Source organism: Chanodichthys erythropterus, chromosome 18, assembly GCF_024489055.1.
Source record: "Chanodichthys erythropterus isolate Z2021 chromosome 18, ASM2448905v1, whole genome shotgun sequence".
Lineage (NCBI taxonomy): Eukaryota > Metazoa > Chordata > Actinopteri > Cypriniformes > Xenocyprididae > Chanodichthys > Chanodichthys erythropterus.
In genome coordinates this window covers 23,629,533-23,907,117 of record NC_090238.1, presented here as the reverse complement: position 1 = coordinate 23,907,117, position 277,585 = coordinate 23,629,533, and the positions used below count along the sequence as shown (strand labels likewise).

The window sequence follows — 277,585 nt, the reverse complement described above, 5'->3', positions numbered from 1 at the left end:
ACACATAATTTAATAAATATATCAAGCAAAAAGCTATAAGAGGCTGAGGTTGAGTGTCTGGCATTGGCATGAAAGATAATAGAAATTATATTTGAGCAATAATGTCTTAAGAGAAGCTATGACAGACATAATGTCTTAAAATCCATGTCTGTGTATCACTGCCTTTCCAGTCTGTTTACTTTGGCAGTTTATTTATATATATATATATATATATATATATATATATATATATATATATATATATATATATATATATATATATATATATATATATATATACATATATATATATGTACATAATCATCATTAGTGAACTTCATACATTAGCATTAGAATTAATTTAAAAGTTTCTTTCTACCGTATAAAATGCTTAATATAAAATGAGTACGTTTAAAATAAGTTGCATTAAAGTCCTATGTGTTGAATATATCTTCACAGACACTATTTGTGACAAACATGGCAAAAAAAAAAAAAGAGCAAAAAAAAAAGAAGAAAAAAAGCAACAGCTTTTCTCTAAATATGTTGAAGTATCAGATCTCGTGAGTTCAGTACACATAAACCAAAGAACAGTCTTCGGTCTCCATCCATGAGACTTTGGAGAGCAGTTCTCTTTTTTTCCCCCTCTTTCCTCCGCAGTCTCCCCGCGGTCTCCGCCCCCCCAGTCTGCCTGAATGGGAACACCCAGAGCGGGATCCCCGGCGTTCCTGGCGTCTATCCCAAACACAGCTCACAGTCGGTCAAAACAACGTCCTAAATCGTGTTTCATTGAAAAAGGCGGCGTATTGCAGATAAAATATTTGACTGCAATGTTACACCTGCCGCAGGATGTTGTCTCTAGATCTGGAAACTGATACTACTGCGGAGGACACAGCGCCAAGCACCCCAGATGGTGGCGCGGAGACACCGGCCAGTCTCGATGTGCTGGAAGAGGTATGAGATAAGTCTTATGACTGCTGTTATTACTATATGTAGGCTACCACAGTCATGGAGGAGAGGGCTTTCTGTGGAGTGTAACTGTCTTACTGTGGTTTCACTTCTTCCAGTAAAAGGCTGGTCACAGTAGATCTGAGATTGAAAAATGTTATCGTAAATTCACTTAAAGAAGAAACTGTTAAAAGTGATACCTTTATCATTTCTCTGCTTCCAATTGATGCATAAACTTTATGGTGTACAAGTTATTGATAATCATCTAGCCTGGAAGACATTACCGACTGCAGACCCGTAGGATGCCATACTTATCTGATTTATGCTGTACTGGAAGGAGAATGTTTGAGACACCTCGTTTAATTTTTGTGGTGGTATTAAAATCAGTGTTGCTGCTTGATTCCATAATGACAATAAATTAGACAAGACCTCACATTCACAAGGACAAACGTAGATTTAAATTGCATCAGGTGTATAGCTCTAAATGCATTGTCATAAATGTCTAAATGTGTGATATGCCATATATGTCATATTCACTGCACTCAGCCTCACTTTATATGATCTGTGCATTGATTAACAACACCTCAGAAACACACTGCTGTAATTATGGAACTGCCGTTGAGGAAAAGATTATATGCCTGTTAGCTTGATAGTCACTCTCACCAAGGGAGTTAGAGTAGTTTTTGAGCAGATCTGTTTAACTCCATGTTTGGATGAACCCTTTTAAATATAGGCAAACACACTAAAAAGTCTGGCACTGATGCGGAGTCCATCCATGCATCTCTGGGTACATATTGTCTTGTGAAGCGTTTTGGCATGGCCTGCCAGGTCTATGAATGTCCCTCAGCTTTCACACAAATCCTGCTTGCTTAAACCCAGAACTATTTGTTTTCTTCTGAAAAATTACATCTGAATAGTATGTTGATTTGACTCGCCATTTTCAGGATGTTATTCTTTATAAATATTATTGAATTATTAAATGCGCTGATTATACTGTGTATATGTACACAACCACACATATACAGTATTTTCAAAAAAAAAAAAAAAAATAAAAAAAAAAAAATATATATATATATATATATATATATATATATATATATATATACACACACACACCGATCAGGCATAACATTATGACCACTGACAGGTGAAGTGAATTATCTCTTCATCACGGCACCTGTTAGTGGGTGAGATATATTAGGCAGCAAGTGAACATTTTGTCCTCAAAGTTGATGTGTTTGAAGCAGGAAAAATGGGCAAGCGTAAGGATTTGAGCAAGTTTAATAAGGGCCAAATTGTGATGGTTAGACAACTGGGTCAGAGCATCTCCAAAACTGCAGCTCTTGTGGGGTGTTCCCGGTCTGCAGTGGTCAGTATCTATCAAAAGTGGTCCAAGGAAGGAACAGTGGTGAACCGGTGACAGGGTCATGGGCGGCCAAGACTCATTGATGCACATGGGGAGCGAAGGCTGGCCAATGTGTTCCGATCCAAAAGACGAGCTACTGTAGCTCAGATTGCTCAACAATTAATGCTGGTTCTGATAGAAAGGTGTCAGAATACACAGTGCATCACAGTCTGTTGCGTATGGGGCTGCATATCCGCAGACCAGTCAGGGTGCCCATTCTGACCCCTGTCCACCACTGAAAGCATCAACAGTGGGCACTTGAACATCAGAACTGGACCACGGAGCAATTGAAGAAGGTGGCTTGGTCTGATGAACCACGTTTCCTTTTACATCACATGGATGGCCGGGTGCGTGTGCGTTGCTTGTGCTGCTTTGGGCAATGTTCTGCTGAGAAACCTTGGGTCCTGCCGTCCATGTGGATGTTATTTTGACACGTACCACCTACTTAAGACCATGTACACCCTTTCATGGAAATGGTATTCCCTGGTAACTGTGGCCTCTTTCAGCAGGATAATGCACCCTGCCACAAAGCAAAAATGGCTCAGGAATGGTTTGAAGAGCACAACAACGAGTTTGAGGTGTTGACTTGCCCTCCAAATTCCCCAGTTCTCAATCCAATCGAGCATCTGTGGGATGTGCTGAACAAACAAGTCCGATCCATAGAGGCCCCACCTCACAACTTACAGGACTTAAAGGATCTGCTGCTAACATCTTGGTGCCAGATACCACAGCACACCTTCAGGGGTCTAGTGGAGTCCATGCCTCGACGGTACAGGACTGTTTTGGCACCAAAAGTTGGCCCAACCCAATATTAGGAAGGTGGTCATAATGTTATGCCTGATCGGTGTATATACACACACACATACACACATATACAGAACCGTGATGAGCAGTTACTTCAAATTAAACGTAATTTCTTTAGATGGTACCACAGTAATCAAACAAACAAAATCCCTGCTCCCACATTCGGTATTCCTGAAGTCATTATCAAGTTTCAGCTGTAATCTGCTTATGCATCTTAGATCATCAAAACCATATTATGTCCAAAGTTTCACTTATCACAGAGCAGTGAGGATAAGAGCAGTTTTTCTAGAGTATGCTTTTGAATGGCTGACTGTTAGCTCTGTCACAGTATTCTCTTTCATGTGGGATTTCCATTATTGATGTTGCACCTCACTCTTCCCTCTTTAAAAGCCTTTCAACCCCTATAAATATCAGAAGCAGTGGTATTAGCTGCTGAAATGTACAGACGCTTACTGGACAACACCATACATTCTCAACGCATACAGATATTGAGCTTAAAAACGTTTTTTTACACATAAACTTCTCAGATTTTTGATCTGTTCATTTAACTTACAGTACCATATTAGTATTTATAATTCATTGAACTCGCAGCAATAGCTGCCACTTTTCATCATAATTTGCATTCAGTACCCTTTGAGTTAAATTCAATCTCACAATTGGGAGCAAAGGTCCTATTCCACTTCTGTGCACTGCTAAAGAAGTGTACCGCAAGTTCAGAGTTAGCACACACAAGCATTGCTGAGCCGCTCTCCTGCAGGTTTCAAATACAAAAAATCAATTAGATAGATTTTGTCTGACATTGATTGAAGACTCAATACAAGGTGGCAAAGACATTCACCATGTTTTGTTTCAACTGACTGTTGCCTGGATACATAGGGCCCTATGATTTTCACGTGTTTTTGCATGTTGAAAGGAAAAACGGGAAATCGCAAAATGTCATCATAAAATTTTAATTACCTGTTAACCATTTTATTGCAGATCAATTGTCTAAAGCAAGAGTGCTTGTTTTAGGCTTAATAGACATAATCTGGAGACTTTGTGCCAGGATGTACTGTAAGTAATTAAGTCTGAACTGAGGGATTGCTACAAATCCTCAGTCTTGTCAGGCCCCACTTTCTCACATAGATTTATATCCCTCTAGACATGTTAAGGGTTTACTCTCAGTGCGTTGTCTGCACTTTATTTGAATTAGACTCAAATGAAACCATGCCCATTGCAGACTTGAATTTTATTTTAAATTGATTTTATTTTTATTAGAAGTGTACATGAAGAGGTTAAAGGTATAGGACATTTAAAGGGATAGTTTACGCAAAAATGAAAATTTGCTGTTAATTTACTTAACCTCAGGCCATCCAAGATGTAGGTGACTTTTTTCTTCAGTAGAACAGTACAGAAGATTTTTAGCTGAAACTGTGGTCCTTGGTGATTCATATAATGGAAGTCAATGGGTGTCGTCACTTTGAGATTCAAAAAAAAACATATGCAGACAAAACTAATTGAATACCCGCGGCTCCTGGCGATATACATTGAGGTCTTAAGAAGCAAAACAATCGGTCTTAGCAAGAAACTGAACATTGTTTACAACATTTTTACCTCTAATCCACAGCCTTGGCAAACAACCCTGAGCGCATTCACAACAGTCTGGAGCATAAGGTTACTTGAAGTATGGAGAGTCGCCTGATGATTTTAAAGACATCCAAAGTACTACTGAAATCATCAACCATTGTGATGACCAGCTCTTTTAAACAGCTTTAGAAGTTCGTACTGCTCGTGAACATGCGTCCTCCCTAGTAAACAAACAATGTCAGCTCACATGCGAGGTCGCTCCCACACATACGTCATTTTGCATCGTGAATGTGCTCAGGACTGTTTTCCAAGGCTAAATATGTGGTAAATAATATTTAGTTTCTTGCATAGATCGATCGTTTCACTTCTTAAGATCTCAATGTATCGTCAGGAGCTGCGGGTATTAATTTTGTTTTGTCGTCATAGGTTTTTTTGAATCTCAAAGTGACGGCACCCATTGACTTCCATTATATGAATCACTGAGGACCACAGTTTCAGCTAAAAATCTTCTTTACTGTTCTTCTAAAGAAAAAATGTCACCTACATCTTAGATGGCCTGAGGGTGAGTAAATTAACAGCAAATTTTCATTTTTGGGTGAACTATTCCTTTAAGAAGAGCACAAGCCGCGCTTCCACCACAGGAACTTTCATCAGGAACTAGGGACTTTGGTGTGGTACTCGGGGTGTTTTGACCACAGGAACCAGGGTCTAAATAAAGTTCCGGGTAAAAATTTCCCCCCCAGAAAGTCCCTGCTCATGAGGTAGTATTGTTTTTTTAAAGCAACATTCGGAGGTGGAACTTGGGCGCCTAACATGCTGATTGGTTGAGTTACGAAGCATTTTGATTGGTTGACTCCTCACAGCATTTTATTTCAACCACCATTTTTAAAAGTCTGTTGCGGTACATGCAGTAAGAGTTGTTTTCTATTTGAATCAACAAAAATATGACTGATGGATGGACCAATGACGAGGTTCAGGCTTTCTTAAGCTTATATGCGAATGACAAAATCTAGCGGAAGCTGGAAAGTCGTGCGTAGTCCTACATCACCGGACTAATTTGCCTAATCCTCACGGTACTGTAACTGCGATGGAAAAGCAGCCAGCAACAGGTCTGAGGGGAAAAAGTTCCTGGGACGAAGACTTCAGATGCAAAAGCTTCTAAGTGCCCTCTGAAATTTTCTTCTAAAATGAGCATTTTTATCAAGCTCATGCGTTTAGGTTCAGTAATTTCACTTTAATGGCAATTAATAAGTCCTTTTCATTACTATTAAAGTGAAATAACTGAACATAAACATACGAGCTTGATAAAAATACTAATTTTCAGACAGCACTTAGAGGCTTTTGCATCTGAAGTCTTCGATTGTTCTGGGTAATTTTGGTGGAAACATGGCTTAAGGCAGTTTTATTTTATTATTTATATTATTTCGAATTAGCTTTTATTTTTATATTCTCAGTTTTCATTTTAGAATAACATTTACTAATTTTGTGCTTTTGAAAATAATTTCTGTTTAGCTCTAAAGTTTTAGTAATTTTAGTACTCCAACAGGTTCAGTGATTGTATCTTATTTTAGCTTTATTTCAATTACCAAAAACGAGTTTTAATAGTTTTAAATTTAATTACAACACTGATGTGAGGAAAAATTATCCTTTTGTACAATATCATTGTCTCATATAAGTGACACTAAATCTCTGATGATTTGTTTCTTCATTACCTCTTGTTTTCTTATTCACAGCTAGTCTGTGTTACAATATACTAATTACTATTTCTCTTTCTCATTATCCCTTGTAGCAATGGCCAATAAAGCAGTCCCTGGGTGCCTCAATGTGCCGCGAGACGCACTGGCGTTGTCTTCTCCTTTCCTTGCTCATGTATAGCTGCCTGGGTGCCGTGGCCTGGTGTCAGCTCACCCAGGTCACCAAGCTGAGCTTCGATTCCTCCAGTACTTCCCTCACAGCCTCAATGAACTCTCTTAGAGGGGGTCGCTCCATGATATACCACGACAGCCCTTGCTCTGACGGTTATGTGTACATCCCCTTGGCCTTCCTGTTAATGCTCTATGCTGTTTACCTTATGGAGTGCTGGCACTGTCGGTCCCGCAGCGAGTTGCAGTGCAAGGCCAACGTTGAAAGCGTGTACGATAGAGTTCTGCGCATGCGTCAAGCCCGACCGTGCGTCTGGTGGAAAGCCATCAGTTACCATTTTGTACGTAGGACTCGACAAGTAACGCGTTACCGGAATGGAGATGCATATACGACCACGCAGGTTTATCACGAGCGTGTAAACACACACGTGGCCGAGGGCGAATTCGACTACAGCCGCTGTGGAATGAGAGATGTATCGCGAAACTTGCGTGGACTGGAGGGTCATGCGGCGACGCGATTGCATTTCTCCAAATGCTTCAGCTTCGCAGGAGCAGGACCTGAAAATGCATACCTCAACCAGCGAGCCAGGTTCTTCTCGGAAATTGAGGGTTTGGACGACTACATGGAAGCCCGTGAAGGCATGCTGCTGAAGAACGTTGACTTTAAAGAGCACCTCATCGTTTATGTGGATCCCGACCAACTGCCGTGGTACACTTCTCGGGTCACCTTCTGGATGGCGGCTCTCCTCATGCTCTCCTGGCCACTGCGAGTGCTGATCGAGTACCGGACGGCGTTTGTGCACTACCAAGTCGAGAAACTCTTCGGGCTAGAGTATAGCAACAACAGCCCATCTCCAGAGGCTGACACCACCGTGAGGAACACTCGCTATGGCCTTCCGAGAGCAGAAACGGTGGACAGTACAGAGCTGGAATGGCACATTCGTTCAAACCGCCAGCTTATACCCAGCTACTCGGAAGCCATGCTGATGAACCTGGGGGCTTCTGGGTCAAACCACAGAGACAGCAATTCCTCCAACCGCTTGCTGTTGGACAGCTGCTCAGCGCAGAGCTACGGTACGTTGGTGCAGAACTGTGAGCACTGTTTGCAACAAGAAGGTGGGCAAAGACGGCCAACAATCAGCTCTAGCTGTTCCTCCATCTTCTCTCGTCACACCTTCCACTCCCGTTTGTCACTAGACACCTCGCACTTCTCGTTGTGCCGCATGTATGGCTCCAGACGCACTATGGGACTGTGGAGAAGCCGCAGTAGTACACTTACAGAGCGCTGCTGCCCTGATGAGCAGTGCTGCAGGTCTTACACCAGTCAGCTCGCCCTTAATGAGAGCCCGCCGAACTACCAAGACGCTCGCTTCTTCCCAGTCCTCATTGTCCATCGGCCTGAGGGCTGTGGGGACTCATCTGAGGTGAGGAGGTATTATGTTCGCAGAGGCTCCTGTTGTGTGGAGACTTCGGTTTGAAGACTAATTCTGTGATAGAAAATGTTTAACAAACATCATTATTTGCACTATACACAGAAAGTGGACTTGATGGCTATTTCATTCAATATAAGGAATTGCTTGACGTTGAACTGATGAAGTGTATTCTCATGAAATGTATCTTGCTCTAACAGCTAACAAATGCAAAATTAGAAATGTGGCGGCACTGAAGACTTTTTTGTTTACATTTTAATTTTAATTAAGGGCTGAATTGGAATTATCAACCAGCTTTTGACACTATTTATTAATGGTTGGTTGACAAATATGTCAGCTTGAATAAATAAAATCTACCAATAGACATGTTGCATTTATATATAATTACCTTACATTATTTTATTTTTATTTATTAATAATAAAAATATGTTTTGTGTTAATCCATGTATCATTTATAACTTATCTAAACTTGGCCATAGTGTTGCTGCAGAAGAAGATAAGCATTGCTATAGGATTATTAAAGACTAAAAAGGTTTACTTTAGCAAATGGAATATCCCTAAATCCTTAAGATTTTAATACATGCTTCAAAATGAAAGAAATGAGTCTGGTTGTATCATGTACTGTTATCTTTTTTTAGAAATTCTTTTTCTTTTATTATTATTATTTAGTTGTTGCTTTATTTTGATACTGCTAATCCATTGAATGAATATGTTGGCATCAAAGAATTCTCTGTGATGTTTGGTTTATATAAGGTAAGGTTGCATGGCAATTTGCTCACATTGTTTCAAAGAAGCAGGTGATCTATTATGTATGCAGCTTGTTGGAAACTCTCCCTCTGAAGAGGTTCCCAGACACAGCAATATGGTCCTTCACACCTTGGTATATCAATGTGTAAGTCTCTGTAACAAGAGAGACATTACATTCAAAATACATCAGCTCATCAAATGAGCTTAATGAGACTTATCATAATAGCAATTCCCCTTTAAAGTAAATGTTATGGCCTGTATCTTTGAAGTATGGTTGTGTGAAAGACAAGAAATGCTGTTGAAATGGCAGTGACTGTTAAAAAAATAAATTGCGGCAATGCTAAAACATGCAAAATGTCTTTTCTTCATCGATTTGTTTATTCTTTTCATGTGTAGATGTGTTCACGATTGCTTTTGTTTCATCTGTTGGGTAGTAAGCATTGTCTATGTGAAGCTGTATTGTGACTGAATCCTCCTCCTCTCATGCTGCATGGAATTATCGTCCGGTCTTGGTCCGTAACTCACTTGCCGAAGTCCAAACAGCTGTACACCAGAAACAGGCCAAACTCACTCACTCGCTTTTCTTGTTTGCCCAGAAAGCAGCTTTAATTGGACCATGACTGTGCTAGAATCATTCACAACAAATGTAGCCTACACAACAAATACATTTCACCATCTTGTAAAAGATATCTCAACTCTCCTTAGGTCAACCCAAAAGTTTTATCTTTGTTTTTAATTTTTTAAAGTATTAAGTGACTTTAACAAACAGGCTACATCAGCATAAGTCATTTGAATCACGTAAATAGATGCTTAAAATAACAATTAGCATGGAGTGAAGACTGTGAGCACTGAGCCGAATCTGCACAGAGCAAATCAGTTCATTCTTAAAGGGTTAGTTTCCCCCAAAAAAAGAAAATTCTGTAATTAATTACTCACCCTCATGTTGTTCCACACCCTTAAGACCTTCGTTCACCTTCAGAACGCAAATTAAGATATTTTTGATGAAATCGGAGAGGTAGGCTATATGACTCGTCCAGACAGCAATTTAACCACCACTTTCAAGGTCCAGAAATGTACTAAAGACAACGTTAAAACACAGTCGACGTGACTGCAGTGGTTAAATCTTAATTTTATGAAGCAACGAGAATACTTTTTGTGCGCAAAAACAAAACAAAAATAACTTTATTCAACAGTATCCTCTCTTCCGTGTCATTCTCATACGCTGTTTACGTTCAGCACTTCCAGGTTCTACATCAAAATGCGGTGTTTTTGTGTTTCCATTTGCGCAAACAGCAAAAGAAAAACTCCACAATAGAGTTTGCACAACTTTCAAAAAGAGTAAAAAAATAGAGAGCGATTGATAACGGCAGTCAGAAGAGAGAAAGATGTCATTTTTACCATAACTCCAAAGCCGCTGTATCGGTAACACCCTCACAGCAGCGTTAACTAGTCTTTTTTAATTTGATGCAAATGTAATACAAGACTAAACATAGTGTTATAAATGTACACACGTTTTTAAAAAATAAAAATATTTAAAAAATTGCAGGATTTACGATATTGACGACCGTTAAAACGCGTCATCACAGTCTTTGAAAGTGCTCGAGGTCGCATTTGAAGGCTGCATACGTCATCGAGTCAGTCTCATTTAAGAAAAGTAACCGTTAGACTGCAAAGTAATAAAGAAATTAAAGTATTTTATACCTCACGAGGAATAAAAGTCAATTTTATTACGGTTACTTTTCTTAAATGAGACCGACTCGATGTCGTATGCAGCCTTAATGCGATCATTTGGACAGTTTATATATCTAGGATCATAAGTTCACAGAGGCATGGCAGCAGCTCTGCAGCGAAAACAAGCCCGTCTCGTTGCTATGGCAACATTTGAGCTACAAGAGCTGTAGTAACTTAACTTTACCTTTGTCAGCGACCTGCTTTTCTTGTTTTGTTAAAAATTATTTTTACCCTCCTTGCAAGTCGAAACGTTTGATATAAACTGCTCTGAAAAATAAATATGAAATTTCCAATGTGATCTCTATGCTGTGATTCCAGTGGAGACGTGATTTGTGAAGTGTGGCGGTAGGTGGCTTTACATAGTAACGTAACCATAATGGCTAACTTACTGGATTTTTTAAAATTATTTTATTTGTTTATTCATTGTGTTCAAAGTATGTAGTGCTTTACAACGAAGTTCAGATTTCTTTTAACAGCTAAAAGGCTGTTTTTTTAAGAATCAAATAATCAATTTCTATTTGATCATTGTTTCCTTTTTTAGACAATGTCCCATAAGACCTCACAGACAACCATGTATTTACAGCATGCAAACTGGAGACCAGAGCACCATAGCAAGCGCAGAGAGGAGCGTCTTTACAAACGATTTCTGAATAATGCAAGCCGGAGCCTTTCTTTCTCTGAAGAAGTTATATATGACATGGGGGCCATTTCATACAGAAAATGTGATTTTGGCTGGCTTTTCCAAGCCACAGGCCCTTTAGCACCATGTACCAAATTAAAGAAAATTAAAAAGCACGGGAACAAAAATATAAACTGCAACATTAATCCTTTAACCCAAGAAGGCGGCAGAATTTCAGTACAGGCTCCTTCAGTGAACACCAAAGCATCTTTCATCAATCCTAGTGATCAAAACAAGACATGCGATGCATTTAGAAACACAAAACCAGTCAAGGTGTTGAATGTGCACACCTGTCTAAAGAAATCTCATACAGAGGATCGGGAAGCCCAGAGCAGCGAGTTTGCACAAAATAAGACTAGTCATCTGTTGCAACTGAGGAAACAACACAGGTAAAACTGCCACAGAATCTTATCATCATTTACTCAACCTCATGTCATTCCAAACTTGCATGACTTACTTTTTTGTGGAAAGAAAAAGAAGATATTTTCTTGGTTTCGGTTTTGGAATGACATGAAGGTGAGTAAATAATGACAGAATTTTCATTTTTGGGTGGACTAACCCTTTAATTCATACACATACTTAGTCCCAAGATCCATTTGTATTTCACAGTTTTGTTTTCTTTTTTGTGGCGTCTGTCCTTATTTAACAGGATACCAGGTCATGTGCTCTCTCCAGTGAGTATCAATGTGCAGAACCACTTAAATAAGTCAGCAACCACTATAACCATCAAGCACATTGAGATCCCACAGGCCCCTCGTCTGCAGGATATCCTGAATCCACATGCTGGTGGCCATGTCACAGAGAGCATCTTTAAACAGGAGATCTTCTCAGGTGACTTACTAAAAACTTAATAGACTTACTTACTAAAGTAAGTGTTAAAAATGTATTGAGACACGGAAAGCTGAAAATTTTATATATGTGGCTCTAAATATTCAGGTTGCTGTCTTACATTTGGCAGGCAGAGCTGTAAAAGCAGAACAGCGATGGGTGGATCAGCCCACCAGTATTGACTATGACCTCAAGCAGGGTCTCAGACCTCCTGACTTCAGTGTGCAAGAACTTGAGACCCCCAAACAATCTGTGGCTGAACTTTCCACTCTTCGCTATGCAGTTGACAAGTGGAGGAGTGCCTGCAACATCAGTAGGTGTTTCTTTTATTGAATTTATTAAGTAATACACTTGCACAAATGAATAGATTTGTTAGCCGTGAAGCACACAGCTATATAAAAAGATATACAATGTGTTTCGTATGAAGGAAAGCACCTTTAACACCTGCGTACATTTCATTATTTTTACATCAGTTGCTATCATGGGAACACCTTTTGGAAAATAATTACGTGTTTTCATCTAGAGTTGCCCTTGCGGAGTGTGACCATTGAGGGCCTAAAAAGGGCTCTTAGTGACCCTAATAACACAGTGCGGCTGGAGGCCATCATAACCTGTGCATCAAGAGCAGTAAACGGACCACAAGAAGAGCTTCACCCTGGCAAAGCAGGTTAATCTGTCATCTAAAAATTTCAATTCATTTAAAATAGAATAAAATAAAATAAGTTCAAAAGTTTGGGCTCAATTAGATGTGTTTAAATAAATTATTTTAATCAGCAAGAATGCATCAAATTAATCAAAAGTTACAGTAAAAACCTTTACATTGTTACAAAAAAAATCTATTTCAAATACTGTAAATGCTGTTCTTTTGAACTTTCTATTCACCAAAGGTTTCCACAAAAATATTAAGCAGCACAACAGTTTTCAACATTGATAATACTAAGAGCACCACATCAGCATATTAAAATTATATTTTATAAAATGTATAGTACAGGCCTTGATTCTGATTGGTTGAGCCACGTTTGAAGCCGTTGTAAAATTCTCGAAAACATGCAGCTGACCGCAATTACATAAGTATCGCTGTGCCTGTAACGAATGGGGACTCAGGCAGAGATCCATGTGCAAGCTTTTATTCATAGTGAGCATAGTCGTACAGGCTGGGTCGATCAGGGGCAAACAGGAACAGCAAGTAACAGGCAGAGTCATAGTCAGAGTACAGGCGGAAGATCGAGGACAGGCAGATATCATTCACAGAACAGCAGCCAAGGCAAGGGTCAGGACAGGCAGCAATGGGTCAATAAACAGGTACAGGCAGGAACGGTAACAACAAACAGGCAGACAGCATATAATGCTCAGAAATATCACACAGGGCAAACAAGACTTTGCCGTGAGGTGGTGTGTGTGAAAGTCCTTTATAGTCCTGGTAATGCGCGGCAGCTGGGTGTGGTGATTAGTGTAGTGATTGGTAGAGTGAGTGCAGGTGAATGGCAGAAAGGATTATGGGGAATGTAGTCCGGGAAGTGACAGGAACATGACAGGGAACAGATGGTGATCGTGACAGCGCCACTTGAATGAGTATGTTGCTGAGTTTGTTTAGCAACAACTCTTAGCAGCGTAAACATATGTTTGTTCTTTATTGATATTATTCATTGAAGCTTACAGCATTATGTAGAAGAGTTTTGTGAGAGAGATATCAAATGACAGGAGTTTATTACCTGCATTCAGATTTAGGATTTTCCTTCAGGTCAGTCCTGTTTATAATAAAAAATGTCCGCTGCAAACTTGTCCTTTTAACATTTAATGGGTTTTCCCGTGCCCTGCTGACTAACGGCACTAGTCAAAGCATCTCAGTTGAGTCTTGCTCCGTGTTCACAACAAGTTTCAATATAAAATCTTTTTGACTGAATGACTCGCTCATAAAGACAATCTTCTGTTGCTGTTCATGGTTAGGGACTATTTTTTTCCAGCAGAAGGACGCCTTTTAATTATTTTACTTCATTAAAGTTGCATTGATATGTATTTTTTGGCTTTAATATTTGTATTGTACTCCGCTCTGCGTCGTGCCTAACAACGCCCCTTAGCTGTTATAAATTCACTGTAAACCACAGCTTCACGGGCTTATTGCTTTATTGATGGATCATGTGACACTGAAGACTGGAGTGATGACTGCTGAAAATTCAGCTTTACCATCACAGAAATAAATTACATTTTAAAATATATTAAAGTAAAAAATAGTTGTTTCAAATAGGAAAATTTATTATTGCTGTAAATTTATTAATATTACTGTATTTTTGATCAAATAATTGCAGCCTCGGTGAGCATAAGAAAATTCTTTCAAAAACATTTAAAAATCTTACCGACCTTAAAACTTTTGAATGGTGTTGTAATATAGCAAAATATAATATAATATAATATAATATAATATAATATAATATAATATAATATAATATAATATAATTAATATATATTTTTAAGAAAATTCATAATTAAATAACATAGTAGAATTTTATTCCAAAAGTGACAGCTAATTCTGTTTGCTCAGCTCAGCGTAGTAAGGAATGGAAGTTGAAGGCGGAACCACAGGAGCTGCATGCTCTAATTGTCTCAGCCCTTGAGGACCCAGTGAAGAGAGTTCAGATGGCTGCTGCAGTGTGCCTGTATGCCATGAGGACACCTAACACACACGCCAGAGACCTACTACGAAGCATGATAAAACAAGGTACATAGAAGGAAGGATACCACTTCTTGAAACCTAAAAATGCCAATTAAAATAAACTTAATAGCAAATATTATTGTTATAAGTAAAGCAATCTGTCCTACTCAGATGTTGACTCAAAATGACCATCATATGTTATGACTCAGACCCCTGTGACACAGGTGCAGACAGCTGGGTGGCGGCGCAGTGCTTGGCGATAGACGGTGATGCAAGTCAAGCTGTCATACAGAGACTCCTGTCACAACACTTCCACAGAGACGCTCCTTCGGATCAGGAACAGTCTATGACGTTACTCTCCAACATCAGCAGCAAGACTGTGAGTGACTCTCTCACTGGTTTTTGCATAAAAGAAAGATTATATCATTTTTGCATGCACTAGTTTTTGAAAGAGGTCTCTGACCAAGGCTGCATTTAATATTGTGAAATATTAGTTTAAAATAACCATATATATAATTCATGTCTTGGCAAAACCTAATTTTTAGCAACCATTACTCCAGTCTTTGTCACATGATCCTTCAGGAAATAATTGTAATATGCTGAATTGACCCTCAAGAAAGATTTCTTATTATCAATCGCAGAGGAGTTTGAATAATGTACTGATCAGGAAATTGTGCTCGCCCCAGGGTATCAGTAAAAACACATCACAGGATCCAGAATTTTCTCATCTTTACTTTCTATTTTTGTGTGTGTATGAGTGTGTGAAATAAACAAATGAATAACATATTACAATAAGTAATTAAAACATACATATATAATAGTAATGTACATGTCATTCTACATTCAGTACAATTCTCAGGGTTTGGACTGCACTACCCAAATTAACCATTAGATGGCGCAAATAAACAACAGGGATCGCAAATTCTCCGTGTCTCTGAGAAAACGCTCAGTCATCATCATATATCGGCAGGGTTACGGAAGATACGACAGATACTATTAACTTGACACTAATGAAAGGTGTTAACATTGCACTAACCACAAGCAAGGAATAAAGCAACTAAATAACTTAAGTAAGTTAAATAACTTGGTGAATGCTAAGGACACAAAGGAGACAAACAACTCGATATTTTACTTTGAACACACTTGTAACAAGACAGATAGGCTACTATACTAAAGAGCACAAATAAGTAAAAAGACTTACATTTTATCATGAACACACACACAGAAGGTAAACTTTGAAGGTTAAGATAGAGGAAGATATATGTGTGTTCTTCTCTTATTTCCAAGGAAGTTTCTAGCACGCCACCTAGCGTCCTTTCCGACGTCACCAATAAGTTCGTCGCTGATTGGTTAAATCTCCTTAAAGGTGAAATGTGTAAAATTTGGGAGGATCTATTGACAGAAATGCGATATAATATACATAACTATGTTTTCAGAGTTGTATAAAGACCTTACAATTGAACCGTTATGTTTTTATTACCTTAGAATGAGCCATTTCTATCTCATACACCGTCATCTTATACACTCATATACACACTCACATGCGTCATCTTATACACTCATATCAAGTCGCCATTTTACACACTGCACCTTTAACATCAATACTATTTGTGTGGAAACGATAATACATTTTTTCAGGATTCTTTGATGAATAAAAAGTCAAAAGAACTTTTATTTGAAACTGAAATCTTTTGTAACATAATAAAGGTCTTTACTGTCACTTTTGATCAATGTAATACACCCTTCCTCAATGAATATTCTTTCTTTCAAAAACATATTTCTGACCCCAAACTTCTGCATGGTGTTTCCCATCCAGACCGTAGTGCGCTCTCTTCTAGCAGAAGAGTTAAACAGCGCTAACTGCAAAACAAGAGTTCAGGCCTGTACTAGCATTGCAAAGCTCAGAAGTCCAGTCAACAAGGTATCATAAAGTAATTCTTTAGGACATTTCAGATACCTATATCTACATATCTAATATCTCTATAATGATTGTTGAACATACTAGAAATGCTTCTCTTGCAGGATATTTGCAACAAACTGATACACATGATGTGGAACGACTGGAACTGTGCTGTTCGTCATGCTGCAGCACTGGCTCTGAGTGAACTAAACGAGGCCAGAGAGATGCACAGTGAGCTGAGGTTACTATCGCTACCCAACAGACACATCAGAACACTTATATTCAGTTCTTTCTTAACAGACAAACAATATCTCCACAGCGCAAAACTGGAGGAGGGCCCAACCGCTTGGCGGGTGGAAGCGCTGATCTTAATTGGTCAGCTCAAAATAATGACACCCAAGCTACTACCCACTTTCCTGCGGTGCTTTAATGATGACTTTGTGACTGTGCGCAAACAAGCTTGCTTGACTGCAGCTTCTCTAATGATGAAAGACCAGTCGGTGAGGAAATGACACAGCTGTGGAAATGCACAATAGATCTATGATAGCATGTGAGCAATACAAAGACTGTGAAAAAGAAATTGAGGGTTCACTCGACTGACCACATAAAACATGTTCACAGATCCTGAATCAGCTAATTAACCTGATGCAGAATGAGCCAATATGGGAGGTGAAAGTGGAAGCAATTAATGGTAAGCTTGAAAATGAATGTGCAGCCATTCTGTGTTACTGTTTTTATTATTATACTAAAGAAATATTATTTATATAAATGAAGCTTTAAAGAAAATAGGGTGGATGAACACGGCTCTTCGGGAGTTGTTGATGTGGGCTGTACACCACGAGGAAGAGCCCAGTGTGCGCATTGCTGCCTGTGAGGCCCTGAGAACTTCAGATGCAAAGGGCCCCGAGTTACAGCATTTCCTACAAGAGCGTTATGCACTGGAACCCAATGCTGAGGTGCAGAGGTGTGTGCTAATAGGACACTATCATTATTTGGAGTAAGATTGTAAAATTGAATTCTAAATGTTATTTTAATCATATTTCTCACTAAGGCACATTAAAGGTCTTCTGAAAAAGCATGGATACAGTCTGCAGGCAGATGAAAGAAAGATTCATGAGATAAAGCTCCAGGTTAGTACGCTTCACTATATGTTACCAATGCTTCAGGCACAGTAGCTACTGGTTTATTCAATGCATTTTGTTCTAGAAACAGCATATTGTTCTCAACCTTAAAAGGGGAGTATTGATATTTTTAATTAAAATATTTTAGATTTTGTGAATCCAGAAGTTTCAAGAACTGTTTTTTTAATAAAAACAAATATTTCCATTTAATATATTAACATTATATAATATTAATATATAAAAATATATGTCTTGATTTTATGTTTTTTAGCATTTTAATTTATACCAGTTTATTTTAATATAATAATAATTAATTCACTTAACCTCTCTATATGTATTCAGGTCTGTTTTGACTCAAAAGTACACACATTTAAAAAACAAAACATAAACAAACATAGTTTTTAGTACAAAAATGAAACTTTGGATATGTGTTAAGACTGTCAAAATACACATAATATCTTTCCAGATTTTTGCAATAAAAAAATTAAGAGATATAATAATTTAAACTAAATTGTTATGCAAACACCCTTTGCATTCAGATCCGTTTTGACCTTAAGTGAACTGTGGCTTTAGGTTAGGCTTTAGGCTTTAGGTGGCTCTACGAGTTAGGTTTATCTAAAATGATATCACATTTTTCCTTTTTACTGACAGCATTTTGTTTATAAACATACTCATAATATCACAAATATTCTGAAATTACAATAAAATGGCAAATTTAGTTGTCTGGAGGTCAAAAATTCAGACCAGATAGTCAATGTCCATATATATACATAAGTCTATAAGTTCTTTTTTCATCTGAAAGTAAAAGTTTATGCCATTAAAATGAATATATTTTGTTTGAAATCATTTCAGAGTAATACTGATGTTGTTCTGTTAGAAAAAGAATGTTTAGTTTTTCCTGCATCACACTGGTTTTTGCTGTAGTTCTTGTAACATTTTAAATGTCAAAGAATTTCTCTCTCTCTCTCCCTATATATATATATATATATATATATATATATATATATATATTTATTTTCTCTATAATATTTCAATTAATGAAAAGAGGGTAAATGAAATAATAGCATTGTAAAAACTTGATAACTTTATTAAAGGTGATAGAGAGGATTTTTTCGTCGACTGAGAAACCAAAGACTGTTACTGAGATTTTGAAATGAGCGCATGCGTAAGAACAGCCCCCCTCCTTCACAGCTCATTTCAAAGGAACGCCTCCCAAAACTCGTGCACGAGTATTGGAACACGAGTGTTTACCACCGGCATTCGCCGTGTCGTGTTAGTGGATTCATTATGTCAGACTCAGACTCAGTTGTTACTCCCGTCTCCGGACAAAAACATTGCATGCGGCGCCTGAGGAGTGTGGAAAGTTACTGGAGCGCGCAGCCGCGCTCATCTCTCACAAGGAACGTCATGGCAGTGATTGACAAGTCAGAGGGCCAATCGTTTACGTGATGATCGGGTAAACGATTGGCTGATGTTTTTAAGGCCCTACCTCGTGCACAGATGATGTATATTAATATTATTCCTTTCATTGTACCTAATAAATAGTCTTTTATCAGTTATTAAAGACAGTTTCAAGTAATATTGCAAAAATGTATAAAACAAAACATCCTCTTTAGCACCTTTAATGACAAGTTATTTACAAATGTTTTTAGGTGAAAAATATTAAGTTATGACTGCATTATAAGCTTACATTCCACAGGGTCCAAACGGACCGGGTGTATAGTTTTTTTTAAAGCAATAAAATGTGGCCTCCTTGGCACCCTGGTCAAGTGGTGCTTGCTGCAGAGCCAAATGACCTCCAGCTCCACCTCTCTGGAGCTTAAACTGTCTAATGGGTGGAGAGATAGGGTTATGGGTAGGGTTAGGGTGTGGTTGGTGGATGCAGCTCCACCCATCATGCCCACAGTAGGTGGGGGAGAGAGGGGGAGCTGGAGGTTATACTCCACCCATGGCTCTGCAGTGAGTAGCCTCTCCACCTGGTTGAGAATTAGTGCTCTAGAAATAGATGTCTCAGCATCACACTAATTGCAAGTTGCTCTTTTTCTGTTATTCTATAGGTGGAGCTGTTGTGTACAAAACACATCATTACGCAGAAAGTGCTCTTAATAGAAGAGATGGGAAAGCAGCAACAGCACAAATTATTGTACTGAATTGGTTTCATTTGTTCTACTATATAAAATATTAAAAAGCCTAAATCAAACCTTTTGAGTTGTTCCACCTAAAAATCATACGTTGCAGTCACTGATGTTTAAGCAAGCAGGCTCCTCCAGTTCACTAATTTTACACTGATAGTATATTGAGATATCAGCAAAAGGAGAGTATATGTAGCACACAAACAATATAATAATACATGATGCTGGTTACCAGTGCTGAAACCCTCCGGTTTTGGTTTGAAATGTGGAACATTTATTTATTATTATTATTATAAAAGAAAAACATACAAAAAATGAAACGTGCCTGAAAATGTATATACTGCCACAGAATATACTCCATAAATCAGTTCTCTCTAATGCATCAATACAATATTAAACAAAATGTGAAAGCTTATAGTTAGATGTTTACAGAAAATACAAATGTAAAAATGTATACTAAATCTAGTCAATGATTTTGTAATTAGTTCATTTTATTATTATACTGTCCACTAGTATCCTGAACAAACAGTGAGTGATTTTCAATCTGAAAATCTTTATCAACTAGACGTGTCTGTGAATGTCCTCGTCGCTTAAGAACTTGCTTGTACAGGTTCTCGACCTCAGTGACCTGAGCCAGCAGTTGAGTTCGGCCATTGTTCTGATGGGGAACATATGCATTTACATTATAAACATGACAGGTTTGCGAGAATAAAGGTAAAGAACATCACATATAGACAGTGGTTTCAAAGCATAACACATTTATATGAACATTTAACCACCATATTCTGTATATTTTTATTTCTAATGAGCACATTCATGTTGACTGATTCATCAAAAAAGATAAATATATACTGAATACCAGTGTGTTTATATATATACACTTACCAGATCACTCAGATAACTATCAGTGTTTGGAATTGCTCGAACCATCTTAATTTTCATTTCCAAGTTCTGAATAAACTCCACCACCATCCCCATGAGCTCTACCACATATCTGTACACAGATTTATGTTACATTAAACAATAATCAGTGCTGTAAGTAAATATTTCAATAAAAAAGCACAATTTAAATCTCTAAATGAAAGCCATTTTGTATGAGCGGCACATTAAAAGCCTCTGACCTGTGAAGATCAGCCTGAATGGGCAGGTTCTGCTGACACAGTGGTTTTGTGAGTCTCTCTCGCAGGACTGTCTGTTCTCGCAACACTTCCTGAAGGTGGGAAGTAAACTGTTGCAAGGAAGCAAACCTTTGACCTTAAAATGAAACACATATTAGTAAAATTAAAATCTAGTGTATGTGTAAATCTATGTTGAAAAGTCAATGTATGTGCACAATTCTGTTTCCAACACTTACTGAGGTAATGACTGTGAGTGACGTCTGCACCGTCTCTTTCCAGCCTCAGCAGCTCTAAATCTAAATTAGTCTAAAACAACATGATGACAAATAGAAAATCATTTCAGTTGTTTGAAAATCAGAAAAGTGGTGCAATGTTTTCATGGCTCTAGTTTGGTTTCAACCTGATCAAGATCATGTCTAATTCTGCTGAGCTGTTCAGCTTCAAGTAAAGAAGAGGAAAAGACTTCCGATTCCCGTGGGATAGCATCAAGCTCCTCCTGTAAGATTCATAATACAAATGCATAACATTAACCATTAGAACCGTTTATAATCAATGTCAAAAAATCATCTCTTGCTTTACCTGTGTCATGGTGCCTGATGTTACACATCTTGCTAAAATCTTAGCAGCAGGTGTCACAGTGTAAGTAATGGGGTCCCAGGGATTCATAACATGTGTGATTTCAGACCTGATGCCAATAATACAAACAATAAAGCCTAATAAATTAAGTTGTTTCTTCAGATATGGGCATTTTCATGATTTTTATTAAACAGATTACAACTTTTTGTTATGCAGGTCTGACAGACATTGTGATGGGAAAAAAATATCAGATGGTAGGAAAAATTATATTTCAATGTTTTTGCTTTCACCCACAAAACCTTTCGCGTGCAAATGTTTTGCATTTTCTTGCAAAAGTATTTCTTTCCCCCGAGAAACCAAAATCCCTTTTCTCAGTGAACGCTAAAGTTTTGCATGCAAATGCAAAACGTTTACATTTAAAGACAGCATAAAACAGAAATCTTGTATTGTGACATATCTGATATCCTAGTTTTTTTGTTTGAGAATTTACATGTAAATTAGATTGGATCATTGTCCGCCCTAGCGCCAGTAAACACGTCATTAGAGAAGAGATCTTGTTACATTTAAAAAAAAATTAAAAAAAAGACTATGACGGCGCATTTGTTTAAAAAAAATAATGATGTGCACAGATACACTGTTTATAATAAATAATGCAATATTCCATAAAAAATAAGAATTGTCCACTTGGGATAGAGTACCCCAGGGATGACGTGTTTTTGTAGGCCAACCCAGAAGTTAGCAGCGCACGGGTTCCCTCGATTGAAAGCCTATGCATTTTTCCCACAGACACTTGGAAAATCGCTGAAAATAAGCTCTGTGTTTAACAAAGGGTTATGACACGTACACGTTTTGTCTATCAAGATAATCTTTACAAGGTAAGACAACATTTATAAATTTTTAAGTCTAAATAAAGTCGTCAGATATAAAAAGCTAACAGTAGGCTATAAACGGACTACAGCACACCATGGTCGCGGATCAACGTCACCACCACCAAGCGTCCTCAAACTTTATTTAGAAAACAACTTTATTTAAAAACATGCTCACGGATTATGATCTGTGCTGTTATTAATAATGACGTCTAAAGTCCCCGCCAAAGGAAGTAGTCCCTTTTAGCAATTTGTTAGCAACCGCCGATTTTAAGACACAGTAAAAGTTTTTTAAAAAATCACAAGCAGGTTATAACAGGTGTGTTTTATGTCATTGATCAAAACATGAAAGTATTTAGAGGCTTTGTTAACCACAGACCTTATTTCAGGCAATTTAGCAAAAACCCATTCAAAAAACCCATAACTTTACGGCGTTGGAACCGGAAGTCCTAAAATGCTAACTCGCTTCCCGGTTTTGCCTACAAAAATGCGTCATCCTTGAGGCACTCTATTTCATGGTGACTTTAATTTTCAAAAGGAAACTAGACCTTTAGGGGCTCCGTGGTCCACTGCTGGACATTGGAGGCATTAAATTAACTCAAAAAACATGTTCTAGCTCTATTAAAACGATAAACGCTCAGTAATTTTCTTTCTAAAGTAAAACTAGATTGACTACTTGTTGCTCAAACAGGGCCATTGCTATGTCTCAACTGTTATATTAATAAAAATGCTGACTATATTGCTGCGTGACTTGTTATTTTCAAGTCGTCCCGTATTACCTGTCGTTTATGAATACGATGTCCTCGATCTGCAAACAAATGTCTGTGTTGTTTCAATCAACCGCCTTTTTGTAACTTCTCACTTGAACACTAGCACAGCTACGCAAGCGTATAAGAAGCGCAGATATCGTCAACATAAGCATACATTAGAACAGGATTAATCGCTAACCTGAATAATAAGCATATAACATACAGATCATAGAAAATGAAGCGCGATGCGCAATGCAACTTCCTTCATCGTGATAGTCAGCAGATTCACAAATACCCACAAAGAAGAACAAGTGTGCACTTTTATGAGTAGTTTAAATCACTTATAAATAAATTACAAAAGTATACATAAATATGACTTGCCTATAACGGTCTTATATCCGTGATTTAAATAATGTCCGAATTTCGAATTTGTCGAATCAGCGGACATCGAAATGTAGATCACTTACTTCAACAGCTGCACGCCATTGCTGTTTGCATTCTAGATCCGCAGCGATTCTGTTATAATGAAATTAAGGCATTACGTGAATTAGAAACAATTCTTTCTGCAAAGTTAGGTATTTTTGTTTTAGTTAGTCAGTCGAAAATATTATATTCGCGAACAGTTTGATGAATCGTGATGCGGTTATATTTGACATGGTGCAGTAAGAAGCGGGTCACACAATGACAACAGTCCAGCAAAACAAACCCCAGATGTCACTGTGCTAGATTCATCCCAGGGTCGTCTCAACCTGTTTCTCGAGTACAGTTCACATTTACATTAAGATATAGCGAGAGAAATGTCGGCTGCGGCGCGTATAGCAGCGCCAGTGATGCTGTCCCGGTTCCGCGGCGCTCTGGTCGGTTCGGTGTTGGGTGACTGTATAGGCGGCGAGTTCGAAGGCGCTGTTGATGTGCCTCTGGATCGAGGCAGAAGAGTTAAACAGCGCTAACTGCAAAACAAGAGTTCAGGCCTGTACTAGCATTGCAAAGCTCAGAAGTCCAGTCAACAAGGTATCATAAAGTAATTCTTTAGGACATTTCAGATACCTATATCTACATATCTAATATCTCTATAATGATTGTTGAACATACTAGAAATGCTTCTCTTGCAGGATATTTGCAACAAACTGATACACATGATGTGGAACGACTGGAACTGTGCTGTTCGTCATGCTGCAGCACTGGCTCTGAGTGAACTAAACGAGGCCAGAGAGATGCACAGTGAGCTGAGGTTACTATCGCTACCCAACAGACACATCAGAACACTTATATTCAGTTCTTTCTTAACAGACAAACAATATCTCCACAGCGCAAAACTGGAGGAGGGCCCAACCGCTTGGCGGGTGGAAGCGCTGATCTTAATTGGTCAGCTCAAAATAATGACACCCAAGCTACTACCCACTTTCCTGCGGTGCTTTAATGATGACTTTGTGACTGTGCGCAAACAAGCTTGCTTGACTGCAGCTTCTCTAATGATGAAAGACCAGTCGGTGAGGAAATGACACAGCTGTGGAAATGCACAATAGATCTATGATAGCATGTGAGCAATACAAAGACTGTGAAAAAGAAATTGAGGGTTCACTCGACTGACCACATAAAACATGTTCACAGATCCTGAATCAGCTAATTAACCTGATGCAGAATGAGCCAATATGGGAGGTGAAAGTGGAAGCAATTAATGGTAAGCTTGAAAATGAATGTGCAGCCATTCTGTGTTACTGTTTTTATTATTATACTAAAGAAATATTATTTATATAAATGAAGCTTTAAAGAAAATAGGGTGGATGAACACGGCTCTTCGGGAGTTGTTGATGTGGGCTGTACACCACGAGGAAGAGCCCAGTGTGCGCATTGCTGCCTGTGAGGCCCTGAGAACTTCAGATGCAAAGGGCCCCGAGTTACAGCATTTCCTACAAGAGCGTTATGCACTGGAACCCAATGCTGAGGTGCAGAGGTGTGTGCTAATAGGACACTATCATTATTTGGAGTAAGATTGTAAAATTGAATTCTAAATGTTATTTTAATCATATTTCTCACTAAGGCACATTAAAGGTCTTCTGAAAAAGCATGGATACAGTCTGCAGGCAGATGAAAGAAAGATTCATGAGATAAAGCTCCAGGTTAGTACGCTTCACTATATGTTACCAATGCTTCAGGCACAGTAGCTACTGGTTTATTCAATGCATTTTGTTCTAGAAACAGCATATTGTTCTCAACCTTAAAAGGGGAGTATTGATATTTTTAATTAAAATATTTTAGATTTTGTGAATCCAGAAGTTTCAAGAACTGTTTTTTTAATAAAAACAAATATTTCCATTTAATATATTAACATTATATAATATTAATATATAAAAATATATGTCTTGATTTTATGTTTTTTAGCATTTTAATTTATACCAGTTTATTTTAATATAATAATAATTAATTCACTTAACCTCTCTATATGTATTCAGGTCTGTTTTGACTCAAAAGTACACACATTTAAAAAACAAAACATAAACAAACATAGTTTTTAGTACAAAAATGAAACTTTGGATATGTGTTAAGACTGTCAAAATACACATAATATCTTTCCAGATTTTTGCAATAAAAAAATTAAGAGATATAATAATTTAAACTAAATTGTTATGCAAACACCCTTTGCATTCAGATCCGTTTTGACCTTAAGTGAACTGTGGCTTTAGGTTAGGCTTTAGGCTTTAGGTGGCTCTACGAGTTAGGTTTATCTAAAATGATATCACATTTTTCCTTTTTACTGACAGCATTTTGTTTATAAACATACTCATAATATCACAAATATTCTGAAATTACAATAAAATGGCAAATTTAGTTGTCTGGAGGTCAAAAATTCAGACCAGATAGTCAATGTCCATATATATACATAAGTCTATAAGTTCTTTTTTCATCTGAAAGTAAAAGTTTATGCCATTAAAATGAATATATTTTGTTTGAAATCATTTCAGAGTAATACTGATGTTGTTCTGTTAGAAAAAGAATGTTTAGTTTTTCCTGCATCACACTGGTTTTTGCTGTAGTTCTTGTAACATTTTAAATGTCAAAGAATTTCTCTCTCTCTCTCCCTATATATATATATATATATATATATATATATATATATATATTTATTTTCTCTATAATATTTCAATTAATGAAAAGAGGGTAAATGAAATAATAGCATTGTAAAAACTTGATAACTTTATTAAAGGTGATAGAGAGGATTTTTTCGTCGACTGAGAAACCAAAGACTGTTACTGAGATTTTGAAATGAGCGCATGCGTAAGAACAGCCCCCTCCTTCACAGCTCATTTCAAAGGAACGCCTCCCAAAACTCGTGCACGAGTATTGGAACACGAGTGTTTACCACCGGCATTCGCCGTGTCGTGTTAGTGGATTCATTATGTCAGACTCAGACTCAGTTGTTACTCCCGTCTCCGGACAAAAACATTGCATGCGGCGCCTGAGGAGTGTGGAAAGTTACTGGAGCGCGCAGCCGCGCTCATCTCTCACAAGGAACGTCATGGCAGTGATTGACAAGTCAGAGGGCCAATCGTTTACGTGATGATCGGGTAAACGATTGGCTGATGTTTTTAAGGCCCTACCTCGTGCACAGATGATGTATATTAATATTATTCCTTTCATTGTACCTAATAAATAGTCTTTTATCAGTTATTAAAGACAGTTTCAAGTAATATTGCAAAAATGTATAAAACAAAACATCCTCTTTAGCACCTTTAATGACAAGTTATTTACAAATGTTTTTAGGTGAAAAATATTAAGTTATGACTGCATTATAAGCTTACATTCCACAGGGTCCAAACGGACCGGGTGTATAGTTTTTTTTAAAGCAATAAAATGTGGCCTCCTTGGCACCCTGGTCAAGTGGTGCTTGCTGCAGAGCCAAATGACCTCCAGCTCCACCTCTCTGGAGCTTAAACTGTCTAATGGGTGGAGAGATAGGGTTATGGGTAGGGTTAGGGTGTGGTTGGTGGATGCAGCTCCACCCATCATGCCCACAGTAGGTGGGGGAGAGAGGGGGAGCTGGAGGTTATACTCCACCCATGGCTCTGCAGTGAGTAGCCTCTCCACCTGGTTGAGAATTAGTGCTCTAGAAATAGATGTCTCAGCATCACACTAATTGCAAGTTGCTCTTTTTCTGTTATTCTATAGGTGGAGCTGTTGTGTACAAAACACATCATTACGCAGAAAGTGCTCTTAATAGAAGAGATGGGAAAGCAGCAACAGCACAAATTATTGTACTGAATTGGTTTCATTTGTTCTACTATATAAAATATTAAAAAGCCTAAATCAAACCTTTTGAGTTGTTCCACCTAAAAATCATACGTTGCAGTCACTGATGTTTAAGCAAGCAGGCTCCTCCAGTTCACTAATTTTACACTGATAGTATATTGAGATATCAGCAAAAGGAGAGTATATGTAGCACACAAACAATATAATAATACATGATGCTGGTTACCAGTGCTGAAACCCTCCGGTTTTGGTTTGAAATGTGGAACATTTATTTATTATTATTATTATAAAAGAAAAACATACAAAAAATGAAACGTGCCTGAAAATGTATATACTGCCACAGAATATACTCCATAAATCAGTTCTCTCTAATGCATCAATACAATATTAAACAAAATGTGAAAGCTTATAGTTAGATGTTTACAGAAAATACAAATGTAAAAATGTATACTAAATCTAGTCAATGATTTTGTAATTAGTTCATTTTATTATTATACTGTCCACTAGTATCCTGAACAAACAGTGAGTGATTTTCAATCTGAAAATCTTTATCAACTAGACGTGTCTGTGAATGTCCTCGTCGCTTAAGAACTTGCTTGTACAGGTTCTCGACCTCAGTGACCTGAGCCAGCAGTTGAGTTCGGCCATTGTTCTGATGGGGAACATATGCATTTACATTATAAACATGACAGGTTTGCGAGAATAAAGGTAAAGAACATCACATATAGACAGTGGTTTCAAAGCATAACACATTTATATGAACATTTAACCACCATATTCTGTATATTTTTATTTCTAATGAGCACATTCATGTTGACTGATTCATCAAAAAAGATAAATATATACTGAATACCAGTGTGTTTATATATATACACTTACCAGATCACTCAGATAACTATCAGTGTTTGGAATTGCTCGAACCATCTTAATTTTCATTTCCAAGTTCTGAATAAACTCCACCACCATCCCCATGAGCTCTACCACATATCTGTACACAGATTTATGTTACATTAAACAATAATCAGTGCTGTAAGTAAATATTTCAATAAAAAAGCACAATTTAAATCTCTAAATGAAAGCCATTTTGTATGAGCGGCACATTAAAAGCCTCTGACCTGTGAAGATCAGCCTGAATGGGCAGGTTCTGCTGACACAGTGGTTTTGTGAGTCTCTCTCGCAGGACTGTCTGTTCTCGCAACACTTCCTGAAGGTGGGAAGTAAACTGTTGCAAGGAAGCAAACCTTTGACCTTAAAATGAAACACATATTAGTAAAATTAAAATCTAGTGTATGTGTAAATCTATGTTGAAAAGTCAATGTATGTGCACAATTCTGTTTCCAACACTTACTGAGGTAATGACTGTGAGTGACGTCTGCACCGTCTCTTTCCAGCCTCAGCAGCTCTAAATCTAAATTAGTCTAAAACAACATGATGACAAATAGAAAATCATTTCAGTTGTTTGAAAATCAGAAAAGTGGTGCAATGTTTTCATGGCTCTAGTTTGGTTTCAACCTGATCAAGATCATGTCTAATTCTGCTGAGCTGTTCAGCTTCAAGTAAAGAAGAGGAAAAGACTTCCGATTCCCGTGGGATAGCATCAAGCTCCTCCTGTAAGATTCATAATACAAATGCATAACATTAACCATTAGAACCGTTTATAATCAATGTCAAAAAATCATCTCTTGCTTTACCTGTGTCATGGTGCCTGATGTTACACATCTTGCTAAAATCTTAGCAGCAGGTGTCACAGTGTAAGTAATGGGGTCCCAGGGATTCATAACATGTGTGATTTCAGACCTGATGCCAATAATACAAACAATAAAGCCTAATAAATTAAGTTGTTTCTTCAGATATGGGCATTTTCATGATTTTTATTAAACAGATTACAACTTTTTGTTATGCAGGTCTGACAGACATTGTGATGGGAAAAAAATATCAGATGGTAGGAAAAATTATATTTCAATGTTTTTGCTTTCACCCACAAAACCTTTCGCGTGCAAATGTTTTGCATTTTCTTGCAAAAGTATTTCTTTCCCCCGAGAAACCAAAATCCCTTTTCTCAGTGAACGCTAAAGTTTTGCATGCAAATGCAAAACGTTTACATTTAAAGACAGCATAAAACAGAAATCTTGTATTGTGACATATCTGATATCCTAGTTTTTTTGTTTGAGAATTTACATGTAAATTAGATTGGATCATTGTCCGCCCTAGCGCCAGTAAACACGTCATTAGAGAAGAGATCTTGTTACATTTAAAAAAAAAATTAAAAAAAAGACTATGACGGCGCATTTGTTTAAAAAAAATAATGATGTGCACAGATACACTGTTTATAATAAATAATGCAATATTCCATAAAAAATAAGAATTGTCCACTTGGGATAGAGTACCCCAGGGATGACGTGTTTTTGTAGGCCAACCCAGAAGTTAGCAGCGCACGGGTTCCCTCGATTGAAAGCCTATGCATTTTTCCCACAGACACTTGGAAAATCGCTGAAAATAAGCTCTGTGTTTAACAAAGGGTTATGACACGTACACGTTTTGTCTATCAAGATAATCTTTACAAGGTAAGACAACATTTATAAATTTTTAAGTCTAAATAAAGTCGTCAGATATAAAAAGCTAACAGTAGGCTATAAACGGACTACAGCACACCATGGTCGCGGATCAACGTCACCACCACCAAGCGTCCTCAAACTTTATTTAGAAAACAACTTTATTTAAAAACATGCTCACGGATTATGATCTGTGCTGTTATTAATAATGACGTCTAAAGTCCCCGCCAAAGGAAGTAGTCCCTTTTAGCAATTTGTTAGCAACCGCCGATTTTAAGACACAGTAAAAGTTTTTTAAAAAATCACAAGCAGGTTATAACAGGTGTGTTTTATGTCATTGATCAAAACATGAAAGTATTTAGAGGCTTTGTTAACCACAGACCTTATTTCAGGCAATTTAGCAAAAACCCATTCAAAAAACCCATAACTTTACGGCGTTGGAACCGGAAGTCCTAAAATGCTAACTCGCTTCCCGGTTTTGCCTACAAAAATGCGTCATCCTTGAGGCACTCTATTTCATGGTGACTTTAATTTTCAAAAGGAAACTAGACCTTTAGGGGCTCCGTGGTCCACTGCTGGACATTGGAGGCATTAAATTAACTCAAAAAACATGTTCTAGCTCTATTAAAACGATAAACGCTCAGTAATTTTCTTTCTAAAGTAAAACTAGATTGACTACTTGTTGCTCAAACAGGGCCATTGCTATGTCTCAACTGTTATATTAATAAAAATGCTGACTATATTGCTGCGTGACTTGTTATTTTCAAGTCGTCCCGTATTACCTGTCGTTTATGAATACGATGTCCTCGATCTGCAAACAAATGTCTGTGTTGTTTCAATCAACCGCCTTTTTGTAACTTCTCACTTGAACACTAGCACAGCTACGCAAGCGTATAAGAAGCGCAGATATCGTCAACATAAGCATACATTAGAACAGGATTAATCGCTAACCTGAATAATAAGCATATAACATACAGATCATAGAAAATGAAGCGCGATGCGCAATGCAACTTCCTTCATCGTGATAGTCAGCAGATTCACAAATACCCACAAAGAAGAACAAGTGTGCACTTTTATGAGTAGTTTAAATCACTTATAAATAAATTACAAAAGTATACATAAATATGACTTGCCTATAACGGTCTTATATCCGTGATTTAAATAATGTCCGAATTTCGAATTTGTCGAATCAGCGGACATCGAAATGTAGATCACTTACTTCAACAGCTGCACGCCATTGCTGTTTGCATTCTAGATCCGCAGCGATTCTGTTATAATGAAATTAAGGCATTACGTGAATTAGAAACAATTCTTTCTGCAAAGTTAGGTATTTTTGTTTTAGTTAGTCAGTCGAAAATATTATATTCGCGAACAGTTTGATGAATCGTGATGCGGTTATATTTGACATGGTGCAGTAAGAAGCGGGTCACACAATGACAACAGTCCAGCAAAACAAACCCCAGATGTCACTGTGCTAGATTCATCCCAGGGTCGTCTCAACCTGTTTCTCGAGTACAGTTCACATTTACATTAAGATATAGCGAGAGAAATGTCGGCTGCGGCGCGTATAGCAGCGCCAGTGATGCTGTCCCGGTTCCGCGGCGCTCTGGTCGGTTCGGTGTTGGGTGACTGTATAGGCGGCGAGTTCGAAGGCGCTGTTGATGTGCCTCTGGATCGAGGCAGAAGAGTTAAACAGCGCTAACTGCAAAACAAGAGTTCAGGCCTGTACTAGCATTGCAAAGCTCAGAAGTCCAGTCAACAAGGTATCATAAAGTAATTCTTTAGGACATTTCAGATACCTATATCTACATATCTAATATCTCTATAATGATTGTTGAACATACTAGAAATGCTTCTCTTGCAGGATATTTGCAACAAACTGATACACATGATGTGGAACGACTGGAACTGTGCTGTTCGTCATGCTGCAGCACTGGCTCTGAGTGAACTAAACGAGGCCAGAGAGATGCACAGTGAGCTGAGGTTACTATCGCTACCCAACAGACACATCAGAACACTTATATTCAGTTCTTTCTTAACAGACAAACAATATCTCCACAGCGCAAAACTGGAGGAGGGCCCAACCGCTTGGCGGGTGGAAGCGCTGATCTTAATTGGTCAGCTCAAAATAATGACACCCAAGCTACTACCCACTTTCCTGCGGTGCTTTAATGATGACTTTGTGACTGTGCGCAAACAAGCTTGCTTGACTGCAGCTTCTCTAATGATGAAAGACCAGTCGGTGAGGAAATGACACAGCTGTGGAAATGCACAATAGATCTATGATAGCATGTGAGCAATACAAAGACTGTGAAAAAGAAATTGAGGGTTCACTCGACTGACCACATAAAACATGTTCACAGATCCTGAATCAGCTAATTAACCTGATGCAGAATGAGCCAATATGGGAGGTGAAAGTGGAAGCAATTAATGGTAAGCTTGAAAATGAATGTGCAGCCATTCTGTGTTACTGTTTTTATTATTATACTAAAGAAATATTATTTATATAAATGAAGCTTTAAAGAAAATAGGGTGGATGAACACGGCTCTTCGGGAGTTGTTGATGTGGGCTGTACACCACGAGGAAGAGCCCAGTGTGCGCATTGCTGCCTGTGAGGCCCTGAGAACTTCAGATGCAAAGGGCCCCGAGTTACAGCATTTCCTACAAGAGCGTTATGCACTGGAACCCAATGCTGAGGTGCAGAGGTGTGTGCTAATAGGACACTATCATTATTTGGAGTAAGATTGTAAAATTGAATTCTAAATGTTATTTTAATCATATTTCTCACTAAGGCACATTAAAGGTCTTCTGAAAAAGCATGGATACAGTCTGCAGGCAGATGAAAGAAAGATTCATGAGATAAAGCTCCAGGTTAGTACGCTTCACTATATGTTACCAATGCTTCAGGCACAGTAGCTACTGGTTTATTCAATGCATTTTGTTCTAGAAACAGCATATTGTTCTCAACCTTAAAAGGGGAGTATTGATATTTTTAATTAAAATATTTTAGATTTTGTGAATCCAGAAGTTTCAAGAACTGTTTTTTTAATAAAAACAAATATTTCCATTTAATATATTAACATTATATAATATTAATATATAAAAATATATGTCTTGATTTTATGTTTTTTAGCATTTTAATTTATACCAGTTTATTTTAATATAATAATAATTAATTCACTTAACCTCTCTATATGTATTCAGGTCTGTTTTGACTCAAAAGTACACACATTTAAAAAACAAAACATAAACAAACATAGTTTTTAGTACAAAAATGAAACTTTGGATATGTGTTAAGACTGTCAAAATACACATAATATCTTTCCAGATTTTTGCAATAAAAAAATTAAGAGATATAATAATTTAAACTAAATTGTTATGCAAACACCCTTTGCATTCAGATCCGTTTTGACCTTAAGTGAACTGTGGCTTTAGGTTAGGCTTTAGGCTTTAGGTGGCTCTACGAGTTAGGTTTATCTAAAATGATATCACATTTTTCCTTTTTACTGACAGCATTTTGTTTATAAACATACTCATAATATCACAAATATTCTGAAATTACAATAAAATGGCAAATTTAGTTGTCTGGAGGTCAAAAATTCAGACCAGATAGTCAATGTCCATATATATACATAAGTCTATAAGTTCTTTTTTCATCTGAAAGTAAAAGTTTATGCCATTAAAATGAATATATTTTGTTTGAAATCATTTCAGAGTAATACTGATGTTGTTCTGTTAGAAAAAGAATGTTTAGTTTTTCCTGCATCACACTGGTTTTTGCTGTAGTTCTTGTAACATTTTAAATGTCAAAGAATTTCTCTCTCTCTCTCCCTATATATATATATATATATATATATATATATATATATATATTTATTTTCTCTATAATATTTCAATTAATGAAAAGAGGGTAAATGAAATAATAGCATTGTAAAAACTTGATAACTTTATTAAAGGTGATAGAGAGGATTTTTTCGTCGACTGAGAAACCAAAGACTGTTACTGAGATTTTGAAATGAGCGCATGCGTAAGAACAGCCCCCTCCTTCACAGCTCATTACAAAGGAACGCCTCCCAAAACTCGTGCACGAGTATTGGAACACGAGTGTTTACCACCGGCATTCGCCGTGTCGTGTTAGTGGATTCATTATGTCAGACTCAGACTCAGTTGTTACTCCCGTCTCCGGACAAAAACATTGCATGCGGCGCCTGAGGAGTGTGGAAAGTTACTGGAGCGCGCAGCCGCGCTCATCTCTCACAAGGAACGTCATGGCAGTGATTGACAAGTCAGAGGGCCAATCGTTTACGTGATGATCGGGTAAACGATTGGCTGATGTTTTTAAGGCCCTACCTCGTGCACAGATGATGTATATTAATATTATTCCTTTCATTGTACCTAATAAATAGTCTTTTATCAGTTATTAAAGACAGTTTCAAGTAATATTGCAAAAATGTATAAAACAAAACATCCTCTTTAGCACCTTTAATGACAAGTTATTTACAAATGTTTTTAGGTGAAAAATATTAAGTTATGACTGCATTATAAGCTTACATTCCACAGGGTCCAAACGGACCGGGTGTATAGTTTTTTTTAAAGCAATAAAATGTGGCCTCCTTGGCACCCTGGTCAAGTGGTGCTTGCTGCAGAGCCAAATGACCTCCAGCTCCACCTCTCTGGAGCTTAAACTGTCTAATGGGTGGAGAGATAGGGTTATGGGTAGGGTTAGGGTGTGGTTGGTGGATGCAGCTCCACCCATCATGCCCACAGTAGGTGGGGGAGAGAGGGGGAGCTGGAGGTTATACTCCACCCATGGCTCTGCAGTGAGTAGCCTCTCCACCTGGTTGAGAATTAGTGCTCTAGAAATAGATGTCTCAGCATCACACTAATTGCAAGTTGCTCTTTTTCTGTTATTCTATAGGTGGAGCTGTTGTGTACAAAACACATCATTACGCAGAAAGTGCTCTTAATAGAAGAGATGGGAAAGCAGCAACAGCACAAATTATTGTACTGAATTGGTTTCATTTGTTCTACTATATAAAATATTAAAAAGCCTAAATCAAACCTTTTGAGTTGTTCCACCTAAAAATCATACGTTGCAGTCACTGATGTTTAAGCAAGCAGGCTCCTCCAGTTCACTAATTTTACACTGATAGTATATTGAGATATCAGCAAAAGGAGAGTATATGTAGCACACAAACAATATAATAATACATGATGCTGGTTACCAGTGCTGAAACCCTCCGGTTTTGGTTTGAAATGTGGAACATTTATTTATTATTATTATTATAAAAGAAAAACATACAAAAAATGAAACGTGCCTGAAAATGTATATACTGCCACAGAATATACTCCATAAATCAGTTCTCTCTAATGCATCAATACAATATTAAACAAAATGTGAAAGCTTATAGTTAGATGTTTACAGAAAATACAAATGTAAAAATGTATACTAAATCTAGTCAATGATTTTGTAATTAGTTCATTTTATTATTATACTGTCCACTAGTATCCTGAACAAACAGTGAGTGATTTTCAATCTGAAAATCTTTATCAACTAGACGTGTCTGTGAATGTCCTCGTCGCTTAAGAACTTGCTTGTACAGGTTCTCGACCTCAGTGACCTGAGCCAGCAGTTGAGTTCGGCCATTGTTCTGATGGGGAACATATGCATTTACATTATAAACATGACAGGTTTGCGAGAATAAAGGTAAAGAACATCACATATAGACAGTGGTTTCAAAGCATAACACATTTATATGAACATTTAACCACCATATTCTGTATATTTTTATTTCTAATGAGCACATTCATGTTGACTGATTCATCAAAAAAGATAAATATATACTGAATACCAGTGTGTTTATATATATACACTTACCAGATCACTCAGATAACTATCAGTGTTTGGAATTGCTCGAACCATCTTAATTTTCATTTCCAAGTTCTGAATAAACTCCACCACCATCCCCATGAGCTCTACCACATATCTGTACACAGATTTATGTTACATTAAACAATAATCAGTGCTGTAAGTAAATATTTCAATAAAAAAGCACAATTTAAATCTCTAAATGAAAGCCATTTTGTATGAGCGGCACATTAAAAGCCTCTGACCTGTGAAGATCAGCCTGAATGGGCAGGTTCTGCTGACACAGTGGTTTTGTGAGTCTCTCTCGCAGGACTGTCTGTTCTCGCAACACTTCCTGAAGGTGGGAAGTAAACTGTTGCAAGGAAGCAAACCTTTGACCTTAAAATGAAACACATATTAGTAAAATTAAAATCTAGTGTATGTGTAAATCTATGTTGAAAAGTCAATGTATGTGCACAATTCTGTTTCCAACACTTACTGAGGTAATGACTGTGAGTGACGTCTGCACCGTCTCTTTCCAGCCTCAGCAGCTCTAAATCTAAATTAGTCTAAAACAACATGATGACAAATAGAAAATCATTTCAGTTGTTTGAAAATCAGAAAAGTGGTGCAATGTTTTCATGGCTCTAGTTTGGTTTCAACCTGATCAAGATCATGTCTAATTCTGCTGAGCTGTTCAGCTTCAAGTAAAGAAGAGGAAAAGACTTCCGATTCCCGTGGGATAGCATCAAGCTCCTCCTGTAAGATTCATAATACAAATGCATAACATTAACCATTAGAACCGTTTATAATCAATGTCAAAAAATCATCTCTTGCTTTACCTGTGTCATGGTGCCTGATGTTACACATCTTGCTAAAATCTTAGCAGCAGGTGTCACAGTGTAAGTAATGGGGTCCCAGGGATTCATAACATGTGTGATTTCAGACCTGATGCCAATAATACAAACAATAAAGCCTAATAAATTAAGTTGTTTCTTCAGATATGGGCATTTTCATGATTTTTATTAAACAGATTACAACTTTTTGTTATGCAGGTCTGACAGACATTGTGATGGGAAAAAAATATCAGATGGTAGGAAAAATTATATTTCAATGTTTTTGCTTTCACCCACAAAACCTTTCGCGTGCAAATGTTTTGCATTTTCTTGCAAAAGTATTTCTTTCCCCCGAGAAACCAAAATCCCTTTTCTCAGTGAACGCTAAAGTTTTGCATGCAAATGCAAAACGTTTACATTTAAAGACAGCATAAAACAGAAATCTTGTATTGTGACATATCTGATATCCTAGTTTTTTTGTTTGAGAATTTACATGTAAATTAGATTGGATCATTGTCCGCCCTAGCGCCAGTAAACACGTCATTAGAGAAGAGATCTTGTTACATTTAAAAAAAAAATTAAAAAAAAGACTATGACGGCGCATTTGTTTAAAAAAAATAATGATGTGCACAGATACACTGTTTATAATAAATAATGCAATATTCCATAAAAAATAAGAATTGTCCACTTGGGATAGAGTACCCCAGGGAGGACGTGTTTTTGTAGGCCAACCCAGAAGTTAGCAGCGCACGGGTTCCCTCGATTGAAAGCCTATGCATTTTTCCCACAGACACTTGGAAAATCGCTGAAAATAAGCTCTGTGTTTAACAAAGGGTTATGACACGTACACGTTTTGTCTATCAAGATAATCTTTACAAGGTAAGACAACATTTATAAATTTTTAAGTCTAAATAAAGTCGTCAGATATAAAAAGCTAACAGTAGGCTATAAACGGACTACAGCACACCATGGTCGCGGATCAACGTCACCACCACCAAGCGTCCTCAAACTTTATTTAGAAAACAACTTTATTTAAAAACATGCTCACGGATTATGATCTGTGCTGTTATTAATAATGACGTCTAAAGTCCCCGCCAAAGGAAGTAGTCCCTTTTAGCAATTTGTTAGCAACCGCCGATTTTAAGACACAGTAAAAGTTTTTTAAAAAATCACAAGCAGGTTATAACAGGTGTGTTTTATGTCATTGATCAAAACATGAAAGTATTTAGAGGCTTTGTTAACCACAGACCTTATTTCAGGCAATTTAGCAAAAACCCATTCAAAAAACCCATAACTTTACGGCGTTGGAACCGGAAGTCCTAAAATGCTAACTCGCTTCCCGGTTTTGCCTACAAAAATGCGTCATCCTTGAGGCACTCTATTTCATGGTGACTTTAATTTTCAAAAGGAAACTAGACCTTTAGGGGCTCCGTGGTCCACTGCTGGACATTGGAGGCATTAAATTAACTCAAAAAACATGTTCTAGCTCTATTAAAACGATAAACGCTCAGTAATTTTCTTTCTAAAGTAAAACTAGATTGACTACTTGTTGCTCAAACAGGGCCATTGCTATGTCTCAACTGTTATATTAATAAAAATGCTGACTATATTGCTGCGTGACTTGTTATTTTCAAGTCGTCCCGTATTACCTGTCGTTTATGAATACGATGTCCTCGATCTGCAAACAAATGTCTGTGTTGTTTCAATCAACCGCCTTTTTGTAACTTCTCACTTGAACACTAGCACAGCTACGCAAGCGTATAAGAAGCGCAGATATCGTCAACATAAGCATACATTAGAACAGGATTAATCGCTAACCTGAATAATAAGCATATAACATACAGATCATAGAAAATGAAGCGCGATGCGCAATGCAACTTCCTTCATCGTGATAGTCAGCAGATTCACAAATACCCACAAAGAAGAACAAGTGTGCACTTTTATGAGTAGTTTAAATCACTTATAAATAAATTACAAAAGTATACATAAATATGACTTGCCTATAACGGTCTTATATCCGTGATTTAAATAATGTCCGAATTTCGAATTTGTCGAATCAGCGGACATCGAAATGTAGATCACTTACTTCAACAGCTGCACGCCATTGCTGTTTGCATTCTAGATCCGCAGCGATTCTGTTATAATGAAATTAAGGCATTACGTGAATTAGAAACAATTCTTTCTGCAAAGTTAGGTATTTTTGTTTTAGTTAGTCAGTCGAAAATATTATATTCGCGAACAGTTTGATGAATCGTGATGCGGTTATATTTGACATGGTGCAGTAAGAAGCGGGTCACACAATGACAACAGTCCAGCAAAACAAACCCCAGATGTCACTGTGCTAGATTCATCCCAGGGTCGTCTCAACCTGTTTCTCGAGTACAGTTCACATTTACATTAAGATATAGCGAGAGAAATGTCGGCTGCGGCGCGTATAGCAGCGCCAGTGATGCTGTCCCGGTTCCGCGGCGCTCTGGTCGGTTCGGTGTTGGGTGACTGTATAGGCGGCGAGTTCGAAGGCGCTGTTGATGTGCCTCTGGATCGAGGCAGAAGAGTTAAACAGCGCTAACTGCAAAACAAGAGTTCAGGCCTGTACTAGCATTGCAAAGCTCAGAAGTCCAGTCAACAAGGTATCATAAAGTAATTCTTTAGGACATTTCAGATACCTATATCTACATATCTAATATCTCTATAATGATTGTTGAACATACTAGAAATGCTTCTCTTGCAGGATATTTGCAACAAACTGATACACATGATGTGGAACGACTGGAACTGTGCTGTTCGTCATGCTGCAGCACTGGCTCTGAGTGAACTAAACGAGGCCAGAGAGATGCACAGTGAGCTGAGGTTACTATCGCTACCCAACAGACACATCAGAACACTTATATTCAGTTCTTTCTTAACAGACAAACAATATCTCCACAGCGCAAAACTGGAGGAGGGCCCAACCGCTTGGCGGGTGGAAGCGCTGATCTTAATTGGTCAGCTCAAAATAATGACACCCAAGCTACTACCCACTTTCCTGCGGTGCTTTAATGATGACTTTGTGACTGTGCGCAAACAAGCTTGCTTGACTGCAGCTTCTCTAATGATGAAAGACCAGTCGGTGAGGAAATGACACAGCTGTGGAAATGCACAATAGATCTATGATAGCATGTGAGCAATACAAAGACTGTGAAAAAGAAATTGAGGGTTCACTCGACTGACCACATAAAACATGTTCACAGATCCTGAATCAGCTAATTAACCTGATGCAGAATGAGCCAATATGGGAGGTGAAAGTGGAAGCAATTAATGGTAAGCTTGAAAATGAATGTGCAGCCATTCTGTGTTACTGTTTTTATTATTATACTAAAGAAATATTATTTATATAAATGAAGCTTTAAAGAAAATAGGGTGGATGAACACGGCTCTTCGGGAGTTGTTGATGTGGGCTGTACACCACGAGGAAGAGCCCAGTGTGCGCATTGCTGCCTGTGAGGCCCTGAGAACTTCAGATGCAAAGGGCCCCGAGTTACAGCATTTCCTACAAGAGCGTTATGCACTGGAACCCAATGCTGAGGTGCAGAGGTGTGTGCTAATAGGACACTATCATTATTTGGAGTAAGATTGTAAAATTGAATTCTAAATGTTATTTTAATCATATTTCTCACTAAGGCACATTAAAGGTCTTCTGAAAAAGCATGGATACAGTCTGCAGGCAGATGAAAGAAAGATTCATGAGATAAAGCTCCAGGTTAGTACGCTTCACTATATGTTACCAATGCTTCAGGCACAGTAGCTACTGGTTTATTCAATGCATTTTGTTCTAGAAACAGCATATTGTTCTCAACCTTAAAAGGGGAGTATTGATATTTTTAATTAAAATATTTTAGATTTTGTGAATCCAGAAGTTTCAAGAACTGTTTTTTTAATAAAAACAAATATTTCCATTTAATATATTAACATTATATAATATTAATATATAAAAATATATGTCTTGATTTTATGTTTTTTAGCATTTTAATTTATACCAGTTTATTTTAATATAATAATAATTAATTCACTTAACCTCTCTATATGTATTCAGGTCTGTTTTGACTCAAAAGTACACACATTTAAAAAACAAAACATAAACAAACATAGTTTTTAGTACAAAAATGAAACTTTGGATATGTGTTAAGACTGTCAAAATACACATAATATCTTTCCAGATTTTTGCAATAAAAAAATTAAGAGATATAATAATTTAAACTAAATTGTTATGCAAACACCCTTTGCATTCAGATCCGTTTTGACCTTAAGTGAACTGTGGCTTTAGGTTAGGCTTTAGGCTTTAGGTGGCTCTACGAGTTAGGTTTATCTAAAATGATATCACATTTTTCCTTTTTACTGACAGCATTTTGTTTATAAACATACTCATAATATCACAAATATTCTGAAATTACAATAAAATGGCAAATTTAGTTGTCTGGAGGTCAAAAATTCAGACCAGATAGTCAATGTCCATATATATACATAAGTCTATAAGTTCTTTTTTCATCTGAAAGTAAAAGTTTATGCCATTAAAATGAATATATTTTGTTTGAAATCATTTCAGAGTAATACTGATGTTGTTCTGTTAGAAAAAGAATGTTTAGTTTTTCCTGCATCACACTGGTTTTTGCTGTAGTTCTTGTAACATTTTAAATGTCAAAGAATTTCTCTCTCTCTCTCCCTATATATATATATATATATATATATATATATATATATATTTATTTTCTCTATAATATTTCAATTAATGAAAAGAGGGTAAATGAAATAATAGCATTGTAAAAACTTGATAACTTTATTAAAGGTGATAGAGAGGATTTTTTCGTCGACTGAGAAACCAAAGACTGTTACTGAGATTTTGAAATGAGCGCATGCGTAAGAACAGCCCCCCTCCTTCACAGCTCATTTCAAAGGAACGCCTCCCAAAACTCGTGCACGAGTATTGGAACACGAGTGTTTACCACCGGCATTCGCCGTGTCGTGTTAGTGGATTCATTATGTCAGACTCAGACTCAGTTGTTACTCCCGTCTCCGGACAAAAACATTGCATGCGGCGCCTGAGGAGTGTGGAAAGTTACTGGAGCGCGCAGCCGCGCTCATCTCTCACAAGGAACGTCATGGCAGTGATTGACAAGTCAGAGGGCCAATCGTTTACGTGATGATCGGGTAAACGATTGGCTGATGTTTTTAAGGCCCTACCTCGTGCACAGATGATGTATATTAATATTATTCCTTTCATTGTACCTAATAAATAGTCTTTTATCAGTTATTAAAGACAGTTTCAAGTAATATTGCAAAAATGTATAAAACAAAACATCCTCTTTAGCACCTTTAATGACAAGTTATTTACAAATGTTTTTAGGTGAAAAATATTAAGTTATGACTGCATTATAAGCTTACATTCCACAGGGTCCAAACGGACCGGGTGTATAGTTTTTTTTAAAGCAATAAAATGTGGCCTCCTTGGCACCCTGGTCAAGTGGTGCTTGCTGCAGAGCCAAATGACCTCCAGCTCCACCTCTCTGGAGCTTAAACTGTCTAATGGGTGGAGAGATAGGGTTATGGGTAGGGTTAGGGTGTGGTTGGTGGATGCAGCTCCACCCATCATGCCCACAGTAGGTGGGGGAGAGAGGGGGAGCTGGAGGTTATACTCCACCCATGGCTCTGCAGTGAGTAGCCTCTCCACCTGGTTGAGAATTAGTGCTCTAGAAATAGATGTCTCAGCATCACACTAATTGCAAGTTGCTCTTTTTCTGTTATTCTATAGGTGGAGCTGTTGTGTACAAAACACATCATTACGCAGAAAGTGCTCTTAATAGAAGAGATGGGAAAGCAGCAACAGCACAAATTATTGTACTGAATTGGTTTCATTTGTTCTACTATATAAAATATTAAAAAGCCTAAATCAAACCTTTTGAGTTGTTCCACCTAAAAATCATACGTTGCAGTCACTGATGTTTAAGCAAGCAGGCTCCTCCAGTTCACTAATTTTACACTGATAGTATATTGAGATATCAGCAAAAGGAGAGTATATGTAGCACACAAACAATATAATAATACATGATGCTGGTTACCAGTGCTGAAACCCTCCGGTTTTGGTTTGAAATGTGGAACATTTATTTATTATTATTATTATAAAAGAAAAACATACAAAAAATGAAACGTGCCTGAAAATGTATATACTGCCACAGAATATACTCCATAAATCAGTTCTCTCTAATGCATCAATACAATATTAAACAAAATGTGAAAGCTTATAGTTAGATGTTTACAGAAAATACAAATGTAAAAATGTATACTAAATCTAGTCAATGATTTTGTAATTAGTTCATTTTATTATTATACTGTCCACTAGTATCCTGAACAAACAGTGAGTGATTTTCAATCTGAAAATCTTTATCAACTAGACGTGTCTGTGAATGTCCTCGTCGCTTAAGAACTTGCTTGTACAGGTTCTCGACCTCAGTGACCTGAGCCAGCAGTTGAGTTCGGCCATTGTTCTGATGGGGAACATATGCATTTACATTATAAACATGACAGGTTTGCGAGAATAAAGGTAAAGAACATCACATATAGACAGTGGTTTCAAAGCATAACACATTTATATGAACATTTAACCACCATATTCTGTATATTTTTATTTCTAATGAGCACATTCATGTTGACTGATTCATCAAAAAAGATAAATATATACTGAATACCAGTGTGTTTATATATATACACTTACCAGATCACTCAGATAACTATCAGTGTTTGGAATTGCTCGAACCATCTTAATTTTCATTTCCAAGTTCTGAATAAACTCCACCACCATCCCCATGAGCTCTACCACATATCTGTACACAGATTTATGTTACATTAAACAATAATCAGTGCTGTAAGTAAATATTTCAATAAAAAAGCACAATTTAAATCTCTAAATGAAAGCCATTTTGTATGAGCGGCACATTAAAAGCCTCTGACCTGTGAAGATCAGCCTGAATGGGCAGGTTCTGCTGACACAGTGGTTTTGTGAGTCTCTCTCGCAGGACTGTCTGTTCTCGCAACACTTCCTGAAGGTGGGAAGTAAACTGTTGCAAGGAAGCAAACCTTTGACCTTAAAATGAAACACATATTAGTAAAATTAAAATCTAGTGTATGTGTAAATCTATGTTGAAAAGTCAATGTATGTGCACAATTCTGTTTCCAACACTTACTGAGGTAATGACTGTGAGTGACGTCTGCACCGTCTCTTTCCAGCCTCAGCAGCTCTAAATCTAAATTAGTCTAAAACAACATGATGACAAATAGAAAATCATTTCAGTTGTTTGAAAATCAGAAAAGTGGTGCAATGTTTTCATGGCTCTAGTTTGGTTTCAACCTGATCAAGATCATGTCTAATTCTGCTGAGCTGTTCAGCTTCAAGTAAAGAAGAGGAAAAGACTTCCGATTCCCGTGGGATAGCATCAAGCTCCTCCTGTAAGATTCATAATACAAATGCATAACATTAACCATTAGAACCGTTTATAATCAATGTCAAAAAATCATCTCTTGCTTTACCTGTGTCATGGTGCCTGATGTTACACATCTTGCTAAAATCTTAGCAGCAGGTGTCACAGTGTAAGTAATGGGGTCCCAGGGATTCATAACATGTGTGATTTCAGACCTGATGCCAATAATACAAACAATAAAGCCTAATAAATTAAGTTGTTTCTTCAGATATGGGCATTTTCATGATTTTTATTAAACAGATTACAACTTTTTGTTATGCAGGTCTGACAGACATTGTGATGGGAAAAAAATATCAGATGGTAGGAAAAATTATATTTCAATGTTTTTGCTTTCACCCACAAAACCTTTCGCGTGCAAATGTTTTGCATTTTCTTGCAAAAGTATTTCTTTCCCCCGAGAAACCAAAATCCCTTTTCTCAGTGAACGCTAAAGTTTTGCATGCAAATGCAAAACGTTTACATTTAAAGACAGCATAAAACAGAAATCTTGTATTGTGACATATCTGATATCCTAGTTTTTTTGTTTGAGAATTTACATGTAAATTAGATTGGATCATTGTCCGCCCTAGCGCCAGTAAACACGTCATTAGAGAAGAGATCTTGTTACATTTAAAAAAAAAATTAAAAAAAAGACTATGACGGCGCATTTGTTTAAAAAAAATAATGATGTGCACAGATACACTGTTTATAATAAATAATGCAATATTCCATAAAAAATAAGAATTGTCCACTTGGGATAGAGTACCCCAGGGATGACGTGTTTTTGTAGGCCAACCCAGAAGTTAGCAGCGCACGGGTTCCCTCGATTGAAAGCCTATGCATTTTTCCCACAGACACTTGGAAAATCGCTGAAAATAAGCTCTGTGTTTAACAAAGGGTTATGACACGTACACGTTTTGTCTATCAAGATAATCTTTACAAGGTAAGACAACATTTATAAATTTTTAAGTCTAAATAAAGTCGTCAGATATAAAAAGCTAACAGTAGGCTATAAACGGACTACAGCACACCATGGTCGCGGATCAACGTCACCACCACCAAGCGTCCTCAAACTTTATTTAGAAAACAACTTTATTTAAAAACATGCTCACGGATTATGATCTGTGCTGTTATTAATAATGACGTCTAAAGTCCCCGCCAAAGGAAGTAGTCCCTTTTAGCAATTTGTTAGCAACCGCCGATTTTAAGACACAGTAAAAGTTTTTTAAAAAATCACAAGCAGGTTATAACAGGTGTGTTTTATGTCATTGATCAAAACATGAAAGTATTTAGAGGCTTTGTTAACCACAGACCTTATTTCAGGCAATTTAGCAAAAACCCATTCAAAAAACCCATAACTTTACGGCGTTGGAACCGGAAGTCCTAAAATGCTAACTCGCTTCCCGGTTTTGCCTACAAAAATGCGTCATCCTTGAGGCACTCTATTTCATGGTGACTTTAATTTTCAAAAGGAAACTAGACCTTTAGGGGCTCCGTGGTCCACTGCTGGACATTGGAGGCATTAAATTAACTCAAAAAACATGTTCTAGCTCTATTAAAACGATAAACGCTCAGTAATTTTCTTTCTAAAGTAAAACTAGATTGACTACTTGTTGCTCAAACAGGGCCATTGCTATGTCTCAACTGTTATATTAATAAAAATGCTGACTATATTGCTGCGTGACTTGTTATTTTCAAGTCGTCCCGTATTACCTGTCGTTTATGAATACGATGTCCTCGATCTGCAAACAAATGTCTGTGTTGTTTCAATCAACCGCCTTTTTGTAACTTCTCACTTGAACACTAGCACAGCTACGCAAGCGTATAAGAAGCGCAGATATCGTCAACATAAGCATACATTAGAACAGGATTAATCGCTAACCTGAATAATAAGCATATAACATACAGATCATAGAAAATGAAGCGCGATGCGCAATGCAACTTCCTTCATCGTGATAGTCAGCAGATTCACAAATACCCACAAAGAAGAACAAGTGTGCACTTTTATGAGTAGTTTAAATCACTTATAAATAAATTACAAAAGTATACATAAATATGACTTGCCTATAACGGTCTTATATCCGTGATTTAAATAATGTCCGAATTTCGAATTTGTCGAATCAGCGGACATCGAAATGTAGATCACTTACTTCAACAGCTGCACGCCATTGCTGTTTGCATTCTAGATCCGCAGCGATTCTGTTATAATGAAATTAAGGCATTACGTGAATTAGAAACAATTCTTTCTGCAAAGTTAGGTATTTTTGTTTTAGTTAGTCAGTCGAAAATATTATATTCGCGAACAGTTTGATGAATCGTGATGCGGTTATATTTGACATGGTGCAGTAAGAAGCGGGTCACACAATGACAACAGTCCAGCAAAACAAACCCCAGATGTCACTGTGCTAGATTCATCCCAGGGTCGTCTCAACCTGTTTCTCGAGTACAGTTCACATTTACATTAAGATATAGCGAGAGAAATGTCGGCTGCGGCGCGTATAGCAGCGCCAGTGATGCTGTCCCGGTTCCGCGGCGCTCTGGTCGGTTCGGTGTTGGGTGACTGTATAGGCGGCGAGTTCGAAGGCGCTGTTGATGTGCCTCTGGATCGAGTCCTTCAGCATCTCAGCGCTCTGGATGATGAAACACGGGGCGACGGTGAGCATTTTGCTATGTTTACGTTGTACTTTTTATATTATTAAACGAGCCTATTTAGTCAAAGTTGCGTCCCAAATGACGCACTTATACTGTATATTTAATCTCTGAAATTTCGACATTATTACCATGTCTGAAGGACGGCCATATTACGTACTAATATGAGATATATAACCCTTGGCATGTCCTGAAGTCGCTGTTAACCCTCTGGTTTTCCTCAGCGATCAGACCGAAAGCATAACATTTTATTTGTAGGGAATTTAATGGTACTACTAGGTAATATTCACCGGATGCACTACTTATTTCTATATAAAACAATGCAAATATTATAATACACATATTTTAAATTTATACATGGTTTAGGTTAAAAATGGATAAAAATCAAATGGATGAAATACAGATTACTAGATGTCTGTATAGTCATATTTACACACATACACATCCAGTGGTTGCAGTGAAACTGAAACACTGGCTAATATAGTCTTAGAGGTTTCACGCCTATATGTGTGGCCAATTTTCACTTATTTTACTGTCCATCAGTAAGAGAATAGTGTGAAGGTTGAAATTGCAGAGCAATAGCACAGCTGTACATAAAATATTGCAATCCAGACAACATTGTCTGTGCGCATCTCGCTGGCTTGGACAGCAAGTCTTTGTGGTGTATTGAGAGCTTTGCTATCCACGGTAATGTTGGCATATCACCACCTAAGAGGAACCACATCCAACAGGAGTAAATGTGGATGCTAAAGGAAGCTGTCTGAAAGGGATGTCCAGATACTAACCCGGATTGTAACCAAAAAACCACAGCTGTCCAACTCACTGCAGAATTAAGTGCACACCCTTGACTCAGCCGTCTCCATCAAAACGGTCTTTGTTCCACAGAGTGAATATTCACGGTCAAGCTGCTATAGCCAAACCTTTGGTCAGTCGTGCCAATGCCAAACGTTGGTTTCATTAGTGCCAGCTGCGCAAATCTCGTGTTGATTTCCCTCACTTTTAATTCTTTTACTTCAATGAAAGGTTAGATTTTTGGGAATTTTTTGAATGAAAGATAAGATGGGATTAACAATGCAGATTTATTTTTACAGTAATCTTTGATTATATTTAGCAAGGGTGCCAATAATTCTGACCACAACTGTATTTTCAGACATAATTTTATTATGTTTCACATTTGGATATATATTTAGACCTTATAAATTACTATTGTGGCTTATTTGTAGATTATACCCCAAAAATTGCACTGCATTTTTATATTTCCAATTAATTTCCTATGGTGGTCATTTTGACCATGTAGATCAGTAGTGTGACTGTTTTTTAAGACCATTTAGCCTTTTTAATCTTATCACAATTTGTGTGTGTTCATATTGCAAGTGCCACAAAAGTCAAAGTTTTGCAACATTCGTACCCAATTTTTAATATGTAAATTTTTTTCGGTCCAAAAACCACCAAGGGTCAACTTTCGTTAAACATTTTTGACTATAAATCCAATATTTCTCAGTTCATTTTACACAACATCTCATCTACATTTTATCCAGGAATTCTTCAGTACAGTGATGATACAGCCATGATGCGATGCGTTGCAGATTCACTCCTCACCAGGATGGCGTTTGATGAACGAGACATGGCTCGAAGGTACAAAACTGCTGGAAATGGCTAAAAGAGTCCTTTTAAGCAAGTATTTGCTTTTCCTTGATCATCTTACTTGATTCTAGGTTTGCAAAGGAGTATAACCTTGCTCCATACCGAGGATACGGCTCAGGTGTCGTACAGGTACTGCGGAAGCTTGCATCGCCCTATCTGAAGGATGTCTTCCAGCCGGCACAGGCTCAGTTTGGCGGCCGCGGTTCTTTCGGGAATGGAGGTGCCATGAGAGCAGCACCTTTCGCCCTGGCCTTTAAAAGTTGCGATGATGTCCGCAAGGTGAAAAGTCATGTTGCCATAAAAAGACTGAATTGCAACCAACAAAAGCTTTAGACTCTATATAATGAAAATTCTTGTTTAAATCAATAGTTCTCAACCAGATGACTTAACCAGGTACAGTTAATAAATTGTAGTAATATATATATAAAAAAAAAAAAACTATAATTAAAAATCTAATTTAGAATTAATCAAATCAAGGATTTTTTTATGTATCTCTATTGTTTTTACTGAAGAACATGCAGTTCTTGAAACTTCTGGAATCACAAAATGAATTGTGGTTAATTTAAAGGGTTAGTTCACCCAAAAATGAAAATTCTGTCATTTATTACTCACCCTCATGCCGTTCCACACCCGTAAGACCTTTGTTCATCTTCAGAACACAAATTAAGGTATTTTAGTTTAAATCTGATGGCTCAGTGAGGCCTCCATAGGGAGCAATGTCATTTCCTCTCTCAAGATCCATAAAGGTACTAAAAACATATTTAAATCAGTTCATGTGAGTACAGTGGCTCAATATTAATATTATAAAGCGACGAGAATATTTTTTGAGCCCCAAAAATAACAAAATAACGACTTATTTAGTGATGGCCGATTTCAAAACACTGCTTCACTGCGTCGAATCATGATTCAGATCGCGTGTCAAACTGCCATCGGCTGAAATCACGTGACTTTGGCGCTCCGAACAGCAGATTCGACACACTGATTCATCTGTGCTCTGATGCTTCCTGAAGCAGTGTTTTGAAATCGGCCATCACTAAATAAGTCGTTATTTAGTTATTTTTGGCGCTCCAAAATATTCTCATCGCTTTATAATATTAATATTGAACCACTGTACTCACATGAACCGATTTAAATATGTTTTTAGTACCTTTATGGATCTTGAGAGAGGAAATGTCATTGCTCCCTATGGAGGCCTCACGGAGCCATCGGATTTCAAGTAAAATATCTTAATTTTTTTTCCGAAGATGAACGAAGGTCTCAAGGGTGTGAAACGGCATGAGGGTAAGTCATAAATAACAGAATTTTCATTTTTGGGTGAACTAACTCTTTAATATATCAATATTGAAAACATACTTCTTTTGAAAGGCTAATTTGGACTGTCCCAGGCTAACATTCTGTCCTTGCATTTGCTTTTGGCAGTATTCGCGGCTTGGCGCTATGTTAACACACTCATGCTCTTTGGGCTACAACGGGGCGGTGTTGCAGGCCCTTGCTGTCCATCTGTCTCTCCAGGGCGCTTTGGCTATACCGAAAGAATTCATCGACAAACTGATCTCAGAAATGGAAGAGATGGAAAGAGATGAAACGGCCCAGTTTGATGCTAAAGCGTAAGTGAGCCGATCAAAAGAATGGACTTCAGTTGTCTGTTTCCTAAAGGGATAGTTTACCCAAAAATGCTAATTCTGTAATTTTCTCACCCTCGTGTATTTTTTAAGTTTAAACTGTTTTTGTCCATGCAGTGTTGAACCCATGATCTCTTGCTAGCACCATGTTCTACTGTTTGAGCTACAGGGTTTTGGGCTGAACTATCCCTTTAAAATGATTTTTAATAGAATATTGCATGTTCCCTCCTAATCTTCAATCAAAATAACTTCTCCTCCCTCTCGCCGCCACATCTCATCTCTTTTCTCATGACACGTTTACTGGTGCGAGTGTGGGCCTACATTTTTTTGTTTGTTTGTTTTTGTTTTGTCTGTCTGTTTCATGCCAACTTTAAAAAGAGTTATCTATGGTTGTGACCCACAGACTCAATTTATCAGAGTTCCCATATTGCTCACGTTTGCACATGGTGAAAGAACTTATGGACAAGAAAAGTGTGAGCATCGAGGAAGTCATATCTGAACTGGGTTAGTCTCGATTTGACCATTTATAATGGCATTCTGCTGTGTTTTGTCTTGTAGTTGACACTCTTTCTTTGCATTAGGAAATGGCATCGCTGCCTTACAGTCTGTGCCCACCGCTATCTTCTGCGTGCTGCATTGTTTGGAGCCCCGGGAAGGGCTGCCAGAGCAGTTCGGAGGACTGGAGAGGACAATAGCCTACAGCTTGGCTCTGGGTGGTGACACTGACACCATTGCTTGCATGGCAGGGGCAATTGCAGGGGCACATTATGGCATTGACTCCATTCCCCAGAGCTGGCAGAAGAGCTGCGAAGGAGTGGCGGAGGCCGACGATTTGGCGCACCGTTTGTATGATCTTTACTGCCTTCCACAGTTCGAAGAGGACAGGGGGACAACAAGCTACAAGAACAATCAACTGCACACACATACCAGTGATCAGCACACAAAAACTGACTGACCCTCTACACGGCCATATGCAACATGCAGCCACACATAAGAGAAACATTACTTGGCACATAGTGTCAATTGCACTTGATAATATACCATCATCTGTGTTTATAAAATTGTGAACCTTCAGTTCAAAATGTTTACAATAAAAAGATGAAAATTGTATCATTTCATTGGTACTAATCTTGTGTTTTATTCTTTATTTCTGTCACCTTTAAAATGGTTCGAAAAACTATATACAATACAGTGGGGTTTGGAAGTTCACTAGTGATTATGTCTCCATTTTTGCATTTTTTTCTAATTGAATTACAGTTTATATTAGCAGTTTAATATGATGATTTGAATACATTAGAAGAAAAAAAAAGAATTCTAGTACATTTTCCAGTATTTTTCCACATTCATTTCCAAAACCTAGGATGGTAGGGTAATGCTGCACGTTAATTTTTAATGATAAAAGCGATGTTTGCTGCCCGTTATGTGGCTGTGAGAGGAAATACAACAACTAACATTTAATAGTCTGTGGGCAAAGTTTCAGGAATAGGGAAATTCAAACCTGTAATATATCATCATATAAGAGATATAATCACATAAGAACATCAGAAGATTGTTAGAAACATTAAATTTAAACTATTTGGTGAAACCCATTGAGTCTAGTTGTGTTCATATTATTTGTCAAAAGGTCAATGTTAATATACATTTTGAACAACACAAATTAATAAATACAACACTTGAAAAACAAGTATGTGTGAGAATCTCCTGCTCTCGGCTCTATATGAGCCCTTATGAGGTAATAGATGAATACCAAGAGTTTTAGAACCTGACATGGGACTAAATAAAAGAGTGAAACTCACCTGCGTACTTTGTAGCGAATAAGGAGTAGTTTCAGCAGTGTTTACTTTCATCATGCGTTAATAATTAGTGGAACAGCGACAGTTGACAAGACCAACATCATAATTTCAAATTAGACATGTCTCTTGAGCACATGGTATAAACAGGCTGTTAATGACCTAAGAGACAAAGCACAAAGAGCTTTTTACATTAAGTAAATTATTAATATTGACATTCCAATCAGAATCTGGCTAAAAAATTATTTAATTGGTTCTATGCATGTGAGGTCTGAAGTCCAATTATAAACCAAGAGTTCACTAAATAATATAATTAAGTAATATATATTAAATTTAAGACTGCACTAAAGACTTAAATAATTGTATAGCTTCTACCTGCAAGCATTCAAGCAGTTATGAGAATTGTCAAACATAATGACATATCTGTTCCAGTAGGTGGCACTAACGCACTTTGCAATTGTCATAGCATGAAACTATAGAAGTAGAAGAGTAGAAGAAACACGTGAGTTTCTGCGACGTTGTTATGAATTAAAATACTTTGATTGCATAAAGGATTAAAATGACAACTATACAGAGGAGACAGATTTGCAATCATTTGCCCTGAGGTAATATATTACGTTATGAGGAAAAGCGCAACCTAATTCAGCTGCTGTTGTTGTATTATACATAATAATAATAATAATAATAAATGCATAATGTCGGAGTCCACGACCCCAGGAAAAAAAGGCAATTTGACCGGCAGTGCGAGAAAAATAAAGGATAACGCCGCAGATTGGCATAATCTCATCCTGAAATGGGAGCGATTAAATGACGAGGGATCCACGATAGCGACTAAAATTGTTAATCTGGGACTGAACAAAAAGTAAGTTTAATGTGTCAGTTAAACAATAAATACTATAAAGAAATTATACATTAAAATATAATCAAATATTTATATATATATATATATATATATATATATATATATATATATATATATATATATATATATATATATATATATATATATCTGCCTGCTCTTTGACACCTGTAGCTTGTTTTCTCTGTCATCTCTGTTCCCAGATCAAATACTGAGTCTGATATCCTGATGGAAGGAGGCAGTTTGGCAGCTGGAGACTTCTCAGAGAATCTTAAACAGAGCAACCGAGAGCTTGAGGAAGAATGTGTGAAGTTACAGGATGTTGTGGATAAAATGGTACTTTTTTTGTTGTTGGAGAACGAGCTTTACCAGTATTTTATCTTTGTGACATTTTTATGTAGTCTAAATTGTTTCACCAAAGGCAAACATACTGTCAAAGATGGAGAAGATAGTCCATGCTGAGCATGGGATCTGTGAGCTAGAAGCATTCCAGTATGGAGAGAAAGGAAGAGCAGAACCACTGTTTCACACGTGGCCCACTCAAAAGTTTGGTAAGAGAAAGGCCTATAATTATATAGCAAGTCATCCCATTTTCCATTATTGTTAATTTGATCTGCATTTACTTAGTAGAATTCGTTTGGATCTAAAATATGAATTACTGATTAATTTAGGAGTGTGATCTGTTTACCCTGCATATATAACCCCTTAAGACAACCATAATATGTCTAATCATAAATTATTTGCAAAGATTGGTAGCTGAAATACACACAAATCCTATGTAATCTCAGAGTGGTTTTTAATTGTCCATTTATGTCACTGACCTTTTGTTTCTTTGTCCTCTTCATGGCAGCTGAAGTGTCTTCTAAGCTTTACGAGTCATACAAGCAGGAGTTGGCTCTGAAGAAGACCATACTACGGGAATTGGCCCACACTTCTAATGCCGATCTTTCAATGGTCTACCTGTCATCTTGGCTATATCAACCCTACATTGAGGACAGTGGAAAACTGCTGCTAGAGAGTTTGCTATTAGAAACGGGTCACAGACCTTTGTAATTCAGTCTGGAATCCATGCATGAGGACAAATTGAAAACATATCACCACATGTGTATAGCTTTAATCTGTTTAACCTTCAAAATTCTCTCAGAAAAAAATAAAATGCTGTTTTTATACTGTAATACTTCCTTGTCATAACTTATAAGCAGTCTTTACCATACAAACTAAGTACTCCATAAACTCACTCACAAAAATTTTAATGTCATATATGAACATGTCCCTTTGTATTAAAAATGCTGAGATGTTTCAAAAACACAGTAAACCAGGTATTATATAAAAAGTAATAAAATAGTGCAACAACTTTTCAAATGACTTTTGCACTAGACAAACTACTAAATAACGGAAACAACGGAACATCTGAGGCTGCAGACTAAGATTATAAGCACCTCAAGTCTCAGTTTGTTTTACAAATCTAGAGCGTTTTCTCACTGCTTACAGTGGCCTGTTACGAAAACATCCCCTATGTATAAGACATCTCATAATACCATGTTTTTGGGCAAAACCTCTGGGGAGCAACCATTTCAGCCTGAAGGGTTAATTTTCAAACAAATGTCCAGAAATGTTTGAATAGATCAAATGTCAGAGTACCAATTTAAACTGTATTAGAACTACAGCCTGGGTTTCTAACATAAAGAAACAGTTATGTACAGATTTCACTGAATGGGCAACTAAGAGGACACATCACAAAAATCTTACCACAGCTTTACTGAACCTTGCTGGAGTCCATAACTTAGTTTTGGCAGATAGTATTTTCTTTCCTCCAGTTTGTGCATGTTGTGAAAGAATCAGTTTCCAAAATGAAAAGCACTGGATTCCCTCCAATATTTAGTGTGTTGTCACATATGCGAAGCATTTGCCACCATGTAGTCATTTTCCCCTTGAGACACACGTAACACGCAGCTACATAACATGGCCTCCAAAACCAATAGTTAAGATATGCCAACATAAGTGAACATTGTCTAAAATTCGAAATGAACAATGACTTTCGTTGTATAAACTGAGAAAACACTAATATATAATAATACTGTTTTTATACAAATTTACAAAGAATGCAATAAAAGTTCATTGAAAAAACACCATTACGCAGAACGTATGTATGGTGTGAATAATGGACAAAAACAAGACGTGAAGATGTGACTCCATTAAGTCTTTCTTTCGGTTTCAATGCCCAGCAGGGCATGAACGGTCTCTAAAGGAACCCCTTCGGGTGCCTCAATGTGCATCATTGTGCCATCAGGCCCGTTGACAATGACGATGCCTTTGGCGGCTAACTCTTCTGCGCTCTGCATGACAAGCCCCTCTGCTGTCTGGATAACAACCGGAGATTCTTCCTGCACCACCTGACTGGCCTCGGGATCCTCGAGAGCGTCTGCCTGGCCGTCTTGAACCTCTTGCTGAGCGGGTTCTTGCGAGTTCTTAAACTCCGAGTCGGTGCTCAGAGCCTGTTCCAGCTGTTTCATTTGATCCGCGATGTCGACGGTTACGCTGCTGTTTAGAACCTTGGAGATGTCTGGATCTTCTACGGTTTTTGTAGCATCAGAATCCGAAGAAGGCACTTCCGTCTCCATAGGCTCTTCTTCTGTCCTCGGCGGGCTGGTGTTTTCAGCGCTCTGTGTAGCGTCTTCAGCGGTCAGGTCTACAGAAGTCAAGTTCTCCAGTCTGGTCAATACCACCTGAGGCTTTCGAAGCACAGAGCCATCAACGGTCTCGTCCTTCTGGATACCATTCTGATTAACTTGATAGCCGTTGGTTTCTTCATTGCAGTTCTCTATTTTAAACCTTTTTGCAGGAGGCAGCATTTTGGCATTCTAAGGATAACATGAAGGATAAATATGATTACCATACACGGTAAACAGTGTTTTGTTTATATAAAAGTATGAACACACAACAGCTCAAAGTGGAGAGGTTATGTTATGGAGGTTCAAAACCCACAAGAAGCAAATCATGATAAAAATAAATAAAAGTGTCTACTATATCATGTTAACTCTGATATTAGTAAATTTCATTCTGCTTTCTAAAGGCAGAAAAATTAAAAGCTGAACACAGAAGAACTGCGAGAGGCGTTACACTTTCTTCCTGAGGTGAATACGGAAGGCGGTCTGGGGGAAGCTAGTTTTACATTTACATTTATGCATTTGGCAGACGCTTTTATCCAAAGCGACTTACATTGCATTATACTATACATTTGTATCTGAGTATGTGCAATCCCTGGGATTGAACCCATGACCTTGGCATTGCTAGTGCCATGCTCTAACCACTGAGCTACAGGAAAGCAGCTAGTTATTTTACTTTATAACGTGGAAATAAATATGGATATGCAAAATCATCGCTTTGCTTAAGAAGGCCTTTATTAACCCCCAGGAGCCAATTGGAGTACATTTATGATGGATGGATGCACTTTTTTTTTAACTTCAAACAGGTGGTTTCCGTGCACTGCCATTATAAAGCTTGGGAGCAACAGGGTGATTATTAGTATAACTCCGATTGAATTCGTCTGAAAGAAGAAAGTCATATACATCTAGGATGGCTTGAGGGCGAGTAAATCATGGGGTAATATTCATTTTAAAGTGAACTAATCCTTAAAAGGAGTCTTTACTGGATTTATCTGTGCACAGAACGTACCTCAAAAGTCCGTAGACTCTTGGTGGCCTGATTTGCTCGTGGCTCTGACTGATTTGTCTTTTGACTTTGTTGTCCCTCCGAGGAAGTCAGGAGTTTCAGTGCATTGGGATCAGTTATACCCAGAGATTGTAAAACCTGGAAAGACAGGAAATGTGTACGGTATGTACTCAATTTTGATCACAAAGCTGCAATAATTAAATGTCTAGCAATTACTTACTCCCATGTTGTTGACTTCAATAGCTGGCCGGGAGGCTGGTGAAGTGTGCAAATATTCAAGTGCCATCTTCTTCACTTGGCTGTGTAGTTGTTCAAACTCATGGTAGACGCTCGGGAACTGTTGCTTTGATGGGTAGCCCTTTTCCACCTATAGGGTCAAGGGCACTGTTAGTGTGCATGAAATGCTTCCAACACACGTAGTAACATGGTATTTTACATTTTGATTCAACAGTGAGAAATGGACACAATACAAAATTCAAAAATCTATCCCATGTTTCAGAATATCTAAACATACCTTCATCAGCACAAACTCCCATACAGTCATGACTCTGGCCAGACGTGGAAGAACAATCTCCATGAGATCCTCATCGTCATACTGTTTAATAAACTGGAGAAAGATAGTCAGTATTAGTATAACCGCAGTTATACTAAGTATTAGTATTAGTGGTTTAATGAACTGTTTAGGTGAGAACTGATACAGCCATGAGAATATTTACCACTGCATTATAATATCTTTGTGAAGATAGTAGAATAAAAGTTTCACTTTAATTGCTTAAACATGGTAAGAAATTAACTTCAGTCAAGGATAAATTAAAAATTACAGTCAAAAGTGTCAATCCTATCTCAATATTCAATATGATTTAGAAGTATCAGTTCACACTGAAAATTTGTGACATTGACCATGTGAATCGATTTGTAAAAAATAAGACTACTAAAAGAATCTAAAGGCATGTTCACACTAAGGACAATAACTATAAAGTTTTAATAGTTCTAATTCTATGAGAATAAGGAAGTCCACATCATGACTATAACGATAATAACACAGAATCACTCGTTGGAATCACTTCCAGAGCAATGTTTTCCAGTAGATGAACACTAAAAACACTGACAGCCAATCAGAATCCATCCTTCTTTAAAGAGCTCAAGCTTTTAAATTGGCAGACGACATAACTGCAGTGACTATAAATAAAAGTTAATGTGAATTGGTGTGGCCTCCAGTAGCAGCTCCTGACTGTAAATTTAGGTAGGGCAGATTCTGGGTCTTAGTGCTAGTTTATGATAAACATTTGGTAAGTTTTATATTCTAATCACTGGACACAAGCAGTTTCCTTGCGTAACACTGAAGGTGGCAGTCTAATGTTGATCTTATTATTGCCTTAATGTACTACTTATTGCTTTCAAGTGTTATTTTAGAATGTTACAAGTTGAGGAAAAATTCCAATGAGGAAAAGTCATTTCTATTCTCAGAACAAACATAAAACTCAACAAAACTATAAAGGTTTTTCACATAAGCATGTTTAAAATTTCATTAATTTGATAGGAAGAACAGAGATGCCAACTAATTACTGACCTGATGCAGATACACATAGCTAAAGTTTGTTATTGTCTTGGTCTGGAGCAAGATTTAAGAAAGGTAACGTGAAAATAAGCGGGGCAGTCTCAAATCTACTCCAATGGCTCTCAATTAGAGATGCAGTTCCATTTTTCATCACAGATTTACATTTAAATCTATGGGGTGCTGAAGAGCTGGGCAGGGCTCAGGCACCCGCTTACCCTGCTTAGAATCATAATGCATGCCTGCCGAAGCCATGCGTTAAATTGCACTTAAAATAGTCTAGAAATTCCAAAAATATTTGTTACAGAATGCTGAAAACATTTACAATTTATTATTGATTCAGTTTATAGAGGTCCTTGTTTTGGATGAATATTTTGGTGATGCTCTGCCCCACCTGCTCCACCAGATATGAGCCACAGTTAGTGGACGCTAATATAGTTATTGTACTTGATCTGAATGAGAATTTTTTTTTTAAAAAAACAACAACAACAACAAAAAAAAACTAAAATTAGAAAAATGCAAAAAAGAAGTATTATCACAAGTTGACTTTTGAACCCCACTGTATCAAGCAAAATACTGTTATGACATTTGGCTTATATCACCCAGCCCTCACCATAAGCACTTTACTCAGCATGTAACATGATGTAACTTCCTCATAGGTGGAAGGCATCAAACATGTGAGTGTACCAACAGCAGAGATGATGGTGAGAAGTCACTATAACAAAGCATTTCTTTAAAAAACACTTGACCTAGAATGTAGGAATAAATTATTTGAATAGTGCAAGCACACAGATGTATAGCAATCATACTTCTTTTAGCCGATTTCTCTGTCTTTGTGCTTGCTGCTCCAAGCTCATTCCTCCTGGGTACTTGGGTGGCCGTCCTGGTCGTCCTCTCTTAGGTGGCCGACCAGGCCTCCTTGGACGGCCAGGCCGTCCTGGTCCCCTAGGCCGCCCAGGTCTCCTGATTTCTACCTTGCCAATTTCTTGAACCTGAAATATTGTTAACAACATGTGATTATTTGATGAATCAGATAAATACACCCATTATCAAGCAAGCAAAACAAATCATCTTACTTTTTGAGTACTGAGTGTTTTCACATGACTAGTATCGGTGACTTCAGTTCCCGAAGGTTGTTCGTCTCTAGTTTTGGAGAGGTCTTCTGCTTGAGGTGGCGTCGGGTTCTTGTCATGTGTGGGATTTAGCTTATAGTGTCTATTCAAACCGGCGACGCCGATGTACGCTTTATCACAGGTATCACATTTAAAGGATTTGTCACGTAGATTGAGGGTTACATCTGAGCTCTTCTTCCTGTGTTCTTCTCCTTCCTCATCCTCCACGCTTATCTCAGAGTAGTCATCCGAATCTGATTGGTGGCTTTCTGCCAAGTCCTCATTCTTAATAAACTTGTAGTCCTTCACCTTGTGCTTAGGTGGTCTAGACACCCGACCAGAGCGGGTCTGGATTTTTTGAGGCTTCTTCTGGCGATTCTTAACTTTCTGTGTGTCCTTTTCAACGGGTGGAGTTGAAGTTTTTGTTTCTGCAGTAATAACTTTGGTAGGCATTGTTATCTTGGCTGGAGGAGATAAAACTTTAGGAGACGGCACAAGGACCTTTGGGGTAGGAACAACCGGCTTGGCTGGTGGACTCTTGACTGTGGCTGGTGCAGGGACGTGTACCTTGCTAATTGGGACAGAAATGGTGCTAACCACAGGTGACGGTTTCTGAAGGAGAAGCTGAATAGGAGGATCGCTTGGGTTTTGTAAGAAATATTGCTGCTGTCCTGGCACAGGGGTGATATGGATGATCTGTGGGCTGCTTAATGTTCCTACGGTTGAAACCTTCACCAGCGGCTGACCGGCTGACAGATTCTGCGACTGTAAAATTGTTATTGGAGTTGTCTGCCGTTGTTTACTGTCTTGCTTCAGAGGTGCCTGCACTTGAATTTGGATGGGCTCGGCTGCCTGAATAATTTAAGGTGTGAAAAAACATTAACACTGGAGATAAATGGCAAAATAATATGCTTACACAGTCTGTGGACTAATTCATTCATGTATATTAGAATATCCGACTGAATTTATGCAGAATACTAAACAGAAGGTAGGAGGATGCATTTGACATAACACTATTCTGCCCAAATATTATAGAATTACAATTATTATACAACAGTAAAAACAGAGACGTTAATAAGATCTCATGCCAACAACAGTCTAATAGGATTTAAAAGTACTTAATAGTTTGTATAATTTCTTTAGACAATACATATGCATGAATAAAAAGATGTATAGAGAAAAAGAACTATATACAGAAAAGTGCAAAAGGTGCCAACACTTGTGGAAGAAAGCGCAAAAGGAAGCGAGGAAGTACAAGTAGGTAATAGGATTGTACAAGGAAGTACAAAGGGAAAAATGTTTGAAAGGAAGTAAAGAAGCAAATGCTTGTGAAATGTACAGAAGGAAGCATGGAAGGAAATCTGTAAAGCAAGAGGAAGAGAGGGAGGAATTAAAGGAAGACACTTTTGGGGAAAAAGGAAGTATAGAAAGAAGTATGTGCTGAAGAAAAATAGTATGGGGACAGGAGTACAGAAAGGAAGGAAATGCAGAAAAGGAAAGTACAGAACGAAATACTTGTGGGAAAAGGGAGATGTACTTTAATCTGCAGAAGAAAGGAAGTACATATGGATGGAAGGAAATGCAGAATAATTCAAGTACATGAAGGAAATACTTGTGGAAGAAATTAACAATATACACGACAGGAAATAGGAAAAGGAAAGAAAAGGAATTACTGTTTCTAGATTTTCTTCAGTCCCATTCCACACTGTACATAACTGGATCTTCTTGTAATACAATCTCTCTGACTTATGAAAGCCAATATCCTACCTTCTGGGTGGTCGTGTTGGCTCCATTCTGCGACTGCTGCAGCGCGACCTGTTTGGCGACGCTCTGCAGCTGCTGCGACGCGTTCTGCACGATACTGACTGGCTGTGGCTGGATCGCTGTCGCCAACTGCAAGTTACTGGATTCCAGTGTAATGTAGGACGTCTGCTGCGATGTGACAGCTCTCTGCAGTATCTTCGGGGTAGTTGTATGGGTCGTAGCTGGCTCTGTCTGGGCGATCACCTGTGCTTTACTCACTATAACCTGCTGCACGTCCACGATAGGGGACGTGGAGGGTTTCACAACTGTCTCAGTCCCTGCCACATGGACTAATTGTTGTTTGGCTAATTGCTCGATTAGTTGCTGCTGCTCCTCGGCCGATAAGCCCGAGCTCTCGACGAAGCTGCCGTCGGGCTGCACGTAAATGATGGTGGTCGTCGGTGCAAGAGCGTTTAAGACTTCGCCGCTTACAGTGGTGCATTCTGCCGTCACACCGGCCTCTGCGGTGGCCTGGACATAGGACGTTATGATATTCGGATCGGTTATCACCTCACCCCCTACGATTTGCCCGATCACCTCCTGAGTACCATCCACAACTCTGACATCCACCGCCGACTCGCTGTGCATTAACTCGGCGAGGCCTTGATCAACGCCCCCTTCTGCGGTGGACGGCGTTTTGCTTGCGTCGACTTCATTATTGTCTCCCTCGGCTTGTGTCGTCTCTGGCTGCGGCAGAGGTCCGCTCGCGTCGAGATTTTCCATTTTCGCTGCAGCAGATTTGGACGCTGAATTATTATCGTCTTCATTGTCCGCCATTTTGTTTACAGGAGCAAAACTTGCTAACTGACGTAGGGATCTTCACAAGAGCGCGAAAAGAAGCTGTTTGCTTGCAGGCGATTAATACTCAAAATGTGAGTAATGTGTGCAAGATTAATTCAAAGCCAAGTCCAAAACATCTCAAATTAGGAATACGGTTATAATCCAGAGACGCTCGCGAAGGTAACGGTAGCCAGGCAATTGGTTTTCCCGTCCATGCCACTGATGACGATAGCACGGAGGATGGGTAATAACAAATTACGTCATTTCCGCTTTAAGCGCGCCGTTCTTTCCTTTATCTCTTTAATAAGGCATATTTTACCTGGTTACCGCTAATATTGTCCTACTGCCTTTAAACAAGAATTATTGTTAAGATGTGAAGACACTTCTCATGAAAAAAGGGTTTATTATTCGATGAAAAAAAACTTCTTTCATATTGAATGATGGAGAAACACAATTTGAGAAGTATTAAATAACTTTGGGACACACCTTAGTCAACAATTGTCCCTTTTTCTGATTAATTCCTATCACTTTTGACATTTCATAATATCTCATGTATTACTATGAATTGTGTACAGTAGGCATATCTTATACATTTAACAATATTTTTTTATCTCCATTTTTTTAACCCAACATATACATTAATATGGAAGCCTGTTTACGCCAGAGTTTAGCAAAAATATTATTCAGTAAATCATAATAATGAGAGACTTTCTTATAATAATGTAGCCTAGAGTAGATTTAACTCATAATAGTACATAATTTGAGATGTGTTGGTTGGGTGAAATGTTTTTGATTTTCAGAAGAATAAACAAGAATATAATTCTCTCTGTTGCATGTATAAACACTGTTGGACATTGTTAGTGGATAAACTATGAGAGTGTGAAAATTGTATTTCTTAAAATTTATACAGGGACAAAAAATGCCAATAGCTGAATAAAGACTATAAAATGCTGGGTTAAAAACAACCCAATTTGGGTTGAAAATGGACAAATCCAGCAATTGGGTTGTTTTAACCCAGCGGTAGGGTTAAATGTTTGCCCAACCTGCTGGGTAGTTTTATTTAACTCAACTATTGTTTAAAAATTACTGTATTGCTTAATTAAAATTAACCCAAAGTATGTTGGAAATGATCATTTATTAATGTTCAATGAATAATTATTAAATAATAAACATTTATTAAATTGCTTATTAATAAATGTATATTAAAACTATTAAATTTATATTAATAAAATATTAAAGCTTATAAGCATTCACCTTTTGTCTATTATTGTTCTCTAATTGCATCTGGTTTTTAATTTCCCAACTATTTGGGGTTCATTTTAAGCTAGCCATATAGCAATTTTAAAATAATAGTTGGTTTAAATAAAACTACCCAGCACGTTGGGCAAACATTTAACCCAACCGCTGGGTTTGTCCATTTTCAACCCAATTTGGGTTGTTTTTGACCCAGCATTTTTTAGAGTGTATATCGTAGGGAAAGCCGTTATATGCACACAATCCAAAATATTTATTATTAAGACTAAAACACCATAGTAGGTTAATGTTGGTGTGTTTGTGAATCAGATGATGTATTTCCCCTGAGTAAATTACCTACATATTACAGTAAATCTCCAGCAGGGGGCAGGAAGACTCCACTTTTACATTTCTCAATCCACATTTCATGGTCTCTTTTGTCATGCTGAATCACTAATAGGAATTTTTTTTTTTTTTTTTTTATCACATTGTTGCTATTATTTTAATGGGCCAAAATACCCTCAAACAGAGTAACACCTATAATATAATAATCATCAAGTCCACTAAACAAACATGTTATTATGCCTTCAAAATATGCCATTTTCTCACAAAGACTTGTGCAGTCCAAACATTTTTTACAATATAATAATACATATTGTATATAATACAAAATAATACACACAAAAAACACCTTTTTTAGGTGGGAGAGAAAAATTTCTTTCAAAACCTTTTTTTACTCCCAAGATATTTTTCCCTGTAACTGTGCGATACTTAGATAATGGTCATGTGCGAAGAGTAATAATATTCAAATGATATATTATTTTTAATGATCATGGCAAATGTTATCCCAACAAAAAAGCATTCAGCCAAATTTTATTTTATATATTAACATAAGATTATTAGTAAAGACTCCACATGAAGTCATTGGACCAGCTTTACGATTAAATGATTTAGAAATCAATTAATAATTCAAATCAGTTTCATTGATATCAAAATGTATTCTACATGGATGTAATCCTTTCTTACCTTTCTTTACTCCAGAAAAGACTATTTTCAAACATCTTAATTGCCTACGTTACTTAACGACACAGCAGCTTGGTGATCATCACAATCTGATTAAGAAATCACTCTAAAGACAGCATGGATAAGTCCAGTTCATCCCTCAGCCAGCCCTCTAATGGCCACCATTAGTGACATTGTGGGATTAGCCTGCACAAGTACTTTATGTGATTCAGGATTTTCTCTTAGTGAGAGTGCATGAGAGAGCTGCCATAAGTCCTAAACAAAGAAACTAGTATTGTCACAAACAGCTTATCTACGTCTCTGTATACCAAGAACAAACTAGTTAATAAAACACGTATCACAGTATAAAAGCAGTGAGTTCATTTTAGTTTTTGAACAACATTTATTTATTAAACCATGTCTAGAGCAATATAGAGAAATGTAAATGGCTAATATGCCTGCAGGATCAGCTGGGTGACAGAGATGTCAGAAAAGCGGATAGAGATACAGTATTCTGTTGCTATAAGCCTAGCCTTATCACCCCAGATGTCAACTAATTAATTACGCAGACACTAAGTAAATTAAATTACAGTGCGTATCAATAATCTGTTGACAGGCCTTGGTAATAAGGGCATGGAAAGGATCAACAACCCAGATGAAATAGAGAGCATGTGCAACATCCTTTTGGATGGTTCTTCTAATCAGCACAAATCCTGATTGATTTCACAATTTACGGATTAGCCAGAGGAAGACCTATATATTTTCATTTATTAGGTTTAAACATGGCAATTTTTATGGCTAATATTTAATTATGTGCAGTCGTAAGATAATTACCATGCTTTTCTCTATCCTGTTATGTGAGGATTTTTAAATTATAAAGCATCCAAGAATGGCTAATATCTGCTTGACTGGAATTCTGGGTCTTATTCATTCAAAATATCAGTGCAGTAATTCAGGAGAACTAGCCTCTTGAATGGATGGATGGATGGACGGACGGACGGATGGACATATGGATGGATGGAAGGAAGGAAGGAAGGATGGATGGATGGATGACTCTAAAAATGCTGGGTTAAAAACAACCCAAGTTGGGTTGAAAATGGACAAACCCAGCGATAGGCTGTTTTAAAATGAACCCAAAATGTGCTGTAAATTAACATCTATTAGTATGTTTAATAAATGAGCATTTATTAATAAGTTTAATTAATTATTATTAAACAATTAAATTGCTTATTAATAAATGTCTTTTGATTATTATTGTTTCCTCTAGTGTCTGATTTTTACACTCTAAAAAATGCTGGGTTAAAAACAACCCAAGTTGGGTTGAAAATGGACAAACCCAGCAATTGGGTTGTTTTAACCCAGCGGTAGGGTTAAATGTTTGCCCAACCTGCTGGGTAGTCTTATTTAACTCAACTATTGTTTAAAAATTACTGTATTGCTTAATTAAAATTAACCCAAAGTATGTTGGAAATGATCATTTATTAATGTTCAATGAATAATTATTAAACAATAAACATTTATTAAATTGCTTATTAATAAATTTATATTAATAAACTATTAAACTATTAAATTTATATTAATAAAACATTAAAGCTTATTAATAAACATTCACCTTTTGTCTATTATTGTTGCCTCTAATTGCATCTGGTTTTTAATTTCCCAACTATTTTGGGTTCATTTTAAGCTAGCCATATAGCAATTTTTAAACAATAGTTGGTTTAAATAAAACTACCCAGCAGGTTGGGCAAACATTTAACCCATCCGCTGGGTTTGTCCATTTTCAACCCAACTTTAACCCAACATGTAATTTCCAACCTATTTTTGGTTAATTTTAAGCCAGCCATATACACTCTAAAAAATGCTGGGTTAAAAACAAACTAAGCTGGGTAAAATATGGACAAACCCAGCAGGTTGGGTTAAAAGGGACCTATTATGCCCTCTTTCACATGATGTATTATAAGTCTCTGGTCTGGTCAAGTTTCAGTTTAAAATACCCCACAAATTTGCCCCTATTTGAGGGTGAGTAAAAACATGCCTTTTACTATATTAATATATTGCTGGCTAAAAAAATAAATCCAAAATTGGTTGGAAAAAATGGCTGGGTGAAAACAACCCAATCCCTGGTTTTGTCCATATTTAACCCAGCAGTTTTTAGAGTGTAGTAATTTTTAAACAATAGTTGGGTTAAATAAAACTGCCCAGCATGTTGGGCAAACATGTAACCCAACCACTGGGTTTTTAGATAGATAGATAGATAGATAGATAGATAGATAGATAGATAGATAGATAGATAGATAGATAGATAGATAGATAGATAGATAGATAGACAGACAGACAGACAGACAGACAGACAGACAGACAGACAGACAGACAGACAGACAGACAGACAGACAGACAGACAGACAGACAGATAGATAGATAGATAGATAGATAGATAGATAGATAGATAGATAGATAGATAGATAGATAGATAGATAGATAGAGCTAGCCTCAGTGAGAGCACTTTATCTAGGACTGCTTTCATGCTCTCTCCCATATGTCTGTTATGCATCAGTCCTGCTGTTTAATCTGTCCAGATTGAGGCCTCTCAACTGTGTCGGATTACGCTCAGTGACACAGAACTGTTTAGGCTACATATAAATGATTGTTACTCCAGGCAGATAGAGCGAAACATTGCAAAATGCAACAAAGAAAATGATTTTAGTGCAAATTTGGATTTTAAGTACTTCATTATAGCATCATGTAACCTTTAACTTAAACTGATTCTGTATGTAAAAAAGTTCAGTTTGTTCATATTTGTTCTCTTTTAATTATGATTTAAAACACAGTTGATGTAAAACAGGTTAGCATTGTTCATCCTTTTTTTAATAATTTGTATTGCATTTTACATGTTACGAAAAAATCACATAATAAGACTACAGTACATTGATGTATAGTTCAAACAATACTGTAGCAGGCTATCTTAATTTACAATATATACAGCAATACACTCTATTACAACTTTTAACCACCGAGAGTTTGATGGGGTTCTGTACAAAATGAAAAAGAATAGAATACTGTTATTTCAAAGCGCAGGTCTTGATCAATTATTTTCTGATAATGACAATATTAATTTATCCTGAAATTAAATATCCAAACATTTAATCTTATTTAATTGAGCTGTTCTGCAAACAGCACTGAGTACGCTGGCAATCAGTATTCAGTACACAGTATTCATAAGAGTTTTTGTAGGCCTATATTTAAAAAAACATTTTATCAGTCACTGGCATGATGGACTGATGCCACCATCAAAATACTGGAAAATTTTAAGAGGTTTTGATCTTGCTAAATGAAATAAAATGCAGAGGAACATTGAGAATCAAAAGTCCAGTGTTATCTTGGAGACAGTGCAGGAATATGAGGAAGAGAAAATAGCCCAGATATTTTCACACCAAGCACATTTTATGGCATTACGAAGAAACGCACAATCTAAGAACTCTTTTCCTCTTCTTTCGCATCTATCTGTTCGCAGGACTTCTCCTCTGTCAACGACGTCTCCATTTTGTGCTCTAGTCTCTCCGAGGAAACGGTTCCCAGCACTTTGGCACTGTGCTCCTGTGCTTTTGCCCTGAGAACAGCAATACTGTTCTCCCTCAGTTCCTCTTTAGACATAGGTGACTCTGTCCTCCTTTCTTCAGCCTCGGCCTCATCCGCCTTGGGATTGGTGGGTTTCATCTGAGTGACATCTGACTTCTCATGTGGTTGGACTGCAGCAGTCTCCAAGGACTTCTTGTGCATCCCTGCAAAGAATGGTGGGTATTCGTGTTTAGAAAAGCAGCTGGTGGTAGGAAAACCATCTTGAACTGGAAATAGCAAGAGAGATTTTAGATTTAGTGACAGCATATGACTAATCTGAGCCATGAGAGTCACGAATAAATGGATGATAAGAAAAAAAGATGACTAAATAAAAAATACAGTAATATTATTTTTGTTGTTTGTTATTAGAATTGAATAATTTAAGTAAAGCCTTAGTATTTTATTTTCAATTATAGAATAGCAAGCGTACAGAGTAGCTTGCTACTGGTGGTTGCAGGAGTTAAAATTTTCAAGCCATGTAACAAAATCTAATGTATAATGTTTGTCATCTTAAGGCTTCAAAAAATGAAATTATTGTGGGTTTATCAAATATAAGGGTCAGCACTACACATTATCAGTTCAAGCTGCGGAGACACTGTGTATTCGTGTAACACATTGATTTATATCTTTTGTGTGTGTGTGTGTGCACGTTTTTGTGATTTAAGAGGACACAAATTTGTATAATGACAAGGGTATTATGCTGTTATTACGACGTAAACATGAAATATGAGGACATTTCATGAGTGCTCATATTTAAATAGCTTTAAAAACATACTAAACAATGTTTTATTAAAAATGTAAAAATGCAGAATGGCAGAATAGGTTTAGGGGTATAGGGGGATTGAATATACAGTTTGTACAGTATAAAAACCATTATGCCTATGGAATGTCCTCACTTTGATAGCACAACAAACCTGTGTGTGTGTGTGTGTGTGTGTGTGTGTGTGTGTGCTGTTGTATTTTATGTATTATCTGTTTTTAAATTTGGACCCTGAGTCTATAATAAAGTTTGATGATGGTGATGATGATGATGATGATGATAAAGTATAGCAATTTAATTATATGGCTAAACTTTTTTTGCAATACAGTAAATTATTGCTGCAAAGTGGTTAAATACAATTTAAAACATGCTAAAAATATGACATTTAAATTATGGACTGAGAACATTATTTTAAATGTAACCAAATTACTTAATTTACAGGTTTAAATTCAAAATGCTTGTACTGGTTAGACAATTTTGCATATATAGATATGATGTAGATCTGCTCTCAGAAATTTTGATTCATAATGTTCATGCATATAAAGCTGAAATTCAGCAGTGCTGGTGACAAGTGAAATACAATATTTAGAGTATAGGAAAGGCTCTGAATTAGAGAGGACTAAAGATTTATAAAATTCATGCTGCAATTAGTTATAATGATGGTGAATTATAAAGGTCAATAAAAATGAAAATAAAGGTGTAATAAATAAATAACTAGTCTTAATGTGCTCTGGAATACCTAGAAGCCAGGGGGCACAGGAGTCCATGATGCCATCTTTAGCAGACTTCAGTATGGACTCGGGCAGCGGGATGGAATGACGCACCATTGCGCCGTAGAGCCCGTACTCCGCCATCACGCTGCTGCGACCCCAACACTTCTCCCGCTTTCTCCACTTGGCCCTCCGATTTTGGAACCACACCTGTCCATAATTAAATGTATATAGTTTATTAATAAAGATAGCCAAAAAAGTCTAGTCTATATAGGAATATTTTAGGCGGAATGACAGACATTCATATGGAAAAGATGAAAAGTAAAAGGTGAGGTTGTCAATCTGTCTAAAATATTTTTCTGTGCGCTTGTTTCAGCAAGATAATCAAACAGATTTGAAAAAACATGAAGGTGAGTAGCCTAAATGATGCCATAATTTACATTTTTGGGTGATGTAACCCTTTTAATTAGGATAATCGAACAAACAACAGCATGCTGTTGAAATTTTCAACACAAATCTAGAATAACAAATAGCCAACGTAATTTCCAGTGTGCCAATTGAAAACAATTTTTAGGCTATGGCTTATCAACTACCACTGTCATATTGTAGGCATATGTGGGCCTGTTACATGATTGCGCAAACAGTTTAGGCAGGCGGGCAGCATATAGGCTAGTGTCCATTTCAGATAAACGACACGACGCGCAAAGCGCCTGCAGTTCAGTCCTGTCATGACGCGACGCGAGCGCAGGTTGATCAGCTATCACAGCAGTTAACCAGCAATTGCCCTTCACTAATTCTAGCTGCTAGCAGAGCTGACGGAGGGAGGGAGGGCGAGGAGGAGGAGGAGGAGGAGGGGCTGTCGGGTCCAGAGAGGCCAGACATTGGATAAGAAATTATCAAAACCATTTTCCAATCTTTTCTGGTAATGCCGATGATGATAGCCCTCATTTCATGCAAGATACTTTTTGAGGAGAAATTGGTTATCGGGCACTCAAAAGAAAGCGCGTGGAGACAGCGATGAGAGACGACCCCAAGGGCACGCAGAAGCTGATTGAAAAATAAGTTAATTTCGAGCCCAATCGATGGTGGACAGGCGGGCAAATATCACGGGAAATTAAACGAGCAGGACCCGAGAGAGCAGCGCCATTGACCCGTGCTAATAAATTCAATGTAGTTATTTCATTTGAACTCCCCACATCTCGCCACATCCCTTCCATCGGAACACGACGGGCTTTTCTCATTTAACTAATTACACTCGATGAGAAAATTAGATGTTAATTTTACTTTGGATTGAAATAGAATTATTTATTTATTTCCTTATTATTTATTCACTGAGAGGCACGGTAATGAGAAGGAAATTAAAAGGCGTGCCAGCAGATGGATGGTTCAGGTCACACAGTAATCTTCTTCCGCCTTGATTGCTTGATTAGGTCGTTAGCGCCTTTCTCTCTCTCTCTCTCTCTCTCTCTCTCTCTCTCTCTCTCTCTCTCTCTCTCTCTCGCACGCACACACACACACACACACACACACTCTCTCTCTCTCTCGCTCCCTGATGAGGCCGATGAGATATTATCTGTCCTAGTGGGATGCTGAACTTGATCAATATAGTCAGTGTGCGAATTGTACAATGACTTTCAGGGTGGTCGACTATTTTAAAGGGATTTCGATGTTTTTACAGTCTTCCAACTTATTTTAGCTTACTAACTATTAAATGTCATTTTCGAGGCGCCATTTAGAGAAATAATTATCTAAAAAATTATAGGCTATATCTAAAAAGATATTCTTAAATATTTTTATTTAGAATGTAAATTTATAAAGTGATACATAGTATTTGTCATTATCGACTTAAACTAATCGAAAAGTAAAGCGCAAGCATTATTATTAGCCTATTATTAGGCTATTGTTACACTCTGACAAACTTGTGGAATAATCTATCTTTAATAATCACAGAAACTTTTGAAACCCCTTTTGAAATATATGCTCATAGGTATGAAAAGAAATAATAACTTTCGAAAAATCCCCTCACACTCTTAAAAATAAAGGTTCTTATTGGCATCTATTGTTCCATTAAGAACCTTCAACATCCATGGGATCCTTTCATTCCACAAAAGGTACAGTCGAAAAAAAAAATCAGATTTTAAAAAATGTTCTTAACACTAGAAAAAAAAAATGGTTATTTTAATAACTAATAACCAAAAATGGTTCTTCTGTGGCATTGCTGGAATTTGCTGGGGTCCTTTTGTGGAACGTTTACTTTTAAGAGTGCAGCAGGGCTAATTAGAGTGCTCTAACCCCCATAAGACCACTGATTTACCTTCTGCTGCTGACGTGAATCATTTCCCTCCCCAACTAACCCCTACACAAACCACTATCCGATTAACTAAATGCACGCAACATACAGCATACACATAGGGTCACTCCAAACGGAAAAGATACTTCAGGCACAATTTCCAGATCATCACACTGGCAGAACCTCCTGAGAACCTAAAGGCTACACGGCTTTTAAAAGGTCAGTTCTCTGAGGAACCAACAAGTTCCTGCACGAACTCTAAACACTGATACATCAACAATGGGTCATGCGAGGAAAGGTTTTGAGGCACTTCAAAGTTCCTTGATTAGGCCCACAAAGCAGCATATCTGAAGGACATCTCCGAGAGCATCTTCATTTATAGTGTGTAAAATAAGATTACCTATATGGGCTCAGTCTAAAGACCTATTTACCAAATCCAACCCAAGATTAATTTATTTTATTGCATCAGTCCTTTTTGTGTGTGTGTGCTTATTAATATCCTAATTTTTAAGTGTAAACTTTTCCTTGGAAATAATTTAAAACAATATGTTGAGATAGCCTACCTAATTAGTCATATTGATGTAAAAATAGGAAATAAATCAAAGCATTTTACGAAAGTAAGAAAGAAAGAAAAGAAAAAGAAACTGGCGTGATTGCAATTTTATAAGACATCAAAATATTTTTACGTCTTAATGTAAAAAAAACAAAAATAAGAAAACATTTTCAATTTTTATTTTGGACAACATGTGCTAATAATAAAAGTCAAATAGCTTGTCACGAAAAATGATCACATAGGCAACGCCCGCATAAAGAAAAAAAAACGATTAGGCTTTTTGTTTAAAAAATAAAAGAGCGTTCGATGGCTGTCGTTTCCTTATATTCTCGTTTAATTCAAGCGGCGAGTGTTCGTTCCTTACCTGTATTCTGTCCTCGGGAAGCTCGGTTTTCATGGCCAGCATTTCTCTGGCGTACACATCCGGATAATGAGCCTCGTTAAAAGCCTTCTCCAGTTCTTCCAGCTGGTAAGATGTAAATATTGTTCTACAAAAGAACAACATTCAATTGTCATAGGAAATCAATATTAGAAACATCACGCATAAATTGTATTGAAATAACTACTCAAATTGAGTGAAACAGTGTCGAGGTGTAAATGTTTTCTTTTAGGTTTTAAATTAGTTTAACGAACAAGAAAATTGTGTCTAGCCTATTCATTTATTTTGTTCGAACATTTAAAATAGGAAAAAAACAAAAATCATAATTAATATTATTGTAGGTGTTTCTAACTGTAATTGAACTATAAAAAGAAGCTAACTGCCTCGTACAAAATTACAATATAAAAATACAAATCACAACGACAATGTATTATTATTATTATTATTATTATAAAGGAAAATAGGCTATTTTCACTGCCCTTTAAAACCTACGAGCATTTAATTAACTCGTTACGAAAAAACAAAACAAAACAAAACAAAACATAATTAGCTCTCAAAAAAAGGCACAGAGATCTGGGCATCATAACCGCAGTTCGTCAGTTTCCCAAATGTTCTTTTCCAGTTCGTATACCCGTGATTGCCAAACCGAGGAATATTTTTTTTTTCAATTCCTCTGTTCCAGAAATTTAATTTCATTCCGGCAATAATGCTAAAAATAAGTGTCAATTTACATTCGTTCAGCCTACCTGTGTCGCCTCTTTTTTCTCTTCTTGCTCTGACTCAGTGAAGACTTTGATATTTTTCTTTCGCTTGAAGAAACATCCTCTGAATCTGTAACAGTTGGAGGAAATGTCATTCAAAATGGCTGAGGCATTTTCAAAATGTAAAATATTTTAATTTTAAAAACTGCTATTTAACACTTTTGACAAATGTTAATAACTTGTGATTTGTAGGAAAATATAATATCTAGCCTATTATTATAAATCATTTAAATAAAACAGACAACAGGTTGCAAGGCTTTTTATTGCACATTTCCGTCTTGAAAAAATGTGTGGCCTATAAATAGCAACAACAAGAACTGTATTGATATTAGCCTATTATTAAGGCCTTTCTCCCTTCAGTTAACATAATGACAGGGCACTATAACAACAAGAAATTGGACCTTTGTCTTACAAAGGACAAACCCCGAGCGGGCGTTAAAGGTGAATTTCGCAGGCCTGTACCTGAGCTGGCAGACTGGTTATTTTCCAGCGGGCCCACTGTCCTGTTGAGCGGCTGTAGATGGACGTTCTGCGCGTCTGACAGCACCTCAAGAAACGCGGGCTGGCTGTAGAACGATGGAATACCTCCAGGGCCAATTAAGCCCATCCCGACCCCGACCCCAACACCAACACCAGCTGGACCGAGCATCGACCTGCTGGCTAGAAGGTGCGCCCCGGCAGGGAACGAGTCCAGTGTGCTCCGCGGAGCCGAGGACGGCTCTTTATTTAGTCCCAGGATCTCCTGGATGCCGAAGCCCGTGCATTTAGGCGGATGTGTGGTGCTGCTCTTTGACAGATGTGGATTGTTATTTCCCCCGTTCTCAGCGGCACACACTGATTTTGATTTGTTCAAACTTTCCGACAAAACAGCCCCATCCTTTCCTGTCATGGTGCCTCTGAGACTATTCCCTTCTTCACATACGAGTCGGTCCCTTGTGCACAGGCATCCACGGTGCAATACGCATGATCCCTCTAGAAATTCTCCTTTTATCCAACAGGTCCATCCCAACAAGGGTCAAAACTCAACAGCCAATCAGCGGCGAGTGAGTGATTTAGAATTCCAGTGGATACAGGATGCTGCTCTCCCTGTTTGTCATGCATGATATCATTTCATTCACATCACATTTTGCTTGCAATTATGTGTTAATCAGGCATTTAACCAAAATTAGAAAATAAAATGAGATCACTTCGAAATTATAGCCTATTTCGAAATAAATTCAGTCGTAATTTAATCAATATCATAATAAAGGCTAATCTTCGATAACCAAATTTTCTGTTTGCTTCAACATTTTAGACGAGTTATGTCTATTTTTAACGGGTTTAGGAATCTGTTTTACGTGTATCTATGATAAAATAATGGGAATATTTTGTCTGAAATAAAAAGGACACCTGGACAACGGAAAAGCCTATAGGTAAGACAAATGTCGTCAGCAATGACAGACCGATCAGAAGCATTACAATAATTGTTGTGAGAACCAAATCAAACAGTAGGCTATGATGAATGAAGTTATTCACGCAAGCAAACAAGAAAATTTGACAAATTAGTTATTTTATTGAATAATACAACTAATAAAACTATATATAATTTAATATAAGGTCGAATGTGTCCAGTTGAGATTGCTTAGTTTAGTTTAAAGAACTCCTGAAGGGTTCCACACGTGCGAACGTGCGAGGATTTATAATTCCTAAATCGCTAAATATTCCAAATCCATTTTAGGTTTAAAATAAAACGTTTCGAGGTTCAAGGATCCAAACATAAATGGGTCATGCAAATTAGCAAAACATCTTTAAAAAATAAGTTCTTAGAATATTATATGACAAGGCTTCCTGCATGTTTGGGAATGACACTGAATTTTGAGATTAAAAAAAAAAAAAAAAAAAAAAAAGAAATATAGTAAAAAATTACGGTAAACAACTAATTTTTCAAGAAATTCATCTTTTTTAAATTTATATTCCCCCCATGAAAACATGTTCATGGTGCAATTTATAATTTCTGTATCTTCATCCTACCAAATAAGAACAAATGTGCACTTAAACGTACATTCATGCACTTAATATTCATAATCGTAATAGTCATATCACATAACTGTAAAATTTTCATGATAAGAAATTCAGAGAAATCAGCTTAATATAATGCAATATATTTAAATATAATTAATATGAAATTTATATTTAGTCAATTGTAAGCTGAAGACCAGCAGGAAGTTGTCCAATATTATGACCATAAAAATATATGCTTATATAAAGATAAATGCAAATAAGTTTAATTTTAAAGGGTATTTAGTGGGACAAATCCAGGTGAATTTGGACATCTTCCATTATTCTTCATTATACACTTTCAGAACTGTTGCATATAAAACATAGTCGATACCCATCTGAACAGACTGCAAAATATAGCTTATTCTAATTACATCCAAGTTTCTTTAATACACCGAGGTCTAATCAGCTATTACTAAAATTACAGTGGGATTTTGATTCGTTTTGCAGATAATTTGTGGCACAATTTGGACATCTGGACAGATAATTACTGGAAGATAATTTATGGAAATGAGCAGCGAGCCGTTGATGGAGACAGAGATAACACCAATCTTATCAAAGTGCCATGTGCTGATGCATAAATAAACGTCATGATTCATACGACACCAGCAGAACGTCAGACGCGTGGCGTCAGAGACACACTAGGGAAAGCATCCGAGCGCGCGCTCCCGAGAGAGTGTTGTTTTTCTGGCTAATTATTAATAGCTACACTGAACACACTTGAGATGTTTTTTCACGACGAAGTGGCCTGATAATAACCATGCCCTGAATTTTACTAATAAAGGTGCGCTGTAATCCTGTTTGAACTGTTTATCAGCTTAAAAATACAGAAAAGCCATGTGATTTTGTGGCCTTATGGGACATTATTCAATTAGCCATCCATGCTAATTCTTTGTTGGCCTGGCTCCATGGCAATTACATGAGATGATCATCAAAACTGGCAGCCACACAAAAGTAAAGTTTAATCACATATAGGAATACCGCAAATGCAGACACATTGAGAAACAAACATGTAGTAAAGTGCAAGAGAATGAAACTTCACGCAAGAGTTTCCTTGTCGTATCAAAGCATTAAACTCCTCTCCGCTGAGCAAAATATTACAGCTGCAATTACATGAGCACCAGTTGAAACTAATTAGAAGCCATTAAGTGGAAATTTCATTAAGGGTAATGAAGAAATCAATGTTATCAAGATATGCTAATGACACATCACCCGTTCTAGATAAACCCATCTATTCACAAGACTCGCGCTCTGTCAAAGCAGCCTGTCAATTACAAACTGCTTCCTGCCCTCTCGTAGCCACAGCTTCTGCTGTAATCTGTGCCGGGCTTTGTTGTTTATTGTGAGCTGGAAAAAAAAACCCACTCTCCCTCCACGGCTTTTAATAATCCATCTACATATGAAAATGACTGCATCCTGATTTACATGCATAAGAGGACAAACTAATAAGGCTGTAGATTAAGGAAAGATTTAGTTCAGTCATTCGTGTAGATTGGGTGGCCTATCAAAGACTGGAAGATCTGATGGTGGCAGATTAAAAGGCAAACAGCTGTTGCAAAAAAAAAAAAAAATGTCCCTCTTTCTGTGAATATTCGGTCTCTTGTGGCCTCATGTCTATTGCCTACTTATTTTAAGTGAAATCTGCCATCTCCATCATACAAACACAAAGCTAGTGCTGGAGATACTGAAAAAACGATTGCGTTAGTCAAACAGATGGATGGTAAATTACACCGTCGCCTTGACCTCTGTGCAAAATGGGACACAACCCCTGTGTACTTTTTCAAAGCTGCTAAAATGAGAGTTTGTCCAAACTTGTAACAATTACAGCATGATGTGATGCATACAAATAAAGACCTCTCTTATATTGAAATGCTTGACAGCTATTTGTCTTTACGAAGAACTTGGAAGCTGCTGGAAGGTCACCGCAAGGTAATGAGCTTTGGAATGGGGCTGTATTAGGGACATTGTATTGCATTAGTCCGTCCCCTACACAGATTGCTGCATGGTGCTTGATCTTCTCATGCCAGGCAATCTAAATGAAGAATCACTTGTGCTCTTCTGGTCATAATTCTGTATTTGCAATGTATTGGAAGTGATGAATTGTTTTTAATGTTGCATTTTGTTTTTGTACACCAAGCACACATAGTCTGAAGCAGAGAGGAGTGTCTTTAAACGGCACACCCAAAGACCCACTTAAGAACCCCTTCATCCAAATCCTTGCTGATATTGTACTTGATGTTATTCAGCATTAATCTTATTAAAATGTCCATTATTACAATAATTCAGTCAACTGAAACAATCAATATTGTGAAAATATATTAATAAATGCAATACAGTTAAGTCATCATTTCTGTTTTATACACTAAAGTATAGCTTCTTTCGAAAACATAAAAAAAGACCAACCCCAAACTATTGTGTCTTTAAAGGTGCCCTCGAATGAAAAATTGAATTTGTCTTGGCATAGTTAAATAAAAAGAGTTCAGTACATGGAAATGACATACAGTGAGTCTCAAACTCCATTGTTTCCTCCTTCTTATATAAATCTCATTTGTTTAAAAGACCTCCGAAGAACAGGCGAATCTCAACATAACACCGACTGTTACGTAACAGTCTCGGTGTACGCCCCCAATATTTGCATATGCCAGCCCATGTTCCCAACATTATGAAAGGCATTAGACAAGGGCAGCCATGAACGTCTGGATGTGCACAGCTGAATCATCAGACTAGGTAAGCAAGCAAGTACAATAGCGAAAAATGGCAGATGGCGCAATAATAACTGACATGATCCATGATATCATATTTTTCGTGATATTTGTAAATTGTCTTTCTAAATGTTTCGTTAGCATGTTGCTAATGTACTGTTAAATGTGGTTAAAGTTACCATCGTTTCTTACTGTATTCACGGAGACAAGAGCCGTCGCTATTTTCATTTTTAAACACTGGCAGTCTGTATAATTCATAAACACATCTTCATTCTTTATAAATCTCTCCAACAGTGTAGCATTCGCCGTTAGCCACAGAGCACAGCCTCAAACTCATTCAGAATCAAATGTAAACAATATAAAAGCATACAATACTCACATAATCCAATGCATGCATGCCACATGCATGACGAACACTTTGTAAAGATCCATTTGAGGGTTATATTAGCTGTGTAAACTTTGTTTATGCACTGTTTAAGGCAAGCGCGAGCTCCGGGGGCGGAGAGCACGAGATTTAAAGGGGCCACACAGCATAAATCGGCTCATTTATAATGATGCCCCAAAATAGGCAGTTAAAAAAATTAATTAAAAAAAATCTATGGGGTATTTTGAGCTGAAACTTCAGAGACACATTCAGGGGACACCTTAGACTTATATTACGTCTTGTAAAAAAACATTCAATGGCACCTTCTTTTCTTTAAAAAAAAAGCAAAACCTGATGTTTACAATGGAAATTAATGGGGCCAATCTGTACACATTGAAAATACTCACTGTTTCAAAAGTACAGCAAAAAAGAAAAAGAAAAAATTAAACAATATGAAATATTGTTAGTGTGGGGTTAAAGTTACACCAATGTTATGACACAAAGGCTGTTGACTGAGTTTAACTTGTATTGAACCTGGAATATTCCTTTAACGAAAGCAAAAACTAAAGTACAATTTATTTTAGAAAGTTAAAATCCTGTCTTGAATTAAACAAATGCCTGTGAGGCTTTTTAAAGTAACTGTTAACGCTACCTTTTCCTGAGACTAAGGATTTTCAGAGCAGATACTGAGGACAGCAGTCTGATAATGGCAAACACCTTGTGCTGAGTAGGTGGAAAAAAAATGGAAACTGTAGAGTTCTTTCCCCTCATGAACCGCCAAGGGTGCGATGACCCCCTGATACAGAGCGAGTTTGCTAGCTCCAGTTTTCTCATACAGCTCCCACAATAGCGTGTTTGGAAGCTGCCTGCCGGCATTGCTTAATTAGGCGAGGAGTTGATTAATTTGCACTAATTGACAGCTAATTAAAGGCCTGAGGGCACATCGGATTGACGTCTGTTAGGGCAGCAAGGCCCATCGAGGTCAGCCCGTCGGGTTGTTTATGGCTGCTCTAATGTTTCTCCTTTCTTCCCTTCGTCCTGGAGACAGCCCCTCTGTGGGGAATGACCCTCAACTTAAGGAGGATGTCTGGACAGGACCTCTTTGACAGGCAGAGACTACTGGCGGGTGCCATTATGTGAACCGCAACTTCCGTGATGTCAGTTTACTGGCTGGTCCATTCACAACAGTCATTGTACATCACTACTGTCACAATGTATGAGGGCAACAAAGTGTAACAGACGCAATTGTACAAAACCAATGAGTGCAAAGTTCTGTCAAACTTCATAAAGTCTATGACCGTAGACTTGAAGTCAACATTAAATCAATTTAGATTTTTATGGAATATTGCAGTATTTATCAAATTATTCATCCACATAAACGATTTCCTTTTAAAAAATTCATGTGCCCTCATAATCTTTAATCAAAATAATGTCCCCTCCTCTTTGAAATGACATCTCTTCTCTGATTTTCGGCGTGAGTGCGGGACAACTTGTCAATCGCATGAGATCACAGCAATAGCAAACCACAATGATCCAATCAATTCCCGATGGACAAAATCAAGTACAGCCGTACATTGAGAAGCAGTTTCATTGGGATATATGTTACAACAGGAAGAAAAGATCATTGCAACTTCAGTTTCATGCCGGCTTTAAGGTCCCATGGCCAAGTTTTTTTTCATTCCAGGGGTAAACAGAAGTTTGAAATACTTGAACAGTGGTATACTATTAGCCAACATCCCAATGCTGCGCTGCTTGGAATTGCAGATGAATATGTAAACATGTGTTGTATGCTTTTATCTAAAAAAAAAAAAAAAAAGAAAAAGCACAGCAAAAATGACAGCGGTGAGAAAACAGCAGCTGGTAAAGAATCTGATCATAGTGATGTGATATGCTTTCACGAGTTTGCAAATATTTTTGAACTCCTGAAACAAACTTCAAACGAACTTAAACGGCTTGATTTTGAAATGACGTCACAGCAGTTTATTCTTTGATTTCGCTTGATGTATATACAGTTGTGGTCAGAATTATTGGCACCCTTGGTAAATATGATCAAAGATGACTGTAAAAATAAATCTGCATTGTTTTTTCTTTTGACCTTTAATTCATAAAATTAACAAAAATCTAACCTTTCATTGAAGGAAAAGAATTAAAAAGGGGGGGGGGGGTCTCATTATGAAATAAATTTTTTTCTCCAAAACATGTTGGCCACAATTATCGGCACCCTTTTATAATACTTTTTATACCATTTATAATACTTTTTGCAACCTCCTTTTCCCAACAGAACAGCTCTGAGTCTTCACCTACAATGCCTGATGAGTTTGGAGAACACCTGACAAGAGATCAGAGATCATTCCTTCATGCAGAATCTCTCCGGATCCTTCAGATTCCAGATCCATGTTGGTGCTTCTTCTCTTCAGTTCACTCCACTCAGTTTCTTTAGGGTTCAGGTCAAGGGAATTGGGATGGTCATGACAGAAGCTTCATTTTGTGCTCAGTGACACATTTTTGTGTTGGTTTTGATGTTTGTTTTGGATCATTGTCCTGATGGACAATCCAACCATGGCCCATTACTGGATTTCTAGTAAAAGCGGTCAGGTTTTGATTTATATCTGTTAGTATTTGATAGAATCCATGATGCCATGTATCTGAACAAGATGTCCAGGACCTTCAGCAGAAAATTAGGCCCACAACATTAAAGATCCAGCAGTATATTTAACCGTGGGCATGGGGTACTTTTTCTTCATGTGTGCACCAAACCCATCTGGTGGGTTTGCTGCAAAAAAGCTCTTTTTTTTAACGTTTTATCTGACCATAGAAGCCGGTCCTGTTTGAAGTTCCAGTCTTGTCTGACAACTGAATATGCTGGAGGTTGTTTCTGGGTGAGAGCAGAGGATTTTTCTTGAAACCCTCCCAAACAACTTGTGGGGATGTAGGTGCTTTTGATAATTTTTTTAGGCTTTCTGAGACTCAAGACTCATCTAATCTCTGCGATTCTCCAGCTGTGATCCTTGGAGAGTATTTGTCCACTCAAACTTTCCTCCTCACCACGCATTAAGATGATTTAGACACATGATTTGTAACATCTTTAGTTGATTGGAACTTCTTAATTATTGCCCTTATGGTGGAAATGGGGATTTTCAATGCTTTAGCATTTTTCTTATAGCCACTTTCTATATTGTGAAGCTCAGCAGTTTTTTTGCTGCACATCAGAACTATATTCTTTGGTTTTACTCAATGTGATGAATGATTAAGGGAATTTGGCCTTTGTGTTTCCTCATGTTTATACTCCTGTGGAACAGGAAGTCATGGCTGGACAATTTCATGGTCCTAGTCTGCCTGGTGTGCTAAAAAAAAAAAAAAAGGGAATATGAGTGGGAATATACTTCAGAGATATTTTACTCATTAAAAATTCTAGGGGTGCCAATAATTGTGGCCAATGTGTATTAGAGAAAAACATTTATTTCATAATGTGATTTTTCCCCCACTTTCAATTGTTGTACTTTAGATTTTTGCTAATTTTATGAATTAAAGATCAAAATAATAAACAATGCAGATTTATTTTTATAGTCATCTTTGATCATATTTACCAAGGGTGCCAATAATTCTGAGCACCACTGTAAGGGCCTTTAGTAAAAGCTAGTATGAAAATTCAGCTAGTATGTGAGACTATTTGCCAGAAGTTAAGGTTGTTTGCCAGAGAATTTGCAAGCTTACTTCACTTTAAACTTGCAATAAAAAGCTTGTTTAGTCAGTTTAAAAAAAGAGGGGCAAATCTGGGGCCTCCAGAGTGGGATCAGGCACCAGTAGCTTTGCAGGGTTTAAATCAGCAGCTTCCTTGTTCTGTGTGAATCAGAAAGACAATTAGGGGCTTATTAGACACTGGGGGAGAGGCGCACCCCTAAGAATTGGTGGGAGCATGAGTGAATACTCGCCAACCACAGCATCTACGACATCTCCAGCCGAGAACAGTCCTGGCCACTGTCTCACCTAATTATGCTCGCCAGAACGTTCTTTGTTTGCCGTTCAGCATGCCTGTCTGATTCCCTTTTCTCCCGGACCGTTCGCGCCAATGTCCCTGGAAGTGTGCTAATTAGAGAAGAAATGGCCCTAGTAATTATGTCAACTCTTGTTAACAGGGATGACAATGAGCAATATTATTTTTACGCAATGTTTTGTACTGGGGGCCTTCAAAACTTCCAATTCCCATTAAATAGAAAAAATGGCCTTACACTTGTGTGGAAGCACTCTCATGTCAAAGCCTTTTACATGTCCGGAGCAAAAGAGAGACGTTAATGGAGCAGTCGATGGAGTGGCACAGGCATGAAGTTATTGCCCTAATTAAAAGTTTGAACGCTACTTCATGAACTTCCTCATTGTTTCATGGAAGCTACTTTTAGGAGATGCCATTGGCTGGCCAATGGAAAACAAAGCTGCACTAGCTGAAGCCAAAAGCAAAAGTGTTTAAAATGTACATCATCATAATAATAATAATAATAATATCAGCTTTTTTTCCCAGCAGGGCATGTAGGCGAACACAACCAACTGTACTTCATTTAAACGACACAGACATTTTATTAAAACAATTGAAGTTGTATTAAACTGTATTAAACACAGCAGAGTGAAAAATAAATACATTTATGAACAGCGGTCACCATCTGGGTCTTCACTTTTTGGGTCTCTCCAAGATGTTCAGGAATTTCCCTCTCGTCATTTCTCGGGCTGGAAAAGGACAATGAAGTTAACAGGTTATTGCACTATAATATGAAAGACAAAGTCTTCAAACCTTGTTAGATTCACATTAAGTAACTTTAAATGACATTTTTTTAATCAGGGAAAGTGAGATCCTGAGAAATTAAATATAATTTACTTATTTACTTAAAAAGTAAATATAAAGTACTACATTAAAGTGGTTCTAAAGAACCCATTTTTTCATCTTCATTCTCAAAGCTCCAACATAATCTACAGCACACTCTCCTTATCGTTTAGAAATTGAGGTGTAACAGCTATGACCCCTCCAGTGGTCAGGCTGACACAGGCACTGATGAGCTGTTGGGTGTTTTTCTGGCAGGAAAACGATGGGTGTGAGGGACAGGGTAAACAACGATGGTGGGCAGCAGATAATAAAATAATGTGGCGGACTGTAATTTAGATGAGCTGCCCGGTGTGGCGTGTTAATGACAGGAGCAAGTGTCAGTGAATTCACCTTCAACTTTCCATCACTGGATTAAACATGATGCTACCTGGATTTAGATTTAGATCATTAAACCATCACTTCAAACATTTTATTTTCAAATATTAAAAAGAAAATTGGAGTTTAAAAGTAAAAGAAATCAGCAAATCAAGATGAAATAAGGCAATAAAGAAACAATAGTTTATTTATTTTATTATATTATATATATATTGTTGTGAAATACTATTAAAATATTATTACAATCATTACTCCAGACTTCAGTGTCATACGATCCACCAGAAAACATTATAATATGCTGATTTGTTGCTCAATAATCATTTTTTATTATTATCAATGTTGAATTTTTTTTTCAGGATTCTTTGATGAATGGAAAGTTCAAAAGAACAGCATTATATTATCAATTTCATTCATTTGAAACAGGAATCTTTTGTAACATCATAAATGTCTTTACTTTCACTTTTGATGCATTCTTGCTAAATAAAAATATTAATTTCTTAAAAAAAAAAAAAAAAAAAATATCTTACTGGCCCCAAAATGTACTAACCCACAACTGAAAATGTGTACGAATATACTTAAAAGGTATTTTAGAATATTATAAATTAAATTTAATATTCTTTTTAATTGACTTTATATTCATCACACATGAATGTAACATGGTGTGTCATAACCAGTTTAAAGAGTTGAATGAAGCTTAGGGTCACCCTAACCCTAACCATAGGGTCAACTTAAATTTCAGTATATTAATACAATGGATATCAATATTATTAGTAAAAAAAAAAAAACTTAAGTAATGTCGAGCATTATAAGATATTACAGTCATTAAACATCCCACTGCAGTCTCAATGTAAGAGATTAGTGCTTTAAGTACTTTCCATAAGTACATGTGTGTCTTAATCCCAGGTTTAATGTCAATGATAGGGCAGCTAACGCTTTGTTAAATGGGCCACTGGTTTCTGGAGGGGTCCATGAACGGGGGAAAGAGATTTGTCATAGCTAAACTAACAACTCTAACTCTTACTACCCCTCTCCGAATCTCCCTCACATGTTCTGTCCAAAACAATACAGGAGTCTGTCTGGCCAAGCATTCTCCCATGAGACCCCTTCACCAGAGTGCACCCCTCTGATCCACTCATTAATTAGATTTCCATTTATCCACAATTCCCGTCAGAGCAGAAGAGAAATGATTTGCATTGAGTGAGTTAGATTAAAAAGGGGAGTGTTGAGGGTCCTGCCAGCAAGCCTTGCTCAAACACACATTCACACACACAAACATACACACACACACACACAAGTATGTGCATTTACACACACGCACAAAGCTGGTGCTGTCACTGGACGGGGCAGATCAATACTGATTAGCAGGAGTTAGAGATTTGTTTAGTTGATTAGAAAGGTCAATTACTAATTCTGTACTTAGTTAATCAGCAGCTTGTTGCCGGTGACATCCATACTAAATGACATATTATGGATTCCAGAGGCCATATTATCTTCTTGATGGTGCTTGTACACCCGTTCATATTTGAACAATACAAATATGCTACATGATGAGTTAATAGGCAAAATAATGGGAACAGAAATAAGCTGGTATATAAGCAAAATCAAAAATGGTTACGTTTTGTTAGTTTGTTTTAAAATAATGTTTTGTTTATATAAAATAAAAATATATACATATCTGCAAATATTAAATTATAGATCTTATATATATATATATATATATATATATATATATATATATATATATATATATATATTATAAATCAAACATGTTACCATTAAACTTTTTTTCTTTCAAAATGAATGCAGTTTAACAGACATGAATGGTCTTTCATCTTGGGCATCTTTTAGAGGCCATTACGGCACATCTGGAGACAAGATGGTTTGTTTTTAACAGAGGAGAAAATGAATTCCTGGACCTTAAACTGAATTTTCTCCAAAACCTGACTGCCCCAATTCACTTTCATTAGAAGTCAAACACACTAATCGTGCCCCTGTTGCACATCTGAAACTGCCACTTGGCTATTACGGGGAGTAATCTTTATTTAATAGATTTAACATCCATTCTCGCTGCCTGAACCTCATGGGACGGGGGAGGACAGACACACGCTCGCACACAAACCCACCCTCCCGTCCCCGCGTTGGAACACATACACCTGATGCTCATGTTTGTGTTCAAAATTCAATTACCTACTTATTGATACTTCACAGAGATATTTAAGATGCAGACATGGTGAGTGATTTCCCAAGGGAGCCACTGCTTCCTCTTAATGTCCCAGCCGAGAGCTCTCCTCTTCTTACCCCTCCCTCCAACCGCTTGACACCACGAATCATTACACACACGCGCTCACGCACGCTGCCAGCCCTGCCACAGCCTATCCCTGTTCAAGAGGTGTCCTTATTAATAGGCAATCAGTCAAAATTCATTCATTAAAAACCCTAAAAGGTTTCACACAGGCGCTATGATTAGCTGGGAAAGAAAATCCAATGAATTCCTAATGTATTTATGGAAATAAGGTGTCATTTCCGATCTGTTGACAGAGGTGGTGGCTAGGACAGAGAAGGAAGAACGATTTAGATGAATTCCCTCCACTTTTCCGCTATACTGGTCCAAATTCCATGCCGAGCTCGGGTGTATCTGTGCAGTCGAAGAGTCTGAATGACGTCATAGCATGTCAGGGTCAAAGTGAATAAACTAATACACTGCAAAAATTTTTTTTTTTTTTACTTGTTTTACAGTGCAAATACATAAACATTCTTAAATCAAGATAAATTTATTGAGAAGCAAACTTACTAAGAGTTAAACGAAACAAAGTTATTCATATATTTTCGTCAAACGAAAATATATGAATAAAGCAGTTTAGTCCATATTTTCTGAAGGGACTAGATCGCTTTATATGATGATTGAATTTAGGCTTTTATTCACATATAAACATTGATCAGCAAACATAAACTGAAGCTCATCCGTACATACTTGACACGTGAGAACGTGATGCGTAACATGAGAATGAACCTCATTGGTTCTCGCATCAGTTGATGAATGTTTATATGTGAATAAAAGCCTAAATTCAATCTGTTCATCATATTAAGCGATCAAGCTTCTTCAGAAAATTTGGACTAAACCACTCAATTCAATTATTAATTAATATAGATTAGTTTTATGATCCCTTTATGAACTTTTTGAAGCATCAAAGTGGTAGTTTGGTGGACTGTCAATGGAGAGACAGAAATCTCTCAGATTACATTAAAAAAAAAAAAAAATCTTCATTTGTGTTTCGACAATGAACGAAAGTCTTACGGGTTTGGAACTACATGCAAGTAAATGATAACAGAATTCTCATTTTTGGATGAACTAACCCTTTACTTACAGTATTAAGGGTTTTCTGAAATAAATTATCAAAATTAAGTGAGTTTATACTTAAAACAAGAAAAAAATATCTGCCAATGGGATCAGAAAAATAAACTTCATTTAATTCAAAGTAAAAACAAGTTTTATTTTTCTTATCCCATATTGTCTTTGTTTTGAGCATAAAGTCACTTAATCCAGATGTTTTTTTGTTTTTGTTTTTTAAGAAAAACAAGACTTTATATCTTATGTCATTATCTTGATTTAAAAATGTTTAGGTATTTTACTGAAAACATGCCAAAAAACACTTTAGAAAATCATTTTTTTTTTTTGCAGTACGAAGTTAAGGATTATATTTTGAATGTGATACCGCAAACATTCCTGCTCCATTCTGCCATTATATTAGCCACAAAGATTCAGGAATCCAGCAGGACTGTGTGAGGGGAGGGGAAGATGAGAGGACAGGAAGACAGAGGAGAGTAAAGTCGAGGAGAGCTTTCCCCCAGCTCAGCCTGTCATCTAGCAGCACTTCATAACTGCTTGCCCCTGCGGTCAGGTGTCTCTGATGGATTGATGGAAGCACATTACTAGGGTAGGGTAGCATCACTGCAATCATATTCAGCGACACACTCCGCTTAATAGAGAAGAGATTGATCTAGGGGAGGAGGCAGTGAACATTGGGGCCATTAGTGCTGGATGGGTCTGACCTTCATACTGGGTTCAAGAATAGATTGAACAGAAGGAGGTTCTTGGACGTTGTGAGTTTTGTTCCTTTCTGAATCTTTAACATTTATCATATGCATCTAGACCAGTTAACCTCCTATATGAATAACCATATATGGGTCAACGACATGACACCCAGTTTTTATGCAAAGATCTATTTATTTGTTCAAAAATGCATAAAAAATGCAATTAATGCACACAATCCCTTGAATATACCTCCTCTGACCATTTTTTTTACATTTCTGTATTAAAATTCATTTTGATCTTTTTGGAGGAAAGGAGATTAAAAATGACAAACTCCTAATATTATAATAAAGGAAAAGCCTTATTTAAAAAAAAAAGTATTTTTGCATATTCTTGTTTCTTATGAAAAATATTTTAACAAAACTTCTTTACTGCTAATTAATATTTTAAAAAGTTTCATCCACCAAATCAAAATCAATGTAAAGAAAGCAACATGAATCATAGAGATGACCCCAGAGTGCAGACACTCAAGTGCACATCAAGGTCAATAGGCCAGTCCAAAAACCAAAAATTGCGGTTTTGCCAACTAGAGAGAGTGTATACGTGACAGGATGTAAGCATGCAAGACTGTCCCAGATCTTAAAAACGCAAAAGCTCAGTGCCCTTAACGCACAATAAACTAACATACACTTATCTTGAATACCACTAGAATGCCCCGAAATTGCGAGATGTGTAAATTAATTAGATAAAATATTTAATTTGGTAGAAAAAAGATGTTTTACACTTAATTAGAAGCACCACAATTACTAAATTGTGTCATCTGTTATACCGACTACGAAACAGACGTTTATTTTAAAAATTCAGAGTACTGAAAATCAAAATAGAGCTCTGTAAACACTTGCATTTTTACAACACTATAAGTGTGTCCCATTGGGCAATCAAAATCACTTGCAGTTTTCAAGCCCACTTGAACACTTGGGCCAAATACAGGAAATACATCATGTAAGTAGACAAGTGCAAAAACTGCAAGTGCAGGTAATTGGACAGGCCAAATAAGTCTCTAAAATATCAGATAATTTGGCCTTTTTATTACAAGGAAAGGCAAGATCAGGTTGTAAAATGTTATGTGGTGTGACTCAAAAATGTAATGATATTTATGAATTAATAATTCATGTTTGTTTATACACAAATATACAGTAGTGGCCAAAGTATTGTCAGGCCTAGGAAAATTGACATCTTTAATATTTTAATAAAGGATGTATATATATATATATATATATATATATATATATATATATATATATATATATATATATATATATATATATATATATATATATATATTTTTTTTTTTTATTAATTAATTAATTTATTTATTTATTTATTTATTTTTTTACTTAAGTCGTTTTATTTGTGACACAATGAAACATGTCAAATTGTACCCAATGTTTGAACAGGCCATCATACAAGAAAAGTATGAACATGCAAAAACATGAGAACCATCAAAATAATAATAACTTATGATTTGGTCAATGTATGCTTTTTTGTTTTTCTATACATTTTTATTTTTTTTGCATAGTAAAATAAAAAAAAAACAGATAGATAGATAGACTGACTTGATTTTTAAAAGACGTTTCCTTTTCTTTATTATAGACACTCTAATTTGTCATTGAGCCATATATGCTCCTACCGTATCATCTGTAATAAATAGTAATCATGATATCTATCCAGGGAAACATGAGACTAACTAGAACACCATATTTTCTGAAGAAAGTGTAATTGCCACTTGACTGTACAAAACATGCCGCCATGTTACTAGAATGGCTGCCAGAGTTTTGCTTTACAACTGCAAAGGTTTTTTAGTACATTCCTAATTCTTCTTAGAAAAGTAACAGCCCACCTCTCCACAACAAGCGGCATGATTTGAGGTGATCGAGAAGATTATTCATGTTCAAACCTCAGGGTTAGGCAGTTTTGAAAACCATTTATTGGGCATTATTAAAGGATTAGTTCATCCAAAAATGAAATTTCTGTTATTAATTACTCACCCTCATATCATTCCACACCCGTAAGACCTTTGATCATCTTCAGAACACAAATTAAGATATTTTTGATGGAATCTGAGGGTATCTGATCTACACATAGGCAGCGACGTCATTGCACCTTTACCACTACAGTGGTTCAACCTTAATGTTATGAAGTGACGAGAATACTTTTTGTGCGCAAAAACAAAACAAAAATAACGACTTTATTCAACAATTTGAACCGCTGTCATACCTAGTGAACTCAGTGCAGGCTTCCTTGTTTACGCGCGAATGCCAACTCAGTATTGGCCGAAGCTGAACACGTGAGCAGCACGATGCATGCATGTGATGCTGACACAGGATCCAGCCAATAATGAGCCGGCATTCAGACGTAATCAAGGAAGCCTGCACTGAGTTCACTAGGGATAACAATGGTTCAAATTTTTGAATAAAGTCATTATTTATGTTTTGTTTTTGTGCACATTGCTTCATAACATTAAGGTTGAACCACTGCAGTCACATTGACTATTTTATCCATGTTTTTAACTACACCTGCACATCAAAAGGTGCAATGACGTGGATCAGAGTCTTACGGGTGTGGAACGACATGAGGGTAAGTAATTAATGACAGAATTTTCATTTTTGGGTGAACTAACCCTTTAATACATTTTATGCATTCCTATTTTCTTGCTGCTTATTTAGGTTCAAAACACAAAAAAGCAGTTGTAATCTTGTTAGACCAACAAAATATTTCCAAATTATTTAACACCCCATTAAAAATAACACCCCCACAATTACTCAAGTACAAACAAGTGTGTTACATCATCTGTGCAAGCCGCCGCAGTGGAATCGGAGGTATCATCAGCATCGCCTGAGGCCTGGCTGTCCCAGAGGAGCACTCTCCATTCAATTACCTTCAATAACAGTACTTATCAGTGTAGTGACTGGTCCTGTGGGAGCGGAGGGCCTGATGACCATGCTCAGCAGCCCCCCGACAGCAGCATTCATCACGGCCTGGAGCAGATGGGTACTGGTGGGGGGCTGGAGGGGTAGGCACGCGTCAGGCCCTCCCACAACGACCCTGATCAGCGTCACTCAGCTTGGAGAGGAGGGGTTAACGTCCCCAAGGAGACTGGTGTGGCACATGTCATGCTCACACACACAAATAAATACACACGCACATGATATCCTTATGTGCCTATGGTCGCACCCCTCACGCAGCAGTTGCAGATGAAAATGTGCTGATCCACTCAACACCAAGCTATGAAAATACTTAATATACACTTATTTATACATTTTAAGCTTAACATAAGTCCACGATTAATCAAAGCTTAATATATGCTGCCGTTGATCATATTTTTCCACCCCAAACATAAGCAGCTAATGCATCTAAAGGCTCGGCATCTGCATGTGCCTGAGTCGAAGAACTAAATAAATATATAAATCAAATGTGTGGCTGATAACCTTGCCTTTGGGGTGAGTTTTCACTGCCTGATTGCATTATCCCCATTAACTGGATCACGACTTTAATGGCCGCCGAGCCAAAGATGCAGTAAATCTTCCTCCTCCTCCTCCTCACCCTCCCGTCTCCTAACACTACCTCTCATCAGCTCGTTTAAAAGCACTGAAGAGAGAAAGAAACATGATGAAAAAGTAGCTCAGATTTACAAGGCTTCCCCTGACAGCCAGGAGAAGGAAGAAAATTAAACCACACCACATTAAAGGGCGCTGCGTTAAATGCTGCACTGAGCCGAATGATAATCGTAATTCCATATCTGTCTCCTCAGACTAGGAGGTATTACATACAAGTACGCTTACTTAAAATATTTTTATGGTATTGAAATATAGAATATAGAAATGATGCAGAATAATATAATGAATTGATGTAAGCACAGAGCGGATTACAGCTTAGTTCCCCTACATTCATGTTACACATGTGAACAGAAGGGTCCAAACATCCGAGACCATATTGTGAATCTTCAATTTTTTTTTTTTTTTTATCTGAACCTTTAAATACAGTATTACGATTAAAAAAAAAAAATTAATACAAAGAAACATTATAATGTACACTACTGTTCAAACATTTGGGGTTAGTAATATTTTTATTGTTTCTGAAAGGTGGCTCTTATGCTCACCAAAGCTGCATTTTTTTGATGATATAGTAAAACTGTATTGCGAGATATTATTACAATTTAAAATTTGTAACATTTTCAAATATTTATTCTATTTTTAGCAGCCACTAGTGTCGTATGTTCCTTCAGAATTAATTCTAATATGCTGATTTGCTGCTCAAGAAACATTTATTATTATCATCAATGTTGAGAACAATTGTGCTTAATATTTTTGTGGAAACTGATACATTTTAAGATGAATAGAAAATTCTATTTGAAATAAAAATCTTTTGTAAAACTGTAAATGTCTTTACGGTCACTTTTGATCAATTAAAAGGTGCTAAAGAGGATATTTTCGTCGACTGAGAAACCAAAGACTGTAACTGAGTTTTTGAAATGAGCGCATGCATAAGAACTCCTAAACGATTGGCTGATGTTTTTAAGGCCCTACCTCGTGCACAGATGATGTATATTAATATTATTCCTTTCAGTGCACCTAATAAATAGTCTTTTATCAGTTAGTAAAGACAGTTTCCAGTAATATTGCAAAAATGTATAAAACAAAACATCCTCTTTAGCACCTTTAAAACATCCTGGCTGACTTAAAGTATTAATTTCTTAAAAAAAAAAAAAAAAAAAAAAAAGAAAACTTTGCACTCTCTTTAACTAATCTAAGCAAATTTATGACATCATCATGTGAACGCCTTTGCACTGACGTTCAGACTTTGGATCATTCTTAAATTATGCTGGAAAAAAAAAAATTATAATTTGGTTTTACACAAAACTTCTGGGAGTTCATGCAGCTGACTTTTTTCTAACTATTATTTCCCTCAATGGCATAGAGCTGTGACAAATTATGTTTGGCATAATCTTGGTTGAACGAGCCTACTTTAATCATGCGTCTTGATGGAGATTTTACAAATCAACAGTGAACTCACAAGGAGACCTCTCATCACTTCACCAGTATATTTTCCACTTTACAGCACCAAGTTTGACCAGACTTAAGTAACCAGTGGGTGGGTATAGCCAAAGATACATAAGAAACAAATGTGAAAACAAACTCACACTAAATCAGTTTTGTCATGCACAGGTTATATATTAGATGGAGAGGACCTGCTTCCAGAAATTGGAAATTAAATTTCTTACTGCTGTTAAAAAGAATAAATGTCTTGAAGTAGGTTGCATTCCTACAGAAGTCACCATGAACAAGCAGAGGACAAAATGACTGGAGGGTGGAGACAGCTACGTTGACTTATTACACTGCAAGGAAGCTTACTGAGTGCAAAGTCGAACATATTAAATGGAGGCAGAACAGACTCCGGTTATGCCTTTCTACCTGCCATTGTTACATAGCAAAAGCGGCATGGAAGCTAAATCCAAAAATGAGATATTTACCCCAGAAATATGCATTTAGACAGCATTCATGTACTTTTACAGAAATATAAATAAAAATATTGCTATGGGATATTCTAAATATTAAATGATAAAACATTAACTGATACATTAAAAATATAAAAAATATGGAACTTATGCTCTGTCTCTTAAAAAACGCATAAATATTCAGTAAATAAAGCAAAGTATATTAATATAAAACATTAAGTTATTATTTTATGCACCATTTACAACCAAAGACATTATAAAATAAGTAATATGGAGATCCTCTTTACTCAAATGTAATAGAATAATTTATGAATAAATATTATTTTTTCAAGTCAGAAAGACATTTAATTTCTATGCATGTTCAGAAAATGGACCCCTTTCACATTTCCGGGGTTCTCAGAAGCGGATGTCGTCATAGGGTAAACTTCTGTAGCAGTCAACGGGAGATGACAGCAGATATAAATTTTGTAATAGCAAAGGAAAAAACACATGATATTGTATCCACAACTTTCCAAAAGAGAGATGTCAAATTTGTCATCTCTCCCTCAGCCGTTGTATTAGAAACACCCTCGCAACAGGGGTAATTGGTTTTTTTTGTCATTTACTGACAAGGTAATTTAACACAATGTATAGCTTTATAAATGTGTATAAAAAAAAAAATGAAAATATGAAAAACTTTACTAGACATCTACGAAAATGCGTCACCACAGTCTGGGTTCATAATAGGGTAAATTCAAGTAAACTGGGAAACTTGAGTTAGAGATTTTAACCAAATTCATACGTCTCTCCTTGAAGGAATGCTTGTTGAGGGACGTTTTTGAACATGCTACATAAAAGGTCAAAATGTCAGATTGAATGTAATATATTTGAAACAAGTGTTTACAAATGGTTTGGAGTAGTCACTTTCAAATTGTGCAAGATTTGTACATTTGATGCCCATTTTCATCTAGTAAATCATGGAAACACTTATCTTTCCTGTAATCCTGCCAGTATGGATTATGGCTTCATCTAGCAATTCTGCGATATAACATTTCAGAGCTACTGGGCAACAAGCCAGTTCTGTTTAAATATAGAGTGGGGATTCATTTGAGACTTATCAAATAAAATAAAAAAATAAAAAATAGCATTTTTTCAGTAATGATGAAATTTTTCAGGTAGGTTTTAGACAGATTTACATTCTAGATCATTTATAATCATTTATATGTTTTAAAGAACCTGTATCATAAATCTAACAGCAGGAAAAACTGTTTTTCGATCAACTTCACCCAAAAAAAAAAAAAAAAAAAAAGGCAAAATATTTAATGGTCTTAATTTTAATCACATATCACTGGTCAGGAAATTAGCAAAAATTCCACAAATACTGTAGATAAAGTAACTTAGCACAGAATAGCCTTTCCCTTTGATTTCTTTAAATGTTTAAGCCATGTGAGTAAACTTGCAGAAAGATTTTTTTATAGGAAGAAGTCAGTGTTGTTAGACTCATTGTTAATGGCTTAAAACTTAAAAATCTGGACTCTGACCAGGCCGATACATAAAACTGATGGACTTGTTCTCAACTTCTCAAGCTACTTCTTGGTTGTTTTTGCAGTTTGGCCAGGTGCATTGTCTTGTTGAAAAATAACATCTGATCATTCCTCTTTAGATAACAACTTTTCATTTGTGGGAAGCAAGCCATTCTGCGATATTCTCCCGCACTCCAAAGCATTAAATGACTTTTCATAGTGAAATAGTTCATCAATACCAGCAGCTAAAAAGGCTCCACACAAAAGCACATCTTCCTCTATGCTTCACTGTGGTAGAGATTCATTTATTATTATATTTCTCAGCAGATTTTCTAAGACACCGCTCCGGAGCATCACCATGCTACTCGTGTTCCATTGCGATCCATCACTCCTCACACAACTTCCAATATAAAAACATTGTTCTGTCTTTTCTGAGACAGCAATGGCTTTTTAAGTAGTGCATTTGCTTAACTTTCGCTAATTTCCCGACCAATCATTTGTGGTTAAGACAATTAAAAACTTAGCGTTTAGCCCTTTTTTCCCCAGGAGTGTAAATGTGTAAAATGCCTTAATATATAACAGATGTGTTTGCGTTTGTGAATTTTTTTTTAACCTTTGGTAATAACGCCATCTAGTGGAGGCTTTGCAAAGTCACTGCATAAACGGTGAACTGATGCACTGACAGTTTCTAAGAAACTAAGATTACTTACACTCCTCCAAGCCCAACTGATAAGCAAGATTCTGCAGTCCCTTCACCTTCTCCATCAGATTTGCTGTGGTCAGACTTCCTAATTCTAAAACAAACCAAGAAGACCCAATCACATCTAATATGTATTGACCTATGCCAATGACGGCACAAATAAGTTAACAAAAATGACCACACTTTTCTAAATTCACATTGCAATTTATCAAACCATTATTAATCTCTTCAACTGAAGAAAGCATGTCACATGGGGCCATGACAATTAAACAATATTCATTTCAATATTCATTTGTTTTATTTGATTAAAAAGGCAACAGACCTTTCAACATTTCAATATCTTCTGACTCCAGTTCAGCCATCCACTTGGGCGGAGAATTTGTGATAGGCTGAAATAAAAAATAGAAGTCTTAATTTCATCTCTCATGTTTGAAAATAATTTATTATAATTTGATTTAATTAGATTTTTTTACTCACATTTTTGAAGGATGCAGCGAATTCTGAGACACCCGGTACTGTTAAAATATCAAAGAAGAACATGGGACTTTCAAACAACATTCAAAGATACATAAAAAAAGCCCTTCACAACATCTGTGAGTGTGGCATCTTAAAAAAATACTATTTGTTGTCAAAATCAATAACATTAAACAATCAAACTTACACTGCTCTGGCCACAAGTCAGGTGAAGCCCGGTCAAGTTTTTCAAAACTCAGCAGAGAGGACTCGAAGTCCTCACCTATATATAGAAAAAAACAATCATATATGCTCTTTATTACAACACTGGTTCAGATAAAATCGATCAGTATTGACATTTTGTTTTTTTTAAAAAGGCATTGATTACAAAAAGAACTGATATTAGAGCTATTCTAATACATGTACAAGTTTAAATACTGCGATTTTGGGAACAGTAATCCTTGTTATTTAAGATATAATATTAGTATACAAGTAATGTTATGACAGATCACAATAGGGGGGGGTTAAAATTATGATTACTCAGTAGTGCATTGTTGTGATCAAGCTGAGCTAGCTGCATTGAAGAGCAATGTTTGTCAAAAATAAACAAAAATACATATTTAAAAATAAAAGCAAGATACAACAAAAGTAATATTTTCCAGCATGACCTCTGCATAATCGCATTCGTAAAATATTTAAGACAGTAAGTTAACTGATGTCGCTTGACACGTAGCTTGCTAATGACTGACTCCAAACAATTTTATGACGCTATTCCGTGGTGAAAGCTTATTTTGAAACTCAATTCGAGCATTTTTTAAGAGGATATGCTGCATAGCATAACAGTTTACAATGTTTAATCGGTCCGTTGCACTGCTACATTAACAACTAACGCTGCCAGGGAAAATAGGAATTAAAATTTACCTCCATTCGGAGACGCCATCTTGACAACAACACACGTGATTCGAGGCAGCCAATGGCTGAAGGTCGTGGACACCTGTAGCCCCGCCCTCTCGTGTTGTGCGAGATGTCGCAACCATTGACAGCGAAATATGAATCATTGGTAAACATCAGTTTCAGCTTACCTGAGAAGCAACAGTAGTTTTAACTGAGTGTTAATGTAATAAAACTGAGTAACTTACAAAATTCAGTCTGAGTTAAACAGGACATATTTAAGAACATACAGCAGAAAAACATCTGAGATGTTAAACTTACCAAATATACAGCCCAAAAACGCAACACCACTCTTCCTCCAAGCATTGTGGTTTATGAAAAGTACGTTATATTTTCAGTAAAAGAACCAAGAAAAGTTTTTGCTATCAAATGCAACACAAATAAATCTAATACATGGACGTTTTTGTAGTGTATTTCAGTCAGTCATTGATCTGCATTTACAATTTCAGCAAGACAAACGAAAGCAAACAGCAAAAAATCTTGCAAATAAAAATGAAATCCAATTGAAATTCTGTAGTATGGCCATTTCATTTAACAAAAACACAACTTGTATGGCATAGTGAATTCAGGGAGATTGTGACACTTTATGCCACTGAGATGACTTGGAAAAATTTAACCAATCACCCTACATATCATAATAAAAGGTTGCCTGTTTTTGATTACACCATTTCATAAATTTCTTCTTAAATGAATTATGTAACAAATGAAATGTAAAAAAAAAAATCAAGAGGGTGAATACATTATAGCATCTTTAAATTTGAAAACTGAAAGGCACTTTATTTCTTCTATCAGTTTATTACAGTTCAGCAACAGCAGGTAAACACTATCAAAAATACAAGACTGTAAAATACTGTAACTTTAAAACACTATTTTAAAAAACGTTTCATCACAGCAGAGTAAAGGCTGTCCTTCAACAATGAAATCACCCAGTCAACACGAAACAACTAAAATGGTTAAAACATGTTATTAAGCCCTGGGATAAATAGTCTAAAATTGAACGGAATTAATATGGTCTAAAATTGAATTGAAATGTCTAAAATTCCCAGGATTCCATCCACCTGAGGCCGGCCATGGAGGAGGCAGGGTCATGTGCCAGCGGCCCCCTCATGCCATAGGAGAGAGGGTGAAAAAGGTAAAAGCTGAAACAAGAAGGGACAGTAGAAATTTCAGAGTGAGATCAATATTAGAAATGGACTGAATCTTTCACCTAAACAAACATAATACATAGAATATTTGTATAATACACAATTTTTGCATTAAATAGATCAATATACCCTAAATTTCCAACTGGAAATTTTGTAATCAGTTTTTAAAAAATAATAATAATAAAGAAAACAAAGTAAATGTGAGCCTAAAACAACTAAATGTAAATATTGTAGAGCCTTACCTGTAGATGAACCCTAAGAAGAGTATAGATTGACCTCCCCTCAGAAGATAACGGGATATGGATGGACTAAAGAGAAGCTGAAAATTCTGAAGGAAGATGTCCAGAGTAATACCTTAAATAAAGAAAGTCATTTAATGTGTTAACTCTAATAATGTTGTGCCAACAAATATGCTAATGAATGCTGCAGAGTTTGAACTGTTAAACAACCAAAAAAATTTAAAGACCAAATTAGGTTTAAATAATTTACATAAGGCTAATTAATTATTCATTAACTGAATTAACCTTCAGTCCATATGAAAACAGTTTGATAAGAACATTAGCAGATTTCCACCCTTTGGTTATCTCGTTTGCCTTTGTACCTGTGAGCATACTGCTGAACAGCATGGCAGGAAAGTAATGGTGGTAGTAGAGTATGCGACCCATGATGTAGAACGGGAGGTAGTGTAACAGCCAGCCCAAAAGCAGCATCCCACCACCCTCCATGAGAGTGTGACAGTGCACTGAAAGAAAGCATCAGTTGTTTTAGACTTATTCAGATTGGCTCTTTTTCAAGTACTGCATGACCTGCAGTGCTGCTTACCATTCCTCATTCCCTCCATCTTCACTCCTCTCTGTACAGCTAAAGAAGCCACTGTCAGCATGACAACAAATAGAGCCAGACTCAATATGTTCAGCCACCAGATGACCTGAGGATGATATATGATGTTTTGGTAATGACAGGAGAAGAGATCTTAGCAAACAGAGGGCATAAAAAGGACAGAGACACTTACAGGGTTCCCGAGGAGATAAACACGGTACTCTGTCTCATTCACTCCAGAAAACCTCAAACCCTGTTATGAATAATGAATAATGATGAGATAATACTCAGATGTGGATCTTCAAAAAAAAGATTTTTGTTTATAGAAGTACAGCTTAAAAAAAAAAAAAAAAAAAAAAATGTAGAAATGTTGTGCTGGTAACTAACTAAAATAAAATAAGTTGAAGTACTAAAATTATTAAAATATAAAGTGCCCCTATTATGCTATTTTAAAAGCTCCTAATTTTGTTTTAGAGGTCTAACACAATAGGTTTACATGCATCCAAGGTCAAAAAATTTTCTCATAATATATAATGCACATCACCTCATTTCTTAAAGAGTTTGAAAACGGTTTGTTCAAAGATTCAGCCTCTCTAAACACATCCTTTCCGCAAGCCTGCTTTGCACCGATTGGTCAGACTGCCCAGTCTGTTGTGATTGGTCTACTGCTTACAGCGCATGCCGGAAATTAAACGGCCATTACCATATTTGAATTTCAGCTCCAGAAGCATACCCAGCTCCTGTATATACAGTGATATGAACAGTAATGATGGTGTCGGATTTACCATATCAATTTGAGTCAGAGTCCTCATCCTTTGCAAGTGCATGCAAAGTGGATTTCTTGACATGTCAACAACAGGAACCAACCTTTTCCAGGCCTCAGTGTTTGAAGGACAGTCAAAGTAGAGCAGACCAATGAAGACTATCACCTTACATTATGCAGATTTGTTACAAACCTACATAGGTTTGTGCTGAAGTAAGACTGGAAGGAATTACTGATGACTTGTTTCGATAGTTCAGAATCGGTTCTTTGTTTTGGGAGAAAATAGCTCCATTTATCGTGCACTTTGATCTTTGAAAATTTGCAGACCTTTTACATTCATAAACAGCTATATTATACACAACATGAAAGGTAATATCCAAAAAAAAGCATAATGGGGCACTTAAAAAAAATAATAATGCTAAATAGAAATAACAAATTTATTAAAGCAAAATAAAATTACAAAATTGAAAATATAAAAATAAAAGCCAATTAAATATTTATAAATACTATAAATACTATAATAGTACATAAATACAGAAGAGGATTAGGGCCAAGCAATAATAAAAAAATAAAACCATCTCGAGATTAAAGACATTAAAATACTAGTTAAATTTCGAGAAAAAAATCGAAATAAAATGTAAAATATAAAAAAATAAAAAAAAAACGAAATTAAATTACGAGAAAAAACTTGTTCAATTTCAAGAAAAAAGTCGAGATATAATGTTGTTCGTACAAATTTGTTCTTGTAATTTAATGACTTTATTCTCAACATTTATCGACATTTTTCTCGAAATTTAACAACATTTTTCTCGTAATTTAATGACTTTTTTCTCGTAATTTAATGAGTTTATTCTCAACATTTTATCTCGACTTTTTTCTTGAAATTTAACGTTTTTTCTCGTAATTTAATGAGTTTATTCTCAACATTTTATCTCGACCTTTTTCTCGTAATTTAACAAGTTTTTTCTCGTAATTTAACAAGTTTATTCTCAACATTTTATTTCCACTTTTTTCTCAAAATTTAACAACTTTAATCTCGAGATGGTTTTATTTTTTTATTATTGCTTGGCCCTAATCCTCTTCCGTACATAAACAACACTTCTACTCAAAACATCTGCTTTTTCAGATTTTACACAACATACCTGATAGTTGATGGGCCAATGCCAGGGCTTAGAGTTTACCTCATTGTCTTTGGGCTTTAAACCACTATTTCCCTAAACAAAAATACAAGTTTTATTCAACTTAAACCATGTAACTGAATTTATACATCATTCCCATGTAAAAAGAGCATTTTTAAGGGGTAGATTTTCTTGTAGGTGAAATCTTACCCTGATCATCACAATATGAGACTCCCAGAGGATCTCCAGGAAAGTGGGTTTGAGCACTGAAAGACTGATGTTGGGCACTGCAAATACACAAAGACATTGTACAATCAACTGAGAAAAACCCATCCAGTGGCACAATTCTACCTATTATCATGATTTTAAAATGTAGCTATATTCACATACATTTAGGGTTGATGTGATCCTCAATATTCCATTGCGAGTTAGGGGTCTCTTTGACATACGGGCTACATGTGACCTCCACTTGTTCCCATCCCCTGTTGAAAAGTAAAATGCAGTTTAATAATGGCTTTCTTTAATATGTTATGCACTACTAACCAGAGATGTGTTTCCAGTGCAACTATGTAACTTGCTGATTAACTACCATTGTATGATGCATCATTGGAAAAACAAATCAACTAGTCATGACGGTTTCCCAAAACCATAGTAATATGGTCGCACCGCTGTCGTTTTAACCACATTGGTTCAACAATATAGGACTATCATCAATACGTCACACACAGGTGGCAGAGTAATAACTTCGGCTAATTAATCTCTTCCAGATCTCCGAGATGCTGCTATAACGAACATGGCACCTAGTGACTACTTTACTGTTTTTGTTCCATGTCATTTTGCTTTATTTGATGTTTAATTCATCACGGGTTCTCTTATATGTCCCTGTATACAGTTCCCCTGTATATTATTCCTACAATATATTATATTTAAATAGAATGAAAGATTGTACTGAATGCTAGCTAGGTTATTGCACCCAAGAGCATGATCTATTTAAGTCCACATCATTAAGCAAGAAACTATGCTTCTAACCACAGCTTGAGAGGAAACGGGAAATGCCAAATTGTTGAACTATGTTGGTAACAACAGGACTTTCAACCGTAGTTGGCTAACAATGCTTTCGGGAAATGCAGCCCAGATCTGAGTTTTTTTCTGAACAAACGCTCTCACCACTTGGGGAGGGTCTTTCCAGAAGAGCAGAGCACGCAACCCGTGGAGCGATGGAGAAAGCGCACTTTACTACGCAGCACCTTCACCGGATCTCCCTTCCTCCCTCCACACACCTCCACCTGCCACAAGTCATTCATGTCTCCGCTTCCATTCTGAAATGAAAAGCGATTCTGTTTGATGATGCTGCTGTCTTTGAACATATAAAAATATATTGATCATTGTTCATTAAAGGTTTAAAGATGTGCTGAAGTTCGCTGTTATCTAGTAGGAATGCAAAAACCAGTAGTACATGAACTGTTACTTTACTGAAAAACTCACAATGCCGTATCCTGTGACCTGCAGATGTTTTTTGGTCAGTGGTGCTTCATGGAAATGACTGTGAAGATTCCTTGTAGTTCTGATGAAGAGAATCAGGTGTGCACTATTACTATTATTAACACTTTTACTTTCGAAAATAAAAAACTTGATCCTTACTCTTTGTGTTCCAGTCTAATGATGTCACCATGTCGGACCAGCTCTGGTGACCCTGTGGGATCTTAGCAGAGAATATGAGTTATTGACTCTTGTGCAGTGTCTATACAGAGTAGTAAAGTAGTGCAAACATATAAATGAACTCACCCTCAGTGTTGTCAGGTCTCTTGACCAACCACAGGTTGTTATAATCTTTGTGCAAATAGGCTGTAACCTACATGGGTTAAGATGCAAAATAGATTTAGGAAAATTATTTACTGTTACACACCACCTAATAGAATAAAGTTCAAAGTACAAACCATATAGAGTACCAAATATACACATTAAGATACTGTACATTACTGTTAAAAAAATTGGGGTTGGTAAGATTTTTTTTTAAATGTTTTGAAAGAAGTATTTTATGCTCACAATGGCTGAATTCATTTGATCAAAAATAAAGTAAAAATTGTAATATTGTGAAATAATGTAATTATAATACAATTATTTTAATATAATAAATGTTTACTATTATATTTTTTATTCCATTATATATTTTATATTTTTTTTTTTATTCCTGTGATGCAAAGCTGAATGTTCAGCATCATTACTCCAGTCTTCAGTGTCACATGATCCTACAGAAATCATTCTAATATGCTGATTTAGTGCTCAAGGAACATTTCTTATAATTATCATCACTGTTGAAAGCAGTCATGCTGCTTAATATTTTTGTGAAAGCCATGATACATTTTCAGAATTATTTAATGAATAGAAAGTTCAAAAGAACAGTATTTATTTGATATATAAATCTTTTGTAACATTATTAATATCTGTGTCACTTTTAATCCATCTAATGCATCTTCTAATGTTGCATCCAATATTAAATTCTTTTTTTTTTTTTTAAATCTTACCCACCCAGTAATTAGAAATTATAAACGAACATAAGAAATATATGTTGGATTTTCATCTTAAAATCTTCCAGATAATATTGTTACTGTTGTCTACCTTTTTGGGTTTGGTAAGAGTAGAAAAGAGTGGTGAACTGACCTGCTGCTGGTGAGCTCCAACCCCCTCTGGGTAAAGATGCCAGTGAGAGTGCAGATATCCTCCTGCAATTCGCAGATTCTTCACTGTTATGACAGAGCCATAAGCCAGATCTGTGTGGAGAGAGGAGTAAAAGCCCAGGATATTTTCAGAAAATTGAATCTTTTCACAATTCAATAATGTTTTTAAGTGATAAAAGAAACATGAGCAGTAAAAATGCTAAATATTGAGCTTAAGTTGTACTTACACTCTGGCATGGAGGCGTTGTGTAGATTGTTTCCAATCAAGCGAGACTGGAAAGCAGAACTGAAGAAACCATCCCCAGTACCGCTGTGTATGAAAAAGAACAAGGCTGTTAAAATTATGTTTTATTGTATTTATGACCACCTGCTTTTACAATAGAACAGAATATCATTATTGGCTCCAACATACCTTCTGTTTAAGACAATGAAGTGGACGGCAAATATTGTAGTGTATAGGAACAATGGAAGCATTATCAACCCAAAAACTCGAGCAAATAAGTGCTTCCCAAAATCCACCTAGAGGAAAATAAGAAACAATTTTCAGCATACAATACCGTAAAAAAGTTGGGGTCAGGGTTTTTTGGGGTTTTTTTGACAGTAAAGAGTTTTCTGTAAATAAATGCTGTTCATTTGAACATCATAATCATCAATAAATACTGAACATCCTAATCATCAATAAATACATGAACCATATCATGGTTTCCACAAAAATATTAAATAAATATATTGAAAATATATCAAAAATATTGACTGTTTTCAACATTGATAATAAGAAATGTTTCTTGGGCATCAAATCATCATATTAGAATGATTTCTGAAGGATCATGTGACACTGAAGACTGGAGTAATGATGCTGAAAATTCAGCTTTGACATTACAGGAATAAATTACATTTTAAAATGTAGAAATAGAAAATTGTTATTTTAAATTGTAATAATATTTCACAATATTACAATCATTTTGATCAAATAAATGGAGCCTTGGTGAGATTAAGAGACTTCATTCAAAACCATTAAAAAAAATCTTTTGAACAGTAGTGAATATGTTTGAAACTTTCAATCTTGTAACAGGTTCTCATTTATACCAGAGACAAGCTGAGATCCCCAAGCAGCCTCCACAGATCAAATGCTGTGTTGATTCCGACTAAGACGATGACAAACAGCCCCACAAACTTCACTCCCAGAGACCCAGAGAGGCAGACCCCCGTCAGAAGCAGCCAGAGCCACCAGGAGAAGCTGAAAGGACTGAAGACAAGAAAGACAGTTTGCATTCCCAATATATTAGGTACACAAACTCAAACACTAAAACTTCATAGAGAGATTCCTCCTCTACCTGAATCCCTGTGTGTTAAATCTGACCATGCACAGAACAGAGGCCATGATGAAAAACATTAGAATGGGATCCAGGAGAATGTACTGAGACAGGGTGATGCAGCCAGTATCTGTTGTAAAAAAAATAGACCAGTTGATTTAGATTCAGATTATCATTGTTGAATACAGCTCACCTCTGTGTTGATGATCACTCCCACACTCACCAAAAATAAGAAGAGAGGCTGCGATTAGCGCTGCTGGTGTAGAATGGGACAGCTCCAGGACAATAAGAAAGGCAAAAGGGGGCAGACAGGAACCAAGAGCTGCACAGAACTATACACAAAGGAATTAATCACAATAATATACACTACCACTCAAAAGTTTGGGATGGGTAAGATTTTTAATGTTTTTAAAAGAAGTTTCGTCTGCTCACCAAGAGTGCATTTACTTAATTAAAAATACAGTAATATTGTGAAATATTATTACAATTTAAAATGACTGTTTTCTATTTTTATTAAAATGTAATTTATTCTTGTGATGTCAAAGCTGAATTTTCAGCATCATTACTCCAGTCTTCAGTGTCACATGATCCTTCAGAAATCATTCTAATATGTCAATTTGCTGCTCAAGATATATTTCTTGTTTACAATTGTACAAAATATTTGTGTACAATATTTTTTTTCAGGATTCTTTGATGAATAGAAAGTTCAAAAGAACAGTGTTTATCTGAAATCTAATCTTTTGTAACATTATAAATGTCTTTACTGCCACTTTTGATCGATTTAATGCATCCTTGCTGAATAAAAGTATTCATTTCTTTAATTCCTTCTCAAAAAATAAATTCTTACTGACCCCAAACTTTTGAACGGTAGAGTAAAATGTTAGAAAGGCTTTGTATTTTAGATAAATGCTGTTCTTTTGAACTTTCTATTAATCAAGGAATCCTGAAAAAAAAAGTACACAACTGTTTTCAGCATTGATAATAATAACAAATATTTCTTGAGGAACTAATCATCATATTAGAATGGTTTCTGAAGGATCATGTGACACTGAAGACTGGAGTAATGATGCTGAAAATTCAGCTTTGCATCACAGGAATAAATTACTTTTGTAAAATATATTCAAATAGAAAACAGTTATTTTAAATTGTAATAATTTTTCACAATATTACTGTTTTTTACTGTATTTTTAATTAAATAAATTAAGCCTTGGTGAGCAGACAAAACTTCTTTTAAAAACATCAAAAATCTTACTGATCCCAAACTTTTGAGCGGTAGTGTAGTTTTTTTTTTTTTTTTTTACTAACCGTATTTTTAATGTTTTCTTATAGAAATAACAAACTTTAATATATAAATATAGTTTACCTCTGTCTTAGAAATCTGCATGAAATTAATTGGGAGACAATTAAAAGGTTTACCGCTCTCATCCCCCAGTAGTTGTGGTGCTCATATTTGTCCCCTGGTTTTATGAAGGGAAAGGTGCCATCATAGCCTGTCAGGTATCCAGCAAGGCCAATCAGCATCTGAGTAAGGAGTGTAGATGCATCCTTTTGAGTCACAAACTACACAAAACTGACAAAATAACTCAGATTATAGTGGAGCAACAGGGGTCTTGATGCAATGAAATCCATACCTTTCCAAGTGGTGGATGGACATCAAAGAAGAAGGTACGATTAATGTAATAACTTCCCATTTTCCCGAAATGAGTCTCATCCCAACTGCAATAATGAACCATAATGTTTATTGATCGTGCACTGGTATTAAGGTTATTATTATCAATTCTACAGATCTAATGCTCACCATACATGTGGAGGCTCAGTGATCTTGTAAAAGCGTGTGCATACAGAGAGCACAAGCACCAAGACCAAAGTGTAAACTGGAACATGATCATCTCTGCAGGGGGAACTGAAGTGTCCTCCTCGCTCGGGGATCCTTTTATTTGCCCCGTTAGAAGTCCCATTAGAAGGCTGGGAAAGGCATTCAGCCCCCTTGTTTACCTTACATGTTTTTCGTTGTCGTACAGCTGATGTGTCTTGTCTTTGTGAGTAAAGCTCCTTCGGTCTGCCGTCCATTAGAAGGTTTTTTGATGAAGACAATCAGTCATTTTCAAAGTGGCAAAAACACTATAAAGATAGTGCCTTCGGAGTTCATGAACAGTGAATCCTTACAGGATTTAAGATCTTGCAGCCTGGTCATGTCGACATGTCGCTGAATGAAACATTCTCTTGCTCATTATTGCAATGCCCACATTTGGTGTGCAAACTGTTTTGGATGTGGATCGTTGGTTGAGGAAGCATTTGGGAATGTCTGCTCTTCACTGTCACCTGCTGGACAGGAGAGGGATATTCAGCCACAGTAAATCCAAAGCGTGTCATTCACAGATCAAATGTTGTGGATGAGTTAAATGACACGTCGAAAAAGATTTCTTAGGGTCTAATATAAAAAAAAAAAATAAAAATAATAATGTGTCAACTTTAAATTTAATTTGGAATTTAATTAACTGTGCTTATAGATCAATTAGCAGGTATAGTTTTTTTTTCTATCACAGTGTTATGAGGATTATACAAATCAAAAATTATTTATTATATGTATACCAACCTCATTGATTTGTATGGAGAGGATGTATTTACCTTCTAGACTTAAATGGGAAAAAGATCTAGAATATACTTGATGAACAAGAATAAGATACTTGGGAATTAATCTGTGAAAATGCTTTAACATTTTCATACAACAGTAGACACAGATTAATACAGTTTAATATTATACACAGGGTATATTATACACCTGAAAGATTACACAAGATAAGTGCTAGATGTCCTAGATGTAAAACAGAAATTGGTACATTATGTTTTGGACTTGTTTAGAACTTGAAACCTACTGGAGAAAGATATAGCCTACAAACTATTGACAAAATTGTTTAAGCTTTCATTTGATCCGAGATTTATGTTATTTGGGGATGAATCTGTCCTCCATCTTGATCAAAGGAAGAATTTACATTTTGTTAAGATGGATGGCAGCAAAGAAATGTATAGCTATACAATGGAAATCAGAAGAATCACCCAGTCATGTTTTATGGCTTAGAGTATACTTTCATCCTATGTTCCTGTTGAAAAAAATAATGTTTAATTTGGGAAAAAAAATACTTTTTACTTGATTCTGTACATTATTCATGTGAATATAATAAATATATTGATAAAAAAAATTCAGACATTTTTTATATTTTTTTACTAGTGGATACAGGACACTATAGTTCATTTATGTAAGTGAGGATAGCAAAATAAAGTAAACTGTGACATATTATACCCAAACATTCTTCATACAGTGGACTACCAGTAAAATTGATAAAAAAATTTGCCACCAAAAATTATTCAGACACTTTGACCTGACCATGTTTAGCTTAAAGGGTTAGTTCACCCAAAAATGAAAATTCTGTCATTTATTACTCACCCTCATGCTGTTTCACACCCGTAAGACCTTCATTAATCTTCAAAACACAAATTACGATATTTTAGTTGAAATCCGATTGCTCCGTGAGGCCTCCATAGGGAGCAATGACATTTCCTCTCTCAAGATCCATAAAGGTACTAAAAACATATTTAAATCGGTTCATGTGAGTACAGTGGTTCAATATTCATATTATAAAGTGTTGAGGATATTTTTGGAGCGCCAAAAAAAAAACTAAATAACGACTTATTTAGTGATGGCTGATTTCAAAACAATGCTTCATGAAGCATCAGAGCACAGATGAATCAGTGTGTCGAATCTGCTGTTCGGAGCGCCAAAGTCACGTGATTTCAGCCGATGGCAGTTTGACACGCGATCTGAATCATGATTCGATACACTGATTTATTTGTGCTCTGATTCTTCATGAAGCAGTGTTTTGAAATCGTCCATCATTAAATAAGTCGGTATTTAGTTTTTTTGGCGCTCCAAAAATATTCTCGTCACTTCATAATATTAATATTGATCCACTGTACTCACATGAACTGACTTAAATGTTTTTAGTACCTTTATGGATCTTGAGAGAGGAAGTGTCCATTACTCCCTATGGAGGCCTCACGGAGCCATCGGATTGTAACTAAAATATCTTAATTTGTGTTCTGAAGATTAACAATGGTTTTACGGGTGGGGAACGGCATGAGGGTAAGTAATAAATGACAGAATTTTCATTTTTGGGTGAACTATAAATAGGCAAATAGGTGATTAACATACTCACAGAATCACAGCACTCATGAAGATAACAAAAACACAGACACATACACCAGGCTTACACTTTGCACTTTAATCAGGAGTGAAACTATAAATGTGCATTAACAGTCTTTTGTACTTCTGAAGTCCATATAAGTCCTTCAACCACCCATATATTACTGATCACTACTGTGAAGACGATTCTACAAACAAGTGAAAAAGTCAATCTTAAAACTCCATCAGATGAGTATAAGGTCCGTTTGTATCCAGCTTCAGTACTTGTCGGTTTCCATACGTTCCATGTTTGACCTCTGTAACAGTGTCACTGTTCTTGCAGGCTGAGAGTTCACTTTGACAGAGAGACACAAAGCTGTTGTAGAGCTTCAAGCCTTCATCTTTCCCAATGTTGCCATGGTACTGCATCCCTTTTCCCTTTGGCTTTCCTCCAAGTGTGGCTTGGGGTACTATGAGAATACTGCCAGGTAGTGCAAGGACTGAAGTATACTTTCCAGATTCTGTCTCACAAAGCTTCATGTTCAGCAGAGTGTTGACTGAGAGAGAAAAAAACAGATCTTGAATAGCCTATATAATTTATTACATTTCAGAATTCATGCATACAGTATGTTTTATTGCACATGTGAGACAGGAGCAATTGCATACCCATTTTGGGGATTATATCTTCAGTTGCACCTTTGAAAAAGCAGATGTAGATAACCATTCCCCTATTAATCTGAATAATCAGAAATACACTAGACATGTCATCATTTAGGCAAAAACTGGAATTAATTGATATTAATTATATAATTATTTTTCTGATACCTCAACCCATTCAGCTTCACTCTCAGCATCTGGAGGTTTGACCTGCAGTCGTGCATGCAGACACTGCTGGAGAATCACGCGCGCTTTCATGCCGTCATCTGTTCTCTCGGACATTGCTACGAAATAAGCCGACAAATGACGAATGCGATGACTGTGATCAATATAAATAATATATGTGTATTTTGCGTGAACTTCGCTCATTCATTGGTTATGGAAATGAACTCTGGAACTACAGGGGGTTCCGCTTCCGCGTGTGAATCCAAACATTGTACGTCATCAACAGGAGACAGTGCGACGCATATATTTTGGAAAAACTGCTCTGTACTAGTAATGTTTCTTAAAGAAAGAAATTGGTGTACCACTGTAACCGAGCGCTAAACTGATAGAAACGAGTTTCACATTGAAGTCTTTGTTTTGCTCGTGGCATAGTCTGTCATATTTATAATCTTTATAAAATGGTTAAATTACACGACAACTTCAAAAAGCTTTTGCAAATATATAAATTTTCCTCAAATATTATAGGCACTCCGCTATTGCTTAGCAGATGTGTTCCATCATATCAAAATAGACATGAAATCCGTTTCAAGGTAAGTAAATCTCAGAAATACTAGGTACAGGTGCAATTAGTATTAATGTTGTATTATTTTCACATTGTATTAATCATTTATTTTCAGATAGATGCAAAGAACCCAACTATATTAAATTATATAGACTGTAATACTGGTGTCTATTCTCACAGACTTCAGGTGCTGGTGAACGAGCTCTACAGGAGCGACAGAGGCAGCACATGGCACGAGGTTTGCCAAAACAGAAGCCCATAGCTGGAGTCAAGGAGGTCATTGTTGTTGCATCAGGGAAAGGAGGTGTGGGAAAGTCCACCACAGCAGGTATATTTTCTTTTGCATTCATTGACCTTAGTTTGTTTCATTCCACACCACAATAATCTAACAATAAAAAATATGCCTTGGTCAACTGCCAATATTTCTCTTTAATGTCTTCACAGTGAATCTTGCTCTTGGACTTATGGCTAATGATCAGGTAACATACAGAATCCAGATAGCACTATCAACTGTATTAAATTCACACAGTTATTGCACTTAGCTGATTTGCCTTCAGTAATCTTCTTTCATATCACTTTTGCATGTAGAGTAAATCGGTGGGTCTTCTAGATGCTGATGTCTATGGCCCTTCGGTTCCCAAGTTAATGAACCTAAAAGGAAACCCTGAATTAACAGACAGTGAGTGTTGTGGCCACATTTGCTTTGTGAACAAAAATAATAAAAATGGTCTGATCCATTTTTTCCTCTTTTTTTTTCTTTTAGATAACTTAATGAGACCACTTGTAAATTTTGGAATGTCTTGGTAGGTAAATTTCTGAATAATAGTTAGAATAGTAAAATAATAGTAGTGCAACAATGTTATTTTATATAGAGTACCATTTAAAAAAAAATTGGGTCGGTATGATTTTTTAAAAATATTTTTGGTAGAAGTCTCTTATGCTTCTCAGCATAGCTGCATTTATTTAATAAAATACTGTAAAACAGTAATATTATGAATTATTATTATTATTAATGCAATTTGAAAAGAATTGTTTTTGTTTTATTATTTTAATATATTTAAAAAATGTAATTATTTTTTTCATCATCATTACTCCAGTCTTCAGTGTCACATGATCCTTCAGAAATCATTCTAATATGGTGATTTGGTGCTCAAGAAACATTTCTTCTTATTATTATTATCATCACTGTTTCGACTGCTTAATATTTTTGTGGAAACCATGATCCTTTTTTCAGGATGCTTTGATTAATAGAAAGTTCAAAAGAACAACATTTATTTGAAATAGAAATCTTGTGTAACATAACCTTTTTGTAACAGTATATCTTTACTGTCACTTATGATCAATTGAATGCATCTTTGCTGAATAAAAGTCACTTGCTGAATAACTGTCACATTAGATCATCCGTGCTGAATGAAAATATTAATTTCTTTCAAAAACAAACAAAAAAAAGAAAACTATGTTTTTTATTATTATTATTTTGTACAATTTTATCTAAGTGTGCTTTCCTGTCCTCTGCAGCATGTCAATGGGCTTTCTGGTTGACGAGGTCGCACCTATTGTGTGGAGGGGTCTGATGGTGATGTCAGCTATTGAGAAACTCATTAGACAGGTGTGTCATTTAAATTTGCAAATTGCTGTTGATAATGGGATTTATCAAATATATATTTTTCTCCATTGTCCTCGTCCTGCACAAATAGATGTGGTTTCCTTCAAAGGAGTTCAATTTCAATTCATTGGCATATCTTGAATTATTGTACATGCATTTTTGTTTCCATGCAAAATTGGTAATTTTCTGAAGTCTAAGAAAATGATCCAATTTACTCAACATTGTCGTTTCTTTCACTACTGTAATGACTTTTTCTCTTGCAGGTAGACTGGGGGAATCTGGATTACCTTGTGATTGATATGCCACCTGGAACTGGAGATGTCCAACTGTCTATTACTCAGAACATTCCTATAGCAGGTAAGTAAACAAATGTTTTGGCTGATTTGTGGTCTGAAAGCACCATGGATTTTTCCAATTCAGATTCTCATTTAAGGTTTGATTGTCATCTCTCCTATCGGGTGGGAGACAAATGGATGCATTAACGTTTTCTAGTATTCAGAACATTCATTACGAAATCAGTTTTTACAGCTCTAAATCACAATCTATGTAGAAATTGACAGGTTTATTCTTTAAATGACAAGCCTTTCTGTATAATTTATGCGGACTTATGTCAATTTCACCTCTCAGGCGCTGTGATAGTGTCCACTCCTCAAGACATTGCCTTGCTAGATGCACGAAGAGGTGCCGAGATGTTCCGAAAGGTTAACGTCCCGGTAAAGCATTTGCTTTATATTTAAAGGTTTTACCTTTTTTATATAATATATATATATATATATATATATTATATTATATTATATTATATTATATTATATTATATTACATATATTTATAGTAATTGAATTTAGAATGATTTTTAAAACTATATTTTTATTGTTGCAGTTATAGTCTTGGTGTAGGCCTTAAGAATCTTAATATCAGTATCTTTAATCATTGGTTTTTGTTGATTGATGTGCAGATTTTTTGTTTTATTTTATTTATTTATTTATTTTTGCTTTATATATATGAATTTAAGTATGTGAATTGCTCTTTCAGGTGCTGGGTCTGGTTCAAAACATGAGTGTGTTTCAGTGTCCCAAATGCAATCATCAAACGCATATTTTCGGCTCAGATGGGGCTAAAGAGCTGGCTCATACCCTCGGTGTTGAGATGCTTGGTAAGATTGTGTATCATAAACTGTGGCATTTACGAAATATAATACGTAATATGAAGTCAAATTGCATGTAACTAGATTTGATTCAAGTGGATTAGCCAATCTGTGAGGACACACAGTTTCTCTGTTCTCACTACAGGAGACATTCCTCTTCATCTTAACATTAGAGAGACATCAGACAAAGGACAGCCTGTGGTCGTGTCGTCCCCAAATAGCCCAGAAGTAAGTGGATCATAATGGACTCCTGTCTTGCTTTTCATTGTTTGAATTTGGAAACCCTTGTTATTATCAAGAACGGTGGCCATTAAGTGAACTGCAGCCAGCAACTAATTGCTCGTGCTTTCAATTGTGCACACATAATGTACAAGAGACTGAAAGTTACATGATTCAGTGCATCGGTATACAGTACTTACAGCAAAGTTTTTTGAATTCTTTGCTTAGAAGTAAAAAAAAGTTGGAAATGCCTTTTTCAGTAATGAACATCCAGGCTGCTCAGAGTGATGTTTAGATGAATAAGTAAATATGTGCTGTGTGCGTTCCTCTCAATAACAAAATAAACACAAAATGACAACAGTGAGAAAACAGCAGTTAAGAAAGCATCTGATCAAAGCAATGTGGATATGTTTGCACCAGCTCTGCAATTCACCGCCACATGTCAACAGATGACAGATGAGGTAAAATTACACAATTATAATGATAGTTTGATTATAAAGTATATTTGAGACAATAGACTTTATAGATCTGGCTATGTGAGTGTATAATTAGCATGATTAGATTAGCATTTGCATGACACATTGATTACAATACAAAATGGCTCTTTCAGCCTTATCCTGAACATTGTATAAGCATTCATTTAATTTGTCATAGAGCGGAAGAGAGGCTCTCAGGAGCGCGCATAAACGTCAAATCCTTTTGATATTCCCGGCAAAAACGTGCTTCACATAAAAATCAGTCTACAGGCTTTCATAGACAACTTAGGAAGTTGTGGAAGGTCTCGTTTTTTAAAGTTTCGTTACAAGCTGTTCACACATTGGCAAAAAAATAAAAGCAATTAATACATGAGAATTCTTACAGCCCCTTTAAATATATATATATATATATATATATATATATATATATATATATATATATATATATATATATATATATATATATATATAATATACTTGAACACTAAATTCTATTTCTCAAACCACTTGTGGCAATATACCACAAATGGCAATATAAATATTGTATATTTATTGTACATAATTTATCTTTTTTTATTTATTTAAATGCTCTTTGAAACTTTCTAGTTTGTGCCAAAACTTGGTTATTCCTAAAAGGAATCACTGAATTAATATAATATGCCTTTTAAAGTACTGGAGTCGTAAAATGTTAAACTAACCAATTGGTAGATTTCTATCAAACATAGCTTCAGATTATTACAAGTAACACATGTTTGTAGAACTGATTTGAAAAATAAAAATTATAAACTAATTTTCTAATATATTTATGCATATTTATCTGTTTTGCAGGCTGAAGCTTACAGAAGAGTTGCCGCAGCAGTAGTACGGAGACTGGCGAAGCAAGTTAAATGACTTCCAAATTTAATCTAGTCTTGGTGACCTGAGGGAAATATCAGTATTGTATCATTGTCTCCTAATCAACTTGTTTACCCATTTAAATTGGTATCACATGCCAATTAGAATGTTATAATTTATGTACTTTATTTATACACACAGACATACTGTTTATGTTATTTACAGGCATTAAAATAACTAATATTAATAAAATAGTTTTGAGTTTGAACAGTTTGGGAAAATGTAATATTTCATTACAGAATTTAAGTTACAAAACAATGAAAATAATGAAATGAAAACTGCAATTATGATCATATTATAAGCTTTAAGTCGTTAATGTATTGGCCCTTTTAGTGTGCGAATTTAAGATGTGGATCTCTTCCCACCAGAATAGTTGTGTTTACCCAGAAGGAACTGGGACAAAGAGCAGATTTAGTGCTGCTTCAGTCAATGATTTTACTTCAGCTATGTGTCATTCCAGACTCTTTCACTCAACATAATGATGGTCATTACAGATCTTAACCACTTGGTGGCACTGCATACATCTTATCTTGCTTTGTGTTTGATTTATAGGGAAACAAGCTAAATTAAGCATTGCAGTTAAACTGTGACTTTTCCTAATATGATAGTTAACATGATTGGACTCTTTTCTTACTTCACTCCATCTAATAAAGATAAATGGTCCCAGTCCAGTAGGAAGGTGGGATGAAGTTTTCAGGGGATGAGAAAAACAGGGTCACTTCCTGCATATTTTCTCAACTCCCTTGACTCAGCTGAAACAGCCGTATTCAGTCCACCCCTGTGTAACACAGTCCAGACAGACCAGTCTGTGATTCATCACCGCAATGAAGCTATTTTGCTTTCTTTTAGTCTCAATTGCTTAACTGTTCCCAGAAGACCGACCCCATGGTTTCAGCTGTACAATGACCTCAACTCAATTTGGACAGTTTCACATTTGGCGTTATTTATTTTCTCTTTGTTTTCACGATAAAGAAAGCGTTATCCCGATAACATGCCTTGTCTGATGTCACTGAGCACAGTAGTGTGACTCACACTGCCATGAGTGTGTCAGTGAGGTGTGTAAACAGCAAATAAACATCCATTCATAAATAGATGTAGAATTCACCAAAATTCTGTTTGGGAGTATTGTCCCAGAAAGGGAATTTCACAATGAATAGGAGAAAACTGAAAGAATTAACAAAAAACCAGCTGATCCTAGTTCAGACAAATTCCACTATCTGTTTGTCAGAGACTAAGATGGCATATTCAGATCACTTAAGAAGCAACATGATTGAGCATGTTTCAGGCAATTCTTAGTTTTGCTGGAAACACATCGCAGTTTTGTTAAACACATTCCAATGTCCTTGGAGTGTTATCAATGGCATTATAAAAGCAGACTTTGCCCCATGTGGTAAATATGGCTTATAGCTTCTACTTCCTACGGCTATGGAAAAAAATCAATAATTAAATGGGGTAGCTGTACAGCCCCTGTACAGGACAGAGGACAGTCTTATTTCTGTGTCATCTTTGATTCATGAGCAGATAGCATTGTCAAACAAAAGAGACTTAAGGAGGAATCAATTTTTTAATGAATTTTGCTCATGAAAGATCACATGGAATGCATGTTGTGGGTCCATTGACTTTAAATTGTTCTATTTACATTATTTAGAGTAAAACTGAACACACTTTTCAGTTCGATCCATGATCAAACAATATCACTGCAATACTTTAACTATAGCAAGCTTTCTTTGCAGCCTTATGTACATGATGAAGTCTTCATGGCTAAAGTATTGGCTTTATGTCCGTATATTGGTTGAAATGGAGATCTGCACATGTATAATAAAAGACATATGTATAATTGATTAAAATTATGTAAGGTACATGCCTTTTGGGGGCAAGGTTTTCAAATGGAAACCCTTCTCTGGATGGGTTGTGCTTGACCTAGTCCAGCTCCACCTCTGTGGATCTAATAGGTGGAGGGACAGAGTTATGGGTAGTGTTGGGGTGTGGTTGGACCTTTTAGGTCCACCCATTATATCCAGATTATATTTAGAGAGGAGGAACTGGACGACCAGAGAGGGGGAGCTGGACTTCACACTCCACCCATGAATCTGCAGTGAGCAGCCTCTCAAGGATTTTCAAAGCTGCTAGACTGTTGGCATGTATAATATGCCTTCTTTAATGCTATATCTTGAGACCTGGTTCAAAAATATCAGAATGCAATCAGAAATAAAATGTGAAAATTGTACCAATTGTAGGGATACAGAAGCTTGTCAATGGGGCAGCACACTTAAAGGGCAGCTTTGTGTTATTTTATTTACGCCTAAAAGTTTTGAAGTGTTCAGGTACATACTATGAGGTGCATTTAGTCATTTTTTATTAGTTTTTGTTTTTTAAATATTTCTATTTATTTCAATTTTAATTTTAGTTTTAGTATTTTTACTTGAACTGTAGTTGCCAAGGCAACAATTAACATTTTTTGAAGTGTGCACCTCTTATAAAGATTATTTATGTATATATATAAATGCATGTTACTGAATTTTATAAATTGCATATATCTTGCATATAGCAGTTAATATTTTTTTGTATTTTAGCTTTTCTATTTATTCTGTAAAGTAGGATCTTTTCATCATCTGTCAGTTTAACTGTAGTAACAAAATATTAACACATTGATGTTCCTCCCATTGAAAATTCTCATAGGAAGCATGTACTTGAATTCTTCAGCACTTGTTCAATTTTTCATCCTAGCTAAAAACAGCATTTTTAATCTCTAGATTTCAAGATCAGAGAGACAATTTTTGACAATATTCCGCATGTGGCTGTACATATTTGCATGATATCTCTCTCCTGAAGCCTTATCTTCAGTGACCCGGAAACCCAGCCCTTCTCACAGTCCCAAGCGTGGATCCATAACCATGGCAATGTAGCTGTGCTGCTGCTCAGGGTACATAGCAGCAGCAGCTGGTTCCAATTGCACTGCAGCACAAGGAAACGGGAGGAGGGCGATGTATGCTTTAAGAAGCGCCTGAGAGTTGCTTTTGACTCTCTAGCATTGGCCGTCTTTACAATAAACTTTACATAAATCTCTATAAGTAATATTAGCCATATAAAACTATATTATAAGAAGTAGTTTGTGTAGTTAATCAGGTATTTATTAAAAAAAAAAGAACTTGGGGGATGCCCTTCCTGTACATTTACCTAGCGCTTGGCTAATCCAGAGCGATGACTAACCTAATCTTGCACAATCAGGCTTCACACAAAGGGTGTGGACACCAGAGCTTCTCAGCAAGACTCCAAGCACAGCTGACAGTGAATCTGCAGATCTGAGGGGTGTTGGAAGGAGATTTGGGGGTGGGGGGAAGGTAAATAATTCATGATGTAAAAAAGAGAGAGGGAAGGAGATTTAAAGGAGGCACGGCCAGTCACATTAGTGAGGTTTGATGCTCAGTGTTTGATGTACACGTTTGTGTTTTGTGAGCAGTAGCTGCCCTAACGAACATAAATTAAGAACATTAATTACTGCTCCTCTGCATACAGCCTGTGTTGGTAAATTACTAGCATGGCAAAACTAAATATTAAATAAAAAAATTAAAGCCAAAAGTATTTAAAAACTAAAAAAAAAAAAAACTATTCAAAATATTAACAAGTACTACAGTAGTATTTTAATAATACTAAAACAACACTGTTTTGAATCTGAAATTACACAGAAATAGATATTTATTGGCAAACAGAGTTTCAATGGATTGTTTTCAAATGAATATTTTTAGAGGAAGTGATTGCTGCACATGGCTGATGGCCGTAATATTTGAATGCCAAAAACAGACACAATCATGGCACTGTGATGAAATTCACTCTGCAGGCTTTCAAATCACTGTTCAACAATTGTAGTCACACTTACTTAGGGCAGACACAAAGAACCCTGAAGAAAAAAATCATGTTTGTTTTTATTTTTTCAACATTGATGAAATGATTCTTGAGCACCAAATAAGAACAGTGTTTTCTGAAGGATCATGTGACACTGAAGACTGGAATAATTAGCTTTGCCATTACAAGAATAAATTACATTTTAAAATATCTTCAAAAAGAAAATGTATTTTAAATTGTAATAATATTTCACAATATTACTGTATTTTTGATTAAATAAATACAGCCTAAGTGTAAGAGACAAAAACAATAAAAAATCTTACAGAACTTTTACAACCTTTGAATGGTATATATATATATGCAGTATACAAAAGTCATAAATAATTTGAAGCAAACATTGACACCTCTAAAACTCTGACCCTCTAAAAATGAAAACATAAGTTTTGTTTTTTGTTAATGGTGCCAAATTTACAACATACAGTGGTGCAAACGCAAATGTAACTAGGGTGTACCACATGACAAAACAATGATTTCAGACCCAAAGTGGTTGGATTGATCATTTGCATTTACAAAAGAAGAAACTTGACATTTGTGTTGTGTCTCGGGACAGGGAGGGGCCGGCCGCTGACCACAGAAGGCGTTGTCTTGGGAACAGATGCTCTCTAGACAATAGATTTGTTGAACAGAGAATTATTTTATAAAACACAAGCATATCAAACACAAGAGTGTACAGGCTGACCCACCTTCATTCCTTAATTATTCAGACCTACCCATGTCTAGTTCTGCTGGTTAGTTGCAGGGGATCCTTCTGTCTGCCACATATATATCATTTCAAAATCTTTTTATATGAACACCGAAGGAGTATGTTATTAAATTATTTTGGATATGCTAGTGTCTGAAGCTCAACTGACACTCAAAGATAACAAGGAAACAAATAGTAAACAGAATTTTTATTTTAACTGATTTGAAGGCTCATAAGCACAAATGGGGCTTTGCAAATCCAAAAGGTATAGGCAAACAATGGTAAACAATGTAACCGCTCAGTCCCAAAACAAAAACAAACAAACAAACAAAAAACATGGACTACAGATGTTTGCTAAGTTCATTCGTTGATAAATGAACACTCCTATTGACATATTGATGGAGTAAAGTTATGATAAACTAGTTTATGATAAAAGCTATAGGCTCAGAAATGGTTTTAAATTTAACTTTAGACTTTGTTCCAAATCTTTCCATAAGAATAGTTAAAAATTGTGCACAGAGGATAAGACCGGACTTCCTAATCTGTGGTGTTTTTTGTGTCATTGAAATAGCAGCTGACCCTTCATACAACCAGGACAACAGAGCTTCAACTTCCAGCTTTATAAAGAAATTAAAATAGAAGATCTATGCAATACAATATGCAAATGAATATTTATTATAATATCACTTAATATAAAATAAAGCCAGGCACTTCTTTTAAAACTTTAAATTGTAGTATTTGAGAAAAGAAAGACACAAATAAATAAAACAACTTAAAACTCTATGGATAGATAGATAGATAGATAGATAGATAGATAGATAGATAGATAGATAGATAGATAGATAGATAGATAGATAGATAGATAGATAGATAGATAGATAGATAGATAGATAGATATTGATACATTTGTAATGGTTTATTCCTGTTTTTACGTACTTATTTTTGCTATAGCATAGATCGCATTAAGATATCAAAAATCAGAAAGTATTAATCTACATGATCCTCAGAGGCAATCGTGAGCGCGCGTCGTGCCCCCGCGGTGAGCGGAATGGAAAAGTTAGTGTGGAGAGAGTGAGTGAGAGCCGGATCTATCCGTCGCCATTACTGACTGGAATGAGAGGGGAGGGGATGGCTCTCCGATTGAACGCATACCACTCTTACTGATAGAAAAGACTCAAAACAACCACTTTAGGAAAAATTTGCCGATTAAACCAATCACCCACGGGAAACGTAACAAAACTGGGATTTGTCTCGGAATCGCATCCTTGGAAATTAAAGGAAATAGTTGGAATGCCACCTCCTATCTGTGGTGTCGGGAGCTGGGAGCGACCATGTTAGGTAGGGGAATGCACACGGAATATGTGACTTTCTAGCATGCTTTTTGTCGTTTGCTTTACTGAATTTGGTCAAATGTGTGATTTTTTTTCTATGTGTAAGCGGTAGTTGTGTAGCTTTATGTAAATGCTCAGATTTGTCTGTCTCGCCTACAGTGCGTTGTGTCGGTGTCACACTTAACTAGCTCTGGCTAACTGGGAAGCTAGCAAGCAAAGGAAGCATCTAATGCCTTGTTAGAGGCAAGGCCCCTGTCGATGCGAATACAAATAAGCATATTAACCGACACTAAACTGACCTAAATCGCCTTGTTATTTAATACAACAAGCGCTTGTATGTAGTTAATTTGCTGCGATAAAACTAACGTTACTCTGATGTAAAATTCAATGATGGGATTTAAATGCAGTGAATACTGTTGGGTTGAGGTGTTTTGAAGTAAAAGATACTCAAATTCTTGCCAATTTGAAACCCCCGTTCAGTTCGTTGTCATAGCAATCATTGCGAATAATTCACTCGACTAGTTTTGGGAATCGTTGCGTCCACATCTGATCGCAGTGTGGCTCGCGACTCCCCGTAACAATAGCGCTGCTGGTCGGAATTCCTTCTCACCTTCAGCATATGCTTCTGTCTGCTTTACATCCTCGCTTGAGAAATACAGCAGCCGTCATTTAGACACTGATGTCCAGTGGTTCACGCTCGCGAGGTCATATCTCCCATAAATGCGGCCGTTATTTATGAAATTCACAACACAAATTAGGCAAAATGATTTGTTTTTTTTTGTCATCATTTACTCCAGAGTTCGCACGGTCATGTAAAAAATGCCAAATAGCCTATATAATAATTTCAAAAAGTGTTTTTCAAACGCAGAAAATTTAAGTCATGGACATTTCAAAAGTGAATATCAATATGATATGTTGAGCTTTTCCGATATTTCATCAATTAGTAATTGATCTTGTGTAGAGTGAATCGATTTGTGAGCCGACTGTTCTTTTGAGTCGGTTCTTTAAAATGAATTGGTCAGTTCGGTTCCTATAATGGTCTGAAAGATTCATTACAGAATTCATGCGAATCGAAATGTCATTTAAATGTCCTTATCCAGTAATGATAAATGCCTGAAGTGGCATGGGAAATCATTGTTTAAAAATGTGTATGGTTTTTAATTGTAGAATGACGGCCTCAGTTATCATTCACTTTCATTATGTGGAAAACAGATGAAATGAAAGTGACTAAGGCTGTCATTCTTTCTAACATCTCCTTTTGAGTTCCACTGAGGAAAAAAAAAGTCATTCAGGATTGGAATGATATGCGGATGAGTAAATGATGACACAATTTTCATCTATGCATCGCATAATCTTTTAAAAGATTCACTTCAGGGTTTACATTGTCAAATATTGAGTATATGCATATTCAGAAGTGTAATAGTTAATCTATCCGTCCCAACACTGAATTTAATAGCATTTTATAAAATAATTTCTTGGAATTATTTTGTTTATCATGAACAGAATGCTCTTGAGCATAACTAAGTTAATTTGTTGCCTTATTTCTACTTGCCGAGGCATTTTTCTGTACAAATCTTGTCACTGCTGACAACAAGCATAGCTTGCATTATTATTTAAAAAAAACAAAAAAACACTGGGGTACATCAGTAAAAGTATATTTAAGTAAATGAGCTTGTGCCACAGTGTTAGTACTCCTACAAAGATCATCCAGTGGTTGAGCTAGTAATAGTACAGGAGCTCAATAAATCAGATGTGTTGCTTATTATTCAAGGCATCATTTTTGGTTGATTCTGTTGTGATTGTGTCTGTGTTGTCAACAAAGTTATCATGCAGAATATTAAGTGATCAGTGTTCTGCTATTGGAAACTTTAAGCTTTATCATATTGTCGACTAATTTAATATTTTTGTATTGCAGGAAGGTGATAGGAGGGGAAAGAGCAATCATCCGGTACAGATGATCCAGATTAAAGCTACATCGGCTTATTTAAAGGGAGACATGGAAATGTGTCTGCACTAGCAAATGGGAGTACATGCTTGCCTTGCCGGCATACTTTGCTTAGTGTAACAAGCAATGAGAGGGGCAATATAATGGCCAAGAATAAGGAGCCCCGTCCGACATTCGCTATCAGTGTCGTTGGGCTCTCAGGCACTGAGAAAGAGAAGGGCAACTGTGGCGTAGGTAAATCCTGCCTATGCAACAGATATGTGCGCCCCAGTGCGGACTGCTACTACTCAGAGCACACTTCTGTGTTGAGCACAATTGACTTTGGAGGGCGTGTGGTGAATAACGATCACTTCTTATACTGGGGTGAAGTATTACATCGAGGGGATGATGGCCTTGAGTGTAGAATCCAGGTCATTGAGCAGACTGAGTTCATCGATGACCAGACCTTCTTGCCTCATCGGAGCACAAACCTGCAGCCTTACACAAAACGGGCTGCAAATACGAAGCTTCAGTCTGCTGAGAAGCTGATGTACATTTGCACAGACCAGCTTGGGTTGGAGCAGGATTTTGATCAGAAGCAGATGCCTGATGGCAAGCTCAACATCGATGGCTTTGTATTGTGTATAGATGTAAGCAAAGGATGCAATAGAAAATTTGATGACCAGATGAAATTTGTCCACAGTCTTTATTCTCAAATTTCCAAGACAAAAAAACCCATAATCATTGCTGCAACAAAATGTGACGAATGTGTCGAGCAATACCTGAGGGAGGTTCAGACGTTTGTTACAGGTAAAAAGAATCTCATGTTGGTGGAAACATCAGCTCGAGCATCTGTGAATGTGGAACTTTGTTTCAATGCTCTGACACAGCAGATGGACAAAACCCGAGGTAAACCCAAAATCATCTCTTATTTGGAAGCATACAAATCCCAGAGACAGTTAGTAGCTTCGGTCTCAGACAAGTTTGAAAAGCTCATCGTTCAAACTGTCCGAGATTATCACACGAGCTGGAAAATTGTGAGCAATAAGTTGAAAAGCCACCCAGACTATGAAGAGTACATCAACTTGGAAGGCACCAAAAAGGCCAGAAACATCTTTTCAAAGCACATAGAACAGCTGAGACAAGAGCATATCAAGAGGCGACGTGAGGATTATCTTACCAGTCTGCCAAAAATTCTTAATAAGTTGCTTAACAACCTGGAGGAAATTGAGACTCTGAGTTGGACTGAGGCTCAGAGCCTTATGAAGAGCAGGCCTGAGTTTCAGTACTGTTTCATTGAGTTAGAACAAACGCCATGGTATGAGACTGACCACCTCGATAAAACCGATGATAGAAGAGTGCCCTTCGATATCCTCAAAACCATGGAAGGAGAGAGGATTTATCAAAACCATGTCCAGCATTTGATATCTGAGAAGAGGCGGTTGGAGATGAAGGAGAAATTCAAGAAGACGCTGGAGCGAGTGCATTTCATTAGCCCCGGCCAACCGTGGGAAGAGGTTATGTGCTTTGTCATGGAGGATGAGGCGTACAAGTACATCACTGAATCAGATCGCAGGGATGTTTACAGTCGGCATCAGCAGGAAATAGTTGAAAGGGCCAAAGAGGAGTTTCAGGAAATGCTTTTTGAGCACGCAGAGCTGTTCTATGACCTCGATTTGAATGCGACCCCGAGCTGTGACAAAATGAGTGAGATTCATGCCGTACTTAACGAGGAACCTAGATACAGAGCTCTCCAGAAACTCGCCACAGACAGGGAGTCACTTTTACTCAAACACATCGGGTTTGTCTATCACCCTACAAAAGAAACGTGCCTCAGCGGCACGGCCTGCATCGATCTCAAAGTCGAGCAAGTCCTCGCCAACAGGCTAGTTCAGCTGGATCATGGCCGCTCGAATATCTACTACAACAGTGCCAACATTGATAAGGTTAACCTGTGCCTCGTAGGCAGAGAAGGATTGGCGCAGGAGCTCGCAAATGAAATCCGAGCTCAGTCCACTGATGATGAATACACCCTTGATGGGAAAATCTATGAATTAGACCTTTTGCCTGTGGATGTCAATTCTGGCATGCTTTTGAACCATTCCTGGATATCGACTTTCAAGCCCCATGGGTTCTTTTGTGTCTTCAGCTCTATAGAGTCGCTTAATTACATTGGTGACCGCATAAGCCGGATACGAGCTGAGATTGCCCAGAGCAGAAGGGATAGGTATAGCCAGCCAGTGCCATTCATTCTCATTCTAGCAAACCAGCGTGACAGTGTTTGCAAAAACATGCCTATTTTAAGGCATCAGGGCCAACAGCTTGCAAATAAGCTACAGTGTACTTTTGTAGATATACCTTCCAGCACTTTTCCCAGGAAGTTTAATGAGTCTCAGATAAAACAGGCCCTCAGAGCGGTGTTGGAGGGATTGAAGCACAATTTCGACATGATGAACCCCATGCCCTCAATTAAAGATCTGTCTGAGACAGATTTACGGATAGTCATGTGTGCCATGTGTGGAGATCCATTCAGCGTGGATCTCATTCTCTCCCCGTTCCTTGACTCACTTTCCTGCAGCGCCGGACAGCCCGGGCAGTGCAACACGTTGATCCTGGAGAAAATCATCGGCGACAGTCGCAGACGCATACAGGTCACTGTGATCTCCTACCACTCCTCAATTGGAATCAGAAAGGATGAATTGGTGCATGGGTACATTCTTGTTTACTCAGCAAAACGAAAGTCTTCCATGGCTATGCTGAGGGCGTTCCTGGCCGAAGTCCAGGATGTCATTCCAGTTCAACTGGTGGCCATTACGGACAGCCAGGCAGACTTCTTTGAGAATGAAGCGATAAAAGAGCTGATGACTGAAGGGGAGCACATTGCCACGGAAATTTCTGCTAAGTTTACCGCTCTTTACTCGTTGTCCCAGTATCACAGGCAGACAGAAGTTTTCACGCCATTTTTCAATGAGGTCCTCGAGAAGAAGAGCAACATTGAAAGCTCCTTCATGTTCGACAACAGCAGAGACGGAACAGGCACAGGTGAAGATGTCTTCCCGCAGTCACCTCATAGCCATTCACCTGCCTACCAATACTACCCTGACTCTGAGGATGATGGGGAGGGTCCGCCACCTTACAGCCCAATAGGTGATGATGTGCAGCTGCTGCCTAATCCTAGTGAACGGAAGTACAGAATCGACCTAGAAGGAAATGAGTACCCGGTTCACAGCACACCTCTTGGTGATCACGAGCGTAACCACAAAGTGCCTCCCCCAGTAAAACCCAAGCCCAATGTGCTGCCCAAACCCAATGTTAAGAAGCTGGACCCCAACCTTCTGAGGACCATTGAGGCTGGAATGAGGACCACCAGGTGGACGCGAAGTCCAATGATGGGTCACGGCGATGACCTTGAAGCATCCGACAACTATGCAGAGCCGGCTGACACTCTTCTCAAATTGAAAGGCTTCAGTGATGATATATATGCCGTACCAGAAGATGCACACGGCAGATCTGGCAAGATCCGCAACTCGTTCGGTGGACTCGCTCTGCACGGGGATGAGGAAAATGGCTTTGACTCCATGTCTAAGTCTCAGGGTGGCAGACGACCTTCTAAGTATAAACATCGTTCAAAGATCCTCTTCAGCAAAACAAAAGCTTATCAAAGACGAGTGCACTCAGATGTCAGTGATGATGAGTCGGGGCCTGCAACGCAGAAGAAGAAGAAAGGAAGGGGCAATCGAGGAAGTGAAGAAGATCCACTTCTCTCACCAGTGGATCCTTGGAAAGGAGGGATAGACAATCCAGCCATCACATCAGACCCAGAGCAGGATGATAAGAAAATGAAGAAAAAGAAAGCACCAAAGATCAAGGAATCCAAAAAGGTGAGTTAGTATATATATTTTTTAAACTTGTACTCAATTATTACATAAAACTCAAAGAATTATGAATCATATAGGATTAGGTACCACATTGACTAATATTATAGATTTCTTTTTATTTATTTGTTTGTGCCGATGTTGTGTATTTAATTGTGCATGCTCATTTTTCTTATTTTAAGATTTAGATTACCTTTGCTGTCATCTAAAGCTCACTTAAAGTTAATCTTTTAAAAACAGTTATTTAAATGTGCTATTAAATTACATCTTTTACTCTCCAAAATGAATATCAATTTTTAATACTGTACATTATAATGTTGTGATTCCTAAATTTAGATCAAAGTTTAGGTTTTTGTATTTAATTTAATTTATTTTTAGTTTATTTATTTAGACCAGTTAGTAAAGAATTTTAATATCATTATTTGCCAGAATTTTCATATCTGTGCATTCTTTAAAAGATTTCCAAAAATATTTTTTTTTTTTTCAAAGATGCTTATGAAGAAGTTGATTTATAAGATAATTATAGTTTCCAACATTATCCAATTTAAACGCTAACAGCAGGCACATTGAAACATGATTGTTGTCAGCATGCATTGTAGTGGTCATAGTATGTAATGTTATCTTTTCTCAACAGACAAAGCCAATAAAGACCCCAAAGCCATTGTACCCACCAACTCGAAGAAATTGGGAGAGCAACTATTTTGGGGTGCCTCTTCAGAACTTGGTCACTCCTGATAGGCCCATACCATTGTTTATTGAGAAGTGTGTTGACTACATTGAGCGAACAGGTAAGTTTCCTGTTATTCTAAAGCTGAATAACTAAATATAACATCTGAAAATGTGTAAAAGTTTCTTGTCAGTTCTTCGTTTGAAGGCTGTTTGAGAATTGTATCTTTATTGTGTGAGTTTGCAAGAAGAAAGTGATTTATGTTAGCCATTTTTGTTCTTGGCATTTTTCATTTAGTAGATTGCAGTTTTAGTAACATTTGCTAAAAATTTGTCCTTCCTGGTCCTGAGGTGCTTTACTGAAAATTGTACATTTGTGCGTTTCAAATTGCATACTTTGTGAGCTTGATACAGTCTATATTTTAAAGCACAGAAATTCTGTATGTGGTTCAAATGCTATCAATGAGTAAATGAATGAAATCCATTACTCTGAGGTAATAAATTCTGACACAACAGGAAGTTGATGGGCAGGGGAGGAGGGAAAATGATTGAATGGATTTTTATGGCACGTGTTATGATGATCTAATTTTTCCCAGAGTACTTTGTTCAGTTAGACTGTGGTTTGCATTTTCATGGACTCTGCAAATGATGTGTAAAGTCTGAGGCCCAGCACACATCTTAGCCACGGGGTGTGCTTAACATAATTTGTGGACGTGCTGACCATATTTGGACTCGAACAAAGTCTTCTTCATATGCATAAAGCAGAGATAGAGGCCCTTTTACTGTGGCTGTTTGTTTGGTTACAACATGCCCTTCAGTAGCTTGTTCTGTAACTGTGTTCAATGGAAACTCTGAGTAACAGGGCTGTCAATAAATCCAGCTGACCCGTAATATAGCTTGAGGTTTCATTAGCGAGTAGGTGACACACACATTCTGTCATTCAGGTTGGTTGTGGTCAGATCAGTGCAAATTATGCATGGATGACATATACGTTGATGTGGTTTCTTAAAGGAAATTATTAAGCTGCTGTTTGTGGTTTTTATGGTGTGTACTGGAAGTGGGCAAAGTGTCTGTGGTGAGTGTACTACTTAGCCAATTTGCTGGTTGAACTGGTTTTGCTTTGTATATGTGTGGCCGTACACCCATGAGGCCTATACGTGATGATCCAAAACAGATTTTGCTGATATCATGTTTAGATCTCACATAGTGCTGTGCACTGTTAATGTGCAGGACTATTGATTTTTTTCTTTTGGTGAGTGGCTTGGTTCTTTTTGTGACATGCAGGTTTGTGGACTATAGGGAAGCATTTAGCATTATCATTTAACTTTATAAATTGATGTAATTTATGGAAGGCATTCTACACAATTCAACACAATTTTGTCAACAACAACAACAACAAAAAAGGCTTAACTAAATTCAGGCATTTTAAATGCTACAATTGAATTTCACAACATTATAATGTACAGTATGAAAAATAAATATTCATTTTGAGATTTGCTAAAGATTAATTTTTTTTTTTTTTTAAAGATTAACTTTAAGTTATCATTAGATGAATGCAAAGGTAATCTTAATGTAGAAAAATATAAATGAGTAGAGCTGGCCTGTGCAAAACATTGATTTCTTGACTTTTTATTTTTTATTTTTTTTATTGATTCTCATTTTTATGAACTAATATCAATCCTTAAATCCCAAGAATCTATTTCTTGGTCTGTGCTGTTTTCAGGTAATGTGTGAACTAAACATTTGTAATGTGTCTCTTATTCAGTGAATCACATTAAGCTTTGAGTTTTGTTACTTTTGATATGAAACAAAGTCTTAGCTTTCAAATTGTGTCAATTTTAAAGCAAAATTTAAACAACAAATACTGTTTTGACGCTATTTAAAGGGGTGGTTCAGCAGTTTTTTTCTAGGCTTGATTGTGTTTTTGGGGCCCAGTTTAACATGTCTTAATGCTTTGTTTTTTTGAAAATGCTGTATTTTTAATATATTTTATAGGGCTGCACGATTAATCGCATGCTATTCTCACGCGCATTTCGTCAGTAAAGCCGGTTCCCTGATTACCGCTAAATCGCCATCACCTGCTTTTAAACGGAGCGCCTTTTAATAGACAGAGCCGTAGTTCACAGACAAGCCACGCAATATCGCGTTCATTATCGCAGGCGATTCATCTGCGATATGAACGCGATATTGCGTGGCTTTTCAGTGATCTACGGCTCTGTCTATTAAATGCCGCTTCATTTGAAAGCAGGTGATGGCGATTTAGCGGTAATCAGGGAACCGGCTTTACTGACGAAATGCGCATGAGAATAGCATGCGATTAATCGTGCAGCCCTAATATTTTACCTTTATTCTACACCTCTGTTTCCACTGTCATATGAACGGCTTGTTTGACTTCCTGCTTCTATGAAGCCACTCCCTCCGAAATACGCAATGTGCTCAGATTGGTTAGCTGGCCCAGTGTATCCAGAGCCATCGCTGATTCGCTGAAGCGTGCGGAAACGCCACGCCCCTTACCATTTGTTACCGGTTACGTGGGCTTCGTTTATATTGCATGCTCAATTTGATTATATTGCTGTATCAAATTGAGCCCGAATCAGACCCAGATGAACAGCAATCGCGGCTTTTAAAGGACGTTTATGAATGGTATTTCATTTAGTATTTGTGTCAAAGTGTTTAGATGTGCTGTCACTGCTGTTTGTTAGCTTTCAATGTACAGTTTTATCCTGATTAAAGCTTTACTGTAGCCAAATGCATGACTGAGAAGTAGCATTTTTGTAAAGGTAGCGTTTAATTTACAGCATGAGCAACTGTTTGTATATGAACATAGAAGTTTGTTGGTGTTTGTAAGAGAAGTATGCACTATAATACAGCTAACTGGCTAGCGAAGCAAAAATGAGTTACTCTTTGTATATGTCCTTGACGCAAACAAAAATAGCAACAGAACTATACATTTAAAATACATGCACAAACAATAAAACTTACTTACAGTTTGGGGCGATAAACAGCATTAAACTGCCATAACTTTAGAAGACAATATCTCCGTTTGCATTGAACTTTCAGTGCTGTAACTTTGCAGATAATGTTTATGCTCAAGCAGCAACATTACAAACTAACTAAAGTTAAAAAAGTGAAATCGCATTGAACCACCCCTTTAATGTGGCGTGACAAATTGATGTAGTGCCAAGCAAAGCGACAGTGCAGAAAGTGTGTAAACTGATCATCTCTTCCTCTTTAGTACTAGTTACAGCACAAAATAAACATGAATGAACATCAGAAGGTATGTTTAAACATACAGTACAACTTACTGAAAAGTTTCATGTCTCATGTAATGACTCAGTGTTTCAAGTGCTGAAAGGTGTCAGTAAAACAGCTTGTAAACAATGTCATGTAATGTTACATTTACCTCAGCAAAGCCATTCAGTGACCATAGCTCACTTGTTAGCTAGAAAAATTAACTAGCATTTTGCTAAATATATGCACTATATTACATATTCGTTATATTTTAACCTGTTCTTTAAACCATCATGAAAATAAATCCATCATCCATAATCAAATGTTTATCAAGTGTGTAAATGTGTATATTTCAAAAAACGAATAGAAACATAATGTTATAATCAATATAATGACAATTATTATAAAAACTGCCTTCTGTGCAATTTAAATGGTTGTATACAAATGTTTGTTAATTTGTAATAAATTGATTTACATTTTTTTCCTTAAGAAAAATAGACATGTACTGTACCTGATGTATATCCAAATGAATCAAAAACATATCAGATTGAATCAAAATCAGAATTGGATCTAACCATAAGCTTGAGTCAAATCGTGAAATTTGTGATATATAGTAACAACCAATATATGTCCAGTATTAACCAATACTGATTTAAAAATATTTAAATTTAGTAAACCTTCAATATTAATAGTCAGCATTAATATCAAATATTTATTATACGTGTACTATCTCTTTTAAAATCAAGCCTTTTTGACCGTGGCTGAATCTGGGCCTTTTTTTGGTTTCCACTGGAATGAGATGAGATGGCACATTGTGCCCATGGCTGCATCTGAGCATCGCGGGGCTCTTGTTTAAGAGCTTTTTGAAAGCATCTTGCTTCACAGAGCTGTGCAGATGAAAAGGTTCATCAAACACCCTGCCCCCCAAGCCAAACGCTCACTCCCTCCCATTTATGCCCCTCTGTCTCGCTCTGTACTGCATTGTGAAACCCAGAGGAAATTATAATACTTGACTCCATTTCTTTTTTTTTCTTTCTTTTTTTTTTTTTTTGTGGTCAAGAACAAGTAGTCAAACAATCCACTCTTCCAAACATGGGTGTATGCACACACACACAGTCCTTTATTTCTCGTAGCCCAGCATTTCTGAAAACCAAGAGCCTGTGGCGTTGAAAACTGTACGAAGAAAATGGACTTTATGGATGTTTCCTAATTGACTTTCATGGCTCATTTAGGCCTGGATGCTTCATTTATCCATCAGAAGAGTACCCCCATTGTCATTTCCTCCTCACAGGGCTTCACAGTAATAACCTCTTCTGTGTGAAATGTTATGGATGTTTAGATATTTATATGAGACACTAACTATGAAATAAACCATGAACTTGACAGACACTGAAGACATATGATCAGAAAAACATTGTTGCGTCAGTTCTCTGCAAATTTTTCTAGGCCTTGAATAGGACTACGTGAGTGAATAAATGAGCTGACCACAATGCACACTCTTTGGATCCCAAAGTGACATGCTTCTAAACAAAAAAAGAAATTTTATGCCAATTTAAGAAATGTTGCAACAAATAGGATGCAAATTAGGTGCATTTTAGTTGACTTGATGTGTTCCCAAGGGTGCAGCGGTGCGTTAAACAGCTCTGTGGAAAGGAGGTAATTTACAAACAGTGCTTACTTGCTTAAGTTTGCATGTTTGAATTGTTGTTGTGCAATACAGTTGGACCATTAGCTTAACATTAACTGCTTTTCCTGGAAATATTGGATATTAAAGGGTTAGTTCACCCAAAACTGAAAATTATGTCATTACTCACCCTCATGTCGTTCCACACCCGTAAGACTTTCGTTCATCTTCGGAACATAGATTGCCTGCATCGCCAGCAATATCACTCCCTTATTCAGTGCCCAGAAAGCTACTAAAAACATTTAAAACAGTTCATGTGACTACAGTGGTTCAACTTTAATATTATAAAGCGACGAGAATACTTTTTGTGCACCAAAAATAACAAAATAGCGACTTTATTCAACAATATCTAGTGATGGGCGATTTCAAAACACTGATTCATGAAGCTTCGGAGCTTTACGAATCTTTTGTTTCGAATCAGTAGTTACGAGTGCCAGAATCCCATGATTTCAGTAAACGAGGCTTCGTTACGTCATGTTTTGAAACTTCAATAGTTCACGTGACTTTGGCAGTTTGATTCACGTGTCAAACCACTGATTTGAAACAAATGATTCGTAAAGCTCAGAAGCTTGAAGCAGTGTTTTGAAATCACTCATCACTAGATATTGTGCAATAAAGTCGCTATTTTGTTATTTTTGGCGCACAAAAAGTATTCTTGTGGCTTTATAATATTAAGGTTGAACCACTGTAGTCACATGAACTGTTTTAAAAATGTTTTTAGAAGCTTTCTGGGCACTGAATAAGGGAGTGTTATTACTGGCAATGGAGGCCTTACTGAGCCATCGGATTTTATCAAAAAATATCTTAATTTGGGTTCCGAAGATGAACGAAGGTCTTACGGGTGTGGAATTAATTTGCTAATTAATGCTCTTATGAGGGTGAGTAATTGACATAATTTCATTTTTGGGTGAACTAACCCTTTAATATAACAATTAGTGTATGTTCCTGTATTTCCAGTAAATACTTTGTCATGTAAATAATTTGGTAATATTTCAAACTCATTTAGCTGCATATTCATATTATAATTCCCATTAATTCATATTCCAAATTTGAATATTAGCTACTAATTATTTAACGACTAAGCATTTGCTTGGAATATTTGAATATTAACTAATTGGAATATTATTATCCAACTAACTGGAGTTGGAATATGAGCTAATTATTTAAATAAAGCATTTACCTCACATATTAAAATATTAACTAATTATGTATACAAAGTGTTACCTTAACTTTCTTATTTGCGACTCATTGGCCTGCATAATATTTATTTTTAGCAAAAGCTATTTTATGTATTCTGTGTAAAACATCACAACCCGTATTTCAAGTTCAATTGACATTGCTTTGCCAGCATCATTTGATCAGCTGTCGTTGAAATCCACAACATGGACTCTGGGCTGGTTGCAAAGCCAAACACAAAGGCTTCCCTGTGGGCACATTTTGGTTTTAACTCAAATGGAAAAGAAAAGCCCAATAACTCAGATTGGCTGTCTATGCAGCAAAGCGGTGGCAGCTAAAGGCACCAATACCATAAAATGTCAGTGGCTCCCCATCAGTAGACTATTACAGAGGTTTCGGTCCAAGTTTGAATGCGATATGAATGGTGATGAATTGCCAGAAAAACTTCAGAAATTAGAGTTCCCAGCCTATATAGCCACATGAAAGATGTCAAGGTTTAAAAACCTGACTTGGCCAATGTTATACGTGTGATCAAGCGCAGATGTTGCCCCATACGCAAGCTTAACAATACATTACCTCACCAACGACTGGATGCTACCAAGTGTGAAATAAGATATGTGCCAGAGAAGCTCATAGCTGAATGATTTCAGTATGCTTTGGCAAACTGGGTATTCGATTAGCAGAAAATGTCCTGCATAAGCACGGATAGCCAGCAGTTCTTGGCCGGACATGTGGAACTGCTTCGAATAAAGAAAAAGGCGAGAGTATTTGTACAACAGTTAATCAGCTGACTAATATTTCATGATTAAGACCACACTGGGCTGAAAGGGTCACAAGTGTGTTTATGGACAATCTCTAAACCATTATTCTGCAACATTGGACTGTTTTCCAAGAGAATTTGATGAATTGTGATGGGGAAATGGACAGGATTGTTTACAGCTTGTTGACGTTTCCTCTCAAGGTCTATGTTTTAGTTTATTTACACGTTATACTATAAACTGCACTGTAACACATCATCAGAGAGAAAATTTTGTGAATACTGCGGTTTGAATAGCAGCCCAAAAACGCCTCTTACATGTGTATCACCTTGTTTTTCTGGAGTCCGATATGAATGTGAGATTACAGCCTGTATATGTCAATAGCTGTGTTTTAAAACCTAGTCAGCAGGATAACTAGACAGCTAGCTCTTTGATTGCAATGTTTGTGCATCTTACTGTTTCAGGTCACAAAAGCAAAATGCTGCGCATTTCCCTGGAGGCTGTCGCAATGATGCACTTTTTAAAGTGACTCTTTTGCGGTGAAAATGCAGGAGTCAGCCTTTTCACAAGTCTTTAGCCCTTTAGCCTTGCTTTTCAATATTGTACGGCTTCCTCTCAGTCATAGGGATTACTTAACTCGGTAGGGAATAATTGTCATACCCCGTTTCTGCATTTTGAGACCTAGTGCTGCAGAGTATGATGCATTGCATTTTAAACAAGGAAATAGCTCAATCTTAATTGATTTAGCTACCATGGTAACTATATTATAGTTATTGTTGCAACTGAAAAAAACAATAATCTAAAACATTTTGATTGATTTAATTTGTAATGTAATGTAATTCAATTTTTATAAATTTCAAACTGAGAAATTTTTAGAAGTCTATCTGTCATTTTGGAATAGTTCCTTGTTTTGATAATAGTGGCTAATTGTGGTATTATGGTGGAAACTGTGGTTACTGTATCATTTCTGTTTGGGTATTCTAATAATTTGCTTATGTCATGCTTTTGTCGAGTTTACTTACACCATGTAAAATCTGATATATGAAATAATAGTCAGGAAAATCAATTTTTATGATCCAATAAACCACACTGTTATTACTGTGCAACAATCATCAGAGAGACAATTTTGTGAACACTATGGTCTGAAGAGTAGCCCAATAATACTAAGAAAAATATTTTTCTTTAAATGGAACACTTTGTCTTTTTAGATGAAAAATCTTCATTCATTCACACATCAGTGAAGATAAATCAAGATCTCACAGCAAAAAGGCACATGTGCCACAACCTGAAGGGAGAAGGTTTTAGAATTAAACTAAAATTATACAATCAATCAAATGTTAGAATGTAGTAGAGTGTGTACAACAGGTTTTTCAGCAAAGTTTTGATCATGTTGATAATTTAGAGGCCTATATGATACAGTAGGCTTTATGGGGTTAAGTGTCATATCACTTTGGACCCGCATCCAGGCCACTTCCTCTTTGAATAGTTGTTCTCTCTTTGGCGCTACAGAGCACTGAGCACCAGATCTATCTCATGAACCGTTAAATGCCCCCACTGGGCAATAAACATGTACAATACTCACAATACTATTTATACTCATATTTATTTAGCATACCATACCTCTTATTCACATTCCTTGCAATGTATATAACATACCTGTATATACATGTATTGTCTATTTGTATTTTTTAAATATTATTATTTTTATCTATTTATTTTACTTTTATTACCTGTCTTGTTGCTGTCGTTCTGTCTGTGCACTGGAAGCTTTTGTCGCCAAGACAAATTCCTTGTATGTGTTGGCATACAATGAAGCTCATCTAATGCATTGTGTTTAAGACAGGGGTAACCAACCCTGCTCCTGACTTCAGTTCCAAGTAGGGCTGGACGATTATGACCTAAAATCAAAACCTCGATTAATTTAACATTTTACCTCAATTACGATTAATGAACGATTATTTTTTCTTTTTTCTTTTTTTTTTTTTTTTGTTTCCTCATAGTTCACTTTAGAGGTGTAAAGTACCTGAGTAAATGTAATTAGTTACTGTACTTAAATACCTTTTTGGCTACTTTGTGGTTGTATTGAGTATCAAAGATATTAACAACTTTTACTCTCTACTTGACTACATTTTTGAACAAGTAAATGTACTTTTTACTCCAATACATTTGTGATGAGTAATGCAATCACACATTACATTTTGCATGGCACCTAACTTTTTCTGCAGCAGATTATTTCTGCTATAAAGAAGCGATATCGTCATGTAAGGGCATTGAAGGTACTATATCTTGTGCGTTTTGCCTTTACTCACCCAAACTTGTCAACAAGGATACTTTACATGAATGTGAGAGCATTAGCAGGTAGTTTCTTAATCGCAGGTGTTTGATTTATGAGATGAGGTCATCAACTGCAGCTGGTGATGAGGCTGAAACCAGCACATCTAATGCAAGTAGACTTTAACTATTTAATTTTACTTAACTTTATTTTATTTATCCGCTATATTGACAAGACCTTTTTGACAGATATAGGTTTACTTATGGCCTTTTTGTGCACTTGAGCTTAACTGAGACGTGGGAGTTTGTAGATGATTAAGAGGCTGTTGTCGACCTTGATTTATTGCAATATTGAGGTGTTCAGGTTTATTTTGATTTTACAAAATAAGCATAATTTCTCATTTTACAAATCAGTTGTTTCTTTTCACCGGCATGTCTTTCAGGTGTTGAGGACTAGTGCATCTTTGAGCCTACATTCAGTACGAGTAAAATACTTAAGTACTGTTAAAATCAGATACTTTAAGACTTTTACTCAAGTCGTATTGGAATTGGTTACTTGTAACTTGTAATGGAGTCATTTTCGATGTAAGGTATCTGTACTTTTACTCAAGTATGGTTTTCAGGTATTCTTTACACCTCTGGTTCATTTAAGGTTTGTACTGTAAATATGCTCGACTATTAAAGGTGGGATATTTTTTTCCTATTGAAAGAGTGATCTGACATAACGGCTCACTTTCAGAAGTTATTTTATCTATGGTTCATAACATTTCTTACAGATTTCTGCTCGTTGTAAATCAGATAAAGATAAATTAGCACAGTGCCAGTACATAATGAGAGCGATTGGGTGTGAATTAGTCATACCGTCTCTCTATTGATTGTGAAGATGTGGGTTGTAAATAGTTACTTCAAAAGTAGAAAAGTATATGCTATAATAACTTTTGAGTTTCTAAGCTACTTTAGCTATAAATCACAGTACAGCACTGACAACTAGTTTCTGCTCCTCTCAGCATGCGCGATCTTCACGTTTTGTGCAGCTACTGTTTGTATGAGCGTTCGTGTCACAATGCAGCAGCGCGATCACAGTAGCTCGATATAACACACATCCGATCGTCTAAAATCGCTTTAATTTCTAAACTGGCAAACCTTAAAACACATACAACTGATAGTTTAGTGAAGATGCAAGGCTCTGTGTTGACTCGGCGTTCATCTGCTTGACCCTCACAGTGCATTATGGGTATTCTCTAGCCGTTGAGTGTACATCAGTTGTACGCTTGTTATTGCGGTGCATTGTGGGATTGAATGAGTGCACTCGATAATGTCCACTATGGTTTCGGACACCACTACAAATGGCTGTCCCCTCAAATAGTGCCCTATTTAAGGTTATAGGGGGCGATTTCAGACACAACCTCTGTCTGCAGGATGGTCGCAGGGTTGGAGACCCCTGGTTTAGGAAAATCTACAGATTATCCTAATGCGTATGTAAAGGTGTGGCTTGTAATTGTTGGTGTGGCTTGTAAATAAGTACCTTGACTTAACACTTTGCTCTGCGTTTACATGCTCAGTTTATTATCAGTCCGAATGAATTTATCAGACTTCGAATGTAATGGTTATATATATACCCTGAACCTAATGTTTTTATGTAAGTGCTGAGATCTACGCCGGAAATGCTGCAAAACTACTCCGCCACTTTGATCAAAATATATATATATATATAATTTTTTTTTTTCTTTTTTTCTGATTGAAGTTTTCATGTTGGCTTTCCATGCCAATTGATCTATCAGTCATATTACCATTGGTTTATTTGGCTGTATGTAAACATAGCTAGTTACTGAATGTGTTTTACCTTTTACAGGCAGAGACTAGATTAGTGTAAACAGGGTGAGTCCTAATTTATGTGCCTCCACTTCCCACACTTCCCTTTATATGATACAGCTAAATTAAGCATATTAAGGACACATTTAATCTGCTAGGCTGCTCTGGAAGTGGTGTTCCCCTCCTGATGACTGTTGCTTTGCCCACTCTAGACATGCACCTTGCTGGAGGGTTGCAGAAAGTTTTGATGACTCTGGCTTTTGCCTCCTTTGACACATTAAGGTCTCTGGCGAATGCTTAGCAATAAGTGTCCGACAACGCAAAGTCCTGTTATTCCCCTTGGCCTGCTACTGCTTGTCATGCTCGAGGGGAGAGGATGTCAGAAGCACTTGGCTTTGACAGGCTGTCGCCACACATCAGCCAGTGCATCTAGACTCAGGATGTGGCTTAGAAAATGTAATGAAGGGGAGGGCGATGATGCCATAAGCTCTGGGAGCTTGTGAGAAAGCAAGAATGAAGCTTATGTACTTGAAGATTTGACGAGCAGAACTTTGCTAACTTTTTTAAGCTTTCAATGTGCTCATGCCCGATGATGGTTGTTTGGGGCTGCTGTCCATGTTCACATAAGAAATGCTGCTGATTTGTAATATCTAATTGGCAACTGCCAAAAGAAGAATTATGTTCACAATAGCATTTTTATTTTTGCAGTTGATACTTTATGCACAGTTTGAGAATTTTCTGTATGCATTGAATACCCATGTTACCCATGACAAAAATTATTCCCTCGATTATTCCCTTGAAATTGTAATTGCGATTAGTTATTAATTATGATTATCACAAGTTGCATTAAATGATGTTTCAAATAGCTTTATACCATTTCTTTTAAGCAACTGCATGCCATATTTTTATATACAAATAAAAAACAAGCTGAAAACACTTCCTGAAAATTTGTTTTATAAATATTATTATTTATAAAACAATAATAATAATTAATAATAATAATAATAATAATAATAGGGGCTTTCACACCGGGTTGTTCTAGGAACTTAGTTATAGGAACTAGCCACCAGGGTGGTTCCCCGAGAACTAATATTCACCTTTAGCCATTTTCCTAGTTGCATTCGCACCACCAATAGGAACTCTGAAGTACTGTTAATTTCGTCAGACGAGACGAAATATGTTCGTCAACAACCTTTTTTTTCATGATGACAAGACTGCACCACTGTCCAAAAACGCTGACTAAGACTAAATTAACATGCATTATTGTTGAAAAAAAAAAAAAAAAAAAAAAAAAAAATTGTCAGGTAATTATGACATTTAACCAATGTTTGAGATATGTGAAACACTTTTTTTTACTGAAATGTTTATCAGTAATAATCTCAGTAATAATGTGTTATTTTTAATTTAATTTAAGACAATTTTTTACTAAAATTAAAAGACTTTTAGTCGACTAAAACTTGACTAACAAAAAAAGAGATGTGAATGACTAAATATGACTAAAACTAACAAGGACATTTGGCATAAGACTAAATTAAAAAATAGGTGACGAAATTAACACTACTCTGAAGTGACGTAAACTGCGCTTGTTGTTGTGACTTTTATTTTGACTGCACTGAGAATAGATCCATTCTCCATCTTCATTCATTTACGATCTTTTTAACAGTCCTGTCTAATACGTTATTAGACAGAACTGTTATACAAAATAAGTAGAAATGAAAAATCGCTAGCTGAGCAGAAATACTAAATCATGTTTCGCTTGGTCCGCTCAAAGTCACGCTGGATTTTCTGCTTAGTGTAAGGTTGAGAGGTACATCTATCACTGTTTTCCATGTTCGTGGAGTTAATATTTAAGCTGTATACACGGCTTTTTAAAAATGGTGGGTGCCGGTGTTTCGTGTGTGGATCGACCAATCGGCATACACTTAACGTCACTGGTAGCTCTTTTTGTGCTGAGTTGGACCTTTTACTCTCTGAAGTTATTCACCTCTCACAACGTAAAATGCTCTAAACACACCTCTTAAGTACGCAGAATAATGTAAGTGGATACATTTTTTTTGTAATCGCGCCTTTGAATGATTACGAAATTGTTGCATCTGTAATCGTAATGATGATTAGAAATTTGATTAGTTGTGCAACTTTTTTTACGTTTTTATACAAAATTAGATCAGATATGCAAAATAATTTGACGCTTATTGAATTAAACCTGTAACATAGAGAACATGTGACTCTTATACCATACTACTGTTTGAAAGGTTTATAGTTGCATAATGTGTCCTGTTATACACACTGGTTTTAAAAGATTGTAAGCAGTAACGCAGTGTAGTAGTCTATTTTTGTCAAATGTTAACTAAACACATGCGTAGAAAAGCATTGTTTCTGGTTAAGATTTTGCTGTGGAGTAAGAATGTAGCTGTAATGTTACCATCACTTTGGTTTTCGTTAAATACACCTACTCCCAAACAGACATGGTATCTGCCTCTGATTACGCAATTGCAGTAGTTTGCAGATTAAAAAATGACTATTTTTAAGCATATCCCATCTGTTCATGATGAATTAGAGATGAGCTGGAGCGAATGATGCCGTTACTGTTTGCTGAAGGGCAGATGTCCTGGGTCAGTCCATGGTCGAGCTGACCACATCTCATCCACCGACACATTACACATGCTTTACTGCTTTAAGTACAGACTCACTGCAGTGGCCTCACAATGAGCCCTTGATGATAATTCACACTGAATAATTGAACATGTGCTTTTTGTTGTTTGCTTTTTTTTTTTTGATGGTTTTGTTTTTGGTGGCCTCTTGCATTTGTTCCACAAACAGCTTACTTATTTTCATCATATCAGAATTTATGTCAATCAGCCCGCTGCGCACCTGTGCCGCTTGCCTGTTCACCGCGAGCAGATATTCTACATTAAATCAATGCCACATAGTTCTTAGGACTGTGCGAGGGGATGCCGTTTAGCTGCAAGCAGCAGATAAGGCCGCTCGGCTCTGCTAAATCCTCTCGACTGCCATGAATTTCTCATGGGGCTAAACACACGCAAACCCACCCCTCTTTGATAACAGCCAACTTGCTGCGCTCACAACTTAGATTGGACTCGTTTTTTATTTTAAAAGCACTAACGCCACTCATGCAGCTGTCAACTCAGCATGACTAAATATGTCAGGGCTTAATTTTTAACCACTTTCAGACAGTTGTTTGACTCCGGAATCTAGACATCTAAGCGTTTATGTAAAAAGCATAGGCTTAGGACCTTACATGCCACTGCTTGACCTTAAAGTAGCTGAGCTTATAGGGATTTCTTTTGACATCTTTTCCCTTTGCTGTTTTGCATTTTCTGCCGATTCTTTCGCAGAATAGCGAATAACTTCAGTCCGATCGCACAAAGCTACCATGTGGCTTTCATAAGAAATATATATGTATATAGTACATAGGATATGGACTACAGTGGCATGAAAAAGTATGTGAACCCCTTGCAGAATCTGTGAAAATGAGAATTATTTTAATAAAATAAGAGGGATAATAAAAAAATGCATATTTTTGTTTAGTACTGTCCTGAGTAAGATATTTTACATAAAAGATGTTTGCATTTAGTTCACAAGACAAAACAATAGCTGAATTTATTAAAATAACCCCATTCATAAGTATGTGAACCATTGATTCTCAATACTGTGTGTGGTTACCTGATGATCTACAACTGTTTTTTTGTTTTGTGATGGTCGTTCATGAGTCTTTTGTTTGTCCTGAGCAGTTAAACTGAGCTCTGTTCTTCAGAAAAATCCTCCAGCTCCTGCAGATTGATCAGTTTTCAAGCATTTTTGCATATTTGAACCCTTTCCAGCAGTGACTGTATGATTTTGAGATCTGTGTTTTCATACTGAGGACAACTGAGGGACTCAAACACAACTATTAAAAAAGGTTCAAGCATTCACTGATGCTCCAGAAGGAAACACGATGCATTGAGTCGGGGTGTGAAAACTTTTGAACAGGATAAAGATGTCACAATTTTTCTTTTAAACCTTTTGTCTAAATATCATTGTTTTTAAGTACATTTTACCTTGATATTTGAATTCAAATGTTTTCACCCCCTGGCTCTTAATGCGTCGTGTTTCCTTCTGGAGCATCAGTGAATGTTTGAACCTTTTTTAATAGTTGTGTTTGAGTCCCTCAATTGTCCTTGGTGTGAAAAGATGAATCTCAAAATCCTACAGTCACTGCTGGAAAGGGTTCAAATATGCAAAAATGCTTGAAAACGGATGAATCTGCAGGAGCTAGAGGATTTTTCTGAAGAACAGAGCTCAGTTTAACTGCTCAGGACAAACAAGAGACTCATGAACAACCATCACAAAACAAAAAACAGTTGTAGATCATCAGGTAACCACACACAGTATGAGAATCAATGGTTCACATACTTATGAATGGGGTTATTTTAATAAATTCAGCTATTGTTTTGTCTTGTGAACTAAATGCAAACATCTTTTATGTAAAATATCTTACTCAGGACAGTACTAAACAAAAAATAACATGCATTTTTTATTATCCCTCTTATTTTATTAACATAATTCTCATTTTCACAGATTCTGCAAGGGGTTCACATACTTTTTCATGCCACTGTATGTATATAGTACATAGGATATGAACTACTTATACTTTTATGGTGCAGTTGTTTCCTTTTTGAAGCTTGAGCACTCCACTTTCCATTCTTTACAGTTGAAAGGAAAATAGCAGCCAGCTTGTCCTTTAAATCTTGTGTTCACTGGTATGAATAAAGTCATAAAGGTTTGGAACAACATTAGGGTGAGATTCATATGTGAATATTCATTGCCAGAATATTCACTTTTGGGTGAACTCTCCATTTAATAAAGGGGCATTGTCAACATGTTTTTTTTCTTGTATGGATTTGAAAATCAATAAAAGGAGAGCTGATATGCTTTGATATTTTCCTTCACATCTGCTGCTTTGATTTATAGTCGCCAAGAGCTGCAGAGAAGGGCAATTATTATCACAGTAGTGTGAAAATTGATGACTTGACTCAGATTCTGCCCCTCTCTACATTCTGCAAGGTTCGATTTCCAAAGCAGCTTTTGTTTGCGGAGTGACTAAGTGACACTAATGTTGGCATTTGAGGCTTCACGTCTCACATTGCAGAATCAACCCTGACCTGAGTTTATTTCCTAAACCTTGTTAAGTATATTGAAACCCTGTGAGGAATAAGGTTAATAAGGGTTGGTATATTTTTAAACCGATTTCCTGTGGAATGAGCATGTGAGTCGACGCTTCCCCTCTGCTGATTTATTATCGTGTGTTAGTGGAATGCTGAGGCAATAGCTTTGAAACTCACGTTTACCCCCTGCTAACACAATCATACTGTATCTCATGGAGCATTTCTTCACCAGGCTGCTGCACTGACGGATGGAGGTTGGTTTAGAAAAGCACTTTCCCTCCATGTCTATTTGTGGACCCTGATATTTGGTCTTAAACTCCACCATAGGGGTAGGCGTTATGGCAGAATAATTAAGCAGATGGTATCAAGCGATGGTGTATAATGGTTTAGCATCAGCACCAGCTGCACAAGATCTTCCATGTAATCATTTCCCTTCATTTGAATGGTTTTGGGTACTTGCTCATACTGGAAAGATGCATTAGAAATCACTCTCATTTCCTGCCAACACACTAGCTCTGTTCCAAAACGTAGAGAGCCACCTTGCTCCCTACTGCCTACTTAGGCTACTAATTTAGCATCCTAATTTGCATGGAACATTATATATATATTATATGATAAATGTATTTATTCTATTAATATATATTTTTATTGACACTTTGTGGTATTGAATATATTTATAATCAACATTTCTCTCGTCTGCTATGGTGATATTTTTATTTATTTATTTTTATTCATTATTCTTTTCTACTGATCTTCTTGTCTCAGTGCATTCTGGGTTAGGAATCCAAGAAGGATACGTGCAGAGCTGCCTCAAATTTTAGCCAGAAGGAATAATTATGCAGCCAACCTTTTAAACAGATTTTGCAACAGAGGTAATGTTTCAACACAGATTTAAAATTCTGTATTTATGTAAAATAATTTTTCACACAAGCTGTGCTAGTCTGGGTGCCGCAGAACAGGTGCAATCTGGGTACCTGGAAGGAAGACACATCAAACATTTGATTTTACAATAGATTCCTTTTAAGCTCCTGAAACATTTCAGAATAATAAGATAAGATACATAAGATAAAATCCCCATGAAAAGGTGTAGCATATAAAATGGATCAAAGCATCATACCGGGAATACTCTTTGTTGGGTTTACACAGGCCTCTGTGGGCGAATGAATCTTTTGATTGCGGCCCATCCCTGGTGTGTTCCTGTACAGGCACGCCCTTTTCAGAAAGGATTTGATGACAGTATTATAGTGAAAAGGTTGCAGTCCCGGTGTGACGTTTGTCCCAGCTCTGAAGCAAGAACATTGATTTTGCACTGACATGCGCTGTAGCATTTACAGAAGCTGTAACCCCGGGCTTTGCCCTTTTATTTTGTACGACCCCTTCAAGACATTGTGGTATCATGGGAATACAATGCATGACATTTGCCATTATCCTCTAGAGTCCAGCCTAAAGCATTCATGTTGACAGCGATTTTATCACTGGAGGTCGCCAGGTCACTCTACTGTTGCTCGCTGTAATAGCAAACTAAGATGTATTACCTGTAAAAACAAGATATCATTGTGTTTTGACAAGAAATCTGTTTCTTTGCTTCTGAAAATGAATGTTATTCATTCACAGCAACATTAACTTCTCATCTACAGTATCTCACAACAGATGGATGATATGGGCTTCACTTCTATAGAGCGAAACGTTCGAGTTCTGAAAGCAAATATCCCATTCACATTCTCCATGGCAAAATAGATCTGTAGCAATAATATAGGTTTATTTTGTTAAATAAAACGGGTTGTTAAATCATAGGATATGCTTAGGGAAACTACAATTTTTAACTTCACTTACTACTACGTTGTATAGTATTAAAAAAACTACACTACCCACAATCCTGACACAAACAGCAGCTCGAATCCACCAATGAGAAAAGTTGCTGTTGCCATAGAAATGAAAATCGTGGCAAAAAAACTCAGTATTAAGGATTGGGAATGATGTAACTGAAGTCTCCAGCAATCTCAGATAACTTCGACTAAAAGTTTAAGTAAATACTTTTATTCAGCAAGAATGCAAATTGATGAAAAGTGACAGTAAAGAATGAATGCTATTCTTTTGGCTTTGCCAACACAGGAATAAATTACATTTTAAAATATATTAAAATAGAAAACAGCATTTTAAATTGTAGTAATATTTTGCAGTATGACTGTTTTTACTGCATGTTTGATCAAATAAATGCAGTCTTGGTGAGCAAAAGAGACTTCAAAAACTTTCAGATAAAATAAAAAATACCCAATCTTTTAATCTGTATTGTATATATTTCACTATTTTGCAATAAACTTAAATATACAAATATATTTTATTATTAAAATAATGACATTTATTCTAATTACATCATGTCTAGATGTTATGTACACAGTCTGATTTAAAACTTTTTGAATCAATCACGTAATGTGATTTGTTGGTTTTGGTTCAGGAAATTACTTCCATAAAAACCTTTCGCAACAGTCACTGTTGTGCTTTAGTGGTAGTCGTTGCATTGCAATGATGCTCATTTGCATATAGTTAAAAAGTTATCTCAACATTGAGTCTCTGAACATGTTTACATGTCACTGTAAATCACCAACTCTCATTGAAAATGAATGATTTAGCTCTGCTGCTGTTATGAAGGCTCAATGGCTCATTGTTGAAAACAAATACTCATGAACAACCTGACATTTTAGTTTTCCTAATGAAGCATCTGACATGCATCTGATTCTGTGTGCAGTGCACTTTTTTGTGATATTGTCTTCTTCCTGCTGTGTAAACACTTCATCAGGTGATAAAACATTAATGCTCAAAATGGCAGGTTTCATTACCATGCTGACCTTTTGTGTTTGTCGTCTCGCATCATTTCAAGCCAGATTTGAAATCACACCTCTTGAAGGACAACTACTAAAGCTAGACTGATGAATCTGTTGTATTGTGATTTTCTGGGTTTTATATGAGTGCCTGATTTGATTTATGGTCTGTTTTTGCATATAGGCTCTATTTTGACATTTCCTGCTACGGTAATGCGTGTGATTTCCTGTATCACGGTGGCCTTTTGTTGCCACTGAGGTTGAGCGTGATGGTAATCTGCTGATGAGGATGTGCAGATAAAGTCCAGCGGTGGATGGGATGGGCTTAGAGGGGACAATAGACGTGCATCCAAGTTAAGATCACTTCCCTTAGTACCACTTCCTGTTACTGTTTTCACCACACTTTTGACATTGACCTTCCTTGCAGCATTTGACTAAATAAGATCATCACGTCTGAAATTACTGACACGCTACACAGGATCTGTATGCTGACTGATTTTACTTTTATGGCTAGCAGCTGTTGGTCGCTGTGATTATTGTTGTGTTCAAGTCTGATTTTGGTGTGTTACTTACTTTAGATAAAAGTGTGGTTATTAGAAAAAAGTAATTTCCATTTAGTTTTTCGGCCAAGTGCATCCAGAATTGCATCTCTAATGTTTGCACCACTTTAGAGTGGCTAAAGCTCAAAGAAGTGGGAAAGTCTGTATTTCCTGTCTGTTGTAAATACTATATGAAATGGTAAGCTGACACATTCCCAAGCAGGCTGACAGTTCGGTATGTGTGAACTCCTTCAAGGCATTGACTTTGATATGGTACAGTATCGATGTGTTCCTGCACTTGTAAGTGAACTCAAACTCTGTTCACAGTGTCAGATTGGGCATAACACCACCAGGCCAGAGCTCACGCTCTCACATGTGACAGGCCTGACAAAAAGGGTTGGATCCAAACCCACGCCGTTGCATGGTAACCTCACCAAACCATCACTTAATCTCCATGAGTCATCAAATGCTCGCCAATGACAACACAAAACAACAAGCAACCACGGATGGGTCAAAATGGTTGATTTAAGCAATAAATGAATTTGGCTAATTTATCTAGATTCCTTTGTTTTTTAGGTTTATTCACTTGAGTGTTATTTAAATCACACATTTGTGTGTGTGTAAAACTACATACTTTTTGCACAAGCTCTTTCGACTCTTTCTCAGGAGAATATACAGTCAAACCAAAAATTATTCATTTTTGATATTTTTGATATATTTTTACTAGTGGGTGCAGGACACTATAGTTCATTTATGTAAGTCAGGATAGCAAAATAAAGTAAACTGTGACGTATTATACCCAAACATTCTTCATACAGTGGACTACCAGTAAAATTGATAATAAATTTGGAACCAAAAATTATTCAGACACTTTGACCTGACCATGTTTAGCTTAAATGTTATCTGACATAATTAAGATGATAATATTTTTTCTGACAGTTTAACTCTGAGATCTTGTCACATTTTATTACCATTTTTTAACTATAGTGTATAAACTGTTTTAATGAAATGTTCAAGGTGTCTGAATAAATTTGGGTTTGACTGTATTTGATAATATTTTGTTGGAATTAAAATTTTTATTTGCTCATTAAGTTTTACTCTAGCTCCTAACGTAACTCATTTGCAAGTATGAGAGCGTCAAAACATTCATTTCAATCACTTCTTTAGAGATGTTCACTCAAATGAATAAGTGCAAAGCATTAAGTTCAAAGATTTATTTGCTTCATCACTTAACTTTCACGTCCTCATGTCCTGTTTTACAGCATTGAAATTTGTTTGTGGAAACATTTTTTAAGTACGTTTCTCTTTTTTAGCCAATGAATCACACCCAAAAATGTAGGGAGGCAGAGAGAGTTTGTAACCATAACTGTACAAAAGCACAGGAAAACTTAACTAGATCGCTCAGCTCTGAACTCCATCAAACATGTCCAGTAGAGAATTCATAAAAGGCTAGTGTCTCAAGATTTTCTAAAGTAATTTTTTTTTTTTTTTTTTTTTGACCTGTTTGAGGAAAACGGGTGACTCACCCAAGGCAGTAAAATAGCCCACATTCGTCACTACACCTGCCCTTTCCGTAGCAACACGTGGTGAGTTAAGATGCAGGCGCTTCTGTGTAGCCTCCCACCGCTCTGGAGGAGGAACCGGCTCTGACATGTGGGAGCATCTCAAGAATGCACAGCGGTTTTGACTTGTAGCAGTTAGCAGCCCACAAGGCTTTGAGAGTGACTGTGGGGGCCCTGTGTTTTGCATCAGTGCACCAGAGCACTGCGGAGCTGCACAAGGTCATGGCTTCACAGAGCTATCTTTAGATTGATAAACGAGCTACAGTAGATTAGACATAATGAAAATAAAGAGATACTTGCAGCCTTATCGGGCAGGGAACTGGGAAGTGTGGGTTGAATTCTGCTGCATTATCTGCATTTCTGCCCTACTTTTGGTGACATCAGCTAGTATGTCCACTCATCCATCTGGAGTGTCCCAGTTTACTGGGTTGAGTGCATGATTTTTAAATATTTGAGCAAAGGTTGTAGGAAAAGAGCTGCTCTGTGAAATGGGAAGGCTGTAGCTTTCCTGCTCTCAGTAATATTTGGTCTTCTGTGGAAGATTTACACCTCTGTAATGACAGCATTTCCACTGATGTGACACAAACATGTACAGTTTTGGCAGACGCATTCTTACCAGTGTCTGACAAGAACCTCCATATAGTATACTGTTACTTCAGAATGTATCAAATACTCAGAAGCCAAAGTATCTGTGCTTAGACCGGCAACAGCAGAAATACTAGTCACATTCAAATCTTTAGGCGAAAGCTGGTAAGGGCTAGCAGGGTAATCTCAGTTTTGAAATAAAACTACTATATTGTCTAGGGCTCATATTGATATCACAATGATTTTATATTGATACTTCGGGAAATTATTATGTGTAAAATAATTATCTTAATTGTTTTATGATTTGTCAATTCATTTATAATTTGTTTTTTTATGATTGTGTTCATTCAAAAGGTTTCCTATGGTTCAAGCTATGAAGAAGCAGATAATCATGATAATCATTTATTTATCTGGATGTTAAATATCCATAAACTTATGTTGAATTGTTTTCATTCTCTAATCAAAATACAGAATGAATTGTTTGCATCCGACAATTAAAAAATAAATAATTTGTCCTTGGAATAAAATTACATAGGATCAGCACAAAGTGCTGAAAAGATGCATTTTGTTTCTAGCACTATTTTCTGTTGAAAATATGGACCCTTAAAGGGATAGTTCACCCAAAAATGAAAATTTGATGATTATCTGCAAGATGTAGGTGACTTTGTTTCTTCAGTAGAACACAAATGATGATTTTAACTGCAAACATTGCCGTCTGTGAGTCTTATAATGCGAGTGAATGGGAACACAATCAATAACTGCGTTCAGCACTCGTTTAGTGAGGTCTGATCACGCTCTGACAATGACAGTGATGTCTCACACTCATTGAAGTATATGCGCGAGACATCACTGTCATTGTCAGAGCGCGATCAGACCTCACTAAACGAGTGCTGAACGCAGTTGGACATAATGGTGTTTTAGAGGTAAAAAATAATATAAATACTGTTCGTTTCTCGCACAAACCGATCGTTTCGACATCAGTGTGTCGCCATGAGCCGCAGGGTTTAATTTGGATTTGTGTATGGAAGTGTTTTCGACTCTTATTGTTCGAGTTCCCATTCACTCGCATTATAAGACTGACAGACGGCAATGGTTGCAGTTAAAAATCATCATTTGTGTTCTACTGAAGAAACAAAGTCACCTACATCTTGGATGCGCTGGGGGTAAGCATTAAGCAAATTTTCATTTTTGGGTGAACTATCCTTTAACTTGTAATTTCTTCCTTTACTGTTTGTTCCAGTGTTTCTTCATTTGTATTCACTCCATATTTAATAAGAAACTGTGGAACTGACACCCATGTCATTCATTTTTGCATCCTTTTAAATGGTTGCTTTAAGCCTTAGCTGTTTTTTTAGAACACAAACTGCTTTGTTCCACTGAAGTTTTGTCACATAACCTTTGCGGGATTGATTTTAATGAAGTTTCGCTCTTAATTTGCAGGTCTCACCACAGAGGGCCTTTATCGAGTGAGTGGAAACAAGACGGATCAAGACAACATTCAGAAACAATTCGACCAGGGTACGTACTGATTTTAACTGGGCTCTGTGGGAAATTAGGCTTCATTTGCAGGTGTTTGATGCATGCGGCTAGGACACGTTAGAAGATATTTCACAAATTGGATAGAAGTCCCTGATAAACTCCAATTTGAAGGGTTAATTTATATGTTTTATCTTGGCCACCTCACACTGAGTGGATATCTCATCAACATTTTATATTCATTGTGGTTCTGTTTAAGACAAACCATGCACAGTAGTATTCATCAGAAAACAGTCTCCGCTTTCTTGGCTGAGTGAGTTATTTTAATTTGAAATAATTTTAATTATTTTATATAAAAATTATATAATTTGTATGAAACTGTATGGATGGATGAGTGTGTATTTATATATGATTTTGTTTTAATTCATTATTTATTATTATTATTATTATTATTATTATTATTAACTAAATAATATTATCAGATCTTTAATAAAGATTATATTTAATAAAAGATTATATAATAGCTTAATATATAAATAGAATGTATTTATGTAGTATGCAGTATTTATATAGTTTGCAGCTATTAATTATATCTTCAGTAGTGTAATCAGATTGCTGTATTAATTACTCATTAAGTTTTGATGTTAGATTGGTTTATGTAGAGGTGTTTGTACAGTATTTAATGCAATGGCATCAAAATGAATGAAATTACAGAAAATAGTCAGTTACCTTTTTAAGGGAAAAATAATTAAATTACAGTAATTAATCACTTTGTAATGCGTTAATCATATTGTATGCAATTATCTGTATCTTATATCTATCAAGACTAGTGAATATTCAGCAACACTCACCAGCATGAATGATGAGAAACAGGCCCTGAATTACACAATTATGATCTGTCACACTGTAAATGGACCATTCCTGTAAAAACAAACTTGACATTTGTGGCTTCTGACTGGCTTGGTGCCTGCAGGCCTCCATCAAGCTGTGATTTGCACTAGTTATTAGCTTATGCAGGACATTTTTAGCTTAAATCTCCTTGTGATACATTAAAGTGATCTGTTATGATCTCTTTTTAAAGCTCAGAATTAAATTGTCACTACGCTGACGATATATTGAGGCAGTTACAGGCTAGCGGTGGGCGGTATGACCGAAATGTATTCCATGCCATAAGTAATGTTATTTCACAGAAACTGTTTACATCATAATGTAGTTATTTTGCAAATTCAATGAAAAAATGGCTTATATAATAAATAACCGTGACTATTGTAGATAATGCAGTGAATGCAATCTTTTACTTCATCTCATTTCATTTTTTTATCTTCTCCTTTGGAACTTGATGGACAGGAATGAAATGATAAGATTATTCATAAAGGAAGTCTGGCATCCATGCAAAAGCACCTTTTAGCACGTTATGTAACACTTGAGTTAAAAACAATGGCATCAAAATGGTTGTGCTTAGCAAAAGCTCTTTTTCATTTTTACTTTGTGATGTATTTCCAAATTTATTATATTTGCATTCCGGAAAATCTTCAGCCAAGTGACCACATTATTCATTCAGTGAGCCATCGCTTACCCAAAACAGTCACTATAGGCATCAGTCTGCCCACTGGCCAGGAGCCATTAGTCTTTCTCTCTTTTATTCTTCTCCATCCTCACGATACTGTGAATTGGGTGCTTTTACCCCTTCTTGTGTTCATTCAGTGCCTTTGCAGAGATCTAATCTGACAGCTGTCATTTCACCTTAAACCCGGCTCTTACAGCCTCTCTTTCTCCTCTCTTTCCTCTCTCATTCCTATTTATTTTCCGTTTTCCCTCCATAGTTTTCCTTCTATTCTGCTCAATCCCGTTAAATCTGTTTTAGTGGCTTTACCAACACTGATAAAGGCAGTTGGATGCTTACACAAGCTCACACTATTTTCGTTCTTCTCTCAGACCACAGCATTGACCTGATAGTGATGGATGTAGCTGTGAACGCCGTGGCTGGGGCCCTAAAGGCCTTCTTTGCTGACCTCCCTGACCCCCTCATACCGTACTCTCTCCATCCAGAGCTAGTGGAAGCAGCCAGTAAGTATCGACTCATTAAATTTCTCAATCGTTTCCTCTTTTGTCTGAGGTTTGTGGTAACGGACTGCTTTAGAATGGTTTCATTTTACTAGTTGCATATTGTTTCAAAATATTCATTAAACCTGACAGTTGTGTAGCATTCAGTGGCATGCTTTAAAAAACATTTTTTGTTATGCTGGTTGAAAGTCTCTTCACAACCCGTTAGCAATCACCTAAGTTAAAGGGGTGGTTGTGTTTTTTGTTTTGTTTTGTTTTTGGCTTGATTGTGTTTTTGGGGCGCAGTTTAACATGTCTTAATGCTTTTTTTTTGGAAACGCTGTATTTTTCATATATTTTACATTTATTCTACACCTCTGTTGTCATTTGAATGGCTCGTTTGACTTCCTGAGTCTATGAAGCCACTCTCTCCGAAATACACAATGTGCTCAGATTGGGTAGCTGGCCCAGTGTATCGTGATTCGCTCAGGATTCACTAAAGCGTCCGTAAACGCCACACCCCCTACCATTACCGGTTACGTGTGCTTCTGCTTCAGTGGAAATATAAATAATGGCATCTATATTGCTGTATCAAATTGAGCTGAATCAGACCCAGATGAAGAGGGTCAAGCAGAACCTCTGCAATCGCGGCTTTAAAAGGAAGTTTATAAATGGTATTTCATTTTGTATTTGTGTCAAAGTGTTTAGATGCTGTCACTGCTGTTTGTTAGTTTTCAATATATGATTTTATCCTGATTTAAAGCTTTACTGTAGCCGAATACATGACTGAGTAGTAGCATTTTTGTAAAGGTAGCGTTTAATTTACAGCATGAACAACTGTTTGTCTATTTTTTTGGTGTTTGTAGAATTTAGCTAACTGGCTAGCGAAGCAAAAACGTGTTGGTCTTTGTTTACGTCGTTGATGCAATCAAAAATAGCAACAGAACTATACGTTTAAAAGACATGTACAAACAATAAAACGTACTTTACTTTACTTTTTGCCATTAAACGGCAGCTTCTGCTTTTAAAGTGGGAACTGCTTCTTTCAGTAATAGCCTTTGTGCAAATCCAGCATTGAACTCGTGTAGATTCTGGAAGCTGTCTTCAGCGCCGCATCCAGTGTAGAAAATATCACTGATTATAACGGGTTCTATTATCTTTTGACACGTCGCACGCGCCCGGCGTGCACAACTCTTCCACTTCCATTTTGCTGCGCCACATGGCCTCGCCCAGGGGAGTGTTTGCAGGGTTTATGATGTCACCAACCCGGGAAGAAGCTCGTTGTAGTCCAAACCGGTCATTTTTGTAGGCGTTAAACTTCCTTAACTTTATAAGACAATATCTCCGTTTGCATTGAACTTTCAACGCTGTAACTTTGCAGATACTGTTTATGCTCAAGCAGCAACATTACACTAACTAAAGTTAAAAAAGTGAAATTGCAACGAACCACCCCTTTAAGTGGTCTAAAAGTATTTATATGCATTTCTGTGGACCATAAAATGTTAGTCCGATCATATCCCTCGATCAAAGTGATACGATAGGATGTCTTACCTGTATGTTTTTACATACCCTCGTGCACACTGTTCACGCTGACATCATACGTCATCAGCGCGTTTCATGCTATGCAGAGTTAAGACCGACGTCAGTCACGAGCACCGCAACCAAAACAGCAGCCACGTTTTACAGATCCTCCTGTACCAAAATAATGAGCTTATGCTGCATTCACGCTATAACTACCGTAATTTGAAAGGGATGAAAACTCGTGACATTATACTTGGAGCAGTTTGTGACTCGAATTTATGCGCTTCAATGGCAGCACTGTCAACGCCGAAATGAATCTGCAGCAGTCAGTTTGTACAGGTCAGTGCTCTTTAAGTTGTTTATGTTCATGTAATGTTATATGCTTTGAGACATGAGGTAGTTTAACGCCGTCTCTCGTGACACTTTTATTTACTACCTGCTGTACGCGTTCATGTGTTTTGGAGGAGGCGTGGCTTTGGAGACGCTCTGAAGGGAGAGTGGGAGCCTCTCTGAAAAAGCTCTACCATACCTTTAAATAATAAAGTGTGTGAATTTTTCTTTTTCGGTAGTGTTGACACTACCAGTTTTGTGAGTTTGAAGCGTGTTTTTGGACCAAATCAGGGAGAGTGCGTGTACTTGGTTCAGTTCAGTTTTTTTAGTTTGATCATACAAAATCTGATGTGATTTACAGACGTGAATGAAATTTCACCAACAATTTAGACAGTCTGGTAAAATATATTTTAAAATGGAATTTATTCCTGTGATGGCAAAGCTAAATTTTCAGCAGGCATTACTCAAGTCTTCTAATGTGCTGATTTTCACATTTCACACAAGGATTGAGATCTGGGTTAGCACTTTATTTTATTGCTAGTGTAAGAAGGCGCAAGTCAACCTGCAGTTGACTCCATCTGTAATCATATGTCTGACTCTAGCTCTGACCTCAGCCTCTCATTCATACATTAGTCTTCACAAACTGGCAGTGTGTTGAGGTAAAACGAGGTGGGTTTAGTTAAACAGCATTCACCTGTGACATCAGCACAGGTTGCGGCTACAAGAAAGACAGGAAGTGTGTCTGCTACAACTATGAGATCAAGTAGAGACCTGCTCGTCTTTTTAACGGTCAAGTTTTTTTTTCTATCCTTTGCATACCGGTTTCTGCTTTCAGCTACGTTCAATATTAATCCTATCACCACACCGTCTAATCCCAGCCCAAGGTAGCTGAGAAGTCATTTAAATGCATCTGCATTTCCGTTTGATGCTTCCGAGTGCTGAATCTAATCCAGGGCCCCCTGTGACATACTCCTCGTTATTTCTGATCCTTGCTGCTGTAGATAAATGAAATAAAGTGCTGGGATGCTGTTCTCTATGAACATACTGATATTTCACCTTTATCTTTTCCCTCCCCTCGCATGTTCTCGGCCAGGCAATTGTAGCTCATTGCATCTTATAGAGAAATCTCTTTTTGGTGATGTTTAAGACACAACTGCAAATCTTCTTAATTGTCTTTTTGCTGGGAAAGATGAAATGTTTCAAATCAAATCACCTTTATTGTCACACCACCAGAAGTGGTGGAAGAAAGTCTTTGGTACATACTCCAGACAGTGCACAAGACATGACATGAACATAAAATATACAAAATACAATAAATACACAGTGTATACAATACAGTGGTTTCTTATGTGCTGCTTAGTTTTCCATGTTCAGTCCTTGTTGAATTTTGTCCACTGATTGCACATCTCTCTGAATGCTGGATTCTGATGGGTCAATTTGCGGTTTCAAATTTTGTATAATATATAAGGATGGACAGATATTGACCATAAAGATAATCCTTATATCACTTCTGTGTTTTAAAAATAAAACACTAAAAAATAAAATCAGTCATTTAAATGCTACGAGTGAAGATATGCATCACAACATTATAATGTACAGTATAAAAAATTAACATTCATTTTGAAGTTTAACAATTTCATTTAACAGTGTTATTAAATTACTAGTTTACAAAGATTAACTTTAAGTGGGCATTAGATGACAAGGTAAATAAGCATAAAAACAAGGGGAAATATGTACAATTAAATATCTAATAATCAATTTGTTTGAGCGAGTTTATTACCTGCATTCAGATTTATCATTTTACTTCAGGTCAGTCCTATGTTCATAATAAAAAATCAGTTTAAATGTCCGATGTATTATCTTGTCCTTTTAACAGTTAAGGGGTTTTCCCGTGACTGACAGCGCTAGTCAAAGCATTTATCAGTTGCGTCTTGTTCCATGTTCACAACAATTCAGTCTTTTCAATGTAAAAGTCTTTGCTACTGACTGATACACTCAAAAAGACGGTCTTTGCCGCCATCTAATGGCATAATAATGTAACGTCGCAGTTCACGGTCAGGGACTATTTATTCTGGCGGAAGGAAGGCTTTAGTGAAAGTTTAGTTGATGAAAGTTGCACTGATACATATTTTTGTCTTTTAATATTTGTATTGTGTGGTAACCGTTTTATAAAAGCAATAAGGTATTCAAGGCTAGTGCTGTATCATGAATAGGTCATGGCTGAAGGGGTTGCTTCACGTCGTGCCTAACAACGTCCCTCAGCCATGACTTATTCACGATACAGTTACAGCTCTGTCTCTCGTACCGTATTGCTTATATATATATATATATATATATATATATATATATATATATATATATATATATATATATATATATATATATATATATATAAAATATGCTTCTTTAATAAAATATGTAATTTACAAATATTGCTAGATTTATCTTGCATCACTTTCTGACAACTCAAATCATGTCTTTATTTAGTAATTTATTTATTTAATAAGTAATAAGCAGGTTAATGTATAAATAGCTAGTTACTATGACAAAATAAACCCTAACAGGAAGTTTTTGTATCAACTGGAAGGAGTTAATGCCACAACTATTTTAAATTCTGAATTTCCTCATTTCTCTGTATAATGAGTTTGTTCAATGTGTCCTTTTCTAGAAATCGTAGACCATTACGAAAGACTGCAGGTGCTTAAAGAAATCGTGAGAAAATTTCCTCCTGTGAACTATGAAGTTTTCAAATATGTCATCACTCACCTCAACAGGTAAAGCTTTGGCTTCCCCCTCTTTAGCAAAAATTGTTTCTCTTTGTTTATGCTATGTTAATAAATAATTCATACCAGTGATTGTTATTTATAAAGAGGTTGATTCCCAGAAATCCTCCCACCACCACCCAATTTTGTTTACATTATGAAAAGATATTATGTAAGACAAAATTGTATAATAATATATCTTGTGAAAATCTATATGTAAAAAATAGTTGAATTGTAAATTAATTTGTATCTCCTTCCTCCACCAGGGTAAGTCAGCATAGTAAGACCACGTTGATGACGGCCGACAATCTCTCCATCTGTTTCTGGCCTACGCTCATGAGGCCTGATTTTGAGAACAAGGACACGCTATCCACCACCAAACTCAACCAGTCTGTCATCGAGACCTTCATCCAGCAGTGCCAGTATTTCTTCTATGGTGGTGACATCACAGAGCCCTCCAGTGCTGAGGGGACTCCTCCTCCACACGGCCACGGCTTGGAGTCTCTGCTGGCCCTGCAGCTCCCTCCTCCCCTCCAACCACAGCAGATCCAGCACCCGCTGCCCCCCGAACCCCTCATTTAGACCCCCAGCTCACATTTGGCTGACTGCAACATGCTTGTAAGTGTGCGTGTAAGCCTCTCAAAATAAGAAGTGAAAATTATTCTTTTTTTTTTTTTTTTTTGTACAAAAATGTGACTTGCAAAAGACTTTTTTTTTCCTGTTTTTTTTTCTCTTCCCTTTTTTTTTGTTCCTTAGCCAGACTGAATGAAAGTGAATAAAAACTGTAAAGAAAAATTGTAAAGAAAATGTCAATGTAAATTTCACAGTAAATGTGCAGATTGACTAATTTCAAACATCACAAACTTAAGGAAGATATATTTATAAAACTTTTATTTTGTTTTGTTTTGAAAGACAATGGAGCTGTCGGTCACTCACTAAAACCAACACCACATGCACGGCTTGCCATAATGGCAAAGTGTGCCATTTTTTCTGCTTGTGTTTGTCCCCTTTTTATTTTACAATGGACTAAAGATATATTTTTAGGATATTTTTATCTTAAAGACAGCAGTCGTAGTTGGGGTGGTGGTATCCCAAGGCATTTGGGATTGAACTAACATGAGTTTATAAAATCAGGGGCACCTGCCTAGGATGCACTTTGTCCTACAGACATTGAGCCAGGAGCCCCTCGTACTCTGGAAACCACAGAAAGGGAAACAGCCCACTGCAACCATTTGGCACATCTCAGAGATCCAGGCTTCAGAAGACGCCTGGTTATCTCCGTCTTGTTTCATGTATGTTCGTTTCGGTTCCACAGACCATCTTTAGAATTTCTATGGTTCTGTTAATTCATTTTGTGAACTGAATTTGCATGTTCTTTGCCACTTGTAATAACTGAAAGAGTAAGCACGGAGGAAACCCGTAAATGCTTAACTGTTTTTATGCAAGACTTTTTTTTTCTTTTTTTTTTACCTAACTTGTTTAAGGGAACATTAAACTGGGGTAAAATTGTTATATATGTTTGTTTGTGTCATGCCATAGTTCGAATTTTAATATCATTATTTTGGCTTTAATTGTTTCCCTAAAATAGGAAAATATAAATATCTCTCTCTCTCTCTCTCTCTCTCTCTCTCTCTATATATATATATATATATATATATATATATATATATATATATATATATATATATATATATATATATATATATATATATATATATATAAATATATATAAAAGGCGGCATCATTTGATGGCTGATGAAACAAAAATCACGGGGTACTGGAGCTCTGTATAATCTTGTAAAACCTATAATCAGATCTCTTTGTGGTATGATGTATTAAAATTTGGGGTTAGATCCATTGACTGTACTTAATTCCCTATATGAATAAAACTTTTTTTTTTTTCTTTTTTTTATTAGATGGTACTGAATTTTGTTCCACTGTAACAGATGCTGTTTAGAAAGCTTGCAGTCTTTGTGTGGAATACAGCACAACTCAGAGATGTTTAGTTGTGATGCGAGAGCTTGTATGTGAATGGATGGGAACAAAAATGACAAGATTTATCTCAATTGACTCACTAAAACGGAGGAAAGGGCTCAATAGGGTAAGTGTGCAGCTGCTAGGATCCCATTTAGTGTAGTTTTAAAAAAAGAGCAACATTATGTTCATATGACTGCCTCATATGATGTACAAACTAAATATTTTAACATCATCTGCTATGTATTATAGTAAATAAATGATTTTGACAAATGATGTTTGCCTGATGTTATTTTTCAGTCGCACATTATATGAAGAAAATAACCAACCAATGGTAGCGTGCCTTTAAAATGTCCCCAGCAACCAGGGTTGCCAGATCTGCGTAACAAAACCAGCCAGCCCAAAGACCAAAAATATACCACTCCCATTTCTAAAATAGAGTAATGTTAATTTTAACATTTAATAATAACTTATTAAAATCAAATTATGTCTATGTTAACATTATTAATGGACCTGAGCTGGCTAACAATCAGCAATTTATGAAGTTTAACAAAGACTAATAAATGCTGTATAAAATGCATTGCTCATTGTTGATGAATTAACAAACATTAGCTAATGGGACCTTATTGTGTGACCAATAAAATCATCTTACCTTAAGATTGACTGCTGGGAGTTTAAAAGAAGCCGAACTTCACCCTGCCTGCAATATTGGTTTGGTATAAAGTCGCCGTTGAAAGACGCACATTTGTCAGTGAGCGCCGCTGCAGACCTGTGAATGAGGAACGCCACCTTGAGGTGAGGTTATGAACTACACAACTCAATCCAAGCGTGCGGTAGCTACTGCACTTTATTTTATTTGTTTACATTATTAGGCAGTAGTCACAATTCCCAAGTGTTTGTTTTGCAACAAAGATGCTAACACAACTAGCCTCAAGCACAAAATTTAGTGTATATGATAAAATATTCGACATTTCTTTTAAAGGAAGTCATGTTCCAGCTTACTTTCTCAGCAGTCGGCTGAAAGCTTTTGCCATCAAAGGTGAGAATTTGAAAGGGTCACATACAGTGAAAGGGGGATTGTTCTTACTCTCGAACTCGTATATTTGATCTCTCAAATGTCTTTGCCTTGTGTAAAGAGTAACAAATCAAATAGTTATTCTTAGCTGGAGGTGGAGTTATTGTGAAATATGAGGTTAGCAAATCACACGCCAAAATTTGCCGTCGAGTGCCAGTTTTTAAAGAATGTTCCTAATTATTTAACAAATATTTATGTATGTTAAAAAATCTTTTTATTCAAATATTATAGTAATCATTTTAATGAATGAAATTATAAACAAAAAAGAAAATGTGATTATTGAACATAAATCTGGATAAAATATTATCTCATGTCTTTCAAAACCTGTATGACTAACATAATGTTCTAGCTGCTCTTTTCCATACTAAAAGTGAATGTCCTGTCCACGACCTCAACTTAAATTTCTCATTTCATGACATAAAGATATCAATACAATATAGTGCATACAATATAGTATAATTACAATATAAAGCATAGGTCATAAAGACCAGCTTAATGATGTGTTTATAGTGTTTTTTGTCCTTCATGAAGCTTGACAGAACCTGATCCCTATACACTTTCATTGTGTGGAAAAAGTAGCATGAACAATCTTCAAAATATCTCCTTTTGTGTTCTACAGGGGAAAAAAAAGAAGTAATCTGAACTACATGAGGGTGAGTAAATGATGACAATGGTCAAATTAGCCACCAAAGGATGCTAAAGATAAAATATGTGTTTGCTAACTGTATATTTGGGAATTTGCATTGTATTTGATAACATGGTGGAAAATTTATGACAGAAGTAGATGGGAACGGTTAATGCTTGGAGGTGCTGCCAACCACAGACTGCACTAAAACACGAGAGTTCAGTTCAGTTCTGATGGGAACAATGTTAGTCATTTACAGCTGCTCGATCTGACTAAACTGACAATAAAAACGACAATCACATCATTGCTATTTCCCCATTAAAATGGCACACTGCCACATTTTGATTTATTTCGTTATCAGATTTGAAAGCATCTATAAGAGGAGGGCAAAAAGCAATATGGCAGCAGGATTGACACTGAATGAGTTGTCTTGAGATGTTCAGAATAGGTCACTATGAATTGACTTATGAATTGATTAATCATAAATAGTAAATATTTGTAAAAAAAAAAATAAAAAAAAAATCAGACTGTGTATGTGTATATGCATATATATTTTCCTCATCTTAAGTGGCATTTATGCTCATTCAAAACTTTCTAAGGAACATGTTAATATGATAAAATCAATTTTTTTTTTTTTAAAGCTCTGAGGGACTGGCTGCCAGCTGTCCAAACAAACGTCAAATTTAAGCGTGGCATTTCACCATATCAGTGTCACTGTTCACTTTAACGCTTTCAATTTTCCAAAATCCATGGGCAGTGGTGTTTTTTGGCCTTGCGCATGAAGATGTGTAACATTTAAAGGCAGAAACATTTAAAGCAGACGGTCAATTCAACATGATACATCTGACTAAATCATCTGTCAGTGTACTCATTCACACTCAAGCCAGGGAGCTTTTTTGTCCTACACAGAACTGGAGAAATATACTGAATGAAAAGTGAGACATTCACGGCCTCTGCCAAAATAAAAGTCAGAGCATCAAATCCTGAGATAAAACAAAGAAATGAGTTTTTGAATTCTTTGGGTGAAAAAGTCCATCAGCTCCTCAATCTCAATTCAATTTGCCCAAATTGTTGGCAATACGCACTACATGCGTGAATCTCACAAGAACATGTCCTAATCATATTTCACATATGCATGTATGTAAAACAATGAAGAGTATGTTTTTGTACCATTGAGTTTTGTTACAAGTTTTTACGTAGCAAGTTTTTTTGCAACAGTTTCTGTTTTTCCCCCAAATCTCATATATCGTATTACTTTATTGCAAAAAAGTTATGAAAACATAAAAACTAAACTTAATGTATTTATACATCATGCTAGTATGTTATACTACCTATACAAACACAGATAAATAATAAAGAATGATAACCATATGTATATATTAATATTTTACTCAATATATAATTTATATAATATTATTTAATGGTAAATTATTATTATTTAATGGTTAAAGGTAAAGTAACCCAGACATGTTTTTCTGAGACTCACACACAAGCAAACTTTAGAGGGGAAAAGCCATTTTGGTTTGATCAGACAGCAAAACGTCAACTAAAAGATGACAAAACTGTGCTTCTATAAGTTCTATAAGTTCTGCTGCATATGGCTGAAATCTTTATTTCACATTATCATAGAGCGCTAAACTGATCCACCGCTGCATTGCTTTGAGTAAAGCGGTCATATATTCTCAACTAATGAAAAAAGACGTGGACAAAATGATGAGAGAAAGCAACAGTCCTGGTACTGTAAAACAATCCTGAGATCGATGATGCTGCATTTGGACCCTTCCAGTTTCTGATTGGCTCCATCAAATCGCACAACCGGTAAAATCAGTTAAAGCTCAATGGTAAAAGTTTGAAGTGCAGCAAAATATAATATAATCATCGGTTCATTCATCAGGACAAAAACATGTTTGCTTTAAGCCAATGAAATTAGTAGTGATCTACAGTATGTCATAAAAAAAATACAAGCATTAAAGAAAATTATATAGTCATTGAGACCAAAAATTATCTTTTCCCTCCCCATGAATAGGCCATTATATTACTCAATTAAATCCAATATAACTAATAAAACCAAAAATAAAATACATTTTCTAGAACAAAAACTGTTCAAGTGTCAGGCAGCTGCAGTCCTAAGCACTTATTATAACTGCTGATTTTTTTTCCTTTTCTTTTTTTGTCCATTCAGATGTATGAAGCGAGACAATAAACAAGTGATGGTTTAAGCTCACACAGAGATGTGTTTGAAGGCCGCAAAAAAACATCTTTCCCTTTGCTTTTCTATTTAAACGCAGATCAAATGAAGGCAAAACAGTGCAAGAGGTAAATGGTGCAAGAACTGAATGACTCCAGTGAGTAGCAGACGCCGAGATAAGCAGGATGCACCTCTCCAACCAAACAAATAGCATGAAACGGAGAAAATGGGGTCCGTCGGTCCACAAAGATGGGAACATCATTCCATCACCACTTCGGAGTCCGTCACAACCCGATGACGTCCCCTGAACAGAGCTGTTAAATGTGTACAACAGGACACAAAAGGCAAGTGCTTGTTTGTTGTGAACACCACCGGCCTCACGATCACCTGTAGTTCTGTTAGTTTGTTCAATTACTATGAGCCCGGAGGGCTGTGGGCATCTCCGTCGGGCCACACGGTAGCCGGTCGTCCTACTGTAACAGCTTCCGATAAGGAAGGTGACTGCAATTGCTCACTAACTAAATTTTCATACTCGCTACTGTCGTCGTCCTCATCCTCATCCTCCTGGTCTTCCTGGCCGGTGGCCTGGCGGTTCAGGGAATCTGAGCTCGAGCCGTCTCCGTTGCCCAGGCCCAAACTGGGAGATGGGTGGCCGGGCGAGCCCACGGCTTGGGGCCGCGGTAGCAGTATAGCGCTTGGTGAATCTGGAGGCAGTGTGGTGCTGTAGATTGGTGGAGACGACGAGTTTACGGGTCTCTCTAAATTGGGCTCCACTGAGGGACCTGAGAGCACGACTCGAGTCAGCGAAGAGTGTGAGGAGTCGGGAAGGGCAGAGTTATCGGGAAGCGTGACAGCGGCTGCCTCTTGTAGTCCTGTGGAAAAAATAAAGAAGATTTTAAAAGAAATTCTTTCCTTTTTTTGCAAATTCACATCAGCACATACTTCTCTCTTCCTCAGCACTGTTACGTTTCCTGAGAGCGATTTCCTCTTTGAGTTTGTTCACTTCTTCTTGGATTTTCTCCCTCACTCGTTCACTTTGATCTACTTCACAGCACACCGCCTGCAGAATGACAGAAAATTCATAGATAGCACATCCTCAGCATTATTCTAAACATTAGACAAGTATTTCTGGCTGTATTTATTTAAAACATTTAAATGTTATTACCAGGACAAATGCTGTTGGATTTCAACAGTGGTGTGTAACACAGTCACTTCTACTAGCTACTTGTAATGTAAATCATTTATAAATCTATGTCAAGACAAGAGAATACATCAATATGTTTCTAAACTTGTGAACTGTTGTTCATCACAATTTCAAAATAAAAGTTTAAACCTTTGCTTTGAGTTTGCATTAGATTTGATGTCCACAACTCCTCATATTCTTGTTCAAGAAATGAGAGTGGTTGTAGTATTTCAATCATAAAGAAGTGGCAAAATATTAAAGATTAAGTGGACATTTGAATTAAATGTTATTTGGTCAGTATTACACAGGGTCATGCTGTAAAGTGCAACAACAACAATCAACCCAGTATCGTGTATCGTCTCATGAGCTAAGTGTATCATCACAGCCATAATAAAAAGTAATTTCCCTACAACAAAATTGTGGCCAGTGAAAATGCTGAGTGGCTAGTAACTTTGGAAAACCACTAGCCACAGTGGCTGGTGAGCAAAACATTAAGGTTAAGCCCTTGTTATGGACTTACAAACTGTGCTGTATGTTTACAAGCATCTCCTAGATTGATCTTAAAGCTAAGCAGTATAATTGTGTAACTCACCTGCACTCTTTCTTGAAGGGCACTGTACACCTGAAAGATAGCTCGAATGTCTTTCATCACGCCATCCTTATCAAAGAAGTCAGTCCTATAAATAATAATAGTAATGTAGTAATAGTAATTAGCAATCATATATTCAAGTATTTACTGCAGCAAAAAATAAAAGTATTAGATTCTTTCAAAAAAAAAAGAAAAAAAAAAAGACATTTACAAAGTCATTTAAAAGATTTATATTTCAAATAATGCTGTTCTTTTGAATGTTGAAGAATCCTGAAAATAATGTATCACAGTTTCCACAAAAATATTTTGCAGCACAACCGTTTTTAACACTGAAAATAATAATATTTTTTCTTGACAACCAAATCAGCATATTAGAATGATTTCTGAAGGATCATGTGACACTGAAGACTGGAGTAATGATGCTGAAAATTCAGCTTTGCCATTACAGGAATAAATTATATTTTAGAAAATATATTAAAATAGAAAACAGCTACTTTAAATTTAATAATATTTCACAATATTACCGTTTTTACTGCATTTTCAATAAAATAAATACAGCATTGGTGAGCATAAGAGACTTCTTTTGAAAACTTTAAAAACGCAATCATTTCCTATAGCTACATTCTGTAACACGTCAATAAGAATATCGAACATTACAGTCAGGTTGCCTCACCCATGTTCTTTAATGACACTGGCGTAGTTCTTGGAGGTATTCGGCACAGATGAGACTTTATATTCCTGTTGACTGGTGTTGCCCAGGTTTGGGATGCTTAGAGATATCCTCTGATTATACCTGCTGGGATAAATATCAGAATTCCAACAGAAACACTTATAAACACGTTATCAGCTAAATGGTGCCATTTACAAACATTATTATGAAATAACAATAAAAGAGAAATTATTATAAGTGTAATACATTTTAAAGTTAAAATGAATCATGATTTTTAATTTTTTTTTTTTTCCCAGACAGGATTACATATCTCCATAAAGTTAGTATTAAATAGCTAGTACATACTTTCTGTTGGGCCTGAAGAGCACATACTCCAAAGCATGTGTGGAACTATTGGCTGTGGAGATGAAACTGAAGAGAAGGAAGACCAGATCTGGGATGCCAAGTATATTGGTCAACTGCTTATGGATCACCTGCTCTCTAAATGACATCTGCTGTTGGGTGTTCCTTCGAAACCGGTACCAGCCGATAACATTCTGCACAGGAAGAAGAAAGTGAAGTGTGAAGTGGGTCGGCTGATTTAAACACACAAAGAAGCACAACGTAGGACAAAGAATCGGTCATGGTACCTGTTAATAATTTATTTGTCTCTCTCACATTTTTATGCATATTTTATGGTAACTGCTTACTTTTCTTCTATCCTTGAGGATTCTGTTGAGATTTTCTTCATTGACGTTACCTGCATAGTCATAAAAGCTGCAACATGCAAGACAACTGTAAGTTTGATTAAAAAGAAAGAAAGAAAGAAAGAAAGAAAGAAAGAAAGAAAGAAAGAAAGAAAGAAAGAAAGAAAGAAAGAAAGAAAGAAAGAAAGAAAGAAAGAAAGAAAGAAAGAAAGAAAATGTATGTTTCTTATAACATTCAAAGTTTGGGGCAGTAAGATTTTAAAAGATTTTTTAGAAGAAATTAATACTTTTATTCTGCAAAAAGTGACTAAACTGGAAATTCAGCTTTGCCATCACAGGAATATATATTTTACAATATATTAATATAGAGAACAATTATTTTAAAATTGTAATAATATTTCACAATACTACCTTTTACTGTATTTTTTGGTCAAATAAATGTGGCTTTGGTAAACATTTTTAAAAATGGTACCGACCCCAAACTTTTAAATGATAGTGTATATTTTTATAACATACAATGCATCTACTAAATCCAATGCAGGATGTTCTTACCTAAACAGTTGTGTACAAGGTTCATGATTATGGACCTCTGAAATGCAAGTAAATGCAAGTGATCAATTAGATTCAACATCTGAGTAAAATAATCATGGTGTGACAGTTCAAAAGGTCTAAATTTAAATATTCATACGCATACATGCAACATTAACCTTGGAATGGACAAATAAAAGTATGCAGGTAGTATGCTGTCATGAGCAGAGTTGTCTAGAGGACTACATGACCTTCATTATGACTTCTTACTGCCAAAATAAGATACTATCCAGGCCCACATTTAATGTTGGAGGCCTTTGTGAAATTCTTTGTAAAGTGATCAGAGACGAAGGGGTCTGGGAGCGGCGCCAAACTCAGAAAACAGGATCTCTTAATGTTGGAGAGGAGCTATTTCCAGCATTTCGGAGCAAAAAAAAATGGTCTACTTTGATGTATGAAGCTTTATCTCTGAGGCCTCAAGACTTTCCTCAGAAATATTGGCCGACACAAACTTAAAAACACAAATCCAGTCGAAGAGTTGGGTGGTTTATCAGGTTATTGACAACCAGGGCTGACTGCTACAGTACTTTGGATGGTTGAGAATGAACAGATTACATCAGCCATATCTTGAACTGATAACACAGAGGAAGGTCATCACGTCCTCACTGCGAAACATGTTATGTCTGTGATCGGAGACTGGAATGAGGTTTCCACCAAGGATTTCAGTGATGAGAATGGTCATGAAAATCACTACATTTGTATCTGTAGCTTTAAGACAGTAAAAAAAAATCAAACATAGTTTTACCTATTACAGTGAGGAATTCTGAGCTACCGATGTGCGAGTCGCTGATGTTTAAAGTTTCCTCTTGTCTCACTTCTCCCAACAGGAAGCCCTCCTAAAAGAGTCAGTAAACATTTTGGCTGTGCATCAAAATTGACTTTTGCATATTGAATATTGCAGTATTTATTATAAATGATTTATCCATGCACATCTTTTTTTTTTTAATGTGTCCTCATAATCTTTAATCAAAATAACTTCCCCTCCCTCTGACAGTGACATCTCTTCTCTTCTCTGATGATGTGTTTACTGGCACGAGGCCGAGCCAACCTGTCACTCGCATGAGATCACAGCAATAGCAAACCACAACCATCCAACGATCCAATCAATTCCCAATGGACAATCATTTTTTCTTGTTCGAGAAGCCGTTTCACTCAAATATACACATCACAGAAGGGAAGACAAGGCTAGTTTCATTCCGACTTTAAGATAGAATGTAAATATGGACGAAACTGAATAGACACCTTCTACAACTTCATGCAACTGTTTAAAAATTAAGTAATCATTATTAATGTTATTTTTTTATTACAGCCCTATTACTACATACAGCTTTAAACCTTTGTATGGTTTAGCAATTTCCTAGCAATAAACAAAAATTATGCTGTCACGCCATCTGGGCTTCTTGGGTTCAGTTTAAGTTTATTTGTGTAGTGCAATTTACAATACATATTGTTTCAAAGCAGCTTTACAGAAAATGATTGTTTCAATATTACAGTTAGGATTTATTCTGTCAGAGATGAGTGTGTCAAGTGGTTAGTGCTTAGTAAACATCATGTATTCAGTTAAGCAGACACAACAGTTATGTTAGGCAGACTACTAATAATAAAATATTAAAGTTGATTTTATTTTTTTTCCCTTCCAGGCTGAATGCCATTTAAAGGGGGATACAGATATTTGATGTGTTTAAAAAACAAACAAAACATGAAATTTGCACCTTTAATGTTCATGATATACCAAAGTGTACATGTTAGTCGAATGAATGTGCCCAGAATTCATGCAGTAAATGTGTTAAAAATAATGCAAATTTGTACAAAGTGGTCTGAAAAACAGAAATTTCACTGCTGCAATGAAAGAACAACAGAAACTCTGTTCTCCAGGCACCATTTCAGTTTGAGCAACTAGATTGCATTGAAATTGCTGATTATGTTTTACAATTAAAATAAAATTAGGTCATGAAGGTGGTTTTGTATCAAAAGCCCACATATACATTTTTTAAGATGTTGACAGTCCATCCCACAAATACGTTAAAAACAAAACTAAAGTGGTTGTCATTTAGATAGTCAATAAGGAAAACACACACACACACACAAAAGTAATATCTTTGAAAGGTTGAAAACAGGTTAAGCATAACACCTGACCAACCAGCTCAAAACAACTATGCGAAGCCTGCAGGGTCAATGGCAGATCACCTACTTCCTAATGTCTCAAATATTACATTAGAGGGAATGACACAAATATTAAAAGGCTATAAAAATGATCATTATCAATGTAAGCAATTTGTGAATACTTCATTCAGTATGTCTGTTACACATTCGAGTTTGCATTTGACAGTTGTTTCTGACAAACAAGTTAGCCAGTCAGCTAATGTGATTATTTAGGGCATTGACACCTATAACACTATGTCGACGAGATTTAATTCACTGAACGCTACCGGGCAGAATACATTAATGATAGCGAGCGATGATACACTGAATAAACGGCAATGCCACTTTCGGGCAAGCTTGTAAAATCCGTCGGCTTGTAGGTTTGCTAGCTGTCACCCTGACTGCGTCTCAAATCCTAGTAAGCTGCCTATCTAGACCGCATTTAGTTTTGCATCAAAGGCGCGCTCTGAGTCAGCTCTATTAGAATTACGATATCTGAAGCGCCGCAGACATGAAATACTACAAAAATACCAAAGACTTCGAGTTCTGCATGTTCTAATGCATCCTTGATCCTTACCAACGCTGTCTAGATAGACAGCTCACCAGGTTTTGATACACAGCCTTTCTGTAGCCACACCAGGAAGATGACACCGGGAAATGAATTAATTCTGATTTGATGGAATAAACGGTTTGTTGTTTCGCTATGCGATCGTGCCCTTAAACATTCAGCCTCAAAGTCAGGTGACAACGTACTTACATGGTCAGAATTGCTGTTGGCACTGTGATAACACACAGAACTAAAAGTGTATCCCGAAATTGACGCCGCCATGATGGAAACATACGCGCCGAGCCCACAATCCTTTGCGCACGCACTGTCCAGCCTGTCCATGAATAAACATCTTCTGATGAGGTAAAAAAAAAAAAAAAAAAAAAAAAATATATATATATATATATATATATCATAATGCTGACCCTAAAAAGTGAACAGGCGTTTTTATGTTTGACAGAATGATGTATTTTAATAAATACATAAATAAAATGTTGTGCATTTATCTGTTTGGTACATAAACAAAATATTTTCCTTGAAACCCTTACAACTTTATAAATAAAACGTTATTAAAAATACATTTATATACTTACTTGGTATGTAAATTATAGTATTTACCTTAACGTTATAAATAAAACGTTAAAAATAACATGTATATGCTTATCTGACGGAAAAAGCATAGCTAAAAAAAAAAAAAAAAACAGAACAACCAAAACAATAATAATCAAATTCTGACATATTATTTACATAACTGCAAATTCATTAACTGTTTTTTGAACTGCACCATTTGTCAACTGTATGGTTTTTTATTTAAATATTTATTTAATATATTTTCTTTTGAGACCCTTCATTATTATTATTTTATATTCATGTCAAATGTGTATCGCTTTGCTTTCAATTTTGAATGTACAATAAAAGTGTTCAACTCTCAACCTTTATTTTGAAGTGTCACGCCAGTCGATTATCACGTTCCGTATTAGGTCACCGGAAGTTGATGAGACGGAACGTCATGATGGACTCGTCAATGAGCAGCACGCATGGGGACTGTCTGGTACAGTGTCCAGAACCAGAAGAAGAGTTTGCTCCGTCAAAACTAGGAACAAAAGAGTAGTAAGAGATTTTTGCCCTGGTATTAGTCGATCTCATATGGTAGGGAGAAGATTAGCACATGTGTTACATTTGTGTTCTTGCTTCTCTGACACCACACATGGATATTTTATATTCTGCCCAGCAACTGCTGCAAGTGAAATGTTACTCCTGTATGTTAAATAAAAACCAAACAGGATTGCTTTGAGTAATTTCTTTGAATGTAGTGTGACTGATGTTGGTAATTAAGTGTATTTTACTGGCTTTTCTACTGTTTTCCTTGAAGCTGGGATGATGCTTATAAGAGAGAGCTGCAGACTTACAAAGACATTGGAGATAAGGGAGAAATATGGTAATTTAGCTGTTTTGTGTCACATCACTCTAAAAAATAACTGTAAAGAAAAAGAAAAGAATCAAATGTAAACAGTAAAAAGCTGTTTTCCATTGAAACAGTAATTTACCATAAAAACGATACATTCTGGTATCCTACTTTATCGAAAACGACAAATATTATTCAGAATACATTGTTTTTAAGGTTTTTTTTATGTAGTGTATTTGTTTATGAATGCCCTTGCATATTATGATATGAATCTAAAGCAGCACCATCTTCTGGTGTGTTAGTTGTGTTCTGCAATTTAGGACAATATAAAGACTGCAATTCTTATGCCTGATCAACCCTTAGGTTTGGTGAGGAAAGCATGAACAGAGTGATCCGATGGATGGAAGCACAAAATATATCTGAAAATGCTGCCATACTTGACATTGGGACTGGAAATGGGATGTTTCTTGTGGAACTGGCAAGTCAAAAGTTCACTGTATAACTGCATTTAGTTATGTACTCTATTCATTTAAATACTTTTTGAAATCATAAAAATGTAAATTAGTATAACTATAAATGATGATAATCACATGAATTATCCCTTAAGGCCAAGCATGGATTTTCAAACCTTACTGGAATCGACTATTCTAAGGCTGCTGTAGAGCTCACTTTAAATATTCTGGAAGAGGAAGGCTTAAAAAATGTTAAAATTCAGGTAGTGGAAATAATTTGCTTTTAACTCACATAAATCAAGTAAATAAATTCACTCTTCTACTAAAGAACGCAGAATGAAGAATGATTTCTGTTTGTCTTTGTGTTTTGCATGTGACTTCAGGTGGAGGATTTCTTGAACCCCAGCACAGAATTGAAGGGCTTTGATGTATGTATAGATAAAGGCACATTTGATGCCATTAGTTTGAGCCCAGAGGACAGAGAGGAGGCAAAAAAGCACTACGTGACCTCTTTAAGAACTGTTATGCAACCAGGCAGCTTCTTCATCATCACCTCCTGCAACTGGACCAAAGAGCAGCTGCTGCAGATCTTCAAACCTGGTACAAGAGCTAAAGCACATTTCTTTAACTAACATTGTTTCAAATACTGAAATAATTGTACAATAATTGTCTCTTGCAGGTTTTGAGTTGGTACATGAGCTACCCACCCCCCGTTTCCAGTTTGGTGGTGTAACGGGTAACAGTGTGACAGCTTTGGTATTTAAACAGATTGACTGATTTTCAGGTTTTTTTAAATGTTCATTTTTTTCATTGTAATACCATTTATTTAATTCTATAATAAACTCTTTTTGGAAAATGCTTGTTTTTCTTTACTATAAAGATAATGCAAAGTAATAAAGTTTTGATTTACCCGTTACAAATAAACTGGTGTAGTATACGGAGATGAACACATGAGGCCAGTATTGAGCTAAATTTGATGTTAACATTATGTCCTTTTTTACACTGTTCTCATAAAGTTGATGTCTCATATATAACAGAAACATGAAGTTAATTGCTGTGTACAGTGTCAGATAGTTATTTTTTTTCTTTGTATGTTGGATTTGTCTAAAGATTTGAGTTAGAAATAATGTATTCTGAAACTATTGAGGCCAAATAAAGGACTTAAATTTAATGAGAATTCACATTAAAATAATGTTAGAATAACATTAGGGGAACGTTATAATAATGTTGGGGAATGTTATAATAATGTTAGGGAAATGATAGCATACATTAAGGGAACATTAAAATAATATTAGGGGAACGTTAAAATAATGTTAGAATAACGTTAAAACAACATTAGGGGAACGTTAAAATGTTAAAGGAACGTTATAATAATGTTAGGGGAATGTTAGAATAACATTAAGGGAACGTTAAAATAATAGGGGAACGTTAAAATAATGTTAGAATAACGTTAAAATAACATTAAGGGAACGTTAAAATAACGGGACCGTTAAAATAATGTTATAATAATGTTAAGGGAACGTTATAATAACATTAGGGGAATGTTAGAATAACGTTAAGGGAACATTAAAATAATATTAGGGGAACATTAAAATAATGTTATAACGTTAAAATAATGTTAGAATAATGTTAAAATAAATAAATAGTACATTTTCCGTTTTTATTTTTTTACAGTGTATCATGTAAGTCTAAATAAACTGTTTTAAAGATTGTAGTTTAGTGTAAATTCAAAGAAGTTTAATTTCTTGTCAAAACTCCCTGCTGAAAAAAACAGCATATGCTGGTTAAGGTAGGTTTTGGAGCTGGTATGCTGGTCTTATGCTGGTCCTGAGCTGGTCCTAAACTGGACCATGCTGGTCTTATGCTGGTCCATGCTGGTCTTATGTTGGTCCTGAGCTGGTCCTAAGATGGCCCATGCTGGTCCTATGCTGGTCTTATGCTGGTCCTGAGCTGGTCCTAAACTGGCCCATGCTGGTCCTGAGCTGGTCCTAAACTGGCCCATGCTGGTCCTGAGCTGGTCCTAAGATGGCCCATGCTGGTCCTGAGCTGGTCTTATGCTGGTTCATGCTGGTCCTATGCTGGTCCTAAACTGGCCCATGCTGGTCCTGAGCTGGTTCTAAGATGGCCCATGCTGGTCCTGAGCTGGTCTTATGCTGGTCCTGAGCTGGTCTTATGCTGGTCCTGAGCTGGTCTTATGCTGTTCCATGCTGGTCCTATGCTGGTATTATGCTAGTCCTGAGCTGGTCCTAAGTTCAGGACCAACATAAAACCAGCATAGGGCCAGCATGGACCAGCATAAGACCAGCTCAGGACCAGCATGGACCATCACCGTCTGAATGTAAATACATTGGCTGGATTGCGTTTAAATTACTCTGAGATCCGATCATAATGCTTCCTCGACTACCTCCGAACCAGAGCCCGAACCAGGGGCCTGTTTCATAAAACAAGTTTACCAAATAATCCAGGTTTATTTCAGTAAGTCTGATTTATTGTCAGTTGATTTGGTTCAAAATAATCAGACTAACTGAAATAAGCTTAGCTTATTTGGTAAACGTGTTTTATGAAAACATTCCGATCACAAATGTGTTTACACACACTCAATGCATATCTGGACAACATCCAGGTACAGTTCGCATGTTAAGGCCAAGTGTAAACGCAGCCATTTTTTGTTTGTTTATTATAATTAAAGGATTTGTGAACGTGCAGTATTCAGAATCCACGCCTGAGTTTTTGTTCAGTACTTAAACACCCCAGTTTAGCCAATGTGTTCAAGAAATCAACTGATATTTTGTGATTCCTTAATGCTGCAAAAACACTATTTAAAAAATAGAAACATTTGACATTCTCCAGAGCTCAAACACAAATATGGACCGGATCCTTAGCCAAATCTGCTTTGCTAATATGCTATTATTATGGAGAAAACTGAGCATAGACCAGCAGGAATGGGAAGCATTTCCCTTAAACAATCCCTCGCTCTAAAAGGTTACAGGGACTTTTATTTTGAAGTGAACTCCCCTCATGTCTGCCTTCTCATCATTGTTCCCTTCACATCCTCAGGCGGAGAAAAGAAGAGATCTGATGGCTTTGAAAAGGATCCAGAAGGTAATATTTTTATTTATTAATAGATTAAATGTCTTAAAAGTAGACTAGCTTTATGGCGAACCAAGAGATCTACACATGACTGATACCGTGAACTATCTCTCTGACCACATTACTATGTAAAGTCAGAAGATCAGAAGAATTTATTTTTCGGCCAGATGAAAAGATCTTGATGTCGAGAACAAAGCGAACTCAATTCTTAAGACATCAGAAAATATTTTATTATAATAGTGATATAATAGTGATTAATGGCATTGCATTAATTTAGCAGCTATAGTTAAACAAGGTTAGCCTTATTTAAATAAGAAAATAGTCCGTTTAGACATTAGACAGTGAGTACATTAAAAACATAAATATGCAAATATATAATGTTACATTATAATAAAACAAATGTTATATTTAAACAAATACATTCTATAAAATGTGTAAAATAAAATATAAATATTAGATTAGAAAACCCTAAAACAAAACGCAAATTAGAAATGTTGCCTTGGAAACTAACTGAAATTAAGTGTTTTAAGTGAAAGTACTAAATTTACTCAAACTGAAATAAAAATAAATTAAAGCTAAATATAAAATATTTAGTTTAATTTAAGCTAAATAGATAATTAAAAACAAACTAATAAAATGACAAACGCTTTTAAAAAAATACTTTCATTTTAAAATGAAATAAATGAAATAAAAAATAAACTAATTCAAAATATTAATAAATATTATAATAATAATAAATAATAATAGAATGGATTATGCATAAATATATAGTTAAACGATAAAACACGTTCTTTAATATTAAACCTGGCATTTATAAGACTAGGGTTGGAGCTCATGAATTTTAATACAAATATATTAACTTGATATTGTGTGTGTGTGTGTGTGTGTTTCCCACTTTAAACTGTCAGAAATATGCACTTAGTAAACCTTTAGCCTTGTTTGAATTGAAACTTTGCTTCTTAAATCTGTTTTTGAAGCATATCGGTTTTCTCATCCATTTCTACTGTATTTGTAGGAGCTACAGGACTTGCAACGGGATCCACCCTCGCAGTGCTCAGCTGGACCACTTGGAGAAGACTGTAAGTGTGTCAGTTTACTACATACTCAATAATGGCAGTTAATTCTTTGACGGGACGGTCTGCTCAGTATATTTTATTTGCTCTTTCAGTGTTTCACTGGCAGGCGACAATAATGGGCCCAGTAAGTACACATGAATAATTTCAGGTCAATGTTTATTTTGTGAAATTAGTAATTGGTTCAGTAAATCAAAGGAATTAGCTTAGGTCATACAAAAACTCTCTCTTTATCTCCCCCTTAGGGTGATAGTCCATATCAAGGAGGGGTTTTTTTCCTCACAATCCATTTCCCGACTGATTATCCCTTTAAACCACCAAAGGTGAGAATAACATTTGTTCTTCTCTCCTCCATAGATTATTTGTTTTTAAACATTTGACATTCTGTTTCTCTGACAGGTTGCCTTCACAACAAAAATCTACCACCCAAATATCAACAGTAATGGGAGCATCTGTTTGGACATTCTGCGCTCCCAATGGTCACCTGCCCTCACGGTATCCAAAGGTTAGAGAGCAGTCATAAATGTTATGTTTTCATCATAAACAAGTCCAATATGATAACATCTACATCAGGGCTGGGCAACTCTTGGCCTCAAGATAGGGGTGTGCAATATCACAATTTTAGATTGTGAATGATTAAAAAACTACCTGAATGTGTCTGTGAAGTTTCAGCTCAAAATTCCCCATAGATTTTTTTTTTATTAATTTTTTTAACTGCCTATTTTGGGGCATCATTACAAATGTGCCGATTCAGGGCTACTGGCCCTTTAATTCTCGTGCTCCACGCCCACGGAGCTCGCGCTTGCCTTGAACAGTGCATAAACAAAGTTTACACAGCTAATATAACCCTCAAATGGATCTTTACAAAGTGTTCGTCATGCATGCGTTGGATAATGTGAGTATTGTTTACTGTTATATTGTTTACATTGATTCTGAATGAGTTTGATAGTGCTCTGTGGCTAACGGCTAATGCTACACTGTTGGAGAGATTTATAAAGAATGAAGTTGTGTTTATGAATTATACAGACTGCAAGTGTTTAAAAATGAAAATAGCGATGGCTCTTGTCTCTGTGAATACAGTAAGAAACGATGGTAACTTTAACCACATTTAACAGTACATTAGCAACATGCTAACGAAACATTTAGAAAGACAATTTACAAATATCACTAAAAATATCATGTTATCATGAATCATGTCAGTTATTATTGCTCCATCTGACATTTTTCGCTATTGTTCTTGCTTGCTTACCTAGTCTGATGATTCAGCTGTGCACATCCAGACGTTCTGCACTTGTCTAATGCCTTTCATAATGTTGGGAACATGGGCTGGCATATGCAAATATTGGGGGCGTACACCCCGACTGTTACGTGACAGTCGGTGTTATGTTGAGATTCGCCTGTTCTTTGGAGGTCTTTTAAACAAATGAGATATATATAAGAAGTAGGAAACAATGGAGTTTGAGACTCACTGTATGTCATTTCCATGTACTGAACTCTTGTTATTTGACTATGCCGAGGTAAATTAAATTTTTCATTCGAGGGCACCTTTAAAATGATAGCAGCCTAATAAAGCTTCTTCCGCTATTCGAGGAATAGTTCACCCAAAAATGAAAATGATCCCATAATTTACTCACCCTCAATCCATCCATAAATGCCTTCCGAAGCAAAGAGATGGGTCTTTGTAAGAAAAATATCTATATTTAAAACTTTATAAACTATGCTTCAAGCAACGGCCGTTCACTAGAAAGTCGAGTTCCAACAGAATGGTGACCTCTGACCTGAGGTGAATGCACACTCTACTGAATGTGCATACGTGCCTCCTCAAAAAATTGGATGAGAAAATAATCCACTGTTCAAAATAAATCAACTTAAATATTACGAAATATGACATTGAAAGGTTTGTGAGGGGGCGTCACACCCTCACCCGGACTATTTAAAAAAAATAAAATAAAATCACAATTGCCAAGTGCATAGGCTTTCTAGTATTAATATTATTAGGCTATTATAGCAACATTTTAGTTAAAGGAACACTCCACATTTTTTGAAAATAGGCTCATTTTCCAACTCCCCTAGAGTTAAACAGTTGAGATTTACCGTTTTCGAATCCATTCAGCCGATCTCCGGTTCTGGCGGTACCACTTTTAGCATAGCTTAGCATAGTTCATTGAATCTGATTAGACCGTTAGCATCGCGCTTAAAAATGACCAAAGAGTTTCGATATTTTTCCTATTTAAAACTTGACTCTTCTGTAGTTAAATCGTGTACTAAGACCGACGGAAAATAAAAAGTTGCGATTTTCTAGGCTGATATGGCTAGGAACTATACTCTCATTCAGGTGTAATAATCAAGGAACTTTGCTGCCGTTCCATGGCTGCAGCAGTGCAATGATATTACGCAGCGCCTGTGAGCCCCTGCTTGCACAGGGAACGTGCCTTGCAACCATGGAGACGTATGTGAGAGACGCTGCGTAATATCATTGCACCTGCTGCAGCCATGATATGGCAGCAAAGTTCCTTGATTATTACGCCTGAATGAGAGTATAGTTCCTAGCCATATCAGCCTAGAAAATCACAACTTTTCATTTTCCGTCGGTCTTAGTACACGATTTAACTACAGAATAGTCAAGTTGTAAATAGGAAAAATATCGAAACTCTTTGGTCATTTTTAAGCGCGATGCTAACGGTCTAATCAGATTCAATGAACTATGCTAAGCTATGCTAAAAGTGGTACCGCCAGAACCGGAGATCGGCTGAATGGATTCGAAAGCGGTAAAACTCCACTGTTTAACTCTAGGGGAGTTGGAAAATGAACCTATTTTCAAAAAAAGTGGAGTGTTCCTTTAAGGACAGTGTATTTCACAGTATGTTTTCACCCACATCATGAAGAATGCAGCTCTAACTCAGTAGGCTAAATGTATGATGAAATATTTTTTTTCATGTTTAGAGGACTAGATCAGACAGTTCATCAATGCATTGTGAATCGAGAAATGATTCTTGATCGATTCTGATATTTTCCGTATGTGTCGCAGTTCTCTCTCGAATTGATTCTGAGCTGATTCTGATTCTGAGCACAGTTAATTACTTTTGCTGGTGGTACTGTAGTATCATGGTAACCTGTCTGTATTCATGGTGAAAAATACTGAAATTGTGTTTCTGAAAAGACGTATTTATATCTTTTAGTCTAAAATGTGTTTATGTCATGAGTTGAATTTTCGAATATGGTGGCTTAGGCCTTTTCCTTCATTTTGTGTAGTAATATTATTCGATGCTCTGCCATCTGTATTTGCGCACTAGTTTTTAGTTTCATAATTGTAGTAGGGACAGGTTTGTTTACGGTCTGACAAATACGTGAATGGGCCACATGTGTATTTCTAGCTAGGGATACTTTGTGTTACACCGTGCCCCCTTTCGTCACTTCAGAAGCCTGCAGTGTTCTGCTGATGCTGGCTCTACTTGGATATGTTCACTTATCTAACTCATCCACTTTATGTCACCTGAAATGACACGATCTGTGAAGGGTTTTTAGTGAGCAATCTGCTTGGTGAAATTAAAGGTACATCTCTGTGTCTTTGACCGTCATGCAGTGTTTACCGAGCTTTGTTGACTGATTATCCGAAAATAAGCTGACTATTAAAAAGAAGAGCTGAATATCACTACACAAATGAAATGGATGTAATCTGAAATTTTTCAGTGCATTTTTATAGTTATTATTTTGGAATAATTGTAAAAATGCATAAAAAGGCACTGATGAGAAATATACTTTTAATATATTCTATTCTATATTAAATATGTTATATTTATTAATATATTCTATATTAATAAATAGAACATTAATTAAGTTGGTAATATAAAAATACAATAACTGTATTGTGTGAGGTTTTTTTTTTTTTTTTTGATGCTGTACATAATAATGTTTATTTAACCTGGAAAATGTGTCAAAGAATATTAATTTATATTGAATTTTTTTTTAAAGTTATTTTTGCAAAGAATATAAATCTATACCTAAAATGGATAGAGTTCAGCATTAAGCACATAAAATTAATTTATCTAATAAAATATGAGCAATATTCACATTACTTTTATCAACATCACTTAAATTATTCTGCTGTTTTTTGTTGTTGTTTTTCCAGTTTTATTATCCATATGCTCACTACTTTGTGACCCAAATCCAGATGACCCTTTAGTTCCAGATATTGCACACATCTACAAATCGGACAAAGATAAGTAAGTAACCTTGTGTGGATGGCTCTCTCTCTCCTTCAGTCATACCACATTTTCTACATTTTCTTCTTTTATTACTATCAACCAATATGTAAAATGTTTAAGTACCAAATTACTCTAAAATTTAAAGCTGGCACTTCATCGGGACTTTTAATATCAGCTGAGTGCTATTCTTTTGAATGAAGATGGCTCATCTTGTTTTTTAGGTATAACAGACTGGCGAGGGAATGGACTCAGAAGTATGCAATGTAACTGGATGGCAAGATTTTGAAATGGTTGCACATGGACACTATTACTGCACACGGCTCTACAATGCACCTGTACAGAGACAAGACGTTTACCAACAGATGAACCTCCCCTACCACAAAACACACACACACACACACACACACACACACACACACACACACACACACACACACACACACACACACACACACACACACATACTTGTATATGTGGTTTATGGAGACTTTCCATAAACATAATGGTTTTTATACTGTACAAACTGTATATTCTATCCCCCTACACTACCCCTATCCCTAAAACTCCCCATCACAGAAAACTGTCTGCATTTTTTGAATTTCAAAAAAACACCATTTAGTATAAGGAAGTGTCCTCATAAACCATGTTTACATTGTAACACCCATGTCATTATACACATTTGTGTCCTCATAAACCATGTATACAAGAACACAAACACACACACACACACATATGTATAATATATATATATATATATATATATATAATACACACACACACATGCCTACGCACAGCTTTATAGAAAATCCTTGTTCAGGAGGTAACTTGTCTCTCTTCACAGAGGCATCCTGGAAAAACACAGTCAGTTAACACATAACAAAGAAATATTGTTTTATTTTCAAATGGATTAGCTACATTTTAGTAATTTTATTGTATAGAAATAAATACAATACTGGATCATTTTTATTGTTTTTGCATTAAAAGGTGTTATTATAAAATCTGTCTCTGCAGCTGTTTTATGATGGCTCTAGAATATTATTTGAGAGAAAGGGAGAAAGAGATGTTTTCCATATGTGCGTGATCTTGGAATCAAACCACATTCTGCTCACATTTACTCACATGCTGTGTGGTAGCTTTGTGCCACTAGATGGCGATATTCCTTCGTTTTATTCCCACCATACTGAGACGCATTTATAAAAGTGTTTTTAAAAAGGTTCTTTCAAAGGATAAATCCACATAATTAAGTTTCAGTGACGTCTGTCTAATTAAATATTTATTTTTTAAATGTTTAAAATACATATAAGTTAATAGAATTGTAATCTTTTTATGTTCATACATTTGGAAAAAACATTTATAGATTTTTCTACATTTTTGTTGTTATATATATATGACAACAAAATGGCTTCCTGTATGTTAGTTAGGCTGCACTTCAAACGTTTACTTAAATATCTCACTAAATATTTTTAAGGGAATGACTAAAAAAAAAACTTATGCCAACTTTTTTTTTCTCTCAAGAATATGTCTTTTAAAGAAACATGTTCATCACAGAATCACAAGAAGTGGTTTTGAAAAAAAAAAACTTTTTTTCGAATATATATATATATATATATATATATATATCGACAAGTTGGAATGTTTTATTTTGCCCGCTTGCAGGAGAAACTAGGCGAGCGAACTGGATATGATGATGAGAAAGTTTGGGAGGAGAGTGGGCGGTTATCCTGACACGTGAATGCTCCCATAGGAGCATAATCCATCCATGCATCCATGTCCTCCAACTATAGTGTGTTCTGGTCCTGGAGCCAGAGGAAAAGTGGAAGGGAGAGGAATCAAGGGGCAGACTGATTTTCTCGGGGGCAGTAACTGGCCAGAGGAGCTTTAAGGGACTTCAAAGGCAGGATAGGAAAAACTTGCCTGGACATCGGAATGTTTTTCTCCTAATGTTGATTTACCTCTTTCACATATAAACCCTGTTTAGTAAGTTTGACACACTTTAAAGCGCAATGGCTGAGCCACTGAGTTTCATGCATCATGATCATGGTTCCAGCAGCGAGCGGAGTAACGACTCACCGTCTGCCGTGTCTGAGGATGACTCTAGCGGCCACTGCGGCCACATCTCCCCGCCTGACCCAGACTGGACCGAGGAGAGGTTTCGAGTTGACCGCAAGAAACTAGAAACTATGTTACTGGGTATGTTAACTTATTAAAAAGTGCCTAAAAGAACCGGGAAGACAGTTTGATGTTTTGAAAATACTTTTAGCTAACATTGCAGTGTTGCTTGGCGTCGAGTCAGAAATAGTTCTGTCTAAAAATATCACAATGTTTCCTCGAAGCACATCTTGAAGGAGATGTGTTGACTCCGCTGCTTGGTGTGTAGGGCATGTAGACCAGTATCGGTCTTTGTCAGACACGTGATTTTGTTGTGTGTGACGTCACCGCGGCGCCATATTTGTGGTATCCCTGCTGACTGTGAGAATGAAAGAGATTACACGAGTTGAGATAACAAGCAAATAACTCGCAAATATGAAGAAGCACAAGAACAAAGTTAAAATTTCATATCGCGATAAACTCACCAAAGATGCCAGGGACCGTTATTTGGAGAATTTTTCATCCATTCATAACATAGATCTGTACGAGCTGACTGCAGTAAGTTGGAGTGCTACTGACCCCGCATTGCTACCTAAATCATCATACTTAAATATTGTTAACTGTCTTGTTTATGGCATAAACGCATAGTGAACAATTTAAAAACTATCAATCCCTCGAAGATCACAGATATTTCACTAATGGGTGCAGGATTTATTTATGTTCTGAAGGAAGGACTGCGATAACACAGTATAGTAACGATAATGATGTCGTGTTAACTATATAACAAGTGCATGATTAAGGATGGTTTAGTATTATCAGGAAGAATTTTGAACTAATACTACCCTTTTTTTCATGCATTTTTTTTCCTTTATTGCATTAAGTACATAAACCAATGTATAACACAATAAACATTGTTCCAATAAACAAGGCATCATCAGAGATGTATGTAGAATTTAATAGTGTATTTTATTACAGTACATTCTGATATAGTATACCTTTTAGACCTACCTCTGTGTTGTCTGGGTCAATGACATTATGAGTCTTTTTTTTTTCTTTTTCTTTTTTTTGTCCAAAGGCCTTAATAATAATAAAAACAAAGATATGTCATGCAAGTTAAATATCTGATTTACAGATTGTGTATATTATTAATTATCCTGTTAATACTATAAGTGCATATAACATAAATCTACAAATCACCCTGAAAAATTTAATTATACATGCTTTATTGTTCATGCAAGACTGGATAAAGCATCAGCACATTTTTACACTACAATTCTACAAAAGATTCAAACATGCGCTGATTGGATGGTTTCTCTGTGAAAATCTCAAAACAGTCAGTAATCTCTGCTACTCTGTATTTAAACAAAGGAGACATATTTCTGTGCAAATCATCTCTGTATGCCCATACAGCTGAAAGCTTCAGGTTTGCATAGATATGACACAGTTTCATTGAATGTTCTGTATACCGTCTCAGGGGAAACATTAGAAGTGTTGTGCAGGCAGACCAAATCTGAGGTATATTAAGGTTCACAGAAGCATTTGAAATTTGTATTTGTTGCGTCTGGAATCAGAGGCACAAAAAAAAAAAAAAAAAAAAAAAATTGTAACGCCATAAAGGTTCCCAGGTTTGGCAGACCCGTATAGTACATTAACATCATCTCCAAAACAAACATCAGACATCCTGTACATATCAAGTCGGTTTACTTCTGCACATGCAGATCACCATCTCCTCCAGCCTCCTGCATCTTCTCAGTGTGAAGATGATCACTTTCTCCAGCCTGATGGACCATAGTGTCAGCTGACTGACTTGGGTAAAGTTGGTTTTATATTCGCACATCCGTATTCAATAGCCTTGTTAATCACACTACATTGGACATTCAGTGGACATTCACAAGTAAATATGCCATTAAACAATACTTGCCTATTTTGATCGACTGTGAAAAATGTTATAAGTTGACAATCGTTGGTCGTCAATATCATGTCGCTGCTTAAAATTCGCAAACATTAATTTATTGCATATTTATTGGAAAGTCTGAATTTATCAGAAGTCTGAATGTGCAAATATAAAACCAACTTTACCCAAGTAGCTGACTGGATTGTTTTTCCTTAGTGTCTGTGTGTGCATCTCAATCAGCTCTGAGCTCTTGAATCAGTATATTGTGTATACAAATTTTGTGACTGAGACCGTCCTGATCAGTGCCCTAACTAATGAACTAGGAGCTGATTGAGACACAGCCTGTGTTTAATGCTGATGTGGCCTTAATGTAGGGAGGGATGGTGTCCAGTTGGGGTCAGTCTCCATAATCTTTAAGCAGGCTGATCTGCAATGAAATGAAAAGGTCCACAGACCACAGCTGTAAAAAGTAGTCAGAAAATTAGAATCAGTATATAGATACAGAGCAAAAATGTCGTACCTTAAGTATAAAAATGCTGTAGCAAAATTAAGAAAAATAAAATGTAGACATATTCAAGTAAAGGGATTCAGTTTAAATTGACTTGTTTCATAGCACATACAATCCAAAACAATGCGTTGCTATAACGTTTTCTACTTTAGAAAACAGAAACCTCTAACTTACCTTTGTGAAATGTAGAAAGCAAACATACTTGAATGGAGATATCTTGACGAAAGTGATGTTTTGCGTCTCACCGCGGCAACCCGTGCGATCCGGCGCCTCTGTTATTGCCTCTAACGTTACATACTCTCCGTACAGCCTTTTTTCAAGTAGGAAACCGACTAAATCTAATCTCGTAGTAAAGTTTTTGACATTTTCTATCGTGGGACATATTATTGCAGCTTTTCACACAACAAAAGTGTGCCATTTTTACAATGAAAAGTAGCCAAAGAAGAAACAACTCTGCACTGATACAGAGATTGTTTGGATACCTCAGAAATGGCGACGACACCCATAATGCACTTCGGTTTTCACGAGTGTGACGTCACCTGACAAAGACCGATTGGAATGTTTTATTGTTTCATTTAGTAGCCAAGTAGGACAAACAAACAACAATTTTTGGGTTACTTTGCATTTAAACTAAGGCTGTTGCACTCTGTAACTTGAATATATACGTTTCTTACGTTCATTTAGTACAAATATGTTGAGGTAGATTTTCAAAACTTTAAAATTTCAGGCATTTATTTTATTTTAGTGTCATGAATGGCTTACATGAATACATGCTCATTTACAGTCATTTCAAAGCATTCAGCATTTTCACAATAAAATTTAAATATATAATATATGATAAATATTGGATCAGTATTACTGATCAATCAAGGTCATCACTGTCATAGTCTTTCAACACATGTATACACACTTAATGGTTCCATATCCCAGTGGTTTTTATACAGATGTGATAACATTTGCTATATATTCCCCAAACTTTAAGAGAATAGTTCACCCAAAAATTCAAACTCTGTCATCATTTACTCGCCCTCATGCCGTTCCAAACCTTTAAGATGTTCTTTTGTGGAATACAAAATATATTTGGAAGAAAAATGTTTTGGTTGCCATTGACTTCAGTTGTATGGACAAAAATTACAGGGACAATTCTCAAAATCTCTTCTTTTATGTTCCACAGAAGTCATCATACAGGTTTGGAAGGACATGTGAGTGAAGAAATGCTAACAGTTTTCATTTCTGGCCATTATTTCCCAGTTTATCACCATAAAGCGGATTTGATACGATCTGTATTGTGTAAAGTGCTATATAACTAAAAGTGTCTTGACTTGGCTTGAATTTTGGTTGAACTATCACTCATTAAAACCCCAATTATGTCTGTAGATTTGAAGCAAAACATGATTTGTTTAATTTACTGTATGGGTCTGTCGAATATTGAGGACCGCTTAAAAATGTCCTCAAAAGTCAATTTTTAACAAATTCTTGGGTCTCACAGGTATAATAACATTTAGACATTTGAAGTTATGTTTGTGAGGACCTCTCATACATGCAATCTTTTATAGTAGGATAATGATATTTACTATATTCTAAGCCTAAACCAAACCTTCAAATATAATGATATCAACATGCTTGTGTGAATTAAAATATAATTTGGCTGATTTATGATTTATTTCATATTGTGAGGACCACTTCACATCACTTTTCACCATGTTTAGCTAAATTATTTAGGACATTTTCACAATTGTGTCCCTCAGAAGTACTGCCACACATAAAAATAAATGATTAAAGCAATTCAACACTTGCATCACATTCTAGAGTAAGTCTGTCAGCAATGGACAGTTCTGCAGAATTATGTTCAGTTCGTTTTGTTTTTCTTTTGTTGTAACTTCAGCAGAGTAGAATTTTAAACAAGTTTAAGTATTACAAGTTAAGGTCAGTGGTTTGGTATTGGCCTTTTCTAAACATGTACAAAAGTTCTGGTCTGTTATAGCAGGGCTTCTTAGTTTACAAAGACTGCATTTGTTAACATGCATTCAAACCAGCCAAACTGAATGGCCATACATTTATACATGTTTGTGCATTTTTTGTGATTACTTATTTTATGTAGCTGTGTATTTGGGAAATGTGGAAAACCTTGAGTGTGTTCATGTGTGCGATTGCATGAGTGAATGCTTCCCTGACATTTGGACCCCAGGTCAAAGGTCAGTTCAGCATGAGAGAGCTCAACAGCACCAAGAAAACTTCCGTAGCAAGGCTTCCACATTTTTGAGATGTTTAACAACACCTTTCATGTCACACAAAGTCATATACTTACTCCAGAATCATTGTTGTAGTGATGTGGACATTTTTCCCACACCTATGATTCAGTGATTCGTAATCATCCCTTTGCTCCGGATGATGTGCAACATCTGGAGGTGTTTGAACGGTTGTTGTTTTGATTGGTCGGATGAGCAGTAGGCGTGATCATAAATCCAGTGATGTGTGTTTTTTGTGTGAAGGTTTATTGTGTGGCACAGTTTGGCTCCCCTTTTCTGGGAAATGGGAGAGAGGCTGAGAGAAACAAGACAGAGAGGGTTACAATTAAAATCATTTTTCTTAAAAATAATGTTGACGAACGTGGTGAGGAAATAACAGAGGGGAGACCCATTCTTGTACTTTCCCCTTCAGCCAGACCACAACTAAATCAGCTCATTTTTATAGACTTATTCAGAAAGACTAATGGAGAGAAATGGATCACCTATGATTCATGTTCATGTAACAGACTATAAGAAGCTTTAGGGGTTTGTCAGAAAGCAACAAAGTTAGATAGTCATACTGTGTCAAATAATCACTAACACAAGTGAAAATTAGGAGGAGGGAAAACATGCAAACACACTTTAATGACTGTCTTTTTCTCTTGCCCTTTTTTTTTTCTCACTAACTTTTATGGGAATAGTTTGTATATTAGGATTCAGTTTTCTCTTTACCTCAATGTCTGTTACATCAGATGTCTGGTTTTGATTAAAAACAGAGGAATGTGTGCTGGCCTGACCTTATATTCTGTGTGATAAGAATTCTAAAATGAATGTAGTGTTGGTTTAGCAGAGTTTATTCCGGCACTTTATGGAAATATACCCCCCACCTCAAGTGGCTCAAAATGTGTCTTTTGTGGGTCACAGAAGGATGTGAAACTACATATTAAGCTACATCTCACACCTGCCACATAAATCCTTGTTTTTGTGTGTGAATGTGTGTGTGAGTTGGCTTTTTACCACCAAAAGTTTGCTTGTATTTTATTAATTTGCTTATGCATGCAGCGTGTTTTATGACATGTGGGTTTTATTTAATGAGTCTAATTTCGTCTGGGTGCATGTTCAGTGCATGGTGAGTGAAGCAACAGGAAGTGCGTTGTGTTTTGGGAATGTGCTCATGGCTCAACGCGCTGTTGCCAGGGAAACACAGGTCTGTTGCCTTGGATTGTGATTTCTTTATGTGCATACATGTGCAATTTTAATATTAAAGGCACACTTGTGTCACAATGATTAAGTGATAAATCACTAAATCAGACATTGATGTGTATTTATGAATTATTAATCGCTCGTTGTGGTATTAGAATCAATTTTGAAGTAGTGTTGACTTGGTAACACACTTTGACAGATGCAACATGCCAGTATGCTGATTTTATTATTTATTTTGGCATAATTTTACCCATACTACAAGTTATGAACATAGATGAGTTTGCAGCCAAACTAAAACTCTCCCACACCAGATTTGGAGAACTTCTGCCAAACACAAGTCTTAGTAATCCAGTACATCAGTTCTTTAAGATTTATCTCTCAAGTATTAAGTCTTTTATAAAAACAATGCAAAAACTGATGTATTAAACCCAAGAAATTGATTTACATTTGTAAACATAAAAAAGAAGAATTCTTGGAAGAAAACTGCACCAATTTTGGTGCATACAAGCATACAAGGATAAAGTTTCATTCTCGACACAGGGAGATGAGATGTTCACATTTTTTAATTCACAATATAGCCTAATGCTTTTCAGTCAATACCTTCGGAGAGGGCCTGAATGTGTTTTCGGCACATCTGTAATATATAATACAAAATATTTGTGCAGTTCATATTGCCAGATTATTGCCCTATTTTCCATCTTAATTGGAATAGTTTCACAGACTTGTCTTTTAGTGGTACTGGTACACATTTAGTGGTACACATTGTTTCTGAAAAGAATTCAGCCCTGAGTGTTTGACTTCAGCTCTAGAGAATGAGTTTACTTTCATGCAGACTGCTTGCTTTTTAGAAGTTGCAAAAGAGAAGGTTGCAAATTGTACAACCAGTTTGCAATAGATGTGTCTGTGGCATGTGTAATCTCAAGTTATGACATGGCGCATAAATTGTTGGAGAGGATAAAAGCTCTGAATCTTTTGCACAAGTGGTTGAGTACTTTAGTTTGGGCATTGATAGGGCCGTGCTTATGTGTAGCATGATTTATGTTTCCTGTTGTGAGAGGTTTTGCCGTAACCAATCAGATTATACTCCACAATATCTTACACTACTGTTTAAAGGTCAGTCTGTACGATTTTTTTAAAGGTGCCCTAGAACTTTTTTTAAAAAGATGTAATATAAGTCTAAGGTGTCCCCTGAATGTGTCTGTGAAGTTTCAGCTCAAAATACCCCATAGATTTTTTTTAATTCATTTTTTTAACTGCCTATTTTGGGGCATAATTAGAAATGAGCCGATTCAGGGTGTGTGGCCCTTTAAATCTGGTGCTCCACGCCCCAAGTGCTCGTCGTTGCCTTAAACAACATAAAAAAAAGTTCACACAGCTAATATAACCCTCAAAATGGATCTTTACAAAGTGTTCGTCATGCAGCATGTCTAATCGCGTAAGTACAGTGTTTATTTTGATGTTTACATTGATTTTGAATGAGTTTGAGGCTATGCTCTGTGGCTAACGGCTAATGCTACACTGTTGGAGAGATTTATAAAGAATGAAGATGTGTTTATGAATTATACAGTCTGCAAGTGTTAAAATGAAAATACAGTAAATGAATACAGTAAAAAACGATGGTAACTTTAACCACATTTAACAGTACATTAGCAAAATGCTAACGAAACATTTAGAAAGACAATTTACAAATATCAGTAAAAATTTCATGCTATCATGGATTATGTCAGTTATTATTGCTCCATCTGCCATTTTTTGCTATTGTCCTTGCTTGCTTACCTAGTCTGATGATTCACCTGTGCAGATCCAGACGTTAATACTGGCTGCCCTTGTCTAATGCCTTTCATAGTGTTGGGAACATGGGCTAGCATATGCTAATATTGGGGGCGTACACCGCGACCGTTACGTAACAGTCGGTGTTATGTTGAGATTCACCTGTTCTTCGGAGGTCTTTTAAACAAATGAGATTTATATAAGAAGGAGGAAACAATGGAGTTTGAGACTCACTGTATGTCATTTCCATGTACTGAACTCTTGTTATTCAACTATGCCGAGGTAGATTCAATTTTTTAATCTAGGGCACCTTTAATGGTTTTGAATGAAGTCTCTACTTACAGTAGTAATATTGTGAAATATTATTTCAATTTAAAATAATTAACTGACTTTAATATATTTAATAAGTTATTTAAATGTGGTGGCAAAGCTGAATTTACAGCAGCCATTACTCCAGTGTCACATGATCCTTCAGATATCATTCTAATATGCTGATTTTGTGTTTAAGAAAGATTTCTTATTGTTATCAATGTTGAGAACAGTTGTGCTGCTTAATTTTGAGGAAAATGTGATACTTTTTTTAGGATTCTTTAATGAAAAGAATGTTAAAAAAGCATTTATTTGAAATATAAATATTTTGCGAGATAGGCCTAAATGTTTTTACTGTCTCTTTTGATCAATTTAATGTGTCCTTGCAAAATGTAAGTATTCATTTTTGTCAAAAAAAAATCGCACTGACCACAAACTTTTGACTGGTGGTATATTCCGTGACATCTCTGACTGCAGAACAAATGGCTTCAAATCTTAAGATTTGAATCCAGATGCTGATCGTGGGTCTGTTTCTCTGATCTCTCGCCCACTCTCTGAGCTCTGGAGTTGAAGGGAAGTTCCAGGATTTTTCAGGAGAAATACACTCAAATTATACAGTTTTGCTCTTACACTTACACTCACTTACTCATCACATTCCTAACACACACAGTTTACAGGAGCTGTGCTATAATCAAACACTGTTCTGCATGTGTGTGTGAAGCTGTTTCATTAAAGCAGAATCTCAAACTCTGTGGAGTTTTTCTGACCCACATCCTAAATAGAGCACAAGAAAGAGCTGAAATCAACACACACACTGCATTTAACATTCTGTCTGGTTTAAGGCTTGCTATTTTCATATTTTTCTCTGTGTGTGCCTCAGTACAAATGGATGCTTTTGTGAGTATGAGAAAGTGAGCATCATATCTGAGAGAATAAGAGTATATTGGAACACAGTGTTGTCAGCATATGTGTTGATCTGTCAGCAACAGTTCAGTGGTGTTGTAGCCTGTACTCTTTACAGATGAGTGACCATACGTGTATCCATTCTGCACAGATACAACATTGTCAAAACATCTCATGAAACTGTTGATTCAATTTACAGCATTAGATAGGAGAGATGTGAAGTGGGTTTTTCTCAGATTTCACAACTTCAGAGAGTGAACTCAGTCTTTCTCTGTCCTCACTTCACCCAGAGTGCCAAACTCTGGATTGGACTTTTGTGAGCTAATGTGAATAATGCTAGATGTCTGAATGCTTTATCTATATATCTATCTAAATAGATTTTGTTTTGGGAATGCAGGAGTTTGTTTACTTCTCTACAGTGTCCATCACTGTTGTTTTCTCTCTGAAATTCCATCAAAATCTCATTGCTGTGTAAATCCCACCATTACTCCTAGCCTGTGCAATGATTTGTGAAGTAGGGTTCAACACACTTTGGTTTAATGAGATGGGAACTTCTTGTAATTGTAGCTCTTTCCCTGCTTGTTTTGATCTGGAAATTCATGGTGAAATGGGTGGATGTGCTTTTGGTTGTGATTTTAGGGGTCATTTAGAGGTTTAGATGACAAGATTGTCTCATTTCTAACCCTTTTATTTCCTCCCATTTGGGGTTTGTTGTTCTGAACTCTCTATGAAATCCATATTTCAATGTTATAGGTAAAGAATAGTGAAGGGAAGGGCTTGGTGCTATTAGATAAATTGCTCTTTATGCAGACACTTAAACATGTTAAACAACATGTTTAATTTTATTTGATAGGACAATCTAAACCAAACATCTGGAGACCCATCATCCCACCAAAGAAAACAAGTTCTCAGATTTTCCTGTGAACCCGATGTTTTTATCGCACCTGATTTTTCATAGCCATTTCACATTTTAGTTTTTCAGTTTAATTGCGTAATACATATTTAAGTGATTCGAAATCTGATAATGGTCAAAAAATGGATGTAGATCATTGTAGTAGTTAGTTTAAAATTACTTTTTCTAGTGTTGTTTCAACACATACTTTACATGCATAAGCCATATGTAAGCATCATACACTGTGTGGGATTCTGCAAGTGTGTGTTTATGAAGATTTATGAAGTGTTTTTTTTTGTCATCTATAACTCAGTGCATGCGTACAGCTGCTGTGTGTGTGTAAAAGACAAGCGTGTGCGTGACATGTGAAATAAATTTAGTTTCATCAGGCTTTGAGAATGCTGCTGCCCGATTCTTGTATGTGTGTGTTTTGTGGCTGTATTTGAATACATCTTGTGTAAGTATGTGAATCCAGGACTGAAACTTGTGTGCTTCTCATGTCGTGCCTAACAGCTCCTCAAACTAATTCACAACATAGCATGGCTTCTCATACCTTATTGCTTAAATAACATTCAAAAAGTTCAACAATTTAGTGAACAGAAATAACTGTGAAATAAAAGTTTATCTTGCTAATGGTAATGTAAACATCTCTCTCTTTTTCTCACACAGCAGCCAGTGAGGGGAGGATAAATGGAGGAGAGGATTTTTTTCAGAAGGTGAGAACCAATTTGTTTATTTTTGTTTATTTCCATGAAATCTCAGAGGTAAAAACTCAACTCAAAGAGTAAAGGTTTTAGCAATTATTAAAAGGGTTAGTTCACCAAAAAATAAAAATTCTATCATTAACTACTCACCCTCATGTTGTTCCACACCCGTAAGACCTTCGTTCATCTTTGGAACACAAATTAAGATATTTTTGATGAAATCCGAGAGGTATATGACTCCTCAATAGACAGCAATTAAACCACCACTTTCAAGGTCCAGAGAGGTACTAAAGACATCATTAAAACAGTCGACGTGACTGCAGTGGTTCAACCTTAATTTCATGAAGCGACGAGAAAACTTTTGTGTGCAAATACTAAACAAAAATAACAGCTTTATTCAACAATATCATCTCTTCTGTGTCATTCCTATGCTGTTTACATCCAGCGCTTCCAGGTTCTACGTCAGAACGCCGGCTCAGTATTGGCTGGCTTCTGCGTCAGCATCACACACATGCGTCACGCACTGCAAAAAATGCTGTTCTTACTATTTTTTTTGTCTTGTTTCCAGTCCAAATATTTAAAAATCCGTAGATCAAGAAGCATTTTCTTGACAAGTAAAAATTATTTTCTTGTTTTTAGGAAAAATAAGTCAAAATTAAGTGAGTTTTTCCTTAAAACAAGCAAAATAATCTGCCAGTGGGGTAAGCAAAATAATCTTAATCCAAACTGAAAACAAGATTATATATCTTATTTTTGGTTTGATATAAGATTATTTTGCTTACCCCACTGGCAGATTTAATGAAAAACTCACTTAATTTTGATTTATTTTTCCTAAAAACAAGAAAGTAATTTTTACTTGTCAAGAAAATGCATTTTTTGCAGTGCACTGCTGACGTGAACAATACTGAGCCGGCGTTCTGACATTGAACCTGGAAGCGCTGAACGTAAACAGCGTATGAGAATGGCACAGAAGTGATGATATTGTTGAATAAAGCTGTTATTTTTGTTTAGTTTTTGTGCACAAAAAATATTCTCGTCTCATAAAATTAAGGTTGAACCACTGCGGTTTTCATCAGAAATATCTTCATTTGTGTTGCCGAAGATGAACAAAGGTATTACAGGTGTGGAACAATATGAGGGTGAGTCATTAATGACAGAATTTTCATTTTTGGGTGAACTAACCCTTTAAGCCACAAAGTCTCTACACCTGCTCTTTTGATACACACTACCATTCAAAAGTTTGTGGTCAGTAATAGAAAAAAGAAAGAAATTAAGTGATATTCAGCAAGTACAAATTATATAAAGTGAGAGTAAAGCATTTATAATGTTACAAAAGATTTTTATTTCAAATAAATGCTGTTCTTTTGAACTTGTATCACGGTTTCCACAAAAATATGAAACAGCACAACTGTTTTCAACATTGATAATAATAAGAAATGTTTCTTGAGCACCAAAACAGTGTATTAGAATGATTTCTGAAGGATCATGTGACAATAAAGCCTGGAGTAATGGCTGCTGGAATTTCACAGTATTACAGTTTTTACTGCATTTTTGATCAAATAAATGCAGCCTTGGTGAGCATAAGAGACTTCTTTCAGAAACATTCAAAAATTTAACCAACCCCAAACTAGCGTATGTTGTGATGTAAAATGTAATCAAATGTTTGATTTGAAAACCCCATATTGATCAATCACTATTCTGAAAAATTGAAGGACCTGTTAATGTCTATGGTGGTTAAGGCTCTGAAATTATTTCAGAGCTAAAGAAGACCTTTTGTGTCATCCCACACAATTATGTAGATGATTAAGCTTGAGTGTCTGTTTACCTTATTTACACTGTGCCAACTCTGTTTGCTTCACTTTATTATGCTCAAATGACATTATTAATTTCAGAATTTGTATCACAGCAGGATGGAAGTATCTCCCATCTCCTGCATCACACACTGTAGCTGTTTAACATAAACTCACAGCGAACATCCTTGTTCCAGTAGCATGCTGGTGTTTCTAGCATGTTTTATTGTGGTAGAGAGAGCTTGTGGTGAGGCTTCTTCAAGCACACAATAAACCTGACCAAAGATGCTCAGTGAAGGGGCCAGTTCAGAATGATGATTGATTTGGTCCAAACAATTATCCCTGCTTAGGTTTCTAATAAACAGATAACAAGGGCCAATGAAATTGTCAAAATATTCTTGGTTTGGCTCAGATGATTGAGGTTTGCATATAATCTATGAAAAGCACTGCTCTGGTTGCAGTATTGATATGATCACTGGTTTTTGTCCTTACTTGCACTTTTGCTGTCTTTCTATGGTTGATCCAGAAAAACTATGTGCTTATCTTTTCTTTGTAAATGCCAGTGCTCAGGCAGTCCAAAATGGTACGTGCATCCATATATTTTCTTGTATGCATGTCATGTTTGCACAGAATTAATCTTTGTTAGAGATTAAATGCCAGCAGACTTGATGATTCTGTTCTTCATGTATGAAGTGCAAACAATGCAGGCGCAAAGCTAATTTTTGGTAAATTTATTGTTAGTTTGCGGTTTATTTGGTCTGCATGTGACACTTTTTTATTGTCATAATGAAGCAGTGGCAGATCATTATGATGTACATCCGAGTGAAATGGATTATTAAAAAAAAAAAAAAAAAAAAAATGTGGAGCAGCACCATTTGATCTTTCCAGCAGTTGTCGCTATTTTGTCCTGTCAGATGCAGTTTTAGTCTTCTGAGAATCAGCCACAAGCAAAGACAAATGGAGACACACAAATGTCTGATGATTTTGATAGTGGTGCATGGGAAGCGATATCATTGTTTGTTTTGGGAGGCAAGCAGTTGAAAGTAATCATTTCAGTGATTAAACCTTTTGTTGAGTTTCCCTTCCCTATAGTGAAAGGGTTGGAATTATGCCTGTTGTTAAATTTTTCCTTTCAGCCATGCTCTGTGTCTCTGTCTTTGTCTTCATCATTATCATTATCGCAAACATCACCACAGCAGGAGTCTGCTAATCTCTTCACTGTTCTTTTACTGTTGTTTTACATGATTCTTGCTGAAATTTGAATAACTTATTCTTCATGTTCACTCAAAATTCACTCAGAAAAAATTTAACACAGAATCTAACATGACTAAGAATTACACTTCTGCTGGCATAGTTACCGTTTCAGTATCAATAATTATACAATACAGTTTAAAACTTTAGGGTTGGTTAAAGGTGCCATTGAATTGAAAATTGAATTTACCTCGGCATAGTTGAATAACAAGAGTTCAGTACATGGAAATGACATACAGTAAGTCTAAACCACCATTGTTTCCTCCTTCTTATATAAATCTCATTTGTTTAAAAGACTGTTACGTAACAGTCGGGATCATTAATATGTACGCCCCCAATATTTCCATATGCCAGCCCATGATCGAGGCATTACACAAGGGCAGCCATTATTAACGTCTGGATCTGCACAGCTGAATCATCAGACTAGGTAAGCAAGCAAGGACAACAGCGAAAAATGGCAGATTGAGCAATAATAACTGACATGATTCATGATAACATGATATTTTTAGTGATCTTTGTGAATTGTCTTTCTAAATGTTTCGTTAGCATGTTGCTAATGTACTGTTAAATGTGGTTAAAGTTACCATAGTTTCTTACTGTATTCACGGAGACAAGAGCCGTCGCTATTTTCATTTTTAAACACTGTAGTCTGTATAATTCATAAACACAACTTCATTCTTTATAAATCTCTCCAACAGTGTAGCATTAGCCGTTAGCCACGGAGCACAGCCTCAAATTCATTCAGAATCAAATGTAAACATCCAGATAAATACTATACTTACGCGATTAGACATGCTGCATGACGAACACTTTGTAAAGATCCATTTTGAGGGTTATATTAGCTGTGTGAACTTTGTTTATGCAGTGATAGAGTCGAGAGCTCGGGAGGGGGCGGGGAGCGCAAGATTTAAAGGGGCCGCAGCCTGAATCGGCGCATTTCTAATTATGCCTCAAAATAGGCAGTTAAAAAAATGTATTAAAAAAAATCTATGGGGTATTTTGAGCTGAAACTTCAGACACATTCAGGGGACACCTCAGACTTATATTACTTCTTGTAAAAAAAATGTTCGATGGCACCTTTAAATATTTTTTAAATATTTAAAAAAAGCTTCTTATGTTCACCAATGCTGCTTTTATTTGATCATATATATACAATAAAAACAATATTTTTAATTCAGTTTTTATTACAATTTTTTATTTTTCATACATTTTTATTAATTTTTATAAATGTAATTTATTTTTACAAATATTTTAAAAACTGTTTTCTATTTTAATATACTTTTTAATTTTTTTTTAACTTTTAGATTCTTTGATGAATAGAAAGTTCAAAAGTTAACTTTTGATCATTTTAATGCATACTTTCTGAATAAAAGTATTAATTACTTTAAAAATAAATCTTACTGACCCCAAACTTTTGAACGGTGTGATGTCAGTCTGTCAAACCAAACGCCATACATATGTTAAAGGGATAGTTCACTCAAAAATTAAAATTCTGTCATCATTTACTCACCCTCATGACGTTCCAACTTTCGTTTCTTTGTGGAACATAAAAGAAGATATTTTGAGAAATGTCTGTGTTTATTTTTCTTTATACAATGGGGCTCCAATGTTGTTTGGTTCCCAATAAAAAAGAAAGTCATACAGCTTTGGAACAACATGAAGGTGAGTAAATGATGACAGAAATGTTTTTGGTTGGAGGATCCCTTTAATTCCTAACGTGCCACTAAAATCCCGTCGTACAAATGAGTAAATATACTGCAGAGTCTGTAATAGATTTGTGATTTTACACCTGTGCAGTTTAGTCTCCAGTGAAAGTCAAGGCTTTCCCAACCCTTCCCTCGTTCTGTTTCCCTCCTTTTCTCCTCCTCACACCTCTTTTCTTTGCTTGTTCTTCTGAGTGCTCCTCAGCTGAAACAACAAAGGAAACAGGAAGCAGATCTCTATACACAAGCTCTTGCACATGCACTCTCTCATTCACGACATTTGTCAAATATAAACACTCTGCTCTCCATCACAGTGCCCATTATTAATGATTTAATGAAGATCAGAGTTTGTGTGACTGTGGTACTTTGAAGTCACTGCCGTTTGTAACTCTTTCTTCTGTTAACGGTGCGTGTATACATTCCTGTGACAGGATGATGTTGGGTGTGGGGGAATAGGAAAGTAACATTTTCAAATGTATAGTTAACCCAATTTTTCTGAAATCGTCTGACCCATTTGAGAGGTATGTGCTGGTCCGTCACAAAAATAAACCGCAAACCCCAAAACTGCTGTGTGGTCTGTCAGAAATCTCCCTCATCTGCAGATCGGAGCCAAAGAAAGCAGTCAAGAGAGAAAGTGAGAGCAGGTCAGGAATAAAGACCTATAGAATGCACAGCAGCATGGCAGCACAACACAAACACAGAATGGAAATGGGATCTGGCTCTCTGCCTGTACAAACTTTAAGTACCGTTCACCTTTTCATCCCATCTGAAATGTTTAGGTTTCCTTCAGGCATGTTTGATTGTGTCTTCGCTTGATTCAAGTTCATCAGTGTAGAGAGTTCTGACGTTGTTGCATTGCTCGACGGAAACACCATATTTAAACTACAATGTAGCAAATATTACAGGTTGGCCTTTTTTTTTTTACTGCTTCAGTCACAAAGTTACTTTGTTTTTAGCTTACAAGTAACTAGTTTCTAGTGTCTATAAGTGACTTTGGATATAATAATTTACGAAAAATCAACGAACATAAGATGTAGCTTTTTTGTTCATCCCATTACATATGCAGAATGACACAGATCAAGCATGATACCCTGAATTTTGGACACTTTGAAAAGGCTTGTAATTTCATAAAGCCAAAGACAGAGCATAATTTGATGGCTTAATGGCAGAATTGTGAAATGGGAAAGTTGTTTTGCATGTTGTAACATGGAAGGAAATGCAGCCTCATTCAGGCACACTGTAAAAAGGGTGTGTAGATGTAGCTGTTTTATTGTAGCTTTACTGAACTTTGTTGTTTTCAAGCCATAATTTCTCAACTCTAAATCACAGGATGTGTCTCAGCTGTGCGTGTGATTTACAGACTTGAGACGATCTGGAGAGATTAATAAACTTGTTCTCCTAAGTTAAAAAAACATTCTCGTGTTCTTTTGTCCTTTAGGGTGTCAAAACAAAGTAAAAGCTGAAGCCTGCTGTTGAACCACAGGTCCAAGACTAATGAAACCTGGAAAAGTATGGGCCATAAATTTTAGAATAGCACGCGGGACCGAATGTTCCCAGTCTATGCAGGCTGGGGTGTAAACACGCAATAAGTGCAATACTGGAGTATTTACACTCTAAGATCGTAACTGCCTTATGACATCACTCACTTTGCTCTTATGCACTTTGCTCAGATGTGTTTTTTTTTTTCACAACAGTGTGAACAGCACAACCACATGAAATCTAATCTTTTCACCACTTCCATATGTGGCATAAAATCATATACAGGTCTGATGTTTTGCAGTGTGACCTTAGTCTGAACAGGCATATCAAAATGAATGCGAATTTCATGTCACTCACAATTCAGCACTGATGGGAGTCACTCAAATGATTTTAAATACTGGTAGTTCTTTGGTCAATCGGTGAGCATAGAAGAGAGCAGCAAAGTTAGTCAGTGGAAGGATGGTAAGCTGTTATACTCATAGCCAGTGTTGGGGAAAGCTACTTTTAAAAATAATGCTTTATAATATTGTGTTTCTCCCTAAAAATAACTAATTGCATTACTTGCACTACCATTCAAAAGATTGGAAATATAACTATTTTAAATGTTTTTAAAAGAAGTCTCTTCTACTCATCAAGCCTGCATTTATTTGATCAAAAATAGAGAAAAAACAGTAATATTGTAAAATATTATTACAATTTAAAATAATGGTTTTCTACTATAATATACTTTAAAATATAATTCATGTCTGTGATGCAAAGCTGAATTTTCAGCATCATTAAATCCAGTCTTCAGTGTCACATTATACAAATGTTGTGTTGCTTAATATTTTTTTTCAGGATGCTTTGATGAATAAAAAGTTAAAAAAAGAGCAGCATTTATTTAAATTAAATCTTTTGTAACAATATACACTACTGTTCAAAAGTTTGGGGTCAGTATTTTTTTCTTTCTTTCTTTTTTTTTAAAGAAATTACTTTTTTCAGCAAGGATTTGTTAAATTGATAAAAAGTGATAGTAAAGATTTATATTGTTAGAAAATATTTCAATTTTGAATAAATGCTGTTCTTTTTGACTATTTATTCATCAATGAATCCTAAAAAAAAGTATCACAGTTTCCAAAAAATATTAAGCAACACAACTGTTTCCAACTTTTATCAAATCAGCATATTAGAATGATTTCTGGGGTGATGAAAATTCAGCTTTGCATTACAGAAAAAAAAATATTTTAAAGTATATTAAAATAGAAAAACATTATTTTAAATTGTAATAATATTTCACAATATTACTGTTTTTTTCTGTATTTTTGATCAAATAAATGCAGGCTTGATGAGCATAAGAGACTTCTTTCAAAAACATTAAAAATAGTAATGTTTCCAAACTTTCGAATGGTAGTGTAGTTACTTTTTATGAAAAGTAATGATGTTACATTACTTTTTCTCACCTGGGCTGGGCTTTCTTGTTTGTTTGTTTTTAGTAATAACAACAAAAAAAGTTCTATTTTGGCAAATGTTAAGGCCCTTTCACACCAGAAGTGAAATGCATATTTATGCCTGTACGGTAGAAGGCAATCCTTTCAGCTGTGCTGCAATTCTGGATTAAAGAAGAATAGGAAACAGTAATACTAAGGATACTAAATCTAATCTAAAGTAATTTTTGCTTATTAGTATGGTTGAATTAGATCATTGAAGGTCAGCAGCAAAGACATTGGTTAATAATGTGAGATTAAATACATAAAGTAAAAAATAAATAAAAATAAATAATAAATAAAGTATATTTGTGTAATTTAATATAGTTTATTATAAGTTTGTGTGAAATTCATTTCACTGTTTTTATTCATTTTGAGGAATACTGAATGTTTTCATGCAAGTGAGATGAGTAAATACATGTTCACCTTTAGTCTAGAACTACAATAACCATCATGTTCACACTGCGCACACAACACCTCTGCACTTTATTTCTCTCAATATGGGGACAGGAGAGCTGTCAGTCAATAAATGTGTAAAAGTAACTTGCGTTACTTATTTGAAAAAGTAACAGATATTTTGTTGTAGGGCTGGATGATTAATCGAAAAGTAATCAACACCAAAGTTCAGAACCTCAAACTGACGTAATTGTTATTTTGGGCTACTGTGCTGATGCATTGTGACTCACAAACACTCATACGGACAGCTTGCGCATCACGTGAAGAAAAATTTCTTCTCATCCTTGTCTGCGACTTCCTTTATTGTCTGTGCTCAAATTCACTATAGCTTCCCGCTGCACATTACCTTAGATGTGCATGCATAAGTGCTGACTTCAGTGGCCTGCCTGTTTACTTCCATATGACAGTGTGCTGCGTGTCGTCTTTGTTAATGTTCTTTTTGCGGGCCAGTTCAGTACTGTGACGACCAGTTCACACTCAAACCTGATGTCCACATTTAAAAACAATATGAACAGCCACAAAAAGAAATCTGTAGCCAAAATGACTGCTTCTTATAGTATGCAGTCAATCTTTTAGAGGAGCAGATGCAAATCTATGCCACGTTTATTTAAAATAAATTAAAGTCTAGTTGGTATTAGCCCAGAGGCTGAGATTCTCCTAAAGTTCATGTGGAAAGCTACACTTGAGGATTTTTTTTTTTTTTTTTTTTTAATTGCTGCAGTTTCATGCTCAAATTTTTTTTTCCTGAAAGAAATTGGGTTTGTTGCCAAAACTTCTCATGAGAACTGCTGTACAGTAAAGCCTTGCTGACCATGAAAGCCAAGAGGCTTTATAGGAAGGAAGATAGAGAGTGTGCCACAAAACGGGTACAGAAATGTGTTTTCTGTAGAGACAAAGTAGTGTGTTGCCAAAGTTGTGGTTTTCTCTAAAAAAATGAATTTACATGAACGACAAAACCACTAAAAATAGTGAAGTGCTCTGCCTTCTTCCAGAGGAGGATTGAGCTCCAGGCAAAATCATGGCAGAGTTTTATAAAACATTGAACCTGTATATTCATGTAGCTGCAAATTACCGTAAGTCTCTCTTTTGTGTATTTTATATGGACACAAACACATTAACATTCTTGCATTCTCTCTTTATTTCCTTCACATATGCTACTGGTTAGCACACTAGGCCTGTCAAAGACTCGCTGCCAACTGGCTGTTACATGTTTCACAGGTTTTTGAGCCAGCTGTGAATATGTGTGTGAAACCGAGAAAGTGGGGCATGTTTTAGCCAGAGAGAGCGATGATTGTAAGACCTTTATTGAAACAGCCTGAACGTTTCTGTCAGTGTGATTTAGCATAACTGAAAAGATTTCTGTGTGTTTATTTGAGAATGACAAAACATGGATTTGCTAATATTAGCGTAGCAGGCCAATGTGTTTGAATGTATATTTGAGTATTTTAAATTGGATTTGCATTCACTTATGTTCATTTTTTTTTTGTGTTTAAGGTCATGGATGAAACAAATACTCAGATTGCTTGGCCGTCCAAACTGAAGATTGGAGCAAAGTCCAAAAAAGGTATATACACACGCACACAGACAGACAGTAGTTATGGGAAAAGTTGTTGCGCTAGTCACACGGCATAAACCTACAATCTGTTTACAAGCAGTCGCGTCTCACAGAGAATGTGGTTATTTTCACTTGGTATTCTGCTGTCATGTTTTGTGTTGTTTGTGTCATTTGTAGCCTGTCCTTTGGTTGTGTGTTGGAATATCTTACAGCTTTTAAAAGGATGAAAACTCTTTCAGCATTGATTCAGCTTCATTCCTTTCCAAGACTCTGTTTCCTTTGTGGAAAATAGATATTTTGACAAATGCCTCAGTTTTTCATTGACTTTCATTATATAGACATTCTTCAAAATATTTTAGTTTTTCATACAAGTTTGGAAAGACATGAGGGTGAATAAATGATGACAGTTTTCAAATTTTTAGTAAACTATTCCTTTAAAATTTTTGATCGATGTACAACATTGATTTCCCATCTAGGAATTGCATGTTCTTCGATCCCTGATCAAAGATATATTACTGTTCAAATATTTGGGGACTTTTTTCTAAGTACTTTTTTACAGCAAGGACACATTAAAGGTGCCCTAGATTCAAAAATTGAATTTACCCCGGCATGGTTAAATAACAGGAGTTCAGTACATGGAAATGACATACAGTGAGTCTCAAACTCCGTTGTTTCCTCCTTCTTATATAAATCTCATTTGTTTAAAAGTCCTCCGAAGAACAGGCGAATCTCAACATAACACCGACTGTTACATAACAGTTGGGATCATTAATATGTACGCCCCCAATATTTGCATATGCCAGCCCATGATTGAGGCATTACACAAGGGCAGCCAGTATTAATGTCTGGATGAAAGGCATTAGACAAGAGCAGAACGTCTGGATCTGCACAGGTGAATCATCAGACTAGGTAAGCAAGCAAGGACAATAGCAAAAAATGGCAGATGGAGCAATAATAACTGACATGATTCATGATAACATGATATTTTTAGTGATATTTGTAAACTGTCTTTCTAAATGTTTCGTTAGCATGTTGCTAATGTACTTTTAAATGTGGTTAAAGTTACCATCGTTTCTTACTGTATTCACGGAGACAAGAGCCTTCACTATTTTCATTTTTAAACACTTGCAGTCTGTATAATTCATAAACACAACTTCATTCTTTATAAATCTCTCCAACAGTGTAGCATTAGCCATTAGCCATGGAGCACAGCCTCAAATTCATTCAGAATCAAATGTAAACATCCAAATAAATACCATACTTACGCGATTAGACATGCTGCATGACGAACACTTTGTAAAGATCCATTTTGAGGGTTATATTAGCTGTTTGAACTTTTTTTTATGTTGTTTAAGGCAAGCGCGAGCTCTTGGGGCGTGGAGCACCAGATTTAAAGGGCCACACACCCTGAATCGGCTCATTTATAATTATGCCCCAAAATAGGCAGTTAAAAAAATGAATAAAAAAAAAAAAAATTATGGGGTATTTTGAGCTGAAACTTCACAGACACATTCAGGGGACACCTTAGACTTATATTACATCTTTTAAAAAAAGTTCTAGGGCACTTTTAAACATTTATACTGTTAAAAAAGATTTCAATTTAAAATAAATGTTCTTTTGAACTTCATCAGAATCAGAATCCTAAAAAATGTATCATGGTTTGCATGAGAATATTAAGCAGCACAACTGTTTTCAACATTGATAATAATAAGAAATTTTTCTTGAGCATCAAATCAGCATATGAACCCATTTCTGGGTTCTCAAAAAGAAGTAATCATAGTTGGGTAAACTTCTATAGAGGTAAATGGGAGACGACAGCAAATATAATTTTTGTATTCCCATTTGCTCCAATAGCAAATGAAAAAATCATGATAGAGTTTCCACGACTTTCCAAAAGAGGGAAAAATATGAAGAGATTGATTACAGCAGTCAGAAGAGAGAAATATGTGAAATTTGCCATCAGTTGTTTTAGAAACAGCCATGCAGCAGCGTTTGTTTTTTGTCATTTACCTTCTATGGTAATATAACACAAAGTATAGGCTTCTAAATGTATATTAATTTAAAAAAAAAAAAAATTATAAAACATTTTTTGCGATGTTAATAACTGTGGAAATGTATAAATTATATAAAATGTAAATGTTAACTAACATCTGATTGTGTAGCAGAGATTAGGTGTAGCAAGTTCTCGATTTTTTTGTGGCAACAGTTCAGACCAAAATGTTGGCTTTAAAAAGCCATAGAACATAATCAGGCCCTTAAGGATTTTCCTAAATGATTCATGTGAGAGGATCTGGCAACACTAGGCAAAACCAAATCTAGTGTGGGTGAAGAGTGACATGGAGCTGGATGGATTAGGTCTCTCAAAAGAAGTTAGTGTTCTTTGCTACCTTGAATGTTTAAAAGACAGAGGCCATTTTGCTGTAATTCTCATAAGTCTTATTTAAAAGATTTCTTAATTTGTGCTTTTCCATATAACTGATGATATACAAATGTACTTTTGGAGCTAATATTTCATGAAGCTGTTTTTGTGCTTATCTGTCTGCCTGTGTGCACGTTTGTGCACATTTTTGTATATGTGGCTTTCTTTCTTTCTGGATGTGCCCAAGATCTCTCTTTTTCTCCATCTCTGCACATTCTTTGTTTTTTCCCTGCTTTCTGTATTTCTGTAAAGTCCCCTGTTGTAAATAATGGTCACTGTTAGGGTTAACGGTTAGACTCGCATGCTATATATTTTACTTTCCCAGGTCTCAAACTCTTTTCTCATTTTCTCTCTCTTTTTTCCTTCTTATATTTTTCAGCCTCTGTAACAGATGTTATCAATCTGAGAGATGTCTGTTTCACTCTGTCCTGAGTCAGTAAAGCACTTTTAAATGAGACTGTCGGACAAAACAGAATCACTTTTAACTGCAGTGTAGAGAGACCAGACACTTAGGTTGACAACAGAAGTAAATGACTCGATTGAAGCCATGCCCAGCCACTATGTCTTTGTGCGTATGTATGTCTGTGTATTAATATATACACTAACATTTGGAAGTTTGTGCTCAGTATAGATACTTAGAAAATAGATTTTTTTTTTTAGAAATTAATACATTTATTCAACAAGGACACATTAAATGAATCAAAAGTGACAGTAAAAACTTTATAATATAACCCTAAATAAATGTTCTTTTGAACTTACTATGTATCAAAGAAAAAAATGATCATGGTTTAAACAAAAGTTTCTTGAGCAACAAATCAGCATATTAGAATGATTTCTGAAAATTCAGTTTCCCATCACATGTGTTTTTATACATATACACCTTTATATTGAGCACTTAAAATGAAAGACAGACATTGGTGTTGATATAATAACACTGTATATGCATGCATGAACTATTAAATTCTTCACAGACATGCATAGACATTCTCCATTCATAACACATGCCACACATGCAACCCCACACAAACACACACATGCTGGAGTTGATGACTACCACATGGCAGGAAGAGGATAGTGTTGTGGGCTGGACAAGGAGACCCCTACTGGTGTTACTATAATACCTCCCCCAATAACAGTGTAATTTATATGTGTGTGTGTGTGTGTGTGTGTGTGTGTAAGACAGTGATCCTTCCTGTTTCATTCACCCCCCTGCTCTTCTAGGCCCAAATCCTGAAGTTTGTGGGAGTGTTTTAGGGGGATTGAGTAAGTCAGAGAATGTGTGTAGAGAAAAACAGAATTCTAAGAAGTTACACTACAGGAGCTATTTTTAGAGCAGCAGTAAATAAGCTATATATTTCTCATGATGTATGTCGGGGGTGTCTGTGTGGAAAACTGAAAGAGAAAAGTGTTAACTCTTGAGACCACTGGTTTGAAACCACATTTATTAATGGATGATTTTCTTTTCTTTTCCTGTACTCATCTGTTCTCTTCCTCTCCTTCTCACAGATCCACATATTAAGGTCAGCGGAAAGAGGGAAGATGTGCGAGACGCCAAAGAGAAAATAATGTCTGTTCTGGACACAAAGGTAACAGCTAAGTATATGTTTGTCATGGTAACTGCAGGAAAAATACAAAAACCCATTTTCTATATCAGTATTTTTTTATCTTATTTTCTAGTGTAAGGATGTTAATATATAAACATCTTTAAAAGCTAAATTGCATAATATATTCCCTTTGAGAAATATTTATTTTTTAAAGGTGCCCTAGAATCAAAAATTTAATTTACCTTGGCATAGTTGAATAACTCTCTGTCTTTGTCTTCATCATTATCATTATCGCAAACATCACCACAGCAGGAGTCAGCTAATCTCTTCACTGTTCTTTTACTGTTGTTTTATATGATTCTTGCTGAAATTTGAATAACTTATTCTGCATGTTCACTCAAATTTCACTCAGAAAAAATTAAACACAGAATCTAACATGACTAAGAATTACACTTCTGCTGGCATAGTTACCGTTTCAGTATCAATAATTATACAATACAGTTTAAAAGTTTAGGGTTGGTTAAAGGTGCCATCGAATTGAAAATTGAATTTACCTCGGCATAGTTGAATAACAAGAGTTCAGTACATGGAAATGACATACAGTGAGTCTAAACCACCATTGTTTCCTCCTTCTTGTGTAAATCTCATTTGTTTAAAAGACCTCTGAAAAACAGGCGAATCTCAACATAACCATGGGCGTACGGGACACCGTTTTTTTTTTTTTAAGAACTGAGCTCAATTGACTAAAGATGAAAATAAAGCATCCAACTGAAACCCAAAAATGCAAGCAGAAGATCATAGATAATAGTGGTAAATTACCACAAAAGGGGGAAAAATTCACTGTTGTTTCCATCGCCGTAAGGTAGCCAAGACAAGCCTTGATGCGCTGTGTTACTGTTAGCGGACAAATAAATATGTTCGGTCTTTCCTGAGACATTATTATTGTTATTATTATTATTATATTGCCCAAACATATTTCCTACCCCATCGCCAGCTATGCTAATGGTCAGCTACCGGAATGTCTGAAGTTCTTTTCCAAATGTAGCTTAGTCAATAAGTCTAGAGTTATTTCTGTATTCTTTTACTGTAAAATACATGAATTTAGTTTAGGCCTACATTATTAGATGCACTGATCAAAATTACTAAAAATATGTGGCCGAAACAGCCTTGTCTAGAAGGGAACCTTATATAGCCTATACGCAAACTTGAGTCTAACTTAAAATTTAGACCAGCTAAAATATATTGTTAGACCAAAAATATCTTATCAATTAATTAAGTAATAAAGACATGTAATAAAGTAATAAATACATTTAATAAAAACAGAAAGACGTGAAGGCTTAGCCTTCAGCCTTCATGGGTTCGCTTGTTACGCACTTCAATCCATTCCACACCTGACGTTCTTGGTTTTCTTCCTATTTATTAAATATAGGCAGTTGGTTGATGAAGCATTGATTAAAATTAAGATACAATTTCTACAAAATTAAATTCATTTTAAAGGAAGACTTACTATATACAAAACTTAATGAAGTGGTCAAACTCATGTCTGACCCGCTGCGTGTCTCCCGACATTGCGCATCCATCATACTATTCACTTTTCATAATCAACATAGGTGAAATTGAAAAAAAATAAAAATAATATTAGGCTATAGCCCAATATTTAAATATAAATATGAAACTAAATTGGCTACATTTTTTATCCCTCTGGCTGACAAACGCGCCGGCGCGTTCTGATGGATTTTTTCCTCATGACAGCTGAAACAACTTAAAACAGGCCTTCCGTCATTTTTGGCGATAGCCTACAGATTAGTGCAAGACTACAAATGGTCTACTTTTATTTGTGTACACTCACAATAACAACAAAACCTTGTACTTTTGTAAAATAAAATAAAAAACAGGGTGCGCTTTCAGCTGTCTCTCTGCAAGAATCTTTCTGAAACTTAAACTCAGCAAATAATTGTACCTAAAAGAAAGAAATATCTCCTTTCGATAAGAAATTCATAGGTCTGTGTTAAATAAGAGGCGATCTTTCACCTGTGTTGTTTCTGAAATCATGGCCAGTGCTCGTTGCGGCTGTCATCAGTTCTCTTGACGCTCGTGCACAAGCGCAGTCTTCACACAGACAATCGAGCATTTTGTTCTGGTAAACGCACCAAAACAAAATGCACACAACGTGTCCTTGCTCTTGATGTACAATCACTGATGAACACCTTTTTTTAATGAGGAAATTAGCCTAAATATGTATTCCTGCCTGTATTTTAGTCTGCGATATCAAAATCACTAAACATTATATAGCATATGTTATTCAATAATAACATCAAATGAATCAATGCAATGATAATTCACCACATGATTCACTGTTAAATCAGTTTTTGTAAACTGTGGGGGAGACCTACTCAGCTGCACAACAAATTTTTAACACATAACATCTCTGCTTGTGGGAGGGGCCCCATCTAATTCTTTGCGTGGGGGCCTCAAAGACATGCGGTACGCCACTGAACATAACACCGACTGTTACGTAACATTCAGGATTATTAATATGTATGCCCCCAAGCACGTGATTTAAAGGGGCTGCAGCCTGAATCGGTGCATAGTTAATGATGCTCCAAAATAGGCAGTTAAAAAAATTAATTAAAAAAATCTATGTGGTATTTTGAGCTGAAACTTCACAGACACATTCAGGGGACACGTTAGACTTATATTACATCTTGTAAAAACTGGTTCTAGGGCACCTTTAAGCATAATTTTTGTTTTCTACCGTTCAAAAGTTTGGGGTCGATGAGATCTTTTTTTAGTTCATTACCAAGACTGCATTTATTTGTTTAAAAATACAGTAAAACAGTAATATTTTATAATGTTACCATTTAATATAATGTTTGTCTATTTAAATAAATTATTTTAAAATGTAATTTATTCCATTACTAAGCATTACTAATTATTATTAATTTTGAAATCAGTTGTTCTGCTTTATATGTTTGTGTGATACATTTGTTCAGGATTCACTGATGAATAGAAAGTTTTTTTCTTTACCGTCTCTGCTGATCAATTTAATGCCCTTTGGCTGTATAAAAATATTAATTTCTATAGAAAATATATATTTTTTTAAAACATTTTGAAAAACTATTGAACATTAATGCAGTCTAATAAGAGTTATGAACAGGGCTAAATGATTTTAATTCAGCTTTGAAAGGTTTCCATTTGTGAATGCTGTGTTGTGACCTTTGACACCTACAGAGTAATCGTGTGACCCTAAAGATGGACGTATCACACACAGAACACTCACATGTTATTGGGAAAGGAGGGAATAACATCAAACGAGTTATGGAAGAGACGGGCTGTCACATACACTTCCCTGATTCCAACAGGCACAGCCAGGGGGAAAAGAGCAACCAGGTACAGACACACACAAATACAACAGACCCAACTAGCGCTACATTGTTTTTCATAACCATTTTCAGGGTGTCCATTTTTATTTTAGTAAATGTTCACCCTAAAATGATAATTCTGTCATGTACTGGTGCTTGTGTTCTTTCAAACCTACTAGCAGAGGGATAATTACTTACATTTTGGTCTTTTCCACACAAAAATATTAAATGGAGGGTGAATACATGATGACAGAGTTTTTGTGATTTTGCATGAAATATCCCTGCTATGGGAACATGTTTAGTTCTTTGTGCTAATTTAGCAAACACACAGCAAATCTCTGCCATCCAGCCAACCTTTACTATCCAGCAGTGGCTGAACTCTAGCTGAATCATTTTATTGGCTGAGGGACATGATGCAGTTTGTATTGGCTGGAGGATGATAACGGTTTGGAGTATGATGGATCTGATTGGCTGTTGGACGGCTCTCAGGTTTAAATAGACTGCTGAGTGGCCTGACGAGGCGTGCAGACAGTTTGGAATGTTAGTAGCGTATACACGACCACGCATGCACAAACATTGACTTCAGAGCCAAACCAGATGGACTCCCTGAACTGGGCTGAAGCACCTGGTTCCAAAACGGGATTAATTCTCACAGGCCTTGATTAAACGTGTGGTCGTCGGGATGAAATGATGGAAATAAAAAAAAGCTAGCAGGACCTTTAATTAGGGTTTTTAGACTGGCGCACTGCCACACACATACTCCTATTTAATGTTTTGATGGGTAATAAATCAGGTTTCTGGATGTGACACTGTGTTATTTAAGATTAACAAAAAAATTCTTACTGGATGAGAGAAAGGAATAAACAGCTGCACATATTACGAAGAAAGATCATGAAGAACAATCGTTTCATTGTCCTCTTTTTCTTTTTCTGTCAGGTGTCGATAGCGGGGCAGCTGACTGGTGTAGAGGCAGCACGAGTTAAAATACGGGTGAGACTTTTTTTTTGTGTGCTTTATGAGCTTGCTTTCTTCTTTCCCTTGTCATTGTGTGCAGGACAGGGGTTTTAAAACTTTTTGATGGCAAGGAACCCCATATATGGTGATCCCCTTGCGAAGAACCATCCATTTAGGCAGCTATCCTGTGTATTTTTACATATAAAGGCCCATTTACAATGTAGCAAGGATTACATAAAAAAAATTTTGATTGCACTAAATCCTAATTGCAGTGTAATCTGTAAAATATTTACTTGTAAATATTCACAATTTGAGTGTATATATTTTAAGCACTTATAACAGGAGTTTTGCAGATGATTTTGCCTTAAAACCCATATTTTCTCAAATATCAATATATTACTACATCGATATATTAAGCTACTTAATTAATAACTTAACACAATAACCTGGACAGCCCTGTTTTTCCTTTTTAATTTTCTGTTGGCCCCCCCTAACGCCTCCTTGTGGTCCAGTTTGAAAGGCCAATCATGGATAGGGGCTTTATGTGCTGCACCCTAGTGGTTAAAAATGTCATAATTTCTTGTTCTGTGTTGTCTTCAAGTCGTCTGTTGTTTTCTACTCAAAAGCATTCTTCTTCCCCATTCTCTCTGTAGGAGCTGTTGCCGTTGATGCTGATGTTTGAATGCAGTGGGGTGGTGCAGCATGTGGACTGTAGCTCTTCTGTAGTTCAGCATATCTCCCACACTTGCAATGTCTCCATCTCCTTCAAACCACCCTCCCGTCTCTATGGCAACACCGCCATCGTCCGTGGCAACCAGAACAATGCCAGTGGCGTTAAGGTGAGGCATGAAGTGATAGACATATGAATGAATGCTGCTATTGAAAGAGATGGGGACTGTTTTTATTATTGTTATTTTATAATTTTATTTAATCTCTTTTATTCTAATTAATTTAATATTATATATTATAATGCTTGTATTAAGCAATGAACTATTTATGATTACATATGTGTATTTATATATACATAATAAATATACACAGTACACACATATATTATGTAAATACAATTTTTTTTTGGATGCGATCAATCGCGATTCATCATTTGACAGCACTAATAAATATATATATGTTGTATGTTTCACCCTTGTATGTATATGTATACATATACATATATATACAAGTATACATATATACATATACATATATATACAAGGGTGAAACATATAACATTGTTCAAAGGTTTAGGATTAGTACTTTTTTTTTTTTTTTCTTCTTCTTCTTCTTCTGTAAAAAGTTTCCTATGTTCACCAAGGCTACATTTATTTGATCAAAAAATACATTAAAAGCACTAGTAATGTGCAATATAATTATAATTTAAAAATACTGTTTGAATATAATATCATTTATTCCTGTGATGGAAAACATGATCCTTCAGAAATCATTCTAATATGCTGTTTTGCTGCTCAGGAAGCTTTATTTATTTATTTATTATGAATGTTGAAAACAGTTGTGCTGCTTAAAAAATTTTTTTTCAGGAGTCTTTGATGAATAAAAAACTTTTGTGACAATGTAGAAGTAGAATGTAGATTGTTTGATCGGTTTAATGCATTCTTGCTGACTTTAAGTATTAATTTCTTTAATAAGAAATCTTACTGACCCCAAACTTTTGAACGATAGTGATTGAACTAAAATAAATGATAAAAAGACAGTTTTGACATGATGATCTTCCTATACCAAACAATAAAATTGTAAAATCTGAATTTCTTAGTCAAAGTCAACCCTTAAATGCACGTAGTGGACCCAAAAACAATCAAAACCTCCTACTGAAGTGGCGTTCATTAGCAGATATGAAATGAACAGAGCTCTTAAGTAGGAGAAGGAATGAAACTAGGTCATTTCATGAAATGGAGAGATTTAGTTTTCGAGTAAAGCTGCCAGAAATGAAACTGAAAACAGCAGCCTCCACCACATAATATAAGACATTACAAGAGATGGGCGACGGTTTTATTAGTGTGTGTGTGTGTGTGTGTGTGTGTGTATTTGTAAGCTCAGATGCTGGCATCCCTGTGTGTGTTTGTGCAACTGCAGATCTATATCAAGTGTGTGCTAACATATTTGTGTGTTTCAGCGTGGTACGGCTTTGTTATTGGAGCACCTCGCTGGGTCTTTGGCCGGCTCAGTGCTGGTCAGCACACAACTGGACATCGCACCCCAGCACCACCACTTCCTTTTGGGCCGAAACGGAGCCAATGTCAAGCACATTAACCAGTGCACTGGAGCCCATATACACTTCCCCGAGCTCAACACACACACCAGCCGCTCTGCTGTCTACATACAGGGCAGCATTGATGCCGTGTGTGCGGCTAGACAGCAGCTTATGGTATGGCAACAGTTTATCTGCCTTTTTTTAGTTTGTCTTATGCTCTTTAATTTAATATCTCTCTATATTTGTGGCCAATCTGAAAAACAGAACACATGTTATGTTGAAAGAGATGACATCGAAAGAGATGTTTGGATGAGAATCACTATAAGTACTGGCAGATGAGACTCATACTAGGCTGGCTGAAGACCTTGAGGCTTTAGCAACGTGCCCAACCAGAGGGATTTCAAGCGTCTTGCCAGATTTATTCTTCTCTGCTTTTTTATTTTCACAACAGGAAATACAGATTTAGCCTTGCTGCCATTTCAGACTACAGTCTAATGTTAGAGGTCCCATAATAGACATGTGCAAAACTACATTTTCAAAATAAATTAGTCGGTAGATTGCCTGAAGGACTAATCATCTAATCAGCAATGTTATTTTAATATTATTTATATACTATTATATTATTTATTAATATTTTGAATTAGCTTTTATTTTTTTACTTTCAGTTTTAGAAATGTTATGAGCTTTTATTTTTTTAATATTTCTGTTTTGCTTAAATTTATTTTAATTTATTATTTTTTCAGTTTTTGTAATTTTAGTACTTCAACTTGACCTTATTTTATTTCAGTTATTTGACAAGGCAACAGTTTTTTCCATTTAGGTTTTTCATCTATATCTATGTTTTATTTTATTTCAGCTTCTTTTAAATTAACAAAAAATTATTTGTAATGTTTATAGTTGCAGTTTTATGTAACAATAGCAACACTGGTAATCCAATTTTAAAGGAATAGTCTGCTTTCAAAACTTAAGCTTTTTTAAAAAAGTAATTCCACTTGTCTCTTTTGGTTATAGTGAGGTACTTATAATAGAAGTGAATGGGGCCCATCATAAATGTTAATACCACGCTGTTTCAACAACACAAGATGTGAACAACATGAACGTTACCATGATTTTACTGTGATAAAATCCCTTACTAACCATTTCTGAGTAAATTTATATCCACTTTTACAACATTGTTGCCATGATAACATAAGGGCCCAGGGTCACAGACATATAAAAGTTTATAAAAGTACACATTTATACAAGTACACTAGATAAAAACATTGCTGGTGTGCATCATGAGACAAAGCAATGACGCTGACGTATTTTAATATACGTCAGTACAAGCTGCTTTCAGTTAAAACAGCTCAAACATGCATTTTGGTCTAGGACTAGCTTAAGCCTTGTCTGTGAAACCGGGGAATAGTCTCTGAAATGATCTTAATCAAGTTTACAGCTCAAATAATACAGAGCAGTTTATGTGATTTTAAGTTATAATAATATAAGCTTCACACTTCTGCTTTTAAATAAAAATAAATAAATAAATAAATAAATAAATCACCCCCTTCACTTCTATTGTAAGTGCCTAACCGTAACCTTGATTTTTGCTTTTTTTTAAATATTGAAAAAATATGTCGTAAAAAATAATAAATAAATGCATTATATTAAATATAATAATTATAAATAAATAAATAAATAAAATTCAGTCTAACCCATACATTCCTTTAAGGAAACCCATTATATTTTTTTTTAGGTTCATAAGGTAAAAGGTTTTTTTTTGGGAATTGATTTGTATGTGTGATTGAATGCATGTATATCTTAGGGCTGTCTTCCATTGGTGCTGCTGTTTGACATTAAGGAGGAGACGGAGGTGGCATCTCAGGTCATCACTACACTTATGGAGCAGCTAGACGTCTTCATCAGTATTAAACCCAAACCGAAACAACCCAGCAAGGTAACAAAAGCCCAGCTCTTTTATGTATATGTGATACATTTAGCCTCTGTCACTGACTATACATTTTCCTTACAGTCTGTGATAGTGAAGAGTGTGGAAAGGAATGCTGGGAGTATGTATGAGGTACGCAGGATCCTTTTGGGGCTGGAGTCCAGCAGTGTGCCCTCTTCTATCAACCATGTCTCTGTTAATGGACATGCTCCTGCCTCCCCTCCCCTGATTGGCTCCATTGGACTGGACACCCTAGCTTCAGCTGAGCTGAGGCTAAGAACTCTGGGTAATGTAGTTAGTGTGTGTGTGTATATATATATATATATATATATATATATATATATATATATATATATATATATATATATATATATATATATATTGTAGTGTAGCCAAGTATGGTGTCCCATACTCAGAATATGTGCTCTGCATTTCACCCATCCTAGTGCACACACACAGCAGTGAGTATTGAATGAATGCGATTTGGGGTTAGGTGCCTTGCTCAAGTGCTAATGATAATGAGAGTGAAAGAAAGCGCTGTTCACTAGGCCACAACTGCCCCTATATATAATGACTTAACCACAGTGTAAGGTACATTTATGATATAAAAGCAATTTATTTGAATGTGTATTCTAAGCAAGGCCTGTTTGTATCAATACAACATCCACAGTCCTGCTTTAGCTCTGCAGTCACTATAATTACTACTGTCTGTGTTCGCAGATTACAACTCATGCTGCCAAACAGCTCCATAATTAGCTATAGCTGTGTGTATTTGCATTTGCCTGTGTTCCATATTCACTCACACACTATTTGTGTGACTTAAAACAGCCCCTTCTGTTGTCCTCAAGACTTAGTTGTGCATGTTTGCAGTACATTTACATTTAGAATCAGTAAGATAATAGTAATTAAAGGTTAACAGTCATGCTGGTAACAATAGCTTTGTTTCAAAACCTAAAAAGCTGTCTACCTAGATAACTTTTATAACATGGTAGGTTGCCTTGTAAGATATCTCTTTTTGCCCAAATCAAGGCAGTATCACATGTGTAATTTATGGATAAGACAATGATCATTTTTGTTGTAATAATGTATTCTGGCAAAGACTACACAAATCAAATGGGTTGTGGGAAATACTGAAAATAATACAATAAAATTATATTGTTTTTTAGGAATATAATTTATTTATAATAAATAAAGGATATTTTGTTCTATCTTTTATTTATAATATAAAATGTACTATTTCACGCAACATTTGTGTTTTTGGTGCTCGTAAGAGTATCAAATTATTAGCTTAGCATCATGATTGTTTATAAAATCAGTAATAAATTATAACAATGGTATTGTGAATTTAGATACTAAGCTAAATCATGCTTGGTTTTCAGGCAGGTCCAACTAGTATGTTAATGAGGTATTGTTGTCTCTTGTAATTGTTTGTGCTGTCCCTCATTTGATAGTTGCATTGTAGCTAAATAAATAATAATAAAAAATCTAAATGTATGTATACGTTATGCACTATACACTATACTATGCTAATACTTTTTATATTTACATGGCACTCTCTCTTCTGTCTGTTTCTTCAGCTGGTATTCTAAGGTCTGTCAGCCCCATTCCTAATGGTTCCCCAAACCCAAACTGTGTTCTTAATGGACACGGCTTGAGCATTCAGAAAGGAGCAGTGAAGAACACGCAACACATTCACACATCTGCTCACGCACATTCACATGCTCCTGGTCACACTGCTTCACTCTGGGCCAGTGCGCTTAGTTCAGCAGCTAACACATCAGGTGAGTGCATGCTCTTGTAAATCTTGTGTGTATTTTTTATGTTTATTATATAACCCTCTCTCTGTCCCTGGCTCAGGGTTTTCCACAGAGCTGATGTTGCAGTCAGTGTCCCAGACGACTCTCAGTGGTCTTCTGCTCTCTGGGGTCCAGAGTCAAGCACACACTCACACACCTTCCCCTCCACCTGGACTTCCACCAATACATAAACCAGCCAATGCAGAACATCTCAACGGACATGTGAGGACCTTCTCTTTATCTAAGTTACTGCTTTGTTTTTGACTCAGTATGCTCCCTGTGTATGTTTATGCTGGATGCTGTATATATTGCAGCTCGCAAATTCCGTGTACAGCCGAATCTCCTCTGTGTCACTAAACCCCACCCACAGTGACACAGCCCAGGAAGTCATTGGACACTCCCAATCTGAATCCATTTCTAATAAATCTACAGATGAAGGTACAGAACAGTCTTTCTCTATCTCTCTGCCTGTCTATCTATCTATCTATCTATCTGACTGCCTGTCTGTCTATCTATCCAACTATCTATCTAGCATTTTTTGCACCCTTGGTTCACTGTGTACAGTATTGATTCATTATAATATGCATTATCTGTGTGTGTGTACTGTATGTTTATATCAGGCTCAGATACGTTTGTTGAAGTGGGCATGCCCAGAAGCCCATCTCACTCAGCCAATGGGAGTGAGCTGAAGCAAATGTTGGCCTCTTGCACAGTGTCGTCAGGGAAACTTCTGCAGAGAACCAAGAACTCACTACTTCAGTATGTTCAGTCATAAAATGACCTTATATTATAATGTCATTTCTGTGTAACATCATGTAAAGTTTATTTAACAAGGTTACGCTGCAGCTATGCAGAGCCGCTTAAATTTTGTTTGTGTGTGTGCAGTGTTGAGTGCGTGTTGGCCGATTCTGATTGTGAGAATTCAATGGCTGATAAAAGAGCACCAGGAAGTGAGAGAGCTGCAGAAAGAAGACTTGGACCGCATATGCAGGTTTATATACACACACACTGTACTCATATACAAGTGTACACAATCTAAACATATTTACACAGAACTTGTGTTTGAATGATTTTCAGGCTTTTGACTATGAGAAAAAGAAGCTACTGGCCACCAAAGGTAAGCAAAGACTTGTTCTCTTAATTTAACATCTAAATGTGAGAATGTACATAAATAACATCTGAATATGAGATTGCTGGTTAGGTTGATGTTTAACAGTTGTGCTGTTTTGTATAGCCATGCTGAAGAAGCCGGTTGTGACAGAGATTCGGACCCCCACAAATACCTGGAGCGGATTGGGCTTCTCTAAATCAATGCCAGCGGAGAGCATGAAAGAGCTGCGCAGGGCACACCATGTGCCGTATAAACCCAGCATGAGTACAACTTATGAGGTACAAACTCACATGCAGCCGCAATTCAGTGCAGCTTAAATGAAGCCACATCTAAAGGTTTTGATAAAGATCTCTTTAGTTTCTCTGAGGTTCTCAAAGTTGCTTTTTTTGTGTTTTCCAGGACTCTCATCTCTCTGTGTCACACTCTGGTAGCCAGGAAGGTTTGGGTAATGATACAAAATCCGATAATTGGGGGGATTTGAATGGGAATGTTAACATCAATGGGAACGGACTGTCAGGAAATTCTGAATTTTCCCCTGCTGTCAGCAGCCCAAAGAGAATCAAGAACAAATCTTGTAAGACTAAAGATTTTGTACTCATTGAACTTTCTTCTGAACTTGAAGCAACAAATTTACTGCCTACTCACTGGTTCTGTCCTTCTCCTCATCTTTGTGTTTGGGTCAGTAGGTGAGCAGTATCTCAGCAGCAGTAATTATATGGATAGTATCTCTATGTCTGGAAGTAATGGCTGCTCTCTCAGCTCCTCTCTCAAAGGAACAGATCTCCCGGAGCTTTTCAGCAAACTCGGTCTCGGCAAATATACAGACATCTTCCAGCAGCAGGAGGTAATTTATTAACATTTGAATGATGATTTTAGTTTAGCATAAAAGGAATTTCCAGTGTGCAGTGCAATGCAATGCAAAAAAAACAGATGTGTTTTCATTATTACTCAAAATATATTGATATTTATATTAAAATATTTTAGTAAAAATATATATTTAAATGTAAATTATATGTTTATTTAGTGAAACAGTGAGAAAAACATGCTTTGATTATTTTTACTTCCTCCATTAAACATTTTGAATCTAATTAGCAAAACTTCATACTTTATTTTCAGTTCTCCTTGCAAGAGCAATAATAATGAACAAATGTACTTTTATGTGTGCATGTCTGTGTGTTGTTGTCTGATAGATTGATCTGCAAACATTTGTTACACTAACGGATCCAGATCTGAAGGAACTGGGAATCTCAACATTTGGTGCTCGCAGGAAAATGTTACTGGCGATCTCAGGTCTGTCAAATTTGTGTTTGTGTCTAAGCTACAGATCAACAGATAAACCAAAATAAAGGATGTGGAAAGAACAGTAATTTTATTTATTTGCTGAATAAATTTACATTTACATTTTCTATATTTGGTAATATTGTGTAATATGTTTGTATTTTATTTATATATATATATATATATATATATATATATATATATATATATATATATATATATATATATATATATATATATATATATATATATACAGGTGCTGGTCACATAATTAGAATGTCGTGAAAAAGTTCATTTTTTTACTTTTTTTAAATTTTGATGATTAGATCATAAAAGTCCAAAATCTCAAAATATTAGAATATTTCCTAAGATCAATCAAAAAATGGATTTTCAAAACAGAAAAGTTCAAGTTCTTTAAAGTATGTTCATGTGTACACTCAATACTTGGTCGGCAGCACATAATACAGCAAATGACTTGCTCCTAGCACAAATTACAGCATCAGTGAAGTGTGGCATGGAAGTGATCAGCCTGTGGCACTGCTGGGGCACTATTGAGCCTTCAGATCATCTGTATATTGTTGGATCGACTGTTTCTCATCTTTCTCTTGAAAATATCCCATAGATTCAGGGGTCAGGCATGTTGGCTGGCCAATAAAACACAGTAATATTATGGTCAGCAAACCACTTGGAAGTGGTTTTTGCACTGTGGTCAGGTGCTAAAGTCCTGCTGGAAAAGGAAATCAGCATCTCCATAAAGCTTGTCAGCAGATGGAAGGATAAAGTGCTCCAAAATCTCCTTGAAGATGGCTGCATTGACTTTGCACTTGATAAAACACAATGGACCAACACCAGCAGATGTCATGGCCCCCCAAATCATTACTAACTTCAGAAACTTTCCACTCGACTTCAAGCAGCTTGGATTCTGTGCCTCTCCAGTCTTCCTTCTGACTCTGGGACCATGATTTCAACATTAAATGCAAAATTTACTTTTATCTGAAAAGAGGACTTTCAACCACTGTTCACTTTCCAGTTCTTTTTCCCCTTAGCCCAGGTAAGATGCTTCTGATGTTGTTTCTGTTTCAGAAGTGGCTTGGTAGTCCTTTTCCTGAAGATGTCTGAGTGTGGTGACTCTTGATGCGCTGACTCCGGCTTCATTTGACTCATTGTGAAGCTCTCCCAAGTGTTTGAATCGGCTTTACTTGACAGTATTCTCAAGCTTGTGGTCATCTCTGTTGCTTGTGCACCTTTGCCTACCCAATTTCTTCCTTCTAGTCAACTTTGCATTTAATATGCTTTGATACATCACTCTGTGAACAGCCACCCCATTCAGTAATGACCATCTGTGACTTACTCTCTTTGTGGAGGGTGTCAATGATTGTCTCCTGGACTATTGCCAAGTCAGTAGTCTTCCCCATTAGTGTGGTTTCAAAGAACAAGAAATACCCGGAATTTATACTGTAGGGATGGTCATTTAATGAAACTCAAATGTAAATATTCTAATATTTTGAGATACTGGATTTTGGACTTTCATGTACGCTCTAATCAACAAATAATAAAAAATAAATAAATAAAAAAAACTTTTGAAATGTTTAACTTTACATGTAGGGAATCTAGTATAAATTAAAGTGTAATTTTTAAAAATAATTTACAAAAAAAAAAAGAACTTTTTCACGATATTCTAATAATATGACCAGCACCTGTGTGTATATATATACTCAGCAAAAAAATGAAATGTTCTCTCACTTTCAGCTGCTTTTATTTCCAGCAAACTTCTTAACATGTGTAAATATTAATTTAAACATAAAAAGATTCAACAACTGAGACATAAACTGAAAATTTTCAAAATTTAATGAACAGAAATGAAATAATGAGTAGCAAGAAAAGTAGCAGTCAGTATCTTGTGTGGTCACCTTTACAGTACATCTTATCCTTATGGACTGCAGCAGATTTGCCAGTTCTTTCTTTGAGATGTTACTCCACTCTTCCACCAAGTCATTTGCAAGTTCTCAAATATGTCTAGGGGCGCATGGTTTGACACTGCAAGGACGATCAGCTGTCCTTCCTGTCTCCCTGTAGCTCTGTCTCTCACCGTGTCCTAACTAGACGCTATGCGATAAGATTCCAGTGACAAGCAATTTTGTCAAGCAACAGTCTATTGTCTGCCCACACCAGATGAGACTCGTCTACGAGGCTGTGATCAGAAATTAAAATGAAATACATAATCAAATTCATAAATATTCACCATTTTTTAACATTATTAAAAATACATGCAGTGTGACTGAAACAATGTCATAAAATAGACTTGTTCACATTGAGTTTCACAGTTTATTTCTTTTAATTTATTTTCAAGAAGGTGAATTATCCATTGTCGCTTTCTGTATGGCTATAAAGGTAAGGTAAATGGCTAGTAAATTAAGTATTACAGTATACACATACCAATTAAACGCACAGATCTCCTCTCGTGTGTCCTGCACTGGATGAGGCAATATCACTTTCGTTTCTCTTTCATATCTCTTTTATAGATGCCATCAATGCTTTTGCCTTTCGAGATGTAATTACCGAAATCAAAACAGCCCATAAACTATAAATCCTCACGAAAACGTCAGTCAAGCCAGCTCGTGCGTCAACCTGAGAGATCAGCCTCTTTACCTTAAAGTGTCAAATTTCTCGGTTTCTGAATGGACGGTTTGGCTTGATTGACAAACGCTAACGTTCGGGCATGATTTATATACCATCGACCTGTCTTAAAACGTTAGCACGCTTTGATCGATGGTTTGGAGATCGCGTGTTTCTCCGTTCGAGAGCGCATTTCCTGTTCACATCCGCGACAGAACAGCTGATTATTTACGATCGGAAGCTCACCGAAACGTGAAAATGGTCTCATTTGAAAGAAAATATCCTAAGCTAAAAGATTATATAGTGTGACTAATTGAAGCAGCCCCTATCAAAAGTGCGGTGGTCGACTTCTATCTTTTCAAAACTGCGGGGGTCCTGACCCCCCTGTCCCCCGTGCCAACGGCGCCCCTGAATATACATCATCTGTGCATGAGGTAGGGCCTTAAAAACATCAGCCATTACATAAACGATTGGCCCTCTGGCTTGTCAATCACTGCCATTACGTTCCTTGTGAGAGACGTGCGCGCTCCAGTAACTTTCCACACTCCACAGGCGCCGCATGCAATGTTTTTGTCAAGGAATAACAACTGCAGAGTTACCTGCGGTGAGTCCGACATAATGAATCCACTAACACGACACAGCGAATGCCGGTGGTAAACAAACACTCGTGTTCCAATACTCGTGCACGAGTTTTGGGAGGCGTTCCCTCGAAATGAGCTGTGAAGGAGGGGGGTTGTTCTTACGCATGCGCTCATTTCAAAAACTCACTATTTGTTATTGGTTTCTCAGTCATCGAAAACATCTTCTATAGCACCTTTAAGTGTCATAATAATTAACTTTCAATTGCAGTGTCACGTGAGCTTAGCCGCGACAGAGTTGATAATCAAAACCAGACAGATTTTGTTAGTTTTTGCAGAGTATCCGAGCTACGAGTTGTACATGCTCCACCCTCTTCTGGAAAGTAGGGTAGGGATCAGCAGCTCATTTGCATTTAAAGATATATGAACTAAAACAGCCGGTTTTCCCTTCCACTCAAAAATGGACATTTACAACATGGTATAATAAATGAGATGTGGGGTATTTTGAGCTGAAACTTCACAGACACATACTGGGGACTCCTGAGACTTATATTACATCTTTTTTTAAAGACGCCTAATGCTTATGTAGAGTTTAACTTGCATAGCTCCATTTGAGTTAGGATGCTGCTTTAGAGTACAGCTGCCTATGTAGTAGGAGAAGCAGCTTATTAGGTTTAGGAATGAAGCTCTTGAAGGATTACTGATCATTTTTGAATTTCTCCTCAGAGCTGAATAAGAGCAGGAGGAAGCTTTTTGACTCGCCCAACATTCGCTCTTCCTTCCTAGAAGGCGGGGCTAGTGGTCGTCTGTCGCGCCAATTCCACTCTGACATGGCGAGTGTCAGCGGTCGCTGGTGATCTCTTACCTGTAGGATTCTGGACCACAAACCACTTCATACTGGACTCTGATTGATATAGAAAGCCAAAAAGTGATGCAGATTCTTTTAGATCTAAAAAATGTGGTAGGATGCTATTAAGGTTGTTTTTTTGTCTGTGCCAAAAAATAAATTAAGGGAATATATTCAATATTGTTAAGAGAATGTGCCCTTAATATGATCTTGCATTTACTCTGGGAGAACAGGCAAAGCACAGAGTTTAAAACTAACCATACTGTCAGCAAGAGCGCTTCGGTATTGGTGTCTAGCACTTTAATCTTGTAAACTCTGCTGTTTTTGCAACTCGTCTGTCTTTTGTAATGTCGGACTGTCCAGTGTTAAAGCCAAATGTGTGCACTTAATTTGCAGGTAATTCCAGATCACACACAAAGATCATCTGCTTGGTAATCACAACCAACTGATGCTTATGTTGTTTACCAGACTGTTATATTCATGTTCAGTGTTTAATTACTCATTGGTCATTGTGGTGGTATTGTATTGTAATACATTTATAGTTTTTCATATTTTATGTTAATCTTTTTAAAAGGCATTATCAGTTTACTTTTTTATTTTTACATTGTTTATTGTTTAGTCTGATTCATCAGAACGCCGCACAGTCATCTCAAACAGATGTCAGTCATTCTTTTGGTGTAAATGAAGTCTTTGGTTTTCTGAAGAATAGCAGGATGTTATAAAATTCCCGTGATTTGTTTAGGAAAATTGGTTTAATCATTATTTACATAAACTTGTAGCACAAACATCAAATTTAAGCTGCATTAGTACTTTTCATGTCTAAGCCATTTGATGTTTGCATGTATAGCGGAATTAGTTTCCTTTGTATGTGCAAACATGTTATGTATGTGGCAGGTGTTTTGTCATGGTTTGTGTGTATAAATGTATATGTGTGTTTACTTGTCCTCTAGCTTAAAGCCATAAATGAAACTCAAGGGCTACCTTTGGTAAATTTGATTATTCAAAACCTTGACCAGATATTACTTTTTTTTTTTTCCAAGGTTTTTTTTTTTTTTTTTTTTAAGTTTTTGATTTTTGTTCTGTTCTTTTCCAGCCAGATTGTGTATATCAGTAGAATTATTTACAGTAAAATCAGTGTTAGCAGATTTTTTTTTTTTTTGTATTATTTGTATTATTTGTTTACATTTGCATAAGGTTTGTAGTACATTCATGGTACAGCCTACAAAGAAGAATGTATAATGCATGGAAAGAGCTTTTTGAAGTCATCTGTTGTTAAATACTTCATAAGAAACCATACTAATCTGTTTTTATATTGTTTTTGTTTTATGAAAGGAAAATAATGACGTCTCTAAAATATTGCACAAAACACTTGTGGTACTCTTGTATTATTGCTCAGAGATAATATTAAGTGCTTGATTTTAGGTCCAAGGTGAAAATCTCATAAAATTCATGTGCAAAATATGGACTAGAGATTAAATTTCTCACTATAGTGGAACCAGTGTATATGGTTAGTGAGCAGGGTTTGTGATCAAGGTTCATTATATTATATTATTTTAATTTTTTTTTTTTTTTTTTGCATTTGACAAATGTGTTCATTCAGTTATTTTCCACTTGTCACCTGAAATAACTGTTTTAACAGTGTCATTCATTTTTTTATTATTATTTCTTCTGAGGGGACAACTGTGTTCTGTTTTTTGGTTATGCTACCTTCCTCCTGGACTGTTTTCATTTTTTTTTTCTTTTTCGGAAGTGACACTGGCATTTGCATCGTGTAAGTCTTTGACAAAGGGAACAATGTTCATGATTTTGCTTTGTGAAAATGTTCTATAAATTCAAATCGGTGTCTCCTAAAATGGACAGAAGCATTTGCTGTCTGTGATTCTGAGTGTTGCCAGAGTATTTCTCTCTGAAAGTAACAGGAAAAAATGGGGATTTAAAACAAAAGCAAAAGAACAAAAAATATTTGAAATGTTCTTTTTGGTTTTGTTCTAGAAAATAAAAGAATGTTTGCAAGCAATCAAGTTTGCTTTATTATTTATTATAAATCTATAGTAGTTAAAGGGATAGTTCACCTAAAAATGAAAATTGCCATTTACTCACCCTCAGGTAGTTCCAAACCCCATTGACTACTATAGTATTTATTTTTCCTACTATGGCAGTAAATGGGGGGTGAGATCTGTTTGGTTACTTTACATATCTTCCTTTGTGTTCAGCAGAACAAAGAAATTCACACAGGTTTGGAACTACCTGAGGGTGAGTAAATGATGGCGGAATTTTAATTTTTAATTGGGTGAACTATCCCTTTAAATAGGTAAAGCTATACAATTTCTTTAGGTATGCAATCAAATGAAAGGGAGAGAGAGAGAGAAAGCCATTGTCTGATTGCAATTGAAATGAGAGTAGCTGGCCAAGTTGAGACCCTAAGAACACATAGGGTTGATGACAATAGCAATCTACAGTGGCACTTAAAATCGAAAAATCACAATCTGCTTCACACATCAGAAAGGACACCCACTTATCTTCTGAAAGTAGTAGCAAAGGCACGGCTAATCATTTGTAATTGTATGCTGTGTTTTGCATATTAATGTGCATCTGCCTGGAAATAGGAAAAACTGCAGGACCCGTGTGTGAGGAAGAGACCAGGGAGGGTGAAGCTTGATGTGAAAGAGTTTGACAATAAAACGTTGAGTAAATAACAAGCAACAAAGCTTTGAACCTCCAGGCTTTTCCATTTTAGATCTAGCTAATTTAACGCCATGGGACATCAGCCACCCCGAGCTATTGAAACTGGAGACAGAAAGAACTGATGCATGAAGGGAAAAACCTGTGCTATATTGTGTCGGTGTAGATTTTTAATGTACCCAAGAATAGAAATACATACAGCCTCTTAATTTAAACTTATGATGGCAAAGTGTGCATTTATGCACCTCCTGACTGTACCTTTGACTGTACAGCATTTTGTTCCAAGATATTTGGATTTGTACACAGTAGAGGGCGCCAGTTGCTTTATTTACTGCACTTGTTTGAATGAACATCAATAAGAGATGTAGGCTACAATTTGACCTATTTGTATATAAATCTGATTCAATGCAAAAGACTAATCATGACTTACCGGACTAATGGGTAACATATCTATTAATTAACATTTTAACATTTTTTATTAACACTTTTCAACAAGTAGCCCAAGAAATTCATCAATTTGTACCGTTTTAGCAAAATGGTGAATCTCTCAGTGTTTCGTTCGTAAGTTTTTAAACGAATCGTATAAGTGAACGACTTGTTCTCGTGCACTTCAGTGCACGGACTAATATTTTTGACGTGTGAATTATGAATCTACATAAAGTCTAAGGTTAGTTTCAGTTGTGCATGACTCGGTGTTTTTCTTTCTTTCTTTCTTTTTTTCTTTCTTTCTTTCTTTCTTTCTTTCTTTCTTTCTTTCTTGAGGAATCGATTCACTCATTACATGTCACCTACTGGCATAAATAACTGATGAAAATGAACTAATTTCGGTCGTGAATATTTGGGTTTTTTTATCGATTCACTCATAAAACATCACCTACTGTCGTAAATATATCCACTGGGCGAACCGGTTTAGGAATCGGAATGAATTTCTAAATTCAATTTAGATAAACGGTTTCAAAAGATTCGAATCACTGGGATGAATCGATATCCCCACCCTGTTCATGCAGGGGCCGATTCGGTACCAAATAAGGACATGAGCTCGAGCGCTTGAAGTGACGTCAGTGAGATGGATGGAGGAATAAGGAGTCTTTCGCTCAGAGGCGGGAGCAAAGGTACAGTCAGGAGGTGTAGAATGAGAATTAACGGTAATGTAGACCGTAATATCGTTACATAACCCTTCACTGAATGCGCCGTTCGTCTGTTCATCCGCGTTAATCCGTTATTCCACACAGCGAAAACACTTGTGGCGTTCGTCAGAGCGAGATAACTTGCACACATTTCTGTTTCTCGAGATGAGGAGAACTAAGTTCATTTTATCGAGTTATTAGAAGAAAATACTCATCCTTATAGCGTATATGCTTCTGTCCTTGTATCTATGTCTAGTGGCGACGACCCGCTGACGCGGTTTCCACCACAACGCCAGGGAAGAGACAAGAGAGGAATCAAGAGCACCAGAATCACCCCATTTGGTTTTCCGAGCCGAAGATAAAGAATATTTCCACAGATATCATATCCACGAGCCTCTGCAGACATGGAGGCGGCGAGTTTGGCACACGGGGTCGCGAGCCCGCGCGAGGGCATGATCAAGAACGTGAGCCTGGAGTCGCTCCAGCTGTGCGAGAGAGACGGTAAGAAACAGCTGGAACCACAGAGAGAGTGACTGTAAACTTGACAGTTTCATCTACGCCTGTTTCCCATCTTTGAGGAAAGTGTATATTTTGACCATGTTTATTCATGTATTGAACGCTTAAAATACTGTAGTAATATGGGATTATACATTGATGCAGAAAAAATCGCCTGTCACATCCATGAAAAGCGGAATAGTGAGACATGGCAGGCTGCCTTTGTGTGTGCTGGCAGTGATATCTCAGAGTGAAATCTCTGTGAGGGTTTCATTTCAGCACCATGGACACTACCCTCTTGCAGTCAGCTACCTTTTCCCTTTTAATCTCTTTTTAACTATGAAACCGGTATGGTGAACATGTAGAGAAAATAATATTTAAAACATAGTATACATATCATATCCCTAAACAATTTAAGAATGAGGGTTTTTAGTCTTACTTCATACATTAACACATGTCTTGTTCTCGTTCTTCTACAAATGACTTAATGGTTTTAGACTTAATGGCGGAAGGTAAAGTCATGTGCTTGAGACACATATTGGGAGGAACCTGCTGTGGCTTTCAAAGGTATAGATGCCTGATGTAGAGGCTTACACAAGGATACAGTATTTGCCTGTCATCTGATCCCTGCCTCTACATCTCCATCTCACTTTGTTTGTGTGGGATTGCAAGCTTATAAATGTTAATCCATTTTAACTGAAGGAAGCATTTTTGTCTTTTTTTATAAGCGTTACAATCATCAGTGTTTCAATAATGAGCGTGAGTTAAAAAATGCCAAAATGTGTCAATCCTCTAAGAATGACTGAAGCAACAACCTGCATATATGCAATTTGGCAACCTTCAGAAGAAAGCAGTGTTCATCTAAGGGTAGCACAATGACTCACCAGGTTTTTGAGAGGGAGGCAATGTTTTTATCTCCCCCTGCATGAATGTATTTGAATCAGCATTAATTAGCTTGAATGGACTGCTGTGCTGCTCTTATCTCTGTTGAGTTACCATCAGCGCTTGATTTATTTTGTTTAAATGCAACAAACTGAGGGAGTGCATAATGCATTGTGTTTTGAGGTACTGACTGAACTCTCTCATTAGTTAACATGAGTTTGTTTCTCAAAAACATTCCCTTTAAACATCAGCCAGACTGCTCACCTGTTCAGGTGTCCTAACCAAACACCGCTGTATCGGATTTTAGGCATCCTTATTTAAGATCTTTTAAAATTGAAAATTATGCTATAAAACAGATTTTAGCTTGCACATGCATTCAGATGATGTTTGAAACTGCTTGCGCTGCCTAATGCTAACCCATCAACTGAGTGCTCAGTGTCAATATCTAAATCAGATTAGCTAGAAACCAGAATCTGTTCCGTGCAGGACTTTGAACTAGTGATCGACCGAAATTGATTTTTTAGAAACCGATAATTTGTGTTTATGTGCCGATAACCAATATGCAGAACCGATATTTATTTACTGTCATACTTCTGTTTTTGACATGATTACAACACCACTGAACTGAACAAACTATTTTATTTATAACAATCACTAACTTCTTGCATAGAAAACAAAACAAATCTTATTTATGCACCAATAAATAGAGGGGTCTGAAAGTGCAAAAAATAAAAAAGTTCACTGTTACTAAACTGTTTTTTTTTTTTTTTTTGGAAATTAGTAGTCTTTCATGTTAATTTTAATCTTCATATTACAAAAATTATTTTATTTATATAAAAAGCATCAGCAGCAACACTAATGTTAACAATAAGCAAAATAAATGTAGAATGTCTGATGTTTTCAAATGGAGAAAATAAATTAAAGGCAGGAGTTATATCAACTTTAGTTTTAGTAGATTAGTAGATTTGTAAGCTGTTTAATAGGCTAAAGAGTGAAGAATAATTCACTGGATAATGTTAAATAACTGAATAACATTCTCTAGAATATTGGAATATAACAAACAAAACATCATATTTTTATAACATTTCTCAACTGGTAATTTATATCAGAATTATTAATATTTTATTTTTTGTTCTAGATCAGTGTTTCTCAACCAGGGGTATGGTCCATATACCCCTGGTTGAGAAACACTGATGTAGTGGTCCTTGACATAATGTCAGGGGTTCCTTATAAAATATCTGAATGTGAATTTTTGTATATTTTGACTTTTGACATGTTCCCATAAAAGAAGAAGGTAATATACAGTATGTATAATATAACTGACGATATGGCTAAATATAGGACAAGTCAACTAACGTAGTAGTAAATTATACTTTATTGCATTTGGTTGTCACAAAGTCATTAATGATACCAATGAGCCTGGAGTCCTGGAGGATGGTTCCAAATATGATGGGGGTCCTTTACTCAAAAAAGGTTGAGAATCACTGTTCTAGATTATGAAATATCTGCTGACAAAGCATTGTTTATCTATGCATTTACACAGAACTACTGTATACTCAAACTGCGATCGCTCGCGGAGATAATAAATAATTAATTTCCATAGAGTTGTGCTTACTTGGATGTTTATTAGTGAATTAATGGTTATACAGTAAATGTTTATATAATTACTGTGTTTTAAACAAGTAAATCTTGTTAAAAGTTACATGCGGTGGCCATGGAGCATTTTCTGAGCATCAACCTCAACCAAAATGCAGACATTACCTGTGCACGCCACATTACCTGTGTACGCCGTTGTCTCGTCTCCCCTCAGATTTGTTGTAATGGCGATCTTGCGCACAATTCTCAAAACACCCACAAGATGGCAGCGTTATCGTAAATCCGATATTTCAAAACCAATATCCGATTATGGTAAAATGCTTAAATATCGGGGAAAATATTGGTAAATCGATATATTGGTCGATCTCAACATTGAACATCGCAGTTAGAGGTGACTGGCAAACTGTAAACTTCACTATTGTGTCCTTGAGCAAGGGATATGAGTATATGGGATGCATTGTATGTGCAATATGAGGCCTAGGCTACGATGTCTGCAATGAGTGAAATATAAGAGAAGTAACAAATTAACTGGCTAAAAAGAAAAGAAACATCACATTCCCAGCTAAAGAAAAACATTTGTTTGGAAAACACTGATATGGAATTACAGACATGCTTAATTAATAGAGAGACTGCTTGTAAAATCATCTCTAATTAAATTAAAAGATTTCATTCTGTATGATTAAGTGCTGTAATGATTATATGTTGCTTGAGGCTTATCTTGAGTTCATTTTCCCTACCCTAGAGAAGCTGTGGGCTCATAAACTAGAAAACAGCAGCCTACAAGTACCATTATATTATGTGCTTGTGTTGTCTTTATTGCTAGTGGAGAGAAACAGATTAAAATTTTGCCACACATATTTGGAACTAGGATCCAAGGGATTCATGTAAAATATGTTTTTTTTTTTTCTTTTTACTCTTGTTAGGCAAATAAAATAACATACAACATCCTTAATCGTTGACCGCCAGGCTTTTATGTGAATTGTTTGGATGGTTTGCTTTGGATATAAAATTAATATCCTTTCAGGTTAAATTATTTAGTGTAGATCAGAGGTGTCCAATCCTGATCTTTATTGAACTCTTGATTGTTCCTCATTCCTAAACAATGTGTGCAGTGTGGCAGGGAGCATCCTGCTGAAACAGGTCACTCCCACCAGGCAGCACCACTGTCATGAAGGGGGCTACCTGGTCTGCAACAATGTTTAGGTGGTACGTGTCAAACTTATGTTCACATGAATGGCCGGACCTGGACCAAGCAATGACTTGCCTTAAAGGGACTTTGGTGCAATGCACTGTGTGTGGTGACACATTCCTCCCATTACCATCATTAAAATCCTGTGGGACTTGTGCCACAGTAGACCTTCTGTTGGCTTGGACCAGACGGGATAGTCTTTGTTGCTTGTTGTTGATGAGTCTTGAGCACCCAACACTCAGTTGCTGAAATTCTCTGTAGACAAGGAGCAACTCACAAGCCTTGCCGTTTCAGAGATACTCTGACCTAATCGTCGCTCAAGGGTGTGTTTCCCGAAAGCATCTTTAATCAATTGAACTCTATTGGTAACGATGGAATTTGCGACCATAGGCTTGTTCGAGATGAACTACACTAGGCTGTCACAGGCTGGTGAGATCTGCAGGTTGCTTTGGTGGCACATGTAATCGTAAGGTGGCTGCATGGCCGATCAAAGTCGGAAAATTTTTTTTGTAACCAGAATGCATTGCTTTTGTCAGGTGGCATCTAATCTTTGCCGCGCCGCATGAAGTTGAACTGTTGTTTACCATTGGCTTGGGCTTGTTATGAGATGATCAATGTTATTTGCTTCACCTGTGGCTGGTCATAATGTTTTGGCTCATGTGTGTGTGTGTGAATGTATATATAATTGGGAATAAATTAGCCTGGGACTAAACTGTTAAAAATATGAATTTGCTGCCGTCCACAGCTTGTTGTTCTGCAAATTACAAATATGTTTATTGTTTGTGTGTATTAATATGCAGTTCAGTGTGTATTTTGGAGTGGGTCCAAAGCTCATTAAACTGTAAACCCTGATAAGCTAGCATTCTGCCACAATACAGAGACGTTTGCAGCTTGAAGCTGCAATCTCGCTCTGCATTGAAGCTTATACAAGAGAAAAGGCTTGTTTTTATTCACAAGGTCCACTACTCTTTTGTAGTCACATGATGCAGTGCTGTTTGCCCACATAAAGACCTCATTGTAGTTTTCGATTTGTGAGTGTGTGGTATTTCCTAGGTTAGATTTGCAGTCTGTACAGTTACGTTTCTGTTTCGCTTTGTTATGTAACACTGCAGTTTTCTGGGTAAGCTGCTCACACAAGCTGCTCTCCTGATGAATATTCTTGGGTTTTTAGGTGTTTGTGAAGGAGATATTGATGTGCATTGGTGATTTATTTGATATTTCTGATGTTGTTGTACTGTAAGTTCTTTTGTGTGTGGATGTCTTTAGACTATGGTACCATGGGAGGCTTTTAGCCCTGATTACAGTCAGATATAGAACCAGATGCTCCATGTTTTTCATTCCTCATCTCTTACTCTTTCTCTCCTGATTCAGCAGGTTCTGTTTGTACTCTCCTATTTTGGAGTTTCACCTTTTTCTCTCTCTCTCTCTCTCTCTCTCTCTCTCTCTCTATATATATATATATATATATATATATATATATGTTTTAAATTTTTTTTTAATGTTAATAGAAAATTTTACTTGAAATACATCTTTTGTAACAAATGTCTTTACTGTCACTTTTGATCAATTTAATCTATGCTGAATAAAAGTATTAATCTTACTTCACATTTTTTTAATGGTAGTGCTGCTAGTGCATGATATATAAAGATTTTTATCTGTAAGCTTTCCAGAAGAAGAAAAAAAAAAATTCTAAATAAAAACCTAAAATCTTTCTATTTGAATGATATTATCACATATGACTGAGTACAAACTCTAAACGAAGGAGAATATCTAAACACAAGCTGTCTTTAGTAAATCCAAAGGGGAAAAAGGCAAACACAACCAATTTACATCAATGAGACAGGACAAAGAACTGAACAGAACAGGTTCTATATATACCAGAATAAACGAGGGAACTAATGAGTTAAATAATCAACAACAGATGAACTGAATGAGACTTACATATACGTGGGAACTCGGTTAACTTAGAATGACATGAACAAACGCATAATCCTAACAGATATAAAAAGTTTATTTTAACTGCTAGAGACTTCTGTTTACGATCTTACAAGACCAAAACTTGAGTGCTGATCACTGTGTATGTAAAGGTTCGGCCAATCTTCCTCTTTAAATTATAGTACATTGATTAATGGCCTTGATTTGTTTCCATAGAAACTGCAGTCGTTGTTAAAGCATGTCGAAAGACCTGTGGGTGTGTTTTGAAGCTGGCATTTTAGAAGAGAGATGCATTCTGCTGGTATTGTACTTGTTTTTAGGTACAAACAAGGTAGGAGTTATTGATGCGAAGTTATTTTAACCACCGTTTGACCAACACTTCAACAAGATTATATTAACATTTGCTGAAAATACAGTAGTTTGTTTATGCTGAACGTATGGTACATCTAACCAGTTTCAAAGCGTGATGGAAAGCAGATTCTGTAGTGAGAAGATGTCTGATCAACACACATCTGTTGTTTGTATAAGTGAGGCTGTTGGCAGAGGCAGGGTTTGGAGGGGTAGTTCTGACAGGGCCAGTGTTGTGGGAGGACTAGTATAGTGCAGGAACATGTGTATTACTGAGCTGAATGTTGTGAGTACCAGTATTTTATTTCATATAAGTCTTTTCGCTGTTTTATTTGTACATTTGTCTTCTTGGAAGACCCTTAAAACTTGTTTTTTAGGGTTACTTTTTTGATTATATTCATCATTATTTAATTATTTATAAATTGGTTTTAATATCACGATTTCATTCTGTATTTTGTAGTCTTTGTATTTTTACTTTATTCTTGTAACGCACTTTGAGATGCAACTTTTATTTTATTATTATAATTGTGACTTTATTTTCTTTAATTGCAAATTTATATCTCACAAATATGGCTTTTTATCGCACAGTGTGACTATATCTTTACATTTTGACTATTTCTCATAATTTAGATTTTTTTGCTTATTTTGAATTATTTCTCATAATGGCAAATTTATATTTCACAATGTGACTATTTCACACAACTTTGAATTTCTTATTTTAGCTTTTCTCACAATTAACTTTTCTACTTTTTACTTAAAGACAGAAACACTGTTTTTTAGGGTTACTTTTTTGATTATATTCATCATTATTTAATTATTTATAAATTGGTTTTAATATCACGATTTCATTCTGTATTTTGTAGTCTTTGTATTTTTACTTTATTCTTGTAACGCACTTTGAGATGCAACTTTTATTTTATTATTATAATTGTGACTTTATTTTCTTTAATTGCAAATTTATATCTCACAAATATGGCTTTTTATCGCACAGTGTGACTTTATATCTTTACATTTTGACTATTTCTCATAATTTAGATTTTTTTGCTTATTTTGAATTATTTCTCATAATGGCAAATTTATATTTCACAATGTGACTATTTCACACAACTTTGAATTTCTTATTTTAGCTTTTCTCACAATTAACTTTTCTACTTTTTACTTAAAGACAGAAACAGGCTTTCATATGATGTAAATGGTGCTGTGGTAAATAAAACAAAAGAGTTCTGTGGTCATTTTCATACCATAAGCAGAGGTGCATGAAATAACACTACCATTCAGAAGTTTGAGGTTGGTAAGATAAGAAAAGATGTTTTTTGAAAGAATCGCTTATGCTCACCAAAGCTGTATATATTTGATTCAGAAATCAGTAAAAGCATTATTACTCCAGTCTTCAGTATCACACGATCCTTCAGAAATCATTCTAATATGCTGATTTGATGCTCAATAAACATTTATTATATTATTAATGTTGAAAACAGTTGTGCTGCTTGTGATACAATGTGATATTTTTTTTTGATGAATATAAATTTCAAAAGAATATTTAATTAAAACTGATTTTTTTTGTAGCATTATAAATGTCTTTACTGTCACTTTGAAACAATTTAATGTGCCCTTGCTGAATAGACGTAAAAAACTCGTTAAAATTTTTTTTTTTGTGTTTAGTAATTCATTTAATGAAAGTGCATCTCCCCATGAATCATGCAATAAACTGGATAATTTGTGAGGATTATACTCTTTAAGTTCATATTAAGAGTAATTTCTTTCCAGAGGAATATGTCAGCAGTAGTAAAGAAATAAGTTTAGGAAAGAAAGAGGTCATTGTTTAGTTGACAGCAGACTGAGGGTGCTTATTGTACAGTGAAGCTTTAAATTGATCCCATTCATGGTTATAAGGGGCGGATCTATGTTCACTGTGGTTTGTTTAGTGTGTGTGTGTGTGTGTCATTCTAGATTCCCACATTCCTGTTGTGCATCTCTGGTTTCTAAGATAACACAGTGCCCACACTGTAGCCATGCTAGTGCAGCACAGCACATTTCTCACTTTGTGTGTGATTGTGTATGCAGGTCAGAGGGCAGTCATGTACTTATAGAGAAACACTATTAATAAAATACAAAGGATTTCAGACAATATCCTTTCTTTCTGTCAGGTAAAGCTGAAGACACTGGAGTGGTAGGAATGGAGGAGTTACCTGTTGCTCGCAACATCAAAATCAGTAACATCACCTGTGACTCCTTTAAGATCTGCTGGGATATGGACCCTCACACCACTGAGAAGATCACACATTACTTCATTGACCTTAACAAGAAGGAGAACAAGAACTCTAACAAATTCAAACACAAGGTATTTTCAGAATGAATATATTCATAATATTTAATATTCTTTAAAAAAAATGACATTCATTGACATTTCTCAACAATTTTATCTTAGTTTGAGTATTGCCTGGAGTTTTACAGTTTTTAATAGTAGTTTTATAATGGCTTCATTTTATTTATTTATAAGGGAGGTACAGCATCAGTTGGCTCTGTTGTTCATCATAACTTAAATTTTTTTTAAATTAACTAAATACGACTGCATTTTAAATTCTTTCTTACTCTCTGTCTTTAGGATGTGCCTACGAAGCTTGTTGCTAAGGCGGTCCCATTGCCCATGACAGTGCGAGGCCATTGGTTCCTGAGTCCACGGACAGAATACACCGTTGCCGTGCAAACAGCTTCCAAACAGACCGATGGAGACTATGCCGTATCAGAATGGAGTGACATTGTGGAGTTTTGTACAGCAGGTTAATCAGCCAAGCACACACTTACATATAAAAGACAGTGTAATACAAGGCTAGTTTGTTTATATAACTCATTTTATACACATTGGTAATTCAAATAATTCAAATGCTATAGACTGCCTTAATAATGAGACTGAATATAAAATATAAAAATGAAATGAATACCTAACACCAAAATAACTTGCTATGAGAGAAAAAAGATAAGAAAACAAAATGTTATGCTACTGCTCAGCTTTTTAGGTAGATAACATTGTTCGACTAATGAAAATTGAGGATAAATAAAAATAGTTCCCTTCATTTTTCTAGATTATTCCTCTGTGCATTTGACGCAGCTGTTGCAGAAGGCTGAAGTCATTGCTGGCAGGATGCTCAAGTTCTCCGTCTTTTACCGGAATCAGCATGAGGAATACTTCCAACACTGCAGGTGATTCAGGATTAAAAATACCTCAGTGAAAAATGCTTAGTAAATTGGAGAGTTAGGAGAAAGAGATGAGGTAATGCTGGTTGAGGATGACAATGACAATCTTTCTTTGCTTTTGAGATTCAGCTTGTCACTAGGAAGCAAACAGCTCCCTCTTGTGGAATAATGTCCTCATTAATTGGCCAAATGTTCTGTTTTTTGCAAACCACATTTTTAATTTTATTTACACTACCATTCAAAGGTTTGGGGTTAAATGTTTGGTTTAAATTGATCAAAAGTGACAGTAAAGACATTTTCAATGTTATAAAAAAGTTTTATGTGTCTTGCACTGTGGAGAGGCTTCCGTTCAGCTCAGTTTGGTCGGACGGCCAGCTCTAGGAAGGGTTCTAGTCGTCCCAAACATCTTCCATTTAAGGATTATGGAGGCCACTGTGCTCTTAGGAACCTTAAGTGCAGTCAGTTTAATCAAACACAGCTGGACTCAAATGAAGGTGTAGAACCATCTCAAGGATGATCAGAAGAAATGGACAGAGTTAAATATATGAGTGTCACAGCAAAGGGTCTGAATACTTAGGACCATGTGATATTTCAGTTTTTCTTTTTTAATAAATCTGCAAAAATGTCAACAATTCTGTGTTTTTTTTTGTCAATATGGGGTGCTGTGTGTACATTAATGAGGAAAAAAAAAGAACTTAAATGATTTTAGCAAATGGCTGCAATATAACAAAGAGTGAAACATTTAAGGGGGTCTGAATACTTTCCGTACCCACTGTATATTAAAACAGAAAACAGTTCTTTTAAATTGCAATATTTGACAATATTACTGCTTTTACTGTGTTTTTGATCAAATATATGCAGCCTTGGTGAGCAAAACACTTCCAAAAACATTTAAAAATCTTACGACCCCAAACCTTTAAACAGTTTAATGGAAATCTGAAAAGTAATTAAGGATATTGAGAAATGTCTCTTTTTCTCTCACAGAGATGTTCTTGGCGGCCGAATGATGCCCTCAGTAAAGGATAACAGCGGTAGTCACGGTTCACCTCTCAGCGGTAAACTGGAGGGGATCTTCTTCAGCTGCAACACAGAGTTTAACACAGGTCAGCCCCCGCAGGATTCCCCGTACGGCCGCGTCCGCATTCAGGTGCCCGCCGAGGTTCTGTTCACCCCTGACACGCGCCTCTACTTCGGGGACTTCTACTGCATGTATACTGCCTATCATTACGTTATCCTTGTCCTGGCTCCTCGGGGCTCGAGCGGAGACCTTTACTGCAGCGATCGCCTCCCGGAGCTGGATGTGACGAACAACCGCTTTCTGACACGTGTGTGCGGGGAGGATGGGCGGGTGGTGTTTCAGCATGCGCAGGATGTGATTCTAGAGCTGATTTATACTGAGCCAGTGTCTCTGGCACAGGGGACTGTCTCTCAGATCAGCGGCCACCAGTTGATGAGCTTGTCAACCGTCAACGCCAAGAAAGACCCCAGCTGCAAGACCTGCAACATAAGCGTTGGCCGCTAACTTTGGCGCACACTCACTCACAGACCCAATTGTGCATAGGCTATAACAAGGTGAAGACCTCATGAACAAATAAGACCCCTCAAAATGGTACAGATGAACTCCAAGAAAAATGGCCCCACAATCCTCTATATATGTCCATGTGGCACTCAAACCCCTTGGAGGCTTCCCAGAATCTTCGCTTAGGCTAGAAAATTCTGTGCTTGTTTAACCGAGCATTCTATAAGAATACATGTAAATTAAAAATACATTATTGTGCGACAAAAAAAAACAAAACAAGAAGAGTAAGACAAAAAAGAGATTCAAGGAGGGAAATGCATATCAAGACAAAAAAAAAAAAAGAAAAGAAAAGAAAAGAAAAGAAAAGAAAGAGAGAGAGAGCAAGAGTAAAAGCTACTTTTTCCAAAAACTTAAATCCCACTGTGAATCTTTCAGATGTGTTCTTGGTGCTTTTTCTGCTCGATATTTAGACCCCAGCCCTGTTTATCCGCAAACCATTTGTGACCTTTTTTAAACACACAACGTCTTGTTCAGTTTCCTCTGAGGCCATCAAACCGCTCGTGTTTCTTATGTCAGACTTGTACTGCATGAAGTCTGATCCTTTAAGCATATACAGTACATGCCATCTCAGCCTTTAAACTTCTATATGGGGATTTTCTTCTCTTAGACCAATCATTTCCCCTTTGGCCACTTAGGCCCACTCTATTCACCCTTGACATGCAACTCTGAGGAATTCTACTGCATGTACAGTACAGTATACTACCTATCATTACATTATCCAGATGGAGCTGCTTTAAGAGTTTTACGCCAACCAATCCTTTAAGCACCTACATGCCACCTCAGCCTTTAAACCTTCTCTTTTACACTCAGTCTTTTCATTTTCTACTCCGATCGCAGTTGTCCTTTAACCTTTCTTACTCACTAAAACATTGTATTTCCATGTTTCATTGTTATGTTTTGTTTTTAGAGAATGTGTGGTGCAGTAGTAATGGTGTATGTTGATTCTTGATAGAACATCAAGCAGTTAGTAGAATTGATTTGTCTAAAACATATCCATTGCTGGACACAACTATGTCCAGGTTCTTGAGGGTTTGCACTGTCCTATTAGAGGCCCTCTGGTGGTGAAAAAGATCACAGATGCATGCCTAAGATTTTGTGCTGTACTGTATCTGAACTTGTTACTTGTTCCTTAAGCTTCAAAAGCCACAATTTTATTTTCATTTCTGAAAACTATTAGCTGCCAGTATCTTAAACCTGTGGTCAACATGTAGCTTTTGCTCAAAACAAAATATTTTTTTTTATATTTTCCCCCACTATAAACAGTTCTACACTCTTTATTCTCATACACTACTGTTCAAAGGTTTGGGGTTAATATGATTTTTTAATGTTTCTGAAAGAAGTCTCCTCACCAAGCATTTATTTGATGTTAAATCATATTAAATGTATTTTATTCCTGTGATGGCAAAGCTGAATTTTCAGCACCATTACTCCAGTCTTCAGTCAGATCCTTTAGAAATCATTCTAATAATGTCATTATTATCACAGTTGTGCTGCTTAATATTTTTGTGGAAATGGTGATGCATTTTTTTCAGGATTCTTTGATAAATAGAAAGTTCAAAAGAACAGCATTTATTTGAAATAAAACTCTTTTGTAACATTATAAATGTCTTTACTCTCACTTTTGGTCAGTTTAATAAAAGTATTAATTTCTGAATGTTAATTACTACACCCAAACTTTTAAACGGTAGTAGTGGGGGGAAAAACCCAGCGAGTTCTGATTAGTTCTCTGGGAGTGTGTGTGTGTTTGTCGGCATGTTTTGTTTATAAATGTGTATGTAAGTGTGTGAGCTGATTAGACTAGAGTGTGCTGTGTGTCAGCTGGAGATGTGAGTGTTTGACTGATAAGAAGCTCCCATTTACTTAGCTCAAGAATTTGTCTTTTGGCAGAGGAAGTCTGTCCTATCTCTGTGAACTTCAATAGAGAAGAAGGGATGAAAATAAAACATGACTTTTTTGGATCAACTTACTCTAATCGTACTCTGTAGAAAACAATAGTTCAACTTATGCACAGGTCAAGCGACTCGTGCACCCAAATCAAGTTCTTGCTGTGTGAATGTGCCTCGAACTGACAGACATGTTCAGTAAATATTTTTGTTTTTCTTGTTGCCATGTTTATGAAAACCAAAATGTGACTGTTCAATAAAGATCATCCTTCAGAATGAGACTATACTGTGTGTTTATATGTACCCACCAATCTTTGAGATCATTTTTTTTCCAACCATCCATGCATTTTTATACTTTAGTTTAAGCTTTACATATTTATAGAGTTTATAGATTTTTACTACTTTTGTCTAGCTGTCCAAATATATACTTGTAGGTATGTTGTACAAAGCAATATATATATAAAATAAACAAAAAATTAAAAGAATCATATTAATCAATATTCTGGTTAATGCACAACAAAGATATAAAGTGACCAAAACCTTCATCTGAATTTTCTTTTTCAAAAATTCTCCTGATCTTCACAAAGAGAAAAAAATTGAAATTATTCATATTACAGTTTTTTTCAACTGCTTACATTTTCAAAACTTTACACACAAATCCAAGAATTGTGCACACAAAATGCAAAATGCCTCACATCTCTTGCAAAATGAAGCACTGAATTCAAAATATCACAAACACATCTCAAAAGCAAAAATTTGTCTTGCAAACACCTTTGCCATAATATTCTATCTTTGGATATATACAGTTATTAAAAACCTAAAGCTCCTCTTTCATGAGCTCCTATGTACGTTTCTGTACAAGATTGAAAGTAATTGGCACAGAGATGCTGAAAAATTCATGGTAAACAGGAAAGCAAGATTGAAACCAAACTTTATTTTTTTACTGTGAGCATTTGTGGTTGTGAATACAGTATTACACAGTATGAAAGAAAAGAAATACATCAACCATGTGTAGATGGACAGAAACAATGGTTGTGTTTGAAAAAGGAAATCAAGAAACTTTCTGTTAGATTTTTGTGTGTTACATAGAGTTGTGTTTTGCATAAGTGTTTTATGAAATTGAAAACTGAGTCGAAGAATAAGAATTAGTGTATGGTTTTAGCAAATCTGGTGTTTGAGTGTCAAGTTTCAGATATTGTGTGACAAGTAAGGATTTTATGTGTAAGCATTAAAAAAAACTGTAACAAAATACAAGTACCAAGGGAAAAGTCTGTTTTTTCCCTTTTCTCTCAGCCCTCTTGAGATATTCCCCTTTTCCCCCTATTGGTGAATAATAAATTAGCAGGAGGAGCGTGAAACAAGACAAAATAATTTTGTCTGTCTATTGTAAACAAGAAAATCGTTAGGTGTGCACCTGTGCAGAAGCTACTCAATTTAATGTCATTAAATAAGAACAAGAGGAAGCGTCCAACAAACCAAAAACGCAACATACACACTATGTAAGTAAATGTGTTCTTATTAATTTTAATGTCACTCTTTTACTCATAAAACAAAGTAAACTTAAGTAAAGTAGCCTTGTATGTACATTTGGCTCTTTGTCAAATCATCTGTAAACTGAGAAATTTTTGGATTGTTGAAGCTCGCTAACAGAAGCTCGCTTTAAATTAATAACATATACAAAACCCCTGTCCACACAACACCTTTGTTATTGTCACGCGCTCGGCTAGCTAGAACTGATGCAATACAAGTAGGCGGTAGCTTACATGATGCAATACAGGTAGAGAAATCTGTCGACAAGCACGTTAACTAGAGTGAAGAGATGAAAACGGTTCACATGCTGAGGCAGTTATGAAAACGGTTCACATGCTTGTCTAGAGTTGATTTAAAAATGTACAGTATAGAATCTCTAAACCTGAATAGGCACCATTAATTGCATTAACAGGATGAAATACTATTGGGTTTAATTCTGAGGTGTGTAATGATGCTTTCTTTTTTGCCACAGGTTTATGGGTGATGGGGAAGGTCATACTATGCATCTTGCTCACTGTGGCTTGTGAGTTTACAAAAGCTGCTTTCTGTCTTTCTTTCTTTACTATAATATGCAAATATTAAGATAAATTCCAAAGACCTTATAAGTTATAATGACATTTTATATTAGGCTGCCAAAGACATTCTAATACTTTTAAGGGACTTTGCTTTAACTCATCACAATGAGTTAGCTAAACAGTTTTCAACTTTTTGTACAAGATTAAGCTAATTTTTGAAGTGTGTTTAATATAAGTTGAAATGACTTATACAGGTTGATTGTACTTAAAAAATGTAAGTCAGCAACTTTTTTACAACGTGTTAATGAATTGCTAGATATAGATTGATTTATTCATATTAAAATATATATATCCAGTCTTTAGCCTGTTAACTGTCTCCCCCTTTTTGAAGATATGTGAAAATGCACTATCCAGACTGAAATTATTGTAATTCATGAATTATTTGGATATTACAGACCTAAGGTTAGTCTTTTTTTTTTAAACAAAGTAGGCTACTTCAAAAAATGAAAGTGTAAAAAGTCATAGACGTTTATTGGAAAGCAAATGTACTGCACTAAACATTTTTTACTTTATACAAAATATATATTTTACTAAATAATTTGGACTCTAAAATTGCTATAAAATCAATTATCATTTACTCAACATCAAGCATATAGGCGGAATGTGTTTAAGGCTGGGGAAGCCCCTTTTTTGGGTGAACTATCCCTTTAAAGGGATAGTTCACCCAAAAATGAAAATTTGATGTTTATCTGCTTACCCCCAGGGCATCAAGATGTAGGTGACTTTGTTTCTTCAGTAGAACACAAATGATGATTTTTACTCCAACCGTTGCCGTCTGTCAGTCGTATAATGCGTGTCAATGGGAACTCCGTCTATAAGAGTCAAAACAACATGCACAGACAAATACAAATTAAACCCTGCAGCTCGTGACGACACATTGATGTCCTAAGACACGAAACGATCGCTTTGTGTGAGAAACCGAAAAGTATTTATATCATTTTTTACCTCTAAAACACTACTATGTCCAACTGCCCTGCACATCCGGTTGGTGAGGTCTGAACGCACTCGGACAACAGAAGTGATGACATATACATGCGAGAAATCACTTCCATCATCAGAACGTGTTTTAGACCTCACACACCGGATGCTCAAAGCAGTTGGACATAGTGGTGTATTAGAGGTAAAAAAAATTATATAAATACTGTTCGGTTTCTCACACAAACCGATCGTTTCGTGTCTTAGGACATCAATGTGTCGTCACGAGCCGCAGGGTTTAATTTGTATTTGTCTGTGCATGTTTTTTTTACTCTTATAGACGGAGTTCCCATTGACACGCATTATAAGACTGACAGACGGCAACAGTTTTTGTGTTCTGTTGAAGAAACAAAGTCACCTACATCTTGAAGCCCTGGGGGTAAACAGATAAAAATCAAATTTTCATTTTTGCTTGAACTATCCCTTTAAAGTATAATTTCCATGGTAAAGCAAAGTCCAATTTCAAAACAGTTTTCACAGGATGAATTTTGAGTATTTAAGCTTTGAATAGTACCTAATTTATGATGATTATTAAAATATGTGTTAGGAAAAAAATAAAAAAAGCTCTAGTGGGGCTCAGATTATATTAATGTTGTGTAATTTAATTGGCACAGAGCTTAAAACACAAATGTAAATATTTTTCAGTATTAATTTCAGAGAAGCTGGTCGTGGTGCTGGCCCATCAAGGTGACACTCTACTTGGTAGTTCAGTCACTCTTCCCTGCCAGGACAGTAAGCACCGAGATATATCAGCAGATCTTCTGGACATCCAGTGGTGGACTGGAGAACATCTGGTTGTGCGATTTCAGCGTGGCATAATCACCCAGGGCAGCAGATATATCAACAGAACAAATCTTTCTGCAGAAGGCCTCAGGAACGGAGATTTCTCTCTTTCTATTCCTCGTACAGAGTTCAGTGACAGCGGCCGATACAGATGTGTGCTGACTCAAGAGGGACAGGAAGTGGCTCTTGGAGAAGTTGACCTTGAGGTGAAAGGTAAACCTGATAAAGTGTCATAATCAGGGGTGCACATAAGAGGTACGCAGGTACGCATGCGCGGTAAAAATAAACTATGCGTACCAGAAAACATGGAGGGGAAGCGCTTTTGAGTACCGGTTCACAGGGATACGCTTACTTATTGGAGTAGGATTTTTCTCCATCTCTGGTAAGATAGAAATCATCATAATATATGTGTTCTTTAATTATTTAGGTGTGCAACGGATCGCAGTTAATCCGTGATCCATACGGATAAGGTCCAACGGTTCGGCACGCATGTGATTCACGGATTAACTGCTATATTTAACCATCATAGAGTGAAAGTTTGTAATTTGGACGTGTTTTGTCTCGCCAATTAACACATTCAAACGACTTTAAAAGCGGAAGAAGAGGCAAAAATCGGGACTCGCGAACTGTAATCTGTGCGCACAGCCCCCCGAAATGCGCGCATGATGAGAGTCAGACAGCGCTCGAACACCGCATTAATTCCGCTTTCGCGTTTACTTGCGCGTGAAAGGAAACATACACACAACATTATGTCAAAATACCTGTCTCGGCAACTATTCTCTCGGTTATGATGTGTGTCAGTTATTCGGTCCGTGCTTTCCTTCTTAAAGTGGCAGCAGCCTTTGCTGTCATTAATGTTAGTAAAAAAAAAAAAAAAAAAAGTCATTATCATCATCTACCATGTACGAGAGAAAAGAAGATAGTGAGGAGAGCAGCCAGGAGGAAAGTGATTAGGACAGCTTTTAGGATGTGTCGTGTAAAGTGTGAGTACCAAGCAAAATCTTCAGGTACTCCCTTGAGAACCAGACCAAAAAAGTTATGTGCACCCCTGGTCATAATGCTTTTCTCAAAGTATATTTCATATTCATTTCTCATACCTGCACTTTCCATCTTTTTTTAGTCCCCAGATCTCAAAGTGCTCTGTTTGTTGAGTCAGGACAGAGGGTCATTTTATCTTGTTTCGGCTATGGTGACTGGTCAGGCTCAGAGGCTGCATTTGTGCAATGGAAGAGATGGACTCAGGTGGTGCTTCAGTGGAAATCTGGATCTCTGTATGTGGATCCAGTGTTTGAGGGCAGAGTGTCAGTTCCACAGGACAGAATCATCCATGGCGACATGTCTCTTATTTTTAATGACACTCATCTAGAAGATCAGGGCTACTACGTGTGCTTCTTTAAGAATAATGATGACATTAGACCCTCTACAATCATAAATCTTACTGTTACGGGTAAATATTGCTCAATTGCATTTTATTGCATTTATTTTAAAGACATTAACTCCTTTCACACACAGATTTCCTTAATTTTTTGTGGTGGAAATTTACCTGTAAAATTGCATCCCTATTGAAGAAAAGGTGCAAAAAAAAAAGTGATATCCCCTGATATTGTCCATTTTAAACCTAAGAGTAGGTTTACCTCACCTAAACATAGAAATCACTCTGTGGAGACATTTTGTTGCCTAGCTGAAGAAGCCAGTGAGAAAACCACTAGGGTACAAAAACTTAATCTGAGCCCAGGAGAGAAGAAGGCATTAAAGTCTCTACAGTCGGATTCTACCATAACAATTAAGCATTCGGATAAGGGTGGAGCGAAAATAATTATGGATACAGAGAAATAAAAAACAGAATGCAATGGACAATCATTATCATTCAAAATCTAACCCTTACATGAATGACATTTAACCTCTGTTTGGCTGTGACCTGCTTGAAATCTTCAGTTTGTCCCCTTACATTGTAAATAAACAGTTAAAGGGTTAGTTCACTGAAAAATAACATTTCTGTCAGTAATTACTCACCCTCATGTCATTCCAAACCCATGACATTTGTTCATCTTTGGAAAACAAATTAAGATGTTTTTGATGAAATCGGAGAGTTTTTTTTTAATCCCTTATAGAAAGCAATGTAATTACCATATTCAAAGTCCAGAAAAGTAGTAAAAACATTGTTCAAATAGTCCATGTGACTACAGTGGTTCAACCTTAATGTTATGAAGTGACAAGAATACTTTTTGTTTGCAAAAACAAAACAAAAATAATTACTTTTTTCAACAATTTTGTCTCTTTGTCTGCTGTTTACGTTGTATATACAGTGCAGGAACACCGACACAGTATTGGCAGACGCTGTTCACGTGAGCAGTGATGCTGATGCAGGAGCCAGCCAATAATGAGTCGCATTGCTTATTTTAACAATGTCTTTGCTTCTTTTCTGGACGTTGAATGTGGTAATTACGTTACTGTCAATGGGGGAATAAAAAAAAAAAACCTCAGATTTCATCAAAAATATCTTAATTTGTGTTCCAAAGATGAATGAAGGTTTCACATCAGGCTTGTTGATGTGGAACAACATGAGGGTGAGTAATTAATGACAGAAATTTCATTTTTGGGTGAACTAACCCTTTAACATAGGAACAATTACTTTGTCCTCATCCCCTTATCCTTCCGTCAAAAGTATCATATATTGAGTAGCAATAAAAGTAGAGAGTCTGCTTTCAGTACATAGAATAATAATTATGATTTGCAATTTTGCACACACATATTTGTATATATGTCAAAAACAAAATGTATCAATCATGAATAAAAGTTGTGTAAGGAAATCTCTGTAATCTCTAACATCACGAAATCATGCATTTCAAGTGACATTAATTGAAAACACATAGAAAAATAACATTTCTCTTACACCTTTCAACATTGTTATTTTAGTATTTAATATTTTGTATTAGCTTTTATTTTTATATTTTCAATTTTAGTTTAAGTTTTTGTGCTTTTGTCATTTTCATAAATTTCTATTTTATTTTTATTTCAGTTTTAGTCATTTTAGTGTTTCAGTGTAAACTTATTTTTGTTTTAGTTTTTTTTAGATTATTGTATTTCAGCTTTATTTCAAATAACGAAAAAGCTTAATAGTTTTAGATAACAGCAACCATACTGCTGTAAAGGATATTCTGTTTTGTTTCCTTGAGTAACCTTGTTTCAGTTTCCTGAGTTATGTTTGTTTCTATAATTACTGATTATCCCCAGCTGTGTCTCGTCTAGTTCTTAGTGTATTTTTACTCCCTGCTTGGTTATTTCCTTTGTCGGTTATTGTGTAATGTTCTATATTCTCCGTGTTCATTAAAGACTTTTGGATTTGGACTAATACTATGTGTCAACTGCTTATAAAGCATTGTTTAGCAAATACTGCACTTATGCTTTCACTTAATCGTGTTAGTGAATTTATACTTAATAATAAAATTCCTTCTCTTCCTGTCAGAGCAAATGTCCAGAGTAAACATAACGTCTGGGTCACAGTTTCAACTCCCTCTGCCCGATGAATCTCCAGTGACGCTGAGCTTTCTGCCAGATGGTGAGAACTACACTGTTCCTGTATGTGAAATAGAGAAACATCAGTTAACATGTGCCAGGCATTACTGTAACCGCACACTGCTACAAAACAACTCTCTCATCCTAAGAAATATTACATTAGCTGACTCTGGCACATTCATTGTGAGTGAAAAAGGCACTAGCAGGACCAGAAATGTGGTGAATGTTCATCTCTGCAGAGTTGGTATGTTGAAGAACAAGACCGAGTACAGTATCTTGATTTTTACTAAATCTGGCTTCTGTATCTCATTGAATATTGCTGTTTTCTTTTTAAAGGACCTGGACCTGGGAAGGTCACTTTTGATGGACCTTTAAGTCCATTAGCAGCTGCAGCATTGGGAGGAAGTCTGTTGTTTCTTGTAGTAACTTCTGGATATGCGTGTCATAAACAACGACAGTTAAACAGAATCCCAGAACATGGGACAGAAAAAAACAGGGAAAAGGGAGCAGAGAAAGGGTCAGAAATGCAGCCTCTGCAGTTTATAGAAGTCATCACTCAAGGCTCTGTCAGCTCCAAAAAAAGTGCAGTCATATAGTTTTCTTCCTCTCAAATAAGTTATTTAAAATCAGTGTTTCATAATGAAATGTCTAAAAAAAAATAAACAGTGTCTATATAAATATATATTGCTATACAATGTAAGTGTACTTTTTAAGTTATTTTTATTCTTAGAAGGTACACAAATGATCTGTTGTAGTGCTTTCTACAATATAGTATAAATATACTTTAAACTGTTGTCATGTATGAGGTTTTATGAAATACCAGGATGTAGCCTGTAATATGGTGCAATGGTTTGGCAGCTTTAAAAATGAAAAGATAATAATAATAGCAAACTTTCGCTAGATGTTGTCAGATGAATTGTTTCATTTTTTTACTTTGTCTTTGAACGACTGTTTTATTAGCTAAATTATCCTGAAATATTACATTAAAAAACATCAGTAAATTTAGCTTTGTATTGCAGCACCTATAATGTTACTATTATAGCATTCACATGTGTCATGTTTGCTAAATGAATGTACATGTTTATTCTCTATTGTGCCCTATAAGCACATTCTTCTTCTAATTATTATTTGAACATATAACTTCTCACATATTTTATATGTGAAATGACTGATGATACAATATATACAGTGTATATATAGTATGTAATGTAATCTGTACTGAACTGTCATTGATGTTGTATTGTAATTTTGACATAATGCAATATTCACTGCATTGTTCTCATTAAACCTTAAAGCACTGAAAAGGAAAATTATGTTACAGACAAGATTTGATTGATAGCAATATTTTAAGGCAGAAGTTTTAAAAAAAAATCAGTATATGACGATTGATTTCTCGTGATTTTAAAAGATTTTGTGTAGCTCATAATTGTCTGTATAAATTATGGATAATGGATTGACTGTAATAAATTATTGGTGTTTTGTTTTTCTAGTGGTTGTTTATGAGATGACAACAAAAATAAACACAATATCTCCCACACTGCTACAGTGGTGCTCAGAATTATTGGCACCCTTGGTAAATATGATCAAAGATGACTGTAAAAATAAATATGCGTTGTTTATCCTTTTGATCTTTAAAAAGCCCACTGTTGCAGAATTACAACATCACTTTCAACAATTTTTTAAAAAAGGCTCGCAAATGTTTTTTTCGCTCAAGACCACATTTACATAGTTAATGGGTTCTATTGTTTGTCCTCACAATGCTATTGGATAGAATAAGTGTTTATAGGTCCAGTCATCTGGCCATGAAGTTACTCTACCTGCAGACTTCGCGTCAAGCTCATCTCCTTTTTTTACATGACTGGATTTGTCAAGATTCAAGTAAGTAAATTTCCTTACATATATATATATATATATATATATATATATATATATATATATATATAGATATATATATGTATTTTTTTTGTGTGTGTGTGTTTATTACAATGTCTAGAACACAGATATATTTAGTTATTTTGGAAAATATTAATCAAATTTGATTTAGAGCTTGTTAAGTCCATGTTGTAATTCTACAATGTTGGGCTACAGTGGTAGTCAAAATAGCCTGTGCTCCTACATGTTACATAAGGACACTGCACTTCTCACATGGTCACAAATTGAAATTTAAACTGTTAGATTCATTGTTACTAAGTTCTAAATGTTCTTTTCTGTTAAATTTGTACTTAGTTTAGACCATAATTAAACACAGGAATAAACTGTATGTGGGATTTAAAACTCCATCATCCAGAGCAGTGAAACTCCCTGTATCTTTGTAGTTTATTTGTTTTTAACAGCTAAATGAACCTGAGATTTTTTTTGAGTGTTGGCCAAGTAGCAGTTTATAGCATTAGGAGCTCTGAATGATTTTGGGGGGATACCTTTTGCATTCTTCAGGGACAGGTGTGAATGGTCTTGAACATGAACCTGTAAGTGCTCTGGGGGGATGCATGTGTTCCTTTAGTATGATAAGTAGAGAGCATAATAGGCCAGCCAGACAGTATTGTTTGAATGTATAGTGGAATTTTGATTAGCATTTGCATTGAAATTATAATACTTTGATGGATAATATACTTAGATACTGTATTCTTTCAGTTTATCTACTACAATATAAGACCCATTTGTATTATTCACTCATTAATTTTTTTACTTTTTCCATTTCAGAATGCCAAGGTGTCATCGGAATACCCCCCACTGGATGTACGCAACGACATGATTGCACATTTCCCAGTAAAGAAGAGAGGATGCTGTAGACACTACAATAATGGATACACAAATACACTGTAGCATGTTCGCCTGTGCTTCTCAGATGAAAAGAACTTATGGCTAGTCTTAGGGACTATCACTGTAAAACACAGACTTCATTCAAACCACATTGAAAGTGATAGAAAAAGTTTTATAAATACAAATTTTTTTCGATATTTTTATTAATAAACGCTTATTCATAAAAAATATGATTGTTGTGTGATTATTACTCATGATATATACTGTTATGGGGCTATGTAAGCAATCAACCCTGCAAATTAATGCTTAAATGCTCTGTATATCTGTTCAGACAAAGTGAGCACAAATACAGAAATTCTGCTCCTATCTAGGCCCAACGTTGCAATATTACAACATTTCCCTAAAAACGTACTAAAAAGTAAAAAAATTTGAACATTTTTTAATTTCTACATCAGAGGCCTCCTAAAACAATATCTGAGAGGTCAAAAAATTTTGCTCTTTTTTTTTCTATATTTGGTTTTTACAGGGTTAAAGGTTCTTAATAAGCGATCCTGGGCGCAGTAACTTCCTGTTGAGTGTTGTCCTGTTGAGTGTTTTCAAACAAAACAGAGGCTAGACATGAAATTGTCCAGCCATGACTTCCTGTTCCACAGGAGTATAAACATGAGGAAACACAAAGGCCAAATTCCCTTAATCATTCATCACAATGAGAAAAAACAAAGATTATAGTTCTGATGTGCAGCAAAAGATCGCTGAGCTTCACAAAATAGAAAGTAGCTGTAAGAAAATAGCTAAAGCATTGAAAATCCCCATTTCCACTATCAGGGCAATAATTAAGAAGTTCCAATCAACTAAAGATGTTACAAATCTGCCTGGAAGAGGACATGTGTCTAAATCATCTTAATGCATGGTGAGGAAGAGAGTTTGAGTGGCCAAAGACTCTCCAAGGATCACAGTTGGAGAATCGCAGAGATTAGTTGAGTCTTGAGTCTCAGAAAGCCTAAAAAATGATCAAAAGCACCTACATCCCCACAAAATGTTCCGGAGGGTTTCAAGAAAAATCCTCTGCTCTCATCCAGAAACAACCTCCAGCATATTCAGTTGTCAGACAAGACTGGAACTTCAAACAGGACCGGCTTCTATGGTCAGATGAAACTAAAACAAGAGCTTTTTGGCAGCAAACCCACCAGATGGGTTTGGTGCACACATGGATAAAAGTACCCCATGCCCACGGTTAAAAAATACTGCTGGATCTTTAATGTTGTGGGCCTGTTTTTCTGCTGGAGGTCCTGGACATCTTGATCAGATACATGGCATCATGGATTCTATCAAATACTAACAGATATAAATCAAAACCTGACCGCTTCTGCTAGAAATCCAACAATGTTCCGTGGTTGGATCTTTCATCAGGACAATGATCCAAAACAAACATCAAAACCAACACAAAAATGTGTCACTGAGCACAAAATGAAGCTTCTGCCATGACCATCCCAGTCCCCTGACCTAAACCCTAAAGAAACTGAGTGGAGTGAACTGAAGAGAAGAAGCACCAACATGGAGCTGGAATCTGAAGGATCCGGAGAGATTCTGCATGAAGGAATGGTCTCTGATCTCTTGTCAGGTGTTCTCCAAACTCATCAGGTTTTATAGAAGACAAATCAGAACTGTTTTCTTGGCAAAAGGAGGTTGCAAAAACTATTGAATAAAAGCGTGTCAATAATTGTGGCCAACGTGTTTTGGATATAAACATTTATTTCATAATGTGACTTTCCCCTTACTTTCAATTCTTTTTCTTCAATGAAAGGTTAGATTTTTGCTAAGTTTATGAATTAAAGATCAAAAGGATAAACAATGCAGATTTATTTTTACATCCATATTTGATCATATTTACCAAGGGTGCCAATAATTCTGAGCACCACTGTAAATGTTTATGGTTAAATAATATTATTTTACCGTAATTTAAAAGAAAACAATACAATTATGTGTACTTTACTGGCCCATATTAATACTTAGTTAATGCTGACCTCTATCGGTCACATAAAGTATCACACGTTTCCTTTGTCACTGAAAAAGTTTTTCCCAACCCTGTCATTTGGCTCTGCAGTAAGCGTTACTTGGACGAAGAAAAAATAAAAAAACTTTGCTAAACTGTAAATAAACAGCCTCCAGATATCCAATAAACGTATCCTTCTTTTAAATTGCAAGGTCTTGTATACAAAATCCAGCAGTGTCTTCAGGACAAATATTTCACCACTGTAAGTGATTTCACACACTGACGCTGGTGGGAGGATTCAGCACAAACTGGAGACTCAGCTGGACTCTCTACAAGCGCACTTTATCGCACAAACCCGGGACACTACTGTCTTTAAGATGATTTTAGTTAAATTCGTGTGCGCGATCATAACCAGATCCCTCTTCATTCTGGTCTCTCTCATCGGCGTCTGGAGAGTGAAAACGGTGAAAAATGACAATATGTACTGGTTACTGACTGTCCTTTACCTTCCTCTGGTCGTGGAGATGATCTTCACTTTAAGACGTAGGAAAGGGCAAGACTACAAATGGTGAGTGACACTTTCAAACATTATTATACACGCTTTACAGTACTGACAGACACTGATCTTCCCAACAGATGTTGATCATTTTCTGCTGGATGGATTCACACTCGATGCAAATAACTTGTGCTCAATATATTTAGAGCTGAATATCTGTGTTTATGTGGCTTTTATTCGACTTCTTTAGTAGACAATTGCTGTTCTCAGGTTTATATTTTTAATTAAATGTTCCTAAAAAGTTATAGACATTCCTCCCTCCCTTCCCTTGACCAACATCCTGCTAGACCTATTGTTACTGCTGAGAGAGTGAAGGATGTGCCTGAAAATAGGGTTAATTTTGTCAGCTATTTTTCTATAGCTGACAATTAGTCCTGTGTCAAATGTACTTTTTAGCTTTTTATCATATTTAGTCAACCTTGTCCTGTTTTTCTTTAGTCATGTTTTAGTCGACTAACCCCTGCTTAAGCCTTGACTAAAATGCATGTTTGAACTGTTTTCACTAAAAGCAACTTGCACTGACATAAAAAAACTTAAAATATGTCAGTGCCATTGTTTTTTCGCAAGATGCACACCAGTAGTGTCTTTACTTAAGCCATCCTAGGTGACTTTCTTCATTCTGATGAACAATCTTGGAGATATTTTTATAAATATCCTGAGGCATCCGAGCTTTATAATGGCAGTGAGCGGGATCAATGAGTATGAGCTGAGGGAAGTGCTTCCATCCACATCCATCCATCATAAACGTACTCCACACTGATCTGGGGCGGTTAATAAAGGCTTAACTCCTTTCTGATATTGCTCCACTATTTTTCACCGCAGCACTGGGGAAATTGGTGATCTTCTGCCCATCTTGACTTCTGAGAGACACTGCCACTCTGAGAGGCTCATTTTATACCCAATCATGTTGCCAGTTGACCTAATAAGTTGCAAATTGGTCCTCCAGCTGTTCCTTATATGTACATTTAACTTTTCTGGCCTCTTATTGCTACCTGTCTCAACTTTTTTGGAATGTGTAGCTCTCATGAAATCCAAAATGAGCCAATATTTGGCATGACATTTCAAAATGTCTCACTTTCAACATCAGATATGTTATCTATATTCTATTGTGAATAAAATATAAGTTTATGAGATTTGTAAATTATTGCATTCCTTTTTTATTCACAATTTGTACAGTGTCCCAACTTTTTTGGAATCGGGTTTGTACGTCAACAAGTGTTGAAGCAACAATACAGTTATTGTGATTGGCTGTAAAAATTTAAAGAGAATTGTCGCTACAACCTTATTTGGCCCATTTTACCTGATAGCCCAATTTAGCTGACTTCACCCTAACTAGGAACAAGAAACTCTGATTAATGAATTAGTAAGTAATAGTGCTAGGTTGAATGTGGTATGTTTTTTTCCCCATACCTCCCAGAGGACTATTAAGAACTACTATATATTGGTTCATAATTAAATGAATAATGCACAATGTATATTTAATTCTAAAGTTAAAGGGATAGTTCACCCAAAAAATGAAAATTTGATGTTTATCTGCAGTACATCCAAGATGTAGGTGACTTTGTTTGTTCAGTAGAACACAAATGATGATTTTTAACTGCAACCATTGCCGTCTGTGAGTCTTATAATGCGAGTGAATGGGAACTCGTACAATAAGAGTCTAAAACACTTCCATAGACAAATCCAAATTAAACCCTGCGGCTCATGACAACACACTGATAATCTAAGACTTGAAACGATCGGTTTGTGCGAGAATCTGAACAGTATTTATATCATTTTTACCTCTAAAACACCACTATGTCCAACTGCATTCATCACTCGATTCGTGAGGTCTGATCGCGCTCTGACAAAGGCAGTGATGTGTCGCGCATTTACTTAAATGAGTGCGAGACATCACTGCCGCTGTCAGAGCGCGATCAGACATCACCATTTGAAGGCAGTTGGACATAGTGATGTTTTAGAGGTAAAAATGATATAAATACTGTTCGGTTTCTTGCACAAATTGATCGTTTCGTGTCTTAGGACATCAATGTGTCGTCACGAGCCGCAGGGTTTAATTTGGATTTGTCTGTCGTGTTTTATTTACTCTTATAGTCCAAGTTCCCACTGACTTGCATTATACCACTGGCAGACGGCAGCGGTTGGAGTTCAGAAGGAACTACTCATAATTAGTAAATCCTTTAGAAGGATATTGTAACACTTGAGTCATTACTATCCAAAACATTACAAAACCCTCAAAAGCTTACAATGACTTCAGTCAATATTAGGGAGTTATCATGCTTTTCACTTATAATACTGATCCAAATAATATATTCCTTTTAAAGGATTTGGTAATACTAGAGTCATTACTTGTGGGTTACCATGATCTTCACTTTAAAATTAATTTATATTTTGCATTTGTCACATTAATTATGAACCTGTATATAGTGTATGAAAAAAAAATAGTTATTGATTAGCTTATAGTGAACTACCTCATTCAACTGTAGTTTTTATCTATCTAGTTAATAGTAGTAACTAGAATGTTAAGAGTGTGTTTGTTCCTGTGTAGTTATTCAGTAATGATGGAACAGTATTCTAGTTTACCGTTTTCGTCATACTGCATAAATTGATAATCACAATTATTTTGCTTAAAATTATTAGCATAACAATTGTTGTCATCAGAATTAATACACTTTCACCTAAGGCCATACACATGGTTTATTAAACTCATTAAATTACGAGAAAAAAGTTGTTAAATTATGAGAACAAATTTGTAATTTAACGAATTTGTTCTCGTAATTTAGCGTCTTTTTCTCGTAATTTAATTACTTTATTCTCAACATTTTATCTCGACTTTTTTTCTTGAAATTTAACGAGTTTATTCTCAACATTTTATCTTGACCTTTTTCTCGCAATTTAACGAGTTTTTTCTCTTAATTTAACAAGTTTATTCGCAACATTTTATTTCGACTTTTTTCTCGAAATTTAACTAGTTTTTTCTCAAAATTTAACAACTTTAATCTCGAGATGGTTTTATTTTTTTATTATTGCTTGGCCCTAATCCTCTTCCGTATCTTTTAGTTAGTCATGTTGTCAAAGAACATTTTTCGTCATAGATTTAAATTAAATTAATGCTTGTCTAGTAAAATCTGAGTGGTCTTCAGCAATGACCTTAACCTTAGTTCCCTTGAAAGAAACTTATACAATAGACACAATAGACAACATCATCCCAGTTAATTTTCTGTAAGTGTTTTTTGTGTATGTTCTGTAAAAATGATGCAACAATCTTCGGTCATCTTTCAGGTTTTCTCCAGCCATCCTATTGTTCCTCATCAGCATTATTCCGTCCATATGGATTCTAGAGTTGCATCATCAGGAAAACAAAGCCAGTGACCCTCAGGTATTATTCTATATAGCTATTCTTTCAGTGAAATTTTGACTTTTTTTTCTCTTAAAGGGACAGTTCACCAAAAAAAAAAAAAAAAAAAAAATCTGTCATTGTTTATTCTCTCTCATACTGATCCAACCATGTATGACTTTCTTTACGTGCAAAAGATGTTTTTTGAGAAAATCCTAAACATGTTCAATAACCAACACACTATTTTATTCACATTCTTATTCTGATTTTAATTTTTGAGTGAGGACAACAATTTTAAAGGTGCTCTAAGTGATGTCACGCGTTTTTAGGAGGAGGAGAGAGGGTCTAGCTAGCCTCTGTTTTGTTTGACAACACTTCGAACGTCAACAGGAAGTTACTCCGCCCGGGATCACTTAGAGCACCTTTAATGTCCCCAAAATTAAAAATGTGTCATCATTAACTCACTCTCATGTCGTTCCAACCCTTTTTCCTGCTAAACACAAAGATATTTTGAAGAATGTTTCAGTTCTCATTTACTTCCACTATATTTTTTCGTTCATTTATCAAAAGTCAATGAGAACCAAAAACTGTTTGGTTATCAACATTCTTCAAAATATCTTCTTTTGTTTTCATTTGTAGGAGGACTGTCCCTGTATATATGTTGTTGTGAAGTCATTGTAGTTTATTATGCTCATATTTAATATAATATGAAATTCTGAGTGTCTTTCTCCTCTCATTAAACTCTGTAATTTTTGTGTCTGGCAGTGTAGGAAACTGGACTCTTGGGATAATGTCAAGAGCATATTGCCTTCAAATGGCACTATGGTTAATGAAACACTAAAGGTAATCTAGATACTTATTATGTGTTTGTTTATTTAGGTTTTTAATTCATGGTTTATTGTAATACTATAAAATTATGACTAATGAAATGACTGTAATCTATCACATGTGCTTCCAGTTTGTGACAGTTTTCCTCAGAATGTAGAATTCTAAATGGATCCCTTTGTCTGTCCTTTTTCACTTCCTCTGTCTTTAGAATTAAAATATAACATTACTTCAGATTAAAATAGAAGAAATCATGATATATCACTAACATGTATACCCCAGCCATCCCATCTCCTTCTGCTCTGGTTTTGGTGGGAGTTCTTTTAAACGTTGCCATTGTTATGTTTCATGGAGGCTGTCCAAAATGCATGTCGACATTTACGGGAATTTAAAGGCTCTAGCAAGAAGTCTTTATTATACTGGTTATTCATTCTTCCTCCAGTCCTATGATGAAATAGTGTTATTATTGGACCTTATTATCTACTCTCTGTGGGTCCAGAGACCTGGAAAACTTGATCTTTTCTCTTCTTGCTTTCGTTCTCTTTCATTTGCAAATTCGATCTTGAACAAAATACAAATGATCCATTTAGCTGATGCTTTTATCCAAAGTACTTGCACTCTGAATCTAAGTACCAAAGTGCAGAATCCTTGTTTTTACTAATATGATTCATACCCATGTGAGATTCATGGTGGCATTCTCTCATGTGTCAATTCTGTTTCTTGGGATTAAAGAGATTATTTCTCTGTATTTTCAGTGGTGTGAAGTATTTAGCAATTTATAAATATCTGTATGTATAATTGTCAGCAAGCAGGATCTATTTGCAAGCAGTTTTCTTTAATAAACTTAAAAATAACACTACTCAGAATTGCAAGATAATAAACAGTAAACAGAACAATCATATATATTAGATGAGATCTGACAAAGACTAACTGAAAATGAGGGCTATATAAAAATGGATAAACACTAGGGATGAAACCTTGTAATTAATTAAACACAGGTGTGACACATGAGGGCAAATCAAAACCATGGTAACAAATGAACACAGACCAAGGAAACTGATTTAGAAACAGTGAAACCTAACTCAAACAAAGACAAAGCCTGACAATAATATTGTGTTGTGTCTTTCAGCACCTGGAGCGCATGCTCACCTCTGTCTGTCCGAATGACTGGATTCTCGCTCTTCATCAAGTTCTGCTTATTCTTCTCATTCTTGGAAAGTGGCTCCTCCCACTAGGGGGAGGAGTAACGCGTGACGAGCTGTCTCAGCTTTTGCTCATCTTTGTTGGCACGGCAGCAGACATTCTGGAATTCACTAGTGAAACACTCTCTGATGTCAAGTGGGTACTTCCTGTTCTTAGTCAATAGACAAAAGCTTAAATTAATGCCAGTTCATATACTAGTATTGTTGATGTGCACTACCATTCAAATTCAGTTTTTTTTTTTTAAAGAAGTTCATACTTTCATTCATCAAGGATGTATTGAATTGATCAAAAATGACTAAAGACATTTATAATGTTACAAATATTGGTAACACTTTACAATAAGTTTTCATTAGTTAACTACTGTAGTTAAAATGAATTAAGAATGAATAATACTTCTACAGCATTTATTAATCTTAGTTAATATTAATTTCACATTTTACTCATACATTATTAAAATTGTAAAAAAAATTGTATTTGTTAACATTAGTTAATGCACTGTGAACTAACATGAACAAACAATGAACGACTGTATTTTTATTAACTAAAATTAACAAATATGAATAAATACTGTAACAAATGTATTGCTCATTGTTAGTTAATACATTAACTAATGTTAACGAATGAGACCTTATTGTAAAGTGTTACCCAGATATTTCTGTTTCAAACTGTTCTTTTGAAATTCCTATTCATCAAAGAATCCTGAAAAAAATATATCACCATTTCCACGAACATATTAAACACTTTTTTTAACTGTTTTCAACTGTAATAATGTTTTTGAGCACCAAATCAGCATATTAGAAAGATTTTTAAAGAATCATGTGACACTGAAGACTGAAGTAATGGCTGCTATAAATTCAGCTTTGCCTTAATAACAATAAATTACATTTTAAAGTATATTAAAACATAAGGGGAAAGTCAGCTAAAATGGGCCACGTTTTGGTAAATTTGCTAAATTGCTTATAATACCATCAAATAAGCTATGCATGAGAACTAATGATATTTTTACAAATTAGCATGGGTCTCTTAAATATATATATTTTTTTAAAATGTGAAAAAGTATAATTGTTTTAAAATTCACCAGGTCCCTTCTTGAGCCACGGCACAACATTCAGGTAAAATGGGCCGATATAAAAAAAATGAGATCAACAGGTAATTTTGGCTGAAATCATTTTATATTTAACAGTAAATTGACACTATTGTCTTTAGTGTGCCATAGCAACAACACTATAAATGTATTTCATTAAATAGAAAGTTGAACAAATATTTCATTAAAAATTGCGATTAAACATGAACTGATCATGTACAGCTGTGTGTTTATGTGCATTGGTGTCTTTTTTGTGTATGTATGTATAACGCGGCGGGACTCAGGATTGGATCCATGTGCAAGCTTTATTAAAGCAGAGTTCGTAGTTAAACAGGCAAGGGTCAAAAAGTGGCAAACAGGTATGGCAGGGAGCAGTCAGAATCGTGAGCGTTGAACAGGCAGGGAATCGGGACAGGCAGATATCATTCACAAAACCAGGAGACGATAAACAGTCCAAAAGGTCCAAAGGGCAGGCAGCAGGAATCGTGCACGTGGAACAGACAGGATCAGAAACAGGCAGACAGACCGGGTAAATAACGCTTGGAAATGCTACAGAGTAAACAAGACCTCGCTGTGTGTGTGTGTGTGTGTGTGTGAGTGAGAGTCCTTTATAGTCCAGGTAAAGAGCTTCAGGAGTATGTGGCAATAGGTGATTGGTGGAGTGAGTGCATGTGATAGGCAAGGATGATGCTGGGAAGTGTAGTCCGGAACTGACAGGATTCATGACAGTATGTGTGTACGCTTGTCAAATATTTGTCAAACGTTAGAACATATTTGGCACAAAAAAAAAAAAAAATCACTTTAACATTTCTTGTAGCTATAGGACATCTTCCTTTCTTTGCCTTTCTCTTCTCTCTTCCTATCTCTCTGTTTCCTTCCTTTGCTTGTCCTCCTGTCATACTGTCTGGAATGCATTTCTTTTAAAAGACTGTTAAGATTGTGTATGGATACATCTAGGCCTATAAACCTATTTTCACCATCAATTTCTGTGTTAAAGTGTGTGTGTGTATGCAGCCCATTTTAGCTTACAAACTATTTAAGTTTATTTTTTAAATTAAACTTTTTTATTTGAAAGAGCATATCAAAACATTGTTCATTAACATTTACTTTGTTGGTAAGTTTACTTATGACTGCTTTAGTACTCTTATTAGTGATGAATGAAATCTACTATGTCAGGCTCACTTTCCTCACAATTTCTCTGACAAGCTTCATGTAACACTCTGCCCTGCCCCCCTTATAAAACTCAGATCAGTCAAAACTATTATTACATGTCAGCAAGAAAAATTTAAAGAGATATGACGCTACAACCTTATTTGGCCCATTTTACCTGATAGCCCATTTTAGCTGACATCCATTAAAATGAATGTTGGGTGCATTGTGTGCTCAATGCTGTATTTCCGGTCCATTCTCTGGTGCCATTTGTGCCTGAAAAGATCAGCAATTTTAATAATTTGAAAGATTATCTTAGAGAAATCATTTTAGGAGGAAAAAAACAAACAAACAGACAAAGTATTATATGTTAGTTATTTATTGGATGACATGTAAGTCAGCTGCTGTTCTGATTTAAAAAAAGAAAAAAAAAAACTATAAAAGTTTTGCATTACACACTAAATACATTTGAATCAATAATATATGTCTACGTTCAGGATGTTTGTTTTTTCCCGTCAGGGATATCAGTAGTCATGTGAACACAAATGACCCATTTTCTAGAGTAGGGCTGTTGGATATTCAGAGTTAACTGTCTGAGAATCTGCTCTCTGTTAGGCCAGTCAGAATTTCCTACTAATTTTTAAGTTAGAAGATTAACTCACATATAAATGCTAGTGCATTGTTTGTGCTCATCTGCATAACACATTCTTCACTTTGTGTTATAGGGAGAAGAACCATCAGTTGGTGTATATAATCTTGGCAGTGTGGACGTGGAGTATGTTGCAGTTTCCTTTGCACCTGGCAGGTTTGTGATAACATGTTTAACTGTGTTAGCATGTGCTTCTTTAACATCCCACCATCAAACGTCACAGATATTGCTTTGATAAACAGAAAATGGTTCAGGATGCCTCAAGTGACTGGATGAGAACCCTGCTGTCCTGTGTAAGTTCAGTTTGAAGCTCAGATATCATGAATCTTTCATCCTGCTCCATCAAAAGTATTTTTCTTGCCCTTGGATCTCACACAAACTAGAGGTTTGGGTTGCAACTCAGAGTAGTGTAACAGCGCTTTAGTCATTTGTAGACCAACAGCATGTGTTTTAGTTTAGGTATGCTCAATGTGTGTTTCCCTTTGAGGAATGAGAGTTTTGGCAGCTACAGTACATGTATTTATTACCAAACCCCATAGAAAGAAGAAAGGGTGGATTTTCTTGGATCTTTTGAACCCTTTTCCTTAAGCGCAGCTGACTTTTCATTTCTGCAAACTTACAATGCTCATCTGCTCTTTAAAATTATGTCAGTAAAATCAAATATATTTTGTTTTGTTTTCTATAAACACCCAGAAAGGCACATAACTTTCTTTTCCAAACACATAATGGATTAAAATCACTCATTAAAAGAAAAAAAAAGGGTTAAAATTTATAGTCATTGATTTCAAGCAAAAGAATGTCATAGTCGCCCTATGCCAAAACTGAAGAGACCACCATTTAAACTCTAGTAAAAGCAACTTCAACTTTACTGAAAATAAACATTTTTACAAAGTAACTTTTTATTGAAATAGAGACAACATGAACTACATACAAAACGTGATGACATAATTACTGCTATAACACTGTCTAAACTTGGCGAGTAGGAGCATTTCCACTAAATGGTCTTTTTTTCATATATCTTAAAATTTAATTAGTTCCTGGGTTGGTAAAGTTTCAGTTTCAGCAGAATTTTCATTACTGCCGACTGGCGTGTCACATGATCCTTCAGAAAACATTCTGATAAGCTGATTTGGTGCTCAAAAAACATTTCTTCTTATTGTTGAAAACAGTTGCGCTTCTTAGTGTTTTGTGGAAATAATTTTTTTCAGGATTCTTTGATGAATACAAAGTTTGAAACCACAGCTTTTGTTTCTCGCTTTCATGTATATTACAGTTGTGACATCTCGGCCGCAGAACCCAGATGAGCCGAAGGCTGGAGAAGGCTGTTGCAACTTGCTCTTGTCAAGACACAGTACAGATATTTGGAACATCGTGGAGAGTTTGTTTATCCAGGACGGCCCTTTTCTTGTGGTGCGTCTTATTGTGATGATATTCTTTGATGTGTTCCACCAGATGTTGGTCTTCTTTGCTATCAAGAACTTCCTAGTGGTCGTCCTCAACCTCTACAGGCTCATTGTCATCTGTCAAGACTTTAGACCACCACCACCATCATCATCTACCTCTCCCTCAGTCTGAAGGAAAAAACGAAAAGAAATTTAAAATGAACATTTAACTTCTTTAATGTACTAATGCATTGTTAACTGTGCTTGATGGTTTGCTTATACCAGGTGTTTTTAAACCACATGGGGCCACAATCCAGTGCTAGGCAATGTTATTTTAGTATCTATTTAGTAGCTGTTATTTCATACTTCATCCGAAAGCATTATAAGTAACCCCTAACAAACATTTTATTCATAAAACAAAATAATTTACTGCAAAAGATTGTTTTATTCCATGCTTGTCACTTCGCGGGAGGCGTAACTTGTAGTAGTAGGTGTAACTTGCAGAGGTGTGACATAGACGGACCCGTCTTTCCTTTGTGGCTGTTCGAACGCATTCGACCACATGAACATTTACACTATGAAAGCAATCTGGTTGAATGCGTTTTTGACTACCTCTGGAAGTGGATCAAAAAGAACAAAAAGATCAAAACATTTTAGACCCTGTTTACACCTGCATTTAGCATCGTGTCCACTTGTGACTCGATCGATCAAATGCAAGGCCCTGTTTACACTTGGAGTACTGTTATTCTGTTGCGCAGGAACAGATACTGAGGAAAAACTGACAATGGCACGTTTTGATCTTTGGTTGACTAATCAGTGGAAAGGGGTGTTTCGTTCCCCCCCACATGTAGAGACTGAATATTTAAGCTGTTTATTCATTTTCTACTCCTGAAGGTAAAAATGAAGAATCAAGCAGAAATCTTTTTTTTTTTTTTGACTCATTTTTCTGCTTTCAATACTACAAAAAAGAAAAAAAAGAATGAAGGAAGGATAAACAGACCCAGTTGTACGGAAGAGGATTAGGGCCAAGCAATAATAAAAAAATAAAACCATCTCGAGAAAAAAGTCGAAATAAAATGTTGACAATAAACTCGTTAAATTATGAGAAAAAAACGTGTTAAATTTCGAGAAAAAAGTCGAGATAAAATGTTGAGAATAAAATCATTAAATTACGAGAAAAAAGTTGTTAAATTACGAGAACAAATTCGTTAAATTATGAGAAAAGTGTCGTTAAATTTTGAGAAAAAAAGTTGAGATAAAATGTTGAGAATAGTCATTAAATTACAAGAGAAAAGTCGTTAAATTATGAGAACAAATTCGTAATTTAATGACTTTATTCTCAACATTTTATCTCAACTTTTTTCTCGTAATTTAATGAGTTTATTCTCAACATTTTATCTCGACCTTTTTCTCGAAATTTATCAAGTTTTTTCTCGTAATTTAACAAGTTTATTCTCAACATTTTAATTAGACTTTTTTCTCGAAATGTAACAACTTTAATCTCGAGATGGTTTTATTTTTTTTATTATTGCTTGGCCCTAATCCTCTTCCGTACAGTTGAGATATTATTAGTTTGTATTATTATTTTGAATTAGTTTTTATTTTTATGTTTTCGATTTTCATTTTAAAGTTTTTGTCATTTTCACTAGTTATGGTCTTATGTTTTTTTTTTTTTCATTTTTCCAATTTTAGCAATTTTAGTACATAAATGTTAATTAAATGTAAACATATTAAATGTTGTTATACATCAAACAGTACAGTATTATGATGAGTAGGGGAAAAAACAATGTATGAACTGAATATCTTCCAAATAACAATTTACACATTTATAATAGTCATTTTTCACAGTATAAATTTGGTCTTTTTTTACATGAAAATATATAGCTTTTTAGGTCTTTTTTTTATAGCTCTTTTTAGGATGGGGGCCCTCGCACTAGGGCAATCATATTTAGGGGTCTATGGCATCTAAAAAGTTTGAAAACTGCTGCTTAAAAACACATTTATGGGTGACAACAGTTTGATATATTTTGAATATGTTATGTATAACCAAACTTGGACCAATAGTAGATTTTAGATTATAGCACTCATTCTTTGCTTCCTAATTTTAAAATATTACTTTTATTGAGCTTTCTTAGTGTTTTACAATGTTTGTATACCAGTCAAATAAGATTCTCTGACTCAAAAACAGCAAGAGAACACTATTTTGTATGCGTGTGTGTGAATTTGTTTCAAAGAGGCAGATACACATTTATCGGTTGCATACATGCGTGTTTAAAGGGGTCTGCGCAAGCATGATTACTCTCCCAGTGGGCATTCAGATATGACTCTCTGATACCAGACTCTTTGAGTCACTCAGGCAGAGATTATTGGCCTTTTAGTGGAGAGCGTTTAGTTGCTTTACAACAGTTCCTAGATCAGCCTTTCAAAGTGCCCAACAATTTAACCAGAGATAGTTACAGCACATGAACACAGCAGTAACCAGCATGTGTTCAGTAATATCTGCTTGTGAACCAATTAAAATAAATATTTTGTCCAGTTTGTGTCCAGCTGGATTCTCCATGTTTATGTATGTGGAATGATTTATGCTGGATATCTGACCTTTGGGTTTTCATGGCTATTTTAACATTATGGGGAAAAATGAATCACACCATCATGCCTTTCTGACACAGTATCTCTTGAGTTTCCTGCGTGTCTTCAAAGTACACACACTGGGTTGATGTTTATGTTTATCCCTATCATCAGGTTGTTCCTAAAACATACACAAATCCCCAAAGCAGGAAAGTTAGTTCATTAAACATTTCATGAGAGAACAGAGTTTTCTATTTTTATCCAGCAGGGGAAACAGGAAACAGCCACACAAGAAAATAACAGGATACCAACAAAGAAAGTTAGATTCAAATGGATGACCTACGATATGTGTGCATATTTATATTTATTTATGTAAAGAAATCCCTGTTACACAGAGACATGTACTGTAAGCTTTGATTCACAGTAGATCAACACAGATGTGTTGGCAAAATATTAACCTGTGGACACATTTACTAAACAACAACCCGTCTATCTCAGCGGTACAGGGTATATGAATGTTAAATGTTTTATAAATGTTTAATAAAATAACAAAATAAAGATAACAAAATAAAATAAAATTTAATTATATTTTATAGCCTTTTGATGATTTTCAATGTTCTGAACTGGACTGGGTTTCCCAAATGCATCGTAAGCTTAAGTTGATCGTAGCTCCATTGAAGAATACGTGGGTCATTGACGAATAAGGTTTTTAAAAGTGTAAAAAAAAAATAATGGACATATAATTAATTTTGACATTGTTTTAAGTGTTAACAATGAGATTTTGTGGTTTTTATAATCAATTAACACTGCTTTTGTCATTTTTTTTTACAAGATTTGTACAAAATTTGTCACCAAAAAAGTCATTCGGTTTAACCAAAATTTCGGTTTTACCAAATGACACTTTTGATTATACCGAATGATGATATTTATAAACAATGCTAACAGGCTGATATCTAGCAAGCTTGCCAGAAAAAAACATTTTATATTTAGTACAAGTTTTTAAAATATTACAACATTTTCCATGTTTTGTAGAGGTTGTACCAAATGACCTGATGTTTGAAAGTGAAAACATGACTTTTTCAAATACAGTTAGTTACTTTGCTTCATAACCATGTGGTCCTTTGCAGGTGTCTGAATGATGTCACATCCTGTCACATGATATTGACTACATTACTTGATCCAAAATGGTCCCTTTATATTGTTACTCCGAATGACAACAATGAATTTCCGGACATTCTATCTCATAACAAAGCAATGACTTCTACACATAATTTTAATACCATTTTGCATAATTGATACACCTGATTGATCAATCAGATGACTTAAACATTTAATTGAAATGGACCTTAAAAAAAACTCAGCAAAGAATATTTTTAAGTCTTCACAAGTACCCTTGCATTTTCATTCAAAATGTGCCAATAATTTGAGGAATAAATGCACAAGGGTTTTGTTGTTGTGAATTGAAAAGGCTGTACAGTACAGCGTGGACTACTGTCTGCTCTCAGCCTCATAAATATTCATGATGAGTGTGAGTTTTTTTCTCTATAGCACTCTTTGTTAATCATTACATTGTAGAGCTCTTGGAAAAGTCTAAAATGCCAATGTGACTGACTTAAATTACTATAAATCTACTGATAATACACAAATACATCTGTTTCAAAGAGTGTATCTGAAATCAAGACATGATAATAGGCTTTATTATTTAGCATGGTACAATGAGGAGCTGAAGAAGAAACTGGTTAGAAACGTTTTATTTCTTTGTGTCCAAAGTTATGAAAAAGGGGGATAGGTTCATGTACACAGTCATTTAGAGCTTGCTGTGCAGTGACATTTGGAGTGATATCTTTGGAGCGTGTAAAGAAAGATTTCTCTTAAACACTCAATCACTGTTTAAACAAAGAAACTATCTATTTCAGAAAAACATTAACATTACATGGAACATGATGTGATCTGTAGTGAAGCTGCTGGTCTTCAACTGTTTACAGATTAGACACAGAGATAAAAAGATCAAAAGATATCATGAGGGAATATTACCAAATGCTTTTCCCTCGATATTTTTTTTTTCTGGCCAGCACTATGGGAAATTTACTGGAAAACCCAAAAAGCAAGAGAATAGTATGCTTTCATGCTGAAAGAAAAATGAATGGGCCGAGTGTTTGTTCTTCTGTGCTCAATTTCACTGCAGTGCAGAACGCTGGTTCCTTACTGCTTATCAAACAGTGTTGCACTGCACATCAAAAACTGAGCTCATTACGTTAGGTCAAGATGGTCTTAAAAAAACCTGAGTCACAAAACTACAATGGATAAGTTAGAAAACAACTAAGTAATAACAAGAACAGATTTTATAGCCATCTTCATCAGTGTTTTGAAATCACCCATCACTAGATATTGTTGAATAAAATCGCTATTTTGTTATTTTTGGCACACAAAAAGTATTCTAGTCACTTCATAATATTAAGGTTGAACCACTGTCACATGAACGGTTTTAAATATGTTTTAGAAGCTTTCTGGGCATTGAATAAGGGAGTGTTATTGCTGGCGATGCAGGTCTTACTGAGCCATCGGATTTCATCAAAAATATCTTAATTTGTGTTCCGAAGATGAGCGGTCTTACAGGTTTGGAACAACATGAGGGTGAGTAATGACATAATTTTCATTTTTGGGTGAACTAACCCTTTAATGATCCAGACAGTAACAGGTATTTATAGGATTCTGTCACTTTAAGACCTAATGCACAGATCCAAAATGATGATACACATTCGCTTTCTTTCTCAACTGTTTACTTTCACTTAACTGACACAACTTGCGAGACAGGTAATGTAATGATTTTGTGTCTGTCAAATGCAAGGAGATGCCAAAGAGCTCAATTCTGTGTTTGCACACTGTCTGAGATGCAGCTCTCTGACTGAATTTTTTTTCAGGCCAAGTCATATTCCTCTTAACCGCCACTCTGTTTAAATAGACCTAGCGTTTAAAGGGGAGAAGATTTAAACTTTGTTTTTTTGTTGCCATTATCGCCATATTGAAGTCTCCTGTGGCTTACTGTGCAAAGACATATGGAAGCCCATTTCTTTAAGCCAAAAGAATATACACAAACAAGAAGCGACTGTCAATCGGCCCTGCGTTTCCGCCATTTTGGGGGTGAAAGCGAGTCGGTAGCCCACTAGTTTCTATGGCAATATCAGCTGCTTTGTTAAAACAAAATGTACATTAAAGCTGAAATCCAACCTGAATGATGACAACACAGAATAAAATACTATCATTATTGATCATCAAATCCTTTTAACTGTTTATTTTACACACTTTGTGTTTAAGTCTTCCACTTTTTTCACAAAATCTTTGCTCTGTAGAAACCGTGTCAGTTTGGGTTAAAATTCTTTAAAAGGCGTAGCCTATAAACACTGAATTATTACCAACATATGAAATTAAATTAAGGACATGCATCAGAAAAATTGGGAATTTTGGACAGTAAATATAGCTACGAATATGATTTAAGTGTTGTCTAATGTTTGTTTAAGCAAAAGTGTCCAAAAGTGGGAATTATGCGATAATGGACACAGCAATGCTTCATGTATTATAAGATCATTATGTTTGTAGCAGGATCCATTAAAACGTACAATATATTTAAATTCAGACCTAGATATTACTATTACTCCACTAGGTCTGAAATATATTGTTCGCTGCAAAATTATATTACATTTATTAATTTACTATTAATAAATGTGTAAAGTTGCATAAAATGGAAATATTCAAAGTAAGCGAACTACATTACCTCAGATGGATGAATGGTTGGATTCCACAAATGGTAAAATAAAACATAAGACAATACTACATTTACTGTAGGTGCCATAAAATTTACTGATATAATTTGAAAAATGTTCTTTTGCGCTTCTGATTTGACCGTGAAATTCGCCGATTTTGGATGCGTAAGATGTGAAGGATTCTATGGTCCAGTTTGTATTTTCAGCCCATAATGGCGGCCGCGCTACCGGAGCGCCATCTAGTGGCTGTTACCCAAAAAGTATCAAAGTGTCGCCTCTTGGGTTATAAGCTCTTTGACCAACCCCATCTCCGTTTATTTATTTCATCAAGTCTTCTTCAAATTAAATATGCAAACTGGACACAGATACAGTGGTGTAGCCATTCTGAACGCGATGACACGATTATTCTAATAGACAAAAGACTGATTTAGATCGAAAAATGGAGAACATAAACAGAGAACTTTAACCCATGCTTAGAAACACATCCAAATTATAAACGTATTTGTACTCAAAATCTACTTGAAAACAGAAGACATCAGCCCACGATGGGATCCTACAAGTGCTCTTTATTGAGAACACCTTAGTTTATTTTTGTAATATGTTTCAGGTCCACAAAAAAAATATTAGTTTTATTTACAAACGGGGGTTTTATGTAACATATAAAACAGGATTGGAAAAAGACATACAAAAACTGACAAACAAAAGTAGAAAAACCACCCAATAAACAAACGAACAAATTTAAGGTTAATTATTGCATGTCAGAAGATTGCATTACTGCAGGTTGGAGTAGTAAATCTACATCTCCAGGCATTCTGGACTCCCAGAGGTCTAGAGTCAGATTCATTATGACCCCTAAGCTCACATTGCTTTAGTATGGATGTGTACGTGTGCATAGAAAGGGGTATAAGATCTGAGGTGTCTATATCTTGAGGTTACTGGCTGGAAGACTGCTCTTATCCAAATCGTCAAAATACGGGTGTGTCATCGCTTGCCGTGCCGAAATCCTCTTAGGAGGGTCATAAATCAGCATTTTCTAAACAAAAGAAACAAAAATATTTGTGTTGAGAGAAGGGGAGATAAACCCAAACAGATAAGTAGGACACCAGTATGTCAGGACACCCTCTTACCGTGAGCAGGTCGATTCCATTCTTGTCAAGGTTTTTCACTGTGTTGGCCAGATTCCCAGATTTCCACTTTGGGAAGGTATTCTTATAATCTGGTAGTGATTCAACTTCTGGCCAGACCTCATTGTTAGGGGTTCCCAGAGTCCTGAACACAAATGAACCACAGAAAAACAAACAAACAAAAATGTTCAGTGCAAAATGTACATTCCAATATTAAATATGAATAATAAAAAAAAAAAAAAAAATCTATTTAAAAGTCATGTCTCATTTGAATGCCAGTAGCTGATTGTAGCATCTTCACAGTATTGAACACTTTATCTCTGGATGACTAATATTAATATACTGACCAATTAAAGTTTTTTCTTTCTAATTGAAAGTTTTATCCAACAAGGACTAAATTATTTAAAAGTGAGAGTAAAGACATTTATAATGTTATAAACATTTCTATTTCAAATAAATGCTGGCCTTTTGAACTTTCTATTCAAAGAATCCTGAATAAAAAAAAAATGTCTTAAAGGTTTCAAAAAAAAAAAAAAAACCCATTTAACATTGATATTAAGAAATATTTCTTGATCAAATCAGCATATTAAATTAGAATGATTTATGCTGGATTATGTGACCGTGAAGACTAGTAATTTCAGCTTTGCCATCAGATTAATAAATATTACTTTAAAATATTTTAATAGAAAACCATCATTTTAAATATTTAAAAAATCTTACTGTATTTACAAATAAGAGCATAATAAAATAAATAAATAAATAAATAATAATAATAAAAAAAACCTTACCGAAGTGTAAATGTTTGTTATTGTCAATATTTAAATACTTAAAAATCAAACGTCTAAGTTAATTTACACAATGTACAGTATGAAACAAAATAGATGTAATCTCAAAACGAAAATTTATCAGTTTTCTTTCGAAAACATTTAGTGACTGAGTTAAGACAGCACACAATCTAAATAAAAGTAATAGAAGAAAAGAGCAAGTACAATTAAATATCCAATATTAACTGGCACAGGTACACAAAGAAAGAAATGAAATCACAATGGAATTAATATATTGCACATCCCTAACTTTTTCATCAACTATTTTAAATACTGCATCATGGGTGGGATACTGACCCTAAGATTTTAAATTGAAAGTGTAAATGCAACTATAGACATCACCATAAATGCCCTGCTGATAATTGCACTGCACAGACATTCATTAACATTCAATTTTTTAGCATTAGCACAACATTAGCACTGTTGTGAAAACTCAGCAGGATATAATAATGTCATCATTGTTGTTCCAGAAGTCTGTATAGGCCAGGGGTGTCCAAACTTGCTCCTAGAGGGCCACTGTCTTGAAGAGATCAGCTCCAACCCCAATTAAACACACCCGAACAAGCTAATCAAGGCCTTACTAGAAACTTCCAGTCAGGTGTGTTAAAGTGAGTTGGACCTAAACTCTGCAGCACAGTGGCCCCTTCAAGACCAAGTTTGGACACTCCTGTTATAGGCCTACCTAAATATCCTGAAAAGCTGGTCTATTTCTGAGTCTCCATGGAAGAGTGGTTTCTTGGTGGCAAGTTCAGCAAAGATGGTACCAATACTCCAGACGTCTACGGGTGTGGAATAACGTGAGGCCCCCAGCAAGACTTCAGGAGCTCTGTACCACAGAGTGACCACCTGTGCAATCAAACAGCGAGTAGAAACACGTCAGCCTCATTGATTACAGAACGCCTTGAGCAGGGAGAAATTGCTGTCACTCTGAGATGGGATGCATGTATGTACCTCATGTGTGTACACTCTGACCGGGACTCCAAAGGCACGTGCGAGCCCGAAGTCTGCAAGCTTAATCACACCTTTATTATCAATCAGCAGGTTCTGGGGCTTTAGGTCACGATGCAGAACTCTGCGACAATGGCAGAACAGAATCCCCTCGAGGATCTGATACAGGTAACTCTACAAAGAGGACACACAAAGTTAGTTACTTCCAAGTACAGACTCTATGCTTAGGAGCGTACTGTACATTCTAGAAGTAAATCAATAGAAAACCCTGAGGAAAATTAGTTGAATTTATCCATTTGAATGTGAAAAAATAATCTGTATAGTGTTGAACATAAATTATCGTTCAAAAGTTGGGATGTAAATGGCAAAGAAATATTTAAGATTCTGCATTATTTATTAATCAAATAAGCAAAGCAAAAGAGTGACAGTGATCATGTGAACACGTTATACACTATTTAATGCACCTTGACCAGCATTGGCTCCATGAACTGGCCAGATGGGATGGAGTCCAAATACTTCTTCAGATCCATGGACAGAAACTCAAACACCAAGTATAACTTTGACTCCTGCATCAGCACATCCAACAGGCTGTGAAAAAGGGAACAGAGGGAAAAAAAGGGTGAGAGGTGAGTACATACATAAAGTAGTAATGAGGCAGGAAACCCTATATTTTTAAAGCAGCTGTTTGAGCAATTTGTGAATTGTATATATATATGATTTTTATTTTCCCTATATTATGATTTACATAGTTTACAAATGTAAAGTATTTGAACAATAGATGGTTTAGTATATGCTACCATAAAAAAAAATTGCGGTCAGTACATTTTTAAAAAGAAATGAATACTGTTATGCAGCAAGGACACAATAAATTATTAAAAAGTGACAGTAAAGATATGTTACAAAAGGTTTCCAAATAAAAAAAAATTAAGCAGTACAAATGTTTTCAACATTGATAAGAAATGTTTCTTTAGCTCCAAATCATCATATTTGAATATTTTCTGAAAGATCATGAGAGACTAAAGACTGGAGTAATAATGACTGCTAAAAATTCAGCTGTCATTACAGAAATTACTGCCATATTTTTTAATAAATATTAAAATAAATAAATTTGTAATATTTCTCAATAGTAACTCTGAACACTGGTGTGTAAAATGTAACTGTCACTTTGTTGGCTAGGACAACTCGATTCATTAAAAAGCACAGTTAAAGGGTTAGTTCACCCAAAAATTAAAATCCCGTCATTTATTACTTACCCTCATGCCTTTCCACACCCGTAAGACCTTCGTTAATCTTCAGAACACAAATTAAGATATTTTAGTTGAAATCCGATGGCTCCGTGAGGCCTCCATAGGGAGCAATGGACACTCAAGATTATAAAGCGACGAGAATATTTTTGGTGCGCCAAAAAAACAAAATAACGACTTTTATAGTGATGGCAGATTTTTCAAAACACTGCTTCAGGAAGCTTTGGAGCGTTATAATTCAGTGTGTCGAATCATGATTCGGATCGCGTGTCAAACCGCCAAACTGCTGAAATCACGTTTCTTTGGCGCTCCAAACTGCTAATTCAGAATGAAGCTTCCTGAAGCAGCGTTTTTAAATCGGTCATCACTAAATAAGTCGTTTTTTTTGTTTGTTTTTTTTTGGCGCACCAAAAATATTCTCGTCACTTTATAATATTAATATTGAACCACTGTACTCACATAAACTGATTTAAATATGTTTTTAGCACCTTTATGGATCTTGAGAGAGGAAATGTCATTGCTCCCTATGTAGGCCTCATGGAGCCATCGGATTTCAACAAAAATATCAATTTGCGTTCTGAAGATTAACAAAGGTCTTACGGGTGTGGAACGACATGAGGGTGAGTAATAAATGACAGAATTTTCATTTTTGTGTGAACTAACCCTTTAAAGTCAGCAAGAAACATGAAATGTCACTACATATAAACAAACCTATTAATCAACAAAACATCAATGTATACCTTCTGCAATAGACTGTTAAGAAGCAAAATAAACTCACTACTCTCTCATTTTTGAGAGAGAGAGAGAAGACATCTGTAAGTTTCAAATACATTGACATGCAGTCAATCTTACTGAATCCAGATTCTTTAACATAAATTTGATGTTTTTTTTCTGTTTTGTGCAGGTGTCATGAAATCTGTCTCATACCGTACAACGTTTGGGTGCTGAAGCTCCTTGAGGAGGGAGATTTCTCTGACGGCAGTGCTGGGCACCCCTTCCTCCTCACTCTCAAGGCGAATCTTCTTCATAGCCACCACCTGTCCAGTGGTTTTATTTCTGCCCTTATATACCACACCATATGTACCTAATGAAAACACACATGCATAGATTTCTATTAGACATCTCTACAGAAAAAATTACCAGGAACTTTTATGTAATCTCATATTCTGCCTGGAAACAAACTCTGCACACAGAGAGAGGGGCTAGAAAAAAAATAGGCAGCTAATGCTTGTATACATCTCAAATACTGAAGAAAAATCACACACACACACACACACACACACACACACACACACACACACACACACACACAAAAGATTCAACTTACCTTCACCAATTTTCTCTATCTTCAGATAGTCATCCATTTTCCCTCAACACTCTTTCTGAGTAAGCACAAAGGATTGAAAAAAGTCAATTTATGACAGCATAACATGTGCAATTACTCTGATTACTCTATACTTAAAAATAACCCTCAAAAAGCTAGTGTGCAAGACAATCTTGTCATTTATTTTAATACAGTATTTAGTGTATGCATTTATATACACATGAGGTAAAAGACTGACTGAACACATTTCTCAACTTTCATTACAACTATTAGCCTTGACATCACGAATATAATCATAACATACAGTGAAATAATTTAGTGGTTATAAAAACACCAAGTCTCATTTTTATATTCATGTTTTGCAAATGAAACAATGTGGCCACCTTAAATCAAAATGCAACAGAAACAAGTGTTAAAACCAAGGCAAACTCGATAAAGACCGTGATCTGCTTTTATTAAAAAACTATATTTGTGAATTTGAGATTATTTTCAAGTATAAACTGCATACTGAAGTTAAACGACTATGTACTTTTTTTTTGCCAGTGGGCCCTGAGCAACTTTAAAACGTTCAACAACCAGGATTGAGATTGATAACAGGCAATCACCTTCATATATTAAAAACTCACCTTTTCTGTAACTATATCTAAGGTGGAAGAATATCCAAACCCTCCTATTTTCTTCGGATTTCTTGATGAAGTTTTGATGAAGAACAGAAAGAGCGTGCGGATGTTGTATGTCGCTGAACTGCGAGTTCCTTGATTCAAACTGGCCGCTTGGACGGAATTCAAAAGCAGCCAATCGGAGTTCTCGGTGGACTTCAAACTAACCAATCAGAAGGCAGGGCGGTTAGGAGCGGGAGGATACGTCAGTCCGAGAGTACGTGCGCGTGCGCAGTGGTTTGTTTGTTCAATATTGTGCAGGACAGGTAGGGAATAGTGGTTTTCCCACGTTTTTCTATGGTTTTTTCCACTATGACAGATGTACGTTGATATAGAATCGCTGATAGTGTGTTCAGGAAAATATTTTCTCATTTTAATCTATAAGTTGTCCTAAACACAGACTATACAAAGCAACAGACTTTAAACTTCATCAGTGTTAGTGTTTTTTTAATTCCATAAACTTTCCAATATACAATAATTCAGTGATTATAGGGACAGTAAATGTTTCGCACGTATAAGTCTGTGTGTGTCTGTCAGGATATATGTACACATTCATACATACAATTCTCTGTTTGACCACTTGGCGTCACTGTTGGAGCGCTGTATTGAGTAAGAAAGCCACCAGTGGGAGCGCTGTTTTATAAATCTCAGTGGGGTGACATCACTTACTTTTTATTCGTCCTCTAAAGATTCTAACGAAAGAAAGAAAAAGTGTGGTGTACAGTAAATAAATAAATGTTATTCTAATGTACATGTATACCAGCCTACTTAGCATCTGTCTACAAAATCAGAAATTTGTGATGTTAGGTCACAAAGTGAAAACAAAATGTTTTTTTATTCAACTCCTCAAAAAGAACTATTTAAAAACAATCTCTCAAAAGGCCAATGAAGCATAACTAGGCTGTCTAATTACAGAGCAATGAAGGAGGCTTAGTCCCCAGGATAAAATCTCAATTCAAAACCCAAATCCTCAGAGGTAGAGACTTTAATTAAAGAAGTGATTAGTGGCAAATTATTAAGATGCATGTTTAACGCCCTGATTGGCTGAAGAAATGAACACTTAAAGTGGAATGGAAGGAGTCAAACTGATGATGGGTGTTGTTGTTATTATTCTTATATAATGCCACCATTCTCTATTTACATGTAAAGGATAATGTACAGTCATTATCTTGTTTTAGGCTAGATTTGTATCACTCTGTTGAGATTTATTTTATGATAATGATCTGACTGTCCCTCTTATTACATGGCTACTTACCAAATAATTAATAAATGAACATGAAACATTGGTTTGAGTTGAAATTATTTTATTCTATGAGTGCTATAGGAGCTGTATGGTCACTGATTCAGTTTTAGCATCCATTTACAAATATATTTGGCACAGATTGCACTGACTGACCAATCAGAATCAGGCATTCCAGAGTTGTGTTATTTTAGTATAATTGAGATACTATTATAGGTTTTATTATTATATAGAAATAGTTTTTATTTTTATATTTTTCATTCCATTTGACGTTTTAGTAATTTTTTGAGTTTTTTTAAAAGCTTTTTAGGCTATATAGTTTTTGTTCATTTTTATTTCTGTTTTATTTTTAGTTATTTTAGTACATTAAGATAAACTAAATGAAAATGAGAGATGTTTCCTTGGCTACTAGCAGAAATAAAATAAGTTTAAAAAATGTATAATTTATTTTATTTCAGGTAACAAACATTTTTTAAGGTTTTAGTTAAAGGGATGGTTCACCCCAAAATGAAAATTCTGTCATCATTTACTCACACTCAGGTAGTTGCAAAGGAAGATATTTGGAAGAATGTCAGTTACCAAACAGATCTCTCCCCCCATTGACTTCCATAGTATTTATTTTTCCTACTATGGTAGTAAATGGGGGGTGAGATCTGTTTGGTTGCTGACATTCTTCCAAATTTCTTCCTTTGTGTTCAGCAGAACAAAGAAACTCATACAGGTTTGGAACAACTTGAGGGTGAGTAAATGATGACAGAATTTTCAATTTTTATGTGAACTATCCCTTTAACTATAATGGCCCTGTTCCAGAGAGCCATGTAACACATATTATTGCCATGTTCTTTGTCTGTTAATACCATAGACTGTATAAAACAGTTAATACATACAGTGTAGTCTGATGTCTGTGAGAGAGACTGAAGCACACTGAGCCATACTCTCTTCAGGGAGGAAGATTAACCTTGTGCACTTAGTGTCTTGTGTGAGAGGATGTATGTATGTTTATATGAACATGTTTTTGAGAGAAAGGTGTGCTGAAAAAGAAAGAGGTCATGATGAAGGGGGTTGAGAGGGGTACTGAACCAGAGACAGGGGAGTGGGCAAATGCTACAAATAGTTTTTAGGACACTGAGATTTTGGGGCAAGGGAGGGCTGTTGTGTGTTTGAGTGATTTTATATGTGCGAGTGTGCGTATGTCAAATGTAGGGCAAATGCAGGACCAAAGAGGATTCCCTCACCTAGATTTCAAGTTTCATACGACCTTCATGTGTGAAAAACTACAGCAATTAATGAGTGCATTTACATGGGGGAAAAACACAGAAAATGGTGAAAACTGGCCTATTATAAAGATCTGATTATGTAAAACCCCTAACATTAAGCCATTTATACAACCTTATGCATTGTCCATAACGGGGAAATTGCATGTAAACACACACAATGTGTTTTTGACCAAAAATAGCACTACATATATGGGACAAATTAAAAAATTAATATATATCTACATTAAATAATATTGAATGCTGTAAAACTATGAAATCATGATATTCCGTATTGAACATTATCCATTTTCTCTCTCCCTTCGCTGAACAGACTCCCTGACATTAGAATTCCTACCCAGGCTCGGTTGCCATGGTGAAAGCATGTGGTTTCCTGGCGTTGCCATGGGGATTTCCTCCCTGAACATTTCTTCAGCAATCATACACTTGTCTTTTCATGATTTATTCCTCTTCTCTCTCTCTCAATCACTCTTTTTGTCTTTCCCAGTGATTCTCTCCCCTGCTGAAGATCCTGGGTGGCAGTTGGTGTGACTGTGTAAAGGACAGTTCATGAGTCTCGATTCCCTTTAGATGAGGATGAAGGTTTTCTCAGGGTGACCTTGAGCAAGCGTGACCTCATTGGTTTTCTAATTTCACATACGGACACGCAGATTTGCACAAACGAGCGCACACCTTGAGCAGAAATGATCAGCTAACGGGCATATTATAGCACCCACTCACCCAGCCACCCCCTTGCTCACATTATATGAGCTTCTTGTGCTTGCATTTATCAGGAGGTTCCTGAGGAAAACATGCTGTTGTGCTAACGAGCCTCATTATGGCAGCGCTCTTATTAAATGGCCTCTGGGTTAAACAACATGAGGAATACTGTGATATGTAATCTTTCTACAGCCATTTAAAAAAAATAAAAATTCAGAAATGTTTTATGGCCTTCACCTCACAGCTGAGATTGGTTATTTTTTAATTTTTACATCCTTGAAAATGGAGAAAATAAGACAAAATGCATCATATGACCTTTTAATTGTGTAAAATAAATGACTAGTACTAAACTAATAGCATGCCGTTTTTTCTTGCAGATTTTTTTTTTGACAAATGTTTGCAGGTAAAGAGTGTAAGGAAACACATACTTCACAGATGATAGGTAACAGCACAGCTTTATTGAATGATGTGGAGATCAGATGGTGAGTAAACCGGAAATGCACAACAACAGTGAGAGAATTGGGGATGGGAAGCAGTGTATATGTAGTGTAAATAGAGAAGTGGAGGGGTCCAAGAATTGAATGAGAAACTCCAGTGATCGGTTGATGTGCTTTGGATACCTCCCCTCTCCAGGCAGCCATGAAAGACCTACCTGTGAGATGTGATTCAAATCAGTGAAGTGGAGGTCTTGTAATGCCCAGTGATGAGAGGGTGGACAGAAGAATCTGATGATTCATGGTGTCAAAGGCAGCAGATAGATCCACAGATTCACCAGGTCAATCTATCAAAGGTGAGTTAGCAACATACATACACCAATAAGTCGCTGATAATTCACAAGTAGTAAGGTCTCTGTGTCTTATAGGTTCAAAGGAGCAAACTTGGAGACCGGATTGTGGAGGAGGAACAATACTGGAGGTAAGTAGAGCAACAAAAGATCAACTGTGTGAGGAGTGCAGACTTATTTGAGTGCAAATGAGTGCTGTGATCAATTACAGGTCGCGTTGATTAACACTCAGGAGATGGTGAATGTTGAGATGGCTTGAAGTTGGAGCCTGGTGAATCTGTGACAATGAATATTCAGATCCTAATGATCACAATTACAGTAGGCTATGATTATTCATGTCATCCCATTTACGCTTTTGATAGATGCTTTTTTTGCATTCAAGGTACTGTATACATTTTATCAGTTCATGCATTCCTTTTTATATCATTAAATATGAATGT

At 36.1% G+C, this 277,585-nt stretch overlaps 24 protein-coding genes and 1 pseudogene across 69 annotated transcripts; 14 read left to right on the top strand and 11 right to left on the bottom strand.

Annotated features, from left to right (window-relative positions):
- The first annotated feature begins 825 nt into the window (after nt 1-825).
- On the top strand, nt 826-8,039 carry si:dkey-13p1.4 (transmembrane protein 151B). Its single transcript, XM_067368269.1, has 2 exons — nt 826-930; nt 6,489-8,039. Exons 1-2 carry the CDS (start codon nt 826-828, stop codon nt 8,037-8,039), a joined length of 1,656 nt encoding a protein of 551 aa, XP_067224370.1.
- A 2,974-nt stretch (nt 8,040-11,013) lies between these two features.
- Nucleotides 11,014-19,841, top strand: LOC137006275 (HEAT repeat-containing protein 4-like; annotated as a pseudogene).
- A 185-nt stretch (nt 19,842-20,026) lies between these two features.
- LOC137006991 (HAUS augmin-like complex subunit 2) lies at nt 20,027-23,979 on the bottom strand. 8 transcript variants are annotated; one of them, XM_067368216.1, is made up of 9 exons: nt 23,795-23,978; nt 23,556-23,604; nt 23,119-23,217; nt 21,477-21,582; nt 21,298-21,393; nt 21,134-21,203; nt 20,901-21,033; nt 20,665-20,773; nt 20,027-20,437 (listed from the first exon to the last, which is right to left on the bottom strand). In XM_067368216.1, the coding sequence occupies exons 4-9, from the start codon at nt 21,561-21,563 to the stop codon at nt 20,261-20,263; spliced, it is 672 nt and encodes a 223-aa protein (XP_067224317.1). In that variant the 5' UTR covers nt 21,564-21,582; nt 23,119-23,217; nt 23,556-23,604; nt 23,795-23,978; the 3' UTR covers nt 20,027-20,260. The 8 variants fall into 8 exon arrangements, with proteins under 8 accessions (XP_067224317.1, XP_067224321.1, XP_067224320.1 ...); XM_067368220.1 differs by lacking the exon at nt 23,119-23,217 and having other exon boundaries at nt 21,477-21,610; nt 23,795-23,979; XM_067368219.1 differs by lacking the exon at nt 23,119-23,217 and having other exon boundaries at nt 21,477-21,589; nt 23,795-23,979.
- Nucleotides 23,961-27,493, top strand: LOC137006985 (HEAT repeat-containing protein 4-like). Of its 2 annotated transcripts, none has more exons than XM_067368192.1 (7): nt 23,961-24,099; nt 24,201-24,309; nt 24,379-24,578; nt 24,700-24,769; nt 24,853-25,042; nt 25,130-25,208; nt 27,256-27,493. In XM_067368192.1, exons 1-7 carry the CDS (start codon nt 23,998-24,000, stop codon nt 27,346-27,348), a joined length of 843 nt encoding a protein of 280 aa, XP_067224293.1. In that variant the 5' UTR covers nt 23,961-23,997; the 3' UTR covers nt 27,349-27,493. The 2 variants fall into 2 exon arrangements, with proteins under 2 accessions (XP_067224293.1, XP_067224294.1); XM_067368193.1 differs by having other exon boundaries at nt 24,201-24,319; nt 24,398-24,578.
- Nucleotides 27,494-27,577: 84 nt separating this feature from the next.
- LOC137006989 (HAUS augmin-like complex subunit 2) lies at nt 27,578-31,531 on the bottom strand. 8 transcript variants are annotated; one of them, XM_067368208.1, is made up of 9 exons: nt 31,347-31,530; nt 31,108-31,156; nt 30,671-30,769; nt 29,028-29,133; nt 28,849-28,944; nt 28,685-28,754; nt 28,452-28,584; nt 28,216-28,324; nt 27,578-27,988 (listed from the first exon to the last, which is right to left on the bottom strand). In XM_067368208.1, the coding sequence occupies exons 4-9, from the start codon at nt 29,112-29,114 to the stop codon at nt 27,812-27,814; spliced, it is 672 nt and encodes a 223-aa protein (XP_067224309.1). In that variant the 5' UTR covers nt 29,115-29,133; nt 30,671-30,769; nt 31,108-31,156; nt 31,347-31,530; the 3' UTR covers nt 27,578-27,811. The 8 variants fall into 8 exon arrangements, with proteins under 8 accessions (XP_067224309.1, XP_067224312.1, XP_067224311.1 ...); XM_067368211.1 differs by lacking the exon at nt 30,671-30,769 and having other exon boundaries at nt 29,028-29,161; nt 31,347-31,531; XM_067368210.1 differs by lacking the exon at nt 30,671-30,769 and having other exon boundaries at nt 29,028-29,140; nt 31,347-31,531.
- Nucleotides 31,513-35,045, top strand: LOC137006984 (HEAT repeat-containing protein 4-like). Of its 2 annotated transcripts, none has more exons than XM_067368190.1 (7): nt 31,513-31,651; nt 31,753-31,861; nt 31,931-32,130; nt 32,252-32,321; nt 32,405-32,594; nt 32,682-32,760; nt 34,808-35,045. In XM_067368190.1, exons 1-7 carry the CDS (start codon nt 31,550-31,552, stop codon nt 34,898-34,900), a joined length of 843 nt encoding a protein of 280 aa, XP_067224291.1. In that variant the 5' UTR covers nt 31,513-31,549; the 3' UTR covers nt 34,901-35,045. The 2 variants fall into 2 exon arrangements, with proteins under 2 accessions (XP_067224291.1, XP_067224292.1); XM_067368191.1 differs by having other exon boundaries at nt 31,753-31,871; nt 31,950-32,130.
- An 84-nt stretch (nt 35,046-35,129) lies between these two features.
- LOC137006987 (HAUS augmin-like complex subunit 2) lies at nt 35,130-39,083 on the bottom strand. 8 transcript variants are annotated; one of them, XM_067368199.1, is made up of 9 exons: nt 38,899-39,082; nt 38,660-38,708; nt 38,223-38,321; nt 36,580-36,685; nt 36,401-36,496; nt 36,237-36,306; nt 36,004-36,136; nt 35,768-35,876; nt 35,130-35,540 (listed from the first exon to the last, which is right to left on the bottom strand). In XM_067368199.1, the coding sequence occupies exons 4-9, from the start codon at nt 36,664-36,666 to the stop codon at nt 35,364-35,366; spliced, it is 672 nt and encodes a 223-aa protein (XP_067224300.1). In that variant the 5' UTR covers nt 36,667-36,685; nt 38,223-38,321; nt 38,660-38,708; nt 38,899-39,082; the 3' UTR covers nt 35,130-35,363. The 8 variants fall into 8 exon arrangements, with proteins under 8 accessions (XP_067224300.1, XP_067224303.1, XP_067224302.1 ...); XM_067368202.1 differs by lacking the exon at nt 38,223-38,321 and having other exon boundaries at nt 36,580-36,713; nt 38,899-39,083; XM_067368201.1 differs by lacking the exon at nt 38,223-38,321 and having other exon boundaries at nt 36,580-36,692; nt 38,899-39,083.
- Nucleotides 39,065-42,596, top strand: LOC137006986 (HEAT repeat-containing protein 4-like). Of its 2 annotated transcripts, none has more exons than XM_067368194.1 (7): nt 39,065-39,203; nt 39,305-39,413; nt 39,483-39,682; nt 39,804-39,873; nt 39,957-40,146; nt 40,234-40,312; nt 42,359-42,596. In XM_067368194.1, exons 1-7 carry the CDS (start codon nt 39,102-39,104, stop codon nt 42,449-42,451), a joined length of 843 nt encoding a protein of 280 aa, XP_067224295.1. In that variant the 5' UTR covers nt 39,065-39,101; the 3' UTR covers nt 42,452-42,596. The 2 variants fall into 2 exon arrangements, with proteins under 2 accessions (XP_067224295.1, XP_067224296.1); XM_067368195.1 differs by having other exon boundaries at nt 39,305-39,423; nt 39,502-39,682.
- An 84-nt stretch (nt 42,597-42,680) lies between these two features.
- haus2 (HAUS augmin like complex subunit 2) lies at nt 42,681-46,584 on the bottom strand. 8 transcript variants are annotated; one of them, XM_067368224.1, is made up of 9 exons: nt 46,450-46,584; nt 46,211-46,259; nt 45,774-45,872; nt 44,131-44,236; nt 43,952-44,047; nt 43,788-43,857; nt 43,555-43,687; nt 43,319-43,427; nt 42,681-43,091 (listed from the first exon to the last, which is right to left on the bottom strand). In XM_067368224.1, exons 4-9 carry the CDS (start codon nt 44,215-44,217, stop codon nt 42,915-42,917), a joined length of 672 nt encoding a protein of 223 aa, XP_067224325.1. In that variant the 5' UTR covers nt 44,218-44,236; nt 45,774-45,872; nt 46,211-46,259; nt 46,450-46,584; the 3' UTR covers nt 42,681-42,914. The 8 variants fall into 8 exon arrangements, with proteins under 8 accessions (XP_067224325.1, XP_067224330.1, XP_067224328.1 ...); XM_067368229.1 differs by lacking the exon at nt 45,774-45,872 and having other exon boundaries at nt 44,131-44,264; XM_067368227.1 differs by lacking the exon at nt 45,774-45,872 and having other exon boundaries at nt 44,131-44,243.
- On the top strand, nt 46,530-51,103 carry adprs (ADP-ribosylserine hydrolase). Its single transcript, XM_067368189.1, has 6 exons — nt 46,530-46,715; nt 48,248-48,344; nt 48,425-48,632; nt 49,773-49,960; nt 50,379-50,479; nt 50,557-51,103. Exons 1-6 carry the CDS (start codon nt 46,541-46,543, stop codon nt 50,928-50,930), a joined length of 1,143 nt encoding a protein of 380 aa, XP_067224290.1. The 5' UTR covers nt 46,530-46,540; the 3' UTR covers nt 50,931-51,103.
- A 1,119-nt stretch (nt 51,104-52,222) lies between these two features.
- On the top strand, nt 52,223-53,786 carry cinp (cyclin dependent kinase 2 interacting protein). The gene is made up of 4 exons (XM_067368065.1): nt 52,223-52,627; nt 52,828-52,960; nt 53,046-53,175; nt 53,475-53,786. Exons 1-4 carry the CDS (start codon nt 52,461-52,463, stop codon nt 53,675-53,677), a joined length of 633 nt encoding a protein of 210 aa, XP_067224166.1. The 5' UTR covers nt 52,223-52,460; the 3' UTR covers nt 53,678-53,786.
- An 89-nt stretch (nt 53,787-53,875) lies between these two features.
- znf839 (zinc finger protein 839) lies at nt 53,876-61,770 on the bottom strand. The gene is made up of 7 exons (XM_067368063.1): nt 60,731-61,770; nt 58,928-59,815; nt 58,661-58,843; nt 56,811-56,903; nt 56,517-56,663; nt 56,300-56,434; nt 53,876-55,485 (listed from the first exon to the last, which is right to left on the bottom strand). Exons 1-7 carry the CDS (start codon nt 61,541-61,543, stop codon nt 54,820-54,822), a joined length of 2,925 nt encoding a protein of 974 aa, XP_067224164.1. The 5' UTR covers nt 61,544-61,770; the 3' UTR covers nt 53,876-54,819.
- Nucleotides 61,771-66,638: 4,868 nt separating this feature from the next.
- vsx2 (visual system homeobox 2) lies at nt 66,639-74,754 on the bottom strand. Its single transcript, XM_067367809.1, has 5 exons — nt 73,312-74,754; nt 72,835-72,919; nt 72,074-72,197; nt 68,896-69,076; nt 66,639-67,560 (listed from the first exon to the last, which is right to left on the bottom strand). The coding sequence occupies exons 1-5, from the start codon at nt 73,736-73,738 to the stop codon at nt 67,250-67,252; spliced, it is 1,128 nt and encodes a 375-aa protein (XP_067223910.1). The 5' UTR covers nt 73,739-74,754; the 3' UTR covers nt 66,639-67,249.
- Nucleotides 74,755-78,168: 3,414 nt separating this feature from the next.
- Nucleotides 78,169-96,300, bottom strand: lin52 (lin-52 DREAM MuvB core complex component). Of its 2 annotated transcripts, XM_067367286.1 has the most exons (7): nt 96,262-96,300; nt 95,549-95,623; nt 95,365-95,402; nt 95,210-95,276; nt 94,898-94,981; nt 82,586-82,671; nt 78,169-81,296 (listed from the first exon to the last, which is right to left on the bottom strand). In XM_067367286.1, the coding sequence occupies exons 1-6, from the start codon at nt 96,278-96,280 to the stop codon at nt 82,616-82,618; spliced, it is 339 nt and encodes a 112-aa protein (XP_067223387.1). In that variant the 5' UTR covers nt 96,281-96,300; the 3' UTR covers nt 78,169-81,296; nt 82,586-82,615. The 2 variants fall into 2 exon arrangements, with proteins under 2 accessions (XP_067223387.1, XP_067223386.1); XM_067367285.1 differs by lacking the exon at nt 78,169-81,296 and having other exon boundaries at nt 82,083-82,671.
- Nucleotides 96,301-96,817: 517 nt separating this feature from the next.
- Nucleotides 96,818-106,410, bottom strand: pomt2 (protein-O-mannosyltransferase 2). The gene is made up of 21 exons (XM_067367610.1): nt 105,926-106,410; nt 105,759-105,843; nt 105,544-105,648; nt 104,351-104,459; nt 104,149-104,257; nt 103,901-104,060; nt 103,227-103,333; nt 103,042-103,124; nt 102,798-102,907; nt 101,922-101,988; nt 101,778-101,838; nt 101,622-101,700; nt 101,304-101,455; nt 100,527-100,618; nt 100,347-100,423; nt 100,161-100,232; nt 98,449-98,508; nt 98,259-98,364; nt 98,038-98,178; nt 97,679-97,790; nt 96,818-97,430 (listed from the first exon to the last, which is right to left on the bottom strand). Exons 1-21 carry the CDS (start codon nt 106,195-106,197, stop codon nt 97,325-97,327), a joined length of 2,265 nt encoding a protein of 754 aa, XP_067223711.1. The 5' UTR covers nt 106,198-106,410; the 3' UTR covers nt 96,818-97,324.
- Nucleotides 106,411-108,249: 1,839 nt separating this feature from the next.
- nubpl (nucleotide binding protein-like) lies at nt 108,250-114,226 on the top strand. Of its 4 annotated transcripts, none has more exons than XM_067367310.1 (12): nt 108,250-108,268; nt 109,655-109,719; nt 109,872-110,019; nt 110,136-110,170; nt 110,280-110,370; nt 110,455-110,494; nt 111,210-111,300; nt 111,561-111,654; nt 111,925-112,010; nt 112,330-112,450; nt 112,587-112,669; nt 113,965-114,226. In XM_067367310.1, the coding sequence occupies exons 3-12, from the start codon at nt 109,920-109,922 to the stop codon at nt 114,025-114,027; spliced, it is 804 nt and encodes a 267-aa protein (XP_067223411.1). In that variant the 5' UTR covers nt 108,250-108,268; nt 109,655-109,719; nt 109,872-109,919; the 3' UTR covers nt 114,028-114,226. The 4 variants fall into 4 exon arrangements, with proteins under 4 accessions (XP_067223411.1, XP_067223409.1, XP_067223410.1 ...); XM_067367309.1 differs by lacking the exon at nt 108,250-108,268 and adding an exon at nt 109,465-109,560; XM_067367308.1 differs by lacking the exon at nt 108,250-108,268 and having other exon boundaries at nt 109,401-109,719.
- On the bottom strand, nt 108,393-109,333 carry dtd2 (D-aminoacyl-tRNA deacylase 2). Its single transcript, XM_067367313.1, has 3 exons — nt 109,133-109,333; nt 108,974-109,043; nt 108,393-108,864 (listed from the first exon to the last, which is right to left on the bottom strand). The coding sequence occupies exons 1-3, from the start codon at nt 109,331-109,333 to the stop codon at nt 108,542-108,544; spliced, it is 594 nt and encodes a 197-aa protein (XP_067223414.1). The 3' UTR covers nt 108,393-108,541.
- Nucleotides 114,227-119,671: 5,445 nt separating the features above from the next.
- Nucleotides 119,672-158,451, top strand: arhgap5 (Rho GTPase activating protein 5). 2 transcript variants are annotated; one of them, XR_010892534.1, is made up of 8 exons: nt 119,672-119,953; nt 121,862-125,751; nt 126,380-126,533; nt 149,454-149,531; nt 151,425-151,556; nt 156,052-156,157; nt 156,412-157,437; nt 158,062-158,451. XR_010892534.1 is itself a non-coding variant. In XM_067367785.1 (7 exons), the coding sequence occupies exons 2-7, from the start codon at nt 122,035-122,037 to the stop codon at nt 156,725-156,727; spliced, it is 4,503 nt and encodes a 1,500-aa protein (XP_067223886.1). In that variant the 5' UTR covers nt 119,672-119,953; nt 121,862-122,034; the 3' UTR covers nt 156,728-157,773. The 2 variants fall into 2 exon arrangements, 1 of the variants encoding a protein (XP_067223886.1); XM_067367785.1 differs by lacking the exon at nt 158,062-158,451 and having other exon boundaries at nt 156,412-157,773.
- Nucleotides 158,452-158,958: 507 nt separating this feature from the next.
- abraxas2 (abraxas 2, BRISC complex subunit) lies at nt 158,959-168,746 on the bottom strand. Of its 2 annotated transcripts, none has more exons than XM_067368510.1 (9): nt 168,623-168,746; nt 166,469-166,559; nt 165,688-165,724; nt 165,139-165,205; nt 164,795-164,985; nt 164,453-164,575; nt 163,783-163,867; nt 162,950-163,067; nt 158,959-162,879 (listed from the first exon to the last, which is right to left on the bottom strand). In XM_067368510.1, the coding sequence occupies exons 1-9, from the start codon at nt 168,692-168,694 to the stop codon at nt 162,422-162,424; spliced, it is 1,242 nt and encodes a 413-aa protein (XP_067224611.1). In that variant the 5' UTR covers nt 168,695-168,746; the 3' UTR covers nt 158,959-162,421. The 2 variants fall into 2 exon arrangements, with proteins under 2 accessions (XP_067224611.1, XP_067224612.1); XM_067368511.1 differs by having other exon boundaries at nt 164,453-164,572.
- Nucleotides 168,747-169,409: 663 nt separating this feature from the next.
- eef1akmt2 (EEF1A lysine methyltransferase 2) lies at nt 169,410-179,418 on the top strand. Of its 4 annotated transcripts, none has more exons than XM_067368513.1 (13): nt 169,410-169,522; nt 169,785-169,850; nt 170,181-170,295; nt 170,425-170,532; nt 170,653-170,869; nt 170,949-171,025; nt 173,327-173,371; nt 174,375-174,438; nt 174,528-174,559; nt 174,678-174,755; nt 174,832-174,937; nt 178,562-178,655; nt 178,859-179,418. In XM_067368513.1, exons 1-13 carry the CDS (start codon nt 169,422-169,424, stop codon nt 178,902-178,904), a joined length of 1,149 nt encoding a protein of 382 aa, XP_067224614.1. In that variant the 5' UTR covers nt 169,410-169,421; the 3' UTR covers nt 178,905-179,418. The 4 variants fall into 4 exon arrangements, with proteins under 4 accessions (XP_067224614.1, XP_067224615.1, XP_067224613.1 ...); XM_067368514.1 differs by lacking the exon at nt 169,410-169,522 and adding an exon at nt 169,537-169,671 and having other exon boundaries at nt 178,604-178,655; XM_067368512.1 differs by lacking the exon at nt 169,410-169,522 and adding an exon at nt 169,537-169,671.
- A 1,162-nt stretch (nt 179,419-180,580) lies between these two features.
- On the top strand, nt 180,581-222,436 carry bicc1a (BicC family RNA binding protein 1a). Of its 3 annotated transcripts, none has more exons than XM_067367606.1 (21): nt 180,581-180,827; nt 191,102-191,148; nt 200,773-200,842; nt 204,759-204,838; nt 208,028-208,186; nt 209,095-209,148; nt 209,766-209,951; nt 211,241-211,492; nt 213,120-213,251; nt 213,327-213,528; nt 214,820-215,023; nt 215,100-215,260; nt 215,353-215,476; nt 215,659-215,797; nt 215,924-216,029; nt 216,116-216,155; nt 216,273-216,427; nt 216,549-216,723; nt 216,836-216,993; nt 217,340-217,439; nt 221,348-222,436. In XM_067367606.1, the coding sequence occupies exons 1-21, from the start codon at nt 180,641-180,643 to the stop codon at nt 221,476-221,478; spliced, it is 2,862 nt and encodes a 953-aa protein (XP_067223707.1). In that variant the 5' UTR covers nt 180,581-180,640; the 3' UTR covers nt 221,479-222,436. The 3 variants fall into 3 exon arrangements, with proteins under 3 accessions (XP_067223707.1, XP_067223706.1, XP_067223708.1); XM_067367605.1 differs by having other exon boundaries at nt 216,833-216,993; XM_067367607.1 differs by lacking the exon at nt 180,581-180,827 and adding an exon at nt 187,904-187,993 and having other exon boundaries at nt 216,833-216,993.
- Nucleotides 222,437-225,225: 2,789 nt separating this feature from the next.
- On the top strand, nt 225,226-238,643 carry phyhipla (phytanoyl-CoA 2-hydroxylase interacting protein-like a). Its single transcript, XM_067367596.1, has 6 exons — nt 225,226-225,262; nt 225,534-225,778; nt 233,870-234,063; nt 234,328-234,502; nt 234,806-234,923; nt 235,902-238,643. The coding sequence occupies exons 2-6, from the start codon at nt 225,682-225,684 to the stop codon at nt 236,437-236,439; spliced, it is 1,122 nt and encodes a 373-aa protein (XP_067223697.1). The 5' UTR covers nt 225,226-225,262; nt 225,534-225,681; the 3' UTR covers nt 236,440-238,643.
- Nucleotides 238,644-239,770: 1,127 nt separating this feature from the next.
- LOC137006953 (CD276 antigen-like) lies at nt 239,771-247,225 on the top strand. Of its 4 annotated transcripts, none has more exons than XM_067368125.1 (6): nt 239,771-239,878; nt 240,382-240,432; nt 242,105-242,455; nt 245,709-245,801; nt 245,922-246,002; nt 246,095-247,225. In XM_067368125.1, the coding sequence occupies exons 2-6, from the start codon at nt 240,393-240,395 to the stop codon at nt 246,352-246,354; spliced, it is 825 nt and encodes a 274-aa protein (XP_067224226.1). In that variant the 5' UTR covers nt 239,771-239,878; nt 240,382-240,392; the 3' UTR covers nt 246,355-247,225. The 4 variants fall into 4 exon arrangements, with proteins under 4 accessions (XP_067224226.1, XP_067224225.1, XP_067224224.1 ...); XM_067368124.1 differs by lacking the exon at nt 245,922-246,002 and adding an exon at nt 243,363-243,689; XM_067368123.1 differs by adding an exon at nt 243,363-243,689 and having other exon boundaries at nt 245,709-246,002.
- Nucleotides 247,226-250,651: 3,426 nt separating this feature from the next.
- tmem26a (transmembrane protein 26a) lies at nt 250,652-264,126 on the top strand. The gene is made up of 6 exons (XM_067367496.1): nt 250,652-251,079; nt 254,350-254,446; nt 255,170-255,247; nt 256,359-256,567; nt 259,391-259,470; nt 260,588-264,126. Exons 1-6 carry the CDS (start codon nt 250,889-250,891, stop codon nt 260,887-260,889), a joined length of 957 nt encoding a protein of 318 aa, XP_067223597.1. The 5' UTR covers nt 250,652-250,888; the 3' UTR covers nt 260,890-264,126.
- Nucleotides 264,127-265,035: 909 nt separating this feature from the next.
- Nucleotides 265,036-273,239, bottom strand: cdk1 (cyclin dependent kinase 1). The gene is made up of 8 exons (XM_067366667.1): nt 273,116-273,239; nt 272,493-272,547; nt 272,093-272,249; nt 270,386-270,509; nt 269,925-270,095; nt 269,656-269,819; nt 268,153-268,294; nt 265,036-268,058 (listed from the first exon to the last, which is right to left on the bottom strand). The coding sequence occupies exons 2-8, from the start codon at nt 272,527-272,529 to the stop codon at nt 267,945-267,947; spliced, it is 909 nt and encodes a 302-aa protein (XP_067222768.1). The 5' UTR covers nt 272,530-272,547; nt 273,116-273,239; the 3' UTR covers nt 265,036-267,944.
- Nucleotides 273,240-277,585: the final 4,346 nt, after the last annotated feature.

Bases quoted from the DNA above. Each gene is read 5' to 3' on its own strand.
- LOC137006984 (XM_067368190.1), top strand. From the start codon at position 31,550: ATGTGCCTCTGGATCGAGGCAGAAGAGTTAAACAGCGCTAACTGCAAA. The intron at 32,131-32,251 runs GTGAGGAAATGA...ACATGTTCACAG, and splicing joins TAATGATGAAAGACCAGTCG to ATCCTGAATCAGCTAATTAA. The intron at 32,595-32,681 runs GTGTGTGCTAAT...TTTCTCACTAAG, and splicing joins CCCAATGCTGAGGTGCAGAG to GCACATTAAAGGTCTTCTGA.
- tmem26a (XM_067367496.1), top strand. From the start codon at position 250,889: ATGATTTTAGTTAAATTCGTGTGCGCGATCATAACCAGATCCCTCTTC. The intron at 251,080-254,349 runs GTGAGTGACACT...GTCATCTTTCAG, and splicing joins AAAGGGCAAGACTACAAATG to GTTTTCTCCAGCCATCCTAT. The intron at 254,447-255,169 runs GTATTATTCTAT...TGTGTCTGGCAG, and splicing joins ACAAAGCCAGTGACCCTCAG to TGTAGGAAACTGGACTCTTG.
- cinp (XM_067368065.1), top strand. From the start codon at position 52,461: ATGTCGGAGTCCACGACCCCAGGAAAAAAAGGCAATTTGACCGGCAGT. The intron at 52,628-52,827 runs GTAAGTTTAATG...CTCTGTTCCCAG, and splicing joins AATCTGGGACTGAACAAAAA to ATCAAATACTGAGTCTGATA. The intron at 52,961-53,045 runs GTACTTTTTTTG...GTTTCACCAAAG, and splicing joins AGGATGTTGTGGATAAAATG to GCAAACATACTGTCAAAGAT.
- haus2 (XM_067368224.1), bottom strand. From the start codon at position 44,217: ATGAATCCCTGGGACCCCATTACTTACACTGTGACACCTGCTGCTAAG. The intron at 44,048-44,130 runs GTAAAGCAAGAG...TGAATCTTACAG, and splicing joins CATCAGGCACCATGACACAG to GAGGAGCTTGATGCTATCCC. The intron at 43,428-43,554 runs GTCAGAGGCTTT...ATCTGTGTACAG, and splicing joins ATTCAGGCTGATCTTCACAG to ATATGTGGTAGAGCTCATGG.
- arhgap5 (XM_067367785.1), top strand. From the start codon at position 122,035: ATGGCCAAGAATAAGGAGCCCCGTCCGACATTCGCTATCAGTGTCGTT. The intron at 125,752-126,379 runs GTGAGTTAGTAT...TTTTCTCAACAG, and splicing joins AGATCAAGGAATCCAAAAAG to ACAAAGCCAATAAAGACCCC. The intron at 149,532-151,424 runs GTACGTACTGAT...TTCTTCTCTCAG, and splicing joins TCAGAAACAATTCGACCAGG to ACCACAGCATTGACCTGATA.
- LOC137006986 (XM_067368194.1), top strand. From the start codon at position 39,102: ATGTGCCTCTGGATCGAGGCAGAAGAGTTAAACAGCGCTAACTGCAAA. The intron at 39,683-39,803 runs GTGAGGAAATGA...ACATGTTCACAG, and splicing joins TAATGATGAAAGACCAGTCG to ATCCTGAATCAGCTAATTAA. The intron at 40,147-40,233 runs GTGTGTGCTAAT...TTTCTCACTAAG, and splicing joins CCCAATGCTGAGGTGCAGAG to GCACATTAAAGGTCTTCTGA.
- LOC137006989 (XM_067368206.1), bottom strand. From the start codon at position 29,114: ATGAATCCCTGGGACCCCATTACTTACACTGTGACACCTGCTGCTAAG. The intron at 28,755-28,848 runs GTTGAAACCAAA...ATGTTGTTTTAG, and splicing joins TTAGACATGATCTTGATCAG to ACTAATTTAGATTTAGAGCT. The intron at 28,325-28,451 runs GTCAGAGGCTTT...ATCTGTGTACAG, and splicing joins ATTCAGGCTGATCTTCACAG to ATATGTGGTAGAGCTCATGG.
- LOC137006991 (XM_067368214.1), bottom strand. From the start codon at position 21,563: ATGAATCCCTGGGACCCCATTACTTACACTGTGACACCTGCTGCTAAG. The intron at 21,394-21,476 runs GTAAAGCAAGAG...TGAATCTTACAG, and splicing joins CATCAGGCACCATGACACAG to GAGGAGCTTGATGCTATCCC. The intron at 21,204-21,297 runs GTTGAAACCAAA...ATGTTGTTTTAG, and splicing joins TTAGACATGATCTTGATCAG to ACTAATTTAGATTTAGAGCT.
- LOC137006987 (XM_067368197.1), bottom strand. From the start codon at position 36,666: ATGAATCCCTGGGACCCCATTACTTACACTGTGACACCTGCTGCTAAG. The intron at 36,497-36,579 runs GTAAAGCAAGAG...TGAATCTTACAG, and splicing joins CATCAGGCACCATGACACAG to GAGGAGCTTGATGCTATCCC. The intron at 36,137-36,236 runs GTAAGTGTTGGA...TTTCATTTTAAG, and splicing joins CACTCACAGTCATTACCTCA to GTCAAAGGTTTGCTTCCTTG.
- znf839 (XM_067368063.1), bottom strand. From the start codon at position 61,543: ATGGCGGACAATGAAGACGATAATAATTCAGCGTCCAAATCTGCTGCA. The intron at 56,664-56,810 runs GTATGTTTAGAT...TTGACCCTATAG, and splicing joins GGGAGTTTGTGCTGATGAAG to GTGGAAAAGGGCTACCCATC. The intron at 56,435-56,516 runs GTAAGTAATTGC...CTGTCTTTCCAG, and splicing joins TTGAAGTCAACAACATGGGA to GTTTTACAATCTCTGGGTAT.
- vsx2 (XM_067367809.1), bottom strand. From the start codon at position 73,738: ATGACAGGAAAGGATGGGGCTGTTTTGTCGGAAAGTTTGAACAAATCA. The intron at 72,920-73,311 runs GTACAGGCCTGC...CAACTGTTACAG, and splicing joins TAACCAGTCTGCCAGCTCAG to ATTCAGAGGATGTTTCTTCA. The intron at 67,561-68,895 runs GTATTCCAGAGC...CATTCTTTGCAG, and splicing joins CTGTGCCCCCTGGCTTCTAG to GGATGCACAAGAAGTCCTTG.
- LOC137006985 (XM_067368192.1), top strand. From the start codon at position 23,998: ATGTGCCTCTGGATCGAGGCAGAAGAGTTAAACAGCGCTAACTGCAAA. The intron at 24,310-24,378 runs GTGAGCTGAGGT...CTTTCTTAACAG, and splicing joins CGAGGCCAGAGAGATGCACA to ACAAACAATATCTCCACAGC. The intron at 24,579-24,699 runs GTGAGGAAATGA...ACATGTTCACAG, and splicing joins TAATGATGAAAGACCAGTCG to ATCCTGAATCAGCTAATTAA.
- phyhipla (XM_067367596.1), top strand. From the start codon at position 225,682: ATGGAGGCGGCGAGTTTGGCACACGGGGTCGCGAGCCCGCGCGAGGGC. The intron at 225,779-233,869 runs GTAAGAAACAGC...TCTTTCTGTCAG, and splicing joins CCAGCTGTGCGAGAGAGACG to GTAAAGCTGAAGACACTGGA. The intron at 234,064-234,327 runs GTATTTTCAGAA...CTCTGTCTTTAG, and splicing joins CTAACAAATTCAAACACAAG to GATGTGCCTACGAAGCTTGT.
- si:dkey-13p1.4 (XM_067368269.1), top strand. From the start codon at position 826: ATGTTGTCTCTAGATCTGGAAACTGATACTACTGCGGAGGACACAGCG. The intron at 931-6,488 runs GTATGAGATAAG...TATCCCTTGTAG, and splicing joins GTCTCGATGTGCTGGAAGAG to CAATGGCCAATAAAGCAGTC.
- bicc1a (XM_067367605.1), top strand. From the start codon at position 180,641: ATGGCTGAGCCACTGAGTTTCATGCATCATGATCATGGTTCCAGCAGC. The intron at 180,828-191,101 runs GTATGTTAACTT...TTTCTCACACAG, and splicing joins ACTAGAAACTATGTTACTGG to CAGCCAGTGAGGGGAGGATA. The intron at 215,798-215,923 runs GTATGTTCAGTC...GTGTGTGTGCAG, and splicing joins ACCAAGAACTCACTACTTCA to TGTTGAGTGCGTGTTGGCCG.
- abraxas2 (XM_067368510.1), bottom strand. From the start codon at position 168,694: ATGGCGGCGTCAATTTCGGGATACACTTTTAGTTCTGTGTGTTATCAC. The intron at 164,986-165,138 runs GTAAGCAGTTAC...CTTCCTGTGCAG, and splicing joins TCCTCAAGGATAGAAGAAAA to AATGTTATCGGCTGGTACCG. The intron at 163,868-164,452 runs GTGAGGCAACCT...TATTATTTATAG, and splicing joins AGTGTCATTAAAGAACATGG to GACTGACTTCTTTGATAAGG.
- LOC137006953 (XM_067368123.1), top strand. From the start codon at position 240,393: ATGGGGAAGGTCATACTATGCATCTTGCTCACTGTGGCTT. The intron at 240,433-242,104 runs GTGAGTTTACAA...AATATTTTTCAG, and splicing joins CATCTTGCTCACTGTGGCTT to TATTAATTTCAGAGAAGCTG. The intron at 242,456-243,362 runs GTAAACCTGATA...ATCTTTTTTTAG, and splicing joins AGTTGACCTTGAGGTGAAAG to TCCCCAGATCTCAAAGTGCT.
- adprs (XM_067368189.1), top strand. From the start codon at position 46,541: ATGTCGGCTGCGGCGCGTATAGCAGCGCCAGTGATGCTGTCCCGGTTC. The intron at 46,716-48,247 runs GTGAGCATTTTG...CATTTTATCCAG, and splicing joins TGATGAAACACGGGGCGACG to GAATTCTTCAGTACAGTGAT. The intron at 49,961-50,378 runs GTAAGTGAGCCG...TGTGACCCACAG, and splicing joins GCCCAGTTTGATGCTAAAGC to ACTCAATTTATCAGAGTTCC.
- lin52 (XM_067367286.1), bottom strand. The intron at 95,277-95,364 runs GTGAGTAAAAAA...TTTTTATTTCAG, and splicing joins TCGCTGCATCCTTCAAAAAT to CCTATCACAAATTCTCCGCC. The intron at 94,982-95,209 runs GTCTGTTGCCTT...GGTTTGTTTTAG, and splicing joins AGATATTGAAATGTTGAAAG to AATTAGGAAGTCTGACCACA.
- pomt2 (XM_067367610.1), bottom strand. From the start codon at position 106,197: ATGGACGGCAGACCGAAGGAGCTTTACTCACAAAGACAAGACACATCA. The intron at 105,844-105,925 runs GTGAGCATTAGA...TCATTATTGCAG, and splicing joins ACTGAGCCTCCACATGTATG to TTGGGATGAGACTCATTTCG. The intron at 103,125-103,226 runs GTATGTTGGAGC...TTTCATACACAG, and splicing joins TTCATTGTCTTAAACAGAAG to CGGTACTGGGGATGGTTTCT.
- cdk1 (XM_067366667.1), bottom strand. From the start codon at position 272,529: ATGGATGACTATCTGAAGATAGAGAAAATTGGTGAAG. The intron at 272,250-272,492 runs GTAAGTTGAATC...TGTTTTCATTAG, and splicing joins GATAGAGAAAATTGGTGAAG to GTACATATGGTGTGGTATAT. The intron at 270,510-272,092 runs GTATGAGACAGA...CCTTTTTCACAG, and splicing joins CAGCACCCAAACGTTGTACG to CCTGTTGGATGTGCTGATGC.
- eef1akmt2 (XM_067368512.1), top strand. From the start codon at position 169,559: ATGGTAGGGAGAAGATTAGCACATGTGTTACATTTGTGTTCTTGCTTC. The intron at 170,296-170,424 runs GCAAGTCAAAAG...TTATCCCTTAAG, and splicing joins GGATGTTTCTTGTGGAACTG to GCCAAGCATGGATTTTCAAA. The intron at 171,026-173,326 runs GTATTTAAACAG...TCACATCCTCAG, and splicing joins GTAACAGTGTGACAGCTTTG to GCGGAGAAAAGAAGAGATCT.
- dtd2 (XM_067367313.1), bottom strand. From the start codon at position 109,333: ATGAGCGAAGTTCACGCAAAATACACATATATTATTTATATTGATCAC. The intron at 109,044-109,132 runs GTATCAGAAAAA...CTGATTATTCAG, and splicing joins GTGAAGCTGAATGGGTTGAG to ATTAATAGGGGAATGGTTAT. The intron at 108,865-108,973 runs GTATGCAATTGC...TTTCTCTCTCAG, and splicing joins AGATATAATCCCCAAAATGG to TCAACACTCTGCTGAACATG.
- nubpl (XM_067367308.1), top strand. From the start codon at position 109,588: ATGGTTAAATTACACGACAACTTCAAAAAGCTTTTGCAAATATATAAA. The intron at 109,720-109,871 runs GTAAGTAAATCT...CTATTCTCACAG, and splicing joins GACATGAAATCCGTTTCAAG to ACTTCAGGTGCTGGTGAACG. The intron at 112,451-112,586 runs GTAAGATTGTGT...TTCTCACTACAG, and splicing joins CCTCGGTGTTGAGATGCTTG to GAGACATTCCTCTTCATCTT.